This window comes from Triticum urartu, chromosome 4 (assembly GCF_003073215.2).
Source record: "Triticum urartu cultivar G1812 chromosome 4, Tu2.1, whole genome shotgun sequence".
Classification (NCBI taxonomy): domain Eukaryota; kingdom Viridiplantae; phylum Streptophyta; class Magnoliopsida; order Poales; family Poaceae; genus Triticum; species Triticum urartu.
In genome coordinates, this window is record NC_053025.1 from 563785457 (window position 1) to 564073814 (window position 288358).

The 288358-nt window shown below is 45.3% G+C and overlaps 1 protein-coding gene and 1 non-coding gene across 2 annotated transcripts; both read right to left on the bottom strand.

Annotated features, from left to right (window-relative positions):
- Nucleotides 1-139797: 139797 nt before the first annotated feature.
- LOC125555203 lies at nt 139798-139994 on the bottom strand. The gene has a single exon (XR_007304636.1). It is a non-coding gene; the product is annotated as a U2 spliceosomal RNA (small nuclear RNA).
- LOC125552710 (serine/threonine-protein kinase EDR1-like) lies at nt 139798-149504 on the bottom strand. The gene is made up of 13 exons (XM_048716383.1): nt 148798-149504; nt 147452-147874; nt 145640-145743; nt 144224-145479; nt 143932-143972; nt 143696-143764; nt 143483-143583; nt 142728-142806; nt 142551-142649; nt 142384-142452; nt 142223-142272; nt 141457-141633; nt 139798-141344 (listed from the first exon to the last, which is right to left on the bottom strand). The coding sequence occupies exons 1-13, from the start codon at nt 149224-149226 to the stop codon at nt 141206-141208; spliced, it is 3036 nt and encodes a 1011-aa protein (XP_048572340.1). The 5' UTR covers nt 149227-149504; the 3' UTR covers nt 139798-141205.
- Nucleotides 149505-288358: the final 138854 nt, after the last annotated feature.

Below are 288358 nucleotides of genomic sequence, written 5' to 3' on the forward strand. Positions count from 1 at the left end.
TGCACCCAAAGAGCCCACATGTCAGTGGAAGAACAGCGCGGTGTCCTAGGTCAGAGTCGAGGGTGCCACTCGTGGCACGCCCGGCTGAACACGCCTCCGTGCCGCATTCAAACGCCTCCATGAAACCCGCCCGTGTGGAAGCCGAGAAACCCACTCTGGAGACACGTCTGTTCATGACCGGACCGCTCCCCTATCTCCTCCACCATTTTGTCCACTCTTACAATGGCTTACGAAGATTAGTTATTCCGCATCCAAGCCGGCTGGGTAGCCCGCCGGATACGAGCTATGCAGCTCGCTGATCCACCTCCCTCCCCTCGCCCGACGGAGCCAGTTGCCGCCCCAAGCCATGGAATTTTGCCATGTGTTGTTTTCATGGACTAGCAAGATGCTCGTGCATTGCACGGAACATCAAGATGCATTTTTCACAAACTCCCGCATGCATGCAAGGGATAATTAATGTCCTCCTTTGCTAGTACCACGAGGCAAACACCATTAATATTGCATCGATTAGTGTTAGTGGCCTTGTATATCTGCAAATTGTAATTTTGATAGTGGCCCCTTGTATATAAAAATGGAGAGAGAAAGATGAGAGATAAGGTGAGGAGGAGTGGGGCGTGGTGGTGACTGGTGGTCGGACTGGGCGGAGGCATGGGGATGGACGGCGCATTATGTCTAGGTTTGTATCTCTCTCACACACACCCACGTAGGTGGGGGACGTGCACGAAGAGAAGAGGTGCACGCACGGCGCACGTACTCCCGTCTCTTTCCCAACCACACCCGCGCGGGTACACGGTGGAGCTCATTTCTGTACGAAAAAGTAGCCCACGTGGTAATTTGGCACGTGTACTGGTTGTCCACTTGGTGGAGGGAGGATCGTCTACCACGGGTGTACAAACAAATTGCGACTTGACGTGTTATGTTAAATTAAAAAAAGAGGCAAACCATGTGGGGCCTACCTTAGATGCAAGGCTCTATACACTGGAGTACTTTTGATATGTCCCGTCAACTCGCAGAACGAGGAGAAGCTTGCTTAGTATGCCGTCTCCCCCGCCCACGGGAGCGGTGGCTCGCAGGATGAGGTGAAGCTTGCTTACTAGTATGCCTTACGCCCGCTCCCTCGCCCACGCGCGCGGTGGCTTGCAGCACGAGGAGAAAATTTTACTACTCCCTCCGTTTACTCCTCGCCCCTACTACGTACTTTGGTTAGTACTCCCTCCATTTACTTATACAAGGCCACTATAAAAAAATACATTTTGCATCTATACAAGGCCACAAATAGTAATCGAGACAAAAGTTACTACTCCCTCCTTTCCAGTTTATGGCTCAATTTCAAAATCTCTCCAACCAAGGTAGACGGTGAGTGGTCGAATTAATTTCGTATTTTGCACAAGTAATTAGTACGCTCGTTTTTCACAAGAAGTTATGTTTACCGAGGCATTAATTAGAACGAATGCATGAATGACCACTAAATTTCCATGAACTTGTACATGCATTGGTTAGTTTCCTCTTGACACTGCTTGCGTCGGGTGATCTAACGCACCTCGAAATCCAACATGTAATGGTACTACTACTAGTATAGTAGAATTGAGACTTATCAAACAGAAAAACGAATGTTTTTTAGATGAGCCCTATAAACCCTAGTGGGTACGTACTCCGTAAAAATAGATTTTTCCAAAACCAAGTCGCTCCCTTTCATGAATTATGTAGTATACTCCTCCGTCGACGCTCCCTTTCATGAATTCTATACTTCCTATCGCCGACATGTGGGACATATAGCAACCGGATCGACGTGTCAAGCACCAAATAACAGTGCAGAACAGCAGGGGACGCACCCCACTCGTACCGGCCCACTAGTAGTAATGAGCAATGAGACGTCAAATCACAATGCCGCACTTTCCCAGACGGACGAAGCAACCATTATTTCACACTTCGGTTCGCCATCATCTCAAACCACGTACTAGTATTGCTTCTGCCTCAAGAGGGACATGCGCATCGCCTTGGTACATCATGACACGTGGGACCGCATGACAGGCCATGCTCCCCCGCCGATCGCTCGATAAAATCACCTCATTTTTACTATACTTCCTCTATATCGGTTTACTACATGGCATGCACGTCGTTCTAGGTTGAGAATTTAACTGGCTATATATGTGATGAACAGTACTCTAGCCTTTTAAAAAATGTATACTTTTGTACAGCAATACTATCGATGGATTGCACCATGGAGCAAAACTTGAAATTAAAAAAGGTGGTACATATAGAGAGCGCTCGTCGCCAAATTATGCATATAGTACTATTAAAAAGGCTAGTCACAATAATGGTGTCCAGCACAACCCACCCCTCAAATAAAACTAAGAGGGTGCTTGGATACGTTTTAGTCCCATGACTAAAAGTAGTGGGACTAAAACATGCTAGCCTCACCCATGCTTGGACGATCCAAATACTAAAAAGGCTAAAATCAAGTTAATGAGCATTTATTATCCTCCAAACCCTCCAATCCAGAACTCGCCTGTGTTAAAGGAGAGGAGTTAAATGAGTAGAGAGAGGACTAATCCACATTTTAGTAGGGGTACCCCTGACTAAATTTTTTTAGTCTCAAGACTAGTTTTAGCCCCTCTTTAGTCAGAGGTGCTTGGAACTTTAGCCTCTTAAAGAGACTATTTTTAGTCAGACTAAAATAAGTCCCTTGGATCCAAGCACCCTCTAGGCATCCTGGAATTCTTTGACAAAACTAAGCACCCTGAAATTCCTTGACAACAAAACTGCTGGCTATATGATGTTGGCCATATATATTGTACGTATATAATGTGAAGAAACGAGTGGTAGTACTATACCAACTAAAAGATGAAATGTAAGAAATACTAGTATGTACGTACTGAAGAGTTAAAGTAACGAGAATAAACATAACATAATTCTGCTGGGTGCTCAGCACAACACACCCCTCAAATTAAATTAAGCACACCTGAAATTAAACTTTGCAACTATTCCGGTAGACACTGCATTAGAACCACCATGAGCAACGACACTGCCACCTTACTCGGAGTCCTCGTCCACGTCCTCGACTCCGTCCTTGTCCCTCTTCCTCTTGGTCGATACTTCTTTGCTTGAACCGCACACTTGGCTGTTGCTCTTCGTCCAACCCTTGTAGATATTGAAGCAAAGGTAGCCATCCATTGCAGCGTAGTGGATGTGGTCTATATCTAGTACATTCCGCTGCCATGCATGATGATGAAACGTGTATGGAGGTTTCTCCAGTTTACCGTACGAAGGATGAACCATGGCTCCTGCCAGGGTCAGCATCGAAGGCCGATGAGAGGACACCAGCCGATTCTTCTGGAGGTCGAAGGGGTTGCCTACAACGAGACCTATCCGACGCAAGGCATCCCTGTCGTTCTTAAAGTCTACAACAATGAATTTCACTGTTTTGTCCTTGAGGAAGTTCTTAAAATCCTGGCACTCAACGTCGGCATGGCATATGTGGTAGACCAAGAAAATGTTATCTACGCAAACCTGGATCACGGCGGGCTTCTTCCTCTCTTCGTCCTTTAGATCCTTCTCTTGTCCCAGGACTGTGGTGTACTCAACATCTAGCCCAACGACCCACTCATCATCTGAGTTTTCAAACATGCGTCTGAAGCGAGAAAGGCATCCTTTCACCATCGCGGAAGAACGGGTGTAGATGACGTCGAACTCATCGCCGGTGATGGTTCTAACCTTGTACTCATCGCCGATCATGGAGATTTGGGACGCCATGGATTTGGGAGGAGGGTTAGGATTAGTGGAACTTCCGTAATGTGAATGGATGGGACGACTAGGAGCGAACCGCCGTAGTATCGAAGGATGTGCGGGGACAAGTAGGAGCGAACTGCCAGCGTGCGAACGGCACGGTAGTGGCTTTCCATTCTCCAATGATACGAGCTTCCGAGATCCCTTGGATCTGAGATCGAACGGTTGCATGGCGTGATTCTAGACCTGTGGGTGAATATCCTATCCTGGAGGGTTATTCTGCAAATTTTCAGCAACTTAGCATGCGACCGTTTGATCTCAGATCCAAGGGCTGCCAGCAGCTCGTATCATGGTCACGCCTACCACGACCGTCGCGTCGCTCGCGCGGTCGCGCCCTTGGAGATTTAGCATGGTGCGTTAGGCTATCTGATGTTGGCATGTCATACATAGTCATCACTTAGTCACTCATACTACAACAAGGTTGGCTATAAGTGTATTTTTACTCCTCTCTATCTCTTTCTTCGTACTCAAGGAAGAAACGGTGCTAAGCGCGTGTATTTATTGCATTTGCCAAGGAGTGACCTCTTCCAATGAAATGGTGTTGCTAAGTTTGCTTCATTGAATTAGCTATAGACTCAAAATTGTCTTTTCACCTAGGTACACGCGCTTAGCACCGTTTCTTCCTTGGGTCACCAAACTAGTCTCTCTCTTCTTGATTAACTTGACACATTAGACTTTATGCTTATGTGGCAAGCTTAAGCACCTGTAGGAGCAAGTAAAAGTAAGTACAATAGTGCGCTTTACATGGCATTTTTGCATATGTGGAGGAAAGAGAGGCAAGGAAAAAGTGGAGAAGTGGGCTCTCATGCAAGAGCCAGCCTCTACTACATGGTGGAGCATTGGGAGAGGCACCTATATGGAGGTGGTCAGGAATCTGGGAGACTCACGCCGGTCGTAGCGCCGCAGTTAAAATGATAATGGCAAGTCAAATCACAGGGCCCCACCTGTCCAGCAGTTACTCGCTGTCAAATCACACAGCCCTACGTTTGCAGCAGCCTACTCCCTCATCTTCTCCCGTCTCTGTCCCGCCACCTACCGCACAGGAAAAGCCCCGCCCTCGACTTTTAAATACAACTACATCTGCTTAAGAATCCAATGATATACTTTTTGTGACATAGTAACTCATATTTAGTTAGTCAAATGGATGACCTAGAACTATGTGCAGGCCCTATAAACCGAGACGCCTAAAAATAAAAAAACCGAGACGGAGAGGGTAGTTCAGCACGCATCTTTTTAGATCAATATAGTCGGGATTCACCAAGGAGCAAAACCAAGTGGTAGGCTGCTCCTGTCGTGTTGGCGTAGCAACTCAAGCAGGGTCAGTCCGCACACAAAATGGTGACACACTTAACAGGACCCCTTTGGCCGACATGTGGCTCATCCACCGTCTTGCTCCACGTGCGATGCACCAAATTACAGTTCAGAGCAGCGGTTGGAATTGGAGGCAACCCGGTCGTAGCGCCGCAGTAGTAGAAAATGAGCGACGAGGGGTCAAATCACAAAGCCCCACCTTTCCCGCATTAAGCTGGACGGACGAAGCAACCATCATTTCACTCTAGGGCGCAAGAGCATAAAGAAAAGAGAAAACAATGATGCGTGCGGCAGCTACCTAGGGCACCCTAGGGTAGGGGTCTCCACTACAGATCCTTTTTTTTGAAAGCGCCTCCACTACAAATCGGCTTCTCCCTCGTCCTCTTGAAGAAAACCGATGATGAGTGCGGCGGTAGAGTTTGTAGGAGTACTACGGCGTGCGGGGCCACGTCGTAGTAAACGGGTTCGAGCCGACGCCTTAAATATGTGTGGGCCACTTGGTTTTACGGGAACGAGGCAGCATTTTGGGTTCGGGGACCAGTGGAGATATAGTACGTACAAAAAATTGTGGACATAGGTTCGACCGAAAGGCAATGATGCATGGGCCCTGCATTTTGATATACCCGAGGCTGCGTGAAATTTGCTACTCTACTCAAAACTAGTAAGGTGCACATGTATTGAACGCATGAGATTTCGAAACCAAATTATGAATAAATACACACTATAGGATGTAAAGCTTTGAGTCATATATGCATGATGTAGATGTTCGCTTAGTTCTTATAGTTCATCTCATTCAAAATCAATAAGTTTTATAAAAATGTTAAGATTCATGGGGTTGTGCATTGTACTCCCTCTATTCCAAAATAGATGACCCAACTTTGCACTAACTTTGTACAAAGTTAGTGCATAGTTGGGTCATCTATTTTGGAACGGAGGGAGTAAATCATAAAGTAAAAAACAAATAATGGCAATTCATTTAGAAAAAAAATAAAATATGATACAGAAGATTCTATAACAAAGGAGAAGTGCTTGTGTTTTGAGGTTTGTGCATTATGCTTAAGTTCAACCATGGAGTCTTCTAAATTGTACATGTGGCAGATCTGGTGGAATGTTGATGATATCCAACGGCCAGTAGTGCTCGGATTTGCCTATCTCTGCACTGTCGGGTTAGCTTCATCCAACGACCATCTTTCAAAGTTATTGGCACACTATATAGTTCTTGTGCCATAGTTGCATGTTTTGGAAAAAAAGCTACTAGTGGGTTGTACTATCTATTTAGGAATAGAAGATGTATACATGGAAGTTGTAGGGAAAGAGATGACATGGAGCATCTCAATTCCTATGAGTAGGGATTGGAAAAGAGATGTCATTTGGTTCACATCATAGGAAATTTTGTATTGAATATAGAGATGACATGTTTCTCAATTCCTATGAGGAGGGATTAGAAAAGAGATGTAATTTGGTTCATATCATAGGAACTTTTCTATTGAATATACGCTAATGTTTATTTTCCTTTTAAATTAAGGGAGTATAGGAATCCATTCATATGAACCAAGTGGCTCTAAAGCTATAGAAATGATATCATGTTTATTTCCTTTGAAATGTGGAGTATATGAATCTATTCCTATGAACCAATTGGCTCTAAAGGAAAAAAATCCTATAAAAATCATATCATATAGAGTTCCTATGATATTCCTCGACACTAAAGGATGCTTGAAATTGCTGCGGGTGATACGATGGTCTTTCTTTGTAGACTCCTCACCCAACTTTATAGTTACCTCTCTAAGATGAATGAAATGATATATACATGGTATTCTACATGTGCAATTTGGTACACGAAAACTCGGTAAAAGTTTGCGAGGTTCGAATTTTCAATAAAGCTATATGCACTGCATTTCGGGATGGAGGGAGCATACGGCTGTTGCTAACACTCACGTGGAAGATTTGTGTGTAGGAGGAGTGACTGTTCTGTTAAATGACATGGAAAAACTGACACTGTCGGATGCCGATCTAACGGTCCTTATGGCGTTTGTCAGGAAAAGGCTTGTGGCAAACGTTTGTCAGATAATGATTTACGAACACATGCATTGCATTGATACGTGCCCCCCTCTCTCTCACGCACACGCACCCTCAGGAGTCACGACTCTCCCGAGTCCTCTCGCAGACTCGGACGTCGCTCCCACCGTCTATCTGCAGGTAGACGTCACGCACATATGTGCTCTTCACACCCTACCCTCAGAACTTCTAAAAAACAAAAGACGGCGCGCACATTTTTATTTTAGCTCACACGTCACACACTTGTACTATTACTCTTGCGGTGAACGTTCTTTGGGCATAGTATATTGTACTCTCACGAAGAGAAGCGGTGCACGCACGCACTAGTTCTCTCACACCCACTCGCGGGTACACGTAGGAGCGCATTTTTTTGAAGCTGGTACAACAAAATCACTCCACTATATATAAAAGCAGGAGCCTTAGCACTTGCTTTACTAGGGTTCCTCTCATTCACTCTCTCATGCTCTCCAGATCTAAGCAACACATAGGTGGCCACACTCTCTCTCAGCTCACGGCTGGTCACAAATCTGGCCGGTCAACCTCGACTGGGGCAGGGGTGTAGGTGCATCGTTCATGCTGTCATCGGCGGCGAGGGAGGAGACCAACGGCTGCCCGCGCGTCCCGATCGGTGGCCGTGCCGTTCTCTCTGAGAGAGCGCCGGCTCGGGAGGGCCTCCGACCACTTCTTCCTCCCTGCGGTATTGTGGCCAAGATGCGGCCTCCCGACGCCGTCTTTGCGACATGCCGACGGCCCTCAGGTATATATTCCTTCGAAACCTGCCTTGCTCTACTGCCCCAGCTCCCTTCGTGTGGATCCTTTTCTACTTCCGTCCGCTGTTCCAAAGCCACCTAGACTTCTACTAAGGCACGTGCTTTGCACGTATGTTCTGTATGATAGATACTCATATACCTTCTTTTTAGAGAGTAGATATCATAGTGTGTTTGTTTGCATGATCTAAGGACTATTCTGAAATAAGAAGCAAATCACTTGCACAAATCAAATTGAGTTCCAAGTAAGAATTTGATTACAAGATAAAAGTTGTAGTTTTATTATATGCTGTTTCCTGGGTTCCACTGATGTATAGTTCCAGAGTTGTTTGACGGTTTACATGCATGTTTATGGACTATTTTGTGCAACTAAATAAGTCATTTAGGTCTGACAGATACTCATGTCCTGTATTAGCTTGAGGTATAGCTTATGTATGACTGAAATAAAATATTACACTTTTTCTGCGAATAATAAAAATATTACATTTCTCGATGAAGCAGAATAAAACTTTAGCTAGCATCAGCCATGCAATGTTATGTTATGTGAACAGTGTAAACTTTGCAGTATAGCGGCATCTAAAAAATCCATTTTTACAGTAATCTAAAAAATTAGTTAGTAGTAGAGTGTTTATTTGCCAGGTGACAACGGGGAACCAAAATGTGCTAGCTATTTGCCAACTTGTCGTACTTGCATGTGAGGAGGTGGCAACAGTTTCTAGACATTTCTCAACTTCAGTAGGTGCAATCCAGATTCAACGGGGACTTCTTTATTTGTTTACTTGAAGAGCAGAGTCAGCCATGTGCACGAGGAGCGGGAGCGAATCCGGCAGCTCTTAGCCGTCAGATCATGTCATCCTTTGTTTGATGGACGGCAGTGATATGCATGAGAGGGGAAATGAACGGTGGATTTTGAGCCAATGCTTGTTTGGGCGGGAGAACCGAAGATGGAGTGGTAAATCCAATTTCAAAACTGCCTCATTATAGTAGTAGTAGATTAGAAGTAAAGCTATTTCATACAGTCGACTCAAAGCGTTGGTTCAAACAGGGAAGAAAGTGGGAAAGTTGTAGCATGAATCTAGGACTTGGTTCTAAGAGGAAACAGGGGAAAGTAGTAATATCTGTCACTGTTTAAATAACCGTATATCTTATTTGCGCAAACAGGGATGTCTGTCTCCATATCATTTCGGGATGTTTGTCTCTGTATCGTTTCTATCCGCGCAATCAAAAGCACACACCTTAGTTTTAGTACAAGTGCGCAAAATGAGATGGCTATCCCTCGCTGCCGTCGTCTAACCTCCCGTCTTCATGGTATCCCTACATTGGTAGTAACTAAGGTAGAATGACCAACACAATCTAAAAGAAGCTGATTCATATGTTTTACTTCCTGATTGTAGTGCAGGGACGAGCGAAAACAACTGCATCCTAGTCCGGAATGCACTTTCTACCAGTTCATCCATGGACCAAGGACTAGCTGGCACGGCTGCACAACGGTTTTTTGGACAGGTGCGCGGACAAGAGGCATTGTGGTCTGCTTATTTCTGCAAATAGCGGTGCTTAAATTTAGTGGAATGCACAAGCATTTCAGCTGGTCAGTAAACTGCATGGTTCAATTTAGCATTCCAGCTGATACCACAATTATAATTGGTTATTCTGGAATGAGAGAACCTAACCCTAAATGGTGGCAACAAGAAAAAACCAGAGTGAACTCCAGGAAATTTAAGCCTGCCGGGAGGCCCTTTGCTCAGAGAGAAGCCTTGCTTGTTTTTTCCCGATTTGTAAACCTTCTCACAACTTTGTCTTTTGCTGTGAACTAGTATATGTTTGTTATGTTCTATGAATCATTGAGATGTATAAAATTGCTTAACTTATGCTTTTCAAGTTTTTTATGAAGACGAGTTTAATGTGAGTGTTCCACATGAGCGCTGGACTAGCGTGTGAACGTTTGGAATTTATTACATTGTGGCCTCAATTAACTGCATGAACCACTGTAACAAGATATATAGTTGCCTATATGTCAGACAGTAGATTGTTGATTGTTAGCTGGTCGATAGCCTAGTGTTGAAGCGAGCTGAGCCAATGTGCCGTGTTTTGCACAACTGCTTACAAGTGGGGTAGCACCAACAGTGTTTACAAGTACTTATGTATATGTCGGCGCACGGTTCTCGAACGAGTGCTCTATTTCGTCAAAACACACACTGCTCGTATGATAAACCGTGACAACTTATGTCTTACCATGCCATATTCATGAAAAAACTAGTGAGGACGCATCTGTTTCGGCAACAATTACGATGGTTCTCACATGATTCACGGGCACACAAAAGTAGCAGCAGTTCCCATACACGGATTCAAACAGAGTACTAGCCCCAGAGGGGTCAATAACATGCAAGGTTCGGATAATTAGACACAATCCAAACTACTATTAAACACTAGCTGGGGCAAATATTCATGCCTCGATCTAATTTGGGCTGGACACAAGACGGACCTTGCCATGAACATCATCGAGGACGTCCTGCAGCAGCTCAATCCTGTGAACCTTCATGAAGACAACCTTGTGGCCTTGCCACTGATAAACTTGTTTGTGGAGGCATGCCACGTCATCTTCCTGCGTAAGCTTGACAAGAACAGTATTCCTCACAAACGAAGGAGTAGCTTTGAACTTCTTGTGCTTCAGTACACCCTGGACAACACACCTGACAACAGTGAGGCTGGAATACAACTCTTCATTGGTATAACCGCAAATGGCTTCCAGGATCCAACAGCCTAAGAACTCTGTTTTCCCAGTGCGTATATTCAGGTCGTCTGCCTCATAGCGAGTGACATGTACAACCACACAATCCTTGTCTGGATCAGGGCTCTAATTGAAACAGAAACAAATTCTGAATTACATTTCAGTATAAGAAACACAAGTTATTTAAACCACTACTTATACCATGGCATTGAAGCTAATAAAATTGTGCATTATTAATCACCACATACTTCCTTTTCTAAAAAAAATCACCACATACTTAGATGAAAAACCACAATCGAGATCGGCAAAGAAGGAAATCACCTTGAGCAGCTCAGCGGGGGGGGGGGGGGGAAACACATCCTCGAAGGGGGAAAACTGCTCCTGCAGTGCCACGGGGGCTGTAACCTCAAACGGGGCGTTGACCATCTCAGTATCTGGGGTCACCTCCATGGTTTCCTCCATCTTCTTGGAGCTCTCTGTCTTGTGGGGATCAGCCTCCCGCGTCTGCTGCAATATCGGCAGACCTTTGCCTGGTTCTCCTTGGTCCATCATGAAACTGACGAATACTAGGAGTCCACTGAAAGGAAAACACAATCGCAATGACAATGAAACAAAAAAGAGAGTGAGGATCGGTTACTGCTTTGCAAAAGTTCTTTTTGTCCTCTGAACGAAAATATACCAACATCACGGATCCGCTTACCTTCCCTTCGTTCAGAGAGAAGAACAGTGGCAGATGCAAGTGTTGCCTTTCTTGAAGACGGTGAGGGAGAAGGGGATTCAGCGAAGAGTGAAATGATGGTTGCTTCGTCCGTCAAACTTAGACTGCGGGGAGGTGGGGTTTTGTGATACGATGGCTCTTTACTGCCGCGCTACGACTGGGGTGACTCTCCGCCTGCATACTGCCTTCTAATTTGGTGGATGGCATTTGGGCCCGCGCGCTGCATGACCCGCATGTCGGTGAACAAAAGTATAACGACATTCAGTAGAGGGAGACGTTTCAATGACCCAGGAGGAGCCAGAAGCGGTAGAGTGTCTCCACTGTACTAGTAGTAATTGTTTTTCTGGGTAGCTGTAGAGTGTCTCCACTGTACTAGTAGTAATTGTTTCTCGGGTCCCAAGACAAAACAGCCCATCCACACTAGTAAATAGTAAAATCAATTCAAAAACCTGGGTGCTCTTCTTCCTCCTCGCTCCCACCCACCTCACGTCAGCTCGCTCCACTCGTACCCCCAAATTCCTCACCTCACTCCTACAGAAAACCCCAGCTCCCCTTCTTCCTCACTCCTACATAAAACCCCCAGCTCCCCTTCTTCTTCGCTCGCACTACAACTAGGCTCGTCATTCGTTACTCTGCTCAAAACCATGAGCGCGACGCGACGCCCTCGAGGAAAATGGAATCGGCTGACCCCAGCGCCAAGAAGATGAGGCTCCCACCAGCGGCGACGCCTGTTGTAGATCCCGCACCCGGCAACGCGGGGAGAAGCGGCGACCCCGCCCCCACCGGATCCCAGGAACCCGTAGAATCTCGGGTGGACTACATCAGTGATCTCCCGGACGCCATCCTTGGGGAGATCATCTCGCTTCTCCCCACCAAGGATTGCTGCCGCACGCAAGTCCTCTCAATTCGGTGGCGCCCTCTATGGCGCACCGTTCCCCTTAATCTCGACTGTCGTCAGCTATCTCTCTTCAATGATTTTGAAATCCCCAGAGCCATCATCTCCTCCCACCAGGGCTCCGTTCAAAGCCTCTGCATCCCGTCATGCTACCTGAGCAAGCATACCATGCCCTGCATGGTGGACGCCTGGCTGGAATCCCCTGAATTCACAGAACTACATCTACTTGAGTTCTACTATTCCCCTAGAAATCACATACCACATACCGAATGCCATGAACTTGTGCCCTCAGCACCAATGTCCGTCTCGGGGTTTTCGTCCTCTCTCCACACCGCACCTTTGCGCAGTGCTACCTACCAGACAATCTGGTACTAAACCTTCGACTCCCATTTGTCAAGAAACTTTCACTTGTGCGGGTTCGTATATCGGAGGCCTCATTGCACAACATCATCCACTCCAGTTGCCCTACGCTGGAGTGCTTGGTGCTTGTTTTCACAGTTAGAATCGGTTGTCTCCAAATAAAGTCGCCTAACCTTGTAAGAATTGGAATTTCTTTTGACGGAAGGCAGCTCATCATCCAAGATGCCCCTTCACTTCAAAGGTTGATCCTTGATTCTAGTTATTCACCGTTGCAAATAACCGTCCTCCCTGCGCCTAAACTGAAGACCTTGGGTGTAATACATGATCTCTGTGCTCATTTCAATATGGTGTTTGGCTCCACAGTTCTTCAGGTACTTTACATTATCATCTACACTTGTAACCATAAGCTGCATTTTAAATTTCTGCGCATAATTTATATATCATCTTGGGGTACACATTTTGTACTAATATTATGTTCTATGCTCAATGAAGAGTTTCTCCATGGATGGCCTATCAATGGTGCTGGATTCTGTTAAGATCTTATATATCCAAATGAATAGTTTTGATCTGAACAAGATTATTGGCTTGCTGCAATGCTTTCCATGTTTGGAGAAGTTGTATATAAAGGTGATAATTTCACGCACATCGGAAGCCCGCATATAGTGTACTAGAATTAACCGTTCAACTGTTGCTCTTTCGACACTCTTCTTTTAGACCTTAACTGTTTTCAATCTTCATGTCTATTTAGGCAACATGACGGGGTAAGAAAGTTATAACCAATCGGTGGATTCGTAAGCATCGGGATTTTCTCACTTCTCATGAGATTCTATTGAAGACAATAACGCTAGAACGATATGTAGCCAACCGTGCAAACACAAGATTTGTCACATTCTTCCTGCTGAATGCGAGGTTACTATTGTCCATCAGGCTTAAGTTTATCAGCAACATGGTTTTTACGGATGGGTATGTCGAAGAGCAAAAAAAGGAGTTTCAGGTGGGCAAAAGAGCTTCTGAACGTGCCGGGCTTCTATTTACAACATATTGTGGTCATAATCCAGTAAATTTTACGACCCAGGATGTTCATTCTATGGACCTGACCGACATTTGACTGTGACTGCCGAAAATAGTTCTGGAGTTAGATGTTGTTGCCCTTTTCAATCTGGTTTTTTTGTAAACCTGGTGAACAATTAACCCTCGTGCTTTTGTACAGTTTGTAAGCTGGAGTTAGATATTCCTGCCCTTTTTAACTCGGCTGTGACTGTCATATTTTCTTTGAAACAAGGCAAATGGCTTGCCATTCATTTAATTTAGAGTGAAATATTGTAACAAATCCAAACCAAGGGAAATAACATCACTCTCGCCGGCTGCTTGAGCTCACTGTGCATTACAAAAGCCAAGTGATTAGCCCCCACCAGCACCCACAAACTTATTTCAAACTAGCACATCAAATGGGCTATAAATTTTCATAGGAAAGGCTGCATGACCGTGACAGATTTGGATTCTGACATTTGGGACCCGCGAGGAAATAGCCTATCCAAGGTGGTGTCGACTTACCAGCCAGTCAACAAACGATTCTGCCTAGCAGCCGTTGGATTGACATCCAACATCTGTTGTGTATCTTCTATCTCTTGTCTTCTTCTTCCTCCAATCGCCCAAACCAAACCACCCCGTCGGCTCCGCCTGCTCCCGCCTCCCATGGCTGGCTGCACCTCCGCCGCCCTACCGTACGTACCCTCCAACGTTGGCTAGTCCCTCCCTCTATTCCCCCACACGTCCTGTTATTCTCTGGTGACGTCAGCCCCAACACGCACCCGCGCCAGAACCAGTCAACCCTCGTACTCCCCTCCGCCTGCGACTGGACCGACGCATCTTCAACGGCTCCTGTTCGTTCCGTCCGAGGCCTCGCCATCGTCCTCCGCCTTGCGGCCTTGGTTCGCTCGCCGTGCGCGGTGCGCCGCCCTCTTGCGTTGTCAACGTCGTCAACAACCGAGAGGAACAAGGAGATGACTGTACGTGGAGAGGATGACAGTAGGGACCCACCAGCGTCATGGCAGTACGCAAGCAAGTGCCTCTATAGTACAAGCCCAAAAATATGGTTCCTCCTAATTGGTTGGACATCTGGGGCTCATGCCATTGTCAACGTAGTCAATAAACGAGAGAATTACACTACGAGCGGCTGACACCAGGGACCCAGCAAGTCGCGCAGTTTTTTTGAGGAACAAACAGTTGTTATTTATACTACTTTTAGCGACGGACCAGGGTAACAACGGGGCTGTGCGGGGGCTGTGGCCTGTCTAGCCAGGGTTTTATTTATGTTCACCACATCATAAGCCCAGTTGTGTTTTTTTCTTGCTGAAAATGGCTAGCCTAGTTCTATTTTTTTAAAGAAATACCCAAACAAGGCCTACTTGCTTTATCGGCCCTGATGGGCTACAAATCTTTCAAGACTAGGAGAGTTTCATTCGGTTTGCCCAAAAATGGGCTGTACATTTTTAAAACACATCAAACCGGGAATTACTTTCAATTTTTTTTCATTACAAGATCTTAAATTCCATTGATTTTTATGCGTGGACAATTATTTGGATTTTATATTTATATAAATTATTTTTCAAAATAGTTTGAATGTGAATCGATATTTCTAGATTAAAAATAGTTGTCCGCATGTAAATATGCAAAATTTCGTATACTTTTTAACCGTGGCCACAATATGGGGTGTGATGCTAACAAAAAGAAGATGGGCTCCAAAAAAATTCTTACGAATTAGCAAATGGGCTGTACATTATTAGAAATAATGGCAGATGGGTTGTATGCTGTTTTCCACAGATTTGAGGCTGACTTGTGCGCCTACTACAGGTTGACGCGTATGCTTTCATAAAAAAAGGTTGACGCACACGCAACACCCTGTCAACTTAGTCAACACATGAGAGTAGTGACTGTTGGATGTCCATCCAACGGCTGTCGTGCTTCTTCAATCTCTGCTCTTCATGCTCAAGCCGCTCAAACAAGCGCCGGCGGGATTGCCTGCTGCCTCCTCCCACGGCCGGCTATGCTGCCGCGCAGGCCTCACGGCCCCACCGTACTCCCATCGCTGGCCTAGCCATCCCTCTACTCACCCACACCTGCTGTTATTCTCCGGCGACGGCAGACGAACCAGTAAACCCTCGTACTCCTCCGCGTGGGAAACAACTGTTGAGTATTCCCTGGCTCCGTGTCATTCCCTTCCTAGGCCTTGCCATCGTCCACCGCCCTGGTGCTCTCGCCCGGCCTGGTCAACATGGTCAATGAACGACATCCATCGGAACTACACTGTACGTGGAGAGGCTGACAGTTGGGTCCACGGCCGCACGCAAGGAAATGCCTCTTTATTACACGCAAAATACTGATTTCTCCACCTGATAGCTAGGACCCACAGGAAGGGCCTCTGTATTTTGCGAAAAAACGTTCCCCCACTGACAGGTTGGACCCACCAGCTATATCTTCACACGCAATGAAGTGCCTCCTTATTATGCCCAAAAAAATAATACCCCCTGCTAGCTGGGACCCACCATATTGTTGGGCTGACTTGTGGGCCTACTAAGTTGACAGGGACGAAGAGCTTTGTCAAATTAGTCAATTCTCCAGTGACCGTATGATGTCCATCCAACGACCATAGTGCTTCTTCAACCTCTGGTCTTCTTGCTCCAGCCGCCCAAAGCAGCTCCGGTCGTGCCGCCTGCTCCTGCCTCCCGTGGCCGGCTGTGCTACCGCAGAGGCCTCACCACCCCCATACTACTCCCACCACTGGCCAGGCCATCCCTCCACTCACCTACACCCCATGTTATTCTGTGGTGACGGCAGCCTCACACCGCAGCCGAATCAGTGAACACTCGTACTACTCTCCGCATGGGCATCCACTGCCGCGTCTTGCACGGCTCCGTGTCGTCCCCTTCCTAGGCCTCGCCGTCGTCCACCGCCGTGGTGCTCTCGGCGTGGCGTGGTCAATGTGGTCAATGACCGACTTCCATCGGAAGAGTACTGTACATGGAGAGGCTGACAGCTGGGTCCACGGCAGCCGCAAGGAAGCGCCTCCTTATTACGCGGAAAATAATTATTCCTCCACCTGACAGCGGGGACCCACCGGACGGGGCACCAGTATTTTGCGAAAAAATCATTTCCCCCTGACTGCTGGGACCCACCGGACGGGCCACCGTATTTCACGAAAAAAACGTTCCTCCCGCTGTCAGCTCGGACGCACCAGAAGTGCCTCCTTATTACGCATAAAAAAATGAATACTCCCCCGGCTAGCTGGGACCCACCTTGCTGGGAGGATGACTTGTGGGCCTACTAAGTTGACGGGGACGAAGGGCTTTGTCAACTTAGTCAATATGAACGATTGTAGCTCCAGTGACGTACGATGTCCATCCAACGGCCTTAGTGCTTCTTCAACCTCTGGTCTTCTTGCTCCAGCTGCCCAAAGCAGCGCCGGTCGTGTCGCATGCTCCTGCCTCCCGTGGCCGGCTGTGCTGCCGCAGAGGCCTCGCCGCCCCCTACTATTCCCACCGCTGGCCAGGCCTTGCGGCGACGGCAACCTCACACCGCAGCCGAACCAGTGAACCCTCGTAGTCCTCTCTACGCGGACTTCCACTGCCGCGTCGTCCCCTTCCTGGGCCTCGCCGTCGTCCACCGCCGTGGTGCTCTCCGCGCGGCATGGTCAATGTGGTCAAGGAACGACTTCCATCGGAAGAGTAGTATACGTGGAGAGGCTGACAGCTGGGTCCACGGCCACAACCCAGTTTTTTTGTGATTTGCCAAGTAAGTCGCTTTGTCAGGCCTGTTGGGCTGCAATTCTTTCAAGACGGGGAGAGCTTTCATTCGGCTGGCCGAGAAAATGGCCCATCAGTAATGAGAAATGGGTTGTACATTTTTAAAACACATCAAACTGGCAATTAGTTTCAAATATCTTTTTTTTCATTTCAAGATTTTAAATTACATTAATTTTTATGCATGGAGAATTTGTTGGATTTTATATTGATATACATTTATTTTTAAAATCAGTTTGAACGCGAGTCGAAATTTCGGGATTAAAAACAGTTCGGACCGCACCGAAATATGCAAAATGTCGTATAATTTTTTAACAGTTGCCACAATATGGGCTGTAATGCTAACAAAAAGAATACGGGCTCCAAAAAAAACCTTAAGAATTAGCAAATGGGCTGTAAATTATTAGAAATAATGGCAGATGGGCTGTATGCTGTTTTCCACAGATTCGAGGCTTTCCTAAAAAAAGGTTGACGCACAAGCACTGACTGTTGGATGTCTATCCGACGGCCGTCGTGCTTCTTCAATCTCGGCTCTTCCTGCTCCAGCCTCCGGTGGGACAAGCGCCGGCGGGCTGCCTGCTCCCTCCTCCTCGCGGCCGGCTGTGCTGCCGCGCAGGCCTCACCGCCCGACCGTACTCCCATCGCAGGCCTAGCCATCCCTCTACTCACCCACACCTGTTGTTTTCCTCCGACGACGGCAGACGAACCAGTAAACCCTCGTACATTCGTACTCCCCTCCACGTGGGAAACAACTGCCGAGTCTTCCCTGCCTCCGTGTCGTCCCCTTCCTAGGCCTCGCCATCGTCCACCGTCGTGGTGCTCTCGGCGTGGCCTGGTCAACGTGGTCAACGACCGACATGCATCTGAAGTGGACTTTACGTGGAGAGGCCGACAGCTGGGTCCACGGCCGCACGCAAGGAAATGCCTCCTTATTACGCGCAAAATAACGATTCCTCCACCTGACATCAGGGACCCACCGAAAGGGCCTCTGTATTTCGCGAAAAAACGTTACCTCCGCTGACAGCTCGGACCCACCAGCTATATCTTCACACGCAAGGAAGTGCCTCCTTATTATGCACAAAAACTGAATACCCCCCTGTTAGTTGGGACCCACTATAATGACAGGCTGACTTGTGGGCCTACTAAGTTGACGGGGATGGAGGGCTTTGTCAACTTAGTCAATATGCACGATTCTAGCTCCAGTGACCGTACGATGTCCATCCAACGGCCGTAGTCCTTCTTCAACCTCTGGTCTTCTTGGTCCAGCCGCCCAAACCAGCGCCGGTCGTGCCTCGTGCTCCTGCCTCCCGTGGCCGGCTGCGATGCGGTGGAGGCCTCACCGCCCCCTACTACTCCCACTGCAGGCCAGGCCATCCCTCTACTCACCCACACCCCCTATTATTATGCGGCGATGGCAGCCTCACACCGCAGCGAACCAGTGAACCCTCGTACTCCTCTACGCATGGGCATCCACTGCCGCGTCTTCCCCGACTCCGCGTCGTCCCCTTCCTAGGCCTCGCCGTCGTCCACTGCCCTGGTGCTCTCGGCGCGGCGTGGTCAATGTGGTCAAGGAACGGCTTCCATCGGACATGGACTATACGTGGAGAGGCTGACAGTTGGGTCCACGACCGCAGCAAGGAAGTGACTCCTTATTACATGCAAAATAATTATTCCTCCACCTGACAGCGGGACCCTCCGGACGGGCCACCGTATTTCGCCCCCCTGACTGCTGGGACCCACCAGCTACATCTTCGCAGGCAAGGAAGTGCCTGATAGTCGGGACCCACCTGGTCGAAGCGTACGTAGCGTTGTCATTCTGGTCGCGAACGTGTACGTACATACTGGTCGATGTAGAGGCACGCACGTGTCGTAGTAGAGGCGCGCACGTGTCGTAGTAGAGGCGTGCACGTAGCATGTACACGTACGTACAGTGGCCAGGGTGCAAGAAAGAAAATACGACCACGTATGTGTACATACGGGCGGGGTCTGAACGCCTACTCGCGCGTACGTACGGCCAGGGCTCGTGTACATTACTGGGTCGGAACGGAGAAACAGCGTCGTCGTCGTGTTCATGGGGAGGCAATGGAATGCGTCGTGTTCATGGGGAGGCAACGGTATGCGTCGTGTTCATCAGGAGGGCTTGGACGGAACAGGCGATGGAAACGAGGCCTGGCATACCGCAGAACAGAGGAAACGACCTTGTGTTCGACCGACCACGTTCAAAACGGGATCTTGTTCATCGGGAGGGGTCTGGCGTACCACAAAACGGAGGAAATGGACCTCCTACGGTCGAAACGGGGGTCCTGTTGATCGGGAGGGGTGTGGCGTACCGCAAAACGGAGGAAACAGACTTGTGTTGGAGCGCTATGGTCGAAACGGGGGTCCTATTCATCGGGGGGGGGGGGGTGGGGGGGACTGCAAAGCGGGAACTCCATCGGGATACTGTTCATCTCCACCGTTGACCCCTCCAGCCTCCACGAGCTACTGTTCATCCACCGTCGACCTCCTCCAGCCTCCACCTGTGACTATTCATCCACGGGCTCCTGTTCATCCAGCCTCCACCGCGCGCTACTCCACCGGCTACTGTTCAACCACCCCTCCACCATCTACTGTTCATCCAGCCCTCCACACCACAGGGTCCTGTTCAACCACCACTCCATGGGCACCCCTCCACCGTCTATTGTTCATCCAGCCCTCCACACCACGGGGTCCTGTTCAACCACCCCTCCATGGGCACCCCTCCACCGTCTACTGTTCATCCAGCCCTCCACATCACGGGGTCCTGTTCAACCACCCTCCACCGTCTACTGTTCATCCAGCCCTCCACACCACAGGGTCCTGTTCATCCACCCCTCCACCGTCTACTATTCATCTAGCCCTCCACCACACCACGGGGTCCTGTTCATCCAGAGGCAACGCCACCGCTCACTGTTCATCCAAACCCCCCGCAACGCTCACTGTTCATCCCATCAATCGGCTTCAGTTAGCAGCAGTAGCGAAGGAATCGCTCGATCGGGTTCAGTTAACAGCCATCGATCGATCGCTCGGGTTCAGTAATGCGTAGTCTGCAGTGCAATCGCTCGGGTTTAGTTAGAGCCCAACGCCTTGCTCGGGTTCAGTTAGAGCCAACGCCTCGCACACACGCGCGTAAGTGTACGAGAGAAACGCGCATCGCTCGGCCCCCGACCTCCCACCGTAACCGGGAACTCCCCGAAATTTACCTCCCCCTCTCTTCTACCATGGTTTTTTCCGTCATGGATGGCCCAAAGAATGTCATGCAGCTGCTTCTCCGGCCCGCCCAGGATGAAAAGCCCATTTTCTGTCATGATTTTTTGTCATAGAAGTAGGAGCCCACCACATCTATGATGATACCAGGTTTTGTCACAATTATCATCGTAGAAGTGTCATATGTATGACAAATTTTTTTTTCGTTCGGCCCAAAATGTCACGGATGTGTCTTTTTTTTGTAGTGAAATTTCGACTCACATTCAAACTGATTTTAAAAATAAATGTATATAAATATAAAATCCAACAAATTCTCCACGCATAAAAATTAATGTAATTTAAAATTTTGAAATGAGAAAAAGATATTTGAAACTAATTGCCGGTTTGATGTGTTTTAAAAATGTACAACCCATTTCTCATTACTGATGGGCCATTTTCTTGGCCAGCCGAATGAAAGCTCTCCTCGTCTTGAAAGATTTGCAGCCCAACAGGCCTGACAAAGCGACTTACTTGGCAAATCACAAAAAAACTGGGCTGTGGCCGTGGACCCAGTTGTCAGCCTCTCCACGTATAGTACTCTTCCGATGGAAGTCGTTCCTTGACCACGTTGACCACGCCGCACGAAGAGCACCACGGCGGTGGACGACGGCGAGGCCTAGGAAGGGGACGACGCGGAAGTGGAAGCCCGCGCGGAGAGGACTACGAGGGTTCACTGGTTCGACTGTGGTGTGAGGCTGCCGTCGCCGCAGGGCCTGGCTAGCGGTGGGAATAGTAGGGGCGGTGAGGCCTCTGCGGCAGCACAGCCGGCCACGGGAGGCAGGAGCATGCGGCACGACCGGCGCTGCTTTGGGCGGCTGGAGCAAGAAGACCAGAGATTGAAGAAGCACTACGGCCGTTGGATGGACATCGTACGGTCACTGGAGCTAGAATCGTTCATATTGACTAAGTTGACAAAGCCCTTCGTCCCTGTCAACTTAGTAGGCCCACAAGTCAGCCTCCCAGCAAGGTGGGTCCCAGCTAGCCGGGGGAGTATTCATTTTTTTGTGCGTAATAAGGAGGCACTTCCAATGGGTCCGAGCTGACAGTGGGGGGGAACGTTTTTTTCGCGAAATACGGTGGCCCATCCGGTGGGTCCCAGCAGTCAGGGGGAAACGATTTTTTTCACAAAATACTGGTGGCCCGTCCGGTGGGTCCCCGCTGTCAGGTGGAGGAATAATTATTTTCCACGTAATAAGGAGGCACTTCCTTGCGGCTGCCATGGACCCAGCTGTCAGCCTCTCCACGTACAGTACTCTTCCGATGGAAGTCGGTCGTTGACCACGTTGACCACGCCGCGCCGAGAGCACCAGGGCGGTGGACGACGGTGAGGACTAGGAAGGGGACGACTCGGAGCTGGGGAAGATGCAGCAGTGGGGTGTGGGTGAGTAGAGGGATGGCCTGGCCAGCGGTGGGAGTAGTAGGGGGCGGTGAGGCCTCCACGGCATCACAGCCGGCCACGGGAGGCAGGAGCACGCGGCACGACCGGCGCTGGTTTGGGCGGCTGGAGCAAGAAGACCAGAGGTTGAAGAAGCACTACGACCGTTGGATGAACATCGTACGGTAACAGGAGTTAGAATCGTTCATATTGACTAAGTTGACAAAGCCCTCCGTCCCCATCAACTTGGTAGGCCCACAAGTCAGCCTCCCACTATACTGGGTTCCAGCTGGCAGGGGGAATATTCATTTTTTTGTGCGTAATAAGGAGGCACTTCCTTGCGTGCGAAGATAGCTGGTGGGTCCGACATGTCAGCGGGGGGCACTTTATTTCGCGAAATACAAAGGCCCTTCTGATGGGTCCCAGATGTCAGGTGGAGGAATCATTATTTTGCGCATAATAAGGAGGCATTTCCTTGTGTGCGGCCATGGACCCAGCTGTCAGCCTCTCCACGCACAGTCTACTTCCGATGGTGTCGTTCGTTGACCACGTTGACCACGCCGCGCCGAGCGCATCCAAGGTGGTGGACGACGGCGAGGCATCGGACAACAACGAGCCGAAGATGGGAAGACGCAGGAGTAGAGTCACAGACAGAGAGGTGTACGAGGGTTAACTGGTTCTAGTGCGGTGTGGTTCGGCAGTCGGTGGAGAAGAACAGGAGGTGTGGATGGGTGGAGGGATGGCCTGGCCAACGGTGGAGTAGCGCTTCATAGCGAAGCGTGCTAAGCAAAGCTGCTAGTAGGTGGAGGCGGGAGGTGGTCCCGGCGGCGCTGGAGGAAGAAGACGAGAGATTGAAGATGGATGCCGGTCGTTGGATGTAAATCCAACGGCTAACATGTCAGAATCATTTGTTGACTAAATTGACAACGACTTGCATTGGCTTCGACCTACTGGCCCACATTTCAGCCTCCAAAAATGTGGCACGTATTCAACCCATTTTTTCAGAATTTACTGTCTTTTTTTGCACGATAGAATTTACAGTCAATTTGATCTTTTTTGTTGAATTACAGCCATTAGCTGGGTTGGGTGAACAAATAATGTAGCGTCCATGTGGCCCGTTTATTTTATTTCCTAAAAAATTACAGCCCATTTGCACTTTCTCGAAATACACGATTTTGCTGGGCTGATTCTAATTATAATGTTGGGTTGGGCCAGCAATGTTATCGAAAAATAAAAAGGGGCTGAGCATTTTGTTATAAATATATTTAAATGATAAGTGATATTATTACATTCGTCCTTAAATCTTACCAAGCTTTTGTACACAATCACTAGGATTTTCGTGCCAAAACAATCCAGGATTTTATTTGTTAAGAAATTATTTTTATAAGTTAATAAGATGTGGGATATTGTTTTCTTACATATGTAAGTATCTGTTAAATATATGATGACAATAAAAATAATATATAATAGCATATAAAATATTTTTTTAGAAAAACATGGAGCATCTCCCCGGTTCCATTGCTGAGAACGAAACCACAACATATTCTGATACAGCAGCTCAAAGAGTAGTTCGAAAGCAAAGGTAGAAAAGCTACAAACTAGGGGGGGTGGATGAACAAGTTCTCTGAATAACACAAATCACCCGAGTGGTGCCAAAGGCAGAGCGGATAGAGCACTCAAATGACACAATGAGGATCCAGTGAAGCCTTCATGGTCTTCAGTCGAGGGGCCGTGTCAGCTTGCGGCGACTAGTAAGCAAGCGGAGACACCGGGCTAGAAGGCGTAGCATGGTCGATGTCCCTCTTTTTCGGCGCCAGGTGCCCATCATCTTCATCAGAGATCTTGAGACGAGCCCACGGGTCCAGCCCTAGAGCAGGTCAAGCCTTGTTTAGCCACAAGCGATCGCCAACAGTTTCTGGAGGGATCTTGTTAGGGTTTCCACGAAGCTCATCAACTTGTCCTTGTCGATCCAGAGGAGAGAATCGCCCAGTTCCTCACCATGTTCCTGATCAACCTCAAGACCTGCGGAATGGAAATCCTGGAGGTGTTACTGAAAATCATAGCATTTTTATATTTCCAGAGGCACCAAAGGACAGCTGAGCTAACAGTGTTTAAAACTGAGCACTTTTTGGTAGCAATCCTGAATCTGGCGACAGATTCAAAGGATAAGCCAATCTGACTAGAGAAATATTCCTCAATGTGGGCCCAGAGATGTTTAGCAACTATACATTCAAAAAATAGGTGAGAACAAGACTCTTGTTTCAAGCAGTAAACACAATCAAGGGGTTTGATGATGTGTCTCTTCCTAAGGTTATCCCTAGTCATCAATTTGTTTTTGGAGAGAAGCCAGAGAAATACATGAATTTTAGGGGGAACTCTCAATTTCCAGACAGCAGGGATAAACACGGGTTGAACCCCTCTAAAGTTGATAGCATGATAGAGGGAGCTGGAGGAATACTTCCCCTTATTGTCCAGCTGCCAAATCAGGGCATCTGGCTCGGCAGTAAAGGTAATGCTTTTGGCAATTTCCTCCAACTGGAACCATTGTTCCATGAGACTATCACTAAAGTTCCTTCTAAAAGAGAGTTTTAGGCATTGACCGTCCCAAACTCCATTGATACTTTTGTTAAGCTCATTGCAAACAGAGTAAATAGGCCAAAATTGGACTGCTAGGGGGGATGTGCCAAACCAAGCATCTTCCCAGAACCTGGTTCTGCTCCCATCCCCTATGTTCCATCTGTAGCCAAATTTCATAGCATGCATAATAGATTTTAATCCTTTCCAGAATCTAGAGGTCTTAGGGTTGGAGGAAGGGACAAAAATATTAGGTTTATTTCCTAGGTATTTATGGGCAATAAGAAGCTTCCAGGGTTTCAGGTCTTCCTCATAGAATCTTTTAATCCAAGACCCTAGAAGGCAGATGTTAATTTCTTGGAGGTTAGGTATGCCTAGGCCTCCAAAATCTTTTTTCATAGAGACTAGGGCCCAATTAGCAAGGTGTAGCTTCCTATTTTCCTCAAAATCATTCCACAAGCAATTAGACATCTGAGAATTGATGAGGTTCACTGCCCATTTAGGTAACTTGAAGAAGGAGAGTAGATACACTGGAATGCTAGCCAAACAAGCTTGTATGAGGATCAATCTACCTTTGTAAGAGAGAAGTTTGCCCCTCCACCCAGCAATCCTTTTAATGATTTTATCCAGAAGGGGTTGGATATCCTCTCTCCTCAGTTTATCATAGCGGAGAGGGATACCTAGGTACTTAATGGGGAAGTTACCTTTATTACAAACTAGAATAGAGAGGAAGTCAGCTAACTCCTGATCATCCATGTTGATAGGGATGAGTTCACTTTTAGAGTAGTTGATTCTCATGCCTGAGAGTTGTTCAAACCAGGTTAGAATAGTTTTCAGATTGCTAGCATGTGTGGAGTCATTGTCTAAGAAAAGGATGGTATCATCTGCATATTGAAGACAGATGATGCCACCAGGGCAGACCTCAGGACAGAGCCCTGCAATCAGACTATGATCACCAGCTTTGCTCGGCATTTTAGTAAGAACGTCCACTACTAAATTAAACAAAAGCGGGGAGATGGGGTCACCTTGCCTAAGGCCTTTACCAGCAAGAAAAAATCACTTCCACAGTTATTTAACTTGACCCCAACAGACCCCCCATGAGTAAGTTGCTGGATCCAACTCTCCTCTATGAAAGGCTTGGAAAAGAACTAAGAGATCATTTTTCACCAAGTCCCAAAAATGCTGGTAAAACAAGAAGGGAATCCCATCAGGACCAGGAGCCTCATCAGGATAAGAGCTAAAAATGGCTTCCTTCACCTCTGTCTCTGAAAAAGGGGCTTCTAGCAGCTCATTTTCAGCAGGAGAGACTTTTTCAGAAGCAGAGAAAAATTGTTTTGTAGAGGGAACCCAGAAGGGTTTTCTTTCTTAAACAGGTCTTTGTAGAAGTCACTAGCCACTTTCAGCATCTCATCTACCTCAGTAACAGGGCCATTAGGGCCATCAAGAGAGTGAATGAGGGTTTTCCTCCACCTCTGGTTAGCTACTGCATGGAAGTAAGCAGTATTTCTATCATCCTCCTTAATGTTCCTATCTCTAGACCTTTGTTTGGCTTTGATTTCTTCTTGAAGACAAATTTTCTTGAGCTCTCCATGGACAAAGTTTAATCTATTAGTCTCAGCCTCAGAGAGGTCAGTGGTTTCTGCCTTAATATCTAGAGAATCAAACTCAAGGAGGAGAAGCCTTTTGTATCTTCTAAGATTAGCTTCCTCATTGGAGTTCCACCCTTTGGTAGTTCTTCTAAATCTCCTGATTTTGATCTGGCAATTTTCTAGGGGGCAGCTGCTCCCAGTAGGCTCATTCCAGATTTTCCTGACTAGCTCAGTAAAATCTTCTCTAAGCAACCACCACTTCTTAAATTTAAAACTATTGCTCTTTGGAGTTTGGTTAAGACCAGAGTCCCAGAGCAAAGGAGTGTGGTCACTACCACATCTGGGCAGAGCTTTACAACTAGAAAGGGGAAAGAAACTATCTAATTTTGTGTCACAGAAAATTCTGTCAATGATGGACATAATCCTGGAGTAGCACTTCCAACATATCTAGCAAAACTGTGGGTTTTCCTTCTGACAGGGCAATTCTCAACTTTATGGGTAACCATTTTGCAGATAAAACAACTCTTGGGCTTGACACATTTATCCAAATGATGCCCTGGTTCCCCATAGTTGTAGCAGATCACCTCAGAGTATGCCATAAGGCCCGAAGCAGGGGCAGGAGCAGTTTTCTGGATGTCCTATCTCTTCTTTTGCTGATTCTTGCCTTGAGATTTCCCACGATCTGAGAGTAAGAACCACTAGCAGATTGATCTTGGGCAATTACAGGAGCCTGCCCAGATTGTGCCCCCATTTGGGGCGGAGGTGGGCCGTACCACTGCCCAACCAGCGCTCCCCCCATTGTGATAGGGGAAATTCATCAGAGTTCCTAGTTCCTTCTCATCCACCAGCCAGATGTTGTCTCTCAGGAAGCAGAAATAACCACCAGACAGCTCAATTGAAGCAGATTGCAAGCCTAATTTCAATCTTCTGCAGGTTTGGGGGAGAGGTAAGGTAGGGGATCCACCTGCTCCGGCTCCGGTGGCGTGCTGGTGGGCAGGAGTCCAGTCAAGCATTCCCATCTTGCAGCACAGCGTGGATCTCCTGAATTCACTTCTCCTTTCGCCCATCGAACGAACGCAATCGGCGGCTCACTGGGGTGGGGCATCCTGTGCTTCTTCGAGAAATCTCCTTCGAAGTAGATACGCAGGGCTAGATTCAGCAGCTCCCAATCCACATGATCCTTGCACATCCGAGCATACCTGCGTGAGTGAGAGAACGGATTCGGTCCCTCCTCGGCTTCCTCCCTCGCATCTTCCTCCTCTGCTTCCCTCCATTCGCGCGTGCACTGGGTCCAGGAGAGAGTGTCGTCACGGATCCGCATCGCCCGCTCCCTCCATCTCCTCCCTCGAGTCTCCCGCAGCACCGCCGGCGCGACGGAGTCGAGCGGCTGGAGCATCCGCGGGAAGGCTTTGTAGACATGTGGGAGATGCATCTTGTACATCTGCCTGTCTTCCAGCCATTCCCCCGTGGATATGGCCGGCGACTCCATGGGGCGCGCGAGCGGACTTGCTGAGGGGGGCAGGCGCACCCTGAGTCAGGAGGCGGGGGGTGGCGGCGAGATCTATGGCGGCGGCGAGGGTGGAGGTAGTGGCGGGGGTGGCGGCGAGGGTGAAGGTGGTGGCGGGGGCGAAGGGGATCGTGAGAGCGGTCATTTATTTGCTAATTATGTGAACTAAACAGTCAACATATAAAATGATTTAAATATATATAATATAGTTAGAAGGGAAACATAAGTTGGACCTGGCGTTCCTATTCTTATATAGAAAAATAGAACAGACCTCTGCGTTTTCTTCAAAAAAATACATAAATTGGGTTGCCAAAAATAAAACCTCGGATGGGAGGTCCATAGGCCGGTCGATACATGGCTGCCCTAAGAAAATACAAATAGGCCTATGGACCTCCCATCCTAGGAAGTGGGATGCGCATGTTAAAAATGAAAGCCTAGACGGGGCAGCCCAAAACTACGTCCAACACTTGCCAAAACTTCGTCCCTCGTTTTCTCTGTGTTTCGCACACTCGACATTGTGTGGGCATTTTGACTGTGCATCATATGAAGATGTGTTATGCATGAATGTTGATCAGTATGATGTTAACTGGCTGGTAGTTCCATTTTCGACCATGAATAAAACTTCCAACATGATGTTAACCCTGTTTGAAAAGGCCGTGTTAATATAAATGCTCTGCCTCTCAAAGTTGCAGTTTCTTATCTGAAACTGAACTTGCAGTTTCTTATCTGAAACTGAAACTTGCAGTTTCTTCTCTGAGAATCACATTGTCTGCACTTTTATACTCCTATGAAACTACATTTTTAAGTGCTAAAAATAGATATCTAGAATTCATAAAATACTTCATATGCTCAATACTGCAAATCTGAAATTCAAAAGACATTCATATATGAAAGTACTCTCAAAATACACAACACAAAACACAAATTAACAACCTGCAAATACTGACAACCCTAAGCTCCTCTTGACAATTCACAACCTGCCCAACTATTGGGCTGGGGGGCAGCCCCCGCCTATTCCTCGGCGGCAGACAGCCGCCCCATGAGACGATGTGAACGGCGAGGGAGACGATGGCGGGGAAGCGTCATCGGGCCAACTGCTTTTCTCCTCTTGCAGTTGGGTTTGGTCGATGAAGACTCCACTGGCTCGCTCTGGCAGGACACCCTCACAAACGGCACCCTGTAGATGCTCGATCCTTCAATCTCTGGTGGATGCTCCATCTGGGATTGATACTCCCACCACCGCTCCCTCACGATCGGATTCGGTGAATCTGTTTGCTCCATGGCCCAGAGGAGCAGCACTATGTACTCCGGCGCGACTCCCTTCGGGAGTATCGCCGCCTTTTCGCTCTGTTGCAGATATTTGGCCATGGATGTCGCCGTCGCCGCTAGTTGGTCCTTGTTGTCAAACCAAGACTGTATCTCCAACATCCTAGCTAGCTTCACAGGGTCGCCGTCTGCGATCCTCATGTATCGGTTGTACTCCTCCATCGATCTACTTCTCCACAACACCTTCACTCACCGGCAGTGGTTTTGAATGGAAGACGAGAGGAGCAACGCTGGTTTTGGATTAGAACGGGAGAGGAGCGACACTGGTTTTGGACTGGAACAGGAGAGGAGGGGCTGTGGTTTGAAATGGAAGAGGAGAGGAGCGGCGCTGCATTTAGATTGGAATAAGAGAGGAGCGGTGGTGGTTTAAGAGGAGAAGAGCAGAAGAGCGGCGTTGGTCTTGTAAGTATTTTTTTGTTGTTTCGCGTATTTTAGGTCAAAGTTTGACCACGTACTATATTTGACAAGCAAAATGTGAATGCATGTCACCAAAAATTGTATCGTTTGGTTCGTATCTGAATGTACTTTCAAATTATACTCCCTCCATTTTTGTATACAAGGCCACAAACTCATATTACAGGTACCAAGGTAAAAATCAATGCTATGTTTAAGTCAATGTTGCAAGCTAGCTTGTCACCTTGATCGGCGTGTTAATTAATGTGGTTTTTCTCTCCCAAGCACAACAAGCCAACCCTCTTACTCCTCATTGGTTGATTAATGTTGGGAATGCAAGCTAACCTTCTCACCCCCGCATGCACACAAGGGATATTAATGTCCTCGGGTGCTAGTACGAGGCAAACGCCATCAATTTTGCCTCGATTAATGTTAGTGACCTTGTATAGTTGCAAATTGTAATTTTGTTAGTGGCCTTGTATACAACGTATAACATATATTTTATGTGCGAAAATCATGGTCAATTATGACCCAGAATAAAAGGGAGACTAGTTAATGTGGGGTCGCTTTCTTAATTGAAGGGTAAATTGATTTTGATTTTGATCCAGTCAGAGCGCGTCGGCCCTCTCGTCCAATCCTAAATCGCTGCCGCACGCTCCACTCCCTCTTCTCCATTGCAAAACCACCTCCTCTCCTCTCCATCGTCTCCATTCCAAAACCACCGTCTCGCCTCTCCCTCTTCTCTATTGCAAGATCACCGTCTCTCCTCCGTTTTCTAGACGCTTTGCTCCATGGCGCGGGCGCAATCCATGGATACAAAATTAGTATACTGTATACTATTTAAAAGTCGAGGGCGGGGCTTTTCCTGCGCGGTAGGCGGCGGGGCAGTTCCGCCTAGTCGGTTTGACAGAGACGCGAGAAGACGAGGGAGTAGGCTGCTGCAAACGTAGGGATGTGTGATTTGACAGCAAGTTACTGCTGGACAGGTGGGGCCCCATGATTTGACTTGCCATTATCATTTTAACTGCGGCGCTACGACCGGCGTGAGTCTCCCAGATTCCTGACCACCTCCATACAGGTGCCTCTCCCAATGCTCCACCATGTAGTAGAGGCTGGCTCTTGCATGAGAGCCCACTTCTCCACTTTTTCCTTGCCTCTCTTTCCTCCACATATGCAAAAATGCCATGTAAAGCGCACTATTGTACTTACTTTTACTTGCTCCTACAGGTGCTTAAGCTTGCCACATAAGCATAAAGTCTGATGTGGCAAGTTAATCAAGAAGAGAGAGACTAGTTTGGTGACCCAAGGAAGAAACGGTGCTAAGCGCGTGTACCTAGGTGAAAAGACAATTTTGAGTCTATAGCTAATTAACTGAAGCGAACTTAGCAACACCATTTCATTGGAAGAGGTCACTCCTTGGCAAATGCAATAAATACACGCGCTTAGTACCGTTTCTTCCTTGAGTACAAAGAAAGAGATAGAGAGGAGTAAAAAAATACAATTATAGCCAACCTTGTTGTAGTATGAGTGACTAAGTGATGACTATGTATGACATGCCAACATTAGATAGCCTAACGCACCATGTTAAATCTCCAAGGGCGCGACCGTGCGAGCGACGCGACGGTCGTGGTAGGCGCGACCATGATACGGGCTGCTGGCAGCCCTTGGATCTAAGATCAAACGGTCGCATGCTAAGTTGCTGAAAATTTGCAGAATAACCCTCCAGGATAGGATATTCACCCATAGGTCTAGAATCACACCATGCAACCGTTCGATCTCAGATCCAAGGGCTCTCGGAATCCCGTATCATGGGAGACTGGAAAGCCACTACCCTGCCGTTCGCACGCTGGCAGTTCGCTCCTACTCGTCCCCGCACATCCTTCGATACTACGGCGGTTCGCTCCTAGTCGTCCCATCCATTCACATTACGGCAGTTCCACTAATCCTAACCCTCCTCCCAAATCCATGGCGTCCCAAATCTCCACGATCGGCGATGAGTACAAGGTTAGAACCATCACCGGCGATGAGTTCGACGTCATCTACACCCGTTCTTCCGCGATGGTGAAAGGATGCCTTTCTCGCTTCAGACGCATGTTTGAAAACTCAGATGATGAGTGGGTCGCTGGGCTAGATGTTGAGTACACCACAGTCCTGGGAGAAGAGAAGGATCTAAAGGACGAAGAGAGGAAGAAGCTCGCCGTGATCCAGGTTTGCGTAGATAACGTTTGCTTGGTCTACCACATATGCCATGCCGACGTTGAGTGCCAGGATTTTAAGAACATCCTCAAGGACAAAACAGTGAAATTCGTTATTGTAGACTTTAAGAACGATAGGGATGTCTTGCGTTGGATAGGTCTCGTTGTAGGCAACCCCTTCGACCTCCAGAAGAATCGGCTGGTGTCCTCTCGTCAGCCTTCAATGTTGACCCTGGCAGGAGCCATGGTTCATCCTTCGTACCGTAAACTGGAGAAACCTCCATACACGTTTCATCGTCATGCATGGCAGCGGAATGTACTAGATATAGACCACATCCACTACGCTGCAATGGATGGCTACCTTTGCTTCAATATCTACAAGGGTTGGATGAAGAGCAACAGCCAAGTGTGCGGTTCAAGCAAAGAAGTATCGACCAAGAGGAAGAGGGACAAGGACGAAGTCGAGGACGTGGACGAGGACTCCGAGTAAGGTGGCAGTGTCGTTACTCATGGTGGTTCTAATGCAGTGTCTACCGGAATAGTTGCAAAGTTTAATTTCAGGTGTGCTTAATTTAATTTGAGGGGTGTGTTGTGGTGAGCCCCCAGCAGAACTGTCGGGGGACTAATCCACGAACACCTATGGGACCAGCGGACCGAGTCCCTTTCAGTTCGGCGGGGGCGGAGGTCGTGCAAAGAGCGGATCGAGGCGAAGCACACGAGCAGTTACCCAGGTTCGGGCCGCACGGATGCGTAAAACCCTACTCCTGCTTTGTGGTTTGTATTAAGTTCTTGCTCGGGAGCGCGGAGTGCTACAGTACACACCAGCAGCTAACGAGACCGAGCGTGAGTGTTCTGTTTTTCCGAACCCCCCTCTACGTTGCGCATGGGCCTCCTTTTATATGCTCAAGGGGTCACCAACAGGTGGCAACGGAGACAAAGGGTAAAAAAGGTGATGCGGTAGGTACAGCTACCTGCTACAGTGTATCATACCTAACCCTGACGGCAAGGGACAAGGGCCTTAAATGCCCGTCTGCGTCGCCTAAACAGTGTAAAAGGGACCGTCAGGGACGCCACCGCTCGCCACGATGGCAATCTTGTCAGCGCCGCTTGCCACCGCTCACCGCTGGCTGCACAGCCGCCCGCCACGCACGCCTGGAACGGTCCCAGAGCGACACATTGGTGGATGTGCTGGAGCGCGGGCACAGAGTGGTGGCTTGCCGCGGCAAGCGCCTTACCACGGTCGTTGTCTTGTCGTGTCCGGGAGCTTGTCGCTCACCGGGCCTTGTCGGGACGTGTGGCGCGCCGCGGCAAGTTCCTTGAGATGCCTTGGGTGGCCTTCCCGGCAAGCTCCTCTTGCCGGGGTCCTGAGGTGCCTTGGTTGGCCTTCCCGGCAAGCTCCTCTTGCCAGGGTCTTGACTTGGATACTTTCTTCTTGAATGGCTCCAAAGGAACCACTGAGGACCTTGGCGGTCACCCGGCAAGCCTTGCCGCGGGATGCTGCAACTGCCCGTGCACAAGTTCGGGATACTAGGGTACCCCTACTCTAGTACACCGACAGGAGCCCCCGGGCCTGGGCCATACACGGTGCCGAGCGCTGTTGGGCCAGGCCCAAAACAGGGCACGGGCACGCGCGGCCTAGGTTACGCCGTATCTTTCTCCGTATTCACCGCGCCCTTCCCGAACGGCACGCGTTGAATGCGGCGTCGTGGGAGAGATCGTGGGTGGTTACTTTATTCGGAAATGTGGAACGTCCGCCCCCTCCCTCCTTATAAGCAGGGGAAACAGGGGCAGTTCGCACATTTGCCGGTTGCTGCTCCAATCTCAGAAATCTCCGCCGCTCCCTCGTCTTCCCAAAGCCGAAAGAGAGCAGCACCCCGCCCCCCATCGCCACCAGCACCACCAACACCGTCGACCTCCTCCACCACTTCCGCCATGGCTCCAAAAGCCGACAAGGGGAAGGTTGTGAAGTCGATCGAGGCGCAGCGGCTTGCGGCGCTGCGGAAGGAGCGGACAGTCTTCCCCCCAAGCTCGCCGCAAAGGAGCTGAGGGAGAACTACTACCTCTTCTGGTCGACGGAGACGCGGGCGCACCCGCACACGAAGGTACTTCCAGCCACCGCTTGGAAGACAGCTCCAAACGGATACCCTTTCTTTGCCTTGTTCTTCTACTGCGGGCTCTGCCCGCCTTTCTCTGAATTCTTCTATGATATCATGAACACCTACGGGTTCCACCTCCTTGACTTCACTCCCAATGCCGTTCTAACCATGGCAGTTTTCGCGCATCTTTGCGAAAACTTTGTCGGAGTCCATCCCAATGTAGCCCTCTTTCGCCATTTCTTTATACCCCGAGTAGAGAGAGGAGAGCCTTTATCCGGCGGAATCGCCTGGATCTCAAGGGCCAGCAAGAAAGAAACTTATCTGGAGGGAGAGTTCCGCGGCAAGTGGGAGGAATGGAGGGCAGACTGGTGCTGGATTGACGAGGAGAATCCGCAGCCGTTTACCACCCGGCGCCAAACCCCAGTAGCACGCGACAGCGATTGGAGTGACGTGGCCCCAGAAGACGATAGGCTGAAGATTGCTGTCACCCGGATCCTGCGCCTCAGGCTTGCCGGGCTTACTGTAGGCGCTGTTGGCGCATATTTTCTTTGCCGCCGCATCGCCCCCCTGCAGGAACGGGGGAGGCCCGCCTGGGAGTTCAAGAATGCGGCAGATATCATGAGGCTGCGCCCGGGCCTCAACTTCAACTTCACTGTCCTGGAGCTCAACGTGATGCTCCAGGAGCTGTTCAAGTACGACCCCCAACATCCCGAAGTTTTCAGGCTGCCGGGGGGCGTCGTTCCGCTGTGCAACAATTCCTCGCTCAACCGCATCTGGGCAATGATGCCGCAGTGCGACTCGCACGAGATTGTCCCAACTTGGCAAGAGCCTGCGGACGATGTTGTGCACCAATTCTTCGATGGCTTGGTAGAAGTGGCGATCCGCTCCGACGAGAAGGACAGCCTCACCCGCGACACCACCGATGAGGAGATGACACGCATCGCCACCAGGCTGGAAGAGGCGGCGGCAGCTGCAGCCGCGGGCGAATTTGGATTCACCGTGGAGGAGGCAGATGCAGCAGAGGCGGGAAGCCGTGCCGAGCGAGAGGAGCGCGTCGGCGAGAAAGAACTTGCCGGGCATGGCGCTGGGTCGAGCGAGCCCGCCAAGGATACGAGCGGCTCGCTGGAGATCAACTCGTCTTCCACCTCATCTTCGGACAGCTCGCCGCAAGCAGAGCCTCCATCTCCACCAAGAAGGCGTCTCCGCAAGGCCGGGGACGTAGCAGAGTGGCAAGTGAGTCAACAGCCGCCGCGCCGCACGACACGCTCCACCGCGGCAAGCAAAGTTGCCGCAGGAGCATCTCACGCACAACGGCAACTGGAGCGGGGTCCTCCCGGACCACCGCTTCTGCTCCTGCCGCTTCTCATGCCGCGACGACAGCTGGAGCGGGGTCGTCGCAGACCACCGCCACTGTTCCCGCCAAGCGGTCAAGGGAAGCCACTCCTCCACCTCCTCGCGCCGGACGTGAGCCGGATTTCGACTTCTCCACGTTCAGCTCCGACGAGGAAGAAGAAGAAGAGTAAGATCCTCTTGTTGTACTTGTAGTTCTTCAATCCTTGCTGTTTTGTCTTGTATCTCACTTGCTTTACTCTGAACTTATTCCTTTTCAGGACTCTGGCCCAGAGAGCAGCGAAGAGAGCCAAGGCCCCGGTGATTATCATTGAGGATGAACCCACGGCAATAGCGGGGGGGGGGGGGGGGGCACCCGAGACAACCTTGCCGGACCCGGCAATTTTTCTCCAGAGCAGCCCCCAGCGTAAGTATCTGGTTTGCTTTCCGCTGTGAGGCGCGTATGGATACTCTGTCTTTGCTGATATCTGACTACTGGCTTGTGTAGGAGCAGAGCAGCCCCACCAGGAGCCAAGGGAGAGTCCTCCGGCAAGGGAGAGCTTTCCGGTAAGGGAGAAGTCTCCGGCAAGGGAGAGTTCTCCGGTAAGGGACAACACCAGCGGCCCCCCGATGGCGGAGACCATGACTGGAGAACCAGGTACAGGTAATCCTCTTGCTTCGAAACTTCCCTTGGGTTCTTCTTCTTTTGATCTTCTTCTTGTTGAATATTTACTTGACTCTTCTCCCTTTTCTGGCCGTCAGACCCATCTGCTGCAGAGCAGATGGAGACCGAGGTTGCCGCCGACGAAGCAGCCGGTGCTGGCGATCCCGCCGGCGCAGAGGCCGCCAAGGCTGCCGCCGCAGCAACTAGCGAGGGGTCTGGCGATCGCACTGACGGCCCTGAGGCCGCAGGAGCACTGGGCGCTACCTCGACCGCCGACCCGTCCGCCGCTGCCAGGCGTCTACTTGAAGGCCCTGAGGCCCCAGCCAGGCGTCTACTTGAAGGCCGGCGATGGCGTCTTCATCAACCTCCCCTAGGCATCAAGCTCCAGGGCGCCGGTCGAGGGAGAGATCTTCGACGGGGAAGTGCTCGCCTCCGCTGGGCTGACGTTGGTTGATGCGCCAAGCAGCAGCGGCAACAAGCCCAAGGAAGAGCGGCTGTTGCGGAAGTTGTTGTCGCTCTACCGCGCGCGGCAAGCCAAGCTGGAATCCCGCGAGGTGCTTGTCGCGAAGGCGGGAGCAGACATCGAGAAGCGCGTGGAGGAGCTCGGGGGTTTCCACCGAGAAGCCCTCCGGTCCCTGGCGGAGGAGCGGGAGCAGCTCGCCGAAGCGCAGAAGGCCTTCCTCCTCGAGAAGGCTGAAGTCAGAGAGCGACAGCGGCTTGCCGCTGAGAAGCTATCCGCGGAGGAGGGCGAGCTGGCGCAGCGGAAGGTCAATCTTGACGCCCACGAGGAGGAGCTTGCCGGGCGCGAGGAAAAACTCGGCGGAGCCCTCAAGCACGCAGAGGATGCTGCCGCCGCCGCCGAGGCCGCCAATAAGGAGCTGGAGGCGAAAGTGGCGCAGCTGGAGGCCGATCTCGCCGAGAAGGGCAAAGAGCTCAGCGCCGCCAAGGACTCCAACGCGGATCTTGAGTTGAAGTTGACTACTTTGACCAAGACGCTGGACGGCGCCAAGGAACAGGAGGCGGCCTTGAAAGAAGAGATCAAGGCCGACAAGGCACTGCTGGAGAGTGTTGCCACCACCCAGAACGCTTTCAGGGAGACTGTGGAGCACTGGACGGAGAGTCTTGTGAATGCTGCCACAGACATTGACAGGGAGTTGGCGCAGCTGGGGATGGAGGATCTCGGGTATCCCTCCGACGAGAACCTCCAACCCAGTGCCAAGCTCGTCTTGTTCTTCAAAGGCGTGGCGACGGCCCTTCAGCGGCTCCGGGAGAAGATCCCAAAGCAGCTGGCCGACGAGTCGCGCAAGATCTGCGCGGGAGCTCTTCAGAAAGTGTTGGTGAAGGTGGCCTTCCGCAATCCGGGCCTCAACCTCACCAACATCCTCAAGACCCTGCCGCCGGATGCTGATCTGGAGGCGCTCAAGACCCTTGTCGCACCCATTATGGACAAGGTGAGCGGGATCAAGAGGATCGAAGGCGATCGCGTAGACTAGGCCGCCTGTTTCTTCTTTCCTTGTCGCTGTTTATCATGTTATGAAAACAATCCGTTAGAGCCGCGACTAGCTATCTTGTAATATAGCTCTATTCTGGGTAATGATTGCAATGTTATTCCCTTTACTTGATTCCTCCCTTTGTATGTTTTTGCCCTACGCTTTTAGGGAACTTGCCGGTGCAGGCACCTTAGCCGCGAGCGCTGAGTGCGGAACGTCAGCAGCCTGCTGGCGGTGCCGTTACCGACAAGAAACCTTGTCGCAACTACTCGCAGCTCACTTAAGTTGTTGAGTGGACTCGAAACAAAGTAAGGGCGCAACTAGCTACGAGTTGGTTCCTCCGCGCACAGGTTTTCCATACAAAGTGCGGTCGTTCAAGGGAGATAACTTAGAAAATTTAAAAAATCTGATTGCTCAAACTTTGGCAACTTAGCTTTTCTGTTGTTTGCTTCCCGGCAGGGCGAAACTTTCTTGGACGACGCCTGGTCCATACCATTATCTTCTCCTTTCCCCCCGGCAAACTTGTGGGCGAGGGAACCTTCCTTTCCTTGAGAAAAAAGAAAGAAGAGAAAATAAAGATATGGAGCATTACGGCTCGTTATTGCTTACCGGGGAGTAGGTGCTGCACAAAGTGTCAGTTAACACATGCAAAAAATAGAAAGCATGAAATTGACAAGATGTGCGAAGCACATGAGCTTTACTTATGCACGGGGTCTGCGCCCGGCTTTGTACAAAGGATTACATGCAACAGCGGCAAGACTTGTACAAAAGGTGGTTGCCAGAACAGGTTCCGGCAACCGCGCCTTACGGGTAAAACTTATGAAGATGCTCAATATTCCAGGAGTTGCTCACCGGAATGGCATCTTCGGTCTCAAGGCGGACAGCGCCAGGCCTAGTGACTCGTTTCACCCGGTAAGGGCCTTCCCACTTTGGCGTCAACTTGTTGGAATTCTTGGCGGATTGAACACGCCGAAGAACAAGGTCGCCTTCCTCGAAACTTCTGGCATTAACTTTGCGGCTATGGTAGCGGCGCAAAGCTTGCTGGTAGCGAGCAGCTCGCACAGCAGCCTGAAGACGGTCTTCCTCAAGGAGCAGCGTGTCATCTTGTCGCAGCTGCTCTTGCTCAAGCTCATCATAAGCGAGCACTCGAGGTGACCCGTATACGAGTTCCGTGGGGAGAACTGCCTCTGATCCATAGACTAGAGCGAAAGGTGTCTGGCCAGTGGCTCGATTTGGCGTCGTCCTGATCGACCAAAGAGCCACCGGCAGCTCCTCGATCCAGTTTTTTCCGCACTTGTGTAGCCTGTCGAAAGTTCTGGTCTTGAGCCCTCGCAGCACTTTAGCATTTGCCCTCTCCGCTTGACCGTTGCTTCTCGGGTGAGCAACAGAAGTGAAGCAGACCTTGGCGCCAAGATCTTGGACGTACTGCATGAAGGTGCGGCTCGTGAATTGCATACCGTTGTCGGTGATTATCCTGTTAGGGATCCCGAAGCGGCAAACAATCGACCTGAAGAACTTGACTGCTGACTGTGTTGTCACCTTCCTCACTGGTTCCACTTCCGGCCACTTTGTGAACTTGTCGATTGCAACGTACAAGTACTCAAAGCCCCCGATTGCTCAGGGAAAGGGGCCGAGGATGTCGAGCCCCCAGACCGAAAATGGCCAGGATAAAGGGATTGTCTGGAGAGCTTGAGCTGGTTGGTGTATCTGCTTGGAATGGAACTGGCACGCTTCACACTTGGTTACTTGTGCAGTTGCATCCTGGAGGGCTGTCGGCCAAAAGAAACCTTGCCGGAACGCTTTGCCGACAAGTGCTCTTGCGCCAATGTGGTGACCACATATGCCTCCATGTATCTCTGCCAACAGCTTTTGTCCGTCTTCCCGGTGAATACACTTCAATTTCACACCGTTGAGTCTTCTTCTGTACAGTGTCTTGTCGACAAACTGGTACATACTTGACTGCCGGGCTACTCTTTCCGCTTCTTCTTGCTCTTCGGGAAGTTCTCCTGTCTGAAGGAAACGGACAATCTGCTGTGCCCATGCTGGAGCTTGTGGCTCGACAACAAGGACTAAAGGCAAATCTGCTGCTGCGGGAACATCCGCTTCTACGGCGAGAACCTGCGGCTCTGCCGGAGCTTGACGTTCCCTGGCAAGCTTGCCGGAGCAAAACTTGTCGGGAGCTTCTGCTTCAACGGAACAAACCCTAGGGCTTGCCGGAGTAGAATGCTCCTCAGCGCTTTTGGCGTTGATCTTGGGGACCTTCTTGGCGGCGGCTTCGGGAAGCTCTGCCAGAAAATAGTCACCAGAAATCAACTTCCTCTTCTTGCTCTGTCCAGTTGATGGCGTTACGGACGGTTGAGTCAGCTTGAGCACAAAGATCCCTGGTTCCACAGGTAACTTAAGTGCGGCGCACTTTGACAGGCCGTCGGCAATGGCGTTCTGAGCTCTTGGAACATGCTCCATCTGTAGGCCGTCAAAGTGCCCTTCTAGCTTTCTCACTCCGTCGACGTAGGCTTCCATCAACGGACTTTGATAGCTCTTGTTTACTTGGCGTACGACAAGCTGTGAGTCACCCCTGATAATGAGCTTCTTGATCCCAAGGTCTGCCGTGATCCTGAGACCGGCAAGCAAGCCTTCATACTCTGCAGTATTGTTTGTTGCTTGCTCCTTGGGAAAGTGCATCTGGACTACGTACTTGAGGTGCTCTCCGGTGGGCGTGACAAGCAGCACGCCAGCGCCGGCGCCTTGCAGCGAAAAGGCACCATCAAAGTACATCAGCCACTCTTTGCTTGCTTCCTTGACGGGGATGCTCGTTTCTGGAATTTCTTCATCTGGTGTTGGCGTCCATTCTGCTATGAATTCTGCCAATGCTCTGCTTTGGATAGTTGAAGTACTTTCAAACTTGAGGCCAAAGCTTGACAGTTCCAGTGCCCACTCAACAATCCTGCCTGTCGCTTCTGGATTCTGTAGTATCCTCTTCAGCGGAAAGCGAGTGACAACTGTGATCTCATGTGCTTGGAAGTAATGGAGCAGCTTTCTCGAGGCCATGAGAAGGCCGAAAAGCAATTTCTGCACGCCAGAGTACCTTGACCTAGCCCCCTGCAGAAGGGAACTGACAAAGTAAACTGGGCGCTACACCATTCTCTTCTGTATCTCCTCGCGCGCCTGCGCAGACCCATCCTTGTCGGGACCAGAGCTTGTCGGGGAAGCCCCCTGCTTGTCGCTGGATGTGCCTGCCGTGGTTGTTGGCTCGTCATCTGCCTCCCTCTCTGCTACTAACGCAGCACTTACCACTTGATTGGTTGCTGCTATATACAGCAGCAACTTCTCTTGTGGTTTAGGTGCGACAAGTATTGGAGGAGAGGACAGGTATCTCTTCAAGTCTTGCAGCGCAGCCTCCGCTTCCGGAGTCCATTTCATTGGACCTGCCTTTTTCAATAATTTGAAAAATGGCAGGGCGCGCTCAGCAGACCTAGAGATAAACCTGCTGAGAGCAGCCACGCAACCGGCAAGTCTTTGTACATCCTTGACGCGCTTTGGTGCTTCAATCTGCTCAATGGCCTTGATCTTGTCGGGATTGGCTTCAATTCCCTGCTGAGACACGAAGAACCCGAGAAGCTTGCCGGAGGGGACTCCAAACACACACTTCTCTGGGTTGAGCTTGAGGCTGATCTTGCGCAGATTTGCAAAGGTCTCGTCTAAATCTTGGATCAGAGTTGCCTTGTCTTTGCTCTTGACCACTATATCATCCATGTAGGCTTCCACATTCCTGTGTATTTGTGGCTCAAGAGCGACATGGACTACTCTTGCAAATGTTGAGCCAGCATTTTTTAATCCGAAAGGCATCCGTATGAAACAGTACGTGCCACATGGAGTAATAAATGCGGTCTTCTCCTCATCCTCTTCTTCCATGAAGATCTGATGGTATCCTGAGTATGCGTCAAGAAATGAAAGCAAATCACATCCGGCTGTGGAGTCAACAATCTGGTCAATGCGCGGCAAAGGAAATGGGTCTTTGGGACAAGCTTTGTTAACATCGGTAAAATCGATACAAAGTCTCCATTTCCCGTTTGCCTTGTGCACGACTACAGGATTGGCCAACCACGTAGGATGGAGCACTCCTCTGACAAGGCCTGCTGCTTCCAACTTCTTGATCTCTTCTGCAATGAACTCTTGGCGCTCCACTGCTTGCTTCCTGACCTTCTGCTTGACGGGCCGCGCATGAGGACAAACGGCAAGGTGGTGCTCAATTACTTTCCTGGGAACACCGGGGATGTCAGACGGTTGCCACGCAAACACGTCGACATTCGCCCGCAGGAAAGTAATGAGCGCGCTTTCCTATTTGGAGTCGAGAGTGGCACTGATGGTGAAGGTACCACCAGTGCCGTCCTCCTTGGAAGACACCTTCTTGGTCTCTGGCGGAGTTGCCATTGTCTTCTTACACTTGCCGGTGGAGCTCGATGGTGCGTCCTCGACGGCAGTGCAGCACTCCGAAGAGGTGCGCTTGCCGGAGTGGGCATCAAAACTCTTGCCGGACTTGGTCTTCTTCTTCTCCCCGGGAGCTTCAACGGCAAGTGACTTGCGGTCTGTTGCGGCTGCCGCTTCCTGGTAGATCTTGTCGGCGCAGATAAGAGCATCCTTCTTGTCGCCGGGGACAGAGATGACGCTTATCGGGCCTGGCATCTTCAGCATGTTGTATGCGTAGTGAGAGGCTGCCATGAACTTGGCGAGTGCTGGACGGCCAAGTATCCCATTGTAAGGCAATGGAATATCGGCAACGTCAAAAGTGACCCTCTCAATCCTGAAGTTCAGCTCGCTGCCAAATGTTGCTGGCAACGTGACCTTCCCCTTTGGCTTGCTCCTTCCCGGGTTAATTCCTTGGAATGTGCCGGTCTCTTCAAGCTCGCTGTCAGGGATCTGGAGTTTCTGGAGTACAGCGGAGGAGATCAGGTTCAAGCCGGCCCCGCCGTCAACTAACAACTTAGTGACCTTGAGGTTGCGGATAGTTGGTGAAACCAACATCGGCAAGCACCCGACTGTAGTTGTGCGGTCAGGGTGGTCCTCAATATCAAAGATGATAGGCGTGCTGGACCATTTCAGAAGCTTGCGTGACTCGACAGGTGGTTCTCCCGCATTGACTTCCCGCACCCACTGCTTGAGTTGGCGGTGCGAAGTATGCAGAGAAGCACCGCCATCAACGCACAAGACTTCTGTGGCTTTCTGGAACTCCTGTTCGCTGGTCTCAACATCATCCATGTCTTCGTCGTCGTCGTCGTCTTCATCCTTGTCACGGCCGCGGGGAGGTCTGTCTCCTTGCCGCTGCTTGGCCTTGCCGCGGCGTCCTCCCCGGCCGGCGCGCTTCTTGCCAGATTCTCCAGCGCCTCCTTGGGCCCTCTCCTTGTCTCGTCGCTCGTACTCAGCCTTTTGCTGCTGGACAAGCTGCTCGACCTTCTTGCAGCTCTGGAGGTCGTGGCCCTTGGTGCGGTGGATCTTGCAGTACTGCTTGTCGGTGCCGTCCTGCTTGTCGGCGACCGCCACAGCCTGGCAGTTGGTGCATGCGGCGATCTCCTTGCCGGGGCTACCAACTTTGGCTTTCTTGGCGCCACCTTCGTTGCCGGACTGCTCAACGACTAGCACATCTTTACCTTTCTTCTTCCTGTTCCGCCGCCGGTTTTTCTTTCCCGGGGCTGCATCCTCACTGTCAGATCCTCCTGCTCCTATATTCTCTCCGGGGAGTTTCCTCCCTTCTTCAGCACGTGCACACTTATTGGCCAAGGCATACAGCTCACTGACGTCTCTAATCTTGCACATCGCCATCTCCTCCCGCATCCTGCGGTTACGCACGTTCTGATGGAATGCGCTGATGACCGCGGCAGGATGGACATCTGGGATGTTGTGCTGTACATGGCTGAATCTCTGAATGTACTTGCACAGGGGCTCTCCTTCCTTCTGGGCGAGTAGATGAAGGTCACTCTCTTGGCCATGAGGTTTGTGGCCGCCTGTAAAGGCGCCGACAAACTGATGGCACAGGTCTGCCCAGGAGGATATGGAGTCGTCCAGCAAGTGCATGAGCCAGGTCCTGACGTTGGGTTTGAGCACCAGCGGGAAGTAGTTGGCAAGGATCTTGTCGTCCCGTCCCCCGGCAGCATGCACCGCGATGGTGTAGATGCTGAGGAACTCCGACGGATGCGACTTGTCGTCGTACTTCTCTGGTACGTCTGGCTTGAAATTCTTCATGCTGGGCCACTGGACTTGCCGCAGCTCACGAGTGAACGCAGGGCAACCTACCGCGTACGGCAAGTCGTCTGGTTCCCCTAGCGCATGCATGTCAACAGAGGGCCCAGCGCGCTGGTCTGATTGACGTCGCACTTCTCTTCGGCGCTCGATGCGAGTACGAGCGTCTTCTTGCTGTCGTTCGTGAAGAACTTGGCGCTGATTTAGACGAGCTCGTGGATCTGATGACGCGGTGGAGTCGCTGTCGAGGTGGATCCGGCGAGTCGGCGATCTTGGCCTTCGGGGCGGAGAGTGCACAGTAGTTGCACCCCCACCGGTCTTGTCGCCACCGGCTCGTGCCTGGCTGACTTGCCGCGGTTGCGACGTGCTCGGCTGCCGCTGAGTGTCGCCGTTGGCGAAGCCGATGAGATTCTGGATGGTGGCCCTCCAGTCGTCGATCTTGTCTGTTGTTGGAGGGTAGTCTAGGAGCAGTTGAGCTCGCGCCAAAGCTTCTGCTGCAGTGGCGGGTGGTGGTGGCGAACGGTGCGAGGAGCGGGATATGCTCGGACTTCTAACTATGTTAGAAGGAGCAGTATCCCGTCCAGGCGACCGCGCCTCGCTCGTGCCAGCATGTTGGTGTGCATGCTGGTCTGGAGCACTCCGAGATCCACCAGCTCGATCTTGGTCCAGCAAACGCATGGTACTGTGAGCACCGTGACGCTGCTGGTCCCGCGCCTCATGAGGTGGGCGTGGTGCATGTACGGATGCCGAGGTCTTGGAGTGCGCCCGGTCGTTGTGGGAGCCGGCTACGCCGCCGATAGGCAGCGCAGCCTTGTCCTTGGACCTGGAAGCACCGTGAGCTCCCTCGTCGATGCCCGTTCTTCCGCCGGCGTCCGCCCCATCAGCCGTTTGCTCCGGCGGTGGTGGGTTCGGCGCGGACGAAGCAGCCGCCTCCGAAGCCTTCTTCTTCGGTGGCATGTCGATGAAGATGATGAAGATCTAGCTCGCGTGAACACCAGATTTGGTTCACACAACCTCGACGCCCCCTACCTGGCGCGCCAAAGATGTCGGGGGACTAATCCATGAACACCTATGGGACCGGCGGACCGAGTCCCTTTCGGTTCGGCAGGGGCGGAGGTCGTGCAAAGAGCGGATCGAGGCGAAGCACACGAGCAGTTACCCAGGTTCGGGCCGCACGGATGCGTAAAACCCTACTCCTGCTTTGTGGTTTGTATTGAGTTCTTGCTCGGGAGCACGGAGTGCTACAGTACACACCAGCAGCTAACGAGACCGAGCGTGAGTGTTCTGTTTTTCCGAACCCCCCTCTACGTTGCGCATGGGCCTCCTTTTATATGCTCAAGGGGTCACCGACAGGTGGCAACGGAGACAAAGGGTAAAAAAGGTGATGCGGTAGGTACAACTACCTGCTACAGTGTATCATACCTAACCCTGACGGCAGGGGACAAGGGCCTTAAATGCCCGTCTGCGTCGCCTAAACAGTGTAAAAGGGACCGTCAGGGACGCCACCGCTCGCCACGATGGCAATCTTGTCAGCGCCGCTTGCCACCGCTCACCGCTGGCTGCACAGCTGCCCGCCACGCACGCCTGGAAGGGTCCCAGAGTGACACGTTGGTGGATGTGCTGGAGCGCGGGCACAGAGTGGTGGTTTTCCGCGGCAAGCGCCTTACCGCGGTCGTTGTCTTGTCGCGTCCGGGAGCTTGTCGCTCACCGAGCCTTGTCGGGACGTGTGGCGCACTGCGGCAAGTTCCTTAAGATGCCTTGGGTGGCCTTCCCGGCAAGCTCCTCTTGCCGGGGTCCTGAGGTGCCTTGGTTGGCCTTCCCGGCAAGCTCCTCTTGCCGGGGTCTTGACTTGGATACTTTGTTCTTGAATGGCTCCAAAGGAACCACGGAGGACCTTGGCGGTCACCCGGCAAGCCTTGCCGCGGGATGCTGCGACTGCCCGTGCACAAGTTCGGGATACTAGGGTACCCCTACTCTAGTACACCGACAAGAACTATGTTATGTTTCTTCTCGTTACTTTAACTCTTCAGTACGTACATACTAGTATTTCTTACATTTCATCTTTTAGTTGGTATAGTACTACCACTCGTTTCTTCACATTATATACGTAAAATATATATGGCCAACATCATATAGCCAGCAGTTTCGCATTGTCCTCCCGAAGTCGTAGAATTTCGCCGGTTGCCTTCTTCTCTGAGGCAATGCTCTTCTTCAGCAGCATCACCAAGCCGGCGGTCAACTCCCCCTGCAGATTGAGCTCAGCGGGCATGTCGTCGAGGCTCTCCTTCAGCAACTCCATCAAGCCTTGGATGAACTCCTTCTGCTTATTGAGCTGATCGGGCATGCCATTGAGGGATAACGACTCTAGCTCCGCCGGCTCGGCATGTTCGCCTCCGTGGCTAGGGCGCTCTTGTGAGCCATCGCCTGCCCGTGAGAGATCTTTTGAGGTCTCTGCGTGGCGGCGAGCCCTCTTTTTTTCTGCAGCCTTGGTTGCCGCTCCCTTGTTACGAGTAGTTCTCGACCTAGAGCTCTGCTCACCGGCCATGGCAACGACGGACGATGAAGAAGCACTTATGAGGAGGAAAGGTAGAGTGATTTTTGGTTAGGTAGTTCCCCTTTTTATAACCTAAGTACTAGCACTAGTACTAATACCTGCATAGTGGGAACACGTTCAGGTTTGGTACGTACTACTAGTAGGTGTGAGCAGGCTTTCGAATGTGATGGGAACAAGGTAAAGATTAATTGATGGTTTTGGTTTTGAGGCCCGAAACGGCCCCCGATGAGTTTAGCGGAACATAAATTTCAAGTACTACACTGCTCAAATGCGTAAATATTATGTTACTGTCAAAAATTGGTACAAAATACGAAGGAGACCAATGGAAGTACTACTAGCAACCCACGATTTAACTACTCGCATGCGCGCAGTGGAGTAATAATGTCTTTCTTCCGCCCTCACGTCCACTCAATTTGCATGCGTTGTATTAATTGACCATCAATGAAGTGAATGACTTTACACGCGTCAAATTATCACATGGGGTGGATCTTGGTACAAAATTGCGTCCGCCCGTGTACCCGCGTGTGCGTGCGAGGAATGAGTGCGTGCATGGCGTGCATGCACATCTTCGCTTCATGCATGTACCGCCAGTATGGCTCAGGGAGGACGAGTACATTCTTCTGGAACCAGCAGCACGTCACTGTGATCAATCCACGCAAGGAGGTCGCGATAACGTGCCACGTGGCTTCATGAACTGTAAGAGAGACACTGTGTAGCGTGCCATTGGTATTCTAATTTACGTGTTTTGCACATACTCGAAGTACTAGTAAGGTACACGTGCATTGCACGCATCAGATTTTGCAACCAAATTATGAATAAATACCACACTATAGCATGTAAGCTCTGAGTCATATATGCCTGATGTAGCACTTCGTTTAATTCTTATAGTTCATCTCATTCAAAATCAATTAGTTTTTATAAAAAATCTAAGAACGCGGGAATAGGAAAAACATGGGATTATAGTGGAATGTCGTCTTGAATCCTACAGGATTTTACGAGTGTTTGATTGTGCATAGAAAAAACGCAGAATTCTTTCAAAGAGGTTTGAGTGGATGGGATGTTTCCTATGAAATCTAGTGCAAATGAATCATATGGAAAAATTCCTATGGTTTACAATCCTACGAATCAAACAACCAAGATAGGAAAAATTCCTAATGATTAGAATCCTCCAAAATTCCTTTGAGAATCCTTTGAATCAAAGAAGCCCTTAATCTATTTTATGATTCATGGAATTGTGCGTTGTAAAGCATAAAGTAAAAACAAATAATGGCAATTCAACTAGAAAAAAGTTTTGGCAGTTATGATACGGAAGATTCTAGAACAAAAGAGAACCACTGTTGTTTTGAGGTTTGTGCATTATGCTTAAGTTCAACCATGGAGTCTGCTAGATTGTACATGTGGCAAAATCCGGTGGGGGGCTAGAAGATGGTGCGAGGGGCCGAGTGGAGGGAGACTATGAAGGAATGCACAAGTGCGAGATCGATATTTAGAGAGAGGGGGCGAACACGTGCGCTGATGCGCGCAGTGGCGGAGCCATGAAAAATAAATGAGCTAGGGGGCCAAGCATTGCTAATCCTTTACGAGGAGGGTCAATTCATGAACTTAAACCATTTTTAGCAGCAATTGTCTAATGATCACATTCATATTAGCCTTGATATATAGTGATGTTAGGGGGGGGGGAGGGGCAGGGCTCTTACTGCCCCCTGTCTTCGCCATTGTGCACGCGTCTGAGAGATGAAGCAAAAGGCATGGATGATGAGAGGGTGACGTTGGATACATAATTAATGTGGGTGTGTTAGCTATATATGTTAATCCTATATAGAGAGATATAGATTGATCGATGTGGACGTGGGAAAGAGGGTGAGACCTCACTCGATATATCGATTAATCGGTTTGTGTGGAAAACTATGAAAGACCTAGCTATATACACACATACATAGAGGAACATCGATCGTTGCGCATGCACGCGTGAGAGATAAAGAATGCCCGATATGATGGGGAGGGGGATGTGTGTTGGTGTGTGCCTTCATGGGAGACCGACCTGAAGAAAAAGATTGCATGCGTGCGATGGATAATGCCAACTGGTAGTGTGTGTGCATGCATGCACGAGAGAAAGTTAGTGGTACAATTATAAAGAGAAGACTACTATGTGGGTGTAAAAGAATAGCTGAATAGGTGAGGTCACAATCAATGTAAAGTTGAATTCAAATATTTGAATAAGAGATCGTGATGTTTGAAACCCATGCATGCATGAATATAACGGCGATCTGCACGGTGTGGTTTGGAAACGAGCATGTTGTAATGTATACAGATTGAACAAGGTCAGACTGATTTGAATTTGAGATACCGACGGCAGACATCATTTGGCCACGTCGCATCCGTGCATGGACACACTATTCTAATTGGAGATGATGGGCGGCTTCTGCATCACATATCTATATCTATACCCCTATATATATTATATTATATATTTTTTATATTGTATGCGGGTAACTTTAACTTTGAAAGATGGTCATTGGATGAGGCGAATCCGATGGTCCAAAGATGGCAAATTTGAGCACTACTGCCGTTGGATATCATCAAGATTCCACCAGATTTCGCCACATGTATAATCTAGAAGACTCCATGGTTGAACTTAAGCATAATGCACAAACATCAAAACACAAGCACTTCTTATTTGTTCTAGAATCTTCCGTATCAGAATTGCCCAAATGTTTTTCTACATGATTTGCCATTATTTGCTTTTACTTTATGTCTTACGACGCACAATTCCATGAATCTTAAAATAGATTAGCTTTCTTATAAAAACTAGATGATTTTGAATGAAATGAACTATAAGAATTAAACGAACATCTACATCATGCATATATGACACAAAGCTTGCATGCTATAATGTATTTATTCATAATTCGGTTGCCAAATCTCATGCGTGCAATGCACGTGTACCTTACTCTAGTCTAAATGGTGTTTGTGTGTGTTGTGCGGGTTGAGGTGCAAATTGTCTTTTCTTGGGTACACATTAAGCTTGTTCTTCCGAAATTTCAAGCCGCGCCTTGTTATGCCGAAAATTCAAGCTAGCGTCTCTGTCTATCGTGCTGCGAAACTCCCGCCTCTTCAACCCACGCCTTGTTAGCCTGAAATATTTAAGATTATCTTTGTCTCGTTGTGCTCCGACAACTCCCTCCATCTCAACCCGCGCCTTGCTATTCTGAAATTACAACGCGCGCGAAAACTCCCACCTCCTGTGAAATCCCGACACGCGAAATGCCCGTGGTACCCCTGAACCGAAAGAACCGCCTCAAATCGGTGGGGGTACTTTCATAACTTACCCCACATTTCGGACAAGCGCGTCTCTAAGCCATGGTTCCCCACTGCCATCCCATCCGCCCACCCATTCGTACACCAAGGCCGCGAAAACCCGCGATGAAACCCCACACCCTGCTCCGTCCGCCACCCAGCCGGAGCCTCTTCCCTAACGATGTCGTCCACAGCAACACCTCGACGTCCCTCATCCACCGTACCGGATGAGGATCCGTCGTCGATCTCATCGTCCCGCTGCAGCCACCCCGTCCTCCACCTCCAAGGAGCTGCCCCGACGTTCCCCTCGTCTTTCGCGCCACCTCCATTCCCACACCGCCGTCTTCACCTGCACCACCGGAAGAGCATCATCATCACCGTTTCCTCGGATGAAGCTGCAGCCTAATCGGTGCCACCAAAGAGGTTGTACAATAATCGCCGCATTTTCTTCTTGATTCGATCTCACGGTGCTGCCGGCGCTCGATCCCGAGCCGACACGGCGCGGCTCCATCCACGGCGGCATCGCCGGCCACTTCCTCCATGGCGTCGCTCCCTCGACAGTGACGTCCACATCAGTAGGACCTGCTGCTGCTTTAGCTCTCGCTCACGTTGCTGCTCTGCTCTTGCTCTCGGTCCCCTGCCTGGTCTGCTCTTGCTATTGCTCTTGCTCGTGCTGCTGCTCTCGCTCTTGCTCTTGCTTGCGATGCTGCTCCGATTTAGCTACACTTCACTCCGATGCCGCCGGGGTGAAGGAAGAACCAGCCGCAGCAGGGAGGGGGGCTCGTCGGAGAGGTACCCCACTATCTATCTTAGGGTTCAGGATGGGGGCGGTGGTCGCCGGCGGTGGCGGGGTGTTGGCGGGGCGGTGGCGTGGGGATCGCCGGAGAAAAAGCTCAGCATGGGGGGGGGGCTAGAGGGATGGCCGGGGCGGCGGCGGACCGGCAGTGGGGAGTGTTTTCGGGGCGAGCAGGGCGGCGCACCGCCGGCCGCGGGCGGCGAGGGCTGCTGATTGGCCGGCTCAGGGGGGTGGAGGTTGAAGATGAACCACAAGCCCTTGATTTCGTATCCAACGGCTGCAAAATCGACTGACCAGAGATGAAAAAGTCAGTCGACCGATGTGTAGCCTCACCTTGCTAGTGCGTTTAGTTTTGACAGCAAAATTCAGTTTCGACAACAAAATTCAGTTTCGACAGTTAAGTTCAATTTTGACAGTTAAGTTCAGTTTCGACAGTTAAATTCAGTTTCGACAATTAAGTTCAGAGATGAGCGGCTGATGTATTTTACATCTAGCACTTTGTGGTTATGTATTTTACGTCATGTATTGGAGATGCTATTAGAATTCCACTCAGGTTAACGTTGTTCGTTGTCTCTCTTGTCCTGCTTCAGCCTCGGCGTCGTACAACTCACCGGAGCTGCTCCACCGACGAAACCCTCCATCACAGCGGAGCAGTACCTCGGGCTCCATCTCCAGACGCCTAAGATCTTCTTCCCCTCCTCCGACAGCGAAGTTAGCCGGAGCATCCTCACCGGCCAACCCAATCATGCTGAGATCGACATGGCTTCGCCAAAGAGGTTGTACACTTGTTGCATCTCTTTTTTACTCTACATGTTATATATATTGTCCACTGAGCACTCGTAGTAACGGGTGTCGTGGTTCTAACTCTGACAGTGATGTAGGGGGGTATGTATGGAGAGGCTAGATCTCAGCTATTGGGAAGTTGTAAACACACCAAGATGTACGAGTTCAGGCCCTTCGCGGAGGAAGTAACAGCCCTACGTCTCGGTGCCCGGAGGCGGTCGATTGGATTACTGGCGTGTGAATAACAGGGGTGCGAACCCTTCATACTGAGGAGGGGGTGGCTTATATAGAGTTCGCCGGCCCCCTCCTGCCCTCAGTAACGCAGGGTTTAAGGTACATTTAAGGTTGGGCGTTACTGGTAACGCCCCTAATAAAGTGCTACAATGACCGTAAAGACTACTCAATAGCCGACCGTTTGCCTATGGAGTGACTTTAGGTCTTCTGGCAGTCGAGTGGTTGGCTTCGTGGTCGAGTGATAGCTTCTTGGTCGAGTGTCTTGAATCCGTCGAGTGGGATACCTTCAAGTCGATTGAAAGGTGACTTTTTCTAGGGACGTCCTTGGGTAGGGCTCTTTGGATAGGTCCGTGCCCCTACCCGAGGTGCATAGCTTCATCATTAGCCCCCGAATGGATCGAGGTTTCGAGTGGGGAAAGAGTTGGAGAACTTTCCGACTGGCCCTTTGGGCTACGTGAGTGCTTCGTTTTGGGTCAATCGTCACGGATGACGTTGCCAACCTTTTTCAGTCGCCTTGATCCATTCCAGGCCTTTCGTCGAGTGAATTTCTTTGCTTGTGACGCACTAAGCGCCGGCGCGATCGGGGTCTTCTATTTTGACAAGTTGTTCTATGGCCCGCGGATGTCGCAGGATTCGGATTTTGGGAAGCGCGCGGGGCGGGAGCGGCCGCAGTAATCGGAAGCGATAAAGCGGAAGCTCCTCGATCCCCGCGTCGCCTTTTTCGCCACGTACTGCGTGCTCGTCTGTTGCGGGATTTGACTGGATAGCCTGGGCCTACCAGTCAGCCACTCGGAAGCGGTCCCTTATAAATCGCCGGCTCGGGGTTTCCAAGCAGTGCGCTCTCTTCTCCTCCTTTCTTCCGCCTCTCTCGCTTCGCAAGTCTTTCCGCCACCTCCGTTCCCGCCCCAGCGCAGCAGGCCCGTGCGAGACCTCGCCGGCGACGATGACGAAGAGCAAGACCTCCGCTCTGGAGCGCGCGAAGAAGGCGGCGGCGGCGGGGAAAGGGAAGAGGTCAACTCGGGGCGGATCCTCCTCTAGGACCGCTCTGCCCAAAGGTTGGATTCAGGGCGACTGGATGCCGTCGGTGCTCCGTCAAGAGGATCTCGATGACATGGTCGAGGGGGGAGTCATCCCCCACCAAGCCACGCGTCTTCCGGGGGGAGAGATCGAACCTCAACCCCGTGACGGTGAGTGCGTGCTCCTAGCCACCCACATCGACCGAGGGTTTTCTCTGCCGCCTCATCCCTTTTTCCGGAGTTTTCTGAACTTCTTCGGAGCACAACTCCATCACTTCACTCCCAACTCCATCGTATACCTCGCCGCTTACATTTCCATGTGCGAGGCTTTCTTGGGTTGCCGGCCCACTGGGGACTCTTCAAGCACATCTTTACCTGTCGCTCTCAATCGGTCAAGAAGGCCAAGTCGAGTGACGAGAGGACGCAGGTGATCCAGCTGTGCGGGGGCCTGGCAATCCAGGTGAGGGGGAAGAGTTGTTTTCCTTCCATCACTTTCCCGGAGTCAGTCCGCGGTTGGCAGGCAACCTGGTTCTACTGTCAAGACCAGGCGACCCCAGGGCAGTTGACTGGACTTCCTCCATTCTCTCTCGACTGAGCTGTAAAGCCCGCTTCTCTGAAAGTGTCGCTGGAGGAAAGGGCCCAGGTCAAAGTGTTGGCGGGTCGAGTGGTTGAGCTCGTCCGAGAGGGTGTGACTGGCATGGACCTGCTGGAGGTCTTCCTCCGGAGGCGTATCCAACCGCTCCAGGCCCGTGACCACCCGATGTGGCTGTACGCGGGCCTTGACGACACCACTCGGGTCCACCCGGAGGAGGTCACCGACGAGATGCTGGAGGGGTGGCTGTCGAGCATTACGGGGAACAAAGACAACCCCCGAGGAGCCAGGAGGGTGGTTCCACTCGACAATTCGTACGAAGTGGACCAGGTATGTCTTTATGTTCCCGACTGAAATCTTGCTTTCTGCATTGGTCTTCTTTGAGTTGGTCGATTGACTTTCGTCTTGTCCATTGTTTTCCAGGCGACCACCAAGATGTACTCGATGCCCAACGGGGCTCAGGGGCCAACCGAGGAAGGGGAGGCGAGCGGAAGTGAGAGCGGGGACGACCAAGGCGAGTAGGAGTCCGACGGTGAAGGAGAGGGAGACGACAATGTCGACTCCAGCGAAGAGGAGGAGGAGGAGGACGAGGCCGAACCCCCTCGCCCAGAGGGGCGGTCCAAGCACACACACGACCCAGCGCGGGAACGTGGCAAGGCGACTGCTTCTGTTGGGCAGTCGTCGAAACGCCCTCGGACCTCTTCTCCTACGCCGACTGGGAAGGTCCCCAAGCTCCCACGCACGACGCTGCCCAAGCCGCCCAAGGCTCTACCCAAGATGAAGATAGCTGTCCCTACCATTTCTGGGTAATAATAAGACCTGTTTTCCTTCGTCGACCATGGACAGATCCTTGGTCGATTCATTGAGCCAACCGACTGACTTTTGAGTTTTGCAGTGCTGCTACTTCTGAAGTCTCCGCCAAGGGTGACGACCAAGAGATGGAGGATGCTGTTACCTCCAACCCTGGTACGGTTACTGACGTTCTGTATTGAGTCGACTAATCATTTACTGCAACTCTGGTCGACTGAACTTTTCCTTTGTAGCCCCTCCTCATGTTATCGACCTCCCGGATGACGACGACAACGGTCCGTTGAGAGTGAGGAGGCACAAGAGGGAATCGGCTAACAAGACCCCCCAATCCGCTCCGGCGTCCGAGGCCATGGCTCGGGATGGTGGTGACGCCGCTCGGGCTTCTGTGACCTTCGCCGTTCCTCTGGCGAGTGCGCGGCCCTCGTTGTCGACTGCGGATCCGTCTTCACTTTTTGCCGCATACCCCGTCCCTGAGGACCAAGCGGCTGCTGCAAAGGAGGCTATACGCCAGGCGGGGATCATGATGGAGCAAGTGAAGATGGCTCGGGAGGCCAGCCAAGCAGCCTATGACGCGAGTTCGGCTCTTCAGAGCAACGTCCAGGTCAGTCGACTCAACACTTGGTCTGTTATGATATGCTGTTTGAAGAGTCTCTTTTCCGGAGATCTTTTGTATCTGTACACCCACTGGGTGTAGTCCCCGAGACTACGGTGGACTGCTGGCAGTCGACTGTAGTCTTTACATTGTGTTGCTCTAGTTGTATTTCTTCACTAGGTTTGGTCGGTCCAGGTCGAGTGGGACTGTATCCGGTCGACTGCGGGCAGTCGACTTTTTCTCTCTTTCTCTCTTTTTTTTAAACAGTGGGGGCACGCTGAGTGCACCCACTGGGTGTAGTCCCCGAGACTACTGTCGAATGTTTTTGATTCGGCTGTGGTCTTAGAAACGTCACCATTGTCTCTTAGTTACTCGGAAGCAACTTATCTTGGACGTCTGTCGACTGATTTTTCTTTTACAGAAATCTTGCGAACTTGTAGCTCGCTACACTGAGTTGGAGAATCAGCAGATCCAGCTCAACCTTAACTTGAAGCTTGCTCAGGAGAACTTGAAGAAGGCGCAAGAAGAAGCAAAAGGTATGGCTGGTGAGGTTCTCCATTCTTAACGGGTGACTTTTCTTTCTCATCCATTCTTGATGTTGGTTCCACTCGACGCGCCGCAGATAAACTGGAGGAAGCTCTGAAGAAGAAGGACCAAGAACTTGCAGAGGCACAGAAGGAGGCCTCGAGCAAAACGAAGCTCGCGGAAGAGAAACTGGCTTCGGTCGGAGCTCTTGAACAGGAGAACTCCAGACTGAAGACTGCTCTCGAGGCAGCTAATCGGGACGCCAGTCGACTGAAGAAAGAGAAGATGGCACTGCACGACAAGGCGGGTGAGCTGTCGGGGAAGGTAAAAGATCTGGAGGCTTATCTTGGTGGACTCACGAAGAAGCTGTTTGTCATGCTCGAAGGTACTTATTCCAACCCGGCTGTCTTGTAGTTGTCGAGCCTGCGTACGGCCACTGTCTTACCCTTGAATCGTGTTTGCAGAATTCTGCCAGAACTTTGAAGAGGAGACCAGTCGAGTTTAACCAGGATTGGACCCTGTTAACTCTCTCGTGAAGGACGAGGCTGCAATGAACGTGCTCCGTCTGGAGTCTCGTACTGCCAGCGTCGTTGACTATCTGGCTCGGCTGAAAGTTGCGATGTCGCAGATCGACGCATCCCTCTGGCCTGGGACGACGCTTCAAAACGACCTCGAGTCTCTGATGGCTCGACTTAACGAAGTCCCAGGTCGAGTGGCGGAGTGGAAGAAATCTTCAGCTAGATGTGGTGCTGATGTCGCTCTGTCCCTAGTTCGCGTCCATTGCAAGGAGGCGCGAGAAGAAAAGTTGGCGGCCATCCAAGTCGCCAATACCAGGAAGCACAGCTTTCAAGACTTCATGGAGACCTTCATCGCTGCTGCCACCCGCATTGCCGACGGGATCGACTTGGACGAGTTCGTCGCCCCTTCCAGTCCTCCTCCTGAGGAGTGAAAAAACTTTAAATTGCCTCGGAATGCCGAGTGGATTTGTAACCGTTAAACTCTACCTTAAATTTGCCTCGGGATGCCAAGTGGACTTGTAACAGTTATACTTTGCCGAGCCGAGGGCTCGAGTACTTTGAGGTCTGGGACCTTTTAGGCTTTATCTGAAATTGATTTCTCGTTGGACATCTTCATGGTTTGATTCGTCGAGTGGAACTTGATCTTCACTCGGAGTTAGCAGTCGACTCGCGGATTGGGTTGAGTCTTGTACTAAGGTGAGCACTGGGCTGTAGCTAAGCCTCTGGGTGGGAGGTTTGCTCTCCACTCGGTAGGGTTTTTAAACACTTAGGCGAGCGCTGGGCTGCAGCTAAGCCCCCGAGTGGGAGGTTTGCTCTCCACTCGGTAGAATTTTTTTTCAAACTTAGGCGAGTGCCTGACTATAGCTAAGTCTCTAAGTGAGAGAACTTAGGCGAGTGCTGGACTGCAGCTAAGCCCCCGAGTGGGAGGATCGCTCTCCACTCGGTAGGATTTTTTCAAACTTAGGCGAGTGCCGGACTGCAGCTAAGTCTCTAGGTGAGAGAACTTAGGCGAGTGCTGGACTGCAGCTAAGCCCCCGAGTGGGAGGATCGCTCTCCACTCGGTAGGATTTTTTCAAACTTAGGCGAAGCGGATTCGCAGCTAGGTCACCCACTGGGGGATTTCGTAAGCAAACAGGAGTGACAGCAATTATTGAAACACTCTTTCCTTTGATAAAAATAAACTGCAGCAATTTTTCTTATTACATCTCGTCCAAGGGAGAGCTCAAGTGTAAAAGGGGCAGAGTAGTTCCGCATTCCAAGCTCGTGGCTCGTCGACCTGGCGATCAACATTGTAGAGGTGATACACTCCATTGTGGAGGACTCTGGTGATGATGAAGGGGCCTTCCCAAGTAGGAGCAAGCTTGTGTGGTTTCTGTTGATCCACTCGGAGGACCAAATCTCCTTCTTGGAAGGCTCGACTCTTCACATTCCGGGCGTGGAATCGACGCAAGTCTTGCTGATAAATGGTCGATCTAATCATGGCCATCTCCCTCTCTTCTTCTAGGAGGTCGACTGCGTCTTGCCGGGCCTGTTCTGCTTCATCTTCGGTGTAAAGCTCGACTCGGGGCGCGTTGTGAAGAAGATCACTTGGCAGAACCGCTTCGGCTCCATAAACCAGAAAGAATGGAGTTCTTCCAGTCGACCGGTTAGGGGTGGTCCTCAATCCCCACAGAACAGACGGAAGCTCGTCGACCAAAGCACCTGCCGCGTGCTTGAGATCACGCATCAGTCGAGGCTTTAGTCCTTTGAGAATCAGACCATTTGCTCTTTCAGCTTGTCCGTTCGACTGGGGATGGGCGACCGATGCGTAGTCGACTCGAGTGCCTTGAGAGGCGCAAAAAGCTCTGAACTTGTCCGAATCGAAGTTTGACCCATTGTCAGTGATGATGCTATGCGGGACTCCATATCTGAATGTTAGCCCTCTGACGAAACTGATAGCAGTGCAAGCATCAAGATTCTTGATAGGCTTAGCTTCAATCCATTTGGTAAACTTGTCGACTGCCACAAGCACATGAGTGAAACCACTTCTGCCTGTTTTCAGTGGACCAACCATGTCTAGTCCCCAAACAGCAAAGGGCCAGACGAGTGGAATGGTCTTCAGGGCTGATGCAAGCTTGTGTGACATGTTGGAGTAGAACTGGCACCCTCCACACTTGTCGACTATCTCTTTTGCCATCTCATTTGCTCTAGGCCAGTAAAATCCCGCTCGGTATGCTTTAGCCACAATGGTCCGAGAGGACGCATGGTGACCACAGGTCCCCGAGTGGATATCGTCAAGGATTATCCGACCTTCTTCTGGTGTTATGCACTTCTGACCGATTCCAGTCGCGCTTTCTCTATACAACTGCCCCTTTATGACTGTGAAGGCCTTGGATCAGCGGACAATCTGTCGAGCCTCTTCCTCGTCCTCTGGGAGCTCTTTCCTTAGGATATACGCGATGTACGGTATCGTCCAGTCGGGAGTGATTGCCAAGACTTCCATGATTAGATCGACCACAGCAGGAACTTCGACTTCAGTCGGATCTGTTGCACTTTTTGGTTGTGGGGCTTCTTCTGTGAAAGGATCCTCCTGGACTGACGGCGAGCGGATGTGCTCCAAAAACACATTGCTGGGAATGGCTTCTCTCTTGGAGCCTATCTTTGGCAGATCATCAGCTGCTTGATTTTTCAGTCGGTGGATGTGATGAAGCTCTAACCCCTCGAATTTCTTTTCTAGCTTTCTCACTGCGTTGCAATAGCCAATCATGGCCGGACTTCTGACGTCCCACTCCTTCATCACCTGATTAACCACCAAATCTGAGTCGCCATAGACCATGAGGCGACGAACGCCAAGTGAAATGGCCATGCGCAACCCATACAAAAGTGCTTCATACTCTGCTTCATTATTGGAGGAATCGAAGTGAATCTGGAGAACATATCTGAGCTTATCTCCTCAGGGGGAGACTAGAACTACTCCAGCACCGGAACCATTCAGCATCTTAGATCCATCGAAGAACATGGTCCAGTGCTCCGAGTGAACTTGAGTCGGAAGTTGCTGTTCAATCCACTCGGCGATGAAATCTGCGATTGCTTGGGACTTGATAGCCTTCTTTGCTTCAAACTTGATATCTAAGGGAAGGAGTTCAATCGCCCATTTGGCCACTCGACCAGTTGCGTCTCTGTTATGCAGAATCTTTGACAGTGGGGCGTCGCTGACGACTGTAATGGAGTGGTCAGAGAAGTAATGTGCAACCTTCTTCGTGGTCATGTAAATCCCATATACAAGCTTCTGGTAGTGAGGGTATCTTTGTTTTGAAGGGGTCAAAACTTCAGATAGATAATAGACTGGGCGCTGAACTCTGAAGGCCTTTCCTTCTTCTTCCCGCTCGACCGTAAGTACTGTACTAACAACTTGTCCTGTGGCTGCAATGTAAAGCAGCAGAGGCTCTTTGCTGATTGGGGCAGCGAGCACCGGCTGGGTGGTGAGCAGAGCTTTGAGCTCTGCAAATGCTGCGTCAGCTTCTGGAGTCCACTCAAACTTGTCAGACTTCTTCATCAGTCGGTAAAGAGGCAACGCCTTTTCACCGAGACGAGAAATGAATCGACTTAGAGCGGCCAAGCAGCCTGTAAGCTTTTGGACATCGTGCACGCGTACAGGACGCTTCATCCGGATTATGGTGCCAAACTTTTCAGGATTGGCATCGATCCCTCGTTCGGAAACGAGAAAACCGAGTAACTTTCCACCTGGAACTCCGAATGTGCACTTTGATGGGTTGAGCTTGATATCATACCTCCTGAGGTTGGCAAAGGTTTCAGCAAGGTCAGCCCGCAGGTCGAAACCTTTCCGTGACTTGACCACAATATCATCCATGTATGCCTCCACATTCCGACTGATTTGAGTGAGTAGACACTTCTGAATCATTCTCATGAACGTGGCTCCGGCGTTCTTGAGGCCGAACGGCATGGTGACGTAACAGAAGCATCCGAATGGAGTGATGAAAGCTGTTTTGATCTCGTCGGGTCCATACAGACGGATCTGATGGTACCCGGAATAGGCATCTAGAAAAGACAATCTCTCGCATCCCGCAGTCAAGTTGACTATTTGGTCGATGCGAGGGAGGGGAAAATGATCTTTCGGGCAGGCCCGATTGATATGTTTGAAATCAATGCACATGCGAAGTGACTTGTCCTTCTTGGGGACCATGACAACATTGGCGAGCCACTCGGAATGGTAAATCTCTCGGATGAACTCCGCTGCTAAGAGCTGAGCCACCTCCTCGCCAATAGCTTTCCTCTTCTGGAAGGTGGACCGTCGAAGATGTTCTTTCACGGGCTTGAACTTCAAGTTGACTCGTAGACGGTGCTCAGCCAGCCCCCTGGGAACTCCAGGCATGTCAGAAGGCTTCCATGCGAAGACGTCCCAATTCTCACGGAGGAACTAGATGAGCACTTCTTCCTATTTGGAGTCGAGCATCGTCGAGATGTGAGTCGGAGCAGCGTCGGGGTCGGTCGGGTGAATGTGAGCTGTCTTAGTTTCACCGGACGACTGAAAAGCAGATTCTAAAGCAGGCTTCTTGGCTCGTAGCAATTCATTTGGATCAGCAGTCTTCTGGTACTCTTGCAGCTCAACAACTGCCATCTGAGCGTCAGCAATCTTCGATCCTTTCTGAAAACACTCCTCAGCTTTCTTCCTATTGCCGGTAACGGTGATCACGCCTTTGGGGCCAGGCATCTTCAGTTTGAGGTACACGTAACATGGCCGAGCCATGAAGCGTGCATAAGCTGGCCTGCCCAGAATGGCATGATAGGCACTTTGGAAGTCAACTACCTCGAATGTCAACTTTCCCTTGCGGTAATTCTTTGAATCGCCGAAAACCACATCGAGAGCAATCTGTCCGAGTGACACGGCCTTCTTCCCAGGAATGACTCCGTGGAAGCTCATGTTACTGGTACTGAGTCTGGACATTGGAATGCCCATCCCTTTCAATGTTTCAGCATATAGTATGTTCAAGCCGCTGCCACCATCCATCAGGACTTTGGTCAGTCGAGTGCCTTCGACAACTGGGTCGACCACCAAAGCTTGCCTCCCAGGGGTGGCAATGTGCGTAGGGTGATCGGACCGGTCGAAGGTGATGGCAGTCTGCGACCATTTCAGATAACTAGGTGTCGCCGGAGCAACCATGTTCACCTCACGATTAATGACTTTCAGTCGACTTTTGCTTTGGACATCAGCAAAAATCATCAGGGTGGAATTGATTTGGGGGTATCCATCGTCACTGTCTTCCTTGTCCCCGACTCTGTCCGACTCTTTTTCCTTATCCTTGGGCTGTTTGCCCTGAAACTGCTGGATCAGGAGCCGACACTGTCGAGTGGTATGCTTTGGGTAAATAAAATTACCCTCTTCATCTTTCTTGGTGTGGATGTGACATGGTAGATCCAAAACATCGTTTCCATCCTGATCCTTGACTTTCTTGGGCTTCCAGGTGCCCTTGGGTTTTCCCTTGAAGTTTCCTTGGGCTACGGCCAGGGCCTCCCCAGGAGCGGCTGGCTCGGCCTTCTGCTTCTGTTACCGACTGGAGTTTCCTCCGGTTTCTTGGGTGACTGCCTTGTGCTTGCCACTCCGGAGTCGGTCCTCGTCTTCACCATTAGCGTACTTGGTGGCAATCTCCATCATCCGATTCAGAGACATCTCTCCAGTTCGACCGAACTTCAGATTCAACTCTCTGTATTTAACGCCCTCCTTGAAGGCACAAACTGCTTGATGGTCTGGCACATTCTCGACTGAGTGATGCAGTGTGATCCACCTCTGGATGTATTCCCTCAGAGTTTCATTCGGCTTCTGCACGCAAGACCGCAACTCTGTAAGGCCAGCGGGTCGCTTGCATGTTCCTTCAAAGGTTGTGATAAACACTCGGGAGAGGTCCTCCCAGGTGTAAATACTGCTGGGCGCCAACTGATTTAGCCACGCTCTAGCTGAGCCCTCTAACATGAGAGGCAAATGCTTCATGGCCACCTCATCATTGCCACCGCCAATCTGGACAGCCACTCGGTAATCTTCGAGCCAAGTGTCAGGCTTAGATTCGCCGGTGAACTTGCTGATTCCAATCGCCAGCCTGAAATTGGGAGGAATCACTGCGGCTCTGATGGCTCGACTGAAAGACTCTGGCCCTGAAGCACGTGCTCTGCTGCTGGCAGGCGCATCTCTGTTGTGGCCCTCTCGATGAGCTCTGTTCCTGTCAACCAGACCTTGAACGAGGATGGATCTCGCATCAAAGCCCGGGTCTCTGGGGTCGACTGGAATCCTCTGCCCAACACTATGAGGGCGTCTGTCATCTTGCCGTCGAGGCGCATATGACCCACTCCTCGGGGGAGGGGTTGGCACTCGACGTCGATCATCACGGTCGAATCGGTGATCATACTGCTCATTCCTCCTGTACTGATCATGCCGGTCACCACGTCCCTCACGCCTTGGGGGTGATCTCGGACTGTGAGCCGACTCGACTGTATCCGTCACGACGGATCGACTGTGGATCCTGTTCCGCAACTGAGAGACAGCAGAATTCTGGTTTCCCGCCGCCCGGAGCAGCGCTCTGATCTGCAACAAGCCCCTGCCCGCCTCCGACTGGGAGGGCTGAATTGATTCTGCTATATGGGCCGCAGCGGCCAAATTCTGAACTGGGGTTCGGTATACCTGCGGCGGCGGGAAGAGCTGATGCCGACTGGACTCGGGAGCTTGCTGACGTCGACTAGACTCGGGAGCCCGCCGACGCGCTTGCTCGTCGAGTGTCCGCTGGAGATTCTCTAGTCGAGTGCGCTCGGCCAGGTTAGCCAAGCGCGCGTCCTCCAAGGCCCGGGCCTCGGGGGTTTCTCCGACAATAGGAGTGTGGAGCGCGTCCATGTTCCGACGGCGAAGCTCCTCTCGCTGCGATGATGTGAGAGGTTCGGGGAGATACTCATCGTGGGGATGTGACGGGTCGCCCCCACCCGCGCCTTCACCAGCACGAGGGAAACCAGGAGGACTGTGCGTCCCATCAACCGCCAGAACCTCAGCCGCTGGGTCGCTGCTGTCGCACTCGGATGCGGTCTCCGCGGAGCCAGTTGACAGGTCGAACAGGCCGCAAAGGGATTCGTCGGGCTCGATCGCCGCGACTTGCGGGGTGGCCGACTTGCGAGCCACGGCATGGCTCACCCACCTCTGAAGTCTCGACCGACCGGAGCGCTTACGCCGGTGGGAGACCGAGCGAGGGGACGATACGGGGGCCGACCGATACTAGGTCGACGGCTGTCGCAGAAGGACTCCACAAACGCATGCGCGGAAATGCATCGCGCCGCGGATGGGGAGCGCGTCGATGTCGAGTGGTGCCTCCTGGAGCCAGGCGGAGTCGTCGGCGATGAACGTGAGTGCGCCGAGACGGATCTCGCGGCCTTCCACCAAAACTCCGCAGAAACCATGATCAAAGGGATCGAAAAAATCGCAACTTCTCCAATTAGGCGCTAAGATTCCGGCCCCACGGTGGGCGCCAACTGTCGTGGTTCTAACTCTGACAGTGATGTAGGGGGGTATGTACGGAGAGGCTAGATCTCAGCTATTGGGAAGTTGTAAACACACCAAGATGTACGAGTTCAGGCCCTTCGCAGAGGAAGTAACAGCCCTACATCTCGGTGCCCGGAGGCGGTCGATTGGATTACTGGCGTGTGAATAACAGGGGTGCGAACCCTTCATACTGAGGAGGGGGTGGCTTATATAGAGTTCGCCGGCCCCCTCCTTCCCTCAGTAACGCAGGGTTTAAGGTACATTTAAGGTTGGGCGTTACTCGTAACGCCCCTAATAAAGTGCTACAATGACCGTAAAGACTACTCAATAGCCGACCGTTTGCCTACGGAGTGACTTTAGGTCTTCTGGCAGTCGAGTGGTTGGCTTCGTGGTCGAGTGATAGCTTCTTGGTCGAGTGTCTTGAATCCGTCGAGTGGGATACCTTCAAGTCGATTGAAAGGTGACTTTTTCTAGGGACGTCCTTGGGTAGGGCTCTTTGGACAGGTCCGTGCCCCTACCCTAGGTGCGTAGCTTCATCAACGGGAAATACGATTATTTTATCCTACTATATGAGAAGAAGTGAGGTATCAGGAAACTTAGCTATCTGTGATGGACTCTCTTGAACGCCATCATTATTTATCTCTACGCGTTTGAGCTGTGCATTTGTCGATGGGCCTGGGAGTTGAGCTAGTATGACAGTGGCCTGGGTCCAAAGTAATAGAAGTAGCACAAAAACATTTTTTTAGTGTAGGATTTTCCTTGCTCAAGCCTGCCTACTAGAATTGCCAGTGCTTGAAAGGAAAAGTGAATGAAAAACATCAGAATTGGAAAGTTTCCTATGGTACTACTTTTCATGAATTTGGTGCAAAGGAATGGAGCAAAGGAAAACTGTAGGATTTGTTCCTTTAGTGTCTCCTTGAAAGAAAAATCGTAGGAATTCTAATTTCCACTTCTCCTCCTTTTCATATTCCTATTCATCAAGCACAAGACTAAGAGATAGTAGCATAATAGCATTATAACCGTACATTTTCTTGTGGTTTGACTTAATCTCACCATGCTTTTTTTGCATCCTGTGATCTTCCAATTGTTGTGAATCAAACACCCAGATTGGCAGAAATCCTGTGTTTTTAAATTCTCTATTGTGCACATGCATTCCTATCCTATTCTTGTCTATTTCCTATCCATGCATTGTTAGAATCCTCAAATTCAAACAAGCCCTTACTCAATTACTTTTGTTACAGATATGTGTCAAAGAAAACCTTGTGTGGTTTGTCCTGCTCCTGCGGCACTGTGTTCCACCCCAGCTCAGCTGCTCCAACGACGGAAGGGTTCACCAAAGCAGGGATCCGCTCTCCAGACTGTCTTTCGCCGCCTCAGATCTTCTTCCCCACCACTGGGAGCCACGACAACTGCATTACCATCATCAACTGAGCAGATGACCTTGAGGACTACACGGGTCCGTAAGAGAGGTCGCACTCTTCCGTGTCTGCTTACGTTATGCATCGCTTAATATGATGACATGCTACATTATCGTCGTGTTCACCTATTAGACTCCAAGTCAGGTCCAAACTAATGCTGAAACTTGAGTTTTTAAATGGTTGTGAGGTACATATTGGGGCAACAATCAGTACTATCTGTCTACTATCTGGTTAATCTCCGGTGTCTACTATGAGTTTCATGTTGGGTGCAAACAAACATTAAAGGAGCCATTATCTGTATTTTTAACTAAAGCTATTATCTGCCTGCTATCATTGGTTTTGGTTCTATCCACAGTTTGCTACCATCACTCTGGATTTGTGCATGCACTCCTTACATAATCTCACTATGTTTTATTCCTATGCATGCCAGTTATTGTACACAATGGAACTGGTCAGGTAGAGCAAAAGAGACGAGCCTTGCGTGGCAATAAAATTTCATGCAGACATCGTTCCATGGTGGGTGCAAAGGCAGCCCCCCTCCACCCATTTTGGATCGTAATCAAGAGGAAGATAACTGTTATGAGGGGGATTCAAAAGGAGAAGACCACTCCTATTTACCCCATGAGGTCTTCGCTCTAACTTGGCATGCTGATGTTGGTAATGTCATGCATATGGTGCCTTGCATTGCTTACTGTATACATTAAAGATGTCATCTGCTTAGTTTAGACATGCTTTGTGTCAATGCCATCTGTTTAGTTTCTTTATCGTATATGTGAATCATGCAATGCCATCTTGTCTAGCCAGGCATCATATATGTGAATTTTGCAATGCCACCCTGGTTAGCCGGTCATCTTATATGTGAATTATATCATGCCATCATTTTTTTATTACGTGTTAAATTTGTCAACAATTTTAGTACATTCAATTACTCTTCCTGTGCATCAGCCATTTGGCACGGTCATGCAAAAATCTGGAGTGGAAACAAGGTCTTCAGAGCAGACAATGCTATCTAACGAAGCGCATGTCTTGCTGGTTACCGATAGCTCCTCAGAGGAGGATTCAGAGACAGCTGACCAGTCATATTTCCCCCCCGAGGTGCATGCCCTAACTTGGCAGGGTTATGTTGCTCATATCATGCGTATGGTATCTTGCATTGCTATGTCATTTGCTTAGTTTAGACATGCTTTGTGTGAATGCCACCTGTTTAGTGTCTAATTACCATATATGTGAATTATGCAATGCCATCTTGTTGCAAGACATTATATATGTGAATTATGCAATGTTATCTTGTTGCAAGGCATTATGTATGTGAATTATGCAATGCCATGCTGTTTAGGCAAGCGTCATATATGTGAATTATATCATGCCGTCCTTTTTTTGTATTTCGCATTGCTTTTGTCGACAATGTTTGTATATTCAACTGCTCTTCCTGTGCATCAGCCATTTGAATTGGTGATGGAGAAATCTGGAGTGAAAACAAGGTATTCAGAGCAAACAATGCTACTTGCTGAAGTAGATATCTTGCTGGTTACAGATAGCTCTTCGGAGGAGGATTCAGAGGCAGATGACCAGTCCTATTATCCCTCTGAGGTGTATGCTCAAACTTGGCAGGGTTATATTACTCATATAATGCATATGTTGTATTGCAATGCTTAGTTTTTACATCATATACACAATATTGAATGCCATCTCCTTAGTTGACACATCATATATGCGATTGCCCTCTGCTCACTTCCTTAGTATATAAATCATATATTTGAATTATGTCATGCCATGATGTTTACATAGACAGCATGTATCTGAATTATGGCATGCCAACCCATTTTCTAAAGACATAATATAGTTATATCATCTCATCCTGTTTACATAGTCATCATATTTAAATTATGTAATTCTATCCGTGAATTATATCATGCCATCATGTTTCCATCGACGGCATGTTTGTCATTTATGGCATGCCAACCACTTTAATAGACACATCGTATAGTTATATCATGTCATCCTGTTTACATACTCATCATATTTTTAAGTATGTCATTCTATCCTGTTTAGTTAGCCATCATACATGTGAAATTGTGTCATGCTATCCTGTTTAATTAGCCATCATATATGTGAAATTATGTCCTGCTATTCTATTTGCTTAGACAACATAAATGTGAATTATTTCATGCCCTGTTTTCTTCCCTACTATCCATTGCACCTATCTATCTTACAATGTCTGTACATTCAATTACTTTTCTTGTTTATCAGCCATTTCAATTGGAGGGAGTGATGGCAGTATCTGTGGGAGTAAAAACACGGTCTTCAGAAAAGATCGTGCTACCTGTCGATGCAGATAGAACCACGGTTGTACTTGCCCAAGAACCAGCCCCACCACACATAACCCACACTCATGCAGATTGTACCCCTACCCAGTTGGACAGAGAACCAGCTACACCCCTTCTAACCCCAACCCCAGTAGATAGACACCCAGTTCCCATTGACACAGCACCGTCTGCACCACAGAGCACCCAAACACGAGAAGTTAGTAAGGCAACTGCAGTGCCCAAATCACGAGGACCACCAGTCCGAACCCGAAGTCAACGCTTAAAGCAGAAAAAGAATTGTTCTCGCGTCAGGTTCTGTAGCTATGGTTCATACTACTTTGCTCTTGCATCACTGTATTTACTGATACCAACTAATTTCAAATTTGAAGGATGCAATAGAAACTCCAATGGCGCAACAGGTATGTTTTAAACCTGTTTCTTCAACGTGTTTGGCTGTTTGCTGTAGTAACTTGCTCTATGTTGATTTCAGTTTCAATTGAATAAACAGTTATGTTCTCATGCCATGCACATTACAAGTGTTGTTATTTCTATGTAGTTTCCCACACTTATATTCTGTCCATGCTGCTTTGTCTTAAATAGATATGATTCGAACTGTATATATCTTGATTTGGCAACATAAACTAGAATGATATAGACCATAAAGTGACCATACTACATAGATATATGTTTGTTTCATGCTGTTATCCTATCCACCTTACTACTGAACTGGTTTACCAAAATGAGTTTCATATACTACATTGTAAACCTGAGATGTGTTTGTTTGTTTCTCTTTTAGAACGCGGATAAAATATTGGAGAAGAGTACCCTGTTATGCAATGGTAAAGGAAGTAATGCAGATAAGGTTCAAGATAGTGAGACATCCCTGTTGGTCTCCAAGAAAGCTGATAAAAACTATATTGAAGACACTGAGACAACCCCAGAGTCATGTCTTGATGTAGTGTTCGAGTTACTGGCTACCACTACTTGCACCAGCTCTTCGAACTCATTGTCTGAATCAGTTCGGCTTCTTGAGTCTCAACTTCAAGTTGAAAGACATCGATCAGATGTTATGCGACAGGAAGCCGAAGGATTGAGGAAGTCCCTGCAGAATTCAGATGCATACTTTCTGGTGCAATAGCAAGCGCTGGAGGACTTAAGCGCCAAACAAGAGAAACTTAATAAGCTTGCTAAGCATCTTGCCAGCATTATGGGTACCCAGGATATTGTTTCTTGAGCTCTTCTGAAGTGGTTTCAGTTCTGGACTTGTTTTGCTGCGGCGTTTATATGCTGTTGTGTTCCCTATATTTGCACTGGTGGTGAACTTTGATGCCCAGTGGATGTAATATGTGTAACAGCCATGATAGCCTAGTGTAAGTGGCATTCTTATTTATTTCCTTGTTGTCCTGTTTATTTGTTTGCTTGTAGTCAGTGCAGTTCTTTTTCTGCGATTTGCTAGTGGCTGCAATAACCTATTTTTTAAAACTAGGCCACAATAACCATGGGCTAATATTTACTGTAGTGACACTGGGCCTCCTACGGGCCGTAGAAATAGTGGGCCAACTACGGGCCGTATAAATAGTGGGCCTTCTACGGGCCATAGAAACAATGGGCCTTCTACGGGCCGTAGAAACAATGGGCCTTCTACGGGCCGTATCATCAATGGGCCTTCTACGGGCCGTATCATCAATAAGCCTTATACGGGCCGTATGATCGATTGGCCAAACATGGGCCAAACAAACCACATTCTGGCCGTAAACGGGCTAGAGTTGGAATCGTCCGTTCATGGGCCGACCATAACGGGCCATCGTTAATAGGCCGTATTTGATGACGCTATGAAAACGACCCAACGTATTAACGGACCACAAACGGGCCGACTGTAACCACGGGCTGAATTTGGCCCACAAGCAGAAAATGACAGTAACAGGGCCGTAAGTAAACGAATGCTGGAAATGAGCCCAAGAATAAATGGGCTCTGAGAAGGCCGAAAGATAACATGGGCTGGAGACGGCCCAACGGAATAACGGGCCATTAATGGGTATAAAGTGATACACTGTTCATTACGGGCCAGTTTCACGACGGGCCGTTAATGGGTGTAAAGTGATACACTATTCATTACGGGACAGTTTCACCACGGGCCTTTAATAGGCCAAGAGTTACATAGGGCCTCATATGGGCCGAAAGGAGCCATGCGCCATACATGGGCCAGAAGTGAAAACGGGCTGGAATCATATTGGATGGCCCAGATGACGCTACTGGGCCTAATTCGGATAGGGCGTAACGGGACTTGGGTTAGCGGGCTGTAAATGGGCTATATGCGAACAAGCCATTAACAGGCTTTCCATGGGCCGGCCCGCCACCTTTTAACCAAGTCAAACGGGCCGGCCTTTTCACAGGAATGGGCCTCTGTTAGGCCGTGCCACCTATCAACGTATCATAGGCGCCTTCTGTGCAATGAGTGGATGACATCTGTTCCGACGATGAGCCGACACGTGTTTCCTCCAGCCAATGATGATTTTACACGTGGAAAATCCCCATTGGTTGGGGCTGTTAACGGGTTATTGGATCCAAAACCCGACCCAATAGCTTAACGGCGTTCCGTTACGGTGGATGCCACATGTCGGTCACCCTTGACAAAAGCACTTCTGTGACGCGCGATTTATCGTCATGGAAGTGGACACTTCCGTGATGATAATTTTGCTAATGTCATGGAACACTTCTACGACAGCACAGGTATGACTATCTTGATTCTGTCATAAATTTGTCATGGATGTACATGCATGACAAGAAACACGACCTACTGTGACAAACACGTATCATCACGGAAGTGTATGTTTTTGTAGTGTACATACCCTCAGCCCCGAGGGTGAACTACTCCCTCCTCGTCATGGAGAGCACCGGGATGATGAAGATGGCCACCGAAGAGGGATTCCCCCCTCCGGCAGGGTGCCAGAACAGGTCTAGATTGGTTTTTGATGGCTATGGAGGCTTCTGGAGGCGGAACTCCCGATCTATTGTGTTCTCTGATGTTTTTAGGGTATGTGGTCATATATAGGCGAAAGAAGTCGGTCAGGGGAGCCACGAGGGGCCCACAAGGGTGGGGCGCGCCCAGGGGGCAGGCGCGCCTCCCTGACTCGTGGCCACCTCGAAGCTTCCCTGACGTCTACTCCAAGTCTCCTGGATTGCTTCCGTTCCAAAAATAACTCTCCCGAAGGTTTCATTCCGTTTGGAGTCCGTTTGATATTCCTTTTATTCGAAACACTAAAATAGGCAAGAAAACAAAATTTTGGGCTGGGCCTCCTGTTAATAGGTTAGTCCCAAAAATAATATAAAAGTGTATAATAAAGCCCATGAACATAAAAAACGGGTAATATAATAGCATGGAACAATCAAAAATTATAGATACGTTGGAGACGTATCAGTGTCCTCCTTTGAACGATTCGAGTGGCTTGTCTTGGCACATGTTCACACATGTAGTTGAAACAAAATCAACATAGCCTCCACGATATTTACATGGTGAATTATATCCAACTCATGCTTGCACTCAGTGTTGATTAATTTTAATGCATGTTCATGATTGTTATCGCTCTCTAGCTGATCGCTTCCCAGTCTCTTTCTAGCCTTCACTTGTACTAAGCGGGAATACTGCTTGTGCGTCCACTTCCATAAACCCCAAAAGTTATTCCATATGAGTCCACCATACCTTCCTATATGCGGTATCTACCTGCCGTTCCAAGTAAATTTGTATGTGCTAAATTCCAAACCTTCAAATGAAATTCTGTTTTGTATGCTCAAATAGCTCATGTATCAACTAGGGCTATCTATATCTTCCATGCTAGGTGGGTTATTCTCATGAGGAATGGACTCCGCTCCTCATTCACGAGAAAATGGCTGGTAACCGGGATGCCCAGTCCCATGCTTAAATTAAAATAATTGCAAACAAAACTCCCCCAAGATTGTTGTTAGTTGGAGGCACTGTTGTTTCGGACAAGCCATGGATTGATGTTTGTTGGTGGCGGGGGAGTATAAACTTTACCATTCTGTTTGGGAACCGCCTATAATGTGTGTAGCATGGAAGATATTGAGATCTCTCGGTTGTTATGTTGACAATGAAAGTATGCCACTCAAAATATTATTTATCTCTATTTCAAAAATCGAGCTCTGGCACCTCTACAAATCCCTGCTTCCCTCTGCGAAGGTCGTAACTATTTACTTTTATGTCGAGTCATCACCCTCTTATTAAAAAGCACCAGTTGGAGAGCACCGCTGTCATGTGCATGCATTACTATTAGTTTACATTGAGTATGACTGTGACTGGATCTCTTTTACCATGAATTACAATGTTTAGTCAGTCCTTGAATTTCAAAGGTGCTCTGCATATATGTTTTGCGGTCTCAGAAAGGGCTAGCGAGATACCATCTTGTTATATCATATTATGATTGTTTTGAGAAAGTGTTGTCATCCAAGATTTACTATTATTGCTCGCTAGTTGATTACGCCATTGATATGAGTAAACATGAGACCTAAATGTTATTGTGAATATGGTTAGTTCATAATCTTTGCTAAAAACAACAAGATCAAACAGAGTTTGTAAAAGTTTTTCTTTATCAATTTCAGTTTGTCAACTGAATTGCTTGAGGACAAGCAAAGGTTCAAGCTTGGGGGAGTTGATACGTCTCCATCGTGTCTATTTTTCCAAACACTTTTGACCTTGTTTTGGACTCTAACTTGCATGATTTGAATGGAACTAACCCGGACTAACGTTGTTTCCAGCAGAATTGCCATGGTGTTATTTTTGTTCAGAAATAAAAGTTCTCGGAATGACCTGAAACTTCACGGAGAACATTTTTGGAATTTATAAAAAACACTGGCGAAAGAATCAACACCAGGGGGCCTACACCCTGTCCACAAGGGTGGGGGCACGCCCACCCCCCTGGGGCGCGCCCCCTGTCTCGTGGGCCCCCTGAGGCTCCACCGACCTCAACTCTAACTCTATATTCACGTTCGGGGAGAAAAAAATCAGAGAGAAGGCTTCATCGCGTTTTACGATACATAGCCGCCGCCAAGCCCTAATCTCTCTTGGGAGGGCTGATCTGGAGTCCGTTCGGGGCTCCAGAGAGGGGAATCCGTCGCCATCGTCATCATCAACCTTCCTCCATCACCAATTTCATGATGCTCACCGCCGTGCATGAGTAATTCCAACATAGGCTTGCTGGACGGTGATGGGTTGGATGAGATTTATCATGTAATCGAGTTAGTTTTGTTAGGGTTCGATCCCTAGTATCCATTATGTTCTGAGATTGATGTTGCTATGACTTTGCTATGCTTAATGCTTGTCACTAGGGCCCGAGTGCCATGATTTTAGATCTGAACCTATTGTGTTTTCCTGAATATATGTGAGTTCTTGATCCTATCTTGCAAGTCAATAGTCACCTACTATGTGTTATTATCCGGTAACCCCGAAGTGAAAATAATGGGGACCACTCTCGGTGATGACTATAGTTTGAGGAGTTCATGTATTCACTAAGTGTTAATGCTTTGTTCTGGTACTCTATTAAAAGGAGGCCTTAATATCCCTTAGTTTCCAATAGGACCCCGCTGCCACGGGAGGGTAGGACAAAAGATGTCATGCAAGTTCTTTTCCATAAGCATGTATGACTATATTCGGAATATATGCCTACATTACATTGATGAACTGGAGCTAGTTCTATGTCACCCTATGCTATAACTATTGCATGAGGAATTGCATCCGACATAATTATCCATCACTGATCCATTGCCTACGAGCTTTTCACATATTGATATTTTCTTAGTTACTTTTCCGTTGCCACTGTTACAATCACTACAAAACCAATATTATTACTTTTGCCACCGTTATCGTTACTTCCATATTACTTTGCTACTAAATACTTTGCTGCAGATATTAAGACTTTCAGGTGCGGTTGAATTGACAACTCAACTATTAATACTTGAGAATATTCTTTGGCTCCCCTTGTGTCGAATCAAAAAATTTGGGTTGAATACTCTACCCTCGAAAACTGTTGCGACCCCTATACTTGTGGGTTATCAGGGTATCGTATTGATTCACTTCATATATGTTTTGGCACTCAACTCGCGGATTCCCGAGGTGACATTGGGGTAATCTATGCATAGGGGTTGATGCACGTTCTTTTCTTTGTTTCTCTGGTAGAAATCTTGGGGCACTCTTTGAAGTTCTTTGTGTTGGATTGAGTATTATGAATATGAATTTGCTTTGGTGTTATTTTCGTATGAACTCTAGGATAGGTCGAATAAAAATAATAGCTTTGTGTTATTTTAGTACGAATTCTTGAATAGATCGAACGGAAAGAATAGCTTTGAGGTGGTTTCATACCTACAAACAATTTATTCTTATGTTCTCCACTAGATAGGAACTTTGGAGTGATTCTTCATGGCACTTTGAGGGGTGGTTATACGATCCAATTACATTAGCATTGTTGAGAGGTTGCACTAGTGAAAGTACGGACCCTAGGCCTCATTTTCAAGCATTGCAATACCTTTTTTGTGCCCATTTACTATTTGCTACCTTGCCGCTTTTATTTATTCATATAATAAAAAAAATATTTCTACCATCAATATTACACTTTTATCACCATCTCTTCGCCGAACTAGCGCACCTATACAATTTGCCATTGTATTGGGCGTGTTGGGGACACAAGAGATTTCTTGTATTTGGTTGCAGGATTGTTTGAGAGAGACCATCTTCATCCTATGCCTCCCACGGATTGATAAACCTTAGGTCATCCACTTGAGGGAAAATTGCTACTGTCCTACAAAACTCTGCGCTTGGAGGCCCAACACGAGTCTACAAGAATAAAGTTGCGTAGTAGATATCCATGTCTAGATTGGATCTGGTGTTTCTGGAACTTGCGGCGGCTGGAATTGATTTTCGTCGACTCCCCTAGGGTTTGTATAATTTTGGGGTATTTATAGAGCAAAGAGGCGGTTCGGGAGGCCACCGACGTGGGCACAACCCACCTGGGTGCACCCGGGGGCCCACGCGCACCCTGGTGGGTTGTGCCCCCCTCGGGGCACCTCCAGGTGCTTCTCCAGCCCATTGGGTGTCTTCTGGTCCATAAAAAACACCACAAAGAGTTTCACTGCTTTTGGACTCCATTTGGTATTGATTTCATGCGATGTAAAAAACATGGAAAAAACAACAACTGGCATCGGGCACTATGTCAATATGTTAATACCAAAAATGAAATAAAATGATTGTAAAACATCCAAGAATGATAATATAACAGCATGGAACAATAAAGAATTTGTTGGGGAACGAGTAATTTCAAAATTTTCCTATGCACACGCAAGATCATGGTGATGGATAGCAACGAGAGGGGAGAGTGTTGTCCATGTACCCTCGTACACCGAAAGCGGAAGCGTTAGCACAATGCAGTTGATGTAGTCGTACGTCTTCATGATCTGACCGATCAAGTACCGAACGCACGGCACCTCCGAGTTCAGCACACGTTCAGCCCGATGACGTCCCTCAAACTCCGATCCAGCCGAGTGTTGAGGGAGAGTTTCGTCAGCACGATGGCGTGGTTACGATGATGATGCTCTACCGACGCAGGGCTTTGCCTAAGCACCGCTACAGTATTATCGAGGTGGACTATGGTGGAGGGGGCACCGCACACGGCTAAAAGATCAAACGATCAATTGTTGTGTCTCTAGGGTGCCCCCTGCCCCCGTATATAAAGGAGCAAGGGGGAGGTGCGGCCTGCCTAGAGGGGGCGCGCCAGGAGGAGTCCTACTCCTACCGAGAGTAGGACTCCCTCCCTTTTCCTTGTTGGACTAGGAGTGGAGGGGGAAAGAGGAGGGAGAAAGGAAGGAAAGGGGGGCCCTCTCCTTGTCCTATTCGGACTAGGGGGGAGGGGCGTGCGGCCCTGCCCTGGCCGCCTCTCCTCTTCTCCACAAGGCCCACTATGGCCCATTAAGCTCCCGGTGGGTTCCTGTAACCTCCTGGTACTCCGGTAAAATCCCGATTTCACCCGGAACACTTCCGATATCCAAACATAGGCTTCCAATATATCAATCTTCATGTCTCAACCATTTCGAGACTCCTCGTTATGTCCGTGATCACATCCCGGACTCCAAACAAGCTTCGGTACATCAAAACATATAAACTCATAATATAACTGTCATCGAAACGTTAAGCGTGCGGACCCTACGGGTTCGAGAACTATGTAGACATGACCGAGACACGTCTCCGGTCAATAACCAATAGCGGAACCTGGATGCTCATATTGGCTCCCACATATTCTACGAAGATCTTTATCGGTCATACCGCATAACAACATACGTTGTTCCCTTTGTCATCGGTATGTTACTTGCCCGAGATTCGATCGTCGGTATCTCAATACCTAGTTCAATCTCGTTACCAGCAAGTCTCTTTACTCATTCCATAATACATCATCCCGCAACTAACTCATTAGTTGCAATGCTTGCAAGGCTTAAGTGATGTGCATTATGGAGAGGGCCCAGAGATACCTCTCCGACAATCGGAGTGACAAATCCTAATCTCGAAATACGCCAACCCAACAAGTACGTTCGGAGACACCTGTAGAGCACCTTTATAATCACCCAGTTACGTTGTGACGTTTGGTAGCACACAAAGTGTTCCTCTGGTAAACGGGAATTGCATAATCTCATAGTCATAGGAACATGTATAAGTCATGAAGAAAGCAATAGCAACATACTAAACGATCGAGTGCTAAGCTAACGGAGTGGGTCAAGTCAATCACATCATTCTCCTAATGATGTGATCCTGTTAATCAAATGACAACCCATGTCAATGGCTAGGAAACTTAACCATCTTTGATCAACGAGCTAGTCAAGTAGAGGCATACTAGTGACACTCTGTTTGTCTATGTATTCACACATGTATTATGTTTCCGGTTAATACAATTCTACCATGAATAATAAACATTTATCATGATATAAGGAAATAAATAATAACTTTATTATTGCCACTAGGGCATATTTCCTTCAGCCTCCCACTTGCACTAGAGTCAATAATCTAGATTACACAGTAATGATTCTAACACCCATGGAGCCTTGGTGCTGATCATGTTTTGCTCGTGGAAGAGGCTTAGTCAACGGGTCTACAACATTCAGATCCGTATGTATCTTGCAAATTTCTATGTCTCCCACCTGGACTAAATCCTGGATGGAATTGAAGCGTCTCTTGATGTGCTTGGTTCTCTTGTGTAATCTGGATTCCTTCGCCAAGGCAATTGCACCAGTATTGTCACAAAAAAAATTTATTGGACCCGATGCACTAGGTATGACACCTAGATCGGACATGAACTCCTTCATCCAGACTCCTTCATTTGCTGCTTCCGAAGCAGCTATGTACTCCGCTTCACACGTAGATCCCACCATGACGCTTTGTTTAGAACTGCACCAACTGACAGCTCCACTGTTCAATGTAAATATGTATCTGGTTTGCGATTTAGAATCGTCCGGATCAGTGTCAAAGCTTTGCATCGACGTAACCGTTTACGATGAGCTCTTTGTCACCTCCATAAATGAGAAACATATCCTTAGTCCTTTTCAGGTATTTCAGGATGTTCTTGACCGCTGTCCAGTGATCCACTCCTGGATTACTTTGGTACATCCCTGCTAGACCTATAGCAAGGCACACATCAGGTCTGGTACACATCATTGCGTACATGATAGAGCATATGGCTGAAGCATAGGGAACATCTTTCATTTTCTCCCTATCTTCTGCAGTGGTCGGGCATTGAGTCTTACTCAACTTCACACCTTGTAACACAGGCAAGAACCCTTTCTTTGCTTGATCCATTTTGAACTTCTTCAAAAATTTGTCAAGGTATATGCTTTGTGAAAGTCCAATTAAGCGTCTTGATCTATCTCTATAGATCTTGATGCCCAATATATAAGCAGCTTCACCGAGGTCTTTCATTGAAAAACTCTTATTCAAGTATCCCTTTATGCTATCCAGAAATTCTATATCATTTCCAATCAACAATATGACATCCACATATAATATCAGAAATGCTACAGAGCTCCCACTCACTTTGTTGTAAATACAGGCTTCTCCAAAAGTCTGTACAAAACCAAATGCTTTGGTCACACTATCAAAGCGTTTATTCCAACTCCGAGAAGCTTGCACCAGTCCATAAATGGATGGCTGGAGCTTGCATACTTTGTTAGCTCCCTTTGGATCAACAAAACCTTCCGGTTGCATCATATACAACTCTTCTTCTAGAAATCCATTCAGGAATTAAGTTTTGACATCCATTTGCCAAATTTCATAATCATAAAATGCGGCAATTGCTAACATGATTCGGACAGACTTAAGCATCGCTACGGGTCAGAAGGTCTCATCGTAGTCAATCCCTTGAACTTGTCGAAAACCTTTCGCAACAAGTCGAGCTTTATAGACAGTAACATTACCGTCAGCGTCAGTCTTCTTCTTGAAGATCCATTTATTCTCAATTGCTTGCCGATCATCGGGCAAGTCAACCAAAGTCCACACTTTGTTCTCATACATGGATCCCATCTCAGATTTCATGGCCTCAAGCCATTTCGCAGAATCTGCGCTCACCATCGCTTCTTCATAGTTCATAGGTTCGTCATGGTCTAGTAACATAACTTCCAGAACAGGATTACCGTACCACTCTGGTGCGGATCTTACTCTGGTTGACTTACGAGGTTCAGTAACAACTTGATCTGAAGTTTCATGATCATCATCATTAACTTCTTCACTAATTGGTGTAGGTGTCACAGAAACCGGTTTCTGCGATGAACTACTTTCCAATAGGGGAGCAGGTATAGTTACCTCATCAAGTTCTACTTTCCTCCCACTCATTTCTTTCGAGAGAAACTCCTTCTCTAGAAAGATTCCGAATTTAGCAACAAAAGTCTTGCCTTCGGATCTATGATAGAAGGTGTACCCAACAGTCTCCTTTGGGTATCCTATGAAGACACATTTCTCCGATTTGGGTTCGAGCTTATCAGGTTGAAGCTTTTTCACATAAGCTTCGCAGCCCCAAACTTTCAGAAACAACAACTTTGGTTTCTTGTCAAACCACAGTTCATAAGGCGTCGTCTCAACGGATTTTGATGGTGTCCTATTTAACGTGAATGCGGCCGTCTCTAAAGCATAACCCCAAAACGATAGTGGTAAATCAGTAAGAGACATCATAGATCGTACCATGTCTAGTAAAATACGATTACGACGTTCGGACACACCATTACGCTGTGGTGTTCCGGGTGGCGTGAGTTGCGAAACTATTCTGCATTGTTTCAAATGAAGACCAAACTCATAACTCAAATATTCTCCTCCACGATTAGATCGTAGAAACTTTATTTTCTTGTTACGATGATTTTCAACTTCACTCTGAAATTCTTTGAACTTTTCAAATGTTTCAGACTTATGTTTCATTAAGTAGATATACCCATATCTGCTTAAATCATCCGTGAAGGTGATAAAATAACGATATCCGCCACGAGCCTCAAAATTCATTGGACCACATACATCTGTATGTATGATTTCCAACAAATCTGTCACTCTCTCCATAGTTCCGAAGAATGGCGTTTTAGTCATCTTGCCCATGAGGCACGGTTTGCAAGTACCAAGTGATTCATAATCAAGTGATTCCAAAAGTGCATCGGTATGGAGCTTCTTCATGCGCTTTACATCGATATGACATAAACGGCAGTGCCACAAATAAGTTGCACTATCATTATCAACTCTGCATCTTTTGGCCTCAATATTATGAATATGTGTATCACCACTATCGAGATTCAACAAAAATAGACCACTCTTCAAGGGTGCATGACCATAAAAGATATTACTCATATAAATAGAACAACCATTATTCTCTGATTTAAATGAATAACCGTCTCGCATCAAACAAGATCCAGATGTAATGTTCATGCTCAACGCTGTCATCAAATAACAATTATTTAGATCTAATACTAACCCCGAAGGTAGATGTAGAGGTAGCATGCCGACTGCGATCACATCGACTTTGGAACCATTTCCCACGCGCATCGTCACCTCGTCCTTAGCCAATCTTCGCTTAATCCGTAGCCCCTATTTCGAGTTGCAAATATTAGCAACAGAACTAGTATCAAATACCCAGATGCTACTGCGAGCATTAGTAAGGTACACATCAATAACATGTATATCACATATACCTTTGTTCACCTTGCATCCTTCTTATCCGCCAAATACTTGGGGCAGTTCCGCTTCCATTGACCAGTCTGCTTGCAGTAGAAGCACTCAGTCTCAGGCTTAGGTCCAGACTTGGGTTTCTTCTCCTGAGTAGCAACTTGCTTGCTGTTCTTCTTGAAGTTGCCCTTCTTCTTCCCTTTGCCCTTTTTCTTGAAATTGGTGGTCTTATTGACCATCAACACTTGATGCTCCTTTTTGATTTCTACCTCCGCAACCTTTAGCATTGCGAAGAGCTCGGGAATCGTATTATCCATCCCTTGCATGTTATAGTTCATCACGAAGCTCTTGTAGCTTGGTGGCAGTGATTGAAGAATTCTGTCGATGACGCTATCATCCGGAAGATTAACTCCCAGTTGAATCAAGTGATTGCAGTACCCAGACATCTTGAGTATATGCTCACTGACAGAACTATTCTCCTCCATCTTGCAGCTGTAGAACTTATTGGAGACTTCATATCTCTCAATCCGGGCATCTTCTTGAAATATTAACTTCAACTCTTGGAACATCTCATATGCTCCATGACGTTCAAAACGTCGTTGAAGTCCCGGTTCTAAGCCGTAAAGCATGGCACATTGAACTATTGAGTAGTCATCATCTTTGCTCTGCCAGACGTTCTTAACGTCGTCAGTTGCATCAACAGCAGGCCTGGCACCCAGCGGTGCTTCCAGGACGTAATTCTTCTGTGCAGCAATGAGGATAATCCTCAAGTTACGGACCCAGTCTGTGTAATTGCTCCCATCGTCTTTCAACTTTGCTTTCTCAAGGAACGCATTAAAATTCAACGGAACAACAACACGGGCCATCTATCTACAATCAACATAGACAAGCAAGATACTATCTTGTACTAAGTTCATGATAAATTTAAGTTCAATTAATCATATTACTTAAGAACTCCCACTTAGATAGACGTCCCTCTAATCCTCTAAGTCATCACGTGATCCATATCAACTAAACCATGTCCGATCATCACGTGAGATGGTGTAGTTTCAATGGTGAACACCACTATGTTGATCATATCTACTATATGATTCAAGCTCGACCTTTCGATCTCTGTGTTCCGAGGCCATATCTGTTATATGCTAGGCTCGTCAAGTTTAACCTGAGTATTCCACGTGTGCAACTGTTTTGCACCCGTTGTATTTAACGTAGAGCCTATCACACCCGATCATCACGTGGTGTCTCAGCACGAAGAACTTTCGCAACGGTGCATACTCAGGGAGAACACTTATACATTGATAATTTAGTGAGGGATCATCTTATAATGCTACCGTCAATCAAAGCAAGATAAGATGCATAAAAGATAAACATCACATGCAATCAATATAAGTGATATGATATGGCCAACATCATCTTGTGCTTGTGATCTCCATCTCCGAAGCACCATCATCACCGGTGTGACACCTTGATCTCCATTGTGGCATCGTTGTCGTCTCGCCAATCTTATGCTTCTACGACTATCGCTACCGCTTAGTGATAAAGTAAAGCATTACAGGGCGATTGCATTGCATACAATAAAGCGACAACCATATGGCTCCTACCAGTTGCCGATAACTCAGTTACAAAACATGATCATCTCATACAATAAAATTTAGCATCATGTCTTGACCATATCACATCACAACATGCCCTGCAAAAACAAGTTAGACGTCCTCTACTTTGTTGTTGCAAATTTTACGTGGCTGCTACGGGCTTAGCAAGAACCGTTCTTACCTACGCATCAAAACCACAATGATAGTTTGCAAGTTGGTGTTGTTTTAACCTTTGCAAGGACCAGGCGTAGCCACACTCGGTTCAACTAAAGTTGGATAAACTGACACCCGCCAGCCACCTGTGTGCAAAGCACGTTGGTAGAACTAATCTCGCGTAAACGTACGCGTAATGTCGGTTTGGGCCGCTTCATCCAACAATACTGCCGAACCAAAGTATGACATGCTGGTAAGCAGTATGACATATATCGCCCACAACTCACTTGTGTTCTACTCGTGCATATGACATCTATGCATAAAACCTGGCTCGGATGCCACTGTTGGAGAATGTAGTAATTTCAAAATTTTCCTACGCACAGGCAAGATCATGGTGATGCATAGCAACGAGAGGGGAGAGTGTTGTCCATGTACCCTCGTAGACCGAAAGCGGAAGCGTTAGCACAACGCGGTTGATGTAGCCGTACGTCCTCACGATCCGACCGATCAAGTACCGAACGCACGACACCTCCGAGTTCAGCACACGTTCAGCCCGATGACATCCCTCGAACTCCGATCCAGCCGAGTTTTGAGGGAGAGTTTCGTCAGCATGACGGTGTGGTGATGATGATTATATTCTACCGACGCAGGGCTTCGCCTAAGCACCGCTACAGTATTATCGAGGTGGACTATGGTGGAGGGGGGCACCGCACACGGCTAAAAGATCATACGATCAATTGTTGTGTCTCTAGGGTGCCCACCTGCCCCCGTATATAAAGGAGCAAGGGGGAAGGTGCGGTCGGCCTAGAGGGGGCACGCCAGGAGGAGTCCTACTCCTACCGGGAGTAGGAATCCCTCCCTTTTCCTTGTTGGACTAGGAGTGGAGGGGGAAAGAGGAGGGAGAGAGGAAGGAAAGGGGGGGCGCCACCCCCTCTCCTTGTCCTATTCGGACTAGGGGGAGGGGCACGCAGCCCTGCCCTGGCCGCCTCTCCTCTTCTCCACAAGGCCCACTATGGCCCATTAAGCTCTCGGGAGGTTCCGGTAACCTCCCGGTACTCCGGTAAAATCTCGATTTCACCCGAAACACTTCTGATATCCAAACATAGGCTTCCAATATATCAATCTTCATGTCTCGACCATTTCGAGACTCCTCCTTATGTCCGTGATCACATCCGGGACTCCGAACAACCTTCGGTACATCAAAACATATAAACTCATAATATAACTGTCATCAAAACGTTAAGCGTGCGGACCCTATGGGTTCGAGAACTATGTAGACATGACCGAGACACATCTCCGGTCAATAACCAATAGCGGAACCTGGATGATCATATTGGTTCCCACATATTCTACGAAGATCTTTATCGGTCAGACCGCATAACAACATACGTTCTTCCCTTTGTCATCGGTATGTTACTTGCCCGAGATTCGATCGTCGGTATCTCAATACCTAGTTCAATCTCGTTACCGGCAAGTCTCTTTACTCGTTCCATAATACATCATCTCGCAACTAACTCATTAGTTGCAATGCTTGCAAGGCTTAAGTGATGTGCATTACCGAGAGGGCCCAGAGATACCTCTCCGACAATCGGAGTGACAAATCCTAATCTTGAAATACGCCAACCCAACAAGTACCTTCGGAGACACCTGTAGAGCACCTTTATAATCACCCAGTTACGTTCTGACGTTTGGTAGCACACAAAGTGTACCTCCGGAAAACGGGAGTTGCATAATCTCATAGTCATAAGAACATGTATAAGTCATGAAGAAAGCAATAGCAACATTCTAAATGATCAAGTGCTAAGCTAACAGAATGGGTCAAGTCAATCACATCAATCTCCTAATGATGAGATCCTGTTAATCAAATGACAACCCATGTCAATGGCTAGGAAACTTAACCATCTTTGATCAACGAGCTAGTCAAGTAGAGGCATACTAGTGACACTCTGTTTGTCTATGTATTCACACATGTATTATGTTTCTGGTTAATACAATTCTAGCATGAATAATAAACATTTATCATGATATAAGGAAATAAATAATAACTTTATTATTGCCTCTAGGGCATATTTCCTTCAAAATTATAGATACATCGGAGACGTATCAGCATCCCCAAGCTTACTTCATGCTCATCCTCGAGTAGGTAAATAATAAAAACAGAATTTTTGATGTGGAATGCTGCCTAACATGTTCATATCTTATTCTTTTCTTTATAGCATGGACATTTGGACTTTTATATGGTTCAAAGCAAAAGTCTAGTTTTGACATGAGACTTGAATACTCAAGTATATCAACAAGCAACCATGTCTTTCAAAATATCAATGCTAAAATAAGTTATCCCTAGCAAATTATGCTCAATCATTGATCCATTCATGAAACACACTCGCATATTAACTACACCCAATGCTCAAGTACGATCATAGTGCCCCTTAGTTGGTTGTAACCTACCAAATTTTCAATTTGGAATGTTATACATTTGATCATCATTGCATATCATATTTTATTGCATTTTGGTTGATCCTAGAAATTTCACGCAACTCAAGGACCCTCGGAGAGAGTTGGGGATTTCGTTATTTTCATATTTGAGTTTTCTCAAATTTTGAAAATAGGATCATTTGATTTTATTTATTTTATCTTCAATTATTTCTATCACAAAAATATGAGAGAGAGAATAAAATGACTTTCCCAAAATAAAGAAATATTGAGGATTTAATAATAAAATCAAATAAGATTTTATTTTGGGTTTTATTGCTATTTTATTTGAATTTAGGAAAAATGTGCGTTTTTCAAAATTGCATTTAGGCCCCACATAAATGTTCATCCTGTGCGGCTTGATTTAAGAAGCCAGGGAAATTTTATTTCGGGATTTTTGGAGTCCGTTTAGTATTTCTTTTATTTGTTTTTCTACGCGTAATTATCTTAAAAAAAAATCGAACCGACCTAACCGGGTCGTGTCCGACTAGGACACCTGGCCCGGCCGGCCCTTAAAAGTCGCGAGGGCCCGAGCGGAGCCGTAGTGCCCCAGCCCGAAACCCTAGCCGCCTCGATCCGCGCTCCAGCGCGCCAGCCGCTGCCGCCGCCGCCGCCGCACCGGAGCCGCGCCGCCCCGCCGTCGTTCGCCGGAGCCGCCCGAGGTAGCCGCCATTGCCTCGGTTTTCGTGAAGAAAAGCAATTGTTTTTTTTTGAAAACCTAGATCCGTTTTTTTATTTTTTTCCAGTTTAGTTTATTTAGCGAGCGTTCGCTCGTTAGTTCGTTTTAACGGACGCGATCACCGTTTAGATCCAGATAACAAATGTTCGTTCGTTAATCTGTTCGTCGTTTTTATTTTTCTCGGATTTTCCGCGATTATTTCGGATCGCGATTTCTGATCCGATTTTCGTTTTAGTATAACTTTTCACTCGTTTATCAAAATCATGCGATTCAAGCGCCTGGAGTTTCATCTCGAAACCATCTTTCCGTTTAACCAACTCAAACAAGATTTTGTTTATGTAAATTTTGACTTAGATCCAGATTAGTAAAGGAAGTATGTTTCTTTTGTCGTTTGACTTTCGTTGCTTCGTTCGATTTGTTTCTTTTTGCCAACCGGAGTTCTTAAGTTGAACTTTCTGGTTAGATATCTTATTTGAGCTTTACCCGTGCATTAGATGAGTACTTATTGTATGCTTGTTTGTTTGCGATAGAGTACCCGGAGTGCGCCGCTTGCTACTTCGAATCGCTAGGTTTTGCGGATCATCAGCAAGGCAAGTAACACTTTGATCATACCTCCTACTACCCAGTTTTATTGCATTAGATCAATCCTCAAACATTGCATGATTAGGATCTAATTAAATTGTGGGTTTGGGAAGTAGATGAGGTAGTACCTATTACCTGTTTTATTATCAAACCCTGGGAGTTACTTCTACGTTTGCTTATACTTCTATGCTATGCTAGTAGACGTGGATTGGGTGAGTGTTTCCATGACAGATGTGAGATTGTTAATTAAGGTTTATTTAAGGTGGCAACTTAAATACACATCTGGGTGGATTGAGGCACCTGGGTATTCCAGCGATTGCCTGTTTTTCTTTTGGACCGCCACCCAGGCTCAAAGGGATCATGAGATTATTCATACTAGAAACTTCCGTGTGCAGCCACAAGCTACTATGGGCTCTAGCATAGTTGATTAAGTCGTGCGAACTCTTACAGTGGTAGACTAGCAGATGTAGGGGAAAGTAGGTGTAACGGTCTACCCGATTGTAAGGTGCTAGCGCTTCTGAAAGACTATGTCTCAGTCATCCGTTTCTCAAACACCATGTAGTGCGAGAATCCCAACGGAGGAGATCGAGTCTTGTGGGGAAAAGTGCGCAAACCTCTGCAGAGTGTATAAACTAATCATGGTTCGCTGTGTCCCCGGTTATGGACAACTTGAGTATCTAGTACTTGGATTATCATGTGAATCTCATCATGTTACTTTAATTAATATTGTTGGGTTTTAAATGTTGATGTTTAATTGGGATTGAAAGGGTGTCTACACTCTCAATGTTTAACAACTACCATGATAGTTAAATAAAATTTATTCCTCTGCAGTAGGGAAAAATTGGCTTTACGCAAAACTGTAACCATAGAGCTTTCCACCAGCCAAATATGCATGTAGTATAGCTTATTTCTTTGTGCTGACCCGTTTTGGGCTGCAACGTTCATGTTGCAGACTTTTCAGACGGCGAGTAAGGTGCTTTTAGGTCGTGGTTCTATACTCAGTGATGCCGTTGGAGTTGATGGACTCACTTATCTTCCAAGCCTTCCGATGTTATCGTTATTAGATGGCCTTAAGCCATATTTATTGTAATAAGTTCTCTTTTGAGAATCTCGATGTAATAAGTGTGTGATTGCTACTCTGTTATAAATCCTTCAAGTACTGTGCGGTGTCAGCATTACTGATCCAGGGATGACACTGGAGCACAGAGATTGGACCATTTGAGGTCTGGTCGCTACAAGATGGTATCAGAGCACACGCTGACTGTAGGACACGACCACTAAGCTAAAAGCCCCAGATCACTACTCTCTTCTCATTCTGACTCCTCATCTTTTCTACTCTTTTAGGATGGCGGATGCAAGGAACAAGTTCATGCAACCGGATGAAGATACAACCTTTGGACGCCACTTGAAGGAAGTCACTAGATATCTAAATATCGGAGTACCAAGCTTCACCGGAACCTACAACGCCACTTTACCTGAAGAGGAGCGCTGGATGATTCAAGTTCAAGTTCCAGGAAGGACGTTCATGCCAGTCACCAAGCCCATAGAGTTTTCCTTTAATGCACCAACCTGGAGTCTTGGAAAAAGCATGGCAGCTCACATCGCCATGTGACGTATTGGAGAAGTTTACCGCAATGATCTCAAGGATACTATCTACCAGATTTGTGGGCGCAGAGATGAGCAATGGGAGATGATCAGTACCAAAAAGGATAGATCAATCGCGGCTTTCATCCAGGAGTTAAACCAGCACATTCAACGACAGGAGCACCAGATGTGCGCAGATATGATGGATTTGAAGAAGGTGATGACAAGAATCACGGAGCTGGAGGAAGAACTCAAGGCTACACATGAAGATTATATGGAGGAAATCGAAGTATTAGTGGAGAAGAATGATGATCTGATCAAGAAGATCGGAATATTCACGGGAGGCCCTACACCAGTAGAAGAAGACGAAGAACCCAAGGAGATTTGCCCGGAAGACTATATCATCATTGACGACACCGACTCGGACCCAGACGATAGCGATGATGACTATGTTGATGAAGTTGGAGCAGATATCATGGAGTCTGCAACCGAAGAATATTTCTAGTAGACCACCCCATCAGTAGTAGTATTCCACCATGTAAATATAGTAGTCCGAGCACTTTTGCGATAGTTAGACCGATTGTATGCCCTTGTTTGATTGAATGAAGTGATATTGTTTGTTTTTGCCTCATGTGCATATGGGTAGTGTTTTCTCTTTAGACCCCTCTCTATTCTTAAATCTCATCTTTTCTAAACCATCAGATGCCTCCGAGACGTGACCCCGGATTTACCTTCCCACCAGAGCTCACTCAGTTGATCCAGTAGCAGAATACGTTGATGCAGTTGCTAGTCCAGAATCAGAATCAGGGGAACAACAACAATAACCCACCACCACCACCACCTGTTGACCACTTATCCCGTTTTCTTAGGCTGAACCCGCCGGTGTTTTCCAGTAGCACCGAGCCTATAGTAGCAGATGATTGGTTCCGCAAGACAGCAAGGGAGTTGACCACGGCAAGATGCACAGATGCAGAAAAGGTGAAGTTTGCCGCACATCAACTTGACGGACCCGCAGCATCATGGTGGGAGAATTTCACAGCCACTTTCCCTATCGACACTATCACATGGGACCAGTTTCAACAGGCTTTTCGTACTGCCCATGTTTCAGCAGGAGCTATGGCCATGAAGAAGCGTGAGTTTCGCAACTTACGCCAAGGAGGACGGACCGTTGGCCAGTATGTGGAGGACTTTAGTAAGCTAGCATGTTATGCCCCAGATGACGTTGCTACGGATGCAGCTAAGCAGGAGAAGTTTCTGGAAGGACTGAATGATGAGTTCAGCATGCAGTTGATGGTAGCAATCTTCAACAACTACCAGGAGTTGGTAGATCGTGCTCTTATGATTGAAGGGAAGTAGCAGCAAATTGGGAACTGCAAGAGGAAGTATGGACAAGGGAAGTACAATTCTGGAGCTCAATAGAAACCACGTTTTACCCTAAGACCGGGAGGACATTTTCAGCATACCCATGGAGGAGGTAGCTCGCACAATCATAATGGCCCCAAGAATGGTAATGGGAATGGAGGAAGCAACGGCCAGAACCGTACCAACCCATCAACCCCAGCCAAGAGAGACCTGAGCCAAGTCACTTTCTTTAAGTGTCAGAAGACCGGACATTATGCCAATGAATGTCCTGAAGGCCAGAATGGAAATGGCAATGGAAGCTTTGGGAAGAAGCCAAACCCTTTCAATAGGGGACAGGTGAACCACGTTAACGTGGAGGAGGTTGAAGAGCAGCCGGATGCAGTAATCGGTAAGTTTTTGGTTAAGTCTTTTACTGCAATCATTCTTTTTGATACTGGTGCATCGCATTCATACATATCAAGGGGATTTGCAGATAAGTATAACCTTCCCACCAAAGTTCTTAGAACACCTATGTTAGTAAGCTCACCAGGAGCGGAGTACATGGCCAGTAAAGGATGTTTTCAAGTGCCATTGAGTATAGGTAGGCATGTTTTCCCCTCGGATTTAATCACTTTGGAATCACAAGGTTTGGATGTGCTTCTGGGTATGGATTGGCTATCGTTGTATGGAGGAAACATCGATTGGGCCAGTAAGTCGATTTTGCTCACCACCCCAGAAGGAAGAAGGATCAAGTATGTATCCCGGCATGTGCCGAAGAGGATCCAAATAAATTAGTTAACAGGAGTTGTGCAAAAGGAAGTACCAGTGGTAAAGGATTTCCCTGATGTGTTTCCAGAGGAATTTCCAGGCATGCCACCGGATAGAGACATTGAGTTTTTAATTGAGCTTTTGCCAGGCACAGGGCTAATATCTAAGAGACCATACAGGATGCCCGCAAAAGATTTGAAGGAGATTAAGAAGCAGATTAAGGAGTTACTGGATAAAGGATATATTTGCCCAAGTTCTTCGCCTTGGGGATCGCCAGTACTTCTAGTGGATAAAAAGGATGGATCGTTAAGGATGGTTGTTGATTATCGCGGATTGAATGAAGTAACAATCAAGAACAAGTACCCACTGCCGATGATCAATGATCTGTTTGATCGATTACAAGGAGCTAAGGTATTTTCCAAGATCGATCTACGATCAGGATACCATCAGTTGAAGATTCGAGAACAGGATATACCTAAGACAACTTCTACAACCAGGTATGGGTTGTACGAGTACACCTTATGTCATTTGGTCTGACTAACGCACCTGCATATTTTATGAACATGATGAACAAAGTATTTATGGAGTTTTTGGATAAGTTCGTCGTAGTGTTCATTGATGATATTCTGGTTTACTCGAAGAATGAAGAGGAGGATAAAGAGCATTTGTGTTTGGTACTTGAGAAGCTCAGAGAACATTAGCTATATGCCAAGTTTAGCAAATGTGAATTTTGGTTGAAGGAAGTTGGATTCCTCGGACATGTTATATCCGGAGAAGGTATAGCAGTAGATCCCACCAAGGTTGACACTGTGACAAATTGGGAAGCCCCAACAACAGTTGGAGAGATCCAGAGTTTTCTTGGACTCGCGGGATACTACCGGAGATTTATTGAAAATTTCTCAAAGATTGCAAAACCTATGACGGATTTTTTGAAGAAGGATACCAAGTTCAAATGGACTGAGGAATGTGAGGCCAGTTTCCAGGAGTTGAAGAAACGTTTGGTTACATCACCAGTGTTGATTTTGCCGGATCAGAACAAGGATTATGAGGTGTATTGTGACGCTTCACGTCGAGGACTTGGAGCAGTGCTTATGCAGGAGGGAAGAGTTGTTTCATATGCCTCATGACAGCTTAAGCCGCATGGATTGAATTATGCCACGCATGATTTGGAGTTAGCAGCCGTAGTGCATGCATTGAATACTTGGAGATATTTTCTCATTGGAAACCATTGTGAGGTGTACATGGATCACAAGAGTTTGAAGTATATTTTCACGCAGAAGGAGTTGAATCTCAGGCAAAGAAGATGGTTCGAGCTCATTAAAGATTATGATATGAGATTGCATTATCATCCCGGAAAGGCTAACGTAGTAGCAGATGCCTTGAGCCATAAAAGCCATGTCAACACTCTAATTACGGGAGATTTACCGAAGGAGTTAGCCAAGCATCTTCGTGAGCTATGGTTGGAGATAGTTTCGAGAGGCTATGTAGCAGCATTGGAGATTCAGTCTACTTTGATGGACAAGAGCAGAGAAGCTCAGAAGACTGACAAGGAGATTGCTTCTATTAAAGAGAAAATTAGCAAAGGAAAAGCTAAGGGATTTCGTGAGGATGAGCACGACACCTTATGGTTTGAAGACCGTGTTATGTGCCGAATGACCCGGTGATTCGGAAGTTGATTCTGCAAGAGGCCCATGATTCACCATATTCGATTCACCTAGGAAATACCAAGGTGTATTCGGATTTTAAGGATACTTTCTGGTGTACCAGAATGAAGAAGGATATTGCGGAGTATGTAGCAGTTTGTGATGTGTGTCAGAGAGTAAAGGCAGAGCATCAGAAGCCAGCGGGATTGCTACAGCCATTGCCAATACCCGAATGGACTCCTTACTCCGGGCAAACCATACCAACCTACATCCCTCTACATGCTGATCCACCTCTTCAAGAGCTCATGCAACTTACTCAACTATGCTAGAGCCCATAATAGCATGTGGCTGCACACGGAAGTTTCTATCATGAAATATCTCAGTTCCCTTTGAGCATGGGTGGCGGACCTTAGGATTATCGCTCGAGTACTCCGGGATATCCTAGGACAACACTGGATTCTCCAGGTGCCCAACAAACAATCCACCCAGATGTGTATTTAAGTTGCCACCTTAAGTTGAACCATTAATTAGTAATCTCACATCTGTCATGGATTCACTCGCCCAAACCACGTCTGCAAGCATAGCATAGCATTATAAGAAATACGTAGAAGTAACTCCCAAGGGTTTGATAATAACAGGGCAATAGGTTCTACCTCATCAACTACTTCCCAACTCACATGTTAAACACATCCTAATCATGCAATATTTGAGGATTGGAGCTAATGTAGAAAAACTAGGTATGAAGAGAGTATGATCAAAGTGTTACTTGCCTTGTTGATGATCCGCAAAACCTAGAGACTCGTAGTAGCACGCTTCGCACTCCGGGTGTTCTATCGCAAACAAATGATAGCTTACATAAGCAATCAAGCAAAGAAACACGGGTAAAACTCAAATAAGAAGATCTAACCAGAAATTTGAACTTAAGAACTCCGGTTTGCAAAAAGAATCAAATCAAACGGAGCAACGAAACTCAAACTGCGAAAGAAACAAGATCCATTTACTAATCTGGACTAAAGTCAAATTTTACAGTACCAAAATCTTGTTCAAGTTGGTTAAACAGAAAGAGGGTTTCGAGATGAAGATCTAGGCGCATGAATTGCCTGATTCTGATAAACGAGCGAAAAGATAAACTAAAACAAAAATCAGATCAGAAATCGCGATCGAAAATAATCACGGAAAATCCGAGAAAAAGAAAAACTGACGAACAGGCTAACGAACGAACGTTCGCTGTCTGCGGCTAACGAGTGAACATCGTTCGTTAAAATGAACGTACGGACGAACGTCCGCTAAATAAACTAAACCAAAAAAAGATCTATTCTAAAAAAACGAACCTAGGGTTTTCTAAAAAAATGGATCGGTTTTTAAAGAACGAACGACGGCTTATACCTCGGGCGAGGCGGGCTGCGGCGGTGGGGTGCGCGGGGCGGCGCGGGCAGCGGTGGTAGGCGGCAGCGCGGCGATAGCAGCGGTGGCAGGCGGCGGCGCGGGGCTAGGCGGCTTGGTTCGGGGGTGGGGTGGGGTGGGGTGCGGGGGTGGCGTATATATAGGGGGGTAGCTTGGGGAAGGGGGCAAGGTGGCGCGGGAGGAGTCCCGGCCGGACTCGCCGTCGGGCGGCGGCGCTCGCGGTCTCCTCAAGGGAGACGAGGCGGGCGGCTCGGGCGGGCTGGCTGGGCCGGCTGACTGGGCTTCGGCCCAATCAGCGAAGGAGACTTTTTTTAAATAATTTCGCCGAAACTAAAATAAATCCTAGAAAATAAAATAAAAATCTAAAAATTCCAAAACAAATTTTCGCCGTCTAAATAAAATATTTAGAACGAGATGAACATTTTCTTGGCCCTAAAATGCAACTTTGTAAAACGTGCAATTTTTCTAATTCAAATAAAACATCAATAAACTCCGAATAAAATCAAATATTTGATTTTAATATTTTTCCTCCAATATTTCATTTATTTTGGAGAAGTCATATTATCTCCTATCATATTTTAATATGAAATATTTTCGGAGAGAAAAATAATTAAAACCAAAAATCCTCGTTTCAATATTTGATAAAACTCAAATATGAAAACAGTGAAATCCCCAACTCTCGCCGAAGCTCCTTGAGTTGCTTAGGATTTTGAGGATCGCGAAACGAAATGCAGCAAAATATGATATGCATTAATGATCTATGTATAACATTCCAAATTGGAAATTTGGGATGTTACAAACCTACCCCCCTTAAGATGAACCTCACCCTCGAGATTCGGGTTGGCTAGAAAATAGGTGTGGGTGGTATTTGCGAAGATCATCCTCTCATTTTCAGGTGGCTTCATCTTCAGAATGGTGACTCCACTGAACTTTGCAAAACTTGATAACCTTGCTGCGAGTGACTTGGCTGGCAAATTCAAGAATCTTGACTGGCTTCTCCTCATAGGTCAGATCACTGTCCAACTGAATCACCTCCAAGGGCATTGTATCTCTTAGTGGTATATCAGCCATCTCAGCATGACACTTCTTCAGTTGTGAAACATGAAACACATCATCAACTCCTCATAGTCCTTCAGGTAACTCCAACTTGTAGGCAACTTCTCCCATACGCTCCAAAATTCGATACGGTCCTACAAATCTCGGGGCTAACTTTCCCTTAACTCCAAAACATTTCACTCCTCGCAGGGGTGACACTCACATATATGCTCTATCTCCAATTTCATAGGTTATTTCCTTGCGTTTCGAATCCGCATAACTCTTCTGTCTAGACTGAGCTCCTTTAATCTATCTCAGATCAACTTGACCTTTTCTTCAGACTCCTTGATCAAATCTGGTCCAAACAACTGTCGGTCTCCAACTTCATCCCACATCAACGGTGTTCTGCACCTCCGTCCATACAGGGCTTCGAATGGTGCCATCTTCAAACTGGCTTGATAGCTATTGTTGTATGAGAACTCCGTGTAGGGTAAATTGTCATCCCAACTAGATCCATAATCTAGCGCACAGGCTCTCAACATATCCTCCAGAATCTGGTTGACTCTCTCGGTTTGTCCATCCGTCTGCGGGTGGAATGCTGTACTGAACTCCAATCTCGTTCCCAAAGTCTGGTGCAGTTGATGCCAAAACTTTGAGGTAAACTGTGTTCCTCTATCTGATACAATTGTCCTTGGAACTCCATGCAGACATACAATCCTGGTCATATATATCTTGGCCAACTTCGCACTTGTATAGGTGGTTTTCAATGGGATAAAGTGAGCCACTTTGGTCAAGCGATCAACTACTGCCCATATAGAATCATATCCTGATTTGGTCCTGGGTAATCCGGTGATAAAATCCATGCCAAGTTTATCCCACTTCCATTCGGGTATCAGCATAGGCTGTAACAATCCTGCTGGCTTTTGATGCTCAGCCTTCACTTTCTGACATACATCACATACGGCTACATACTCGACAATATCCTTCTTCATACCAGTCCACCAGAAACGTTCCTTCAAATCAAAATACATCTTGGTGTTTCCGGGGTGTATCGATTATGGTGAGTCATGAGCCTCCTGAAGTATTAACTTCCTGATCTCTGTATTATTGGGAACATAAACACGGTCCTCAAACCATAAGGTGTCGTGCTCATCCTCACGAAAACCTTTGGCCTTTCCTTTGCTCATTCTCTCCTTTATCTCAGCAATCTCTTTGTCATCCTTCTAAGCTTCTCGAATCTTTCCCAACAATGTATACTGAACCTCCATTGTTGCAACAAAACCTCTAGGAACAATCTCCAATCGAAGTTCCCTGAGATCCTATGCTAACTCCTTTGGCAATCCCGTGCTCACTAGGGTACTAGCATAACTCTTCCGACTCAAAGCGTCGGCTACGACATTGGCCTTGCCTGGATGATAGTGAAGCTTCACGTCATAATCCTTTATAAGCTCCAACCATCTCCGCTACCTAAGGTTCAGCTCCTTCTGTGTGAAAATGTACTTCAAAATCTTATGATCTATGTACACATCACAACGATTTCCAATAAGGTAATGTCTCCAAGTCTTCAACGCATGCACTACTGCTGCTAACTCCAAATCATGTGTGGCATAATTAAATTCGTGCGGTTTTAGTTGTCGTGAGGCATACGAAACAACTCTTCCGTCTTGCATAAGCACACTTCCAAGTCCTAGGCTAGAGGCATCACAATACACTTGGAAATCCTTGCGTATATCCGGCAGAATCAACACTGGGGTTGTAGTCAAACGTTTCTTTAACTCCTGAAAACTCGCCTCACATTCTTCCGTCCATTTAAATTTTGTATCCTTCTTCAATAACTCCATCATTGGCTTCGCAATCTTGGAAAAATTCTCAATGAATCTCTGATAGTATCCTGCGAGTCCAAGAAAACTGCGGATCTCGCTAACTGAAGTGGGTGCCAACCATTCAGTGACTGACTGAACCTTGGTGGGATCTACTGCTACACCTTCTCCTGATATAACATGTCCAAGGAATCCGACTTCCTTCAACCAAAACTCACATTTGCTGAACTTGGCATACAACTGGTGTTCCCTGAGTTTCTTGAGAACTAAACTCAAATGCTCTTCGTGCTCCTCCTCATTCTCCGAGTATACCATTATATCACCAATGAACACCACAACAAACTTATCCAAATATTCCATGAACACCTTGTTCATCATGCTCATGAAATAGGCAGGGGCATTAGTCAGTCCAAATGACATGACCGTATACTCATACAACTCGTACCTTATGGTAAATGATGTCTTTGGTATATCCTTCTCTCGAATCTTCAGCAGGTGATATCTAGATCGCAGATCAATCTTTGAAAACACCTTAGCTCCTTGCAGCTGGTCAAACAAATCATTGATCATCGGCAGTGGGTATTTGTTCTTGATCGTCACCTCATTTAACACTCGATAATCAACAACCATTCTTAGAGACTTATCCTTTCTCCAATAACTCCTTGATCTGCTTCTTAATCTCCTCCAGATCATTTGCGGGCATCGGTTATGGTCGCTTCGACATAGGCCAGGTGCCTGGCAACAGTTCTATCAAAAACTCGATGTCTCGATCCGGTGGCATGCCTGGTAACTCCTCTGGAAAAACATCCGGGTAATCCTTCACTATAGGCACTTCCTCCTGAACAATTCCCGTGAGGGTATTTACTTGGCTACTCCTAGGCGCATGCCTAGATACATACTTAATGTTTTTTCCCTCAGGGGTGGTGAGACAAATTGACTTACTAACACAGTCAATGCTTCCTCCATACTTTGACATCCAGTCCATGCATAATATCACATCCAATCCTTGTGACTCCAAGATTATTAGGTTGGACGAAAAAACATGGCTACCAATGGTTAAGGGTATTTGGTCGCACCATCGACTAGCCATATACTCTGCTCCAGGTGAACTCACTAACAGAGGGGTCCTAAGGGTTTGGGTTGGTAGTTTAAACTTATCCACGAATCCCCTTGATATGTATGAATGCGATGCACCGGTATCAAAAAGAACAAGGGCGGTAAAAGACTTAACCAAAAACTTACCAATAACCGCGTCTGGCTACTCTTCAACCTCCTCCACATTAACGTGGTTCACTTGTCTTTTGTTGAATGGATTGGGCTTCTTTCCAGCGCTCCCATTACCGTTTCCATTCTTCGCTTCAGGGCACTCCGTGGCATAGTGTACAGTCTTCCCGCACTTGAAACAAGTAACGTGGCTTAGGTCTCTCTTGGCGGGTGTGGCTGGATTGGAACGGTTATGATTGTTGCTTGCTCCATTCCCATTCCCATTCCTTGGCCGGTATGATTATGGGTACTCCCTCCATTGTGGGTGTGGCCTCCATGGTTATGAACAAGTCCTCCCGAGTTCGGGGTTAGGCGAGGCTTCTGCTGAGCTCCTGAATTATACCTTCCTTGTCCATACTTCCTCTTACGGCTCTCAATCTGCTGATGTTTCCCTTCAATCATAAGAGCCTTATCTACCAACTCTTGGTAGTTGTTGAATGTTGCCACCATCAACTGCATGCTCATCTCATCATTCAGCCCTTCCATAAACTTCTCCTGCTTTGTGGCATCTGTGGCCACGTCCTCGGGGGCATGGCGAGATAACTTGCTAAACTCATCCACGTACTGAGCCACAGTACGGTTCCCCTGGCGCAAGTTGCGAAACTCATGCTTCTTCATGCTCATAGCTCTTGTTGAGACATGGGCCGTGCGGAAAGCTTGCTGAAACTGGTCCCATGTAACAGTGGCTATAGGGTAGGTGACAGTGTAATTCTCCCACCATGAGGCTGCTGGTCCATCCAACTGATGTGCGGCAAAACGCACCTTCTCAGCATCGGTACATCCTGCAGTGGTTAACTCCCTTCCAATCCTGCGGAGCCAATCATCTGCCACTATTGGCTCGGTGCTATTGGAAAACACCAGTGGCTGCAACCTCACAAAGCGGGCTAAGTTGTCAACTGGTGGTGGCGGTGGTGGGTTGTTGTTGTTGCCTTGATTCTGAACTAACAACTGCATCAGGGTATTCTGCTGCTGGATCAACTGAGTGAGCTCTGGTGGGAAAGTAAATCTAGGGTCACGTCTTGGAGGCATCTGAGGGTTTAGAGGGAAGAGAATATAATAGAATGAGGTCTAATGAGAAAAACACTACCCATATGCACATGAGACAAACACAAACATTTCACTCAATCAATCAAGCAAGGGCATACAATCGATCTAACTATCGTTACAAAAGTGCTCGGACTATACTATATACATGGTGGAATACTACTACTGATGGGGTGGTCTACTAGAAATATTGATCGGTTGAAGACTCCATGATGTTTGCTCCAGCTTCAGCTTCATAGTCATCATCGCTATCGTCAGGGTCCGAGTCAGTGTCGTCGATGATGATGTAGTCCTCCGAACGAATCTCCTTGGGTTCTTCGTCTTCTCCTACTGGTGCGGGGTCTCCCATGAATACTCCTAGCTTCCTTTCCAGATCATGATTCTTCTCCACTAGTACGACGATTTCCTCCTCATAATCTTCGTGTGTAGCCTTGAGTTCTTCCTCCAGTTCTGTGATCCTTGTCATTGCCTTCTTCAGATCTATCATTCCTGCGCACATCTGGTTCTCCTGGCGACGAATGTGCGGGTTTAGCTCCTGGATGAAAGCGGCGATTGATCTATCCTTCCTGGTGCTGATCATCTCCCATTGCTCATCTCGGCGCCCACAAATCTGGTAGATAGTATCCTTAAGCTCCTTATGGTAAACTTCTCCAATGCATCCCATGGTGATGTGAGCTGCCATACTCTTTCCTAGGCTCCAGGTTGGTGCATCAAAGGAAAACTCTATGGGCTTAGTGACTGGCGTGAATATCCTTCCTAGAACTTGAACTTGAATCATCCATCGTTCCTCTTCTGGTAAAGTGGCATTGTAAGTCCCGGTGAAGCTCGGTATTCCGATGTTCAGGTACCTAGTGACTTCCTTCAAGTGTCGTCCGAAGGGTGCGTCTTCATCCGGTTGTGCAAACTTGTTCCTTGCGGTCGCCATCCTAAAGAATAAAAAATGGCGAGGAGTCGGAAATAAGAAGAGAATAGTGATCTAGGGCTTTAGCTTAGTGGTCGTGTCCTACACTCAGCGTGTGCTCTGATAGCATCTTGTAGTGACCCGACATCAAACGGTCAAGTCTCTGTGCTTCAGTCTCATCCCTGGATCGGTAATGCTGACACACGCAGTACTTCGAAGGATTTATAACAGAGTAGCAATCGCACACTTATTACATCGAATGTCTCAAAAGAGAACTTATTACAATAAATATGGCTTAAGGCCATCTAATATGATAACAGCGGAAGGCTTGGAAGATAAAGTGAGTCCATCAACTCCAACGGCATAGCTGAGCTGCACGGCAACGACCTAACAAACCTTACTCCTCGTCTGAAAAGTCTGCAACATAATACGTTGCAGCCCGAAAACGGGTCGGCACATGGAATATGCTGGCAATATAACACAGTAGAGAAAGAACAGAATAATGCTATCACTACATGCATATTTGGCTGGTGGAAAGCTCTATGGTTATAGTTTTGCGAAAAGCCAATTTTTCCTACAACAAAGGAATAGATTTTTATTTAACTAGCATGGTAGTTGAAACATCATTGAGAAGGTTCCTCCAACTCAACACCAATTAAAAGTAATTATCAACCCAACAATATTAATTTAGAGTGATGAGATACATATGATAATCCAAGTACTAGATACTCAAGATTGTCTATAACCGGGGACACGGCTAACCATGATTAGTTTATACACTCTGGAGAGATTTGTGCACTTTTCCCCACAAGACCCGATCTCCTCCATTGGATTTCTCACACTGCCGGGTGTTTGAGAAACGGATGACCGAGACACAGTCTTTCAGAAACATTAACTCCTTACTCCGGGCAGACCATACCAACCTACATCCCTCTACCTGCTGATCCACCTCTTCAAAGAGCTCATGCAACTTACTCAACTATGCTAGAGCCCATAATAGCATGTGGCCGCACACGGAAGTTTCTAGCATGAAATATCTCAGTTCCCTTTGAGTCTGGGTGGCGGACCTTAGGATTATCGCACGGGTACTCCGGGATATCCTAGGACAACACTGGATTCTCCAGGTTCCCAACAAACAATCCACCCGGATGTGTATTTAAGTTGCCACCTTAAGTTGAACCATTAATTAGTAATCTCACATCTGTCATGGATTCACTCGCCCAAACCACGTCTATGAGCATAGCATAGCATTATAAGCAATACGTAGAAGTAACTCCCAAGGGTTTGATAATAACAGGGCAATAGGTTCTACCTCATCAACTACTTCCCAACCCACATGTTAAACACATCCTAATCAATATTTGAGGATTGGAGCTAATACAGAAAAAATGGGTATGAAGAGAGTATGATCAAAGTGTTACTTGCCTTGCTGATGATCCGCAAAACCTAGAGACTCGTAGTAGCACGCTTCGCACTCCAGGTGTTCTATCGCAAACAAACAATAGCTTACATAAGCAATCAAGCAAAGAAACATGGGTAAAACTCAAATAAGAAGATCTAACCAGAAATTTCAACTTAAGAACTCCGGTTTGCAAAAAGAATCAAATCAAACGGAGCAACGAAACTCAAACTACGAAAGAAACAAGATCCATTTACTAATCTGGACTAAAGTCAAATTTTACAGTACCAAAATCTTGTTCAAGTTGCTAAAACAGAAAGAGGGTTTCAAGAAGAAGATCTAGGCGCTTGAATCGCCTGATTCTGATAAACGAGCGAAAAGATAAACTAAAACAAAAATCAGATCAGAAATCGCGTTCGAAAATAATCACGGAAAATCCGAGAAAAAGAAAAACTGACGAACAAGCTAACGAACGAACGTTCGCTGTCTGCGGCTAACGAGTGAACATCGTTCGTTAAAATGAACGTACGGACGAACGTCCGCTAAATAAACTAAACCGAAAAAAAACCGATCTATTCTAAAAAATGAACCTAGGGTTTTCTAAAAAACGGATCCGTTTTTAAAAAAATGAATGGCGGCTTATTCCTCCGGCGAGGTCCGGCGAGGCGGGATGGCTCCGACGAGGCGGGCTGCGGTGGTGGGGTGCGCGAGGCGGCGCGGCGCTGGGCGGCGGGGCAGCGACGGCAGGTGGCGGCGCAGCAAAGGGCGGCGGCGCGGGGCTAGGCGGCGCGGTTCAGGGGTGGGGTGAGGTGCGGGGGTAGCGTATATATAGGAGGGCGGCTAGCTTGGGGGAGGGGCCAAGGCGACGTGGGAGGAGTCCCGGCCGGACTCGGCGTCGGGCGGCGGCGCTCGCGGTCTCCTGGGGGGAGACGAGGTGGGCGGCTCGGGCGGGCTGGCTGGGCCGGCTGACTGGGCTTCGGTGCAGTCAGCGAAGGAGACTTTTTTAAAAATAATAATTTCACAAAAGCTAAAATAAGTCCTAGAAAATAAAATAAAATTATAAAAATGCCAAAACAAATTTTCACCGTCTAAATAAAATATTTAGAACGAGATGAACATTTTCTTGGCCCTAAAATGCAACTTTGAAAAACGTGCAATTTTTCTAATTCAAATAAAACAGCAATAAACTCCGAATAAAATCAAATATTTGATTTTAATATTTTTCCTCCAATATTTCATTTATTTCGGAGAAGTCATATTATCTCCTCTCATATATTTTAATATGAAATATTTTCAGAGAGAAAAATAATTAAAACTAAAAATCCTCGTTTCAATATTTGATAAAACACAAATATGAAAACAGGGAAATCCCCAACTCTCGCCGAGGGTCCTTGAGTTTCTTAGGATTTGGAGGATCGCGAAATGAAATGCAGCAAAATATGATATGCATGAATGATCTATGTATAACCTATGTATAACATTCCAAATTGGAAATTTGGGATGTTACAGTTCTATCGACCACCGATACAACTCTACGCACGCTTAATGTTCGCTTTACCTAGAACAAGTATGAAACTAGAAGTATTATGTAGGTGTTTTTGGATAGGTTTGCAAGATAATAAAGAGCAAGTAAATAAAAAGTAGGGGTTGTTTAGATAAATACACAACTAAGTTAGTCTTAGTAAAGAGCTTTTTGTTACGAGAAAGTTATTTGTCCCTAGGCAATCGATAACTAGACCGGTAATCAGTATTAAAATTTTATTTGAGGGAGAGGCATAAGCTAACATACTTTCTCTACTTGGATCGTATGCACTTATGATTGGAACTCTAGCAAGCATCCGCAACTACTAAAGATCATTAAGGTAAAACCCAACCATAGCATTAAAGTATCAAGCCCTCTTTATCCCATACGTAAACAACCTACTTACTTGGGTCTGTGCTTCTATCACTCACGCCACCCACCATAAGCAAATCATGAACATATTGCAAACCCTACAGCGGTAATCCCTCACACTTGCGTGACATGGAGAGCACCATAGGACAGCACCAATAATAAAACATGCAACTCAAACCAATCACGAGCATCAAATAACCCATAGGACAAAACGGATCTACTCAAACATCATAGGATAGCCATACGTCATTGGGAAATAATATATAGCGTTGAGCACCATGTTTAAGTAGAGATTACAGCGGGTAAGAGAGATGTTACACCGCTGCATAGAGGGGGGAAGAGTTGGTGATGATGGCGGTGAAGTTGTTGGTGAAGATTGCGGTGATGATGATGGCCCCGGCGGTGTTCCGCCGCCACCAGAAGAGAGGGGGAGAGGGGCCCCCTTCTTCTTCTTCTTCCTTGACCTTCCCCCTAGATGGGAGAGGGATTTCCCCTCTGGTCCATGGCCTCCATGGCATGGGAGGGGTGAGAGCCCCTCCGAGATTGGATCTGTCTCTCTATCTCTCTCTGTTTCTGCGTTCTCAGATTCTGCCCTTTCATCGTTTCTTATATTCCCGAAGATCCGTAACTCTGATTGGGCTGCAATTTTAACACGATCTCTATCCGGATATTATCTTTCTTGCGGCGAAAGAAGGGCACCAACCGCCTTATGGGGTGGCCATGAGGGTCAGGGGCGCGCCCAGGGGGGTGGGGCGCGCCCCCCTTCCTCGTGCCTCCTTGGGGCACCGTCTCGTGTGGATTTTTCTTCCCAAAAATCATATATATTCCAAAAAAACTCCGTCAGTTTTTATCCCGTTTGGACTCCGTTTGATATGGATATTCTGCGAAACAAAAAACATGCAACAAACAGGAACTGGCACTGGGCACTGGATCAATATGTTAGTCCCAAAAATAGTATAAAAAGTTGCCAAAAGTATATGAAAGTTGTAGAATATTGCCATGGAACAATCAAAAATTATAGATACGACGGAGACGTATCAGCATCCCCAAGCTTAATTCATGCTCGTCCTTGAGTAGGTAAATGATAAAAAAGATAATTTTTGATGTGGAATGCTACCTAGCATAATCTTGATCACATATCTAATCATGGCATGAATATTAAGATACGAGTGATTCAAAGCAATAGTCTATCATTTGACATAAAAACAATAATACTTCAAGCCTACTAATAAAGCAATCATGTCTTTTCAAAATAACATGGCCAAAGAAATTTATCCCTACAAAATCATATAGTCTGGCTATGCTCCATCTTCACCACACAAAATATTCACATCATGCACAACCCCGATGACAAGCCAAGCAATTGTTTCATACTTTCTACGTTCTCAAACCTTTTCAACTTTCACGCAATACATGAGCGTGAGCCATGGACATAGCACTATAGGTGGAATAGAATGGTGGTTGTGGAGAAGACAAAAAGGAGAAGATATTCTCACATCAACTAGGCGTATCAACGAGCTATGGAGATGCCCATCAATAGATATCAATGTGAGTGAGTAGGGATTACCATGCAACGGATGCACTAAGAGCTATAAGTGTATGAAAGCTCAAACTGAAAACTAAGTGGGTGTGCATCCAACTTGCTTGCTCATGAAGACCTCGGGCGTTTGAGGAAGCCCATCATCGGAATATACAAGCCAAGTTCTATAATGAAAAATTCCCACTAGTATATGAAAGTGATAACTCAAGAGTCTCTCTATATGAAGAACATGGTGCTACTCTGAAGCACAAGTGTGGTAAAAGGATAGTAACATTGCCCCTTCTCTGTTTTTCTCTCATTTTTTGTTTTTTTGGTGGGCTTCTTTGGCCTCTTTTGTTTTATTTGGTCTTCTTTGGCCTCTTTTATTTATTTTTAAAGTCTGGAGTCTCATCCCGACTTGTGGGGGAATCATAGTCTCCATCATGCTTTCCTCACTGGGGCAGTGCTCAAGTCATGTATATGATGATGATGGAAGTTTCATGGAAATATATCTCGGGGTAGCTATGGAAATGCCATGATAGGTAGGTATGGTGGCTGTTTTGAGGAAGGTATATGGTGGGCTTATGGTACCGGCGAAAGTTGCGCGGTACTAGAAAGGCTAGCGATGGTGGAAGGGTGAGAGTGTGTATAATCCATGGACTCAACATTAGTCATGAAGAACTCACATACTTATTGCAAAAATCTATTAGTCATCGAAACAAAGTACTATGAGCATGCTCCTAGGGGGGTAGATTGGTAGGAAAAGACCATCGCTCTTCCCCGACCGCCACTCATAAGGAAGACAATAAATAAATAAATCATGCTCCGACTTCGTTACATAACGGTTCACCATACGTGCATGCTACGGGAATCACAAACCTCAACACAAGTATTTCTACTAATCCACAACTACCCACTAGCATGACTCTAATATCACCATCTTTATATCGCAAAACTATTGCAAGGAATCAAACATATAATATTCAGTGATCTACAAGTTTTATGTAGGATTTTATGACTAACCATGTGAATGACCAATTCCTGTCATCTCTCTAAATAGATATAAGTGAAGCAAGAGAGTTTAATTCTTTCTACAAAAGATATGCCCGTGCTCTAACAAATATAAGTGAAGCAAAAGAGCATTCTACAAATGGCGGTTTTCTATGTAAAGAGAAACAGGCAATCCAAACCTCAAATGATATAAGTGAAACACATGAAGCATTCTATAAAGCCATACTCAAAGAATATAACTGAAGTGCAATGAGCATTGTATAAATCAACCAAGGACTATCTCATACCAGCATGGTGAATAAAAGGAAAGTGAAAACTAAATGCAAAAGACGCTCCAAGATTGCACATATAGCATGAACGAAACGAATCCGAAAACATACCGATACTTGTTGAAGAAAGAGGGGATGCCTTCCGGGGCATCCCCAAGATTAGACGCTTGAGTCTCTTTGAATATTTAATTGGGGTGCCTCGGGCATCCCCAAGCTTGAGCTCTTGCCTCTCTTCCTTCTTCTCACATCGAGACCTTCTCGATCATCGAACACTTCATCCACACAAAACTCAACAAAAAGCTCGGTAAGATCCGTTAGCATAATAAAGCAAATCACTACTCTAAGTACTGTTTCAAACCAATTCATATTTTGTTTTTGCATTGTAGCTACTGTAATATAACTTTTCCATGGCTTAATTCACTGATATAAATTGATAATTTCATCAAAACAAGCAAACTATGCATCAAAAACAGAATCTGTCTAAAACAGAACAGTCTGTAATAATCTGAACATTCACTATACCTCTAGTACTCCAAACATTCTACCAAAATTATGAAAAATAAAAAATTTGTATATAAAGACAGTGCAAAAATAATCAGAACCATTTGATGTTCCAGTAAAATATGTAAAATCGTGCACTACAGCCAAAGTTTTTGTCCTGCACCGTACAAACCAACAAGCATCTAAAACATCCTAAAGGCAAACCTTGGCACATTATTTTTATTTTTAAACCTTATAAAGCACACAACAAAAATAAATGACTCTCTAAAACTTCCGGGTTGTCTCCCTGGCAGCGCATTCTTTAAAGCCATTAAGCTAGGCATATAGTGCTCAAGTAATGGATCCACCCGGATCCCAAGGTATATCAAAGCCAATTTTAATTAACAATGATTTGTAATTTAGTAGTGAGCACAAAGTAACATATATCATGCAACAACGAAGTCTAACTCTCTTCCTATGCATAGGCATGTCATAAAAGAACAATTCATGCACACATAGTAAAGGCCAATGCATAGTATAAACAGTTTCTTGCAATTTTTTCATGTGGGAAACATAGAGAGGTGGAGATATAGTTCCTCTCTCATAATAATTGCAAGTAGGAGCAGAAATCACATGCATATTATATCTATCAAAATCATCATGTGTAGTAGTAAAAGGCAACCCATCAATATAATCCTTAATAAGCACAAACTTCTCCGATATAGTGTAGTTTGGAGAATTCAAAAAGATAATAGGACTATCATGTGTGTGTGCAATTGCAACAATTTCATGTTTAACATAAGGAACTATAGAAAGTTCATCTCCATAAGCATAATTCATATTGGCATCTTGGCCACAAGAATAGAAAGCATCATCAAAAAGGGATATTTCAAAAGAATCAACGGGGTCATGGCAGTTATCATAGCATTCATCCTTCGGTAAGCATGAAGGGAAATTAAACAACGTATGAGTTGAAGAGTTACTCTCATTAGAATATGGGCATGGGTGATCAATCCACTCTTCCTCATTTTGTTCTTCGCTCTCCTCCTCATCTTTTTCATCCAATGAGCTCACAGTTTCATCAATTTCTTCTTCCATAGATTCCTGCAAAATATTAGTCTCTTTTGGGACAGCGGAGACTTTATCAATAAACGCATCAATATCGGAATTGTATTCATAATTCTCATAACAATATTTAAGGATAGCTAAATTTTCAGGTCTGTAGACATCATCATAAAGATTTTCATATTCTTTGAACATAGATTCAATTTCATAAGCACCCATAAAAGCAACAAATTCTTCTATTTGTTCCACATCATAGTAGTCATATATACCTCTAGCATAAGAAGCCAAAGTTTCATTATCATTAAATTTGCATAAAAAGGGAAGGTGTGGAGCCTTCATCCTAGAGCAACAAGTATAATCATATCTCAAGCATAGTTGCCTAGCATACCATTTCAACATATAAATTTGATCCCATAATAGTTTCAATTTTTGAGTCAAGCGATAATCCCTAAAGCATTCACGTTGATCCGACGTGTCTCCCATTACCAAATTGAATGGGGTTTTCTCTGGATTATCAAAGTAGTACATAATATCTGTCACATAATGAGCATCGAGGGTTTTAGGAGGTTCCTCATCTCCATGAGCAGCAAGTACACCTAGTTTTTTTGGTATTTCGTGTTCCATATCCATAACTAAAGATAAAGAACAACTAAGAACAGCAAATAAAAATTACTTAGTGATAAAGCAAACAAGCACACACGAGAATATTCACCCCACGCTATGGTTCCACAGCAACGGCGCCAAAAAAAGGTCTTGATAACCTACAAGTATAGGGGATCAATTGTAGCCTCTTTCGATAAGTAAGAGTGTCGAACCCAACGAGGAGCTAAATGTAGAACAAATATTCCCTCAAGTTCTATCAACCACCGATACAACTCTACGCACGCTTAACGTTTGCTTTACCTAGAACAAGTATGAACTAGAAGTATTATGTAGGTGTTTTTGGATAGGTTTGCAAGATAATAAAGATCAAGTAAATAAAAAGTAGGAGCTGTTTAGATAAAGATACAACTAAGTTAGTTTTAGTAAAGAGCTTTTTGTTACGAGAAAGTTATTTGTCCCTAGGCGATCGATAACTAGACCGGTAATCATTATTGCAATTTTATTTGAGGGAGAGGCATAAGCTAACATACTTTATCTACTTGGATCATATGCACTTATGATTGGAACTCTAGAAAGCATCCGCAACTACTAAAGATCATTAAGGTAAAACCCAACCATAACATTAAAGTATCAAGTCCTCTTTATCCCATACGCAAACAACCTACTTACTCGGGTTTGTGCTTCTATCACTCACGCCACCCACCATAAGAAAATCATGAACATATTGCAAACCCTACAGCGGGAATCCCTCACGCTTGCGCGACACGGAGAGCACCATAGGACAGCACCAATAATAAAACATGCAAGTCAAACCAATCACGATCATCAAATAACCCATAGGACAAAACGGATCTACTCAAACATCATAGGATAGCCATACATCATTGGGAAATAATATATAGCATTGAGCACCATATTTAAGTAGAGATTAAAGCGGGTAAGAGAGAGGTTACACCGCTGCATAGAGGGGGGAAGATTTGGTGATGATGGCGGTGAAGTTGTTGGTGAAGATTGTGGTGATGATGATGGCCCCGGCGGTGTTCGGGCGCCACCGGAAGAGAGGGGGAGAGGGCCCCCCATCTTCTTCTTCTTCTTCCTTGACCTTCCCCCTAGATGGGAGAAGGGTTTCCCCTCTGGTCCATGGCCTCCATGGCATGGGAGGGGCGAGAGCCCCTCCAAGATTGGATCTGTCTCTCTGTCTCTCTCTGTTTCTGCGTTCTCAGATTCTGCCCTTTCACCGTTTCTTATATTCCAGGAGATCCGTAACTCCGATTGGGCTGAAATTTTAACACGATCTCTATCCGGATATTAGCTTCCTTGCGGCGAAAGAAGGGCATCAACCGCCTTACGGGGTGGCCACGAGGTTCAGGGGCGCGCCCAGGGGGTGGGGCGCGCCCCCTGCCTCGTGCCTCCCTCGGGCACCGTCTCACGTGGATTTTTCTTCCCAAAAATCATATATATTCCAAAAAAAATCTCTGTCAGTTTTTATCCCGTTTGGACTCCGTTTGATATGGATATTCTGCGAAACAAAAAACATGCAACAAACAGGAACTGGCACTGGGCACTGGATCAATATGTTAGTCCCAAAAATAGTATAAAAAGTTGCCAAAAGTATATGAAAGTTGTAGAATATTGGCATGGAACAATCAAAAATTATAGATACGACGGAGACGTATCAATCTCATAGTCGAAGGAACATGTATTTGACATTCAAGAAAGCAGTAACAATAAACTAAAAGATCATATGCTAAGCTAAGAGATGGGTCTTGTCCATCACATCATTCACCTAACGATGTGATCCTGTTATCAAATGACAACACATGTCTATGGTTAGGAAACCTTAACCATCTTTGATCAACGAGCTAGTCTAGTAGAGGCTCACTAGGGACACGGTATTTGTTTATGTATCCACACATGTATTTAGGTTTCCAATCAATAAAATTATAGCATGAATAATAAACCTTTATCATGAACAATTAAATATAAAATAACAACTTTATTATTGCCTCTAGGGTATATTTCCTTCAATATATGTTTTGTTCCACTATGAATATTATCAAATGGATAATAGAATAAAGTTTATGCACAATTATAAAGATTAGCCGGTAAATTGCTCTACTAAAAGGGGGAAAAGTGAAACCCACCCTCCACACTCTTCTTTCCTGTCAGGTGCCAACAAAATGAAGACACCAGACAAACAAAATTGTTACATTTCCCTTTCATCAGTATCCTCATGGCTATACTAAGTTAGGAATAGATATTATGGGCAACTGTGTCTAGTTGGTGGAGGGGAGTTGGTTCCGCTTGCGCTCCTTCTCTGATAGCAGCAACAATATCAACTCAAGATCCAATCAATTGCGAGCAGCTCGCATTGTCTTCAGTCCAACTTCATGACACATAAATCAAGGAGTGCCAATGGAGCCTTGCAGAGAATTCCCCCTCACACCCTTATAACTTGCGACACGATTGACACACACGCCCTTGTAACTTAAGGCGCAATTGTCACATGCCCACATGCCCTTTTTACTTAAGGTTGAAGGTCTTTTCCTTCTTCATCATTCTTATATAGTGTGATTCATGCATTAATAATGTCTGAAACATCAATTGTGGATGATTTGTATGCACAAATATAAACATATATCTCTTCTGATACGGTATGAATATCATAAAATGGATAATAGAATAAAGTTTAGGCACAATTAGGAAGCCAGCTATGAATATCATGCGTCACTGTTATCACCTCTCCCTCCTCAGAGCTGGGCCAACCTTGTTATAGTAGACAATCAAGAATTCGTTATGCTAAGGCCTCACAGGACCAACACACCAGAACAACAACTATCATCAATAAAAAGGAGCATAAATCGAAAGGGTTCAACGTAGACACACTAACACAAACGAACAAAGACCGAATCCAAACAACTTCACCAAAGACAAACGCTGATCAAATCACACGAGATCCCGTGGAGACACACCTCCACACGCCCTTTGACGATGCTAGACACATCGTCAAAATGGGGCTAGGAGGGGAGAACCTTATTCCATCTTCAGGGAGCTGTCATCGCCTCGTCTTCCTGAGCATGAAATAAATCCTAATCAAACTCATTAAAACACCTAAAATAGTGTAGGAGCCTCCCACCAGCAAGGGTATGGGTCCACCACGCCTCCACGGCCCTAAGGCAGCAAGAGAGACGATGCAGACCGACAACGGTGCCGACGGAAAGGTAGAGCACCCTAATCGCATGTGTGCCACGCGAGAAGAAGGGGTGCGAAGCATGCACGCATGTGGCTAAATTAATTTTTAATGTAATTTAAGGCATTAGTTTCTTTATATGGAATTCTTGTTATGAGATTGGAGATGATATCTTTCTATTATCCACCGCAATTTTTAATAGCATCTGTGAAGTATGGGAAACACTTATGATGTGTGAAATAGTGCCTTTTACGCAATTTGTAAATACATCACTTTTATGAATAGTCAACATGTGTCATTTTTTGCATGATATAAAATATTAGTAGAAAGTTCCAAAATTTAGACCTTGAGCTATCCAATTGTTTGTATTTGTCATCAAATCACGAATTGGGGGAGGGTGGAGTGAAACTTAAATTATGGTTTGATGGGTTATATGTGATGTTAGATGTGCACGTAAGGATATGTATATAGTATGTGTAGTGTTGTCGTGAACCGAGGCATTGCCCGGATGGTGAGGACGAGTTGGTACGTCCTCGCCCGCCCAGGATCGAGCCTTGGTGCTCGCAACCCTGGGTTGACACGCACGACTATATAACTTACGGCATGATTGACACGCCCTTATAATTTAAGGCACGATTGCCACACGCCATGCCATTTTTTTTGTCCTTCCGCGTCATTTTTATATAGTGCGATTCATTAATAACTCCCTGACACATCAATTGTGGATGATTTCTATGCACAAATATAAACATATATCTCTTCTGGTCCATTGTGAATATCAGCAAATGGATAATAGAATAAAACTTAGGCACAATTATGAAGATTTGTTGGTAAATGACTCTACTGAATTAAGGAAAAAATGTGACACCCCCTCCATACTCTTCTTCCTTGTCGAGTGTCAAGAAAACAAAGACACCAGACAAACAAAATTGTTATAGTTCCCTTTCAATAGTATCCTCACGACTATTGTACAAAGAGAGGAGTAGATATTCTAGCCAAGCGTGTCTCGTTGGTGTAGAGGAGTAGGTTCTGCTTCCGTTCATTCTCTGATAGCAATAGCGATATCAACTCAGGGTCCAAGAAATTACGAGCAGCTCGCCTTGTCTTCAGTCTAGCTTCATGAACATAGGTCGAGGAGTGTAAATGAAGGCCTGCAAAGAATTTCCCCTCGTTGTAGCATCATAACCATCTTGTTCTAAGTCACCTTCATGCTTAACCGATTCGCACCCAAACAAGATAGAATTTCGTAGGTTCCATAAACTTCACAAAGCAACAAAAGATAACTATTATAGGATCACATATTTGTTGGGATTTCACATGTTGGCCATCACCTACTTCCCATATATAGCCTACATTATAAGCACATGCATCCCAGATAAAACTTTTCCAAATATTTTTGGTTTAACCATTGGTGAAGTCCACTATAATTTTGCATCCAGGTGGTGGAATCACTACAAGAAACAAACTAAGTTTCGTTTCGCAATAATGATATCATTGGGATGAGTCTATGCTAGAAAAAAATCACATTAATTCTCTAATAGTTGGACACTGTGTACAAATGTTCATGTAGGGCATCTTGAATAATCATTTTCACTCCTACTTGATCTAACATCTTTCTTTGCATGGTTACACCTTGATGAACTATGCACCATGCATTTGTATATGACAATTAAGTTGAATTCCAAACATTTTTTCTTAGGAGATGGTTGGCTCATTTAGGCTTGGAACTTTAACCTGGAAACTAGTCTTGGCCAAAGTTACTTTAATAGAATGGAGCAAATATGTGATTTGAATATACTGGAAGAACAATTCACTTATTTTTCAAGTTTAGTGACCCTTTTTTGTTTCTTGGTGTCAGTATGGCCGAATAGGTACTTGGGTTGATGCGCTAGGCACATCTTATTTCAATTGGTATCTATAGTTTCAGCTTATTAGCTAAGAAATTAACTTGGAAAGTATGGTGCCTTTTCATATTATGAATGTAATCTTGGTTGTTTCTCATCGTTTTATTACACCGGCAGGAAGTACTATTAGTATAAGTCAATATGAGACATGCTTGTGAAGTGTTTCTTTAGTGATTTATTGTGAAAGCATTATTTCATCTCTAATGTTGTGTGTTGACAAATGCGCAATTTAAATGCATTTTTTGTAATGAATCCAGGGAAGCAGAGACCATAATCTTGTTGAACACATTTCAACGGAGATGAGATAGTGTTGTAGAATTTATTTATTTATTTGCATTAGAGCAACAGTAAATCTTATTGTTAGGTTTTATATTCCCTTTTTAATGTATTTTTACGCATTATCTACTTTGATTTTGAAGCTACTCTACAAAATTCATAACATGGTTGGGGCATTGTTGTCCAATACATTATGTTTCGTTTTCTCCACCATTATGCTTCTTTTATTTGTGCATGTATTTCTTTTACCAATTGTTTATTCATTTATAGTACATTATTTGTGCATAGTATGCTCCATGAGCAATAATGGACAATGTGCACATCATTGATCTAATCATGGTACTACTATTCATTGTTGTGCAACTTGCATGATGATAACCGAGCCGTATATGGTGGCTATGTTTATTTTCATGCTCTATGATTGTATTTTCTTGGACCTTTGATTGTATGTCATCTTGGTTCACCTATGCGTCCTTGATTCATACTAAGTGTTTCATTGAAGAGCATTGTTCGAGATGTGTGTTGCACACGTGCAAGCTTAGAGCATCTCCAACAGATGATGTAAAATAGAGCTACTACCCAAAAAACTGTTTTTAGGCATTTGGGCCAAAAAACATGCTCCAGCAAATGATGCATCTTCAAATGGTGATGCAATTTTTTTGGGCAGCCCAATATTTGACCCCAGGTGTTGCATATTTGCAACATCCACCAAACTACCACAAAATACAACCGCAAATGCGCGCAACCGAACTGCCATGATGTAAGTTCTCGCCGCCGCACCAGCTCTCCCCGTGACTGCCGGCGGCGGGATCTCGATTGCCACCGTCACCATCAAAAGTATGTTGTGCACCCCGGCTCATCCGCGAATCCACCACCCAATACCGCCGCTCTGGGCGGCCGCAACAGCGTCCCCGCCGAGTCAAGATCCCTTGTTGCGTCGGTTCCAGCCAGTCGTCATTCCTTCACTGCCCGTAATGTCTGCCGCATCGCCTCTACTCGTCGTTGAGGTCGAATAGTGTCCGCCACAACAACCACGTGACCTCCGCCACTGAGGTGAACCGCAACTTCTTCGTAGCTCTTGGCTTTCAGACGCCACGACGACGCCTGCTTTTTCCACACCCCCAAGCTCCCTAACATCAACAAGACCACCCCAAGTCCATTCCTAGCAGGCCCGGTGACCGCCTCGGCCCTGGCGAGCTACATTGTCTGGAATTGAGCTCAATACCCCAACAACCGTAAGATCTGCCTCCCGGCCTCCCTATCACTGCATCCTATGAGAGCACCTAAGCCGAATTTTTAGGGCACTAGTTTTACATCACACGTTATGGCATAATTTTTTTGGTGTCGTGATCCTAGCCTAAAATTTTTTTGGTTGCCCTATTTTGCACCATCTATTTTGGAGATATTCTTACTAGTTTTGTTCAAGTTCATGTGATGTTCTAGTTGATGTAAGGGCCATGCACATTGGTGATAGTAAGTTGTCATGATGCACACTATATGTTTGTGAATTATGAAGTACGTTAAAATTCAAATGTTTCATATGGACCGTCAAATATACGTTTACTATGAGAAAATCTTGATTTTTATGTCAGATTTGTGCACTTTGATATGTCTCGAGTGGCAAGATCTCAGTAATGCCACTAGGTCACTGATCTATTAGTATCATCATGTCTAAGATAAAACATTGAAAACATGATCCTTATAGTGCATGTTTGCATTTGCATTACACAACAAATGTTCAACTGCATGCAACAAACACGGTGAAAACTACTTGAGGCCAGCCACACCCCTATGTGCGGGCGACCTAGGAGGAGGCAGCCCCTCCTCATAGTTTTCCCACCCATCTCACATGCCTATACATAGAGGTGTGGCCCCTCCAAACGCATCTCATCTCATGCGGCCTCCTCGTCGTCCCATGCCCACTTGAGGTCGGCCTCCTCGTCGGCGGCCATGGCCTCGTGCTCCTTCTTCACAGGGAGGAGCACCGGCTCGATCTTCGGCCAGACGAGGCAGGAGGAGGAGACCGGAGGAGAAGGAACACCGCCCTTGTTGATGACGAGGGTGCTGCGCGTGCGCCGCCCGAGCAGCATCTCCACGGGCTTCGGCTTGACGGGGAGGAATGCCGGTGAGCCAAGGAGCGGGAGTCGAATGAGGAAGACGTCGCCGCCTCCATGCGCCTCGGTGTCCAAGCACTGCCGTGGCAGCGGGAGAAGGGGGCGTTGGGTACTCCAACCGCAGCGAGTTGCCGCCCTCGATGTACCTGAGGACGGCCTCCAGCATGCGGCTCAGGATGCCCCAGCATTGCCGCCGCCCCCCGGAGTTGTGGCGGCCGCGAGGCGTGGTGCCGTTGGTGGCTTCGAGTTGCTCGGCGCAGCGGTACTTGATACGTCTCCGTTGTATCTATAATTTTTTATTGTTCCATGCCAATATTTTAAAACTTTCATATGCTTTTGGCAACTTTTTATACTATTTTGGGACTAACATATTGATCCAGTGCCCAGTGCCAGTTCCTGTTTGTTGCATGTTTTTTGTTCCACAAAAAATCCATATCAAACGGAGTCCAAACGGGATAAAAACTGACGGAGATTATTTTTGGAATATATGTGATTTTTGGGAAGAGGAATCAACGCGAGACGATACCCGATGGGGCCACGAGGCAGGGGGCACGCCCCGAGGGGTCTGGCGCGCCCTGGGCCCTCGTGGTCACCTCGTAAGGCGGTTGGTGCCCTTCTTTCGCCGCAAGAAAGCTAATATCCGGATAAAAATCGTGTCCAAATTTCAGCCCAATCGGAGTTACGGATCTCCAGAAATATAAGAAACGGTGAAAGGGCAGAATCCGGAACGCAAAAACAGAGAGAGACAGATCCAATCTCGGAGGGGCTCTCGCCCCTCCACCACCATGGAGGCCATGGACCAGAGGGGAAACCCTTCTCCCATCTAGGGAGAAGGTCAAGGAAGAAGTAGAAGAAGAAGGGAGGCCATCTCCCCCTCTCTCCCGGTGGCGCCGGAACGCTGCCGGGGCCATCATCGTGTCACCGCAATCTACACCAACACCTCTGTCATCTTCACCAACATCTTCATCGCCTTCCCCCATCTATCTACAGTGGTCCACTCTCCCACAGACCGCTGTACCCTCTACTTGAACATGGTGCTTTATGCTTCATATTATTATCCAATGATGTGTTGCCATCCTATGATGTCTGAGTAGATTTTCGTTGTCCTATCGGTAATTGGTGAATTGCTATGATTGGTTTAATTTTCTTGTGGTTATGTTGTTGTTCTTTGGTGCCCATCATATGAGTGCGCGCGTGGATCACACCATAGGGTTAGTTGTATGTTGATAGGACTATGTATTGGAGGGCAAGAGTGACAGAAGCTTCAACCTAGCATAGAAATTGATGCATACGGGATTGAAGGGGGACCAATATATCTTAATGCTATGGTTGGGTGTTACCTTAATGAACGTTAGTAGGTGCGGATGCTTGCTAATAGTTCCAATCATAAGTGCATAGAATTCCAAGTCAGGGATGACATGCTAGCAGTGGCTTCTCCCACATAAAACTTGTTATCGGTCTAGTAAAGTAGTCAATTGCTTAGGGACAATTTCGCAACTCCTACCACCACTTTTCCACACTCTCTATACTAACTTTATTGCTTCTTTACCTAAACAGCCCCTAATTTTTATTTACGCACTCTTTATTATCTTGCAAACCTTTCCAAAAACACCTACAAAGTACTTCTAGTTTCATACTTGTTCTAGGTAAAGCGAACGTCAAGCGTGCGTAGAGTTGTATCAGTGGTCAATAAAACTTGAGGGAATATTTGTTCTACCTTTAGCTTCTCGTTGGGTTCGACACTCTTACTTATCGAAAGAGGCTACAATTGATCCCCTATACTTGTGGGTTATCAAGACCTTTTTCTAGCGCCGTTGCCGGGGAGTTATAGCGTGGGGTGAATATTCTCGTGTGTGCTTGTTTGCTATATCACTAAGTAGTTTTTATTGTGTGCTCTTGTTTTCTATCTTTATTTCTGGGTAGGAAACGCAAAATACCAAAAAAATAGTAGTACCTACTGAACCAATGGTTGAAGAACCACTCAAAATCTATCACACTACTGAAGCTTTTTACTTGGATCATCTTCGATCCCTATGTGCTCGGGCTGAAACCCCAACTAGCTTAGTTGAGGGAAAATCTTTAGATGGGCATGGTTATTATATGCGACACCGCATATCTGAAAAGGGGAAACTTTTACTGGATCAAATTCACCTTTTGCAGTGTTATGCTTGGAATTTATGTGAAATATATGATTGTACTTGTTGTTCTAAAGACCCTAAGAAACACCTTCCTTACCAATGTGGGTTTAGTGATAATTGAATCGTATCTTCCTATACTAAGGGTGTTTATAATTACTATGATGTTCAACAAATTGAAGAATTTGTTGCTTTTAGGGGTACTTGTGAAATTGCTTCTTTTATTGAAGAGTGTGATACTACTCTCTACAAATCTGAAAATTTGGCCATACTTAAATATTGCTATGATAATTATGCTTCTCATCCTTATAATAAACCATATATTGAGGACTCCTCCGCTGTCCAAGAAGAGACTAATATTTTGCAGGAGTCTATGGAAGAAGAAATTAATGACATTGTGAGATCATTGGATGAAAAAGATGAGGAGGAGAGCGAAGAACAAAAATAGGAAGTGCGGATTGATCACCCATTCCCACCATCTAATGAGAGTAACTGTTTATCCCATACACTGTTTAATTTCCCTTCGAATCTACCGAAGGATGAATGCTATGATGATTGTTATGATCCCGTTGATTCTTTTGAAATATCCCTTTTTGATGATGCTTGCTATGCTTGTGGCCAAGATGCCAATATTAATTATGCTTATGGAGATGAACTCGCTATAGTTCCTTATGTTAAACATGAAATTGTTGCTATTGCACCCATGCATGATAGTCCTATTATCTTTTTGAATTCTCCCGACTACACTATATCATAGAAGTTTGCCCTTATGAAGGATTATATTGATGGTTTGTGTTTCACTACTACACATGATGATTTTGATAGATATAATATACATGTGCTTGCTGCTCCTACTTGCAATTATTATGAGAGAGGAACTACATCTCCGCCTCTCCATGTTTCCAATACGATAAAATTGCAAGAAACTGTTTATACTATGCATTGGCCTTTACTATGTGTGCATGAATTGTTCTTTTATGACATGCCATTGCATAGGAAGAGAGTTAGACTTTGTCATTGCTTGATATATGTTGCTTTGTGCTCACTTCTAAATCACAAATCATTGTTAATTAAAATTGGCTTTGATATATCGTGGGATCCGGGTGGATCCATTACTTGAGCACTATATGCCTAGCTTAATGGCTTTAAAGAAAGCGCTATCAGGGAGACAACCCAGAAGTTTTAGAGAGTCATTTATTTATGTTGAGTGCTTTTATAAAGTTTAAAAACACAAAAAATATAGAGGGGAACCCAAAACTTTTCAAAAAGGAAAGTGAAAGTGAGAAAGACAAGCATTGTTGAAGTGGGGGAGCTCCTTGAACTTTGTTCATGCTCATGGAAACTTTGTGAATCTTAATTATAGAAACTTTTCAACAAAAATAATTATCCCCTTGTACAATCCCATTGTATTATAAAAATAATGTGCCAAGGTTTTCCTTTAGGATGTTTAGATTGCTTGTTGGTTTGTGCGGTGCAAGTCGGAAACTTTGGCTGTAGTGCGCGATTTTACATTTTTTACTGGAATGTCAAACGGATCTGAAACTTTTTGCACTGTCTTTCTATAAAAGAAATTATTATTCCTAATTATATCAGAATTTTTGTAGTACCATAAGTAAGGTGAATGTTCAGATTACTACAGACTATCCTGTTTAAGACAGATTCTATTTTTTATGCATAGTTTGCCTGTTTTGATAAAACTATCAATTTTTATCAGTGGATTAAGCCATGGAGAAGTTATATTACAGTAGCTACAATGCAAAAAAAAGATTAATTGGTTTGCAACAGTACTTAGAGTAGTGATTTGCTTTATTATACTAACGGATCTTACCTAGTTTTCTGTTGAGTTTTGTGTGGATGAAGTGTTCGAAGATCGAGGAGGTCACGATGTGAGTAGGAGGAGGAGAGGCAGGAGCTCAAGCTTGGGGATGAACAAGGCATCCCAAGTAAATATTCAAGGAGACTCAAGCGTCTAAGCTTGGGGATGCCCCGGAAGGCATCCCATCTTTCTTCAACAAGTATCGGTATGTTTCCGAATTCGTTTTATTCATGCGATATGTGCAATTCTTGGAGCGTCTTTTGCATTTAGTTTTCAATTTTCTTTGATGCACCATGCTGGTATGAGATAGTCCATGGTTGATTTATAGAATTCTCTTTGCACTTCACTTATATCTTTTGAGTATGGCTTTATAGAATGCTTCATGTGCTTCACTTATACCATTTGAAGTTTGGATTGCCTGTTTCTCTTCACATAGAAAACCGCCATTTGTAGAATGCTCTTTTTCTTCACTTATACTTGTTAGAGCATGGGAATATATTTTGTAGAAAGAACTAAACTCTCTTGCTTCACTTATATCTATTTAGAGAGATGACAGGAATTGGTCATTCACATGGTTAGTCATAAAATCCTACATAAAACTTGTAGATCACTGAATATGATATGTTTGATTCCTTGCAATAATTTTGTGATATAAATATGGTGATATTAGAGTCGTGCTAGTGGGTAGTTGAGGATTGTAGAAATACTTGTGTCGAAGCTTGTGATTCCCGTAGCATGCACGTATGGTGAACCGTTATGTGATGAAGTCGGAGCATGATTTATTTATTGATTGTCTTCCTTATGAGTGGCGGTCGGGGATGAGCGATGGTCTTTTCCTACCAATATATCCCCCTAGGAGCATGCATGTAGTACTTTGTTTCCATAGCTAATAGAATTTTGCAATAAGTGTGTGAGTTCTTTATGACTAATGTTGAGTCCATGGATTATACGCACTCTCATCCTTCCATCATTGCTAGCCTCTTCGGTACCATGCATTGCCCTTTATCACCTTGAGATTTGGTGCAAACTTCGCTGGTGCATCCAAACCCTGTGATACGATACGCCCTATCACACATAAGCCTCCTTATATCTTCCTCAAAATAGCCACCATACCTACCTATTATGGCACTTCCATAGCCATTCCGAGATATATTGCCATGCAACTTCCATCATCATCATATACATGACTTGAGCATTCATTGTCATATTGCTTTGCATGATCGTAATATAGCTAGCATGATATTTTCATGGCTTGTCCGTTTTTTGATATCTTAGCTATGCTAGATCATCGTACATCCTGGTACACTGCTAGAGGCATTCATATAGAGTCATATCTTTGTTCTAGTATCGAGTTGTAATATTGAGTTGTAAGTAAATAAAAGTGTGATGATCATCATTATTAGAACATTGTACCATGTGAGGTTATCAAAATAAAAGAGGTCAAAGAATCCCAAATAAAAAAAGAGACCAAAGAAGCCCACCAAATAAACAAATAAAAACAAATAAAAATGTGAGAAAAGAGAGAAGGGACAATGTTACTATACTTTTACCACACTTGTGCTTCAGAGTAGCACCATGTTCTTCATATAGAGAGTCTCTTGAGTTATCACTTTCATATACTAGTGGGAATTTTCATTATAGAACTTGGCTTGTATATTCCAACGATGGGCTTCATCAAATGCCCTAGGTCTTCATGAGCAAGCAAGTTGGATGCACACCCACCTAGTTTTCAGTTTGCGCTTTCATACACTTATAGCTCTTAGTGCATCTGTTGCATGGCAATCCCTACTCCTCACATTGCCATCAATTGATGGGCATCTCCATAGCCCATTGATTAGCTACGTTGATGTGAGATTTTCTTCCTTTTTGTCTTCTCCACACCACCTCCATCATCATATTCTATTCCACCTATAGTGCTATATCCATGGCTAACGCTCATGTATTGCGTGAAAGTTGAAAAGGTTTGAGAACATCAAAAGTATGAAACAATTGCTTGGCTTGTCATCGGGGTTGTGCATGATTTGAATATTTTGTGTGGTGAAGATGGAGCATAGCCAAACCATATGATTTTGTAGGGATAACTTTCTTTGGCCATGTTATTTTGAAAAGACATGATTGCTTTATTAGTATGCTTGAAGTATTATTTTCTTAATGTCAAATGATAGACTATTGCTTTGAATCACTTGTGTCTTAATATTCATTCCATGATTAGATTACATGATCAAGATTATGCTAGGTAGCATTCCACATGAAAAATTATCTTTTTTATCATTTACCTACTCGAGGACGAGCAGGAATTAAGCTTGGGGATGCTGATATGTCTCCATCGTATCTATAATTTTTGATTGTTCTATGCCAATATTCTACAACTTTCATATACTTTTGGCAACTTTTTATACTATTTTTGGGACTAACATATTGATCCAGTGCCCAGTGCCAGTTCTTGTTTGTTGCATGTTTTTTGTTTCACAGAAAATCCATATCAAACGGAGTCCAAACAGGATAAAAACTGACGGAGATTTTTTCTGGAATATATGTGATTTTTGGGAAGAACAATCAACGCAAGACAATTCCCGAGGGGGGCACGAGGCAGGGGGCGCGCCCCAGGGTTTCAGGCGCGCCCTAGGCCCTCGTGGCCACCCCCTAAGGTGGTTGGTGCCCTTCTTTCGCCGCAAGAAAGCTAATATCCGGATAAAAATTGTGTCCAAATTTCAGCCCAATCGGAGTTACAGATCTCCATGAATGTAAGAAACGGTGAAAGGACAGAATCTGGAATGCAGAAACAGAGAGAGACAGAGAGACAGGTCCAATCTCGGAGGGGCTCTCGCCCCTCCACCGCCATGGAGGCCATGGACCAGAGGGGAAACCCTTCTCCCATCTAGGGAGAAAGTCAAGAAAGAAGAATAAGAAGGGGGCCCTCTCCCTCTCTCTCCCGGTGGCGCCGGAACGCCGTCGGGCCATCATCATGTCACCGCAATCTACACCAACACCTCCGTCATCTTCACCAACATCTTCATCATCTTCCCCCATCTATCTACAGCGGTCCACTCTCCCGCAGCCCATTGTACCCTCTACTTGAACATGGTGCTTTATGCTTCATATTATTATCCAATGATGTGTTGCCATCCTATGATGTCTGAGTAGATTTTCATTATCCTATCGGTAATTGGTGAACTGCTATGATTGGTTTAATTTTCTTGTGGTTATGTTGCTGTCCTTTGGTGCCCATCATATGAGCGCGTGTGTGGATCACACCATAGGGTTAGTTGTATGTTGATAGGACTATGTATTAGAGGGCAAGAGTGACAGAAGCTTCAACCTAGCATAGAAATTGATGCATACGGGATTGAAGGGGGACCAATATATCTTATGGGTTTTACCTTAATGAATGTTAGTAGTTGCAGATGCTTGCTAGTAGTTCCAATCATAAGTGCATAGAATTCCAAGTCAAGGATGACATGCTAGCAGTGGCTTCTCCCACATAAAACTTGCTATCGGTCTAGTAAAGTAGTCAATTGCTTAGGGACAATTTCGCAACTCCTACCACCACTTTCCACACTCGCTATACTAACTTTATTGCTTCTTTACCTAAACAACCCCTACTTTTTATTTACGTGCTCTTTATTATCTTGCAAACCTTTCCAAAAACACCTACAAAGTACTTCTAGTTTCATACTTGTTCTAGGTAAAGCGAACGTCAAGCGTGCGTAGAGTTGTATCGGTGGTCGATAAAAATTGAGGGAATATTTGTTCTACCTTTAGCTCCTCATTGGGTTCGACACTCTTTCTTATCGAAAGAGGCTACAATTGATCCCCTATACTTGTGGGTTATCAGCGCTCGAAGTACGCCGTCCACGGCGTGTTGTTGTCGGGGCGTACCTCAGCCGGTCCCACGCGTTCGCCGGCAGTGAGGAGCGGATGCGTGCGAGTTCGGCATGGCGGTTGGCTCTGGTGGGTGGCGGTGGTACTGGGACACCGTCGGCGCTCAGCTTCCACGAGCCCGGCACCCGCATATCCGGCGATGCCGGGTCGTCTGCCTCGTAGAGGAGGCGGGCCTTGTCCTTATGGAGGTGGCGGCGGCCGAAGCCATTGGAAGCCGCTCTATCGCTGGGGTACCTCTCGGCCATGTCGCCAGCGGGGAGCGGGAGAGAGAGGAGCTTCATCGACGGGGAGGTCGAGAGAGGCATCGGCGGGAGAGGGCGAGAGTTTGTGAGTTCACCGCTGATGGAAGGGGTGGCTTTTATAGGCGGCGAAGGGGCGGGTGGGTGGCAAGGGGACGGCTGTCGTGTGTACATGTGGCGGGGAGCTGGCGAGACGCACGTTGGCTCCTTCACTGCGCCACCCATGAGGCATTAATGGAGGCTGGCCAGCGTGGCAGCCTTGGCATTGATTCCCGTGGGAACCAAGGCGATGAGGACGACGAAGGTGGCGAGTCGCTGACTCGGCGAGACCACTGGATTTCACGCCAAAAGAGTTTCCCCTGGCGCCCCCAACTCGTCGGTTAGGCCTGGGTCCACCGGCGCCAAATTCGGCCCGAACCGGCGATAATTGGGCTTCTCGGAGCGTGACTGGGCCCTTTTATTCTCACCAGCGATAAAAAAGGCCTTGGGGGCCGTTTGGAGCACGAGTGGAGATGCTCTTAGGGCCCATGGCGCCCTAGGAACATTCTAGGGGGGCTCCGAAATTTTTTGAAACCTTCCCGAGCCTTCAGGTGGTCTTTTGGGTTTTCCGTAATTTTTCTGGTTCACCGTAACTTTTCCAATTTTCTCTAAAGCACTTCCATTTTTTCTAAAACACTTTTCGTTCTCTCTCTAAAACATTTTTGATATTCCCAAAACTTTTTCCGTGAATTTCATTCACGCTCCTAATAGTTTTAGTACTCAGAAAATTGGTTAACCTTAAGCATGTGACCCTGTAGATTTGATAGAGTGAATACATGACCTAGAAATATTCCGGTCGATGATCAATAGTGGGATTTGGGCATCCATATTGACCCTACACTTACATGATTTGTTAGTGAGCGAACCTTTAGTATCCATTTGCTTTGCGATATATCAAAAGTTGAGACAAGACTTCTGACATCGCTGTGAAGCAACAACTTCATCGCTATACCAAGTTATCCTCGTTATTGGTCTTGTTCTTTTACTCATTTCTGTATTTTGGCATCTCTGTGATCATATCATGTCGTGTCTAGCCATACAATGATGGATACAACCCGAAGAATATCTCTCCATCGCCGGAGAAGGAAATCCCAATCTCGAGCTACTTTCCAACACACCAGAAAGTTGTCATTATAATCACCCAGTTATATGTACATTTGACGAACCCCAAAGTACACATCTGACATGAAGTTACTTGATACTATCATGATCTAAGGAAGTGAGTATATGATCATTCGGCTGGGTCTGCCATTGTTGCAATAACAACGTGCTCTCATTGTTGTCGGCATCCTTGTTACTTTAACAAGGCCCTATCATTAGGAAAATAGTGTCATCATGCAACACATGAGCTAGTCTTAGAGGCGAGACTAGGAACATATTATTGTGTTTATGTTTCCACACATGCTTATGAGTTTTCCTCGGAATCTCACATTCAAGGATCATAGCAATTATAGCACAAAAAATAAGCATTAATTACAAACCTAGAAATAAATAGTAATATTTATTATTTCACCTACGGCATATTTCCAATAGTCCCCCACTTGCATTAGAGTCAATAATCTAGTTTACATAAGTCCTCTAGCACCAAACACAGTCCGGTGTTGCTCATGATTCGCTCATGGTAAAGGCTTCGTCATTGGGTCTGGCACATTGAGATCCGCGTGAATCTTGCACACTTTCTGTCACAGATCCACATGATTCAACTGGGTCTCCAAGACCAGTATTTCATGTGAGGAAGAAGAAAAGAAATCTTCAGCCAGTTCAAGTTATACCCAAGATTGGCAGAAGCCTCAAACGGCCCAAGTTTGACAATGCCAAATTCTTTGAGGAGAAGAATTTCTTCCTCGGCGAGTCACCTTATGACTCAGCAAAAATCAGGCGTCTATGCTTTTGGACCAAGACACAAATGAACTACTATACCTCATTGCTATTTGAGAAGAACAAGATCTTCCTACATTGTCATATTCCTCATGTGGACATGGAATCCATTCCATGCTTCCGACTAGTTTTGGTTGTTCTTCGTGATGCAGGCTTGCTCAGCTTCTGCACAAATGTCTGTGATTGGAATGAGGAACTCATTCTTCAGTTCTACACCACATTGCACTTCACAGGCAATGCTAACGACATCGCAACATGGACTCTGGACTGGATGAGTGAATACACTCACTACAAGGTACCAGTTGATGAATTACTTCATGCTCTTCCAGTAGGCCCATCCCTTGAAGAAGCAAGAAAGATCTGTGAAGAACCTGAACTTCCACATCATTTGATGCAAGTGTTGATGAAGCCATTGGCTGAAGGAGAAGCTCGGAGAACTACCTTCTTGGTGAAGGATTTGCTATATGTGCCTTGAACTGTCTACAAGATTTTGGCCAAGACCCTCAATCCCATCAAAGGACACAACTCTGAAACTGAAGAAGTTGTGTGAGTCATGAAGAATCTGTTCTTTCATATCATACATGGCACTCCCATCAACACACACAATTTCTTCATGAGGACTTCGGTCACAGTGGCCCAGTCGGCCCTTGATTTGGAGCCGTATGCGCCATGGATCATGAGATTCATCAGATCCCAGTCTTCAATCAACTACAGGGCAGATGATCGGAATCATCTCAGTTTTCTGCCAAAGGTAGAAGTTCTTCATAGCACAATATCCTTAGTTCCTGGCAAGGGCAAGGCAGTCATTCATGAAGGAATTCGCCCCCTTGATGGAAAATTTCACCAGCCTGCTTCCAACTCAACTGGTGATGAAACTGCAAGCCAAGACACTACTGCAAAGGCGTCAAGGCCATCTCCTCAACTAGAAGCCTCACATGCCATGACCCACCAGGAACTCCTCATCAGCTTGCACCAGAAAATTGACATAAACCATGATTGGCTTAAGCGTCAACTACGAAAGAAGAATTAAGATAGATCTAACCATAGCATGAAACATATGGATCCAAATCAGCCCCTTACGGAATAGCGCATAAACTAGGGTTTAAGCTTCTGTCACTCTAGCAACCCATCATCTAATTACTACTCCACAATTCCTTCCCTTGGGCCCAAAGATGGTGAAGTGTCATGTAGTCGACGTTCACATGACACCACTAAAGGAAGCAACAACATACATATCATCAAAATATCGAACGAATACCAAATTCACATGATTACTAATGATGAGACTTCTCCCATGTCCTCAAGAACAAAAGTAACTACTCGCAAATCATATTCATGCTCAAGATCAGAGGGGTATTGAATATCATTAAGGATTTGAACATATGATCTTCCACCAAATAAACCAATTAGTATCAACTAAAAGACGTAATCAACACTACTAGTAGCCCACATGTACCAATATGAGGTTTTCAGACAAATATTGAATACAAGAGATGAACAAGGGTTTGAGATGAGATGGTGCCGATGAACATATTGATGAAGATTGGTCCTCCCATGATGAGAGGGTTGTTGGTGATGACGATGGCTTCGATTTCCCCCTCCCGGAGGGAGGTTTCCCTGGCATAATCTCTTCGCCTGGGAGCAAAAGTGCTCCTGCTTAGGTTCCACCTCGAGACGGCAGTGCTTCATCCTGAAACCTTTCTTCTGATTTTGTAGGTCAAATGGCACCGTATAGGAGAAGATGGGCCCGGGAGGCCTGCCAGGGGCGCCACAAGCTCAGGGGGCTCGCCTGGGGGTAGGGCGAGCCCCCGAGGCTTGTGGATGCCTGGTGGGTCCCCCTCTGGTATTTCTTTCGCCAATAATTTTTAATATATTCCAAAATAATTCTCCATCAATTTTTAGCTCATTTGGAGTTGTTTAGAAAAGGTGCCTCCGATATAGCCCTTTCTGGTCAAGAATTCCAGTTGTCGGCAATCTCCCTCTTCATGTGAAACTTGCAAAATAAGAGAGAAAAGGCATAAGAATTGTATTATAAGGTGAAATAACAGTCCATAATGCAATAAATATCAACATGATGCAAAATGGACGTATCATTGCCCCTGGCTATAAATAGCCCCCCCCCCCCCCACACACACAACCACTTGTTGGTTGGCTACTCTAGAGAGAACTTGACACTTGTCATTTGAGAGCAACCCATCCTCTAACGACTTTGAGAGAATGCTAAGTGAGGGAAAACCCACCAGAGCCAAAGTAATTGAGCATCACTAAAGAAATTGTTTTGTGTGATCCGACGTTTGTTACCTTTGAAGACTGTCATTCTTCCAGACGGTTAGGCGTCATGTTCTGAGCACCCAAGAGTCATTGTGGTGTGCTGGTGAACAAGTCCGTGAAGATTTTGGAAGTCCACCTTGAAGACTTACCACAAGTGATTGGGCGAGGTCTAAGTGAACTTGGCTCGAGAGGAATATAGTGAGGACTGTGTGTCCTCTGAGTTCATCTCAGCCGCCTCAACCAGATGTACAGTTGATACAACAACAAGAACTGGTCTACCAAATCGTTGTGTCTTCACCAAGCCAACCTGGTTTCAAATTCCTCACCCTTTCCTTTACGTTATTTCGCTGCTGAAGAATTTTTGATCTACTCTTTGACGAATTTGAACTAAAGACTTTCATCATGTTGTCTTTCATTTCTTCACTTCATCTTCCTCATGCTTGAATGCTTGTATGATTGCATGTTCTTCACCTATATGCATCTTGTATGCATGCTTCCCGCTACTGTGATGATTTAGTTGCCTTTCGTTTCTATTTCTTCACTCTGATTGTAACATCCCAAATTTGCAATTTGGAATGTTATACACTAGATCATCATGCATATCATATTTTCTTGCATTTTAGTTGATCCTAGAAATTTCACGCAACTCAAGGACCACGGAGAGAGTTGGAGATTTCGTTATTTTCATATTTGAGAGTTTTCTCAAATTTGAAAAGAGGATCATTTGATTTATTTATTTCATTTTCAATTATCTTTCCAATATCAAAAAAATGAGAGAGGGAATAATATGACTTTCCCAAGGTTAGGAAAAATGAAGATCTAATGAATAAATCAAATTTTGGTTTTGCCGGAGTTTTGTTTGCTTTTATTTGGATAGGGAAAAATGCGTGTTTTCGAAAATTGCATTCTAGGCCCGGAGAAAAGTTCATTTTGTTCGACTCATTTTTAGGAGTCGGGGAAAATTTACTTTAGAAATTTTGGAGTTCGTTTAGTTTTTCTTTTCTTTGTTTTTCTGCGCGTGTAACTATTTAAAAAAAAAGAGGAGCAGTCCTGCGCGCCAGGCCAGCCGGGCCAAGGCCCAGCCAGCCGCCACCGCCCCCAGCCCCTCGCGCTAGCCGAGTCCTAGAAGGACTCTAGGCCGCCGCCCCTCCCCCCCCCCTTGCCCCTTCCCCAAGCAAGAGACCCCCCCACCTATATAAATACCCAACCCCCCCCCCTCTCCACCCCAAGCCGCCGCCTATAGTAGCCGCCGCCTATAGCCGCCGCCGCCTTAAGCCGCCGCCGCCGCCTTAAGCAGCCGCCGCCGCCTTAAGCCGCCGCCCGGAGCCCCGCCTCCCGAGGTAGCCCCGCGCCGCGCCTCTTTTTCTTTCCCCGGTTCGGTTTTTTTCTTAAAAGAACCGTTCCGTTTCTTTTCCGTTTTCTTTCCGGTTTTTCTTTTCGGTTTCTTTTCCGAAAACCCTAGATCGGTTTTCATTCTTCTTTCGGACCGTTCGTCTCAACGAACGTGATCACCGATTTTTCCCGGTTAACGACGCCCATTCGTTTAACCGCTCGTCTCTTTCTTTTCGTCGGATTTATTCCGCGATCGTGATCTCAGATCCGATCTTCGTTCTAGTCTTTCTTCTCGCTCGTTTATCGGAATCAGGTGATTCAAGCGCCTGGAGTTTCGTTTTGAAACCGCCGTTCCGGCTAATCAACTTGAACAAGCCTTTGCTACAGTAAAATTTGACCTAGTTTCAACTTGCTAGAACCGAGTTGTTTTCTTCCGCCGTTTGTTTTCCGTTTCTTTGTTCGGTTCGTTCTTTCTTTGCAACCGGAGTTCTTAAGTTGAACTCTCTGGTTCGTTCTCTTGTTCGAGTTTTACCTGTGCATCAGATGAGTACTTATTGTGTGCTTGTTGTTTGTCTGCGATAGATCACCCGGATTGCGTCGCTTGTTACTTCGAAACCCTAGGTCTCGCGGATCATCAGCAAGGCAAGTAACACTTTGATCATACCTTTTCTACAACCCATGTTTTATTGCATTAGATCAATCCTCTCACATTGCATGATTAGGATCTAATTAAATTGTGGGATGGGAAGTAGATGAGGTAGTACCTATTACGTGTATTATTATGAAACCTTTGGGAGTTACTTCTACGTTTGCTTATTATGCCATGCTATGCTAGTAGACGTGGATTGGGTGAGTGATATCCATGACAGATGTGAGATTGATAATTTAATGGTTTACCTAAGGTGGCAACCTAACACACATCTGGGTGGATTGAGGCACCTGATGTCTATCAGGACTTGCCTGTTTTTATTTCGGACCGCCACCCAGGCTCAAAGGGATCATAAGATCATTCATGCTAGTAACTTCCGTGTGCAGCCACAAGCCATTATGGGCTCTGGCATAGTTGAGTAAGTTGTGCGAACTCTTACCGGTAGACTAGCAGATGTAGGGGAAAGTAGGTGTACCGGTCTACCCACATGTAAGGTGCTAGCGCTTCTGAAAGACTGTGTCTCGGTCATCCGTTTCTCAAACACCCTGTAGTGCGAGAAACCAAACGGAGGCGATCGAGTCTTGTGGGGAAAAGTGCGCAAACCTCTGCAGAGTGTACAAACTAATCATGATTAGCCGTGTCCCCGGTTATGGACAACTTGAGTATCTAGTACTTGAATATCATGTGAATCTCATCATGTTACTTCTAATTAATGTTGTTGGGTTTTAATTGTTCACCTAATTGGGATCGGAATGCTGTTCAACCATTCTCGATGTTTAAAACCACCATGTTAGTTTAAATTAAATTTTATTTCCTTTGCAAGTAGGGAAAAACTGGCTTTACGCAAAACTGTAACCATAGAGCTTTCCACCAGCCATATATGCATATAGTATAGCTGTTTCATTCCATTACTCTCTATGTGTTACATTGCCAGCATATTCCATGTGCTGACCCGTTTTCGGGCTGCAACCTTCATGTTGCAGACTTTTCAGACGACGAGTAAGGTGCTTTTAGGTCGTGGTCCTATACTCAGTGATGCCGTTGGAGTTGATGGACCCATTTATCTTCCGAGTCTTCCGCTGTTATCGTTATTAGATGGCCTTAAGCCATTTTTATTGTAATAAGTTCTCTTTTGAGACAACGATGTAATAAGTGTGTGATTGCCACTCTGCTATAAATCCTTCGATGTACTGTGTGGTGTCAGCATTACTGATCCAGGGATGACACCGGAGCACAGTAGACTTGATCCATTCGGGTCGGGTCGCCACAGAGATGGTATCAGAGCACACGCTGACTGTAGGACACGACCACTAAGTTAAAGCCATAGATCACCATTCTCTTCTCATTTTCTAACTCCTCATCTTTTCTACTCTTTTAGGATGACGAACGCGAAGATTAAGTACGCTCAACCGGATGAAGGCACACCATTTGGATTTCACCTGAAGGAAGTCACCAAGTACTTGAACATTGGATTACCAAGCTTCACGGGAACCTTCAACGCCACTCTGCCTGAAGAGGAGCGCTGGAATATTCAAGCTCACGTTCCGGGAAGGACATTCACACCAATCACGAAGCCCATAGATAGTGTTTTCAATGCACGAACCTGGAGTCTGGGAAGGAGCATGGCAGCTCATATCACCATGGGACGCATTGGAGAAGTTTATCTAGAAGACCTCAAGGACACTATCTACCAGATTTGCGGACGCCGAGATGAACAATGGGAGTTAGTCAGCACCAAGAAGGATAGATCCATTGCATCTTTCATCCAGGAGTTAAACAAGCACATTCGACGCCACGAGAACCAGATGTGCAATGATATGATAGAGTTGAAGAATGCAAAGGCAAGGATCATCGAGCTAGAAGGAGAACTGAAGTCTACACGCAAGGACTACATGGACGAGATCATAGCTCTAGCAAGACACAATGGCGATCTTAAGCAGGAGATTGAAGAACTCAAGAGGAAGTTAGCATCCAAGGAGGGAGACGAGTACGTCGCATGTCCGGACAACTACATCATCATCGACGACACCGATTCGGATCCAAGTGAACCCGACTTTGAAGACGAAGCTGGAGCAGATATCATGGAGTCTTCCACCGGTTCAAATTTCTAGATGACCACCAGATAGTAGTAGTATTCCCCCATGTAAACATCATAGTCGAGCACTTTTGCGATAGTTTTAGACCGATTGTAAGCCCTTGTTTGATTGAATGAAGTGATTTTGTGTGCATTTGCTCATGTGCATTGGGGTAGTGTTTTCTCTTTAGACCTCACTCTATTCTTAATTCTCGTCTTTTCTAAACCCTCAGATGCCTCCGAGACGTGACAATGGATTTCCACCGGAGCTCACTCAGTTGATCCAGCAGCAGAATCAATTGATGCAGATGTTAGTCCAGAACCAGCAGAACAACACCAACAACAACCCACCACCACCACCACCACCTGTTGACCACTTAGCCCGTTTTCTTAGGCTGAATCCGCCGGTGTTTTCCAGTAGCACCGAGCCAATAGTAGCAGACGATTGGCTCCGCAAGATAGGAAGGGAGTTGACCACTGCAGGATGCACAGATGGTGAGAAAGTGAAGTTTGCCGCACATCAGCTAGACGGACCCGCGGCAGCATGGTGGGAGAATTTCACAGCCACTTACCCAGTTGACACTGTCACATGGGATCAGTTTCAGCAAGCTTTCCGCACTGCCCATGTTTCAGCAGGAGCTATGGCCATGAAGAAGCGTGAGTTCCGCAACTTACGCCAGGGAGGAAGGACAGTTGGCCAGTACGTTGACGATTTCAGCAAGTTAGCACGTTATGCCCCAGATGACGTTGCTACGGATGCAGCTAAGCAGGAGAAGTTTCTGGAAGGACTGAATGATGAACTAAGCATGCATTTGATGGTAGCGAGTTTCAACAACTGCCAGGAGTTGGTAGATCGTGCCATCATGATTGAAGGAAAGAAACAGCAGATTGAGAACCGTAAGAGGAAGTATGGACAGGGGAAGTATAACTCTGGAGCCCAGCAGAAGCCCCGTTTTATCCCTAAACCGGGATTTCAGTTTCAGCATACCCATGGAGGAGGTAGTTCGCACAACCATAATGGCCACAAGAATGGTAATGGGAATGGAGGAAGCAACGGCCAGAACCGGACCACCCCATCGACCCCAACCAAGAGAGATCTGAGTCAAGTCACTTGTTTCAAGTGTTCCAAGACCGGACATTATGCCAATGAATGTCCCGAAGGCCAGAATGGAAATGGCAATGGAAGCTCTGGGAAGAAGCCGAACCCTTTCAATAGGGGACAGGTGAACCACGTTAATGTGGAGGAGGTTGAAGATCAGCCCGATGCAGTAATCGGTAAGTTTTTGGTTAAGTCATTTATTGCACTCGTTCTTTTTGATACTGGTGCATAGCATTCATACATATCAAGGGGATTTGTGAAGAAGTATAGCCTGCCCACTAGGATTCTTAAAACGCCTATGTTAGTAAGCTCGCCAGGAGCAGAGTACATGGCCAGACAAGGATGTTTCCAAGTGCCATTAAGTATAGGAAGGCATGTTTTCCCAACGGATTTAATTATTCTGGAGTCCCAAGGTCTGGATGTGATTCTTGGTATGGATTGGCTGTCGATGTATGGAGGAAACATCGATTGCGCCAGTAAGACAATTTTGCTTACCACACCAGAAGGAAGAAGGATCAAGTATGTATCCCGGCATGTGCCAAACAGGACACGAGTAAACTGCCTAACAGGAGTTGTGCAAGAAGAAGTACCAGTGGTAAAGGATTTTCCTGATGTATTTCCTGAGGAATTACCAGGCATGCCACCGGATAGAGACATTGAGTTTTTGATTGAGTTATTGCCAGGTACAGGCCCAATATCGAAGCAACCGTACCGGATGCCAGCAAAGGATTTGGTGGAAATTAAGAATCAGATTAAGGAGTTATTGGATAAAGGTTACATTCGCCCAAGTTCTTCGCCTTGGGGATCACCCGTGCTCCTAGTGGAAAAGAAGGATGGATCATTAAGGATGGTTGTTGATTATTGGGGATTGAATGAAGTAACCATCAAGAATAAGTATCCACTGCCAATGATTAATGATCTGTTTGATCGTTTGCAAGGAGCTAAAGTGTTTTCCAAGATCGATCTGCGATCAGGGTACCATCAATTGAAGATTTGAGAGCAGGACATACCTAAGACAGCATTCACCACAAGATATGGACTGTATGAGTATACCGTTATGTCATTTGGATTGACTAACGCACCTGCCTATTTTATGAACCTGATGAACAAAGTGTTTATGGAGTTTTTGGATAAGTTCGTCGTAGTGTCATTAATGACATCCTGGTTTATTCAAAGAATGAAGAGGAGCATAAGGAACATTTGCGTTTGGTTTTGGAGAAACTAAGGGAACATCAGTTATATGCCAAGTTCAGCAAATGTGAGTTTTGGTTGAAGGAAGTTGGATTCCTCGGACACGTTATATCCGGAGAAGGTATAGCAGTTGACCCCACAAAGGTTGAGACTATAACCGAATGGGAAGCACCAACGACAGTTGGAGAGATCCGGAGTTTTCTTGGACTCGCAGGATACTACCGGAGATTCACTGAGAACTTTTCAAAGATTGCAAAGCCTATGACTGAATTGTTGAAGAAGGATACTAAGTTCAATTGGACTGAGGAATGTGAGGCTAGTTTCCAGGAATTAAAGAAACGCTTGGTTACCTCACCAGTATTGATTTTGCCAGATCAGACCAAGGATTATGAGGTGTATTGTGACGCTTCACATCGAGGACATGGAGCAGTGCTTATGCAGGAAGGAAGAGTTGTTTCATATGCTTCACGACAACTGAAGCCTCATGAATTGAATTATGCCACGCATGATTTGGAGTTAGCAGCCGTAGTGCATGCATTGAAGACATGGAGACATTTCCTCATTGGAAATCATTGTGAGGTGTACACGGATCACAAGAGTTTGAAGTGCATTTTCACTCAGAAGGAGTTGAACCTCCGACAAAGGAGATGGATGGAGCTCATTAAGGATTATGACATGAGATTGCATTACCATCCCGGAAAAGCTAATGTAGTAGCTGACGCATTGAGCCATAAGAGCCATGTCAATATGGTAATGACGGGGAAAATACCCAAGGAGTTAGCAGAAAACCTTCGTGAGCTATGTTTGGAAATAGTTCCGAGAGGCTATGTAGCAGCATTAGAGATTCAGTCAACATTGATGGATAAGATCAGAGAAGCTCAGAAATCTGACAAGGAGATTGCTGCTATAAAAGAGAAATTGAGCGAAGGAAAAGCAAAGGGATTTCGTGAGGATGAGCACGATACCCTATGGTTTGAGGACCGTGTTTATGTGCCAAATGACCCGGAGATCAGGAAGTTGATTTTGCACGAGGCACATGATTCACCGTATTCGATTCACCCCGGGAATACCAAGATGTATTTGGATTTGAAGGAAACATTCTGGTGGACCGGAATAAAGAAGGATATTGTAGCATATGTAGCAGTTTGTGACGTACGTCAGAGAGTAAAGGCAGAGCATCAGAAGCCAGCAGGATTGTTACAACCATTGCCGATACCCGAATGGAAGTGGGATAAGATAGGCATGGATTTTATCACAGGACTACCCAGGACGAAAGCAGGCTATGACTCGATATGGGTAGTAGTTGATCGTTTGACGAAGGTAGCACATTTCATTCCAGTTAAGACCACTTACACCAGTGATAAGTTGGCAAAGATATACATGACTAGAATCATTTGTTTGCATGGAGTTCCGCGAAGTATTGTGTCAGATAGAGGAACTCAATTTACCTCAAAGTTTTGGAATCAGTTGCATGAAACTTTGGGAACGAGACTAGAGTTCAGCACAGCTTTTCATCCGCAGACAGATGGACAGACCGAGAGAGTCAATCAGATTTTGGAAGATATGCTGAGAGCTTGTGCACTAGATTATGGATCTAGTTGGGACGATAACTTGCCGTATGCGGAGTTTTCTTATAACAACAGTTACCAAACCAGTTTGAAGATGGCACCTTTCGAAGCTTTATACGGAAGGAGGTGCAGGACACCGTTGTCATGGGACGAAGTTGGAGACCGTCAATTCTTTGGTCCAGATTTGATTAAGGAGTCTGAACGGAAGGTTAAGTTGATTCGCGATAGGCTCAAGGTAGCCCAGTCCAGGCAGAAGAGCTACGCAGATTCTAAACGCAAGGAGACAGTTTACGAAACCGGAGACAGAATTTATCTTCGAGTATCCCCACTTCGAGGAGTTAAGCGCTTTGGAGTTAAGGGAAAGTTAGCACCGCGTTTCGTTGGACCGTATAAGATCTTGCAACGTATGGGAGAAGTCGCTTATAAGTTGGAATTACCGGAGGAACTGTCAGGAGTTCATGATGTATTCCATGTTTCTCAGCTGAAGAAATGTCACGCCGAGATGGCGGAGGTACCGCTAAGAGATACCGTGCCACTCGAAGCGATTCAGTTGAAGGATGACTTAACATATGAGGAGAAGCCAGTCAAGATTCTCGATTATGCCAGTAGAGTCACCCGCAGCAAGGTCATCAAGTTTTGCAAAGTTCAGTGGAACCATCACTCAGAGGATGAAGCCACCTGGGAGAGAGAAGAAGATTTGCTCAAGGACCACCCTCACCTATTTTCTAGCCAACCCGAATCTCGAGGGCGAGATTCATCTTAAGGGGGGTAGGTTTGTTTGTAACATCCCAAATTTGCAATTTGGAATGTTATACACTAGATCATCATGCATATCATATTTTCTTGCATTTTAGTTGATCCTAGAAATTTCACGCAACTCAAGGACCACGGAGAGAGTTGGAGATTTCGTTATTTTCAATTTGAGAGTTTTCTCAAAATTTGAAAAGAGGATCATTTGATTTATTTATTTCATTTTCAATTATCTTTCCAATATCAAAAATGAGAGAGGGAATAATATGACTTTCCCAAGGTTAGGAAAAATGAAGATCTAATTGAATAAATCAATTTTGGTTTTGCCGGAGTTGTTTGCTTTTATTGGATAGGGAAAAATGCGTGTTTTCGAAAATTGCATTCTAGGCCGGAGAAAAGTTCATTTTGTTCGACTCATTTTTAGGAGTCGGGGAAAATTTACTTTAGAAATTTTGGAGTTCGTTTAGTTTTTTCTTTCTTTGTTTTTCTGCGCGTTGTAACTATTTAAAAAAAAAAAAGAGGAGCAGCTCCTGCGCGCCAGGCCAGCCGGGCCAAGGCCCAGCCAGCCGCCACCGCCCCCAGCCCCTCGCGCGAGCCGAGTCCTAGAAGGACTCTAGGCCGCCGCCCCTCCCCCCCCCCTTTGCCCCTTCCCCAAGCAAGAGACCCCCCCAACCTATATAAATACCCAACACCCCCCCCCCTCTCCACCCCAAGCCGCCGCCTATAGTAGCCGCCGCCTATAGCCGCCGCCGCCTTAAGCCGCCGCCGCCGCCTTAAGCAGCCGCCGCCGCCTTAAGCCGCCGCCCGGAGCCCCGCCTCCCGAGGTAGCCCCGCGCCGCGCCTCTTTTTCTTTCCCCGGTTCGGTTTTTTTCTTAAAAGAACCGTTCCGTTTCTTTTCCGTTTTCTTTCCGGTTTTTCTTTTCGGTTTCTTTTCCGAAAACCCTAGATCGGTTTTCATTCTTCTTTCGGACCGTTCGTCTCAACGAACGTGATCACCGATTTTTCCTGGTTAACGACGCCCATTCGTTTAACCGCTCGTCTCTTTCTTTTCGTCGGATTTATTCCGCGATCGTGATCTCAGATCCGATCTTCGTTCTAGTCTTTCTTCTCGCTCGTTTATCGGAATCAGGTGATTCAAGCGCCTGGAGTTTCGTTTCGAAACCGCCGTTCCGGCTAATCAACTTGAACAAGCCTTTGCTACAGTAAAATTTGACCTAGTTTCAACTTGCTAGAACCGAGTTGTTTTCTTCCGCCGTTTGTTTTCCGTTTCTTTGTTCGGTTCGTTCTTTCTTTGCAACCGGAGTTCTTAAGTTGAACTCTCTGGTTCGTTCTCTTGTTCGAGTTTTACCTGTGCATCAGATGAGTACTTATTGTGTGCTTGTTGTTTGTCTGCGATAGATCACCCGGATTGCGTCGCTTGTTACTTCGAAACCCTAGGTCTCGCGGATCATCAGCAAGGCAAGTAACACTTTGATCATACCTTTTCTACAACCCATGTTTTATTGCATTAGATCAATCCTCTCACATTGCATGATTAGGATCTAATTAAATTGTGGGATGGGAAGTAGATGAGGTAGTACCTATTACGTGTATTATTATGAAACCTTTGGGAGTTACTTCTACGTTTGCTTATTATGCCATGCTATGCTAGTAGACGTGGATTGGGTGAGTGATATCCATGACAGATGTGAGATTGATAATTTAATGGTTTACCTAAGGTGGCAACCTAACACACATCTGGGTGGATTGAGGCACCTGATGTCTATCAGGACTTGCCTGTTTTTATTTCGGACCGCCACCCAGGCTCAAAGGGATCATAAGATCATTCATGCTAGTAACTTCCGTGTGCAGCCACAAGCCATTATGGGCTCTGGCATAGTTGAGTAAGTTGTGCGAACTCTTACCGGTAGACTAGCAGATGTAGGGGAAAGTAGGTGTACCGGTCTACCCACATGTAAGGTGCTAGCGCTTCTGAAAGACTGTGTCTCGGTCATCCGTTTCTCAAACACCCTGTAGTGCGAGAAACCAAACGGAGGCGATCGAGTCTTGTGGGGAAAAGTGCGCAAACCTCTGCAGAGTGTACAAACTAATCATGATTAGCCGTGTCCCCGGTTATGGACAACTTGAGTATCTAGTACTTGAATATCATGTGAATCTCATCATGTTACTTCTAATTAATGTTGTTGGGTTTTAATTGTTCACCTAATTGGGATCGGAATGCTGTCAACCATTCTCGATGTTTAATAACCACCATGTTAGTTAAATAAATTTATTCCTTTGCAGTAGGGAAAAACTGGCTTTACGCAAAACTGTAACCATAGAGCTTTCCACCAGCCATATATGCATATAGTATAGCTGTTTCATTCCATTATTCTCTATGTGTTACATTGCCAGCATATTCCATGTGCTGACCCGTTTTCGGGCTGCAACCTTCATGTTGCAGACTTTTCAGACGACGAGTAAGGTGCTTTTAGGTCGTGGTCCTATACTCAGTGATGCTGTTGGAGTTGATGGACCCATTTATCTTCCGAGTCTTCCGCTGTTATCGTTATTAGATGGCCTTAAGCCATTTTTATTGTAATAAGTTCTCTTTTGAGACAACGATGTAATAAGTGTGTGATTGCCACTCTGCTATAAATCCTTCGATGTACTGTGTGGTGTCAGCATTACTGATCCAGGGATGACACCGGAGCACAGTAGACTTGATCCATTCGGGTCGGGTCGCCACACTGATCTTCGTCAAATTCATCAGAGTTTGACGAATTTCGAAAAATCGCCCATTCACCCCTCTCTGAGAGTAAACCTGCGCTTTGAAATTGTCTCTTCATGAATTTTTGCATGCACCTAGATCACTTGAGCATCTTTCATATCAAAACATTATGTTTTTTAAAATTGCTATCTTTTTCAAATTTGTTGTTCATGTGGGAGTATATTCAGGCTTCGAAAGCAATTAGCAGAGTCACCGCATGCCATTTTAGTGGGTATTCCTTACACCTCCCTCGAACTATACCTACATAAATATAGTAAGATGGGATGTTTATCCTAAAGCTTCATAAAATCAAGTTAGCAACACTCTCTTCTCCTTACCACAAGACATGAAGTGTGCCAAACACAAAGATGTGATGGAGATAATGACAGTGGTCTTGTGAGCCATGTCAAACACTTTAGTTGGGTGTCTGTTTATCTGCACATGTATTTATAGTACTAGATTTTTTTCTTAGTGAAGTATGGTGGAGATCGAGTATGCATTTTGGTCAATACTGGAGGTTTCATGCCTACTTTCCTTCTCATACTAATTATTTATGTACTTTTGTTTGTTTCCAACACAAAAGATTTTAGTTCAGTATCCAGCTCCATCATTAATTGTTGAGATTAATTTCTTATGATGAGTATAATGGCAAACAAATGATTTATTAATAATCACATGAAATTTAGCTCATACCATTCATTTGCATCTAAGACCGGCTTTAGATGTTGAGATTGGAAGCAAATTTCTATGGTGCTGATTGGAGGAAACTGTATAGGCCTAAAAAAGTTGTGGGTGGAGTTTTTAGGGATATACAACAGCCAAACTGAGAAAACTCGCGACAACTTTTTTACATGCACAGTTCTGTTGTTTTGGTTTTTTTTCTTCTTTCCTTCAAATGGTTCTTTTTAGAGACATCATATATGCTAAAAATATGTTGGATACATGCACTTCATTTATTTATTTTGAGAAACTCACTAGTACAAACTAGCAGTACAAAACTAATCACAAACATCACACACACAATAGCCTCCACCGCTATGAATATGACAATGCCCACGAGGGATTCCGAAGTAATGGCACCACTTAATGCATGAATCATTGTTACTACATTCTACTTTAATAGCATGGCCCTTGCAGTCCCCTTGAGCTACATCCATATATAAATAAACAGAGTAAGATACGCAAGTTATCTCATGGTATTGTCAAAACAAGAAGCAATGTATGGACGCATCATTATCTTGAAGCTTCATAGAACAAGTTTGCAACGCATTTCATCTCCTTACCAGAAGACACGAGGAGTGCCAACATAAAAATACATGTGATAGCAACAACGATTGTGGTCTTACAAGCCATGGCAAACACTTTGAATGGGTCTTGGTTTATGTGGACATGTATTTATATGACTAAAAAGATTGCGTGATGGATAATTTTTTATTTGCAACATAGTACAATGGAGATTAGATATGCATGTATGTGAAGATAGGGTGTCCCACACTTATATGTTCTTCTCAGACTAATTATTTATCTATTTCTATCTGTTTCCCTCACGATACATTTAAGTTCATTATCTAGCTCTCGCATTTGTTTGTTGAGATTTAAAACACCTTTTGACGATATGTATTTGGGCAAATAAATGCTTGAAAGTAGTAGTGTTCATCTTATATCCAGTACTGGCATTAGTTGTCGAAGATTGCACATTTCTGTGACGTCAATAGTAGAAAACTACTCCCTTCGTTCCTTTTTTTAGATTCCAATAAGAGACAACATACGAAGCAAAATAAATGAATCTACACTTTAAATTACGTCTATATGCATCTGTATGTAGTTCATAGTGAAATCTCTAGAAAGACTTATATTTAGAAATAGAAGGAGTAATTAACGTCTCCTCCCACTGAACGAACATCCTCCAAAAGACTAAAATAAATTCAACAAAAATGTGAGCACTAGTGCAAGTCTAACACTTGAATCCTGATGGGTTGATTCCACCAACAAACCTAACCATCTGAGCAACACTTGGTTTATGTCATGAAATCAATCTTGACATGCACTTCCTCTAAATGTTCTTATATTTCTTTATCGAGGAAGTGTTTTTTTACATGGTAATACGTGTCTCTTTTATATCATAAGGATTAATTTACAAGCCACGTACAAACCGACCTGGCAAAACTGAAAAGACAGCAAAATGCTAGCCTTTGCATAAAGGAACAATAGTCAAGAAGTAAAAGTACAATCTAGACCGAAGAAACCTCTGAACTTGAGACCAACGCCTGTCACCTGCCTCTGGAACCACCATAGCAGCCATCAAAGGAAAAAATGACGGATCACCTTCACACCCGAGCTCGAAGCGGCTCCATCGCTGATATACAGCTTTGCGGACCTCCAAGGTGGCTCACCAAAAGCGAAACCATTACCGTTGAACGAATCAGACCGGGACAACACCCCGGACACCCCAGACACACCCCCACACGACTAAGACGCCGGAGGAGAAAACCACACCTGCCATCCACGAACCACGAACCCAGCACACGTTCCACCATCTTCTAGATGTCGCCGATGCAGACCACAATCTGCATCCACTCCTAGACTACCTCCCAAGCTCCGCGCCGGCGTTGGAGCAAACGCCGTCGCAACGGCAGAGCCCGAGGACACAGGTCCACCATGAGGATGTCGCCGCCGCCACGCCATCCTTACTTGACCAGATTGATTTTCAAATTCATCCCCAACCATAAGACCGATCGCCTCGCTGGAGTAGGATCTGAAGAAATTTTATTCAGCGCCACCATCGCCGCCGCCGAAGCCGACGATGAACAGCCTAAAAATCTAAACTACGAGAGTAAAAAAGATCCACACGCGTGGATCCGGCGAGCCCCTCACCACTGACGACCAAGGCTGCTGCCGGAGGGCGGCGGCGGTGGAGACTCCTCGCGGCAGCAAGGGCGTCTGTTCTTCCTTCGAGGAAGTATTTATAGGCCTAAAAAGGTTGCGCGGTGGAGAGATATTTTTGGAAAATGAGTATGCATTTTAATGGTGCGAGAGTATCATACCTATTCCACTTTTTATTCACAAATTCAGTTATCTATTTCTATTTATATCTCACGATATTTGTAGTCTGTTATCCAAACCCCTGCATTAGTTTCAGAAGATTGAAAACATTAAGGGTACATTAATGGTGTGTACTAGAACAAGCATACGATTTATATGTAGTAATCGAGATGAGCTTTGATAATGTCCATGTATGTCAAGCCCCGACATTGGTTTCTGAAGATTAGAAGCAGAGGAGAGGATATAGGAATGAATCAACGAATCCTGTGCGTCGACAGATTTGGGGCGCACACACAAACAATCGAGTAAGAGGAGTAGATACTAGGTTTCCTAAGACACCAAAAAAATTGGCCCTGTTTATTCTGACAGTGTGTGATTTTAAAAGAGGTGACCTGAATCATATGATTAAAAAATGTCAGGCTTTCAGCCGTCCTCAATTCTGAAGAAAGCCGTCAGGCACAAAAGAACAAATTTTCATTTCGCTTTGGTTGGGGTGCGCCAGGCCCAGCCAGCAGTGCAACGGCTGGGCGACACACAAGGGCCCCAGTAGCAAGCTACTGTGGTGGGCCCTCCCCCATAAAAAATAAATTTAATATCGTTGTGGACACATGGCCCACATATCAGATATTAAACTGATAAGAACAGATACTACACTTGATCTTAGCCAAAAGGCCGAGAAAGGTATGCCTCTCCCTTCTGCCGTGGGTCTGCTTATATAGCGCGTCTTCGACTCCCCTCCGCCTTGGCTGGGCGAGGTGGGACTAAACGAGAGAGCGCAGCGCAGCTCTCTGTTCCGTTCGTTGTTTCGAGAGGCTCTGGTCGGTTTACTTGGGCCGTAGTTGAATAAGGCCCAACATAGATGGATTGCTGATTCCCGTAGCATGGCCCGACAGCGGAACTTGCCTATTTTCATCTTCGGATGGCGGCAACGCAAGACTGAGAAGGTAAACTCCGTTGATCGAGTTTGCGCCAATGGCTTCTCAAAAAAAAAAAATGCGGCAATGGTGTCGTGGGTAGGGGTAGAGGTCAGCGGCCGACGAGTGCCGACCTCTTGTGGTGCGACCGTGCATGTAGCACAACACCGGCGCACGGCTAGCAGGAGTAACAGCGGCGAGCGGGGACGGTCAGCATCTTTCCGGGTTATAGGGTTGCATTTGCACATATGTGAGGATCTCAAATCTGTCAACGCACGGGTTATGGTTATATCCGCCGTCCAAAGATGAAAATAGGCACCAGTTCTTGGAGCACAGCATGTTAAAGCATGATGTAGTAAACCGAACGCTGGTCCCCAGCTGACCGATCGCACAAACCTGCAAGTAATCTGCCAAGAGGGTTTTGCTCAAGGCGGTGACGTCGATCGGCTTCGTCCAACATGCATGGTGGTGTCTCCTGTTATTCAGGACTGCACAAGTTAACGGATGTATAACAGTCAGTGCCGGTGGGCGACAGCCCGAGACAGCAACATGAACAGAACAGGTGTACTATATCTTTTACAAGCACAGTGTGACTAATTTAGCTGATCCACTAGTAAGCACAGCCAGATATACTACTCGCTCCGTTATGAAATATATGACGTTTAAGCAGTTCAAATTGAATTGCTTAAACGTCATATGTTTCGTAACTGAGGGAGTACATACTAATTTAACTGATTCACTAGCTTCCTGGAGGAGGGCTCGCACCCGGTTGTCACACGCAACGGGAAAGACGAAACGCGGGTCTCTTCTCTTCTGCCGACTGTTGCCTCATGGGCCACTCTGTAAGTAAGTAAATACTCTATGGTTGCCGCGGCGGCAGGACATGCCTACCACATCTGGGCTGGGGCGCTCAAACTAATATACAACGCGCTCACATTTGCAGGCCGCAGCAATGAACGAATTCCTCGATAACTCTCCTCTGTCATGGGGTAGAGGAGTTCACCCAGATCTCTTGGGGCACAGGGGTGCTCTGCGTCTCCGCAGGAGAGGGGCTGACAAGCCTTTGGACCGTCTTCAGAGCAGTTGTTAACTGCGCAAATGAAGGGCGCAGATTCGGATCCCTGGAGATCCATAAACCAGATAACAGTAGAATCAGCGACATATTTCTGAGTTGTCAATTAAGACCTAAACAGGAAGATATGAGAAAAGAGTGCTCTGGAAACTCAGACTTACTTCTGCCAGCACTCCCATATGATCCTAGCGACTAGAGGATCGATTTCCTTGGGGATATCAAGCCTTCGGTCCTGGAAGCCAACTGCTCCCACGACTTGCATCGGGTTCATCCCACCCCACGGCATTCTTAGTGTTGCCAGCTCCCACAAGATGACACCAAAGCTGTAGACATCACACCTGCATTCCCAGTAATGGTTGAGTAAGATTAACTAAGATGCGACACCACTTGAGGAAAAAAGAAAAGGAAAAGAAGATGAACGAAACAAGCTGAAGGACTAATGGTCCTTCTAAAGTATAGGAGCAATATTGTATCCCATCACAACTCTAGGAGTCAAAACTGAGAACATGCCTTTGAAGGATAGTCACACACGCACATAGTCGTTATATACCAACATACAGTGTGTGTTTTTATAGCTTACCAGGTTTGCCACCTGGTACCAAAATACAGTGTTAGATCTGTTATCCAGTATTATTTTCATGTCAATGTTGGTGTGGTGTCTACGATACTGCTCTGTAAACACTAAACGGCACCGGAGCCAATTGACAGCTATCGTTATTTTCTGGTTCAAGCTTGGGTAATGTTACTTTGTTTATGCTCTTAACATATAAAGCAAGGGTTACCCCCCTTGCTTGAAAAAAATGAAAACACAACAATTCAAATGGGAAGATCTCTCTTTCACATGGACTATTCTGAATGAATAAGTAAACGAGACTTGCAAGGACATGAAGAAAACAGTTAGAATGAAATGCATCAAGAATCACTCACTTTTCATTTGATTGCTCATTCCGCAAGACCTCAGGTGCCATCCACTCAGGCTGGTGGAATAAAATTTTAGATTAAAAACAAGAACTAGTAAGTATTTAGTGTGACTAAAGAAACTGAAAATCGCCCCGTAATAGTACAGATTAGAGGTGCTAATTACTTACAGTTCCAGCAGTTGATTTGGATGATAAAAATGTGCTGTGCTTCAAGCGTGAAAGTCCAAAATCACAAACCTGCCTCATATCATTGGTGAACCAACAGACCAAACCCAACATTAATATGACTACGAGCCATCAAGTTCTAATTGTTAAAATGCAAAAAGAGAACACACCTTGACATTCCAATTATTGTCGACCAGCAAGTTAGGTGATTTAAGATCCCGGTGAACAATTGTTGGTACACTAGTGTGCAGGCAATTCATGCCCTTGGCCTAATGAGAAAACAGTCATCTACATAAGCAGGGGCAAACAAACAAAATGGCAAAAAATTATGGAAGATTTTTCCATACCACATCAATGGCCATCTTAATCCTCCGCTTCTCGTCAATTTGGCAGCCAGGACGGTGAAGGATCTTATATAAACTTCCCCTAAGCAATAAAATAACAATGAAATCAAGGATGGACCATCAAAGTTGAACCAATAAATCCATTCTAGACTTGCTTAAGACTGGAACACAAGTTACATGACATTATGCTAGAGCCATATGCCACCTCCAGTAAACCAAAATACTTCTGTTCATCAGATTTTATGAATCCAACTAACAGAAGTATTTTCTCAACAAAGTACTCCCTCCGTCCGAAAATACTTGTCATCAAAATGGACAAAAAAAGATGTATCTAGAACTAAAATACGTCTAGATACATCCCCTTTTATCCATTTTGATGACAAGTATTTCCAGGCGGAGGGAGTAGCATGTAGCACCTTCAGTATTAGGTGCCAATTCAAAGCTAGGTGTTCAAAGGAACTTCTCATGTAGGAATTTCTTCAATCATATCTGTACCCAGATACTTCTAAGAGTGGCGTAGCAAGCCTACCCGGGCAAGGTCTACTCACTGGAACACTGGCAACCATTGGCCCCAATAACATCACTACTAATCCCCTAGATAACAACAATATTTAAGAGAGACTAGCCAGAGCAGCCCAGGCAGCTGCCCGGGTCAGGAGCTAGCTCCACCCCTGCTTCTAAGTTGTAACTTGATTCAGGAAAAGCATGAGATTATACCAAGATATGCATAAAATAAGATAGATACAAAACTGGTATACCTTGGAAGATACTCAGATACAATAGATAAGTTTGGAGGGCGTGTAACAGCACCCATAAAGAGAACGATATTTGGATGACGCAGTCGACGCATAATCCGCACCTTGCAAAGAGAATATATGCAATTACAAAAAGAAGTGCATCAAGAATGAACTAAACCAGAATATATAGTATACACTGAGTACTCTTGGAAAAAAACGTATAATTTCACCTACTTCACTTCGAAATTCATCCAAAGCATCGCCATAGAAATCTTGATCCAAGAATTTCTTCACAGCTACTTCCTGCAAATTAACAGAAAGTTCAGTGCGCTGACAGAACCAACTTAAGAAGGAAAAAGTGAAGATGGTCCATGATTTGGTCTCTAATCATGTCGACCATTTCATGCATGAAACATCCTGTAAAAAGGACCAATCTCAGGATATACAAACAAAGGGAAATAACTGCTTACTGTTCCATTCCAATCAGCACGGTATACCTCGCCATATGAACCTATTGGAAGGAGGAAGCAATTCATTCAATTATTTCTCATGGAGAACTACAAAGATGCAAGTTCGCAACAAATTGGCTCTTAATAGCGCAAAGATTAGAAGTACATAACTGAGCCACACTAATAATTTGACAGTGTATGACAGTATAATATAAATATATAAATATTTCTCCCTAAACCTAAGAGTGTCAGTTCAACTTGTTAGTGCAAAGGGCAGTAAGGAACACATCAAAACTTGGTTGCAAAGAAATACCTAAGCCAATCCGTTCACCAATCACAAGATCTTCCCAGAGAATTTCACATTCAGAAACATCATCGAACACGCAATCAAGCCTGTGTGACCTGGCAGAGGATGGTGAAACAGATTCTGAATTTCTTGATGGCATCGACACATCCATGAATCTGTCAAGTGGAGATTTCTTTGGATCAGGAGGCAACTTCTTATGGTCTTGCTTTCCGTCGAAGTTATGTTCACGTTCTTTTGCTTGGTTCTGAACTGAATTAGTCGGAACCCTTCGTTCAGTAGAATCACCCCATTTATGTCTTCCAAATGGTGGTTGATCCTCCAGTCTAGAACCTGTAGGACCTTTGCTCAAATCACCACGCATAGCCATTTCAGCAGCCTTCCCAATCTCAGCTACAGAAGGCATCTTCATGGCAGAGGAACCAGCCATAAAACTGTCATTATTGTGAGCTGACACTGCATGTGATCCATCATTGCGTGCTCCAATATTAAGATTAATATTATTTGCAGCAGATCGTGGCACCTGCGGCGATGATACAACATTATCACCAACATTCCTACGTGCAAATGAGTCCTGAACATAGTTGTACTGCTTGTTGTTGGAAACATCATTGTACGGGGACCAGTTTTTCATAACCAATCTTTGCTGTGGCCTTCCAGTGCTAGGGACTACATTTTCTCTACGCCTTTGTAACTCGTTGTTTCTATTATCTGGCCCGTTGAATGGTACTGAAGCTTTCTTTGGCTCAATACGCCCAAAAGGATTAAGCTCAGCAAATAGGTTATTAGACTCTGTATTTTCCTGGTGACCTGGGCTTAGTTTTATATTCCTGGCCCCAGGATGTTCTCCACCTGGGGGTACAACTTTATGCTGTGATGATGTACCAGCAGAAGTCGACGGCTCATCCGATTGTGCATGAGGAACTAATGTCCAAGAACCATCAAAAATATCTGCAGCGGTAACAGATGGTGTACCACTGGAAGAGGTTTGTGAATGTGTTATGGCCGCCTCTTTCTCGTATCCAGATTGACTGGCCGATATCCAATCACCACTGTTTAACAAAGGTATTTGGCTACCTTTATGTTCAAGTGGCAATGCATTGGCACCCAGAGTAGGATAAATGGTACTTGATGACCCAGCCATTTGATTCAGTCCAGGTTTCTGGCCAAGTTTATGGTTGGAATTTGACGAACTGCCCTTCCAACTTAAGACATCTGCTGGAATAAGAGCACCAGGAGCAGCCATCAGATCTACCAAAAACTCCCTGCAGGTTGCAGCACAAAAACTATTTAGCAAATTTGACAAAACAAATGAATTAAAATATATCGGCAATAGTTGTAACAGATGAACAATGCACTTGGATTGTGTTTCCCTGAGAAATTACTATGACGTGAATAAATCACAATGCCCAATCTTGTCAATACCTTTCTTTGTCCACCTTTATTATGTTAACAGCATCATCCTCATCACCAGTGTAATTACTCCCTTTGACAAGTTTGCATGGAATGCCAACACTATCAGCAAGAATCTGCACAAAGAGCCACATGAGCTATAAGAATGCTATGTATGTTAGGCAAGTGAACAGATCTAGTGCTATCTTCAATATATTTGGGTTTTTCTGCATTTGCTCTTGACTCTTAAGCACTGTCAGTTTATTTTTATACAGAAAGGGGAAATTCATCAATTAGTAATGAATACAGTACCAAGATGTTGCTCCTGCTGTCTGATAGGCTCATGAAGAAACACATGTAAACACATAATAACCCACTCAAATGGCCAACTACATCAATAATTTGGTATGCTTCCACAGACATGGTGACATCAGTCAATCTTGTAACAAGCTACAAAGATACTTCTTTCACAAGATATAACATAGGTAAGCACGTGGCATGTAGTGATTATTAAATAACTAAACATGTCAAACAACGAAGGAAGTATTTTAGGTGAAGATTGATCCTCCCTTCTATACCAGGCAAAAATGCTGACTAATTTTAATTTTTAAAGCAAGACATCCTAAATTAGACAGAGAACAAATTTATACTGATATTATCTACGAGTGCACACATCGTAATAACCAAAAGAGTTCAAGTATGGAAGTTGTCCAAACCAAAGCCCGGTGGAACCATCATACTATCTCTTAGATGTTTCTTTTCATACCCTCTATTCCGCCACAGCCACATGTTAGGCCCAGGCACCTCTATCCATGTGAAGCCGGTGCTGGTGTCAAGCTGTGTAATGCCGGCTGCAGATGCCGCCTGGGGTCTATATAATTTATTGGTTGCCCAGTTCCAGGTTTGACAATGATAAATAGATGGAAATGGAGCAAGGATAGTGTTTAAACTTAACTTCGGTCAACAAACAGTGAAATAAATGTACACATAGGTTCAAGGTTAACTTCGTGGGTGAGTGAGTCCATTGGCATTAGGTTTTACCATTCTGATCAGGGTGGCTATCGGTATGGGCTTAACATATTTATCCAAGCCATGGACCAGGAACTGGTTAAAGATTGATAAAACTGCACTTTTCAAAGGTCCGCCTGGTATAAATAAGACTGGCAGAGGGATGAAAATGGAGCGGAAACTTCCCGTCCATTCCGTAATAAAATGGAAACAGAGCACAGAAATGGAAACGAAAATTTATACAGCAGCAGCTGAAACGCAAACGGAACGGCGTGTTCCGGCATAACTCCCGCATAAACAGAATTTCGGTATCCGCACATGCGAAAAAATGCATTTATCTTTAGTCTATATGGGCCAGCCCATATACATTTTTGGCCCAACCAAATCATATCCACCAAAAACTTCATCCACTACTCCTGTAATCGTCGTCCCTGACTACACGTTTCCACTCCCATCCTCCACGCCTGCTCACCGTCAAACCTTGTTGCCTCTTCTTTGGCGCATAACCTAACAAGTTTGTCGGTTTGGTTGTGTTTTTTTGTATGGTCCAAGAGGTTTTCGAGTTCTTTCAAACTTTCGCTTTTGTATCGTGTCCGCATCGTATTTGCTCTGTATTCGTTTCCGGCAATATCTGCTTCCGTAATCATCTCCAGTATTTCTGTATTTGTTTCCGCTTCTGCTAAGAAATACGAAAACAAATGTGGCGGCACTCAGTTCTGTCACTTCCGCTCCGTTTTCAGCCGAGTGAGAGATGTTCTACAATTCTGAGGGGACAAAAGGGGCACTACACGTGCACTTCCCGACATACACACATAGAGAGGGAGGGAGGGAGCTGACCTTGAAAAGTAGGGCACGGTGACGAGACAACCCTAATTTAATGCAGCCAATTGGCAGCAAGCTAGTATGTAGTGAGGTTCTCAGCTGAGTACTTGTCTCCAACCACCTTGCAAGCATAGCATTTGCATCTTTCACAGGTCCACCTAGATTATCTGTAACAAGATCAGCTATCCTTTGCACTAGGAGTGTAATATTTGCAACAGGGAAGTCCAACAATATGCATTGCGCCACTTGCTCCATCTCCTGCAAGGCAGTATCAACTGCACGGTTGATTACGATGACTTCAAAGCCCAGGTCCCCGATGCCTGTTTGAAGGTCTTCTAGTGATGGCATCTTCCCCTGCCTAGAGGCCTCCATGGAGGGGTCAAATATGTCGTAGAAACCATCGACAACTTTCTCATGATAATCGAGGCAGTTGTAGTCCTGGAAATCAGAATGGATCACAATTGTAAATACACTCACAGAGAATTTGAGATTAATTAATAAATCAAAGAGGAAAAGACGCGGATATTTGCCTAGCCAAGGAGAATAGCTACAACAACAAAGCAGCAGTGAATAGCATCTGGCACACTAAGTATATGAATGACATCAAAACAGCACGTAGAAAAACAGCTAGATGCGATCCAGCAGCGAATATTTTTTACAAATGGACAGCACATTTTGTTGAATGTTGAGCATGTAAGCTGAATTGCGGTCAGGAAAGAACACCAATATCTGTCTTCTCTCTATAAATAGGAAGCAGTAACAAATAGCATATCTATAGCTTTGATGTGGTCGAGCAAGCCTGTTGTTGCTACCACAAGCACCTCTGGCCTGAATCATCCATATTGCCTTCTTATTACTTTCTACTTCTGCAGTAGCTTGTAGCACCTCTCCTCTTATGTGATTTTGACTGTGGACCCAGGTGAAGCTTGCCAGCAAACCAGATCTAGCTACTCTTCTTCTTCCGTTTTGCGAATTATCCAGATCTAGCTACTGCCCACTACTATCCAACAACCCCCATTGACCTAGTTTAAATGTGAATATAGTGACATGAACAGAAAAGCTTTACTTATATTCCAACTAAAAAACTTTACTAATTCAGACAATGATAGATAAACTTAGTAGTATCATGGATTAAAATGGTAAATGGTGGAGGTTAACTAGCAAGCAAATAGCACCACCGGAATCTGGCTCGACATTTGTTTGAACCATGAATCTTGCTCCACATTAAGTGCGTCAATTCTGAAAACTGGCGTAATTAAGCAACCGCAACCTAATGGTGCTACTATCTCATTAGAGAACTGCGCGGTTCAGCATTCCAGCTCAGCTCGAATGGAATTCGCCGGTGCGGAGTGGAGCCTCACCCAGTAGCGGCGGGAGAGCGAGTCGGCGGTGTGGCCGTCGTCCCGTCCGGCGGCGAAGCGGTCGCCCCCGCCGAGGCTCATGAGCTTGGCGTCCCTGATCTGGTCCCTGTCCCGGTCCCCCGCGCAGTCGCTGTTGGACGCCGACAGCGCCATGGCGAGCTGCATCTGGAACTCCTCCTCCGAGTACATGTAGTCGTCCCCGCCCGCTGCGCCTCCCCCTCCCCCACCAACCCCCGCCGTGGGCGTCGTCGCCACCGGGGCGGAAGGGGACGGGGCGGAGGCCGTCGGCGTCGCCGCGGACAGCGCGGGCGCGGGCGCCGTCCCCGACGGGGAGCTCGCCGGCGAGGTCGACGACGACTGCGGCTGCGACGAGGAGGCGTCGTTGGAACGGTGCTGCCACTTGATCTTGCTCTTGAACAGGTTCTTCATCTCCGCGACTCGCAATCCCCTGCTCGGCCAGGGGCTCCGAGTCTCCCCACCCCAGGTTTTTATCTGGCTGGCCGCGGGGCGCGTGGAGCGACGGTGATCGGCGGGGAGGGGTGGCAGAAAGTCTCCGTGTCGTGATCGCGTCGCCACCGCCAGGAGGAGGGGGACGGGGCGGGGGAAGGTGGGGAAAGCTTGCTCGGTAAGCGAGCGAGCGGGCAGATGTTTCCGAGGGGGGAGACTGCGAAAACGCGGTGCTGTGGGGGTAACCTCCGCTGGGGGCTTTGGGCCGGGTTTCCGGGATGTTTACCCGACGAAACCGCCGGGTTTAGCACGACGCGAGTAAAGTTCACGGGGGCGGCGGGCGGCGGCGGGGGGCGGGGGCCACTGGAGACTGCGACGCGAGTGCAGCAGACGGCGGGGAGCCGGCCGCGGGTCGTGGGCTCGGGCCCGTCTCATGGCGCGGTCATGTGTCGTCTGGGGGCACCGAGGCCAACTCCACCGTGCGATCTCAAACGGACGTCCGTTTTGTTCGGATTCTGTCCGTTTGAGTAGCGATTTGGAGTCGTGTTCGGGCGTGTCCTAGTATGCGGTGGCCGTGCGCCCACCACGCGAACGCATCCTTTTGCCCTATCCTGTCCGTCAGAGCCAAAAATGCTCAAATTTTCATCAAAACTAGTTTACAACCTAAATATTTGTCTGAAAATTAAAATAGTTTTACAACCCAATTAAAATTGTCTTTAATAAAATATTTTTACAACCAAATCGAAATTGTCTTGACTAAACATAAAATAGACCAATATATCTATTGGTTGCCAATGTGATCCCACACGTGCTCAACCAAGTCATTTTGAAGATTCAAATGAGAGTGCCAATCACGCATCTCACGATGGAATTGAGCAAACTGTTCAAATGTGGCCGGGTCTTGGTACAGGGGCTCAATATTTTCACCTTGATAGTCAAATCCTTGGTCGAAGATACTCTCATCACGCTCGTCATCGACGATCATGTTGTGCATGATCACACAAGCAGTCATCACCTCTCAAAGCTTCCTTTCATCCCATGACAGTGCAGGGTTTCGAACGATACCCCACCGGGATTGAAGCACACCAAAAGCACGTTCCACATCCTTTCTAACACTCTCTTGCATTTGGGCAAATCTCTTTCTCTTCTTACCTTGGGGTTTCGAGATTGTCTTCACAAAAGTTGACCACTGAGGATATATACCATCTGCTAGATAGTATCCCTTATTGTAATGGTGGTCGTTGATCTCAAAGTTGACAGGTGGGGAGTGGCCTTCTGCAAGCCTCGCGAAGACTGGAGAACGCTGCAGCACGTTGATATCATTGTGAGAACCTGCCATGCCGAAGAAAGAATGCCATATCCAAAGATCATGTGATGCCACCGCTTCTAATATGACAGTGCACGCCTTGGCATGCCCTTTGTACTGGCCCTGCCAAGCAAATGGACAGTTCTTCCACTCCCAGTGCATACAATCTATGCTGCCAAGCATGCCTGGAAAGCCTCTAACTGCGTTGGTCGCCAACAATCTCTCTATATCAGCGACAGTTGGCTGCCTCAAGTACTCTGGGTCAAACACCTCGATCACGGCCTGGCAAAACTTGTACATTGACATCAGAGATGTTGTCTCACTCATACACACATACTCATCCACCAGATCGCCTGCAATTCCATATGCAAGCATGCGGATGGCCGCAGTGCATTTCTGATAAGAGGAGAATCCAAGCTTGCCAAGGGCATCCGTCTTGCACTCGAAGTATGGGTCATGAGCAACCACTCCCTCTCGGATACGATTGAACACATGCCTTGCCATTCGAAAACGGCGACGGAATTTATCCAGCTTGAAGAGCGGGGTGTTGGCAAAGTAATCGTCATAGAGCAGGGCGTGCCCTCTCTCCCTGTTGCGGTTCAGGTTGGGAGCACGACCAGGGAGTGACCCCCTGTACCGAGGAAGCTGCCGTTGAATGTGGTCGTGAACGACCAGTGCAGCCACCACAATATCTTCATCATCCGACGACGAATCGTCCGATGAACAAAGAAAGTGATGGAAGAAAAACTCGTCTCCACTGTCCATACCTTTGCGGGCAAAATGCCGAACACCTTGCAGGCGTGGTGGCGAAGATCACCTCGACGCAGCAGGGGTGGTTGCCGGCCGGCTACTGGCCGCTGTGGAGCTCTCGTCGGGAGCTGCCGAGGACGCTGTGCTGCGTCGCCGACGGTCCTGTCCCCTCTGCGGCCGGCAAAGACGTCGACGGCCAAACCTCCGATCGACGGCCAAAACTACGGCCACATCACAGGCGTGATGGCGCCCATGTCGAGAAGTGGTTTGGTAGGGACGGCCGGAGGCTGCGCGGTGAGGAGGCGGCCGGAGAATAGCGGCGGCGCCGGCGGCGGGGCGGAGCGAGAGAGAGAGGGTGGAAGCGGTTGGGAGCGGAGGGACTGCTAGTGTCTCCGACAGGTGGGCCAGGGGGACAAGGGTGTGCGTCCAAGCCGTCCGCGCGCGTCCGTTTCACTCCAAACCGAGCGCAAGTTTGGGCCGGGGATGGGTCGAAAACGGACGGAATCCGGACATTTGTCCGTTTGAGGCCGTGCGCTGGGCTGCGCTATTCGTCCGTTTTACCCCAAACGGACGGGGACGGACATGATAGGGTCGTGCGGTGGAGTTAGCCTGACGGTGGAAGGGACATGTGGAAGATGATGTGCAGATACAATGTGCCGGCGCCGTGTTCCACCGTGGTGGGGGCTCGACCGGCGGGCCTCCGACGAGATCCAGAGCGCCTGACTCGGATGACGACGTCCAGAGAGGTCGAGGTGGCCGTTCCGACAGCCCGCCGCCGTCTCATCGACGCGCGCACGGGCTTTGAGGCTGGCTCGGAAGTAGTCAAAAGGTCGTCGTCGGCAAGCCCTTGCCGAAGATATCCGTGGTGTGAGAGCCACATCACTGCTACGTTGTCATAGAAGACGGTAGTCGCTCATTGTATGGGATGCCAAAATGTGGTGGGAGTTGTGCAGACAAAGGATTACACCGCAGAGTTGTGACGCTGGCTCGACCGCGAAACAATGTTCCGTTGTTGTCGAGGAAGATGTACAAACCAGACGCAGATTTGCGTGTCTCTGGGCACCCTGCCCGATCGCCATCAGAAAAGGTCACGAGATCATCATCGAAGAAGCGTTAAATTTGCAGGGCAAGGTGCATCGTGCCTCTCAGGTAGCGGATGATTCGTTTGATTGGCTGGTGGTGTTTTTCTCCACAGCCATGCTTGGATAAGCAACATTGTTGTACGACATAGGAAAAAACCGGACGGTGGGCGTTAAGTACTATAGGGCACCATCTATGCTATGGTGATGGGTGGGACTGAAAAAAGGAGCGTTGTTCAAGGCAAAAACTTTGGATTTGGTGTCAATCAGTGTGGCGATAGGATTGACGTTCAGGTGGACGCCACGATCTAGGATTTCTAGCATATTGCTCTTGGTAAAAAAGAAAATAGGCCTTTGCTATTTTGGTGTATGTTGATTCCCAGGAAGTGATGAAGCCTCCCTAAACCGAACATGGAAAAGGATCATTGGAGAGATCCAATGATGTTGAGGAGAAGGAGAATGTGGCTAGCCGTGAGGATGATATAATCTACGTGGATAAGAAGGTAGGCGACAGATGTATCTCAGTATAAAATGAAGAGGGAGGAGTCTGATTTCAACGTGACGGACCTCATGGACACATGGTAGGTGGTGAAATGAGGGAACCATGCTCGGGGGTTTGTTGTAGGCCATAAAGTGATTAGCAGACGGTGCGATGGACGAAATGAGTCAAATAAGCCGAATGGTTGGTTGTTGTACAGGATCTCAGCCAAATGCCCATGCAAGAAGGCGCTTCTCACTGATGGATAGGCCAAGAAGAGACTAAGGAATGTTGAGCATGATGAGGATCATCGCGTATTTGACCACTGGGCTAAATGTCTCCCTGTAGTCGATGCCGAACTGTTGGGTAAAAACTGCATAACACCCACCGAGTTTTGTACCGCGCTAAAGTCTCGGTCCGAAGTTTGTAGTGGTAGATCCATTTGCTTGTCATGACATTCACACTTATAGGATGAGTAATCAAAGACCAAGTGTCATTCCATAACAATGCATTATATTCCTCGAGCAAAGCATTTTAGTAGTTAGGATTCTTAAGAGATGCCTTAATTATAGGAAGAAGGAACGGGACTAAGGGAAGAAACGACGATGTTTAGGTTAGAAAGTTGTTTGTGTTGTAAAAATCCAGTTTTTGCTCATGTGTGCATCCAGTATAAATTGTGGGGGTGAATTTATCTACACGTTGTTGGGATGGGAGTGCTACATGCCGTCGTGGGAGAGGATTGCCGAGGGAACAAAAGTGCCCCCTGTAAGCGTGTCGGGTCGGGCATGTGGTGGCGCGGTGCGACGTGGTGAACGATGAGTGGTGGAAGTTGTCCCCTGCATGACAAGTGAGGTGTGTGTGATTGTGTGGGCCAACCATAGAAAGCGAGTCGAACCTGAGTCGGAGAAATTCTGAGGGGGTTGACTGCATGCAGGTGCCATCTGAGGTAGGCCCGACACATGGGGTGGGAAGGATATGCGGTGGTAGGATGGGAGGATCGCATGTGGCAAAGCTATGTGTGGCGGTGGTGTGTTGCTAAGTTCTGCAAAGAGAAATCATGATTCATCAATTATAGTATGGCGAGAAATTATAACCTTGCGTGTGGGCAAGTTGAGGCACATGCATGTACTTGTGCTATGGTGGGTACCCGATGAAAACACAACATGTGGGACGCTGGAGGAAAGTTTGTGAGGTGTGAAGGCGTAGAGATTAGGAAAACACAAACATCCAAAAGTGTGAAGATGAGATAGGATGGGTTATGACCATAGAGTCGAAGGTGTGGGTTTTTGTTGGTGATGGCGCTAGGAAGGCGGATATTGTGGAGGTGGCAGCAATATGGAGGCCTATAACCATAATTTGGTGGCAGGGCATGGGGCGGGTAGTGCACATAATATCGTTTGTGGAGTTGAGGAGGCGATGGGCCTTGCCGTAGGAGAAGTATGCATGGATCAAGAAACACAATGCCTTTTGGAAAAAGAATGCAAGCACGGGATGGTTGAACCCCTCCTCCTGCCCCCCCCCCAATTTTCACTCTGCATACACTTAAAGAGAAAACATGAAATTGGTCTAGGGCGGGACCAACTTCTAGCAAGACAAAAGCAAACACCAAAAAAGAGAGGGGGCAACTTAAATACATTGTAGTGCACATCACATGTGTAAGTCATGACATGTTAAGGTGTTGATTTGACCCAATGCAGCTAGCAACAATTTAATTGAAATATAATTCAAGCCATTTCCAACTTCAAAGCATTTAAATAAAATGTCATTTGTTTTACCCTAGACAACAAGGTTCAGTTGCTTAATCATGCATGAACATGGCAAACAAATATGGTCCATTTTTCATCATTTCTCATGTAGATAACCTATTTCAATTAGAGATGCGGTTGAAGTTTTCTCACAAAAAGAAGAATTTCTATGAAAATTTGAAGTTTATATTTTTTTTCTAAAATTCCAAAACGAATCTGAAATTAAAAATTCAGATAAACACTTATGTTACTCGGGAAGGGGGGGGACTAGCCTATGTCACTGACTACACTACAAAATTTCGTCTATTTAGTGACAAAAACCCTGGCGACGAAATAGGAAACGTCGCCTGAAATCATTTTCTATGACGGTCCATCATCACAAGGTGTTTTCCTCGCGGGGCTGCACCCTAGCCAACTTCATCGACGTTATGGCCTGCAATTATGCGACACTTTTGGGCGTCACTAAGCATGTCCATTTTCCTCGACGATTTGTAGTGTCACAGAAAATGTTTCATGTCACAAACAATGTTAGGTGGGTTTAGAAGAATGGATACCAAAATTGTCTTGTTGGTGTTCAGATCATAGTACCTTATAAATTCTACCATGGAAGAGTTTACAACATATTAGAATTATTATTTTAGTGTTTAGGGTTGAGATGCTCGTATCAAAATCCATTGAGTATTTCTTCATAGAACATACATGTTCATCATCATCACATCAGTACCAACAGTAACATAAAACATGGCATACAGAGATGGACGATCACTAAGGCAACATGATAGAGAGTCAAAACTACTCCTCATCTGGTTCAGCAGCAATGAAACCGAGGAAGAGAAAGGACCCTGCACGTCCATGGTGTAGGATGAAGATCATCCTGTCTCCAATATCCATGTCGTACACGTCGACTACTTTGTTCCACCCATTAAGGATGATGCTTCCATCCCCTTGTCTTGAAGCCGAGTATGAAGTTAAACTGATGTTCACTCTAGGATGGAGAACAACGGTCAACTCTCCATTTGCACCCATCTCCTTAGGCACAACACGTTGCAGAGGTATGTGGTAGCATAACACAATTTGAAAACTTTAAGCAATCCACATAAGTACCTGCACTATCTGAAGGTAATGAGAGTAGATACAATCCAAACCATTATTCCGTCGTCAATGTTGGTCCTGTTCAAAGTGTGCAGCAGGGGACATATGAATGATATCTTGGTCCAGCATTGTAACTGTCCGCGAGTGTCGGTGTACAAAAGTAGGGGTCCTTTTTGTACCCCTTTACTTGTGCGCGGGCAGTCGCAGCCACACGCCCGCGGCCACGATTGGTGGGACAGAAGAGGAAGCAAAGACACAAGACTACCATAGCCATGCTCAAGGCCAGAGGCATGAGGAGCAGAGGGGCGAGGTGAAACTCCCCCGGCAAGGCCCTTGCCGGGGTGGCCTTCACGACCCGGGCAAGAGCCTTGCCGGGGCGACTTTCCCAACACCAATAAGGCCGCCACCCTTGAGTCTAAGAGTCCCGACGTCATCAACCACATCGGAACCAAGGCTCGGGAGGCGCCTCCATGGTAGCATGCAGACCTTTGTGAAGACAAAGGGCCTGTGAGGCCTATTTAGGAACCAAGAAAACAAGACGACAGCAAGGCTCCTTGCCGAGGATGCCCACAATACCCCGGAAAGGCTCCTGCCGAGGATGCCCACGAGGCCCCGGCAAGGCTCCTGCTAAAGATACCCACGAGGCCCCGGCAAGACTCTTGCCGAGAGCGCCCACAAGGCCCCGACAAGACCCTCGCCGAGAAGATCAGCAAGACCGCGACAAGGCCTTGCCGCCCGTCACCACCCTAGCTCAGCGGCCGACCCACCAACTAAACAGGTACCCATGTGGCAGTACGTGGCTCCTAGGCCAACTAGTCAAGCACCTACATGGTGGCATGCTGATCTTCGTGAAGACCCTGCCAGCACGCCAGCTCAGCAGCCTGCTCGCCTACATGGCGTTGCATGCCTCGTTGGCCCGGACGCGTGTTGGAGCAAAGCGAAGCGGCGACGGACGGGGCGGGCTTCATTACTGTCCCCGATAAAGCAAGAGGACACCTAAGTAGCGCATTTAATGCATTTTGTCCCGTGATGTCAGGCGATAAACTCGACCACTGTACAACTTTCCACCTCCCGTGTGCCACCGTGGCAGGCCCTTTGACTATAAAAGGAGGCCCGCGGCGTACTGTGAGAGGATTCAGACTTTTTGGACCCTGCACGCTTTGTAGCCAGTCCAAGAACACCAGATAAACAGAAACCATCAGGAGTAGGGTATTACGCATGATTTGTGGCCCGAACCTGGATAAATTCCCCCGCGTTGATCTCCTAAACCCGCTCTTTTTACAGCCCTGCGCCCCAGCAACCGTAGAAGGGATTCCCCGTGATCCCATAGGTGTCGTTCCTGAACCCCGACATCTTTGGCGCGCCAGGTAGGGGGCGCAAGCTGTGAAAATCCGGTTTTGGAGTCAACTTATCGACTCCTTCGCCGCGATGGCTCGAGAGGAGAAGGCGATGTCAATCAGCCGCGCTCTGGTGCCGTCTGCAGCCGCAACGACCATCCCCGTGGTCGTAAAAAGCTAAGTCATGCACAACCTTGAGCATTTCTTCTTAATATAAGGTTATTCTCCTCGAAAGATCTTGATCTTTGTACAGAAAACCTGCACGCAATGGGACCCTTCCGCTATTGGCAACACCCTTGTTTTGTTTCGAGTCCGCTCAACAGTTCAAGTGGCCGCACTGAGAACGGTGAGGTGACCTGCCCGCTATTAGCAACGTCCTTGTCCTGTTTCGAGTCCGCTCAACAGTTCAAGTGGCCGCGCTGAGAGCGGCAAGGTGGTTTGTCCGGCAGCAAGCGCGCTCCGGTAGGCTGCTAAGAGCATCTCCACCCGCCCCCCCAGGAAGGCCCCCAAGAGCACTTTTTAAGGCCAGGCGGTAAAAAAATGTTCCACTCACGGCCCAAAGGCTCGTTTTTCGCCGAATTTGACAAAAGTTAGCCCCGACGCTCACACCCCAAACCCAGGCCCTCGGGTGGCAGTTGGGGACGTCGGTGCCACCTTTTTTGCCTCTTGTGGCCCACCTACAGCCACTCTCCCCCCATATTCTCTCCCCTGTCGCTTTCTCCTCGTAGAGCCCCCGTCTTCTCTCTCCCCGTGCCAGCTCCGCCCGCGTCCTGGACGCCCGACCTGCCTCGATGCCTCTACACAGCGTCGCACGGCCTCCCGCGCCGCCCCGCCAGCCCTTTGTGGCCGCGCGCCCTTGTCGGGACACCGCGCCCGACCTCCCGCGCCCGCCAAACGGGGAGCTCGCGGGCTTGGCGAGGCTGCGCTTGAGCGGCTTCTGCTACTACTTCACGCTCGTCTCCAAGTGCGGGCCGTGGTGCGATGAGCAGGCGGCGTTCCGCGGCCACGTGCAGCTGCTGGAGAAGGCCGGCAGGCGTGGCCTCGGAGGAGGGGCGGTGCAGCGCGGCCAGGCGTGGGCGCGAGCAGCAGCAGGCGCGGCCTCGGACAGGGCGGTGCGGCACGGCTGACCACGGACCGGCTCAGCGAGCCCGAGTCGCCAGAGAACATCCTCTACTACCACATGATCCCGGAGTACCAGACGGAGGAGAGCATGTACAATGCCCCGGAGTACCAGACCCGGACATCTACACGGGCAGGACGACAAGAAGCCGGCCACGCCGGTGTTCGCCCCGGACAGGAAGGCGCCCGCCGTCACCAGCTCCAGGAAGAGCAAGCTCCGGCCTCGCGCGGGCGGGTTCAGCGTCGTGTACCTCGCGTCGCTCACCTCCTCCCGCCACGGCGCCGTCAAGTTGCAGTGGAGCAGCGAGCACCTCCACCGCGTCTTCCACCAGGAGCTCGACGTGCTCATGTCCGCGCGGTCTTCTGCCAGGCCTTCGTCGACGCTCGCGCTCCTCCGCTGGCTGGAGGTCGTCGACGCCGCCGCGGTCAAGGTGCTCGACAAAATGCCACTCCGTTTGTGGGAGTCCAACGTTGCTCGTGGGGAGGCAACGAGTGGAAGTGGTTTGGCCCCCAATGCCTAAGTTCTCGCCGGCAGCCCCCCCAGGAGGCAAAAAATGCCTCCTGGGGGGGGGGGGGCAAACGGCTGGAGATGCTCTAAGGATCCGTCCTCAAAGCGCCATACACATGGGCTTATGTGCCGGCGAACCTATCCTACTGGGCATAGGGTGTATACGTACAAAGAAAGATTGATACAGGAAGATAGCATGTTTCATCTTAAAGTACTGCAGAGTTATATTACATCAATAATTGCTGCGGTTCTAACTTAAGATAAAAATTGTCTTGGTCATGAAGTCGCAGCGGCAACGAGAAACGGGGTGGCTAGTCCTGGTGCTGGCCCTCCACTCTCTGGACTTCGTCGACGCAACTGATGATGGGCTTGATATGCTCTTTGAGCGCCGCGAGGTCCGTCCCTTCCGACAAGCTCTCTAGCGCGTCGGCAAAGTCAACGCCGGGGTTCCAAAACGCCACCTTGGTGAGTACCTTGGTCAGGGCCCCCCGGCAGAGCCTCCGGGACTCGTTGGCCAGATAGGGTGCTCGATTGGAGCGGAGTCGCTCCAAGGTTTCAAGGATGCCCTCGAAGAACAGGGTAAGCCTGGCGTTGGGGCTCACGCTCGGCTCCTGGGAGTACCCGACATTCGGTATCCCCATGGCAGCCCGCTTCGTGGTGATCCTACCGGCGACGTCGACGAGGCGGCTGATCCAGAGGTTTACGCCTTCCGCGTAATCCTTGTGCTTGGCGGCGTTATTCCTCCGCAGCTGCTTCTCGTCCTCCAGGGCCTTGTTCAGGGTCTCGTCACGAGCCCCGGCCTCCAAAAGCTTTCCCTCCAAGCCGCCCAACTTCAACTTCAGATCGTTGATGGAGTCGTTGGCCTCGGTGAGCAGCTTCTCCTTGTCGGAGATGGCGACCTGCGCATCCGCAAGAGTGTGGTTGGCCGTGTCCCTCTCCTTCGTCAGCTCCAAGGCCACAAATGTCTACTACACAACCTTCTTCTTGTAGACGTTGTTGGGCCTCCAAGTGTAGAGGTTTGTAGGACAGTAGCAAATTTTCCTCAAGTGGATGACCTAAGGTTTATCAATCCGTAGGAGGCGTAGGATGAAGATGGTCTCTCTCAAGCAACCCTGCAACCAAATAACAACGAGTCTCTTGTGTCCCCAACACACCCAATACAATGGTAAATTGTATAGGTGCACTAGTTCGGCGAAGAGATGGTGAAACAAGTGGTATATGGATGGTAGATAAAGGATTTGTAATCTGAAATAATAAAAACAGCAAGGTAGCAAGTGATAAAAGTGAGCACAAACGGTATTACAATGTGTTGAAACAAGGCCTAGGGTTCATACTTTCACTAGTGCAAGTCCTCTCAACAATAATAACATAATTGGATCACATAACTATCCCTCAACATGCAACAAAGAGTCACTCCAAAGTCACTAATAGCGGAGAACGAATGAAGAGATTATGGTAGGGTACGAAACCACCTCAAAGTTATTCTTTCCAATCAATCCGTTGGGCTATTCCTATAAGTGTCACAAACAGCCCTAGAGTTCGTACTAGAATAACACCTTAAGATACAAATCAACCAAAACCATAATGTCACCTAGATACTCGAATGTCACCTCAAGTATCCGTGGGTATGATTATACGGTATGCATCACACAATCTCAGATTCATCTATTCAACCAACACAAAGGACCTCAAAGAGTGCCCCAAAGTTCTACCGGAGAATCATGACGAAAACGTGTGCCAACCCCTATGCATAGGTTCATGGGCGGAACCCGCAAGTTGATCACCAAAACATACATAAAGTGAATCACGTGATATCCCATTGTCACCACAGATATCCATGGCAAGACATACATCAAGTGTTCTCAAATCTTTAAAGAATCAATCCGATAAGATTACTTCAAAGGGGAAACTCGATTCATTACAAGAGAGAAGAGGGGGAGGATAAACATAAGATCCAACTATAATAGCAAAGCTCGCGATACATCAAGATAGTGCCAAATCAAGAACACGAGAGAGAGAGAGATCAAACACATAGCTACTGGTACATACCCTCAACCCCGAGGGAGAACTACTCCCTCCTCATCATGGAGAGCACCGAGATGATGAAGATGGCCACCGGAGAGGGGTTGCCCCCTCCGGCAGGGTGCCGGAACGGGTCTAGATTGGCTTTTGGTGGCTACGGAGGCTTCTGGCGGCGGAACTCCCGATCTATTCTCTCTTCTGGAAGTTTTAGGGTACGACGATATATATGGGTGAAGGAAGGACGTCGGGGGAGCCACGGGGGCCCCACGAGGCAGGGGGTGCGCCCCCCACCCTCGTGGGCAGCCCATGTCTCCTCTGACATGCACTCCAAGTTCCGTGGGTTGCTTTCCTTCCAAAAATAACTTCTCCAGTTGATTTCGTTCCGTTTCGACTTCGTTTGATATTCCTTTTCTTCGAAACACTGAAATAGGCATAAAACAGCAAATCTAGGCTGGGCCTCCGGTTAATAGGTTAGTCCCAAAAATAATATAAAAGTGGAAAATAAATCCCAATATTGCCCAAAACAGTAGATAATATAGCATGGAGCAATCAAAAATTATAGATATGTTGGAGACGTATCAAGCATCCCCAAGCTTAATTCCTGCTCGTCCTCGAGTAGGTAAATGATAAAAAGATAATTTTTGATGTGGAATGCTAGTTGGCATAATTTCAATGTGATTCTTCTTAATTGTGGCAAGAATATTCAGATCCATAAGATTCAAGACAAAAGTTCATATTGACATAGAAATAATAATACTTCAAGCATACTAACTAAGCAATCATGTCTTCTCAAAATAACATGGCCAAAGAAAGTTATCCCTACAAAATCATATAGTCTGGCTATGCTCTATCTTCACCACACAAAATATTTAAATCATGCACAACCCCAATGACAAGCCAAGCAATTGTTTCATACTTTTGATGTTCTCAACTTTTTCAATCTTCACGCAATACATGAGTGTGAGCCATGGACATAGCACTATAGGTGGAATAGAATGGTGGTTGTGGAGAGGACAAAAAGGGAGAAGATAGTCTCACATCGACTAGGCGTATCAACGGGCTATGGTGATGCCCATCAATAGATATCAATGTGAGTGAGTAGGGATTGTCATGCAACGGATGCACTAGAGCTATAAGTATATGAAAGCTCAATAAAAGAAACTAGTGGGTGTGCATCCAACTCGCTTGCTCACGAAGACCTAGGGCATTTTGAGGAAGCCCATCATTGGAATAACAAGCCAAGTTCTATAATGAAAGATTCCCACTAGTATATGAAAGCGACAACATAGGAGACTCTCTGTCATGAAGATCATGGTGCTACTTTGAAGCACAAGTGTGGTAAAAGGATAGTAGCATTGTCCCCCCCTTTTTTATTTGGCCTTTCTTTTTTTATTTGGCCTTTCTTTTTTTGGGACAATGCTCTATTGAATGATGATCATCACACTTCTATTTATTTACAACTCAATGATACAACTCGATACTAGAACAAAGTATGACTCTATATGAATGCCTCCGGCGGTGTACCGGGATATGCAATGAATCAAGAGTGACAAGTATGAAAGATCATGAACAGTGGCTTTGCCACAAATACTATGTCAACTACATGATCATGCTAAGCAATATGACAATGATGAATGTGTCATGATGAACAGAATGGTGGAAAGTTGCATGGAAATATATCTCGGAATGGCTATGGAAACGCCATAATAGGTAGGTATGGTGGCTGTTTTGAGGAAGGTATATGGTGGGTGTATGGTACCGGCGAAAGTTGCGCGGTACTAGAGAGGCTAGCAATGGTGGAAGGGTGAGAGTGCGTATAATCCATGGACTCAACATTGGTCATAAAGAACTCACATACTTATTGCAAAAATCTATTAGTTATCGAAACAAAGTACTACACGCATGCTCCTAGGGGGATAGATTGGTAGGAAAAGGCCATCGCTCGTCCCCGACCACCACTCATAAGGAAGACAATGAATAAATAAATCATGCTCTGACTTCATCACATAACGGTTCACCATACGTGCATGCTACGGGAATCACAAACTTCAACACAAGTATTTCTCAAATTCATAACCACTCAACTAGCATGACTCTAATATCACCATCCTCATATCTCAAAACAATTATCAAGCATCAAACTTCTCATAGTATTCAACACACTCATAAGAAAGTTTTATTATTCTTGAATACCTAGCATATTAGGATTTTAAGCAAATTAACATGCTATTAAGACTCTCAAAATAATCTAAGTGAAGCATGAGAGTTCATCTGTTTCTTCAAAATAGAACTACCACCATGCTCTAAAAGATATAAGTGAAGCACTAGAGCAAATGACAAACTACTCCGAAAGATATAAGTGAAGATCAATGAGTAGTTGAATAATTATGCAACTATGTGAAGACTCTCTAACATTTAGGAATTTCAGACCTTGGTATTTTATTCAAACAGCAAGCAAAAATAAATAAAATAAAATGATGCTCCAAGCAAAACACATATCATGTGGCGAATAAAAATATAGCTCCAAGTAAAGTTACCGATGAACGAAGACGAAAGAGGGGATGCCTTCCGGGGCATCCCCAAGATTAGGCTCTTGGCTATCCTTGAATATTACCTTGGGGTGCCTCGGGCATCCCCAAGCTTAGGCTCTTGCCACTCCTTATTCCATAGTCCATCGAATCCTTACCCAAAACTTGAAAACTTCACAACACAAAACTTAACAGAAAACTCGTAAGCTCTGTTAGTATAAGAAAATAAATCACCACTTCAAGGTACTGTAATGAACTCATTCTTTATTTATATTGGTGTTAAACCTACTGTATTCCAACTTCTCTATGGTTTATAAACTATTTTACTAGCCATAGATTCATCAAAATAAGTAAACAACACATGAAAAACAGAACAGTCTGTAGTAATCTGGATCAAACGTATACTTATGGAACTCATAAAATTCTCAAATAAATTGCTGAACCTGAGGAATTTATCTATTAATCATCTTCAAAAATAATTAACTAAATAGCACTATCCAAATAAAAATGGCAGCAATTCTCGTGGGCGCTAAAGTTTCTGTTTTTTACAGCATGATCAACAAGACTTTCCCCAAGTCTTCCCAAAGGTTCTACTTGGCACAAACACTAATTAAAAGCATAAAACCACATCTAAACAGAGTCTAGATGAATTATTTATTACTAAACAGGAGCAAAAAGCAAATAATAAAAATAAAGTTGGGTTGCCTCCCAACAAGCGCTATCGTTTGATGCCCCTAGCTAGGCATGATGATTTCAATGATGCTCACATAAAAGATAAGAATTGAAATATAAAGAGAGCATCATGAATAATATGACTAGCACATTTAAGTCTAACCCACTTCCTATGCATAGGGATTTTGTGATCAAACAACTTATGAGAACAAGAATCAACTTGCATAGGAAGGTAAAACAAGCATAACTCTAAAACTTTAAGCACATAGAGAGGAAACTTGATATTATTGCAATTCCTACAAGCATATGTTCCTCCCTCATAATAATTTTCAGTAGAATCATGAATGAATTCAACAATATAACCAACACCTTAAGCATTCTTTTCATGATCTACAAGCATAGAAATTTTATTACTCCCCACATAAGCAAGATTCTTCTCATTCGGGACAGTGGGAGTATCATAAGAGACTTGGATACTATAAATTGTTTCCACATTAAAAGAGTAATGTTCAGAAAAGGGGTAACCATAACCATGACAAGTTTTATAAATATAATCCTCACTACTTTTTATAGCATATGTATCATCACAATAATTATCATAAGTAGGAGGCATGTTATTATCATTATAAATTTGCATATCAAAACTTGAGAGGCTAAAAATATCATCATTATTAAACATAGCATCCCCAAGCTTGGGACAAACATTAATTGCAGCAAATATATTCTCAAATATGTCATCCTCATCAAACATATCTTCCCCAAGCTTGGGCCTTTCCGTATCATAAGCATAATCACTCTCATCATTAATAGTATGGATAGCAACAATGGTATAGCAATTATAATATTCTTCCAAGCAAGTGCCAAAAAGATTTTCAAGATCATAAGGAGTATCATTATCTTCCCAATCATAATCATCACAACAAGCAATAGACATAACGAGATCATCATCAAGTGTATCATCTTCATTTTCATGAGGCACAACAATAATAGGAGCAACTTTATTTGGGAGAGATACCTTTTTACCTCTCTTCCTTTTTCTTTTCTTCTTCTTCACCACATCATGTGTGGGTTCAATCCTCTTTTTGGAGCTCCTTATTAATGAGATTGGTTGAATAGAAGGCTCCTCCTTGTTACCTGATTCATCATAAGAAATAATAGGAGGATATTGGGAAGTCTCTTCCCTTTCATTAGTATTCTCTTCATCTTCTATTTGTTTTATTTTCTTTATGTAATTGGCAATATAAGGATTTTCAATGCAATTCACCGCACAATACATATAAATCTTCTCTAGATCAAAACCAAGAAGTTTATCGAGATTAAATTTTGGAATACCCTCAGTTATACGTTTCATTTCTTCATAACCCAAGAGCAAACTAAGTTCATTATGATGTGCAAGGGAAATCAAGTCATCACAATTTTTGGACACAATACGGTCATGGAACAATTTGCATTTGATATTTAAATGACCATGTTCATTGCAAAGTTCGCAAGTATGGGTAAGATATCTTAAATTTTCAGCACATTCATCTAGCTCTTCTTGCAACAATTTGGTTTCTAAGTACTTATGCCTCTTGCAATATCTATCTTCCCTATTTGGTGTGTACTTGCAAACCCAGTCTACTCCACAAAAATTGACATGTTTATAGGAGGCATTTTCATCATAACTAGTGCAATCATCATTAGCATCATGGATATTCAAATAATTCGTACTAACAACATTGCAATCATGCTCATCATTCAAATATCTAGTGCCAAACATATTAGAGATCTCTTCTTCTAGCACTTGAGCACAATTATCCTTTCCATCATACTCACGAAAGATATTAAAAATGTGAAGTGTATGAGACAAACTCAATTCCATTTTTTATAGTTTTCTTTTATAAACTAAACTAGTGATAAAACAAGAAACTAAAAGACTCGATTGCAAGATCTAAAGATATACCTTCAAGAACTCACCTCCCCGGCAACGGCGCCAGAAAAGAGCTTGATGTCTACTACACAACCATCTTCTTGTAGACGTTGTTGGGCCTCCAAGTGCAGAGGTTTGTAGGACAGTAGCAAATTTCCCTCAAGTGGATGACCTAAGGTTTATCAATCCGTAGGAGGCGTAGGATGAAGATGGTCTCTCTCAAGCAACCCTGCAACCAAATAACAACGAGTCTCTTGTGTCCCCAGCACACCCAATACAATGGTAAATTGTATAGGTGCACTAGTTCGGCGAAGAGATGGTGAAACAAGTGGTATATGGATGGTAGATAAAGGTATTTGTAATCTGAAATAATAAAAACAGCAAGGTAGCAAGTGATAAAAGTGAGCACAAACGGTATTGCAATGCGTTGAAACAAGGCCTAGGGTTCATACTTTCACTAGTGCAAGTCCTCTCAACAATAATAACATAATTGGATCACATAACTATCCCTCAACATGCAACAAAGAGTCACTCCAAAGTCACTAATAGCGGAGAATGAACGAAGAGATTATGGTAGGGTACGAAACCACCTCAAAGTTATTCTTTCCAATCAATCCGTTGGGCTATTCCTATAAGTGTCACAAACAGCCCTAGAGTTCGTACTAGAATAACACCTTAAGATACAAATCAACCAAAACCCTAATGTCACCTAGATACTCCAATGTCACCTCAAGTATCCGTGGGTATGATTATACGATATGCATCACACAATCTCAGATTCATCTATTCAACCAACACAAAGGACCTCAAAGAGTGCCCAAAAGTTCTACCGGAGAATCACGACTAAAACGTGTGCCAACCCCTATGCATAGGTTCATGGGAAGAACCCGCAAGTTGATCACCAAAACATACATCAAGTGAATCACGTGATATCCCATTGTCACCACAGATATCCACGGCAAGACATATATCAAGTGTTCTCAAATCTTTAAAGACTCAATCCGATAAGATTACTTCAAAGGGGAAACTCGATTCATTACAAGAGAGAAGAGGGGGAGGAGAAACATAAGATCCAACTATAATAGCAAAGCTCACGATACATCAAGATCGTGCCAAATCAAGAACACGAGAGAGAGAGAGATCAAACACATAGCTACTGGTACATACCCTCAGTCCCGAGGGAGAACTACTCCCTCCTCGTCATGGAGAGCACCGGGATGATGAAGATGGCCACCGGAGAGGGATTGCCCCCTCCGGCAGGGTGCCGGAACGGGTCTAGATTGGCTTTTGGTGGCTATAGAGGCTTCTGGCGGCGGAACTCCCGATCTATTCTCTCTTCTGGAAGTTTTAGGGTACGACGATATATATGGGAGAAGGAAGTACGTCGGAGGAGCCACGGGGGCCCCACGAGGCAGGGGGGCGCGCCCCCCACCCTCGTGGGAAGCCCGTGTCTCCCCTGACGTGCACTCCAAGTTCCCTGGGTTGCTTTCCTTCCAAAAATAACTTCTCCAGTTGATTTCATTCCGTTTCGACTTCGTTTGATATTCCTTTTCTTCGAAACACTGAAATAGGCATAAAACAGCAAATCTGGGCTGGGCCTTCGGTTAATAGGTTAGTCCCAAAAATAATATAAAAGTGGAAAATAAATCCCAATATTGCCCAAAACAGTAGATAATATAGCATGGAGCAATCAAAAATTATAGATACGTTGGAGACGTATCAGCCACCTTCTTCAGCTCCTCCCGCTCCAGCTCCAGCTCCTTCACCTTGTCGGCATGGACCAGGGCCTGAGCATTGAGTGCCTCTGCTCCAGCTCCAGGGTCCGTTGCACGACGAGCTTCTCGACCTCCTCGTCCTGGCCGCGGAGCGTGGTGGCGAGCGCCTTCTCACGAGCGGCAAGGTCCTCCTCCTGGGAGTTTAGCAGGGTCTGCTGCTGTTGCCGGGAAGCTTCATCTGCGGCGGCCTGATTTTTCGCCACTTCCTGGGCCTTCTCGATATCGGCCTGCTTCAGGATGAGCTCCCGCTTGCACTCCTCCAGCTCACCCTGTGCGGCCCTCAGTTCATCCCTAGCCTCGCCAAGCAGACCTGCGTCTCAACGACGCGCTCCTCAAAAGCCGCCTCCGCCTTGTCCACCACCACCATCCTGGATTTTACCTTGTCTTGGCGGGCCCGGTGGAGCGCTTGGAGCCTCTGGAAGTTGGCGCTCATGGCCCGGAGGAGCTGCTCCTCCTGGGAACTGCCGTTACCCGCGCTCGGTTCATCAATAACCTGAAGCCCGGCGGCGGCGAGCACTTCATCATCACACACCTCCCCCCGGTTGGCGCCCTGGTGCTCGCCGTCCCTAGGAGGTGGACGAACAGGTCATCGCCCACCTTCAAGTACTTGCCTGGGCCAGGGGCAGCAGAGGAGGAAGGTTGGTCGTCAACCAGCCCCTCCCCGGCAGGCCCCTTGCCGGCCTCCTCGGCAGCGGCCTTACTGGCCTCCTCGGCAGGCCCCTTGCCGGCCTCCTCAGCGGCGGTCTTGGCGGCCTCCTCGACGACAATCTTGTTGGCCTCGGCCTTGGCGTCCTTAGCGACCTCCCCGATAACGGTGTCAATATCCTCCCTGTCCGCTGAGGAAGGGTCTGGATACCAAGAAAGGAAATGAGACGGAGCCAAGATCAAGGTTTGAAAAGAAGAAGAAAGAACAGGGACGAGAAGCAAAAAACTTACCTGCACCGGGCCGGGAAGAAGTGGCACCCTTCCCGCCAACATTCGTTGCCGGGGCAGAACCACCGGCACCCAAGCTCGTCTCCTCCTCCTCCATACGCGTGGGCTCGGGGGTGGATGACCTTGCCAGGGACGCCCCTCTGGGTGGCGTAGTCGAGGGGGGCGGCGTGTTGGGAGTGGCCCTCGGCGGCTCCTCCTGCTGTCGTTCTTCTCCTGCAAACCCGACAAGGTCAGCATCAAGAATTCACACCCCAATGCTCATCAGTGAAGGAGTGAGTGATGAACTCACGCCGGGGACTGAAGCGAGGGCTACGTTGGGGGTTGCTGCCCGGGCTCCTCTCCACCAACACCAGCGTACGCGAAGTACCCGTCAGGGGCTTGTCGCCCATCGAGGCCTTGGCCCTCTTCGCCACCCTCTAGGCCAGCGTCTCCGTGTCCCTATGAAGATAACAACAAATTAAAAGAGGACAACATGGGCGTAAAGTCAGGAGATGATGGGGGCGAAATACTTACTCGTCCTCCACTAGCTTCCTCTTCCTCTTCGGGCTAAAAGATCTGAGGTTGAATTCGACCTCCAGGGTGCTGTCTGAGGGAGGGGGAGAAGGAGATGGGGTCCGGCGCCGCTTGGACGAGGAGGAGGCAGTCGCCGTCTTCTTCGCCACCGCGGCCTTCACCATCTTCTTCGCTACCACGACCTTCATCACCCTTGTTTGGCGCATGAGCTGCTCCTGAGCCGGTTGCCGCTGCGCGGCCTTTTCGGGCCGGACCGGCTCACCGGAGCTGGCCCGCCGCAGGACGCGGTTCTTCCCCGTGGACGGAGGGTCGCCCGCTTAGGCTTCCTCTTCGGGCGACTCGTCGCCCGCATCTTCAGTAAGGGGGCCCTGACGCCGGCGCCGCTGGCCTCCCCGACAGACTCCGCCCACTGGGCGAGCTCCTTCTCCTCTGCGGCCGCGTCAGCCTTGTCCTCCACGGCGCCGGTGTTGCCGGCCTCCTTGGCAAGCGCCGCTTCCGCCGCCCTGGCGGCGATGTAGTCAAACTCCTCCTTAGTGGTGTCGCGGATGAGCAGCGGCTCGTCGCGGACATAGCCCTTTGACAAGTTGTCGAAGAACTCCTGCACTTGCTATGCTGACGGCTCGGCCCAGGCCAGGTCGAGGCCATGCACGTTGAAGTCCGGCATCATGGCAATGATGGCGGACGGTGAGAGTTGTTGCTTAGTGGGACCACTACCGCCGGCAACCCAAACAGGGGCCCCTTGATGGCCTTTCCGGCCTTCGTGGCCCTGCCAGTCCTCTCAGCCCTGCCGTCGTCGTCCAAGTTGAGCTGGAAGAGACTCTGACAAAAATGGGCATGCCCCAGCCCTGCCGTCGTCGTCCATGTTGCTCACATAGTCTGAGGGACATTTTCATACCTACTTCCAACTGGTACACTTTGGCAAATTCTTTTCAAGTACATCCTATGAAAAAGGTCCTATCCTCTTTGTTCCTGATCCTGCATAGAAAACGGAAGCCCTCTTTTGTCTCCAATTGGACATGTACATTGGTCCTGACAGATCTGTTTATACTCAGCTTCTTTAAAACTCCGACTCTTGCAAAGCAGGGGATGCACTGAGCAAAATTCAGAGATTGCTCAAAATTATTTAGGCTGTTTATGAAGCAGGTACCATTTATGAAAGTGGTAAATACCATTTCTGACAGTGCTTACTTGAATTTAGGAACATTGGATATCACAAATTAGGTTTTGAATTTGTTAGTTTCATAATGATTTATGAAATATCAGTGTTGTAATATAAATCTAGAATTTTCTATATCATAATAGCCATCAAAGAAATTTTCCGATTACACATAGGTTACTTCTGACATCTAAAGAGGGGAATGTAGCAGCAAGTGGTACCAAGGGGGTACGATTGGCACTTTACCAAATTTAGTTAGGTATACCTATACCTATTTTTAAATACTTTCCATTATTAACATGGTTTCTGTTCAACTCATGACCAGACTTTTCTACTTATGAACCAATCATGAAATCCATCAACATTTATGTTAAAATCCACATGCAGAGAATCTTCACAACTTAACCAAACACTTGAATGACATGTACGTTTGATACACTTCAAATCTGAGAACCATACTGTAATTTCTTTGAATCCTTGCGGAAGTGCGATGCGAAGGTACTTGTCATTCTGAACATAGGGGAGACCACATAGATTCCTGGTGTCCAAACACTTCTGGCACTGCATATCGAAACCCTCGATTATTTCAACACTATCATCTGGAGGGGTTTTGTAGTGGATTAAGGTGATTTGCATCGGATAAGCAGATGTATATGAAGACTTGCCTTCATTTCTAATTGAACTCGACGGCGTAGGTTTTTTTGGTAAGGGAAGTCCTGAACCGCGACAAGCGTCGGCGATAGGCGGCTACCCTAGTCGGCGTGTTAGACAAGGGGGAAAGATGGCAACAGTCCTCATCAGCGTAGATGAAGCTGCGAAGTATGGTCGCGATACGCGCCGGCGACAGGGGGAGACTGGATTTAGGAGTATACGCGGGCGAGTGGGGGTCTTCAGTGAGGGAGATGAACAGAGACGACGAAGCTAATGGGATTATACACGGACGTCTGTCTGGTTTGGACCCACTTGTTAGCCGTAGCACATAAATATTAGGATTAAATTGTAGCATAAACTTTGTAATAAAGTGATAAGGAAAATACACGTAAAATAACAAATTGTAGGATCTAGAAGTAGATGTGTCTAGAGGGGGGTGATTAGACACTTCATGCTAAAGTTGCAATTTTTAAGCCTTTTCGGTTTAAGTGGAGTTTAGGCACAATTTCAGCACACACAATACATATCAAGCAAGCAAGCAAAGAGTATATGAGCAGCGGAATGTAAAGCATGCAACTTGCAAGAATGTAAAGGGAAGGGTTTGGAGATTTCAAACGCAATTGGAGACATGGATGTTTTTCCCGTGGTTCGGATAGGTGGTGCTATCCTACATCCACGTTGATGGAGACTTCAACCCACGAAGGGTAACGGTTGCGCGAGTCCACACAGGGCTCCACCCAAGGGCAACGGTTGCGCGAGTCCACGGAGGGCTCCACCCACGAAGGGTCCACGAAGAAGCAACCACCCACAAAGGGTCCACGAAGAAGCAACCTTGTCTATCCCACCATGGACATCGCCCACGAAGGACTTGCCTCACTAGCGGTAGATCTTCACGAAGTAGGCGATCTCCTTGTCCTTACAAACTCCTTGGTTCAACTCCACAATCTTGTCGGAGGCTCCCAAGTGACACCTAGCCAATCTAGGAGACACCACTCTCCAAGAAGTAACAAATGGTGTGTAGGTAATGAACTCCTTGCTCTTGTGCTTCAAATGATAGTCTCCCCAACACTCAACTCTCTCTCATAGGATTTGGATTTGGTGGAAAGAAGATTTGAGTGGAAAGCAACTTGGGAAGGCTAGAAATCAAGATTCATATGGTAGGAATGGAATGTCTTGATCTCAACACATGAGTAGGTGGTTTTCTCTCAGAACATATGAGTAGGAATGACGTGTGTGTTCTGATGGCTCTTTCCTCGAATGAGAAGGAGGTGGAGGGGTATATATAGCCTCCACTCAAAATCCAACCGTTACACAGATTTCCAATCTCGGTGGGACCGAATAAATAAACTCGGTCTGACCGAAGTAGTAAACCTAGTGACCGTTAGGAATTTCGGTGGGACTGACATGCAACTCGGTAGGACCGATTCGGTTAGGGTTTGGGCATGACGTAATCTCGGTGAGACCGATTACCTAAACTCGGTGAGACCGAGTTTGGTAATTAGCTAACCAGAGAGTTGGTCAGGCAAACTCGGTGGGACCAATTTGCTCTTTCGGTGAGACCGAGTGGAACTCGGTGAGACCGAAAAGTTACAAAGGGGAAACACTAAGTTTACATTGCAATCTCGGTGGGACCGATTCGCTCTTTTGGTGGGACCGAAAAGTTACGAAAGGGATACAGAGAGTTTGCAACCCCATCTCGGTGGGACCGAGATCCTTATCGGTAGGACCGAATTGCTAGGGTTTGGCAGTGGCTAATGACAATTGAAACTCGGTGACGCCGGATAGGAAAAATCGGTAGGACCGAGTTTGGCTTAGAGTTTAGGTCATATGTGGATATGGGAAAGTAGTTGAGGGTTTTGGAGCATATCATTAAGCACATGGAGCAAGAGGCTCATTAAGCAACACCTCATCCCTCCTTGATAGTATTGGCTTTTCCTATGGACTCAATGTGATCTTGGATCACTAAAATATAAAATGAAGAGTCTTGAGCTTTTGAGATTGAGCCAATCCTTTGTCCTTAGCATTTTGAGGGTTCCACTTTCACATCCATGCCATGCCATTGTTGAACTTATCTGAAACATGCTAGATAGAAGTGTTAGTCCAACAAGAGATATGTTGTCATCAATTATCAAAACCACCTAGGGAGCACTTGTGCTTTCAAAATCATCTATGAAAAACCTTTTATTCTTTTTAACTATTGCAATTGAAATAAAATCAAAATGGAGCAGACTTTGTGGGACATTTTCATCAATGTCATGCATGGAAAGTCAATAAAATAAATGAAATACATTCCCAAAATTTTAAAAAACAAGGATTTCAAAATTATTTAAAGGATGTGACGGGCCTTTATAAACATTTAGACAATGTTTATAAAGACTTATCACATCGATTGAGGTACCGAAAGGGAAGATGCACTTTGCTGATATTGGTTGTCAATCATACATATAACACCTATTAGAATGCCAAATACATCCTTCAAAAACTGACCAAACTCATATCACATTTTTGAAAACATGTCTTGAATTAACGCCATAGACCTTCTAGAATCAAGTAAACATGTCTTGTAATACCAAAACAATCATTGTGAAAATTGTGAAAACAATGACTTAGGTTAATTTGACACACATGACTAAAAAGTTGACCAAAAAATCATTCTTAAAATTTCGAGAACAAGTACTTGAGGTTAATTTGACAGACAAGACTTTTAAGTTGACCGAAGTCATATCACAATTTATGGAAACATGTCGTAAAGTAACGCGACAGACCTTCTTCAAGCCAATTAGCATGTGTTCAAAAAACAAAAACAAAATTATCAAAATTTGCAAAACAAGGACCTCGAGGTTAATTTAAGTGATAGAACGGAGCACTATATACATTTAAGCATGTACAAAACCGGTTCTGTACACACTTAAATGTTTACAGTGACTCATCCCATCAATTAATTTAGGGTGTGTTTGGTTTATGCCCCAGCTAGCCGCACCAATTTTTTGGCATGACCAAAGCTAGGGCATGACCAAAATATTGGCAAGTTATCCTGGTTTGGTTTAGATCCATTGTACCTGACAATTTTTTGGCAAAATCAGTGAAGCTGCCATTTGGTTTGCTACCAACTAAGAAGTGGTTTTTATTTAGGACATTCAGGATTATTATTTTTAAGGCAAATTCTAGATTAGTTGTATGAGTTAGGGCTGCTCTGGGGCGTAATAATAAAAAAATTAGGTATTGGGTTTGCAACGGATTATAGTCGATATAAACAACCGATGCTAATTGGTTTGGTAAGTACCTGTATTGATGCATGCACATGTCGGTTAGTTGAGCCAAAAAAGGAGCATGTATCACCTAAAGATTAGGAAATTAGAGAGATATGCAGACCAACAAATATGTTTCCAGAGTAAATCACTAGTTAATCGCTACAATAATTAAGCGGGTCCCATGGAGAGAGCGGGCGAGGGAGTTGCCAATTTTTTGGCGCAAATTTTTCATGCCATCAACTCGCCCTCGCGTTGGCAGGAATCACACTAGTCAATCGTGGGCGTGTGGGGCGAGCCAAAATTTTGGTTGCCATCCAAACGCTCACCAATTTTCGTGGGCTTGCCAATTTTTTAGGTATGGTTGCTATAGGTTGCAATCCAAACACACCCTTAACCTCGAGCCCACTTCCCATCCACTCATCCATCCTCAGACTATTCCAGCTCTAGCACACTTAACTTGGGAGTTCTGTTAGATGAGCTATCGGCAGGGAAGCTGGTCATTGCTGATATAGGACGCCTCTTCGCATCCTTTATGGCGTACCCAGCTAACTTCCCGTCGCCGGCCTAATGCCTTATCCCCCGCGAATGTAGAAGCTTCCTCTCTCGTCTAGCTGCTTCCCGCGTTTTCCCTATTTTTTGCCGCCTGCCCACCTATAGAACCTCCTAGAGCCAGCCAATTCCGGCAAGCAAATCATGTACATATCAACCCCCGGCCATGGTTCGTCTGAAAATCACCACCTGCAACAATATCGACGACAGATGGAATCACCTGATATCTAATCGTCCATTTCCATGCCCCTCTCCGCCTTGTTCCCCATCTGCCCCACTAGATTCTTCTCCAGAGGAGCTCGAAGGTACGCCAAGTGAGGTTGCACAAGAGGAGGCGTTGATGGAAGAGGACCATGTGGCGATGGAGACTGACGACGAGCATCAGGAGATGGAGATGGAGACGAAGGACGATGATGAGCCGGCGGTCAGCGATTTGCTTCCGGCGATTGCGGTAGAGCTGCCTCCGATGGTGGTGAAGGAGTTGCATCTGTCCACCGCCTTGCAGGCGTCGTTTGGTCTTGCGAAATCGCCTTGCAGGACTTCCTCGACCCTGATGAAGCAAGGTGGAAGTTCTTTGCTGACGAACGGCGCACCCTGATTGCTTGTATCTGCGTTGGTATTTCCCCGAAGAGGAGAGGATGATGTTGAATGGAAGTATTTCCCTCAGTTATGAAACCAAGGTTATCAATCCAGTAGGAGAACCAAGCAACACTATGTAAACATCACCTGCACACAAACAACAAAAACTTGCAACCCAACGCGTGAAGGGGTTGTCAATCCCTCAACGGTATTGAGATAGATTAAATTGTATGAAATTTGATAAATAGATCTAGCAAAAACACAAAATAAAATAAATAAAGAAAAAATGCAGCAAGGTATTTTTGTTTAATATGATAGGAAAATAGACCCGGGGGCCATAGATTTCACTAGAGGCTTCTCTCAAGAAAATAGCATACGGTGGGTAAACAAATTACTGTTGGGCAATTGATAGAAAAGTGAATAATCATGGCGATATCCAAGGCAATGATCATGTATATAGGCATCATGTCCAAGATTAGTAGACCGACTCCTGCCTGCATCTACTACTATTATGATACGTCTCCAATGTATCTATAATTTATGAAGTATTTATGCTGTTATATTAACATTTTTGGATGTTTTACAATCATTTTATGGCAACTTTATATCATTTTCTGGGACTAACCTATTAACCCAGTGCCCAGTGCCAATTGCTATTTTTGCTTGTTTTTTACATCGCAGGAAACTAATATCAAACGGAGTCCAAACACCACAAACCTTTTTGTGGATTTTTTATGGACCAGAAGACATCCAATGGGCCAGAGTAGCACCTAGGGGGGGGTGCCCCGAGGGGGCACAACCCACCAGGGCGCGCTTGGGATCTCAGGCGCGCCCCGATGGGTTGTGCCCACCTTGGTGGCCTCCCGCACCGCCTCTTCACCCTCTAAATTGCCAAATATTCCAAAAACCCTCGGGGTAACCCTAGATCAGAAGTTCCGCCGCCGCAAGGCTCCATAGCCATGAGAAACCACTATAGACCCCATTTCGGCACTCCGTCGGAGGGGGGGAATTCATCACCGGTGGCCATCTTCATCACCCCAGCGGCCACCACAATGAGGAGGGAGTAGTCCACCCTCGGGCCTGAGGGTTTGTATCAGTAGCTATATGTTTAATCTCTCTCTCTCTCTCTCTTATTTGTGACAGCCTGGTTTTTGCCCTCTCTTATTTGCTTGATCTTCATTTGAAATCTTTCTAAAACTTGGAGTTTTTGAATCTTTTCATATGGACTTAAACACTTGGGCATCCTTGGCTTTCACCCAAGTGCTTCACTTCCCTCCTAAATCATCATTTCTTTTCTGATCCATGCCAAAATAATCTTTGGAATATTTTTCTTAAATTGAAAAATATTCATTTCCTCTCAAAAACCCTAGCCACATCAGTATGCTCCAAAGCAACCCTAATTTTTATGGCTCAGAAAAATCTGAGATAATTCACAAATATTCTGTGAACCCTAGGGCACCTTCCTGAGCAAAAATATTTCATCACTTTTTGGAATATTTTTGCAACAGAAAATATTTTCTGTTCTGGACAGAAATGGTGGTTTCTTCAGCAACTACCATTACACTTGCTCCATTTGACCTGAACTTTCTTGTGCACCTTTACCTTAGTAACTCATGACTAGCCTCCAAAGCACAATCTCTAACTCCCAGCCATTTGACCACAGTAACTGTTCAAAGTTACTGATCAGAAACTTACCTCGCTTGTAAAAACCTCTCTACTGCACCTGGATCCAAACCAAATCGTGGTAACACTCAAAACTACCACGAACAACATGCCAGACATGAAGTTTATGCTTAGATCGTCCTGATGTCATAGTTCACACGGTGACCACGTTTGTCCAGGGGTGTTGGCATGCGTGTCGACGCGCTCTGAGTGCCGCCAAGCGCTCTATTCGCGCGTGCTCGCTTCCCTCGCCTGCCCGAGCGTGCCAAACCATTCCACCATCTTCGTCTCAATACCATTAACCTCACTCTGGCGCTCCCGACCCCGGAGCTCACCGCAGCGAGTTCGGGCAAGGTCCGGCCAGCCCAACAGTGTGGAGCGCACTGTGCTCGTCGCCTTCCCCTCGATCCTGTGCTCGTCTCTGTCCGCCCACAGTTACCGCGTGACCTGCGTCGCCTTCTCCCCCTCTCACTGACGCCGCTCGTCGCCGGGCGCCGTGGACAGGTGTCCACCAGCGGAGCCCGACCCCCCTCGCCTATAAATGGAGCCACCCCCAGCCTCCTTGAGCACCATCCAACACTCCCACACATCCCACAAACGCATAGGAAGCCGTAGCCCGGCCGGGCAGGCCTTGGGCCGCCGTCCCCGAGCTCGAGCTCGCCGGCAATCCCCTCTGGTTGCCGCGGTAGCTCTAGCCCCTCCCAGGCCAGGGCAACCCCTCCAGGGCTTCCGCCTCTCTCCGGTGAGGCCGTCTCGCCTGCTTGGAGCCCCTGGAGTGGCCTCCGTTCGCCGTCTTCCTCAACTACGGCAACCACCGTGTTCTGCCTCCGCTTGTGAGCTTGATTCCGACGCCGTCCGACCACCCCTAGCCACGCTACGGGTACGGGCAGGTGCACCACCGTCCCCTCTCTAAATCCCTCCCTCTCATTTTGGCCAAGAAGCCCTCATCGCCGGCGAGAGCTCCGGTGAAGCCGCGGCCTCCTCTGTTTCCTTCTCCCCCTTCCCTACCTGACTAGCGGGGCCCGCTAGTCAGCCACTCTGTACGCGCGTGAAGCGGTACGAGTGGTGGTGCCCTGAGGTTTTACGCCTTCGACGTCACCCCCCCTCAGTTGTTTATTTAAATTCAAAATCACTTAAATTCTAGAGAGCTTCAAACAGTTATAACTTTTCAACCATAAGTCCAAATGAATTGATTCTTTTTGCATTGTGTTCTTTGAATTGAAATCTAGAAGCTCACCAAAGATGAGATTTTTCTGAGCTGTTTAGAATTTCTGGTGATTTTCAGAAGTGTTCTTGATATTTGCTTTTTGTGTTTAAAATTATTTTCAGAGGGTGAGGCTTGTCTTGAGGATCACCAGAAGGCTTGTGAACCTCATCTGCACTAAGGCAAGCCACATCAACATTTTCATGGTGTCATTTCAATATTTATGATTTTCTTACTTGAATGAAATGATTTATCCATGCATTTAAAATTATTGTGTTATTTATATTCTGTTAAGTGTTTGCTAGTTAATATGCTTGATTTACAGAATGTGGAAACTAGCTTAGTTGGTGAAGCAAAACTAGGATTTATTCATGGTGATGATAGAAATAATTTTTGCTATGCATGTTAGTAATTATTTAAAGTTATGTTCTTGCATAAATTAAATTTTTAAAAAAAAGTTGCTAGAAATTATTCTGTTAAGTACTTGTTTAGTCATTTTACTTGCCTTACAGAATGTTTGAACCTCACTTAGTTGGTAAAGAAATTAAGATTTGTTTGTGGTGAAATCTTTTGTTTATTCATATGAGAAAAATTTATCAGAGTTACGTTCGCGTGAGAAATTAATAAAACTTGTTGCAAAATATTTTGGGTAATATGTGAGTTATATTGAGCAGCAAAGTAATATGAGTTGCTGATGTTTATGCTTGGTGGTGTATATGGATGACATCGAATTTTTATACTAAGTGATGTCATGTGTAGTTTTGCATTTCATGGCATGCTATGACACCGGTCATTTTCATTTTAAGTTGAACCTGAATATAACTCAACTTGAATATACCGTTGATTGGGTCATGGTGCCGCTGAATCGAGTTTCTTTCCCAGTGCAACCACGATCGGTGCTTACCCTGGCCCGGTAAGCAGTCATAACCTTGTGTGCCCGTTGTCGAGATTATGGTACCGGGTCCCTGAGTGGGATTGTTTTGGCCACAGCGGTGGTCGGTGTGTCTTTGGTAGACACGGGGCCACCCAGGACTAGCCCGTAGGGGATTGGGTCGAAGTGGAGGGAGAGTGCCGTGGCAATGGAAGGGTTTTGGTGAATGCCGTTGGTCCACCCGAATGGGAGTGTGAGGCCATGGGTTCCGTGGTGTGGGTACAGTGTGCTACCTCTGTAGAGTGTATAATCTATCGATAGCTGAGTCCACTATCGCGGACACCTCATAGTAGATCCCACCATGAGTCAACGTTTAATAAAAATTGCACACTAATCTATGAACTTTGCATTGTTGAGGATGGCAGAAAGGTCATCGAGGCATTCGGGACCAGATATTGGTCGTGGTTGTGATCGCCGTAAGGATCACGAGTTATTCTTGTTAAAGACCACGTTGGTGGTTTGTTTGTGATCCGAGGATGATCATGGTTGGTAAGTTGTCCCGAGGGACGTTCGAGCATATCACAGCATGTTTGACATATAGTGTTGCATTATTAATAATTGGTTAAATATCATGATATTGTTTGCCATTATGATTATGCCTGAGCATGTTTGACATATAGTGTTGCATTATTAATAATTGGTTAAATATCATGATATTGTTTGCCATTATGATTATGCCTGTTGTGAGCTTGCAAGTACATTCAATGTACTGACCTAGCGTGTCATGCCAGATTTCAGGAAAGTATCGTTGGAGAGGAGCGCTGTTCGAGTCTAGATCGTGTCCACATCGGTGTCCCTGTGATATGGAGCTTCCGCCACGACGTTATTCCGCTGGCACGTAGTTGTCCTGATCGAGGCCCCTTTATGTTCACTAAATAATGTACATATTGTTCAGCCGCACCGGGTGTGCCGCTTGGCCTCGACAACTGTTGTAATATAAACTCTGTTCTGCTAGCATCAATAAAGCGGTTGTTTTCTGTACCAAGATGTTGTATGTTGCCAGAAGACATGGTCTCTGGGCTCGCAATGCATGGTAAACCAGTCGCTCTGAGCTGGGGTGCCACAACGCTTGGTATCAGAGCCGCGCTAACTGTAGACCACGCTAGACTGCGACGTGTTAACTGGACATTAGATACGAGTCTAAGTTGAGTGCCGGTAGTAATTTGTGCTGATTGTTGCGTTGCATGCATTCGGTTTATATATTTTTATGCTAACCTGCTAATGGTTGTGGGTGTTGATGGCTTCGGTGCCATATCAGTGCCAGTTGCAGCTGATGCCGTACAAGTCACCGCACCTCCTTCGCAATGTGTGGCGTCGGCTGTACCCTCTCGTAGACGACCCAATCTATCGTGTGTACCGAGAGCATCTAGCTGATTTAGTGTATGAGTATCACGCAGTGGTCACTCTGCGCACTAGTTCCGATTCTAGCTCTTACACTCGTACTTCTCGGAGTGGTTACACCTCCACCGCTTCTCAGGCTGTCCAGTTTGCTGCATTCGAGGTCCTTGTCGAGCTCCGCTACAACGAGGTCCGAATGCAGAACCACCCAGGTTTCTATTACTACCCATCTCTGCACGACAACGGTCGTGTCCATTTCCCTCTCATTGATCCGGAGTCTGATAGTGTTGCTAGCCACCTTGCTCGTTATGTCACTGCTAGCTATCTCATGATCCACGAGCTGTCTCGAGAGCTGACTCGTGCCCGTACTGCTTTAGCCGCTACTTTAGTCACCTCTAGATCTGCCACTACCCCATCTTCCTTGGGATTTACCCCTTATGTTCCAGTCAGCTCTAGCTCCCCTATTTTTCCGGTTACTCCTCCGAGTAGCACGGGCGTCTCGGCCGTGAACCCTCTCAGTACTCCTGCCGAGTGGGTCTCACTTCTCGCTACTCCTGTAGCCCCGATGCTTCATCCTACCCCTGCCCCTGAGGGAGAGCCCTCGAGGCAGCGCCGTCGTGTTACCTTTAACCCGGAGGTTTCCGTTAACCACGTCAGGTCGGGATCCGAGACCGCTTCAGGTGAGGACGCCACAGCACCAGCAGAGCAGTAGTATCTTTGAGTATTCGCAGTTGTCTGGATGATGTACGGATGTAGTCGTACGAGTCATGATGTTTCGTTGCATGTATGAGAGTAGCTGAACCAGTCATGTTGTTTATCTTTCATGTATGAGTCTATGTATAATTATGTTGAGACTTTATTCGCCGTATTTTCTTCGCTCTTCTATTTTCTTCCGGGATTTGTCGCTGGCTTTTCCCCAATTTTATTCTTGGGTGTTTCTCATCTCGATTGCGTTGTCTTGGGAAAAATCCACAATAGGATGACGCGTGGAGGCAGCAGTAGCAACGTTCATGAGGGAACTCCTGTTCGTCGTTTCGCACGACAGGCAGGACATTCTCCCGAGCCGTACGTTCCGCCACCACCTCCACCGCCCAATCCTCCCTCCACCGAGCAAATTCTGCATATGTTTGAAGAAAAAAGTAACAATGATCTAATTGAAATATTGAGAAGTGTGCAAGCTATGGTTGGACAGAATGGAAATCAGAATGGTCATCACTCAAAGCTGTCAGATTTTCAGAGGACCAATCCACCCAGCTTCAGTCAGATTGTTGACCCATTGGATGCAGACGATTGGTTGCACACAATGGAGAAAAAGCTTGAGATTGCTCGTACTGAAGGAAATGATAAAGTTCCCTTTTGCAACTCATTATCTTGAGGGCGCAACTGCCATATGGTGGGAAAATACAAAGGCCATGTGGCCGGTTGATGAGGAAATCACCTGGGAAAAGTTTATGGATCAGTTCCGAAAATATCATATCCCTACTGGAGTTATGAAGACTAAGCAACGTGAATTTCTCGCACTCGTCCAAGGAAATCAGTCTGTGGCCGAATATCTGCAAAAATTCAATCATCTGGCCCATTACTCTCTTTATGACGTGGCCACCGAAGAAAGGAAGATTGACATATTTCTTGGAGGTCTAAATCCACAACTCCGGTGTACTCTCAGTATGCTTGATTTCCTATATTTCCAAATTCTGGTGAACAAGGCCTTCATTGCTGAACGGGAGCACAAGCTTATAGCAGATAATAGGCCTGTTAACAACGACAACAAGCGTAAGTTTGAGACAAAGAAGGATGGGCAACCAGTGCAAAAGGCTCGTACTTGGCAACAGACTCAGGTGGAATATAGGCCAAATTGGCAGCAGAATGTTAACAAGGCCACCACTCAAGTCAAGAATATTGTGACCAACCCAACACATGAGGAGCGTCAGCACAATAATTCTTGCTTCAATTGCGGGCAGAACGGACATTATGCCAGATAGTGCCCCAAGAACAACAAGACGAATGCCCTAAGAAGACCACAAGTCAACTTTATGGAGTCATGGCCAACCCAGCAAAACTTCACTGGGCACGTGCATCATATCTCCGCCGATGAAGCCCAAGAGAAGCCAGAAGTCACCATTGGTATGTTTTCTGTTAATGACATACCTGCTGTAACTTTATTTGACTCTGGGGCTTCCCATTCTTTTATTTCTCGGAGTTTTGCTGCCCAAAACAATTTTCCTTGCACGATTTTGGGCAAAAATATGCTGGTACAAACCCTAGGATCTATAATCAAGAGCAATCTGGCCTGCCGTGATCTGGAGATCAATATCAACGGAGGCTAATTTCCAACATCTGTGATAATCATTGACTCTGAAAAGTTGGATATTATATTGGGTATGAATTGGTTGACCCGATATCAAGTTTGCATAAACTGCGCAACCCGAGAAGTCACTTTGACCAGTCTGAATGGGCAGCTTACCAAATTCTACGCTCGCAAGAATATACCCAAACCAGAATTAGTTTGCACCGCTGTGGCTGAATTGGAATTTATTCCTGTGGTCAGTGAGTACCCTGATGTATTTCCAGAAGAACTGCCAGGCATGCTACCATATCGGGAACTGGAGTTTGCAATAGATCTTGTGCCCGGAACCGCACTGCTATACAAGAAGTATTACCAGATGCCCTCATCAGAATTAGTGGAGCTAAAGAAACATCTTGACGAATTACTCCAGAAAGGTTATATTCGTCCCAGCTCTTCACCATGGGGATCACCTACTTTTTTCGTGGACAAAAAGGATGGTAGTCTCCGTATGTGCGTAGATTATCGCCAGCTGAATGAGGTAACTATCAAGAATAAATATCCGCTGCCAAGGATTGATGATCTGTTTGATCAGCTCAGTGGGGCTAAAGTATTCTCTAAAATCGATTTACGGACCGGATATCATCAGCTCAATATTAAAAAGGAAGATATTCCTAAGACCGCATTCACTACTCGGTACGGTCTTTACGAATATACCATGATGTCCTTTGGTCTCACCAATGCCCCTGCTTTCTTCATGCATATGATGAACAAAGTATTCATGGACTTCCTCGACAAATTCATGGTAGTCTTCATCGATGACATCCTCATTTACTCCAAGGGTGAAGAAGAGCACAAGGATCACCTCCGAGCAGTGCTACAACGGCTCCACGACCATCAGCTATACGCCAAGTTCAGTAAATGCGAATTTTGTCTCAAGAAAGTTGGGTTTCTCGGACATGTACTATCCACCGAAGGTATAGCCGTGGACCCGAGCAAAGTAAAGGATGTGCTTGATTGGGTACCGCCCACGACTGTGACGCAGATCCGGAGTTTCCTCAGATTAGCTGGATATTATCGTCGTTTTATTGAAGGGTTTTCCAAAATTGCTAAACCCATGATGGAGCTGCTCAAAAAGGATAAGAAGTTTAAGTGGACGGAGGATTGTGAGAAGAGTTTTAATGAGCTGAAGATATGTCTGACAACCGCCACATGTATTGACTCCTCCAGACATTTATCGCAGCTTTGATGTGTACTGCGATGCCTCCAGGCAAGGTATTGGTTGCGTGCTTATGCAAGACAGCAAGGTAGTAGCATATGCATCGCGACAGCTATGACCCCATGAGGGAAATTATCCTACTCATGATTTGGAATTGGCTGTGGTGCTCCATGCATTAAAAATTTGGATACACTACCTCATTGGAAAAAGGTGCCAAATTTTTACCGACCACAAAAGTCTCAAGTACATCTTCACTCAGCCAGATTTAAATCTCCATCAACGAAGATGGCTAGAGTTGGTCAAGGATTATGACCTTGGAATAAATTACCATCCAGGCAAGGCTAACGTCATTGCCGATGCGCTCAGTCGAAAGCCCGTCAGCTTAAATGCCATATTGAAATCATTGCCTCCCGAACTTCAAGAGGAGATCGCTCAGCTCAACTTGGTCATCTTGGATGCTGGCCTCGCTAATATTTTGGAAGTTACCCCCACACTTGAGGTGGAGATCCACAAGGCCCAGCCAGCTGACGCCAAGCTATAAAGACGTGCCAAGGGCCAGATGGCAAAGCAGGCCCCTGATTTCTCCAAGGACAAATTCGGTACTCTCCGATTCCGTGGACGAATTTGTGTACCCAATCAACCGGACTTGAAGAAGAAAATCCTGTCAGAAGCACACGAATCCTCATATTCCATTCACCCGGGAGGTATGAAAATGTACGAGGACCTTAGACAAATATTCTGGTGGGATGGGATGAAGAAAGACATTGCCTATTTTGTGGCCTGTTGCGACATATGCAACAAGGTGAAGGCAGAGCATCAGAAGCCAGCCGGATTCCTCCAACCGCTGCCAGTTTCACAATGGAAATGGGATGACGTTGGTATGGATTTCATTACAGGATTTCCTAAGACTCAGCGAGGCAAAGATGCAATCTGGGTTATAGTAGACACCCTAACCAAGGTTGCTCACTTCATCCCGATCAGCACCAGATACAGAGCAAATCACTCGCACAGCTGTATGTATCCCGAATAGTTAGTTTGCATGGAGTACCCCAAATTATCACTTCCGACCGAGGTTCCTTGTTTACCTCCGCTTTTTGGTCCCGTTTCCATCAAGCCTTGGGGACAGCGCTGAAATATAGTACTGCCTATCATCCTCAGATAGATGGACAGACAGAGCGGGTAAATCAAATACTCGAAGATATGTTGCGGGCCTGTGTGCTAGCCAAGGGAGCTAAATGGGAAGATTGCTTGCCATATGCCGAGTTTTCTTATAACAACAGTTTCCAGACGAGTCTAAAGATGTCACCATATGAAGCTCTGTATGGCTGTAAGTGCCACACTCCTTTAAATTGGTCTCAAACCGGAGATAGTCGTATCTTCGGAACATAGCTCATGATGGAAGCCGAGAAACAAGTTAAGGAAATCAGAGACAGACTGCAATTGGCCAAATCTCGATAGAAGAGTTATTATGATGCAAAGCACTGGCAGGTCAGTTTTGAACCCGGAGAACACGTATACCTCCGAGTCACTCCTATGAAAGGAGTCAGGAGATTTCAGACTCGTGGAAAGCTGGCCCCCAGATTTATTAGTCCATTCCCAATTATGTCTCGAGTGGGTACTGTTGCATATCAACTGGAACTACCCCTTGAATTGGCAGACGTGCACGACGTGTTTCATGTTTCGCAATTGAGACGATGCATATCCCCACCTGAGAAAAGGACTGTTATGGATGAGATAGAGTTGGCAAAAGATTTAAGTTATGAAGAGAGACCATTTAAAATTTTGGATCAAATGGAAAGGGTCACTCGCAGTAAAGTCAGAAAATTTTACAAGGTTCAGTGGGAGCATCACACAGAATCAGAAGCAACTTGGGCGCGGGAAGAATTCCTAAAGGATCAGTATCCAGAGTGGTTTTCCCAAGCAACCGAATCTCGAGGACGAGATTCATTCTAAGTGGGGGAGGTTTGTGACAGCCTGGTTTTTGCCCTCTCTTATTTGCTTGATCTTCATTTGAAATCTTTCTAAAACTTGGAGTTTTTGAATCTTTTCATATGGACTTAAATACTTGGGCATCCTTGGCTTTCACCCAAGTGCTTCACTTCCCTCCTAAATCATCATTTCTTTTCTGATCCATCCCAAAATAATCTTTGGAATATTTTTCTTAAATTGAAAAATATTCATTTCCTCTCAAAAACCCTAGCCACATCAGTATGATCCAAAGCAACCCTAATTTTTATGGCTCAGAAAAATCTGAGATAATTCACAAATATTCTGTGAACCCTAGGGAACCTTCCTGAGCAAAAATATTTCATCACTTTTGGAATATTTTTGCTATAGAAAATATTTTCTGTTCTGGACAGAAATAGTGGTTTCTACAGCAACTACCATTTTACTTGCTCCATTTGACCTGAACTTTCTTGTGCACCTTTACCTTAGTAACTCATGACTAGCCTCCAAAGCACAGCCTCTAACTCCCAGCCATTTGACCACAGTAACTATTCAAAGTTACTGATCAGAAACTTACCTGGCTTGTAAAAACCTCTCTACTGCACCTGGATCAAAACCAAATCGTGGTAACACTCAAAACTACCACGAACAACATGCCAGACATGAATTTTATGCTTAGATCGGCCTGATGTCATAGTTCACGCGGTGACCACGTTCGTCCAGGGGTGTTGGCATGTGTGTCGACGCGCTCTGAGTGCCGCCGAGCGCTCTGTTCGCGCGTGCTCGCTTCCCTTGCCTGCCCGAGCGTGCCAAACTGCGCCACCATCTTTGTCTCAATGCCATTAACCTCCCTCTGGCGCTCGCCGCAGCAAGCACGGGCAAGGTCCGGCCAACCCAACAGTGCAGAGCGCACTGTGCTCGTCGCCTTCCCCATGATCCTGTGCTCGTCTCCGTCCGCCCACAGTTGCCGCGTGACCTGCGTCGCCTTCTCCCCCTCTCACTGACGCCGCTCGTCGCCGGGCGCCATGGACAGGTGTCCACCGGCAGAGCCCGAACCCCCTCGATGTTCGCCTATAAATGGAGACACCCCCAGCCTCCTCGAGCACCATCCAGCACTCCCACACATCCCACAAACGCGTAGGAAGCCGTAGCCCGGCCGGGCAGGCCTCGGGCCGCCGTCCCCGAGCTCGAGCTCGCCGGTGATCCCCTCTGGTCGCCGTGGTAGCTCTAGCCCCTCCTAGGCTAGGGCAACCCCTCCAGGGCTTCCGCCTCTCTCCGGTGAGGCCGTCTCTCCTGCTTGGAGCCCCTGGAGTGGCCTCCGTTCGCCGCCTTCCTCAACTCCGGCAACCACCATGTTCTGCCTCCGCTTGCGAGCTTGATTCTGACGCCGTCCGACCACCCCTAGCCACACAACGGGTACGGGCATGTGCACCACCATCCCCACTCTAAATCCCTCCCTCTCGTTTTGGCCAAGAAGCCCTCGTCACTGGCGAGAGCTCCGGCGAAGCCGCGGCCTCCTCTGTTTCCTTCTCCCCCTTCCCCCACCTGACTACGGGGCCCGCTAGTCAGCCACTCTGTATGCGCACGAAGCGGTATGAGTGGTGGCGCCCTGAGGTTTTACGCCTTCGACGTCACCCCCCTTAGCTGTTTATTTAAATTCAAAATCACTTAAATTCCAGAGAGCTTCAAACAGTTATAACTTTTCAACCATAAGTCCAAATGAATTGATTCTTTTTGCATTGTGTTCTTTGAAAAGAAATCTAGCAGCTAACCAAAGATGAGATTTTTCTGAGCTGTTTAGAATTTCCGGTGATTTTCAGAAGTGTTCTTGATATTTCCTTTTTGTGTTTAAATTTATTTTAAGAGGGTCAGGCTTGTCTTGAGGATCACCAGAAGGCTTGTGAACCTCATCTGCACTAAGGCAAGCCACAACAACATTTTCATGGTGTCATTTCAATATTTATGATTTTCTTACTTGAATGAAATGATTTATCCATGCATTTAAAATTATTGTGTTATTTATATTCTGTTAAGTGTTTGCTAGTTAATATGCTTGATTTACAGAATGTGGAAACTAGCTTAGTTGGTGAAGCAAAACTAGGATTTATTCATGGTGATGATAGAAATAATTTTTGCTATGCATGTTAGTAATTATTTAAAGTTATGTTCTTGCATACATTAAATTGATAAAAAATTGCTAGAAATTATTCTGTTAAGTACTTGTTTAGTCATTTTACTTGCCTTACAGAATGTTTGAACCTCACTTAGTTGGTAAAGAAATTAAGATTTGTTTGTGGTGAAATCTTTTGTTATTCATATGAGAAATTTATCAGAGTTTATTCATATGAGAAATTATCAGAGTTACGTTCTGCGTGAGAAATTAATAAACTGTTGCAAAAATATTTGGGTAATATGTGATTTATATTGAGTAGCAAAGTAATATGAGTTGTGATGTTTATGCTTGGTGTGTATATGGATGACTCGATCATTTTATATTAAGTGATGCATGTGTACTTTTGCATTTCATGGCATGCTATGAACTCTGGTCATTTTCATTTTAAGTTGAACTGAATATAACTCACTGAATATACCGTTGACTGGTCATGGTGCCGCTGAATCGAGTTTCTTTCCCAGTGCAACCACATTTGCCTTTTTGGAAGGCCTTGATTCGGTCATTGACATTGCCTCTGTGGTGCTCCAACTAGGGAGGTTACGTCATGCTTACCCTGCCCGGTAGCAGGCATAACCTGTGGTGCCCATTGTTGAGATATGGTACCGGGTCCCCGAGTGGGATTTTTTTGGCCATGACGGTGGTCGGTGTGTCTTTGGTAGACACGGGGCCACCTAGGACTAGCCCGTTGGGGATTGGGTCGGAGTGGCTGGGAGAGTGTCATGGCAATGGAAGGGTTTTGTCGGAATGCCATTGGTCCACCCGAATGGGAGTGCGAGGCCATGGGTTCCGTGGTGTGGGTACAGTGTGCTACCTCTGCAGAGTGTATAATCTATCGATAGCCGAGTCCACGGTCACGACACCTCGTAGTAGGTCCCACCATGAGTCAACGTTTAAATTGCACACTAAGCTATGAACTTTGCATTGTTGAGGATGGAGGAAAGGCCATCGAGGCATTCGGGACCAGATATTGGTCGTGGTAGTGATCGCCATAAGGATCACGAGTTATTCTTGTTAAAGACCACGTTGGTGGTTTGTTTGTGATCCGAGGATGATGACGGTTGGTAAGTTCCCGAGGGACGTTCGAGCATGATCACAGCATGTTTGACATATAGTGTTGCATTATTAATAATTGGTTAAATATCATGATATTGTTTGCCATTATGATATATCATGATATTGTTTGCCATTATGATTATGCCTGTTGTGAGCTTGCAAGTACATTCAATGTACTGACCTGGCGTGTCATGCCAGATTTCAGGAAAGTATTGTTGGAGAGGAGCGCTGTTCGAGTCTAGATCGTGTCCACATCGGTGTCCCTGTGATATGGAGCTTCCGCCACGACGTTATTCCGCTGGCACGTAGTTGTCCTGATCGAGGCCCCTTTATGTTCACTAAATAATGTACATATTGTTCAGCCGCACCGGGTGTGCCGCTTGGCCTTGACAACTGTTGTAATATAAACTCTGTTCCGCTAGCATCAATAAAGCAGTTGTTTTCTGTACCAAGATGTTGTGTGTTGCCAGAAGACATGGTCTCTGGGCTGGCAATGCATGGTAAACCGGTCGCTCTGAGCCGGGGTGCCACAGTATTCTTGAGATGTCACGATCTTGATGTATTGCGGGCTTTGTTAATATAGTTGGATCATATGGTGTTTCTCCCTCTCTATCTTGTTGTGATGAATTTAGTTTTCCCTTTGAGATTTCGTTCTTATCGGATCGAATACTTTTATGGATTTGAGAGCACTTGATATATGTCTTGCATATGAATACCCGTGGTGACAATGGGGTATTATTTTGCTTCACTTGATATATGTTTTGGCACTCAAGTCACGGATTCCCAAGGTGACATTGGGGTAATCTAAGCATAGGGGTCCCCCGGTTGGATAAGAGCATCGCCTGGACCCCCTCGATCCCCTCCTAACCCTAGTTCCTTTCCCTTCTCCCTCCCACTCACTCTCTTCGTTCGAAGCCGTCGCCCGAACTCATCCGCTACCGCGCGTTGACGTGCTCCAGAGCCACCCCGGGCCTTGCGGAGATGTCTAGGAGGCGCGCCTTCGTTTTCTACGTCGACTACAATGATCGGATCAAGCAACCCCGCATTGAGATGACCGGATTGAGCCACTCCGTCGTCTTCAATCTCCATCTGCCTTGGTCGCCGCCGTTGATTCTCTCCAATGAGCCCTCCCCGAGCCCGCATGCGCACACCTGCAGGGCCCGGTGAGCACCCGACAGACTCCCCTCTCTCCCCGTGTCCTCGCATGCTCTCTAGCTAGCCGGCCTCGCCATCGTGTTCCAGCCGTCTCCATGACCGCACTACGCGAGTCGCTCGAGCTCTCCAGCTCCAGCGCGTGCGGTGGGCGCGCTCCAGAGCGCCCCTGGCATCGAGCGCCACCCCTAGCTCGCCCCCTAACCTGCTCCCGCCTCATTTTGTTTGAAGGCTAAACCCCTGCCGCCGCCTCGGCTCAACGCCGGCGCTGTTTCCGGCCAAGTCCGTCCACGCCACCACCATTGTTCGGTGCGCTGTCGTGCGCTCGTTCGAGCGAGCTGAGTCACGGGCCTGGCGACCCCCAGTAGATGAATCTCGAGCCGCTCCGCCACGGGTAGGGCCACCAGAGCTCTCTCCGGTGTCGGTCCGACGTGGCGTAGCCACAGGGGCCATCCTGGGCCACTAACCCGTGGGTCCCAGGGCCCGCTGACCACATTGACTTGGTCAACACAGCTGACTGGGCTAAGCTAGTCGCTGACATGTGGGGCCCACACCCTGCTGATTAATTAATTAATTTAAGTAAATTAGATTAACCTAACTACACACTAATGAGTGGCCCTAGTAGATTATTTAACTAATTTAGATTAGTTTAAATGACTGTTTAGTCCGCTGAGTATGACATGTGGTACCCAGCTGTCAGGTTTGACCTAAGTCAGTTGGGTTGACTGATGGCGTCAGGGTGACATCATGCTGACGCAATATTTCTGTTTATGAATTATATTAAGTAACAATTTCAGAATATTATTAAAACTTTGAAAAATCATATAAAATAAACCATAACTTGGATAAAAATAATATACATATGAAAATTGCTCAAAAAATCCAATGAATCTGAATCCATGGTCAGTTCATGTGTCACATGCCCCTAGCATGCTGAACAGGGAACCATCCCCTCTCTTTCGTCATTCCGGAAAATACCAAACACCGGAAAAACCCTCCGGATGTTTTCCCTCTTCTTCCGCAACGTGTAGCACCGCGTTAGAACAACCCTAGCACTGCATATCGTCATGCAATGCTTAGTGATGCATCTGTTGGCTCTGTATTTACTGTTTCTCCCCCTCTTCTCTCCGGTATACCCCAAGAACGATGATGCCCCTGTGATCGACTACGTCACCGATGACCCTTTGCTACTTCTTGAGCCTGCGTTGGTTTTTCCCTTGAAGAGGAAAGGGTGATGCAGTAAAGTATGGATAATATTTCCCTCAGTTTGAGAACCAAGGTATCAATCTAGTAGGAGACCACGAGCAAATCACCGAATACCTGCACAAACAATCAAACAACTTGCACCCAAAGCGATAAAGGGGTTGTCAATCCCTTCACGATTATTTGCAAAAGTGAGATCTGATAGAGATAGATAAACGGTAAAGTAAATATTTTTGGTATTTTTGGTTTATAGATTGGAAAGTAAAATATTGCAAAATAGTGAACTAATATTGTAGATCGGAAACTTATATGATGGAAAATAGAGACTTATATAATGGAAAATAGACCCGGGGGCCATAGGTTTCACTAGATGCTTCTCTCAAGATAGCAAATAATACGGCGGGTGAACAAATTACTACCGATCAATTGATAGAAAAGCGCAAAGTTATGACAATATCTAAGGCGATGATCATGAATATAGGCATCACGTCCGTGTCAATTAGACCGAAATGATTTTGCATCTACTACTATTACTCCACACATCGACCGACTCCTGCCTGCATCTAGAGTATTAAGTTCATGAAGAATAGAGTAACACATTAAGTAAGATGACATGATGTAGAGGAATTAACTCAAGCAATATGATGAAAACCCCATCTTTTTATCCTCGATGGCAACAATACAATACGTGCCTTGCTGCCCCTACTGTCACTGGGAAAGGACACCGCAAGATTGAACCCAAAGCTAAGCACTTCTCCCATTGCAAGAAAAACCAATCTAGTTGGCCAAACCAAACCGATAGTTCGAAGAGAATTACAAAGATATCAAATCATGCATAAAATAATTTAGAGAAGATTCAAATAATATTCATAGATAAGCTGATCATAAATCCACAATTCATCGGATCTCGGAAAACACACCGCAAAAAAAGTATTACATCGAATAGATCTCCAAGAACATCGAGGAGAACATGGTATTGAGAATCAGAGAGAGAGAAGAAGCCAACTAGCTACTAGCTATGGACCCGTAGGTCTGAGGTAAACTACTCATGCTTCATCATAAGGGCAATAGAGTTGATGTAGAAGCCCTCCGTGATCGAATCTCCCTCCGACAGGGTGCCGGAAAAGGTCCCTAGATGGGATCCCACGGGTACATAAGGTTGCGGCGGTGGAAAGTGTTTTCGTGGATGCCACTGGTGGTATGGGGATATATGGGAATATATAGGCGAAATAATTAGGTCTGGAGTTTCTTAAGGGGCCCACAAGGGTGGGGAGCGTGCCCTTCGTCCTTGCGGCCACCTCGTGGCTCCTCAGACTTCATCTCCAAGTCTCCTAGTTGTCTTTTGGTCCAAGAAAAATCATCGTGAAGGTTTTATTCTGTTTGGACTCCGTTTAGTATTCCTTTTCTGCGAAACTCAAAAATAGGGAAAAACAGGAACTGGCACTGGGCTCTAGGTTAATAGGTTAGTCCCAAAAATAATATAAAATAGCATATTAATGCATATAAAACATCCAAAATAGATAATATAATAGCATGGAACAATAAAAAATTATAGGTACATTGGAGACGTATCACCCTTCTTCCTTTTCTGTAGAGCTTCTAGGCAAGCAAACCCCCCTTGACCATTCTGATATCGCCCATTTCTTTCCCTCTCATGCTTGCATTAGAACTGCTACTGCTTTTGTATGATCCTATTCTTATGCATAGCCTGTTTTTGTTGCTTGCTTTCATACCTTACTTGTTTATCCTAAACTGCTTAGTATAGGTTGGTTAGTGATCCATCAGTGACCCCTCACCTTGTCCCAGTTGCCCCACTTTATATTCGATGACTCGATCAACGTGATCGACGTCCAGGCCCCGACACCGCACATCACCCCCTTAGTTGTATGACTCTGCATGGTTACTATCGGGTGCCGAGGATGATACCCTGTATAGCACTTCTGATGTTAACTCTGTAGTGTAGCTATTCGGTCATGGATATCGAGGGTGATTCCTCCTTCACCACTCCCTATAACGACTCTGTCATGCAACCCCTCAAGTGTGGACCATCGAGGGTGATTCTTCCAAGTCCACCTTGATGGTTACATCGAGTGGGAATCCATCAAGGATGATTCCTCGGGTTCCCCCCTTGCTGTTTTGGACACACGGTTACTTTGACTTTACCATAGAACCATGAATGAAGTGGGTCGGCCCGAGGGGTGCCTGCTAGAGAAAAGTGTAGTCGGACTGACGGGGAGTGTACCCGCGAGTTGGTGTGTAGTCGGGTTGATCTGGAGGATACTTGCGAGTTTTCCACGCGGCGCGGCCAGACATTCTTATCCCTTGCCGCAAGTCCGTGAGCGGGGCGATAGGACCACATATCGTGGATCATTGATCATTACCGCGCGCTACCAAGACACTAACGATTTGGATATTTGATCCGAGTAGGCCTCTAGCCTTTTCGCACTGACCACCACGCGGGAATAAGGATGGACACTCTGCGTCGTATATATCACACTACTAGGAAAAGGGCTATAGATAGGATTGACACTAATGGCGCACCAGGGAAGTAGTGCGCCACTACTATATACTAATGGCGCACCAATTGGTGATGCGCCATTAGTGTGGAAGACACTAATGGCGCACCGGAAAATAGGTGCGCCACTAGTGATAAATTTTTATTTTTTTATTTTTACATACATACTAATGGCGCATCCTACCGAAGTGCGCCATTACTAGTTCTAACTAGTAATGGCGCACCAGACATGGAGTGCGCCAGTACTGAATTTTTTTTATTCTTTTTTTTGCAAAACTACTAATGGCGCACCGCCTCACAGTGCGCCATTACTAGTTTAAACTACTAATGGCGCACCCTGTAGAAGTGCGCCATTAGTATATATTTTGATATCATGAATATTTTTAAATTTCATGGGCACTTTTTGATATCATGAATATTTTTAAATTTCATGGGCACTTTTTGAATTCAGGAATATTTTTTCAAATTTGATGATATTTTTTCATATTCAATATGATAAAATATTGAATATTCATGAGGACACTCGATCTCGATCCCCCTCCATCTCGATCTCGATTCCCCCTCCATCTCGATCTCGATCCCACCCGCGCCTCCTCTCCCCTCTTCATTTTTAAAAAATAATAATAAAAAAGTTCACCGCTCCACCGCTGTCGCCGACCCACCGCACCCTCCCCCGCTCCACAGCCGCCGACAACCCACCGCACCCTCCCCCGCTCCACCGCCACCGCTGACACCCCGCACCTTCCCCCGGCCCGCTCCACCGCCGCCGCCGACACCCGCACCCTCCCCCACTTTTTGAAGATATTTTTAAATAACAAATTTGATGATATTTTCAAATAAGAAATTTGATGATATCTTCAAATAACAAATTTGATGATATTTTCAATTAAAAATAAAAAAACAAATTTGATGATATTTTCAAAAAAATATTGATGATATTTGATGATATCTTCTGTTCTAGTCCTCATGAAAATAACAAATTTGATAAAAAACAAATTATTAGATGCAACAAGAAATAATGAAAAAATGTTACTAATGGCGCACCAGAGGAGGGTGCGCCATTGCTATCAGAAAAAAAGTTACTAATGGCGCACCGGAGGAGGGTGTGCCATTGCTATCAGAAAAAACTACTAATGGCGCACCAGAGGGTGGTGCGCCATTGCTATAGTGTCTAGCTGGATACCCCTTTGCCCGATCCCCCCTTCCCTCTCCCTCGCCAGATCCCCCTTCCCTCCCCTGCCGCGCCCGCTCCGACGACCCCCGGCCTGCTCCAATGACCCCCGCGCCCGCTCCACACCCGCTCCGGCTCCCCCGCCTGCCGCCATGACTGCCAGCCCGATGCCGCGGCGCACCCAGCCGTCCGAAGCCTCCGCTGCCCCGCAGCCGGCACAGGAGCCCAGCAGCGCCTCCCTCCGCCGCCCCTACTGCGCCGCCGCTCGTCCTCCTTTGCCCGTAAGCCCCCCTCCTCCTCCGCCCGTCCTCCTCCGAATTAGGTTCCATTACTCTACCATGTGTTCCTACTACTAGCTCTAGCCATGGATTAGGGGCTAGTGTAGATGCAAAATAAGGTCAAATCCCTCTCAAATTTAGGTCAAATTAGGTTCAAATCCCTCTGAAATTAGTATGTAAAGCTCACTGTTCTGAAGTTCTGATCAGTTCAGTACCTTAGTAAGCAATAACACAAGCTTGCTGCTAGTTCAGTACCTTTTGCTGCTAGTTCCTCAAGGAGTTCTGCTCAAAATTAGCTCAACAAGTTGCATCTGGCTTTTAGAAAGTTGTTTTGGCTTAAGAGGATAATTTGTTGTATATACTGTCATAAAGTTCAGCAAGAACAGGGCATCAACAGTGCTACTCTAGTATCTAGTCGGGGAGGGACAAAATGGACAGGGCATCACTGTAGCTATACTACACAACAAACTATTAGTCTTAGGATTAACATTCCTCATATGAGATGAGAGGATTTTTTTAAATGGATTTTCCCTCTAGCTAGTTTTAAATGGCATCACTGTAGCTGCCAATTCAGATAAACCTGAATTGACTTTTCCAGTGCTGTATTTGTCCCCTCGGATTATTGTAAATTATATGTAGTGAAGCATGCAAATTGGATTTGCTATAGTCAACCTATTAATATTTGTCAGTTTTGAAAATTCAGTTTATTCGGTTACTAAAAATTCAGTTAATTCAGTTAGGCACACAAATTTCAGAACTTTTGTGTGCCCTAGTACTTGGTGTTTGTAGAAAATTCAGTTAATCCATCGAGGTGAGCACTGATGCTACAAAAAGAGAAGACATGTATGATTTTGGAGAAAGTGCCAATTTGATTTTCAGTTGCTAGCTAGCTGTGATTTATTGTTTCAATTTGGATTCCAGAAATGTTACTGTGTGTTACTATGACCCAACTTTATCTGTACCATAGCATGCTACTATCGGTTATTTTTGAACATCAAATTCAGTCTGTATCTTGCGTTCTTTTTTGTTCAAAATTTCTCAAACTCTGAATAAATAAAATTATTTGGAAAGAAGCACATGAGTATCAACAATAATTGTTTCTTTCTGCTTGAATGAATGGAGTACAATACAAGTTCAGGAACAAGGGACATTTTTTGCAATTGTGAACTCTCAATGCTCAAGTCTGGAAGTGTTTACAAATTCAAAGAGTTCACATGACTACTGGTCAAATACTCTAGTGTATTTAGTGTAAATCTAGTCTGAAACTAGTAGAGCTCTTGTTGATTTGCAAATTCAGTTTAAATAAAAATTTGGTACATGACTACTGATCATGTATGAAAGATGTTGCTACTGGATGAGCACAAGAACTAATTAGTAGATTTTGATTTTGAATGATTTTGAATTTTTATGACTAGTGATTAGGTTTCAAATGATTTTGAATTTTTATGATTTTTATGCACATAGGTGAAGCCACTGACTACACTTCAGGTTCTACTCCTGGAACACTTCAGGAATTTTACTTCATAACCGGAGTATTTTGATGATATTGGGGGGTTTTGTCTCCGACCATCGTGTCGTGATGATATTGTGGGGTGTTGTGGGGTTGCAGCTGGGTGGGGGTGGGGTAATGAATTTGCAGGTACCCCGAGAGGCCCTTGAGTTTGCCGGAATGTCGATTAACTTCCGTTCCGGCAAATTCGGGTACTCCATATGTCCTATTTTCAGCAAAGGTCATGCTGAAATTTTCCGTGAATTTTAGCATGACTTTGCTAAAAATAGGACATATGGGGTACTTGCGACTAATGCATGGGCCGGGGTATCTTAGTACTTAGTTAAGTAGGATCAACTGCCCCGCCATTCTTGCTGCATTAAACCATAGGTGGCAATAGAGCCAAGTGATTAGGCCCAACTTAGAATTCTCGTTAGCATCGATAAACCCTAGATGATAAACCCAACATAGGTGGCAATAGAGCCAAGTTATTAGTGCCAAGTGATTAGGCCCAACCTAGGGTGCCTCGGCATCGATAAACCCTAAATGATGAAAACTTAACTTCGCTTCTATAGGGTGCCTCGGTGTCGATGAGAACCTAAATGATGTACGCTTAGGCTTTTAGGGTGCCTCGGCGTCGACAAAACCTAAATGATGAAAGCTTAGGCTTTTAGGGTGCCTCGACGTCGACAAACCCTAAATGATAAAACCTTGGCTTTTAGGGTGCCTCGGTGTCGATAAGAACCTAAATGATGAAAGCTTAGGCTTTTAGGGTGCCTCAGTGTCGACAAACCCTAAATGATAAAAGCTTAGCTTTTAGGATGCCTTGGTGTCGACAAACCCTAAATGATGTAGTTTTGAATTATGAACGTAGGATATGTCATCATCATCATCGGACGACGAAAGTCTCCCGGCGGAGTGCGACTGGTGCCACGACGATCGAGGTCTGTGCGACATGCCTCACCTGGACGATGATCGGCGCTTCAGCATTAAGCTCGAGGAGACCTTCGAAGTTGAAACGGTACACAATGACGACAAGTGTGATTTTCATAATTAAGCATGACTTCAACTATTTCAATGTGTAATTTTCATCTTTTACAATTCGAGTATAGCTTATCCCATGCCATGCAAGATGCTATGTCTTGGAGAGGATGGATTTTGAAGACCATGAAATTTCTGAAACAAAGAAAATTCACCTAAGGACTCATCACGATGTGGACTTTGAAGTAAATCTATATAATTCTGAGAGCGTAACCCATTTTGGTTGCAAAAATTGGGAAGCATTTTGCAAGATGTATGGTTTTGATGAGGGTATGCTTATCACCATGGATCTTGGTAATCCTGACATCAACCAAGACAATATGGACATTTGGGTCCTTGTTGATACGCCTCCAGTTCTACCGCTATGTGAGTTTCTCAAACATAGTTATTAGCTAATTTATATTGTTTATTTCAAAATAGTTGACAGCTTATTTTTATTGTTCAAAGAATGTGCGGGAGATGGTAGACAAAACCCACTACACCGATGGCTCCAAATTAACAACTTACAAGGAGAAAAATCATCTGGTCGGATTTTGTACTGACATTGAGAATTACACTATCCACAATCAAACTCCTCAACATTATGGTAAATACGTGCCACTAGTGCATGTGTTCAACTACGGTAACTACCATGGAGATACCCTGGTAAGATTTTTACTATTACGACATCCGTGCATCTTTTGCATACTTCTAAAACTAGTACATCATTGCTAACTATGAAGTTATTACTATGTTTTTCAACAGATAATCCCAGAGAATTGTGTGCCTCATATGATGTATCAGAAAGGTAGTGTTAATGTTTTTAACATACAGCCAGGTCGTCCTACGAATCTCAACTGCCCATACGAGATTTCTAAAAGAAGTGGAGACATGAAAATCAAAGGATGGAAAAAATTTATGGACAGTTGTAAGGAGCTTCTTGGAAGCAAAAGGAAGCGAAGCGCAAGAATTGGAGACAGGATGTTCTCCATTCTCCATAATGGAGAGTCAGGGTCTATATTGTTTTATGCTATTTTAGCTTAAATAGGGTATTTAGGTCCTGCCTAATACTGATGATCATGTGCTAAGAACAATTAAGTAGGGTTGGTTCGATGACTATCAAGATGATGATCGTATGACTTGTTATGAATAACGAGTAGAAGTTGTATGATGATGATTAGTAGGACTTGTTAGGATTAGTATTACTTCCGACAAACTCGATACTCGCGGTCTCGAGACTTGTAATGTTTTATCTTTGTTCGGTCTTTTGAATTCGAAGACTAATATGATGAATTGTATTCGGAGACTAATCTTCTATTGTATTCGATGAATCTGCTGTTGCTATGTGCTACTGTCTATATTCTGTCAAATAATATATTTTGTAACATGTGCAAAAATCAGAAAAGTAAAAAAAAATAAAACCTAATATTCATACTAATGGCGCATCACTACAGAGTGCGCCATTAGTATGCCAAGTATACTAATGGCGCATGTATCCGCAGTGCGCCATTAGTGTGCCAAAGCACATGGTTAAATATGGCCCCTGGGAGGCACACTAATGGCGCATGGTGTTATATACTAATGGCGCACTGGATGGTGCGCCATTAGTATACCAGATACTAATGGCGCACCAGTGGTGCGCCATTAGTAAAAATTACTAGTGGCGTGCTACTAATGGCGCACCAGTGATGCGCCATTAGTAGGCAAAACTGGTGCGCCATTAGTAGGCCTTTTCCTAGTAGTGTCAGCCGAAAGCTCTTCGGACGTCAACAATGGAGCGCGCGTGCCGAGTTGGACTGGGTAAGCACCTGCCTTATTCAAGGAGGTAGCTAGGTCTGCTCACCGGCCGCGACGTGCAGGAGTGAAAAGGGCGATGGGCCCAAGACCCCTGTGAGCTTAGGATGTAGACCGACATGCTGGCCTCTCTGTTGATCCTAGGTAGGGCTGCGACGTGTGATACATCTCCATCGTATCTCTACGTGTGGAACAAACCTAGACTGACGCTGTTTTTAGCAGAATTGCCTTGGTGTTATTTTTGTGCAAAAATAAAAGTTATCGGAATGGACCTGAAAATCCATGGAGAATATTTTTGGAATAAACAAAAAATATTGGCCAAATAATCAACATAGGGGGACCCACCTGTTGTCCACAAGGGTGGAGGGCGCGCCCACCCCCCCGAGCACCCCCTGCCTTGTGGGTCCCCTAGACCTCCACCGACCTCAACTCCAACTCCATATATCCATGCTTGGGGAGAAAAAAATGAAGGAGAAGGATTCATCACGTTTTACGATATGGAGCCGTCGTCACCCCGTATTCTTCATCGGGAGGCCAGATCTGGAGTCCGTTTGGGGCTCCGGAGAGGGGAAATCATCGCCATCATCATCACCAACCTTCCTCCATCACCAATTTCATGATGCTCACCGCCGTGCGTGAGTAATTCCATCATAGGCTTGCTGGATGGTGATGGGTTGGATGAGAGTTATCATGTAATCGAGTTAGTTTTGTTAGGGTTTGATCCCTAGTATCCACTCTGTTTTGAGATTGATGTTGCTATGACTTTGCTATGCTTAATGCTTGTCACTAGGGCCCGAGTGCCATGATTTCAGATCTGAACCTATTATGTTTTCATGAATATATTTGTGTTCTTGATCCGATCTTGCAAGTTATAGTCACCTACTACGTGTTATGATCCGGCAACCCTGGAGTGACAATAGTTAGGACACTTCCCGATGATGACCGTAGTTTGAGGAGTTCATGTATTCACTTTGTGTTAATGCTTTGTTCCGGTTCTCTATTAAAAGGAGGCCTTAATATCCCTTAGTTTCCATTAGGACCCCTCTTCCACGGGAGGGTAGGACAAAAGATGTCATGCAAGTTCTTTTCCATAAGCACACATGACTATATTCGGAATACATGCCTACATTATATTGATGAATTGGAGCTAGTTCTGTGTCACCCTAATTTATAACTGTTGCATGATGAATGCCATCCGACATAATTATCTATCACTGATCCATTGCCTACGAGTTCATTTCATATTGATCTTTGCTAAGTTATTTCTCCGTTGCCACTGTTACGATTGCTACAAAACTGCTATTTTTACTTTTGTCAACGTTATCATTACTTCCATACTACTTTGCTACTAAATACTTTGATGCAGATATTAAGTTTTTTTGGTGTGGTTGAATTGATAACTCAGCTGCTAATACTTGATAATATTCTTTGGCTCCCCTTGTGTTGAATCAATAAATTTGGGTTGAATACACTACCCTCGAAAACTGTTGTGATCCCCTATACTTATGGGTTATCAAGACCTTTTTGTGGCGCCATTGCCGAGGAGCATAGATCTATTCTCTGAGTCACCTGGGATTTATATCTGTTGATCACCATGAGGAATTTGAAAGATACTAGAACCAAGATTTTTCCCTCTACTATGAGGGAGGTAAGGAACTGACATCTAGCTCTGCACTTGATTCACCTTCTGTTTTGAGTAAGCTTGCAACACCTACACCTGATATTGATTCTGATATGTCACATGTTATTGATGATGCTACTTCTACTATGAATGATGCTTATGATGCTACTACTTTGATTGATAATACTATGCCATTAGGTGAATTTCTTGATGAACAACTTGCTAGGGTTAGAGAGAATGAAATTACTGAAACTGATGATATTATTGAAACTGAAGATTATGATCCTCCCCCTAGATATGAATTTCCTAAAGTACCGAGGGTTATATTAAGGATGAAGAAACCGCTAGAGACTTTTTTGCTTGAAATGATAGAGATGGTCTTAACAAATTATTAGCTAAGCTGAAAGAAAAATCTTTGAATGCTAGAATGCAATATGATCCTAAATTTGCTACTTCACCTATCTTTGTTACTGATAAGGATTATGAATTCTCTATCGATCCTGAGTTAATTACTTTGGTTGAATCCGATCCTTTTCATGGTTATGAATCTGAAACTGTTGTGGACATCTTAGTAAACTGAATGATATACCCACCCTATTTGCTCATGAGGAAAAAATTCGCTATTACTATATTCTTAAGTTGTTTCCTTTTTCATTAAAGGGTGATTCTAAGATATGGTTTAATTCTCTTGCTCCTGGTTGTTTGCGTAGTCCCCAGGATATGATATATTACTTCTCTGAAAAATATTTTCCTGCTCATAAGAAACAAGCTGCTTTACAGGAAATATTTAACTTTGTGCAAATTGAAGAAGAGAGTCTCCCACAAGCTTGGGGGAGGCTTCTCCAATTACTTAATGCTTTGCCTCATCATCCTCTCAAGAAAAATGAAATACTTGATATCTTTTATAATGGACTAACTCATGCTTCTAGGGACCACCTAGATAGTTGTGCTGGTTGTGTTTTCAGGGAAAGAACTATTGAGCAAGCTAAAAAACTATTGAATAATATATTGAGCAATGGTAATGATTGGACACTTCCCGAACCACCTCCTAAGCCAACTCCGAAGAAAAGAGGTATTATATTACTCAGTCCTAAAGATATGCAAGAGGCAAATAAATCTATGAAAGAAAAAGGTATTAAAGCTGAAGATGTTAAAAATCTATCGCCTATTGAAGAAATACATGGTCTTGGTAACCCGACACAGGTAGTAAAGGTAAACTCTTTCTATAGATTTGATGAAGGTGATATTCCTTATAATAAGTCTGCTAGTCAATGCTTGGATGAATTTGATAATTTTATTGTTAAACAAGAAAACTCCAATGCTTATGTTAGTAGACAATTGAAACGTAATGCTTATATGCTTGACCACTTGGGTGATTATATGAGTAGAACTGTTAATGATCTTAAGCTTATTAGTAAACATGCTTCTATGGTAAAAACTCAAGTAGAACAAGTACTTAAGGCACAAGATGATTTGCTTAATGAGATGAATAGTAAGAATAATGATCATGCTGTTAGAGTTATGACTAGAGGTGGTAAGATGACCCAGGAAACTCTGTATCCTGAGGGCCATCCTAAGAGAATTGAGCGAGATTCTTAGAGAGTTAATACTGATGCACCTAGTCCTTCTAATAAAAAAAAGGAAGACTGATAGGACTTTGCATGCTTCTAGTGAACATGTTATAGACACCCCTGAGAATCCCAATGATATTTCTATTTCTAATGCTGAGACACAATCTGGTAATGAGCATGAACATAGTGATAATGTTAATGATGATGTTCATGATCATGCTCAACCTAGCAATGATAATTATGTAGAGATTAAACCTGCTGTTGATCTTGATAACTGATACGTCCATTTTGCATCATGTTTACCTACTGTTATTTATAATGTTTTTATGCATACTAATGCTTTTTGGACTAATTCTAATTCTTTTTCTCTCATAATATGCAAGGTTCACACAAAGAGGGAGAATTCCGGCAGCTGGAAATCTGGACATGAAAAAGCTACATCAGGCTACCTATTCTGCACAACTCCAAATGAGATGGAACTTCATGAGGAATTTTTATGGAATAAATAAGAATTATTAGAGCGAATAACTACCAGAGGGGGCCCACTAGGTGGGCACAACCCACCTGGGTGCGCCAGGGAGCCCAGGCGCGCCCTGGTGGGTTGTGCCCTCCTCGGCCCACCTCCAGTGCCCATCTTCTGCTATATAAGTAATTTGGACCTAGAAAAATAAGGAAATGACTTTTGGGACAGAGCACCGTCGTCTTAAGGCGGAGCTTGGACAGGAGCACTTTTACCCTTCGGCAGAGTGATTTCATAGGGGGAACCACCCTCCCGGAGGGGGAAATCATCGTCATCGTCATCGTCATCATCATCACCAACAACCCTCTCATCTTGGGGAGGCCAATCCTCATCAACATCTTCACCAGCACCATCTCCTCTCAAACCCTAGTTCATCTCTTGTGTTCAATCTTTGTACCGGAACCTTAGATTGGTACCTGTGGGTGACTAGTAGTGTTGATTACATCTTGTAATTGATCACTATATGGTTTATTTGGTGGAAGATTATATGTTCAGATCCATTATGATATTTAATTAATACCCCTCTAATCATGAACATGTTTATCACTTGTGAGTAGTTACTTTTGTTCTTCAGGCCACGGGAGAAATCATGTTGCAAGTAATCATGTGAACTTGATATGTGTTCGATATTTTGATAATATGTATGTTGTGATTCCCTTAGTGGTGTCATGTGAACGTCGACTACATGATACTTCACCATATTTGGGCCTAGGGGAATGCATTGTGGAGTAGTTATTAGGTGATGGGTTGCTAGAGTGACAGAAGTTTAAACCCTAGTTTATGCGCTACTTCGTAAGGGACCGATTTGGATCCAAAAGTTTAATGCCATGGTTAGATTCTATCTTAATACTTTTCTCGTAGTTGCATATGCTTGAGAGGGGGTTAATCATAAGTAGGATGTTTTTTCAAGTAAGAACAACACCTAAGCACCGATCCACCCACATATCATATTATCAAAGTAGTGAACACAAATCAAGCCAACATGGTGAAAGTTACTAGATGAAATTCCTGTGTGCCCTCAAGAACACTTTGCTTATTATAAGAAACCGTTTTGTCCTGTCCTTTGCCACAAAAGGATTGGGCTATCTTGCTGCATATTATTTTCCGTTACCGTTACATGCTCGTTACAAATTATCCTGCTACCAAATTATCTGTTACTTACAATTTCAGCACTTGCAGACATTACCTTGCTGAAAACCACTTGTCATTTCCTTCTACTCCTCGTTGGGTTCGATACTCTTACTTATCAAAAGGACTAAGATTGATCTCCTATACTTGTGGGTTATCAAGGCTCTTTTCTGGCGCCGTTGCCGGGGAGTGAAGCGCTCTTGGTAAGTGGAAATTGGTAAGGAAAAATTATTACTACGTGCTGAAGTTTATTGTCACTTGTTACTATGGAGAACAATCCTTCGAGGGGTTTGTTCGGGGTATCTTCACCTTGACCGGAACCACAATTAGTTACCCCTCAACCCGCAGCACCTACTGAAAATACTAAATATGAAATTCCTTCGGGTATGATAGAACAACTACTAGATAATCCTTATGCAGGAGATGGAACCGAACATCCTGATATGCACTTGATATATGTGGATGAAATTTGTGGATTGTTTAAGCTTGCAGGTTTACCCGAAGATGAAGATAAGAAGAAGGTTTTCCCTTTATCTTTGAAGGGAAAGGCGTATAGGCTATGCGATGATATTGGATCTTGGAATTAGAATCAGTTGAAACTGGAATTCCATCAAAAAAATTATCCTATGCATCTAGTTCATCGTGATCGGAATTATATATATAATTTTTAGCCTCCTCAAGGAGAAAGTATCGCTCTAGCTTGGGGGAGGCTTAAGTGAATGTTATATTCATGCCCAATCATGAGATCTTGAGAGAAATTATCATTCGGAACTTCTATGCTCGGCTTTCTCGCAATGATCAATACATGATTGATACTTCTTGTGTCGGTTCTTTTATGAAGAAGAGTATTGAATTCAGGTGGGACCTCTTGGAAAGAATTAAATGCAACTTTGAATATTGGGAACTCGATGAAGGTAAAGAGTCAGGTATTAAGATTAAGTTTGATAGTGTTAAATCTTTTATGAATACCGATGCTTTTCAAAAGTTTAGCACTAAATATGGACTTGATTTTGAGATAGTAGCCACTTTCTGTGAATCTTTTGCTACTCATGTTGATCTCCCTAAAGATAAGTGGTTTAAATATCATCCCCCTATTAAAGAAGAAATTAAATAACTGGTAGTTGCTAAAGAAGAAACTATCATCTACAATGTTGATCCAGTTGTTCCTACTGCTTACGTCGAGAAACCACCTTTTCTTGTTAAGATAAAAGAACATGCTAAGGTTTCAACTGTGGTCCATCGAACTAATATCAAAGCACCTAAACCCCCTGAGCAAATCAAAGTAGAACCCAGTGTTGCTATGGTTAAGGATCTCTTGGTCGATAATATTGATGGGCATGTTATTTACTTCGCTGGTGAAGCTGCTAGAATTGCCAAACCCGATGGGAAAGATAAACATAGACCCGTTTTGGCATGCCCGTTGTCTCAATTAAAATAGGATATCACTGTTATCATGGTTTATGTGACATAGGTGCTAGCGTGAGTGCTATTCCTTTTACCTTGTATCAAGAAATTATGAATGACATAGCACCCACTGAAATAGAATACATAGATGTTACTATTAAACTTGCTAATAGAGACACCATCACACCACTTGGGATTGTTAGAGATGTTGAAGTCTTGTGTGGGAAAATAAAATACCCTACTAATTTTCTTGTTCTTGGTTCCCCATAGGATGACTTTTGTCCCATTATCTTTGGTAGACCTTTCTTGAACACCGTTAATGCTAAAATAGATTGTGAGAAACAAACTGCCGGTGTTAGCTTTGGTGATGAGTCTCATGAATTCAATTTTTCCAACATTGTATAAAACCTCATACAAAAGAATTGCCTAGTAAGATTGAAATTATTTGTCTTGCTTCTATTGTTGCACCTCCTACCGATCCTTTAGAACAGTATCTACTAGACCATGAAAATGATTTGCATATGCACGAAAGAAATGAAATAGATAGAATCTTGTTCGAACAACAACCTCTGCTTAAGCACAATTTGCCTATTGAAACTCTATGAGGTCCTCCTCCACCTAAAGGTGATCCTGTGTTTGAATTAAAGCAGTTACCCGACACTTTGAAATATGCTTATCTCGATGAGAAAAAGATTTATCCTATTATTATTAGTGCTAACCTTTCAGAACATGAAGAAGAAAGAATATTGGAAGTTCTAAGGAAGCACCGAGCTGCTACTAGATATACTCTTGATGATCTTAAGGGCATCAGTCCCACTCTATGTCAGCACAAGATTAATATGGAACCTGATGCTAAACCCGTTGTTGATTACCAACACCGGTTAAATCCGAAGATGAAAGAAGTGGTAAAAACGGAAATATTAAAACTTTTGGAAGCAGGTATAATCTGTCCTATAGCTGATAGTAGATGGGTAAGTCCTGTCCATTGTGTCCCTAAGAAAGGAGGTATAACTGTTGTTCCTAATGATAAGAATGAACTTATTCCACGGAATTGTTACAGGCTATAGAATGGTAATTTATTTTAGAAAATTAAACAAAGCAACTAGAAAAGATCATTACCCTCTGCCTTTTATTGATCAAATTCTAGAAAGATTATCTAAGCACACACATTTTTGCTTCCTTGATGGATATTCTGGTTTTTCACAAATCCCTGTTTCTCAACCTGATCAAGAAAAGACCACTTTTACTTGTCCTTTTGGAACTTATGCTTATAGATGTATTCCTTTTGGTTTATGCAATGCACCTGCTACCTTTCAAATATGTATGACTGCTATATTCTATGACTTTTGTGAAAATATTGTTGAGGTTTTCATGGATGACTTTTCTGTTTATGGGAAGTCTTTTGATGATTGTTTAAGCAATCTTGATCGAGTTTTACAGAGATGTGAGCAAACAAATCTTGTCTTGAATTGAGAGAAGTGCCACTTTAAGGTTAATGAAGGTATTGTTTTGGGCCATAAAATTTCTGAAAGAGGTATTGCGATGGACAAAGCTAAGGTTGATGTAATTGAGAAAATGCCATGCCCTAAAGATATCAAACATATTCGTAGTTTCCTTGGTCATGCTGGTTTCTATAGGAGATTTATCAAAGACTTTTCTAAAATTTCTAGGCCTCTTACAAATCTTTTGCAAAAGGATATTTCTTTTGTTTTTGATGATGATTTATAGAAGCCTTCGAAACACTCAAGAAAGCCTTAATTTCTGCACCTATTGTTCAACCACCTAATTGGAACTTGCCTTTTGAAATTATGTGTGATGCTAGTGATTATGCTGTTGGTGTTGTTCTAGGACAAAGAGTTGATAAGAAACTGAATGTTATTCACTACGCAAGTAAAACTCTAGACAGTACACAAAGAAATTATGCTAGTAGTGAAAAAGAATTTCTAGCAGTGGTGTTTGCTTGTGATAAATTTAGATCCTATAATGTAGATTCAAAAGTAATTGTTCACACTGATCTTGCTGCAATAAAGTATCTTATGGAAAAGAAAGATGCCAAACCTAGGATTATTCGATGGGTTCTCTTGTTACAAGAATTTGATTTGCATATCACTGATAGAAAAGGAGCAGAGAACCCCGTAGCTGATAACCTGTTTAGGTTGGAGAATGTTCTTGATGACCCACTACCTATTGATGATAGTTTTCGTGATGAGAAATTAGTAGCAATAAATGTTTGTAATAGTACACCTTGGTATGCTGACTATGCTAACTATATTGTTGCTAAATACATACCCCCTAGCTTTACTTACCAACAAAAGAAAAAAATTCATCTATGATTTAAGACATTACTTTTGGGATGACCCACCGATGTCGCTTGAAGCTACGTCGGTATTTCCCCAAAGAGGAAGGGATGATGCAGCACAGCGGCTGTAGGTATTTCCCTCAGATATGAAACCAAGGTTATCGAACCAGTAGGAGAACCAAGCAACACAACGTAAACATCCCCTGCACACAGATAACAGATCCTTGCAACCTGACGTGTTAAAGGGGTTGTCAATCCTTTCGTGTAACGGTGCCAGAAATTGGTGTGTGACGGGAGAAAGTTGTAAATAATGATAGATCTAATGCCAAATAAAATAAATTGCAGCAAGGTATTTTTCGGGTTTTTTGGATTAATAGATCTGAAAATAAAAGCAAATAAAAATAGATCACAAAAGCAAATAATATGAGAAAGAGACCCGAGGGCCATAGGTTTCACTAGTGGATTCTCTCAAGAAAAATAGCAAACGATGGGTGAACAAATTACTGTTGGGCAATTGATAGAACTTCAAATACTCATGACGATATCCAGGCAATGATCATTACATAGGCATCACATCCAAGATTAGTAGATCGGCTCCTGCCTGCATCTACTACTATTACTCCACACATCGATCGCTATCCAGCATGCATCTAGTGTATTAAGTTCATGGAGAAACGGAGTAATGCAATAAGAATGATGACATGATGTAGACAAGATCTATCTATGTAGAGATAGACCCCATTGTTTTATCCTTAGTAGCAACGATACATACGTGTCAGCTCCCCTTCTGTCATTGGGGTCAAGCACAGTAAGATCGAACCCACTACAAAGCACCTCTTCCCATTGCAAGATAAATAGATAAAGTTGGCCAAACAAAACCCAAATATCGGAGAAGAAATACGAGTCTATAAGCAATCGTGTATAAAAGAGATCAAAGAAACTCAAATAATTTCATGGATATGAAAAGAGACAGATCTGATCATAAACTCAAAGTTCATCGGATCCCAACAAACACACCGCAAAAGAGTTACATCATATGGATCTCCAATAGACCATTGTATTGGCAATCAAGAGAGAGAGAGATGAAGCCATCTAGCTACTAACTACGGACCCGAAGGTCTACAAAGAACTACTCACGCATCATCGGAGAGGCACCAATGGAGGTGGTGAACTCCATCCGAGATGGTGTCTATATTGGATCTGGTGGTTCTGGACTCTGCGGCGGCTGGATGAATACTTTGTCGACTTCCCTAGGGTTTTGGGAATATTTGGGTATTTACAGAGCAAAGAGGCGGTCCGGGGGGCACTCGACGTGGTCACAACCCACTAGGGCGTGCCTGGGCCTCCTGGCGCACCGTTGTGGGTTGTGCCCCCCTCGAGTCACCCCCCAGGTGCAGCCAGGGCCTATTGTGTTCCTTCTGGCCCATAAAAATTCTCCGTAAAGTTTTGTGGCATTTGGACTCTGTTTGATATTGATTTTCTGCGATGTAAAAAACAACAACTGGCACTTGGCACTATGTCAATAGGTTATTACCAAAAAATGATATAAAATGATATAAAATGACTATAAAATGATTATAAAACATCCAAGATTGATAATATAACAACATGGAACAATCAAAAATTATAGATACGTTGGAGATGGATCAGCACCCCAAGCTTAACTCCTACTCGTCCTTGAGTAGGGAAGTGATAGAAACAAAATTTTTGATGTGGAATGGTGCCTAACATGTCATATCATATTTTTTCTTTATAGCATGTACATTTGGACTTTTATATTGTTCAAGGAAATAGTCTAGTTTTGACATGATAATTTAGATACTCAAGCATAGCAACAAGCAACAATGTCTTTCAAAATATCAACACTAGAATAAGCTATCCCTAGCCCATCATGCTCAACCATTGATCCATTCATGAAACACACTCACATCTTAGCTACACCCAATACTCAAGTACGATCATATTGCCTCCTAATTGGTGCTTTTATAAGAGAAGATGGAGACTCAAATTCAAAATAAAAATTGCATAAAGCAAAAGAAAGGCCCTTCGCAAAGGGAAGTAGGGATTTGTAGAGGTGCCAGAGCTCAAAGAGAAAAACTTAGATATAAAAACATTTTGGGAGGTGTATCCATCCCACCAACGAAAATGACTTAGAGTTCCCAATACTTTCCATGCTTAGATATATCAAAGACGGTTCCCAAACAGAAAATAAAGTTTATTCCTTTTTTTCACCATACTTTCACTTTCCATGGCTAACAGTATCCACGGGTGCTCTCCATACCAACACTTTCCAAGGAATTTATTATTTGACAACATAAAGTAAATTCATTTTTTTCATTTCGGGACTGGGCATCCCTAATACCTTTGCCTTACTCTCGTGCAATGACAAGTGAATAAACACTCATCTTGAGAATAACACATCTAGCATGGAAAATATTGGCCACCCCTCACTGCTCCGCGAGCGAAACAAACACACAAAAGAGAAGTTTAATTTTGAAAATTAGAGATGGCACATGCAAATTTGCTTAGAACGACAAAAGAATACCGCATATAGGTAGATATAGTGGACTCATGTGGCAAAACTGGTTTAAAGGTTTTTGGATGCACAAGTAGAGATCATTGATACGTCTCCGTCGTATCTACTTTTCCAAACACTTTTGCCCTTGTTTTGGACTCTAACTTGCATGATTTGAATGGAACTAACTTGGACTGACGCTGTTTTCAGCAGAATTGCCATGGTGTTATTTTTGTGCAGAAATAAAAGTTCTCGGAATGACCTGAAAATCATCAGAGATCATTTTTGGAATATATAAAAAATACTAGAAGAAAGATCCATGTCAGGGGGCCCACACCCTGTCCACGAGGGTGGGGGGCGCGCCCTACCCCCTAGGCGCGCCCCCTGCCTCGTGGGCCCCCTGATGCTCCACCGACCTCAACCTTGACTCCATATAATCACTTTCGGGGAGAAAAAAAATCAAAGAGAAGGATTCATCGCGTTTTACGATACGGAGCCGCCGCCAAGCCCTAAACTCTCTTGAGAGGGCTGATCTGGAGTTCGTTCGGGGCTCTGGAGAGGGGAATCCATCGCCATCGTCATCATCAACCTTCCTCCATCACCAATTTCATGATGATCACCACTGTGCGTGAGTAATTCCATCATAGGCTTGCTAGACGGTGATGGGTTGGATGAGATTTATCATGTAATCAAGTTAGTTTTGTTAGGGTTTGATCCCTAGTATCCATTATGTTTCGAGATTGATGTTGCTATGACTTTGCTATGCTTAATGTTTGTCAGTAGGGCCCGAGTGCCATGATTTCAGATCTGAACCTATTATGTTTTCATCAATATATGAGAGTTCTTGATCCTATCTTGCAAGTCTATAATCACCTATTATGTGTTATGATCCGTTAACCCCGAAGTGACAATAATCGGGATACTTACCGGTGATGACCATAGTTTGAGGAGTTCTTGTATTAACTATGTGTTAATGCTTTGGTCCGGTACTCTATTAAAAGGATGCCTTAATATCCCTTAGTTTCCAATAGGACCCCGCTGCCACGGGAGGGTAGGACAAAAGATGTCATGCAAGTTCTTTTCCATAAGCACATATGACTGTATTCGGAATACATGCCTACATTACATTGGTGAACTGGAGCTAGTTCCGTGTCACCCTATGTTATGACTGTTACATGATCGAGCATCCGGCATAATTCTCCATCACCGATCCAATGCCTACGAGCTTTTCCTATATTGTTCTTCACTTATTTACTTTTCCGCTGCTACTGTTACAATCACTACAAAACCCAAAAATATTACTTTTGCTACCGTTACTTTTGCTATCATTACCACTACTATCATATTAGTTTGCTACTAAATACCTTGCTACAGATATTAAGTTTCCAGGTGTGGTTGAATTGACAACTTAGCTGCTAATACTTGAGAATATTCTTTGGCTCCCCTTGTGTAGAATCAATAAATTTGGGTTTAATACTCTACCCTCGAAAACTGTTGCGGTCCCCTATACGTGTGGGTTATCAAGAACATTTTCTGGCGCCGTTGCCGGGGAGCATAGCTCTATTCTTTGAGTCACTTGGGATTTATATCTACTTATCATTATGAAGAACTTGGAAGATCCAAGAACCAAGATCTATCCCTCAACTATGAGGGGTGATAACCCACAAGTATAGGGGATCGCAACAGCTTTCGAGGGTAGAGTATTCAACCCAAATTTATTGATTCGACACAAGGGGAGCCAAAGAATATTCTCAAGTATTAGCAGCAGAGTTGTCAATTCAACCACACCTGGAAACTTAGTATCTGCAGCAAAGTGTTTAGTAGCAAAGTAATATGATAGTGGTGGTAGCGGCAACAAAAGTAAAGACAACAAAAGTAATATTTTTGGTATTTTGTAGTGATTGTAACAGTAGCAGCGAGAAAGTAAATAAGCATAAACCAGTATATGGAAAACTCGTAGGCACCGGATCAGTGATGGATAATTATGCTGGATGCGGTTCATCATGTAACAGTCATAACATAAGGTGACACAGAACTAGCTCCAATTCATCAATGTAATGTAGGCATGTATTCCGTATATAGTCATACGTGCTTATGGAAAAGAACTTGCATGGCATCTTTTGTCCTACCCTCCCGTGGCAGCGGGGTCCTATTGGAAACTAAGGGATATTAAGGTCTCCTTTTAATAGAGAACTGGAACAAAACTTTAGCACATAGTGAATACATGAACTCCTCAAACTATGGTCATCACCGGGAGTGGTCCCGATTATTGTCACTCCGGGGTTGCCGGATCATAACACATAGTAGGTGACTATAGACTTGCAAGATAGGATCAAGAACTCACATATATTCATGAAAACATAATAGGTTCAGATCTGAAATCATGGCACTCGGGCCCTAGTGACAAGCATTAAGCATAGCAAAGTCATAGCAACATCAATCTCAGAACATAATGGATACTAGGGATCAAACCTTAACAAAACTAACTCGATTACATGATAAATCTCATCCAACCCATCACCGTCCAGCAAGCCTACAATGCAATTACTCATGCACGGCAGTGAGCATCATGAAATTGGTGATGGAGGATGGTTGATGATGACGACGGCGACGAATCCCCCTCTCCGGAGCCCCGAACGGACTCCAGATCAGCCCTCCCGAGAGGTTTTAGGGCTTGGCGGCGGCTCCGTATCGTAAAACATGATGATTTCTTCTCTCCTATTTTTTTTCTCTTTGAAAGCAAATATATAGAGTTGGAGTTGGCGTCGGAGGGTCTCCAGGGGGCCCACGAGGTAGGGGGGCGCGCCCTAAGGGGGGGGCACGCCCCCCACCCTCGTGAGAAGGGTGTGGGCCCCTGGTCTTCATATTTGGCGAGGGTTTTTTATTATTTTTTCTAAGACCTCCCATGGAGTTTCAGGTCATTCCGAGAATATTTGTTTTCTGCACATAAGACAACATCATGGTAATTCTGCTGAAAACAGCGTCAGTCCGGGTTAGTTCCATTCAAATCATAAAAGTTAGAGTCCAAAACAAGGGCAAAAGTGTTTGGAAAAGTATATACGACGGAGACGTATCAACTCCCCCAAGCTTAAACCCTTGCTTGTCCTCAAGCAATTCAGTTGACAAACTGAAAGAAAGAAAAACTTTTACAAACTCTGTTTGCTCTTGTTGTAACTATGTCAAGCCAGCATTCAAGTTTTCAGCATAGATCATAACTAACCACACTTGCAGTAATTCTCAGGTCTCATAATTACTCATATCAATAGCATAATCACTAGCAAGTCATAATAATAAATCTCGGATGACAACACTTTCTCAAAACAATCATAATATGATATAACAAGATGGTATCTCGCTAGCCCTTTCTGAGACCGCAAAACATAAATGCAGAGCACCTTTAAAGATCAAGGACTGACTAGACATTGTAATTCATGGTAAAAGAGCTCCAATCATAGTCATACCCAACATAGATTAATAGTGATGAATGCAAATGACGGCTGTGCTCTCCATCTAGTGCTTTTTAATAAGAGGGTGATGACTCAGCATAAAAGTAAATGGATAGGCCCTTCACAGAGGGAAGCAGGGATTTGTAGAGGTGCCAGAGCTCAGTTTTGAAATAGAGATAAATTGTATTTTGAGCTGTATACTTTCATTGTCAATGTAACAACTAAGAGATGGCGATATCTTCCATGCTAAACAAATTATAGGCGGTTCCCAAATAGAATGGTAAAGTTTATACTCCCCCTCCACCAACAAGCATCAATCCATGGCTTGCTCGAAACAAAGAGTGCCTCCAACATACATCAGGTCCCAGGGGGAGTTTTGTTTGCAATAAGTTTTGATTTAGTTTGCATAAAGCATGGGACTGGGCATCCCGGTGACCAGCCATTTTCTCGTGAGTGAGGAGCGGAGTCCACTCCTCTTGAGAATAACCCGCCTAACACGGAAGATAAGGCCAGCCTTTGTTGATACATGAGCTATTCGAGCATACAAAACAGAATGTTTGTTTGAAGGTTTAGAGTTTGGCACATACAAATTTACTGGGAACGGCAGGTAGATACCACATATAGGAAGGTATAGTGGACTCATCTGGAATAACTTTGGGGTTTAAGGGATTGGATGCACAAGCAGTATTCCCGCTTAGTACAGGTGAAGGCTAGCAAAAGACTGGGAAGCGACCAACTAGAGAGCGACAACAGCCATTGAGGGAGTCCTGGATTAGGGGGTGTCCGGATGGCCGGACTATACCTTCAGCCGGACTCCTGGACTATGAAGATACAAGATTGAAGACTTCGTCCCGTGTCCGGAAGGGACTTTCCTTGGCGTGGAAGGCAAGCTTGGCAATACGCATATGTGGATCTCCTACCATTGTAACCGACTTTGTGTAACCCTAACCCTCTCCGGTGTCTATATAAATCGGAGGGTTTTAGTCCATAGGACAACATACACAACAACAATCATACCATAGGCTAGCTTCTAGGGTTTAGCCTCTCCGATCTCGTGGTAGATCTACTCTTGTACTACCCATATCATCAATATTAATCAAGCAGGACGTAGGGTTTTACCTCCATCAAGAGGGCCCGAACCTGGGTAAAACTTCGTGTCCCTTGACTCTTGTTACCATCCGGCCTAGACGCACAGTTCGGGACCCCCTACCCGAGATCCGCCGGTTTTGACACCGACATTGGTGCTTTCATTGAGAGTTCCTCTGTGTCGTCGCCGTTAGGCTTGATGGCTCCTACAATCATCAATAGCGATGTAGTCTAGGGTGAGACCTTCCTCCCCGGACAGATCTTCGTCTTCGGTGGCTTGGCACTGCGGGCCAATTCACTTGGCCATCTGGAGCAGATCGAAAGGTATGCCCCTGGCCCTCAGGTCAGATTTGGAAGTTTAAACTACACGGCTGACATCCGTGGGGACTTGATCCTCGACGGATTTGAGCCATTGCCGAGCGCGCCGCACTGTCACGACGAGCATGATCTAGCTCTGCCGCCGAACAGTGCCCTGGGGGCCGCACTCGCATCGGCTTCGACCCTTAATTCGGAGCCAACCGCGCTGATCAAGGATGGGTGGTTGGACGCCACCTCAGGGGCTGCGATCCCAACGGCGATCGAGCCGAACACCAGCCCCGCACTCCGCGAGACTCGTGACTCCAAGGAGCCGGACTCCGAACCCTACGCGCCCCTGCCGATCGAATCCGATTGGGCGCCGATCATGGAGTTTACTGCCGCGGACATCTTTCAGCACTCGCCTTTCGGCTATATTCTGAAGACACTAAAGTCTCTCTCTCTTTATCAGGAGAGCCCTGGCCGGATTACGGTCAGCAAGGTTGCGATACGGACGATGAAGAAATTCAAAGCCCACCCACCACCCACTTTGTAGCCACTATCGACGATTTAACCGACATGCTCGACTTCGACTCTGAAGACATCGACGGTATGGACGCCGATGCAGGAGACGATGAAGAACCAGCGCCTATTGGGCCCTGGAAAGCCACCTCGTCATATGACATATACATGGTGGACACCCCAAAAGAAGGAGATGGCGATGGAACAACGGAGGATGACCCCTCCAAGAAACAGCCTAAGTACCGGTGTCAGCGGCGCCGCTCAAAATCCCGCCAAAACAAATACGGTGATTCCAGAACGGGAGATAATAATACTCCAGAGAGTGCCGAAGAAAACCCCCTCCAGCAAGATTCAGCACAGGAGGATGGAGAAGCCAGCCCTCACGAGAGAGCGGCAGACAGAGAGGTCGATGACGATAATTGTATACCTCCCTCCGAAGACGAGGCAAGCCTCGACGACGATGAATTCGTCGTGCCAGAGGATCCCGTCGAACAAGAGCGTTTTCAACGCAGGCTTATGGCCACGGCAAGAAGCCTCAAGAAAAAACAACAACAGCTTAGAGCTGATCAAGATTTGCTAGTCGACAGATGGACTGAAGTCCTTGCGGCCGAAGAGCATAAACTCGAACGCCCCTCCAAGAGCTACCCAAAGCGCAGGTTGCTACCCCGATTAGAGGAGGAAGCACTTGATACGGCCGACCGGCCACCTCGTGGACGCGACAGAGAGGCCTCTCGGCCCTCTACTCAAGCCGCACCCCGTACCAAGGCACGGGAAAATGCGCCTGACCTGCGAGATATGTTGGAGGACAGGACAAGGCAAACAAGATCGATCTACGGATCGCGTGGGCACCCCACGACTCGAGACGGTAACCGTCACGCCGGACACAAATCCGTTAGGGCCGAACACAGTAGACGAAGCTCATTGGAGCTATGTCGTGATATAGCCCAGTACAGAGGCGCCGCACACCCACTATGCTTCACAGACGAAGTAATGGATCATCAAATCCCCGAGGGTTTCAAACCCGCAAACATCGAATCATATGATGGCACAACAGATCCTGCGGTATGGATCGAGGATTATCTCCTTCATATCCACATGGCCCGTGGCGATGATCTCCACGCCATCAAATACCTCCCACTCAAGCTTAAAGGACCAGCCCGGCATTGGCTTAACAACTTGCCAGCAGGATCAATCAGTTGTTGGGAGGACCTGGAAGCCGCATTCCTCGACAATTTCCAGGGCACTTATGTGCGACCACCAGACACCGATGACCTAAGCCACGTAATTCAGCAACTAGAGGAATCGGCCAGGAAATTCTGGACACGGTTCCTAACAAAGAAAAATCAAATAGTCGACTGTCCGAACGCAGAGGCCCTAGCAGCCTTCAAGCACAATATCCATGACGAGTGGCTTGCCCGACACCTTGGACAGGAAAAGCCGAAATCTATGGCAGCACTCACGACACTCATGACCCGCTTTTGCGCGGGAGAAGACAACTGGCTTACTCGTAGCAACAATATGACCAAGAACCCCGGTAATTCGGATACCAGGGACAAAAGTGGCAGGTCGCGTCGCAACAAGCAGAAGCGCCGCATTAACAGCGACAATGCTGAGGATACGGCAGTTAATGCCGGATTCAGAGGCTATAAATCCGGTTAGCGGAAAAATCCATTCAAAAGAAATCCTAGGGGCCCGTCCAGTTTGGACCGAATACTCGACCGCTTGTGCCAGATACATGGCACCCCCGAAACACCGGCCAATCACACCAACAGGGATTGTTGGGTGTTCAAGCAGGCAGGCAAGTTAACTGCCGAAAATAAAGACAAGGGGCTGCATAGCAATGATAGCGAAGAGCCCCGGCCGCCGAACAACAGTGGACAGAAGGGTTTTCCCCCACAAGTGCGGACGGTGAACATGATATACGCAACCCACATCCCCAAGAGGGAGCGGAAGCGTGCGTTAAGGGATGTATACGTGGTAGAGCCAGTCGCCCCAAAGTTCAACCCATGGTCCTCCTGCCCGATCACCTTTGATCGAAGGGACCATCCCACTAGCACCCGTCATGGCGGATTCGCCGCATTGGTTCTAGACCCAATTATTGACTGATTTCATCTTACTAGAGTCCTTATGGATGGCGGCAGCAGCCTAAACCTGCTTTACCAGGATACAGTGCGGAAAATGGGCATAGATCCCTCGAGGATTAAGCCCACCAAAACGACCTTTAAAGGCGTAATACCAGGTGTAGAGGCCAACTGTACAGGCTCAGTCACACTTGAAGTGGTCTTCGGATCTCCGGATTTCCGAAGTGAGGAGTTAATCTTCGACATAGTCCCATTCCGCAGTGGCTATCACGCACTGCTCGGGCGAACCGCATTCGCCAAGTTCAACGCGGTACCTCACTACGCATACCTTAAGCTCAAGATGCCAGGCCCTCGAGGAGTAATTACGGTCAATGGAAACACCGAACACTCCCTCCGAACGGAGGAGCACACGGTGGCCCTTGCAGTGGAAGTACAAAGCAGCCTCTCTAGGAAGTTCTCCAGTCTGGCCATTAAACGTCCGGACACCGTCAAGCGCGCCCGGAGTAACCTACAACAAGACCTCCTGACACGTTCCGAGCAGGCGTAGCAATGCGGCCCCAACCCCAGCCCTCGCAAAAATGCGACGCTAGTGCTTCGCGTACATAACTATGCTCTAGAAATACCATGGGTACAGGGGGAGGGGCACCATCACGGCACGCCCGAAATACGGCTTAAACCGCACCAGGAGCTGCCAATTTTTTAATTTTCTCTTACTTTGAGGACTCCATTCTTCGGAAGGCCTGTTCGACAGTTCAATTGCCGCACAAACGATGCAAGAACCAGGGAAGCAGACAAGCCATGCCGCATTACGGAACTCCCAGGTGGTCTCTATCACGAGCAGTATACCTGTTTCGCATACCATTCCGCAGCTTGCCCCTGGAACGGACATGTTAAATAGTCCAACATTTTGCTTATCGCATCATTTGTATAATTCTGCTTTGATCACAACCCTTTTTCATAAACAATGCATAGCTTTCGTCTATTTTTTGCATTACTCTTTTTTTTACAAATATATGTTCCTTAACGACATGTTGCACCCGTACACTTTGGTACGGCCAAAATACGCCAGGGGCTTTAGTACCCCTCAATATGGTGTGAGAAGTCCGAACACTTTAACAAGTGCGGCACCCCGAACTTATAGCATTATATGCATCGGCTCCGAATCATGTCTTGGGTCAATAGTTGGGTTTGCACGGCTCCTATGTTTTGGTGCCTTACGTTCCGCTATATCGGCTAAGGTAGCACTAGGAGAACTACTGCGATTGTGCCCCAGTTGAGCTGGGTCGAGCACCTCAGTAGAGAAAGCTAAAACTGACTGTCATGATGAAGCGAGAGCTGGTCGCTGTTCGAGAGGTTTTTTGAGTCCCTAAAGACTTATGCCGCTTCGAGCGAGGAGTCGGCTCTGTCCGGCCAAGGCGTGGATAGCGCCCCGAACTTGGTCTTTCGAATACCAGGGGCTTCGCCGGAATTTAAAATTATAGAATTCTATGGCTAAGTGAGAGTGTTCATGCATTATAGTCTGATTGCCTTGTTCGTTGCGCTGAGCGCCTCCCTCGAAGGACCCAAACATGGGAAAAAGAGCGCTCAGGTTTATCCCCGAACACCCCAGCACTAGCGGCACGGGGGCAGAAGCTGACGACTCGCCATCTCTCAGAATTGATAAACAGCCGCACAGAAGGTAATATTTTAAATTCCAACAGCATTGCTTAGCGCATATGAACAAGTTTTCAGCGCACAGGACAAAACGAGCAAGTTTTACTCAAAAATTACATCCCTAGAACATTCATCCGCCATAAGGCAGGCACCCTTCAGAACATCCTTATAATAATTCTCGGGCTTGCGATGCTCTTTCCCCGGCGGTGGCCCGTCCTTCACAAGCTTCTCAGCATCCAGCTTGCCCCAGTGCACCTTAGCACGGGCAAGGGCCCTACGGGCACCTTCAATGCAGACGGAGCGCTTGATAACTTCGAGCCTTGGACAGGCCCCCACCAGCCGCCGCACCAGCCCGAAATAGCTCCCAGGCAGAGCCTCTCCAGGCCACAGCCGAACTATGAGGCCCTTCATGGCCTGTTCGGCCGCCTTGTGGAGCTCGACCAGTTGCTTCAGCTGGTCGCTCAGGGGCACGGGGTGTCCGGCCTCAGCATACTGAGACCAGAATACCTTCTCTGTCGAGCTGCCCTCCTCGGCTCGATAGAATGCGGCGGCATCGGACACGCTACGGGGAAGATCTGCGAATGCTCCTGGCGAGCTCCAGATTCAGGTAAGTAACAAGTAACTCACGTTTATGTGTTTGCTTTGCATAAAGAATGCCTTACCCTCCGCTATCTTTTTCACCGCATCCAACTCCTGGAGGGTCTTCTGGGATTCGGCCTTGGCAGACTTGGCATTTTCAATAGCCACCGCGAGCTCGGACGCTCGCGTCTTTGAGTCATGCTCCAAACTCTCATGTTTTTTCCTGAGAGCCTGGAGCTCTTGCCGCACCTTGCCAACCTGGGCCTCATATTTCTCCCGCTCGGTGCGCTCCGTGGCTGCTGTCTTCTTAGCCTCGAACAGCACTTGCTTAAGGGTCACCACCTCAGACGTGGCCCCTACAATAGCCACGATAATCCTGTCACTTTCTGCAATTGCACTTATATATATATATATTTAAACAAGGTATTTCTTACCTTCCTTGTCCTCGAGCTGCTTCTTGGCACGCCCGAGCTCTTGCTCGGACTGCTCGAGGTTCTACTTTAGCGTGTGCACTTCCGCAGTCAGTGCGGCGGACGCCAGCAGAGAAGCCTGCATACGCATATTGACTCCTTTTTGTTAGACTCCTGCGAATTTTATTTGATCCTCTATTCGGCTTTTCTTCCCGAACGCCAAACAAAGCATCAGGGGCTACTGTCTATGTGGTAATATTATTTACACATTCTTTACTTACCTCAAAGCCTGTTAAAAGGCTAGCACAAGCTTCAGTCAGTCCGCTCTTGGCGGACTGAACCTTCTGGACCACCGCACTCATAATGGTGCGGTGCTCCTCGTCGATGGAGGCGCCTTTGAGCACCCCAACAGATTGTCCGGCGCCTCCGGTTGGACGGGGGTCACCGGCACGGCGGGCTTGCTCCTCTTGGAAGGAGGTCGCCCGCCGGACTCTGGAACCTTTGAAGGTTCCGGAGCAGCATCCGGCCTAGAGCCGGACTTGGAACCCTGGGGGTTTTTATCCCCTTTACTCCTGGAGTCCGGGAGGTCGCCTTGCGGTGCCTCCAGGACCACCTCCTCCTGGCTTGGAACCTATTGGGACAACACTTCGGCGTCGTCCGTAGGGCGGGGGGAGGTAGCCGTCGGAAGCGAATTCACATCCGACGAGTCCAGTGAACCGCTCGACGACGCGTCGAGCCGGTCTTTGGGTGGGCTGCATAATCATATTCGACATAAGGGAAAGCTGTGCAATAAAGGAATACTATGAATTATTCTGGTATCCGGATACTTACGATTTCACCAGGGGCTTGGCCCTGAGCGGCCACTCCTCTCCGCCGTCCTCGGCGTTGGTGGAGTAGTCCAGAGGAAGGGTTTTCCCCTTCTTGGACCCTTCGTCCTCCCCAGTGCGGGCGGCCTTCCTTTTCCTCTCTCCCCCCGCTGGAGGGGGAGAGGTCTCTTCTTCCTCCTCCTCGTCTTCACGGGAGGAATGCGCCTTGGAGCCGTCAGGTGATGAACCCGACACCTCCTGCCGCCGGGCACTTTTTCGAGTCCCCGTGGCCTTCTTCTCCGGCACCACATAGGGTGCCGGATCCAGCAGCTTCACCAAGCGGGCATCGGCTGGGTCTTCGGGCAAAGGAGCCGGACAGTTGATCTGTCTGGACTTCGCCTGCCAATCCTGTCAAAGGTAAGGGAGCTTAGATCCCGCACAGAGTTAAACTATGAAAAACTAATACCCTATAAGAGGTACAAACAACTTACCGCGCTAGCGTGACGCTGCGCGCTAAATCCGCGATCCTCGGTAGCGGATGCGGGAGCCTCGGCGCCCTTGAAAAGCACCTTCCAGGCATCTTCGTACGTCGTGTTGAAGAGCCTGCTCAAAGTTCGATGCTGCGCCGGGTTGAACTCCCATAGATTAAAGGCCCGTTGTTGACACGGGAGGATCCGGCGGTTGAGCATAACCTGGACTACGTTGACAAGCTTGAGCTGCTTGTCCACCAGGGTTTGGATGCATGTTTGCAGTCCAGTCACCTCTCCTTTGCTGCCCCACAACAGGCCGGTCTCTTTCCAGGACGTGAGCCGCGTTGAGGGTCCGGACCGGAACTCGGGGGCCGCGACCCACTCAGGGTCGCGCGGCTCAGTGATGTAGAACCACCTCGATTGCCACCCCTTCAGGGTCTCCACAAAGGAGCCCTTGAGCCATAAGACGTTGGGCATCTTGCCCACCATGGCGCCTCTGCACTCCGCCTGGTTGTCGCGCACCACCTTTGGCTTGACATTGAAAGTCTTGAGCCATAGGCCGAAATGGGGGCGGATGCGGAGGAAAGCCTCACACACGACGATAAACACCGAGATGTTGAGGATGAAGTTCGGGGCCAGATCATGGAAATCCAGGCCGTAGTAGAACATGAGTCCCCGGGCGAATGGGTGGATAGGAAAGCCCAGTCCACGAAGGAAGTGGGGAAGGAACACTACCCTCTCATGGGGCCTTGGGGTGGGGAGGAGCTGCCCCTCTTCGGGAAGCCGGTACGCGATGTCGTTAGACAAGTATCCAGCCTTCCTCAGTTTTTTGATGTGTCCCTCCGTGACGGAGGAGACCATCCACTTGCCTCCCGCTCCGGACATGGCTGGAGAAGGTTGAGGTGGGGAGTGCGGACTTGGGTGCTGGAGCTCGAGTGCGCGAAAATGGATAGGCGAAGGAGTAAGAAGGTGTAGGTGAAAAGCTGGATCCTTATCCCCTTATATGGGTGGACGCAACTACGTGTCCCCACCAGCCTGGTAAAACTCGCTTATCTCCAAGCGCCGTAATCGATGGAGCGGTTGGGTTACCCACGCCCGTATTGATGAGAATCACGGAATAAGGGGACACGATCTCTGCTTCGATGAGACGTGCCAAGGAAACCGCCTCGCATGACACGCTGAGGTGGGACAATAAAACGATTCGAATAAAGGCTTGGCCGTGGTGTGATGTCACACTATGGAATACGTCAGCAGATTAGATTTGTGTAAATATTATTCTCTCTATGGCAATATGTGGAAACTTATTTTGTAGAGCCGGGCACTATCTTTGTGTTCAAAATCTTCTATGAAGTATTTGGAGGAGGAACCCGCCTTGCAATGCCGAAGACAATCCGCGCGCCGGACTCGTCGTCATTGAAGCCTGGTTCAGGGGCTACTGAGGGAGTCCTGGATTAGGGGGTGTCCGGATGGCCGGACTATACCTTCAGCCGGACTCCTGGACTATGAAGATACAAGATTGAAGACTTCATCCCGTGTCCAGAAGGGACTTTCCTTGGCGTGGAAGGCAAGCTTGGCGATACGGATATGTGGATCTCCTACCATTGTAACCGACTTTGTGTAACCCTAACCCTCTCCGGTGTCTATATAAACCGGAGGGTTTTAGTCCGTAGGACAACATACACAACAACAATCATACCATAGGCTAGCTTCTAGGGTTTAGCCTCTCCGATCTCGTGGTAGATCTACTCTTGTACTACCCATATCATCAATATTAATCAAGCAGGACGTAGGGTTTTACCTCCATCAAGAGGGCCCGAACCTGGGTAAAACTTCGTGTCCCTTGCCTCCTGTTACCATCCGGCCTAGACGCATAGTTCGGGACCCCCTACCCGAGATCCGCCGGTTTTGACACGAACAGCCATGTACATGCACTAAAATTAATAAACATTGGATGCAAGCATGAGTAGGATATAATCCACCATGAACATAAATATCGTGAAGGCTATGTTGATTTGTTTCAACTACATGCGTGAACACGTGCCAAGTCAAGTCACTTAAATCATTCAAAGGAGGATACCACCCCATCATACCACATCATAATCATCTCAATAGCATGTTGGCATACAAGGTAAATCATTATAACTCATAACTAATCAAGCATGGCACAAGCAACTATGATCTCTAATTGTCATTGCAAACATGTTTATTCATAACAAGATGAATCAAGAACGACGAGCTCATCATATTTACAAAAACAAAAGAGGTCGAGTTCATACCAGCTTTTCTCATCTCAGTCAGTCCATCATATATCATCATAATTGTCTTTCACTTGCATGACCAAACGGTGTGAATAATAATAAGAGTGCACGTGCATTGGACTAAGCTGGAATCTGCGAGCATTCAATGAACAGGAGAAGACAAGGCAATATGGGCTCTTTGGTTAATTCAACAATAATGCATATAAGAGCCACTTCAACAATTTAATTATGGTCTTCTCCTACTGACCCCCAAAGAAAAGAAAAGAAATAAAACTATTTACACGGGAAAACTCCCAACAAGCAAAAGAAGAACGGGAAATATTTTTGGGTTTTCTTTTTAATTATTACTACTACAGCAGAAAAAATAAACTACTACTAATTTTTTTGGTTTTTCTTAAGGTTTAACAAACACACAAGAAGAAAGCAGGAAAAAGAAAATAAACTAGCATGGATATTATAGTGAAAAAGTATGAGTACCGACATATAGCAATGAGTGTGCGTGAACATAAATGTAATGTCGGTGAGAAATACGTACTCCCCCAAGCTTAGGCTTTTGGCCTAAGTTGGTCTATGGCCATGGCTGGCCTGGCGGATATCCATAATAATAGTTGTTTGGGTCGTACTGTGATGAAGAGGAATAGTTGGGATCATACAGATGTGTAGCGGTTATCGCCTGCTGAGCTGCAGCGTGGAGTCGGGCTGCCTCCGCCCTCTTCTCGTACTCTTCTGCCTCCTCTCTGGTAATAACATATCTTCCTTTTGTCTGTGAATCAAAGAAGGCAGGATCAGGGAGAGTAATACGGAAAACACGTCGTTTATCAAAAATTAAGCGATACAAGAGAGGTGATTCAGGCCTCTCGACAAACTGGTGCGAAGCCATAGAGTTATAATCTAAATATGCAGGAGGCAACTCCATATCACCCTCACGAATGTCTATTTTAAGAAAATGAGCTAAGAAGGTTGCATAAATTCCTCCAAAGAAATCTCCATTATGTCTATTATGATGCAACCTACGAGCTACAATGGCTCCCATATGATAAGATTGGTCTCCTAACACAGCACTCCTAAGAATGCTAAGATCAGGGACACACATGTGACATGCTTCATCCTTAGCATTTATGCATCTACCGATGAAGAGAGCAAAATAATGTATAGGAGGAAAGTGAATGCTCCCTATGGTAGCCTGCGTTATATCTCTAGATTCCCCCACAGTTATACTAGCCAGAAAGTTTCTAAATTCAGATTTAGGGGGATCCCTAACACTACCCCATGATGGAAGTTTGCAAGCAGAAGTGAAATCCTATAAGTCCATGGTATAAGATTTGTCATAAAGATCAAACATGACTGAAGGAGAATTACGCGAAGATGAATACTCAAACCTCCTCACAAATGAACTTGTGAGATCATGATACTGGGAGCATTTGTTAGCCTCAAAATCCTCAAGACCAGCATTGCACAAATATGCTTTGAATTCTTCTTTAATTCCCCCACGGTCCATAAAATTTTCCGACGACCATTCGCAAGGCCGTACTGGAGCGTCTCTTGGTGGATCCTCGTCACCATCGCGCATAGCAATCCTGGGTCCTTGCTTCTTAGAGGAACCACCTTGGAACATCTTCCTAAACATATTGTTTTTCTCTGAAAAATTCTGAAATTTTTAGTAACTTCAAAATAAAAGTAAACCAACTTCAATAAAACCGATAGCAACTACTCCTACAAGTGCCTAGAGCCTATATCAAGCATTAGAACTACTTAGAACCATATGAATTTGACATGCAAGCTCAAGAACATGGTCACCTATGCAGCACAAATTTGCAATGAATAAAGCACTAGAACAAAAACTAATTGGACCAAGGAGGAGTCACATACCAAGGAACAATCTCCCCAAGCAGTTTTGTGAGATGTGCTTTGAGCAAGGAGATCGAAAATCACAGCAAAAGTGGCTGGAACTCATGCTTGAGTTTTTATCGGGTTTGTGTAAGACAGAGGAAGAAGATGGGTGCTGGGATAAGTGGAGGAGGGCCACCATGGGCCCACGAGGCAGGGGGCGCGCCCTATAGGGGGGCCCACCACCCTCGTGACCAGGTGGCAGCTCCTCTCGCGGTAATTTTTGCACAGTAAATCCTCAAATATTCCTGAAAAAATCATATTAAATTGGCATGGCATTCTGAGGACTTTTATTTTCGGGATATTTTTATATTGCACAGATAAGTCAGGAAACAGACAGAAAATACTATTTTTACTTTATTTAATATAAATAACAGAAAATATAGAGAGGGTACAGAAGTTTGTGCTTCTAGTTTCATCCATCTCATGCTCATCAAAAAGAATCCACTAACAAGGTTGATCAAGTCTTGTTAACAAACTCATTCCGATAATCATGAAACCAGAGAACTTTCGAATAACACTAAGTTACCTCAACGGGGATATGTACATCCCCAATAATAAGAATATCATATTTCTTCTTGATAGTAGGAAGGGGAAATTCAAAACCTCCAAATATAATCGATGGAATTTTTTCCAATAGAGTTGATACTATGAACTTGAGGTTGTTTCCTCGGAAAATGTACCGTATGCTCATTACCATTAACATGAAAAGTGACATTGCCTTTGTTGCAATCAATAATAGCTCCTGCAGTATTAAGAAAAGGTCTTCCAAGAATAATAGACATACTATCATCCTCGGGAATATCAAGAATAACGAAGTCCGTTAAAATAGTAACGTTTGCAACCACAACAGGCACATCGTCACAAATACCGATAGGTATAGCAGTTGATTTATCAGCCATTTGCAAAGATATTTCGGTAGGTGTCAACTTATTCAAGTCAAGTCTACGATATAAAGAGAGAGGCATAACACTAACACCGGCTCCAAGATCACATAAAGCAGTTTTAATATAATTTCTTTTAATGGAGCAAGGTATAGTAGGTACTCTGGGGTCTCCAAGTTTCTTTGGTATTCCACCCTTAAAAGTATAATTAGCAAGCATGGTGGAAATCTCAGCTTCCGGTATCTTTCTTTTATTAGTAATGATATCTTTCATATATTTAGCATAAGGATTTGTTTTGAGCACATCAGTTAATCTCATACGCAAAAAGATAGGCCTAATCATTTCAGCAAAGCGCTCAAAATCCTCATCATCCTTTTTCTTGGATGGTTTCAGAGGAAAAGGCATGGGTTTCTGAACCCAAGGTTCTCTTTCTTTACCATGTTTCCTAGCAACAAAGTCTCTTTTATCATAACATTGATTCTTTGATTGTGGGTTATCAAGATCAATAGCAGGTTCAATTTCTACATCATTGTCATTACTAGGTTGAGCATCATCATGAACATTATCATTAATATTTTTACTAGGTTCATGTTCATTACCAGATTGTGTTTCAGCATCAGACATAGAAATATCATTTGGATTATTAGGTGGTTCAGCAATAGGTTCACTAGAAGTTTGCACAGTTCTATCATTTTTCTTCTTCTTCTTCTTCTTTTTAGAAGAACTAGGGACATCAATATTATTTCTTTGAGAATCTTGCTCGATTCTCTTAGGGTGGCCTTCAGGATACAAAGGTTCCTGAGTCATTCTACCAGTTCTAGTAGCCACTCTAACAGCATAATCATTTTTCTTACTATTCATTTCATCAAGCACTTCTTTTTGAGCTTTAAGTACTTGTTCTACTTGAGTGGTAACCATAGAAGCATGTTTGCTAACAAGTTTAAGTTCACCTTTAATATCAGCCATATAATCACCCAAGTGTCTAATCATATAAGAATTTTCTTTTAATTGTCTACCAAAATAAGCATTGAAGTCGTCTTGCTTAAACATAAAGTTATCAAACTCATCCAAGCACTGACTAGCAATTTTAGTAAGAGGGACTTCAGCTTTATCATATCTATAGAGAGAATTTACCTTTACTACCCGTGTCGGGATATCGAGATCAGGAGGTTCTTCAGTAAATAAATAATTGAGATCATATGTTTCTTCAACAAGCGGTGAATTAAGACCATGTATTTCTTCAATAGGGGGTAAATTCTTAACGTCTTCAGCTTTAATACGTTTCTCTTTCATAGATTTCTTTGCCTCTTGCATATCTTCGGGACTGAGAAATAAAACACCTCTCTTCTTCGGAGTTGGTTTAGGGGTAGGCGCAGTAATTGGAGCAGGAGCTGGCTTAGGAGCTGGCTCAGTTATTTTCATTTGTGAACATATTATTCAATAGAATTTCATCTTCATCCGGTGTTCTTTCCCTGAAAAGAGAACCAGCATAACTATCCAGGTAATCTCTGGAAGCATCGGTTAGTCCATTATAAAAGATATCAAGTATTTCAGGTGTCTTAAGAGGATGATCAGGCAAAGCGTTAAGTAACTTGAGAAGCCTCCCCCAAGCTTGTGGGAGACTCTCTTCTTTAATTTGCACAAAGTTGTATATGTCCCTCAAAGCAGCTTGTTTCTTATGAGCAGGGAAATATTTAGCAGAGAAGTAATAGATCATATCCTGGGGACTATGCACACAACCAGGATCAAGAGAATTAAACCATATCTTAGCATCACCCTTTAATGAGAACGGAAATATTTTGAGTAAACAGAGGTAATGTGATCTCTCATTATTAGTGAACAGGGAAGCTATATCATTTAACTTAGTAAGATGCGCCACAACAGTTTCAGATTCATAGCCATAAAACGGATCAGATTCAACCAAAGTAATTATATCAGGATCAATAGAGAATTCACAATCTTTATCAGGAACACATATAGGGAAGTAGCAAAAGCAGGATCGGGTTTCATTTTATCTGTAAGTGATTCTTTGTTCCATTTAATTAATAACCTCTTAAGCTCATATCTATCTCTGCAAGCTAAAATAGCTAAAGAAGCATCTTGATGAAATAAATAACCCTCAGGAATAACAGGCATATTTTCATCATCACTATCATCATCGTATTCAGATTCAATAATTTCTCTTTCTCTAGCCCTAGCAATTTGTTCATCAAGAAATTCACTAAGGGGCATAGTAGTATCAGGCATAGAAGCAGTTTCATCATAAGTATCATGCATAGCAGAAGTGGCATCATCAATAACATGAGACATATCAGAACGAATAGCAGAAGCAGGTGTAGGTGTCACAAACTTACTCATAACAGAAGGTGAATCAAGTGCAGAGCTAGATGGCAGTTCCTTACCTCCCCTCGTAGTTGAGGGATAGATCTTGGTTTTTGGATCTCTCAAGTTCTTCATAGTGTCCAGCAGATATAAATCCCAAGTGACTCAAAGAATAGAGCTATGCTCCCCGGCAACAGCGCCAGAAAAAGGGTCTTGATAACCCACAAGTATAGGGGATCGCAACAACTTTCGAGGGTAGAGTATTCAACCCAAATTTATTGATTGGACACAAGGGGAGCCAAAGAATATTCTGAAGTATTAGTAGCTGAGTTGTCAATTCAACCACACCTAGAAACTTAGTATCTGCAACAAAGTGTTTAGTAGCAAAGTAATATGATGGTGGTGGTAGCGGCAACAAAAGTAAAGACAACAAAATTAATATTTTTGGTATTTTGTAGTGATTGTAACAGTAGCAGCGGGAAAGTAAATAAGCGTAAACCAGTATATGGAAAACTCGTAGGCACCAGATCAGTGATGGATAATTATGCCGGATGCGGTTCATCATGTAACAGTCATAACATAAGGTGACACAGAACTAGCTCCAATTCATCAATGTAATGTAGGCATGTATTCCGTATATAGTCATACGTGCTTATGGAAAAGAACTTGCATGACATCTTTTGTCCTACCCTCCCGTGGCAGCGGGGTCCTATTGGAAACTAAGGGATATTAAGGTCTCCGTTTAATAGAGAACCGGAACAAAGCTTTAGCACATAGTGCATACATGAACTCCTCAAACTATGGTCATCACCGGGAGTGGTCCTGATTATTGTCACTTCGGGGTTGCCGGATCATAACACATAGTAGGTGACTATAGACTTGCAAGATAGGACCAAGAACTCACATATATTCATGAAAACATAATAGGTTCAGATCTGAAATCATGGCACTCGGGACCTAGTGACAAGCATTAAGCATAGCAAAGTCATAGCAACATCAATCTCAGAACATAATGGATACTAGGGATCAAACCCTAACAAAACTAACTTGATTACATGATAAATCTCATCCAACCCATCACCGTCCAGCAAGCCTACGATGCAATTACTCACGCACGGCGGTGAGCATCATGAAATTGGTGATGGAGGATGGTTGATGATGACGACGGCGACGAATCCCCCTCTCCGGAGCCCCGAACGGACTCCAGATCAGCTCTCCCGAGAGGTTTTAGGGCTTGGCGGCGGCTCCGTATCGTAAAACGCGATGATTTCTTCTCTCCTATTTTTCTCTCTCCAAAAGCAAATATATAGAGTTGGAGTTGGCGTCGGAGGGTCTCCAGGGGGCCCATGGGGTAGGGGGCACGCCCTAGGGGGGGCGCCCCCCACCCTCGTGAGAAGGGTGTGGGCCCCCTGGTCTTCATATTTGGCGAGGATTTTTTATTATTTTTTCTAAGACCTCCCGTGGAGTTTCAGGTCAGTCCGAGAATATTTGTTTTCTGCACATAAAACAACATCATGGTAATTCTACCGAAAACAGCGTCAGTTCGGGTTAGTTCCATCCAAATCATACAAGTTAGAGTCCAAAACAAGGGCAAAAGTGTTTGGAAAAGTAGATACAACGGAGACATATCAAGGGGAGGTAAGGAACTGCCATCTAGCTCTGCACTTGATTCACCTTCTGTTTTGAGTAAGCTTGCGACAGCTACACCTGCTATTCATTCTGATATGTCGCATGTTATTGATGATGTCACTTCTGCTTTGCATGATACTTATGATGAAACTACTTCTATGCTTGATACTACTATGCCACTTGGTGAATTTCTTGATGAACAACTTGCTAGGGCTAGAGAGAATGAAATTATTGAAACTGATAATATTGATGAAAGTGATGATGAAGATTCTCCCCCTAGATATGAATTGCCTATTGTTCCTGAGGGTTATGCTATGGATGAAGATACTTCTAGAGACTTTCTTGCCTGCAATAATAGAAGTGATCTTAAGAAAATATTAGCTAATCTGAAAGAAAAATCTCTGAATGCTAGAATGAAATATAATCCTGCTTATGCTACTTCACCTTTCTTTATTACTGATAAAGATTTTGATTTCTCAGTTGATCCTGATATAATTACTTTGGTTGAATCTGATCCTTTCTATGGCTATGAATCTAAAACTGTTGTGGCACATCTTACTAAATTAAATGATATAGCTACCCTGTTCACTAATGATGAGAAAACTTGCTACTATTATATTCTTAAATTATTTCCGTTATCATTAAAGGGTGATGCTAAGATATGGTTTAATTCTCTTGATCCTGGTTGTGTGCGTAGTCCCCGGGATATGATTAACTACTTCTCTGCTAAATATTTCCCCGATCATAAGAAACAAGATGCTTTAAGGAAATATATAATTTTGTGCAAATTGAAGAAGAGAGTCTCCCACAAGCTTGGGGGAAGCTTCTCCAATTACTTAATGCTTTGCCTGATCATCCTCTCAAGAAAAATGAAATACTTGATATCTTTTATAATGGACTAACTGATGCTTCCAGAGATTACCTGGATAGTTGTGCTGGTTGTGTTTTCAGGGAAAGAACTGTTGATCAAGCTGAAATTCTATTGAATAATATGTTGACTAATGAAAATAATTGGACACTTCCTGAACGAACTCCTAAGCCAACTCCGAAGAAAAGGGGTATTCTATTTCTCAGTCTTGAAGATATGCAAGAGGCAAAGAAATCTATGAAAGAAAAAGGTATAAAAGCTGAAGATGTTAAGAATTTACCTCCTATTGAAGAAATACATGGTCTTAATTCATCACCTATTGAAGAAACACACGGTCTCGATAACCCGACACAGGTAGTAAAGGTAAATTCTCTCTATAGATATGATAAAGCTGAAATCCCTCCTCCTGGTAAGTTTGCTAGCCAATGTTTGGATGAATTTAATAACTTTATGGTTAAGCAAGAAGATTTTAATGCTTATTTTGGTAAACAATTGAAACATAATGCTTATATGATTGAACACTTGAGTGATTATATGGCTAGTGTTAAAGGTGAACTTAAACTCATTAGTAAACATGCTTCTATGGTTACCACTCAAGTAGAACAAGTGCTTAAAGCTCAGAATGATTTGCTTAATGAATTAAATAATAAGAAGAATGAATTTGCTGTTAGAGTTGCAACTAGAGGAGGTAAGGTGACTCAGGAACCTTTGTATCATAAGGGCCACCCTAAGAGAATTGAGCAAGATTCTCAGAGAAATAACGTTGATGCACCTAGTCCTTATAAGAGGAAGGAAAAGAAAAAATGATAGGACTTTGCATGCTTCTAGTGAACCTGTTGTAGACACACCTGAGAATCCCAATAATATTTCTATTTCTGATGCTGAAACACAATCTGGTAATGAACATGAACCTAGTGATAATGTTAATAATGATGTTCATGTTGATGCTCAACCTAGCAATGAAAATGATGTAGAGATTGAACCTGTTGTTGATCTTGGTAACCCACAATCAAAGAATCAACGTTATGATAAGAGAGACTTTGTTGCTAGGAAGCACGGTAAAGAAAGAGAACCATGGGTTCAGAAAGCCATGCCTTTTCCTCTAAACCATCCAAGAAAAAGGATGATGAGGATTTTGAGCGCTTTGCTGAAATGATTAGATCTATCTTTTTGCGTATGCGTTTGACCGATATGCGTAAAATGAATCCTTATGCTAAGTATATGAAAGATATTGTTACTAATAAAAGAAAGATTCCGAAAGCTGAAATTTCCACCATGCTTGCTAATTATACTTTTAAGGTTGGAATGCCAAAGAAACTTGGAGATCAAGGAGTACCAACTATACCATGCTCCATTAAAAAAACTATGTTAAAACTACTTTATGTGATCTTGGAGCCGGTGTTAGTGTTATGCCTCTCTCTTTATATCGTAGACTTGATTTGAATAAGTTGACACCTACTGAAATATCTTTGTAAATGGCTGATAAATCAACTGCTATACCTATCGGTATTTGTGAGGATGTGCCTGTTGTGGTTGCAAACGTTACTATTTTAACGGAATTTGTTATCCTTGATATTCCCAAGGACGATAATATGTCTATTATTCTTGGAAGACCCTTTTTGAATACTTCAAGGGCTGTTATTGATTGCACCAAAGGCAATGTCACTTTTCATGTTAATGGTAATGAGCATACGGTACACTTTCCGAGGAAACAACCTCAACTCCACAGTATCAATTCTATTTGAAAATTTTCAATAATTACTATGGGAGGTTTTGAATTTCCTCTTCCTACCGTCAAAAGGAAATATGATATTCTTATTGTTGGGGACATGCATATCCCCGTTGAGGTAACCTAGTGTTATTCGAAAATTCCCCGGTTTCATGTTATTCGAAATGAGTTTGTTAACAAGACCTGATCAACCTTGTTAGTGGATTCCTTTTGATGAGCATGAGATGGATGAATTTAGAAAACACAACTCTCTGTAGTACCCTCTTTTTACTTTCTGTTATTTATATTAAATAAAGCAAAAATAGTAATTTTCTGTCTGTTTTCTGAATTATCCATGCAATAAAAAATTACCTCGAAAATAAAAGTTCTCCAAATGCCCTGAAAATTAAATATGATTTTTTCTAGAATATTTGAGAATATCTGGCATTGATAACACAGTAGGGGGAGTAAGCACCTGGCCATGAGGGTCCAGGGCACGCCCACCCCGCTGGGCGCGCCTCCTGCCTCGTGGCCCCATGGTGGCTCCCCTCCACTTATTCCAGCTACCACACACTCCTTCTTCCTCCCAAAAAAATATCAACCAGCTCAAACCCGAGTTCTAGCTCATCTTGCTGCCATTTTCGATCTCCTAGCTCAAAGCTCCATTCACAAAACTGCCTTGGGGGATTGCTCTTTGGTATGTGACTCCTCCAATGGTCCAATTAGTTTTTGTTCTAGTGCTTTATTCATTGCAAATTTTTGCTTCTTAGGTGACCCTGTTCTTGAGCTTGCATGTCAAATTTATGTGGTCAAAAGTAGTTTTAATGCATGATATTGCTTCTAGGCACTTGTAGGAGTAGTTGCTATCAATATTGTTGAGTTTGGTTCACTTTTATTTTTGAGTTGCTAAAATTTTTCAGAAAATTTCAGAAAAAGATGAAGAGATTTTTGAGGGGCTCATCGAGTCGAAGCTCGAAGGATAAACAAAGTGAAGAGAATAAGAAGCCCAAGTATAATCTCCCTCGCACCGCGGAGGTTCGGCCGTGTGAATGGCCTTGTGATGATTTCTTGAGAGCAGCCGGGATTTATGAAGATTTCTATGAATTGGCTGAGAATGCAGGCCTCACCGCCTTCCTCCACGACCAACGCGAACAGTATCTCTTACGCACCAATATCTTTGTGCAAAACTTTCATTTCCATGCTAGGAGCTCACAATCTACGGTGGAATTTTATTTATATGATGAGCATAAGGAGATGTCACTTCGTGATTTTTGTCGAGTTTGTTTGATCCCTTTTGAGGGCAGTGTGGAGGAACCACATCGTGACGATGTGGAAGGGTTTATTGATACAATTGCTGTAGGGGAAACGAGGAAAGTTTCCGATGCAAGAATTACTAGCATACATTTTCCTGTTTTACGTTACTTTGCAATATTTGCTAGTAGATGCTTGATTGGTCACGGAAATTGTGGCAACCTCAGTGCCCCTGATATTGTTATTTTGTTCCATGCCTTGTTCCGTGATGACACATTTAGTATGGGCGCTATTGTTGCAAAGCGGTTAAATCTTAACCGTACTAAGGGCCCCATCTTGGGAGGTATCTTCTCCTCGCGCCTTTCTGCACATTTTAACATACCTATTAGGCATTATGAGAAGGAAGAGAAGTTGCTGCCTCCTGTTTTTCTAGACTATAAGAGTATGGTAGCACATAATTTTATCGTTAAGAATAAGGAAAAGATGCTTAAGTACAAGCTGATATTTGATAAATATCACCCTAAGACTATTGCTTTGCCTGCTCCTTCCTTGTTTGACTTATCTGTAGGCTAGTACCTTGTTCCACCGGAGGCCATTCACGCCTACCGAAACCCCACACCAGCTACAGAGCCAGAGCCGGAACCACAATTTGATCCTCACCGGTAGTCTGTTTATCAGTGGAATCTGGAAGAGATCGCCAACCAGTGGCACCAGTGGGATCCTTCTCAGTATGACCCCAACTATTACTTTGGATATCTACCAGGCTAGCCGTGGCCATAGACCAACTTAGGCCAAAATCCTAAGCTTGGGGGAGTACGTACATCTCACCGACATTACATTCCTGTTCACACACTCATGCTAGTTGCCGGTGCTCATACTTTTCCATTGTATCATCCATGCTAGTTTATTTCCCTTTTTATGCTTTCTTCTTGTGTGTTTGATAAACCTTAGAAAAAAAATTAGTTGTAGCTTTTAGTTAGTTTACTTTTCATGCTATAGTAGTACTAATTAAAAATAAAACCCAAAAAGATTTCTTGTTCTTCTTTTGCTTGTTGGGAGCTTCCTGTGTAAATAGTTTTATTTATTTTCTTGTTCTTTGGGGGTCGAGAGGAGAAGACCATAATGAAAATGTTGAGTGGCTCTTATATGCATTATTGTTGATTTAACAAAGATCCCATATTACCTTGTCTTATCTCTTGAATTGAATGCTTGCAGATTCCAGCTTAGTCCAATGCACGTGCACTATTATTATTATCCACACTATTCAGTCGTGCAAGTGAAAGGAAATAATGATGATTATATGATGAACTTATTGAGATGAGAAAAGCTAGTATGAACTTGACCTCTCTTGTTTTTGTAAATATGATCAGTTCATCGTTCCTGATTCAGCCTATTATGGAAGAAACATATTTGCAATGACAATTAGAGATTGTAGTTGCTTATGCCATGCTTAATTAGCTAGGATCTTATAATGGTTTACCTTGCGTGCCAACATGCTATTAAAATGGTTGTGATGTGGTATGATAGGGTGGTATCCTCTTTTGAACGATTCGAGTGGCTTGACTTGGTACATGTTCACGCATGTAGTTGAAACAAAATCAACATAGCCTCTATGATATTTATGTTCATGGTGCATTATATCCTACTCATGCTTGCATTCGGTGTTGATTAATTTTAATGCATGTTCATGACTGTTGTCGCTCTCTAGCTGGTCGCTTCCCAGTCTTTTTCTAGCCTTCATTTGTACTAAGCGGGAATACTGCTCGTGCATCCAACTCCATAAACCCCAAAGTTATTCCATATGAGTCCACCATACCTACCTATATACGGTATCTACCTGCCGTTCCAAGTAAATTTGTATGTGGCAAAATCTAAACCTTCAAATAAACATTCTGTTTTGTATGCTCGAATAGCTCATGTATCAACTAGGGCTGTCTGTATCTTCCATGCTAGGCGGGTTATTCTCAAGAGGAGTGGACTCCGCTCCTCACTCACGAGAAAATGGCTGGTCACCGGGATGCCCAGTCCCATGCTTTATGCAAATCAAATCAAAATAACTGCAAACAAAACTCCCCCGGAACTCTTGTTAGTTGGAGGCACTCGTTCTTTCGAGCAAGCCATGGATTGATGCTTGTTGGTGGAGGGGGAGTATAAACTTTACCATTCTGTTTGGGAACCGCCTACAATGTGTGTAGCATCAAGGATATCAAGATCTCCCGGTTGTTATGTTGACAATGAAAGTATACCGCTCAAAATATTATTCATATCTATTTCAAAACCGAGCTCTGGCACCTCTACAAATCCCTGCTTCCCTCTGTGAAGGGCCTATCCATTTACTTTTATGTTGAGTCATCATCCTCTTATTAAAAAGAACCAGTTGGAGAGCACCGCTGTCATTTGCATCCATTACTGTTAGTTTACATTGAGTATGCCTTGATTGGATCTCTTTTACCATGAATTACAATGTCTAGTCAGTCCTTGATCTTTAAAGGTGCTCTGTATTTATGTTTTGCGGTCTCAGAAAGGGCTAGCGAGATACCATCTTGTTATATCATATTATGATTGTTTTGAGAAAGTGTTGTCATCCGAGATTTATTATTATTGCTCGCTAGTTGATTATGCCATTTATATGAGTAAAGATGAGACCTAAATGTTATTGCGAATGTGGTTAGTTCATAATCCTTGCTGAAAACTTGAATGCTGACTTTACATATTTACAATAACAAGAGCAAACAGAGTTTGTAAAAGTTTTTCTTTATCACTTTCAATTTATCAATTGAATTGCTTGAGGACAAGCAAAGGTTTAAGCTTGGGGGAGTTGATACGTCTCCGTCGTATCTACTTTTCCAAACACTTTTGCCCTTGTTTTGGACTCTAACTTGCATGATTTGAATGGAACTAACCCGGACTGACGCTGTTTTCAGCAGAATTGCCATGGTGTTATTTTTGTGCAGAAATAAAATTTCTCGAATTGACCTGAAAATCATCGGAGATTATTTTTGGAATATATAAAAAATACTGGAAGAAAGATCCACGTCAGGGGGCCCACACCTTGTCCACGAGGGTGGGGGGCGCGCCCTACCCCATGGGCGCGCCCCCTGCCTCGTGGGCCCCCTGACGCTCCAGCGACCTCAACATTGACTCCATATATTCACTTTCAGGGAGAAAAAAATTAGAGAGAAGGATTCATCACGTTTTATGATACGGAGCCGTCGCCAAGCCCTAACTCTCTCAGGAGGGCTGATCTGGAGTCCGTTCGGGGCTGCGGAGAGGGGAATCCGTCGCCATCGTCATCATCAACCTTCCTCCACCACCAATTTCATGATGCTCACCGCCGTGTGTGAGTAATTCCATCATAGGATTGCTGGATGGTGATGGGCTGGATGAGATTTATCATGTAATCGAGTTAGTTTTGTTAGGGTTTGATCCCTAGTATCCATTATGTTCTGGGATTGATGTTGCTATGACTTTGCTATGCTTAATGCTTGTCACTAGGGCCCGAGTGCCATGATTTCAGATCTAAACCTATTATATTTTCATCAATATATAAGAGTTCTTGATCCTATCTTGCAAGTCTATAGTCACCTATTATGTGTTATGGTCCGTTAACCCCGAAGTGACAATAATCGGGATTCTTACCGGTGATGACCGTAGTTTGAGGAGTTCATGTATTCACTATGTGTTAATGCTTTGGTCCGTTACTCTATTAAAAGGAGGCCTTAATATCCCTTAGTTTCCAATAGGACCCCACTGCCACGGGAGGGTAGGACAAAAGATGTCATGCAAGTTCTTTTCCATAAGAACGTATGACTATATTCGGAATACATGCCTACATTACATTGATGAGCTGGAGCAAGTTTTGTGTCACCCTATGTTATGACTGTTACATGATCGATCGCATCCGGCATAATTGTCCATCACCGATCCAATGCCTACGCGCTTTTCCTATATTGTTCTTTGCTTATTTACTTTTCCGCTGCTACTATTACAATCACTACAAAACCCAAAAATATTACTTTTGCTACTGTTACTTTTGCTATCATTACCACTAATATCATATTCTTTGCTACTAAATACCTTGCTGCATATATTAAGTTTCCAGGTGTGGTTGAATTAACAACTTAGCTGCTAATACTTGAGAATATTCTTTGGCTCCCCTTGTGTCGAATCAATAAATTTGGGTTGAATACTCTACCCTCGAAAACTGTTGCGATCCCCTATACTTGTGGGTTATCCATCATACTTAGTGCAAAATGAAGGCTAGCAAAATATTGAGAAGCGACCAACCAAGAAACATATAATATCATAAGCGAGCATTAAGCATAACTAACACTGAATAATGCACCATAAGTAGGATATAATTTCATTGCATAACTATTGACTTTCGTGCTTGCATAGGCAATCACAAACCTTAACACCAATATTCTTACTAAAGCATAATTACTCATCAAGATGACTCACATATCACATCATCATATCTCAAAACTATTACTAAGAATCCAGTTTATTTTGTCCAATGATCTTCATGAAAGTTTTTATTATATCCTTCTTGGATATCTATCACTTTGGGACTAATTTTCATGTGTTTCTTTTCATAAGCTCAAACAAATATAACTGAAGATCATGAGCATAATATTTCTTTCTCTCAAATTAATTTAAGTGAAGAAAGAGAGAATTTCTTGAAAATTTTACTAACTCTCAAATAAATCTAAGTGAAGCAAGAGAGCATTTCTTCAAAAATACTAAGCACACCGTGCTCAAAAAGATATTAGTGAAGCACTAGAGCAAGTCGATAGCTCTAAAAAATTTAAGTGAAGCATAGAGAGCAATTCTAACAAGTCATGACATAGTTTTGGCTCTCTCAAATAGGTGTGTTCAGCAAGGGATCAAGACTTAATACACAAAATAAAACAAGCAAAGACTCATATCATACAAGACGGTCCAAGCAAAACACATAGTATGTGACGAATAAAAATATAGCTTTGAGTAAAATACCGATGGTCGTTAGAAGAAAGAGGGGACGCCACTCAGGGGAATCCCCAAGCTTAGTTGGTTGCTCATTTTTGGATAATAGCTTGGTATGCCGGGGCATCCCCAAGCTTGGGCTCTTCTACTCCTTATTCCTCCATCCATCGTAAGATAACCCAAAACTTGAAAACTTCAATCACACAAAACTCAACAAAACCTTCGTGAGATCCGTTAGTATAAGAATAATAAATCACTACTATAAGTGCTGTATCAAACCAATTTATATTTTGTTCTTGCATTATATCTATTGTGTTCCAACTTTTCTATGGCAAAAACTCATCAAAGAAAACCATAGAGCCATCGAAATAAGCACACAACACAAAGAAAACAGAATATGTCAAAATAGAATAGTCTGTAGCAATCTGACCATTTTGCATACTTATGTAACTCCAAAAATTCTGAAAAATTAGGACGACCTGAGCAAATTGTATATTGATCTACTGCAAGTAGAATGGGTATTTTATCTCTCTCTGATACAAAATGATAGTTATTTTTGCGAGCGCAAAAGTTTCTGTTTTTCAACAAGATCAAACAACTATCACCCAAGAAGTCCCTAAAGGCTTTATTTGGAACAAACACTAATTAAAACATAAAAACACAATCACAACAGTAGGATAATTGTGCTAACACTCAAAAACAGGAAGCAAAAAGCAAAAATAAATTTTACTCATTGGGTTGCCTCCCAACAAGCGCTATAGTTTTACGCCCTTAGCTAGGCATAAAACAAGGATCTAAGTTTTGTCATCTTTGTTCTTTTGAAAGCAAAGGGAAAAATTCCTATCAATGGCATTTAAATTTCTATTTTGTGAAAGCACATGGCCATTGATAGCAGAAGAAAGATTAAGCACATTACGAAAATTCGTACCTAAACTAGCCTTCATCTCTTTAATTGTTTCATTTTGATAAAAGCACATAAGGGTAGTTGATTCAACATTTTCTCCCTTGGGGTGCCCAAATCTGGCTTTCATCTTTTCATAAGTATCAACGACATCCCCTTCAAGAAAACCGTTTTCAAAAATAGAATCCAAAACTTGATTGAAGGAAGAAGGTAGATTAACATAAAAACTTTTCAAGTATATCTCTATCTGATATTGGGGCACATAGCTAGCTCAAATTCTCAACAGCCTATCCCAAGCATCTTTCAAAGATTCATCAAGCAAATAACGAAAAATTCCGGGATCATATATATCAAAATTATTAGAGTTCTTCTTAGCAATCCCGGTAAGTCTTTCCATAGCATCATTATCTATGAGCTTAGAGAGGACATATGGGTTATCCAAAGCATTGAAACTCGAGAGAAAACCCTTAGCTTCTCTACGGTCGGCCATGGCGACAGAGAAGAGAGTTTAAGAGAACGAAAAAAATAGCGAATGAAAAAGAAGGGCGAATAAAACGACAAATTTCTGTGAAGTGGGGGAGAGGAAAACGAGAGGCAAATGGCAAATAATGCAAATTGCAAAGAGATGAGATTTTTGATTAGGAACCTGGTAAATGTCTAAGATCCTCCCCAGCAATGGCACCAGAAATTCCTTTTGATGTCACTTGAAGCTACGTTGGTATTTCCCCAAAGAGGACGGGATGATGCAGCACAATGGCGGTAGGTATTTCCCTCAGATATGAAACCAGGGTTATCAAACCAGTAGGAGAACCAAGAAACACAATGTAAACATCCCCTACACACAGATAACAAATCCTTGCAACCCGACGTGTTAAAGGGGTTGTCAATCCCTTTCGGGTAACGGTGCCAGAAATTGGTGTGTGACGGGACAAAGTTGTAAATAATGATAGATCAAACGCTAAGTAAAATAATTTGCAGCAAGGTATTTTTTGGGTTTTGGATTAATAGATCTGAAAATAAAAACAAATAAAAATAGATCGCAAAAGCAAATAATATGAGAAAGAGACCCGGGGGCCGTAGGTTTCACTAGTGGCTTCTCGAGAAAAATAGAAAACGGTGGGTGAACAAATTACTGTTGGGAAATTGATAAAACTTCAAATACTCATGACGATATCCAGGCAATGATCATTACATAGGCATCATGTCCAAGATTAGTAGACCTACTCCTCCTGCATCTACTACTATTACTCCACACATCGACCGCTATCCAGCATGCATCTAGTGTATTAAGTTCATGGAGAAACAGATTAATGCAATAAGAATGATGACATGATGTAGACAAGATCTATCTATGTAGAGATAGACCCCATTGTTTTATCCTTAGTAGCAACGATATATACGCGTCGATTCCCCTTCTGTCACTGGGATCAAGCACCGTAAGATCAAACCCACTACAAAGCACCTCTTCCCATTGCAAGATCAATAGATCAAGTTGGCCAAACAAAACCCAAATACCAGAGAAGAAATACGAGGCTATCAACAATCATGCATAAAAGGGATCAAAGAAACTCAAATACTTTCAATGGATATAAAAAGAGACAGATCTGATCATAAACTCAAAGTTCATCGGATCCCAACAAACACACCGCAAAGGAGTTACATCATATGGATCTCCAAGAGACCATTGTATTGAGAATCAAGAGAGAGATATGAAGACATCTAGCTACTAAATATGGACCCGAAGGTCTACAAAGAACTACTCACGCATCATCGGAGAGGCACCAATGGAGGTGGTGAATCCCATCTGAGATGGTGTCTAGATTGGATCTGGTGGTTCTGGACTCTGCGGCGGCTGGATGAATATTTCGCCGACTCCCCTAGGGTTTTGGGAATATTTGTGTATTCATAGAGCAAAGAGGCGGTCCGGGGGTCACCCGAGGTGGGCACAACCCACCAGGGCGCGCATGGGCCTCCTGGCACGCCCTGGTGAGTTGTGACCCCCTCGGGGCACCCCTAGGCGCAGCCAGGGCCCGTTGTGTTCCTTCCGGCCCATAAAAATTCTCCATAAAGTTTCGTGGCATTTGGACTCCGTTTGATATTGATTTTCTGTGATGTAAAAAACATTGAAAAACAGCAACTGGCACTTGGCACTATGTGAATAGGTTAGTACCAAAAAATGATATAAAATGAGTCTAGTGGTCAAGTATGATGTAAAATGCTTGCCAAGTATGATGTTAACCATAGAATTGCATCACCCTATCATCCTGAGTCTAGTGGTCAAGTTGAACTTAGCAATAGAGAAATAAAATTAATTTTACAAATGACTGTCAATAGGTCCCGGAAGAATTTGTCTAAGAAATTAGATGATGCACTTTGGGCTTATAGAACAGCATACAAAAATCATATGGGTATGTCTCCTTATAAGATGGTTTATGGAAAAGCTTGTCATTTGCCTCTTGAGTTAGAACATAAAGCTTATTAGGCAATTAAAGAACTCAACTATGATTTCAAACTTGCTAGTGAGAAGAGGTTATTTGATATCAGCTCATTAGATGAATGGAGAACCCAAGCTTATGAAAATGCCAAGTTATTTAAAGAAAACGTTAAAAGATGGCATGATAAAAGAATCCAAAAGCGTGAGTTCAAGGTTGGAGAATATGTTCTTTTGTACAACTCTCGTTTTAGATGCTTTGCAGGAAAACTCCTCTCCAAATGGGAAGGACCCTATGTTATCGAGGAGGTTGATCGATCTGGAGCTATCAAAATAAATAATGCCGAAGGAACTAACCCGAAGGTTGTTAATGGGCAACAAATAAAACATTATATCTCTGGCACGCCCATTAATGTTGAAAGCAACATTATCCAAACTATGACACCGAAGAACACATAAAAGAAACCTTCCGGAACACTCCAGAATCGTGAAAAAACGAGGTATGTGATACGGCAAGTAAACAAACTCCAAAAAATCGGCAAAAGTATTTTCTGTCCATTTTGGACTATAACGAAAATTAGGAAAATAAGGAACAACCAGGAAGGCACCCTGATACATCTCCATCGTATCTACTATTCCAAACTCTTTTGCCCATGTTTTGGACTCTAACTTGCATGATTTGAATGGAACTAACCCAGACTGACGCTGTTTTCAGCAGAATTGCCATGGTGTTATTTTTGTGCAGAAATAAAAGTTCTCGAAATGACCTAAAAAATCATGGAGATCTATTTTGGAATTAATAAAAAATATTGGCGAAAGAATCAACTGAAAGGGGGGCGCACCCTTCGTCCTTGTTGGCCCCCTGGACCTCCACCGACCTCAACTCCAACTCCATATATTCACGTTTAGGGAGAAAAAAATTAGAGAGAAGGATTCATCGCATTTTACGATACGAATCTGTCGCCAAGCCCCGTTCTTCCTCGGGAGGGCAGATCTGGAGTCCGTTTCGGGCTTCGGAGAGGGGAAATCATCGCCATCGTCATCATCAACCATCCTCCATCACCAATTTCATGATGCCCACCGCCATGTGTGAGTAATTCCATCATAGGCTTGCTGGACCGTGATGGGTTGGATGAGATTTACCATGTAATCGAGTTAGTTTTGTTAGGGTTTGACCCCTAGTATCCACTATGTTCTAAGATTGATGTTGCTATGACTTTGCTATGCCTAATGCTTGTCACTAGGGACCGAGTGCCATGATTTCAGATCTGAACCTATTATGTTTTCATGAATATATTTGTGTTCTTGATCCGATATTGTAAGTTATAGTCACCTACTACGTGTTATGATCTGGCAACCCCGGAGTGACAATTGTCGGGACACTTCCCGCACTACAAGAAACAAGTTAATACATGACGGATCTTGTCCGTCACAGATCGGTAAAAAACTGTCATGCGTGTCCATCCTTGACGGATTTGAAATCCGTCATGTATATCGCATCATAATTTTACTTCATGCCTTCCATGACGGTTCTTGGCTGTCATGGATCTGCCTCAGGCCCGCCCAGCCCAAAATAATCCCAAGCCTTCATGACAGAACAAACCGTCACCGATGTGCATGTGCTGGAAGCAACATGGACCTAACATGGTTTCTACGTGGATCTGACGTGGCAGCCAACGTGGCCCACATAGTATCCCACCCAATTAGGAGTTTGGCACAATAATTTTGATCCAGTCCAACCCATTAGTTGTTTATTTTTTGTTCATGCGCATTAGCCTACCTATTTTTAGTCCAACCAAGTAGCCCCTTTAGTGCAGTCACAGCACAATTTACAACCAGCCGAATTATATACATTCAGATAATAGCATTTGTTCACATGATAATCCAGACTTCCAACAATCTAGTCTGATTTACAAAAATCAATGCTTAAAATGAAAACATCATGTGCAGATATAGAAAGCACTATACGCATTGTTTAATTTCGAGTAACATGGCTTCCATGAGAAAATGTCCTACTCGCTGCTTTTAATCTCCAACACTGCAACACCGCTTCCAGGTGGCTAGTCGGACCCAAGTATCCTGCTAAAAAACTTCAGTCTCCAGTAACACGAACTGACAGTCAAACCTGCGTAGAATCCATAGCACATACAAAATTACAATAAGTAATAACAGCTAGCTCCCAAATGAGTATAGAGAGTAATAATATTATTTGTTTTTTAAAGCAATCATCTGATGGACACGCTAATACCATATTAAGGTCCCATGAAAATATAGGCAACGCATATACTGAAAGCAGATTAGCAATGAGCTAAAAAATGTTCTATAAATGTGAGATTTTGTTATCCAAGCATGGTAAGGTCAACGCCACTTCGAAACTAAGGACATACAGGTCAATTCATATTCATCAAGTACAACAAAAAATCAAGTTTATATGCAAATGACAGGGCTTGTGTATGAAAAATTAAAAATGGATGATTCCATAAAATGCAATGTAGTTCATAGTTAACAAAACCTGAAAATAGTAATGCTGGAGGTATACTTTCTTAATCAATTAAAGCTCATTTCCGCCAATAAACTTGTTTTTTCGTGTAAAATAAAGACACTCGAACGCAAGGCATTTTTAGGCAGTTTATGATCCACTTAATGATCTCATTATGCTAACAGAAGAATTATTTACATGACCCAATATTCACAAGCATCAAAGAACCTCACTTAATCACTTTGGAACAAAGGTGACCCTGATGTTTAAGATTTACTCTAATGCTTTCAGACCATAACTTTCACATCTAGATTAACCATGCCCGGGAATTGTGAAGAACAATATCAAATGTTGAAAGTAAAAAAGCATGCATTCTCCCATTTACTGATTAGCCTTCATGGCATAGAAGCTACATAATTATCTTTGTCCACACTTCAATATGAGATGGGATAAAGGCACATAATTAGCTTTCATGAAATTTGTATCTCATGCAAGTATATAGCATGCTCAGGAAAATGTATGTTGTTCTTGAGCTTATGTGTTAAAACAGCATGGCAGATATTTCAAACTAAAATATTAGCTATAATGTGTTGCATTGCAGTTTTATATTGCTGCTAACGAACAAGTTAGGCGATGACAGACGAGTTCGGAATATTGATGGTAGTAAGTACATTTCACGGATCTGACACTAAACTTGTATGTAATTAGTGCAGCTGACTTTGTTTATTCAGAAAATAGAGGACAATACTTCTTAGACATTTAGATTATGTTATGTCTATTCTTCCATAAGTAATAACAAAAGTAAAGGAAAGCAAGTGCAACTATATTTCTATATTGAACCAATATTGTTTCCCTAGATTGATCAAAGATTTTAAAAAGGGAAGCAAGTGTTCATGGTATAGTACAAAAATATGCTATCAGATTATGTTTGGTATCTAGAAAAGGTAGGTTAAAACAACCAACAACAGCAGTGAAAGCTCAAATATTTTTGAAGATCAGTATAATAACTCAGCAAACCAACTCGCATCAATGACCCCTGAGGGGACAGTTCCTTCAAAAAAGCATGCATCAATGAGGTATAATGCACATCATAGTATCGTTAGGCTTACTAGTTACTACTCGGTTGACTTAATAAAAGTAGGACTAATACAAACTGTGCATTTATATCCAGTTTTATGTTGAATAATTGGATCAGAGCGCTTATCTACAGAATTAAGCAAAAAAATTACAGACTTCAAATCTGCAGTATGAATGCATGTAGAATGACATATATGCACGGAACAAACATAAACAATTTTGTTGACTCATCTAACAAATCATATGCGAATAAATGACTAGGTACATAGATTGAGCACAAGGTATTATCCTGCACAACATAACTGCATTAGTAGAAGCAGAGAACCAGAAGTTTCTTCAGTAAAACAAAAACTATGTATGCTCACGTAGTTAATTTTTCTAGATCCTAGTGGTAGATACAACAATTACACGCTCCCTTGTAAATGCCTAACATTTTAATATTTGAAGGAAGTACGGTTTGAGTCTAGTGAGGCCACAGACAGCCACAGACAGCCACATCAATATTTCACGGGACTAATAATGTTTGCCAATCGTTGTGCCAAAGTCCAGATATTTGCATTTTCATTCAGTTAACGACTAAAGCATGCAACCTAGAATGTAATGGATGGATCAAGGAGAAAGGATAAGACCTGACCTAGGTTGGCCCGGTCTTGATTGCCGTGGCACCCACCTCACAGAGACATGAGTGACCAGCGATGCAGCATACTGGCGTAGTTGTTCCGTAGCAGCAGCTTGACGCACTCCACCTGTGTAGACCCTTCTTCGTGGGAGTGCGGCGCCAGGCCTTCGTGGGAGTGCCACTGGAGATGTGCGCTGGAGATTTGCCGACGGAGATGCGCCAACAACTGATGCGATGCTACAGCCAAAACCCTAGCCACGAGCTAATGGTCGCGGGCGAGCGTCGGAGGCAGGGAGCGACGGATCCAGCTGTACTGGAGGATGGAGGGGTCGGGGACAAGCTCGTGAGTGTGCTATGCGGTGGCGGACATCGCCGGAAACGGCGAGTATTGGTGGCGGCGCGAGGTACTGCATGAGAGGGAGAGATGGGTGCGAGAGGATGGATGACTAGGGGATGCAGCAGATCTGGCAGACGCCGGAGCTGCGAGGTGAGAGAAGTGGGGAGGGCGGACGGCGAGCTGTGGGAGGAGGGAGGTGAGGAGGCGGTGGGTGGCGGCGGCGTAGGAGAGGATGGTGAATCAGGAGGGGGTAGGGAGTGTGGAGAAGGGCTTTAGGGTTAGATTTTATACCCAGAACACGTTAGGCGGGCTTTAGCGGGCTTGCGGGGCTGTACCATGTCATCCATGACAGTTTTCGAAAATGTCACCAAAAATCCGTCATGGATTAACAGGTTTTTTGTAGTGCCGGTGATGACTGTAGTTTGAGGAGTTCATGTATTCACTAAGTGCTAATGCTTTGGTCTGGTACTCTATTAAAAGGAGGCCTTAATATCCCTTAGTTTCCAATAGGACCCCGCTGCCACGGGAGGGTAGGACAAAAGATGTCATGCAAGTTCTTTTCCATAAGCATGTATGACTATATTCGGAATACATGCCTATTATATTGATGAATTGGAGCTAGTTCTGTGTCACCCTATGTTATAACCGTTGCATGATGAATGCCATCCGACATAATTATCCATCATTGATCCATTGTGTACGAGCTTTTCACATATTGATCTTTGCTCCGTTACTTTTCCATTGCCACTGTTACGATTGCTACGAAACTACTACTGTTACTTTTGCCACCGTTGTTGTTACTTCCATACTACTTTGCTACTAAATATTTTGCTGCAAATATTAAGTCTTTTAGGTGTGCTTGAATTGACAACTCATCTGCTAATACTTGAGAATATTCTTTGGCTCCCCTTGTGTCGAATCAATAAATTTTGGTTGAATACTCTACCCTTGAAAACTGTTGCGATCCCCTATACTTGTGGGTTATCAAGACCTTTTTCTGGCACCGTTGCCGGGGAGCATAGCTCTACTCTATGAGTCACTTGGGATTTATATCTGTTGATCACTATGAGGAATCTAAAAGACAACAATACCAAGATCTATCCCTCAACTATGAGGGGAGGTAAGGATCTGTCATCTAACTCTACACTTGATTCTCCTTCTGTTTTGAGTAAACTTGCGACACTTACACCTGCTATTGATTCCGATATGTCGCATGTTATTGATGATGCCACTTCTGCTATGCATGATGCTTATGATGAAACTACTTCTCTGCTTGATAATACTGTGCCACTTGGTGAATTTCTTGATGAACAACTTGCTAGGGTTAGAGAGAATGAAATTACTGAAACTGATGATATTATTGAAACTAAAGATTATGATTCTCCCCCTAGATATGAATTGCCTGTTGTACCTGAGGGTTATGTTATGGATGAAGAAACTGCTAGAGACATCTTTGCTTGCAATGATATAGAGGATCTTAAGAAACTGTTAGCTAAGCTGAAAGAAAAATCCTTGAATGCTAGAATGAAATACATCCCAATTTTGCTACTTCACCTATCTTTGTTACTGATAAGGATCATGAATTCTCTCTCGATCCTGAGTTAATTACTTTGGTTGAATCTGAACTTTTCTATGGTTATGAATCTGAAACTGTTGTGGCACATCTTACTAAATTGAATGATATAGCCACCCTATTTGCCCATGAGGAAAAATATCGCTATTACTATATTCTTAAATTGTTTCCTTTCTCATTAAAGGGTGATGCTAAAGTATGGTTTAATTGTCTTGCTCCTGGTTGTGTGCGTAGTCCCCAGGATATGATTTACTACTTTTCTGCAAAATATTTTCCCGCTCATAAGAAACAAGCTGCCCTAAGGGAAATACTTAACATTGTGCAAATGGAAGAAGAGAGGCTCCCACAAGGTTAGGGGAGGCTTCACCAATTACTTAATGCTTTGCCTGATCATCCTCTCAAGAAAAATGAAATACTTGATATCTTTTATAATGGACTAACCGATGCTTCCAGAGACCACCTGGATAGTTGTGCTGGTTGTGTTTTCATGGAACAAACTGTTGAGCAAGCTGAATTGCTATTGAATAATATATTGAGTAATGATAATGATTGGACACTTCCTGAACCAACTATAAGCCAACTCCGAAGAAGAGGGGTATTCTATTTCTCAATCATGAAGATATGCAAGAGGCAAATAAATCTATGTAAGAAAAAGGTATTAAAGTTGAAGATGTTAAAAATTTACCGCCTATTGAAGAAATACATGGTCTTGATAACCCGACACAGGTAGTAGAGGTAAACTCTCTCCATTGATTTGATGAAGGTGATATTCCTCATAATAAGTCTGCTAGTCAATGCTTGGATGAGATTGATAATTATATTGTTAAACAAGAAAACTTCAATGCTTATGTTAGTAGACAATTGAAACGTAATGCTTACATATGCTTGACCACTTGGGAGATTATATGAATAGAACTGCTAATGATCTTAAGCTTATTAGTAAAAATGCTTCCATGGTTACAACTCAAGTAGAACAAGTACTTAAGGCACAAGATGATTTGCTTAATGAGTTGAATAGTAAGAACAATGATAATGTTGTTAGGGTTATGGCTAGATGTGGTAAGATGTCCCGGGAACCTTTGTATCCTGAGGGTCATCCTAAGAGAATTGAGCAAGATTCTCAGAGAATTAATACAGATGCACCTAGTGCTAGTAATAAAAAGAAGAAGAAAACTAATAGGACTTTGCCTGCTTCTAGTGAACCTGTTTTAGACACACCTGAGAATCCCAATGATATTCTATTTCTGATGCTGAGACACAATCTGGTAATGAACATGAACCTGGTGCTAATTTTAATGATGATGTTCATGTTGCTCCTCAACCTAGTAATGATAATGATGTAGAGATTGAACCTGCTCTTGATCTTGATAACCCACAATCAAAGAATCAACATTATGATAAGAGATACTTTGTTTCTAGAAAACATGGTAAAGAAAGAGAACCATGGGTTCAGAAACCCATGCTCTTTCCTCCTAAGCCATCCAAGAAAAAGAATGATGAGGATTTTGAGCGCTTTGCTGAAATGATTAGACCTATCTTTTTGCGTATGCGTTTGACTGATATGCTTAAAATGCCTCCTTATGCTAAGTATATGAAAGATATTGTTACCAATAAAAGAAGGATACTAGAAGCTAAGATTTCCACCATGCTTGATAATTATACTTTTAAGGGTGGAATACCAAAGAAACTTGGAGATCTGAGGGTATCAACTATAACATGCTCTATTAAAAGAAACTATGTTAAAACTGCTTTATGTGATCTGGGAGCCGGTGTTAGTGTTATGTGTTTCTCTTTATATCGTAGACTTGAATTGAATAAGTTGACACCTACTGAAATCTCTTTGAAAATGGCTGATAAATCAACTGCTATACCCATCGGTATTTGTGATGATGTGCCTATTGTGGTTGCAAACGTTACTATCTTAACAGACTTTGTTATTATTGATATTCTCGAGGATGATAGTATGTCAATCATCCTTGCTAGACCCTTTTTGAATACTGCAGGGGCTGTTATTGATTGCAACAAAGGCAATGTCACTTTTCATGTTAATTTTAATGAGCATACAATACACTTTTTGAAGAAACAACCTCAAGTTCATAGTATCAATTCTATTAGAAAAATTTCAACTATTACTATTGGAGGTTTTGAATTCCCTCTTCCTACTGTCAAAAAGAAATATGATATTCTTATTGTTGGGGACATGCATATCCCCGTTGGGGTAACCTAGTGTTATTCGAAAATTCTCCGGTTTCATGTTATTCGGAAGAAGTTTGTTAATAAGACTTGATCAACCTTATTAATGGATTCCTTTTAATGAGCATGAGATGGATGAATTTAGAAGGCACAACTCTCTGTACCCATCTTTTACTTTATGTTATTTAGAATAAATAAAGCAAACATAGTATTTTCTGTCTGTTTTCTGAATTATCCATGCAATAAAACATGTCCAAATGACCTGAAAATTTGATATGATTTTCATAGAATATTTTAGAATTCCTGGCACTAAGAACACACTAGGGGGCCTCACCAGCTGGCCACAAGGGTGGAGGGCGCGCCCCTGTGCTTGTGGGCCCCATGTGGCCCCTCTCCACTTATTCCAGCACCCATCCTCTCCTTCTTCCTCCAGAAAAAATCACTCGATAGCTCAAACTCGTGTTCTTGCTCATCTTGCTGCCATTTTCGATCTCCTTGCTCAAAGCTCCATTCACAAAACTGCTTTGGGGGATTGTTCTTCGGTATGTGACTCCTCCAATGGTCCAATTAGTTTTCGTTCAAGTGCTTTATTTATTACAAATTTTGGCTGCCTTGGTGACCCTGTTCTTGAGCTTGCATGTCTAATTTATATGGTCCAAAGTAGTTTTGATGCATGATATAGCCTCTTGGCACTTGTAGGAGTAGTTGCTATCAATATTGTTGAGTTTTTGGTTCACTTTTATTTTGAGTATCTAAAAATTACAGAACTTTTCAGAGGAAGAAAATGATGAGGAGATTGTTGAGAGGCTCCTCGAGCAGGGGTTCGAAGGAAAAGGAAAACGAGGAGAAGGAGAAGCCCAAGTATAATCTTCCTCGCGCCATAGAGATTCGGTCGTGTGAATGGCCATGTGATGCATTCTTGCAGGCGGCCGGAATTTATGATGATTTCTATTATTTGGCTGAGAATGTAGGCATCACCGACTTCCTCCTCGACGAGTGTGATCAGTATCTCCTACTCACAAATACTTCCATGCAAAATTTTCATTTTCATGCTAGGAGATCACCACCCATGGTAGACTTTTACTTATATGATGAGTACAAGGAAATGACGCTTTATGACTTTTGTGAAGTTTGTAAATTACCTTATGAGGGTAGCGTCGAGGAACCACGTCCTAGTGATGTGGAAGATTTTATTAATGAAGTCACCGTAGGGGAAAGGGGAAGGGTGTTAGAAGCGAGAGTGGCTAGTTTACGTTTTCCTGTTTTGTGCTACTACTCATTATTTGCTAGGAGATGCTTAATTGGTCATGGGGAGAGTGGAGGCCTTAGTGCTCCCGACCTTGCCATTTTGCGCCATGCTTTTTACTTCGTGATAGAACTTTCAGTTTAGGCGCTATGGTTGCTAAACGGTTAAGTTTAAACCGTACAAAGGGTCCTATTTTCGGAGGTATCCTCTCTTCACGCCTTGCTAGACGCTTTGATATACCCATTAGGCATTACAAAAAAGAGGAGAAACTGCTTCCCACTATATATTTAGATTATGACAGCATGGTAGCACATAAGTTTATTCGCCATGATGAGGAAAAGAGACTCATTTATAACTCGATATTTAGCGAAGATTCTTGTCAGATTATTACCTTGCCTGCGCCTACTTTGTTCAATATTCATTCAGGCAGGTACTTTGCTTTGCCCGCGGACATTTATGCATACTGGGAGGGGACACGATCCCCAGCTCCTGAGCGAGATCCATCACATGATCCATATCAAGAGTCTATTTATTAGTGGGATCCACAGGAGCTCGCTAATCAGTGGAACCCCCAGGATCCTCCTTAGTACACCGGAGAGGGCTACATTGATCCATGGGCGTAGACCAAATTAGGCCAAAAGCCTAAGCTTGGGGGAGTACGTATTTCTCACCGACATTACATTCATGTTCACACACTCATTTTAGTTGTCGGTATTCATACTTTTTCATTGTATTATCCATGCTAGTTTATTTCTTTTTCCTGCTTTCTTCTTGTGTGTTTGATAAACCTTAAGAAAAACCCAACAATAAGTTGTAGTTAGTTTACTTTCTATGCATTCTTAGTAGTACTAAAAGAAAACCCAAAAAGATTTCTCGTTCTTCTTTTTCTTGTTGGGAGCTTTCCCGTGTAAATAGTTTTTCTCGTTATTGTTTTACCTTGTTCAGAAAAACAAAAACTCCAAAAATATTTCAGTGTGTTTCTTTGAAATTCCTTTCTTTTCTTTGGGGGTCGAGAGGAGAATACCATGATGAAAAATGTTGAGTAGATCTCATATGCATTATTGTTGATATAGAAAAGAGCCCATATTACCTTGTCTTCTCCTTTGAATAAATGTTTGCAGATTCCAGCTTAGTCCGATGCACATGCACTATTATTATTATCCACACCATTCAATCATGCAAGTGAAAGGCAATAATGACGATATTTGATGAAATGGCTGAGAGGAGGAAAAGCTGGTATGAACTCGACCTATCTTGTTTTTTGTAAATATGATTAGTTCATCATTCCTGATTCGGCCTATTATGAATGAAACATCTTTGCAATGACAATTAGAGATGATAGTTACTCATGCCATGCTTAATTAGCTAGGAGTGTATAATGGTTTACCTTGCATGCCAACATGGAAATTAAAATGGTTGTGATGTAGTATGATAGGACGGTATTATCCTTTGAATGATTCGAGTGGCTTGACTTGGCACATGTTCACGCATGTAGTTGAAACAAAATTAACATAGCCTCCACGATATTTATGTTCATGGTGATTTCTATGCTACTCATGCTTTCATTCAATGTTGGTTAATATCAATGCATGTTTATGACTGTTGTCGCTCTCTAGTTGGTCGCTTCCCAGTCTTTTTCTAGCCTTCACTTGTACTAAGCGGGAATACTACTTGTGCATCCACTTCCATAAACCCCAAAGTTGTTCCATATGAGTCCACCATACCTACCTATATACGGCATCTACCTACCGTTCCAAGTAAATTTGTATGTGCCAAACTCTAAACCTTCAAATAAACATTCTATTTTGTATGCTCGAATAGCTCATGTATCAAGTAGGGTTGTCTGTATCCTCCATGCTAGGCGAGTTATTCTGAAGAGGAGTGGACTCCGCTCCTCACTCACGAGAAAATGGCTGGTAACCGGGATGCCCATTCCCATGCTCAAATCAAATCAAAATAATTGCAAACAGAACTCCCCCAAGACTGTTATTAGTTGGACGGTACCCGTTGTTTCGGACCAGCCATGGAGTGTGCTTGTTGGTGGTGGGGGAGTATAAACTTTACCATTCTGTTTGGGAACCTCCTATAATGTATGTACACTACAAAAAAATACACTTCCGTGATGATACGTGTTTGTCACAGTAGGTCATGTTTTCTGTCATGCATGTACATCCATGACGATTTTATGACAGAATCAAGATAGTCATACTTGTGTTGTCGTAGAAGTGTTCCATGACATTACCAAAATTATCATCACGGAAGTGTCCACTTCCATGATGATAAATGACGCGTCTTGGAAGTGTTTTCGTCAAGGGTAACCGACATGTGGCATCCACCATAACAAGTCGTTGTTAAGCTAGCGGGTCCAGTTTTGGACCTGACAACCCGTTAACAGCCCGGACCAATGGGGATTGTCCACGTGTAAAATTCTCATTGGCTGGAGGAAACACATGTTGGCTCACCGTTGGGACAGATGTCATCCACTCCTTGGACAGGAGGCTCCTATGATACATCGACACGTGGCACGACCCAACAGAGGCCCATTCCGGTGAAAAGGCCGGCCCATTTGACTTGGTCAAAAGGTAATGGGTCGGCCCATAGAAATCATGTTAATGACCTATTCGTATATAGCCCATTTACGGCCCGCTAACTCCCCACCCGTTACGGCCTATCAAAATTAAGCCCAGTAGCTTCATCTGGGCCGTCCTATATGATTCCAGCCCGTTGTAACTTCCGGCCCATGTATGGCCCATGATGTCTTTGGCCCATATGAGGCCCTTTGTAACTCTGGGCCCATTAAAAGCCCGAGATGAAATTGGCCCATAATGAACAGTCTATCGCTTTATACCCATTAACGGCCCATTATTCTGTCGGCCGTTTCCAGCCCGTGTTAACTTTCGACCTTCTAAGGGCCCATTTATTCTTGGGCTCATTTCTAGAATTCGGTTAGTTACGGTCCGTTACTGGCCTGTTCCGTTTTTGGGCCAAATTCAGCCCATGGTTACATTCGGCCTGTTTGTGGCCCGTTAACCCGTTGGGCTGTTTTCATAGCATTATCAAATACGGCCTATTAATGGCCCATTATGGTCCATGAATAGTACGACCCATGTTTGGCGAAATGATTATATGCCCCATAGAAGGCCCATGGATCCTACAATCCGTAGAAGACCAATGGATCCTACGACCCGTAGAAGGCCCATGGATCATACGACCCGTAAAAAGTCCATGGATCCTATGGCCCGTAAAAGGCCCATCGATCCTACGGCCCATAGAAGGCCCATAGATCCTACAGCCCGCAGGAGGCCCATGGTTACAACAGTCCGTGTGTTGCCATGGTTATTGTGGCCTGGTTACCAAAAATAGGTTATTGTGGCCACTAGAAAAATGCAAAAAAGAACTGTAGTGACTACAAGCAAACAACTAAACAAGACAATAAGGAAATAAACAAGCAATCAACTAACGCTAGCCTATTACAACTATTACACATATCACATCCACTGGGCATCAAAGTTCGCCACCAGTGCAAATATAGGGAACAAAGCAACATATTACATACACTGGCCGTCAAAATTGGCCACCAATGCAAATAAACGCGGTAGCAAAACAAGTCCATAACTGAAACAACTTCAGAAAAGCTCAAGAAACGTTATCCTGGGTATCCACCATGCTAGCAATAAGCTTAGCAAGCTTATTAACTTTTTCCTATTTGGCGCTAAAATCCTCCAACGCTTGCTGTTGCACCAGAAAGTATGCATCTGAATGCTCTAGGGACTTCCGCAGTCCTTCTGCTTCTTGTCGCGGCATAATTGATCGATGTCTTTCAGTTTGTAGTTGAGACTCAAGAAACTGAACTGATTCAAACAATGATTTTGAATAGCTTGTGCAAGAGGTAGTGGCCAGTACCTCGAACAGTAAACCAAGACTGGACTTTGGGGTTGTCTCACTATCTTCAAGATAGTTTTCCTTAGCTGTTTTATCAGCTTTGTTGGAGACCAACAAGGATGTCTCACTATCTTGAACCTTATCTATATTACTTCCTTTACCATTGCTTAATAAGGCACTCTTCCCCAATATTCTGTCAGCATTCTAAAAGAAGAAACAAGCAGACACATAACATGTTTAGCATGTTGATAACCCACAAGTATAGGGGATCGCAACCGTTTTCGAGGGTAGAGTATTCAACCCAAATTTATTGATTCGACACAAGGGGGGCCAAAGAACATTCTCAAGTATTAGCAGTTGAGTTGTCAATTCAACCACACCTGGAGAACTTAGTATCTGCAGCAAGGTATTTAGTAGCAAAGTAATATGATAGTAATGGTAATGGTGGCAAAAGTAATATTTTTGGGTTTTATAGTGATTGTAACAGTAGTGGCAGAAAAGTAACAGAGCAAAGATCAATATGTGAAAAGCTCGTAGGCATTGGATCAGTGATGGAGAATTATGCCGGATGCGATTATTCATGCAACAGTTATAACATAGGGTGACACAGAACTAGCTCCAATTCATCAATGTAATGTAGGCATGCATTCCAAATATAGTCATACGTGCTTATGGAAAAGAACTTGCATGGCATCTTTTGTCCTACCCTCCCGTGGCAGCGGGGTCCTATTGGAAACTAAGGGATATTAAGGCCTCCTTTTAATAGAGTACCGGACCAAAGCATTAACACATAGTGAATACATGAACTCCTCAAACTATGGTCATCACCAGGAGTGGTCCCGATTATTGTCACTTCGAGGTTGCCGGACATAACACATAGTAGGTGACTATAGACTTGCAAGATAGGATCAAGAACTCACATATATTCATGCACACATAATAGGTTCAGATCTGAAATCATGGCACTCGGGCCCTAGTGACAAGCATTAAGCATAGCAAAGTCATAGCAACATCAATCTCAGAACATAGTGGATACTAGGGATCAAACCCTAACAAAACTAACTCAATTACATGATAAATCTCATCCAACCCATCACCGTCCTACAAGCCTACGATGGAATTACTCACACACGGCGGTGAGCATCATGGAATTGGTGATGGAGGAAGGTTGATGATGCCGATGGCGACGGATTCCCCTCTCCGGAGCCCCGAACGGACTCCAGATCAGCCCTCCCGAGAGAGATTAGGGCTTGGCGGCGGCTCCGCATCGTAAAACGCCATGAAACCTTCTCTCTGATTTTTTTTCTCCCCGAACATGAATATATGGAGTTGGAGTTGAGGTCGGTGGAGCGTCAGGGGGCCCACGAGGCAGGCGGCGCGCCCAGGGGGGTAGGCGCGCCCCCACCCTCGTGGACAGGGTGTGGGCCCCCTGATGTGGATTCTTCTTCCAGTATTTTTTATATATTCCAAAAATAATCTCCGTTGATTTTCAAGTCATTCCGAGAACTTTTATTTCTGCACAAAAATAACACCATGGCAATTCTGCTGAAAACAACGTCAGTCTGGGTTAGTTCCATTCAAATCATGCAAGTTAGAGTCCAAAACAAGGGAAAAAGTGTTTGGAAAAGTAGATATGATGGAGACGTATCAACTCCCCCAAGCTTAAACCTTTTCTTGTCCTCAAGCAATTCAATTGATAAACTGAAAGTGATAAAGAAAAACTTTTACAAACTCTGTTTGCTCTTGTTGTTGTAAATATGTAAAGCCAGCATTCAGGTTTTCAGCAAAGATTATGAACTAACCACAGTCGCAATAACATTTAGGTCTCATGTTTACTCATATCAATGGCATAATCAACTAACGAGCAATAATAATAAATCTCGGATGACAACACTTTCTCAAAACAATCATAATATGATATAACAAGATGGTATCTCGCTAGCCCTTTCTGAGACTGCAAAACATAGATGCAGAGCACCTTTAAAGATCAAGGACTGACTAGACATTGTAATTCATGGTAAAAGAGATCCAGTCAAGTCATACTCAATGTAAACTAATAGTAATGGATGCAAATGACAGCGGTGCTCTCCAACTGGTGCTTTTTAATAAGAGGATGATGACTCAACATAAAAGTAAATAGATAGGCCCTTCGCAAAGGGAAGGAGGGATTTGTAGAGGTGCCAGAGCTCGGTTTTGAAATAGACCTGAATAATATTTTGAGCGGTATACATTCATTGTCAACATAACAACCGAGAGATCTCGACATCTTCCATGCTACACACATTATAGGCGGTCCCCAAATAGAATGGTAAAGTTTATACTCCCCCTCCACCAACAAGCATCAATCCATGGCTTGCTCAAAACAACGAGTGCCTCCAACTAACAAGAGTCCCGGGGGAGTTTTGTTTGCAGTTATTTTGATTTGATTTGCTTAAAGCATGGGACTGGGCATCCCGATGACCAGCCATTTTCTCGTGAGTGAGGAGCGGAGTCCACTCCTCTTGAGAATAACTCGCCTAGCATGGAGGATACAGACAACCCTACTTGATACATGAGCTATTCGAGCATACAAAATAGAATGTTTATTTGAAGGTTTAGAGTTTGGCACATACAAATTTACTTGGAACAGCAGGTAGATGCCGTATATAGGTAGGTATGGTGGACTCATATGGAACAACTTTGGGGTTTATGGAGTTCGATGCACAAGCAGTATTCCTGCTTAGTACAAGTGAAGGCTAGAAAAAGACTAGGAAGCGACCAGCTAGAGAGCGACAACAGTCATGAACATGCATTAAAGTTAATCAACACCGAATACAAGCATGAGTAGGATATAATGCACCATGAACATAAATATCGTAGAGGCTATGTTGATTTTGTTTCAACTACATGCGTGAACATGTACCAAGTCAAGCCACTCGAATCATTCAAAAGACGATACCACCCTATCATACCACATCACAACCATTTTAATAGCTTGTTGGCACGCAAGGTAAACCATTATAAGCTCCTAGCTAATTAAGCATGGCATAAGCAACTATAATCTCTAATTGTCATTGCAAATATGTTTCTTTCATAATAGGCTGAATCAGGAATGATGAACTAATCATATTTACAAAAACAAGAGAGGTCGAGTTCATACCAGCCTTTCTCATCTCAATAAGTTCATCATATAATCATCATTATTGCCTTTCACTTGCACGACCGAATAGTGTGGATAATAATAATAGTGTACGTGCATTGGACTAAGCTGGAATCTGCAAGCATTCAATTCAAGAGAGAAGACAAGGTAATATGGGCTCTTTGTTAGATCAACAATAATGCATATGAGAGCCACTCAACATTTTCATTATGGTCTTTGTCAGTGTCAAAATCGGCGGATCTCGGGTAGGGGGTCCCCAATTGTGCATCTAAGGTTGATGGTAATAGGAGACAAGGGACATGATGTTTACCCAGGTTCGGGCCCTCTCTATGGAGGTAATATCCTACTACCTACTTGATTGATTTTGATGAATATGAGTATTACAAGAGTTGATCTACCATGAGATCGTAATGGCTAAACCCTAGAAGTCTAGTCGGTATGACTAAGGTATTTTGTATCTCCTTTCCGGACTCCACCCTCCGGTTTATATAGACACCGGGGGGGGGGGATCTAGGGTTACATAGAGTCGGTTACATAAGATGGAATCTTCATAGTTGTTCGCCAAGCTTGCCTTCCACGCCAAGGAGAGTCTTATCCGGACACGGGTGTAGTCTTCGGTCTTCGTATCTTCACAGCCCATCAGTCCAGCCCATAGATAACAGGCCGGACGCTCGAGGACCCCTTAGTCCAGGACTCCCTCAGTAGCCCCTGAACCAGTCTTCAATAGCAAGGTGTTCGGCACACAGATTATCTTCGGTATTGCAAGGCGGGTTCCTCCTTTAATGATTTCCAAGTAGTGTATTCGGCCGTAGATTCGATGTCTCCGCTCAGCTTCTGCGCGCGTAATGTCCTCGTTTTCCATGTATCGAGCGAATGCGGACAATCAGGGTATTTTTTGCAAATAACACCCCAATCCCGCAAGGAAGAGCATCTATTTAAAGAGATTGGATCTCAGATCCTTTCGGCACCAAGCAGAGAAAATCCTCAGAGACCGCCAGGCAAGACCATTCCAACATGGCAAACAATCCCAGCTCCTCTTCCCGTTCCAACCTAGAGAGAGGCGAGTGGGAGAGGTGTTCTGTGTCCCATAGCCGGTTGGCAAAGCTGCAAGCGCAGGTATTTCTCCCTCCAGCAGATCTGGTCCCTGTTCAAGCAGGGTTGGCCTCCTTCAACGGCAAAACCTAGGCAGAGGATTTTCCCAATCCGTCTGCGGGAGAATGGGTGTGCTTCGTCCCCTATCTGCTGAGGGGAGTGGGGTTTCCAATTCACCCATTCCTCCAAGGGCTGCTGGAGTACTATGGCCTCCAGCTGCACAATTTTACCCCCGGCTCCATCCTCCACATTGCGGGTTATGTCGCCCTATGCGAACTATTCCTGGGTTGCGAGGCCCATTTTGATTTATGGAGAAGACTGTTCTTCCTCATCCCTCGCAGTCAAGGTGGATCAATTTTTGAAGCGGGAGGAGCCGAAGTGTGGCGCATTGCCGGGACCGGATACCTGCCCGGCATGCCAAAGAAAGCTCCCGAAGAGTGACCATCCGAATGGTTCTACATTGACGATGTCGCTCTACCCGACCCCGTCCGCATAGGCCTCCCCGAGTTTTCAAACGCTTCACTGAAGAAGCGCCATAGCTGGCATCCTCGGAGCCTCGAGGAAGAGGATAACACGGAGATTAGCTTGCTACTGGGCAAGATTAAAACTCTTGCCCAGTCCGGATTGTCAATAGTCGAGGTGATGGCGATTTCTATAACGCGGGGGTCCAGCCACTCCAATACCGAGGACTAGCCATGTGGCATTATAACAGAGAAGACGACGCCTCACGTTACGGCCGAAAGGGCCTGAAGACCCCCGCTGCTCTAGCCAAGATTCTGGCCGAGCTATATAAAGGGGAGAAGGAGGAGTTCAACCGTCTCCAACATCGAGACGGACTTTCCATGTACAATCCTCCCAGCTAGGTAAGGTTCGGCCCTGCTTATTTTATCATGTCCCTGGATCATTCGTTGACAGGCAGCATCTTATCTGCTCCTAACAGGAATGGTGAAAGGCTGTCGAGGGGATCTATGACCCTGCCCCTCAGCCAGAGAATCGCAAACTGGATCTTGAACCTGGATATGAAGAAGATCCACACATATTTGTGGAGCTTAAGGAGGAGACATTCTATCAGATGATCTACAACGGTACATACGTACCCATTATCGCCGATTACCCCGGCCTCCTTCCAGCTTCACATGTAAGTAATCCAAAGACACCTTATCCAAAAGAGACCTCTCCTTCCTTCTCACCCACCACACCATCCTATGCTCAAAAGGGGAAGGGTTCGGCGCGCCGTACCGCCCCAGGGGTATCTCCGAAGAGAGTTTCCTCCACACCAGGCGAGCCTCCCAAGAGGAAAGCAAATGAAGACATGGCCGGTCCTTCATCGAAGAGGTATGAATTTTCCAATGTGCACCTGGGCAGTCACGTCCAATAGTAACCTTCCCATTTTCCATGTGTCAGGAAAAAGGTGTGCCGGACTATATCCGGAGGTTCGAGCGGCCGTACTTCCCGCAGCCAGGATTCAAATCCTGCTGTGAAGACATGGGCTGATGTGTGGTCGACGCCAGACTATCCTCCAGCCGAGGACTCGGATGATGTATCCGTCACCAACTCGGAAGTGGAGAGTGCCATGAATCATCAACGCCGCAGGGCCATTTTACAAGACCCTAGTTTTTTCGAAGAGTCGTTTAACGCCTTTAGCTCGGCCGATGCATACATCCGAGCTGCTCGAGACGGGCTTAACAGGACCATAAGGCAGCATTTGAAAGATGTGCAGGTAAATTTGTTTTGTCTGACTATGATAACCATATGCCAGTAGCCCCCGAGACTTAAAGGAGTTGAAACAACTAATTTAAGGATCAATGTACAACCAGGTGCTTACGGAGAAGAACACCCTGTTAGCTCAGGAACTAGAAAAGTGTCAGCGCCGGCTGCTTGCTGCCAATGCTGAACTGGAGAAATACGCATCTCCCGGTAATATTTCCCTCTATCGAGAATTCATAATGATACACTGGTAGTGCGAATCTGGGTGCTTATCTTTGTGTTGGGTTGTTAGACCAATTACAAGAGCAGCTGGACGCCGCTCGAAGCGAAGAACACGGAGCCAAAAAGCTACTAGCAGCGGGCGAGCGTGTATTGACAAAAGTCGTTGAAGAGAAAAAGAAACTCCAGGATTCGAACACCAAACTAGGCGAAGAACTGAAAGATGTGCGTGCGGACTCTGTGAAGGAGAACATGAAGCTGCGAGGCGACATATTCAGTACGTGGCCGCTTTTATCTTATAACAGTTTGGAGGTAACAGTAGCTGATATAGCTGTAATTGCAGGTATATTGACGAACTGCCTCGAAGAGGAGGTGTGCGGATCATCAAGTGATCTTCTACAAGGGCTGTCGTAGTTGCATGAGCAAGCTCGGCAGGCGATGCAGAGTGTAGCCAAGGCCTTATGGCCATCCGACTCCCCTCCAAGAAGTATGGAGAAGCTGGTAGAGCTGTTCAAGGGAGCACGGTGGCGTATCCGACTGTGGAAGATATCGACCTGCCGAGAGGGTGCGCGAGAGGCCTTGGCCATGGTGAAGATGCGATATACCAAGATGGATCCTAATCACATGGCCCATGTTGGACCGCTAGGGCCAAATGGGGAAGAAATTCCCGTTAGTTTAGTATATGACCAAGTAGAGGTGGCCGCCAAATATTCCCAATAGGATTGTAAATTAGACCGCCTTTTAGACGGTATAGAGGAGGAAGTGTTTGAGTTGTGAGTGACTATGTACTTTCCTTCTAGCTGGATAATAAAGACAATTGTCATCGCCGACCTTTTCGCTTCAACCTCTGGACCCGAAGGTGCGGAGTGTTTCCGAATACCCTAGCGGCAGAATATATCGGGGTATGCATGGAAACCAGGCGTAGGGGTCATAATTGCTCGAACAGACAATGTGTATCCGGCTAGTTATGTTATATTACATTATGTAAGAAACATCTTCCAGAGAGAATAGTTCCGTTAAGGGTTCCTTTCCCTGGGTGTGCATGCATTTAATGTGCATGTCCGAACTGTGATTGAAAAACTCTTAGAGTAAGTAACATCTGGGGTTCACAATGGAGTGAATGCAGAAACACCTTTAATTCGCCGACCGAATATTCCCTTAAGAACGCTAGCTTTCGGCTTCACCCAGTCTGAGGTACACATACGGATGACCCGGCAGTAACAATCGCAGAGGTGCCCCCTTTATGCCCTAGCCGAACTAATGGGAACGTAGGGCATAAGCACAGGAGCCAGGCAACCCAGCTTGGCCAAAACTTAAGTGATATCGATGCATATAATGGCGAAGAAAAGGTACATATGGAAGAAACGCATATGTGCTGAGCTTGGTCCTCGAAGAATAGTCGCAAGCTTCTGTACGAGAAGCCCCCAGGTATAATGAACATACGTATTTAGAGATGTACGCATCAGGTAGGGATGGTCTAGCCGTACTAAAGCCATAAGGCTAAAGAGAAAATGGAAAAAGGTAAAAGATGAAAAGAGAGGGAAGAAAAATAACCATAATAATAGGAGGTAGGAAACAAACATAGAGTTCGACGCTAGGCATAAAATCGTCGTAGTCTGGCCGCGTACCAGGGGTTCGGCTCCAGGTGATTGTCTGACGCATCACGTAGGCGGTACGCTCCTCCGGTGAGAACTTCGTCAATGATGAAGGGACCCTCCCACTTGGGCTTGAGTTTGTCCTTTTTCTTCTCCGGCAAGCGTAGAATGAGTTCGCCAACGTTATAAGTCTTGGCCCGCACTTCTCTGCTTTGGTACCTGCGAGCCTGCTGTTGATAATATGCAGAACAGGCTTTTGCGATGTCGCGCTCCTCCTCCAAGGTATCTAAGCTGTCCTGCCGATCTAGCTCGGCTTCTCTCTCTTTGTACATATGCACTCGAGGTGAGTCATGAATAATATCGCAGGGTAACACTGCTTCCGCACCATACACCATGAAGAAGGGTGTATATCCGGTAGTGCGGTTGGGCATGGTCCACAGCCCCCAGAGTACAGAGTCAAGTTCCTCCACCCAATGCTTGTCCGATTCCTTCAAAGACCGCACTAGTCTGGGTTTGATGCCGCTCATAATGAGACCATTAGCCCGTTCGACTTGACCGTTTGTCTACAGGTGATAGACAGAGGCGTAATCGAGCTTAATGCCTAGATTAGCGCACCAGGTTTTCACCTCATCGGCTGTAAAGTTGGAGCCATTATCGGTGATTATACTATGCGGGACACCGTAACAGTGTACCACGCCGGATATGAAATCTATTACTGGCCCCGCTTCGGCCGTTTTGACTGGTTTGGCCTCTATCCACTTAGTGAATTTATCCACCATGACCAGCAAATAGTTTCTTTTATGACTTCCTCCTTTAAGGGGTCCGACCATATCGAGCCCCCAGACCGCAAAAGGCCAAGTGATGGGGATTGTTTGTAAGGCAGTGGGGGGCATATCGCTTTGGTTGGCAAAGAGTTGGCATCCGACGCAATGTTGGACAAGGTCCTGTGCATCTGCTCAGGCTGTCGGCCAATAAAACCCTATACGGAAGGCCTTGCTAACAAGGGCCCGAGCTGCGGTGTGGTGATCGTCGAGTCCGGCATGGATTTCAGCCAAGAGCTGCCGCCCCTCTTCCATGGATATACATCGTTGAAGGACTCCGGTAGCGCTTTTCTTATAGAGCTCTCCATCATGAACGTTTTAGGCCTTTGAACGCCGGACAATGCAGCGGGCCTCATTCTGGTCCTCAGGAAGTTCCTTCCTGTTAAGTTAGGCCAGGAAGGGTTCGGTCCATGGGGCAATGACTGCCATGATGAGATGCGGCGATGGTGTTATTTCGGTGGCTGAGCCCCCAACGACGTTGGTGTTTCCGGGATCTGGGGCAATGTTTGGATCCGGACTAGTATTGCCGTTTTCCCCCTGCCACACCACGGATGGCTTAAAAAGCCTTTCCAGGAAGATATTAGGTGGGACGGGGTCGCACTTAGCGCCGATCCGAGCAAGAACATCCGCCGCTTGATTACTTTCTCGAGCCACATGATGGAACTCGAGCCCCTCGAGCCGGGCCGGCATTTTTATGACTGCGTTACGATACGCTGCCATCTTCGGATCTTTGGCATCGAAGTCTCCATTTATTTGAGATATTGCCAAGTTTGAGTCCCCGCGCACCTCTAGGCGTTGTATGCCCATGGAGACAGCCATCCGAAGACCATGTAATAAGGCCTCGTATTCGGCTGCGTTATTGGAGTGTGTGTATAGTATTTGGAGGACGTAATGAACGACGCCTCTAGTAGGGGACGTTAAAACGATGCCCTCTCCTAACCCTGCCAGCATTTTGGAGCCGTCGAAATACATGACCCAATTGGAGTATGTGCCATACTCTTTAGGGAGTTCGGCCTTTGCATTCAGCGACGAAGTCGGCTAGTACCTGGGATTTGATAGCTCGACGTGGTTTATATGTAATGTCAGATGGGAGGAGCTTGATGGCCCATTTGGCAATCCGGCCTGTAGCATCGCGGTTGTTTATAATGTCATTGAGTGATACTTTGGAGGCCACCGTGATCGAACACTCCTGAAAGTAGTGATAGAGCTTTCGGGATGCCACGAAGACCGTGTATGCTATCTTTTTATAATGAGGGTACCGGGATTTTCATGGTGTAAGGACAGTAGATACATAGTATACTGGCTTCTGAAGCGGGAATTTATGCTTGTCATGTTCTCGTTCAACGATGAGTACGGCGCTCACCACCTGATGTGTTGCCGATATGTATAATAACATCGATTCACTGGCGTTTGGTGCAGTCAGGATTGGATTGCTCGCAAGAAGGGCTTTTATTTCCTCCAGTCCGGCTGTTGTCGCGTCCGTCCACTCGAAGTGGTCGGTTCGCCGTAGAAGGCGATAGAGTGGCAGTGCCATTTCTCCCAATCTGGAGATAAAGCGGCATAGAGCTGCTACGCAACCCGCGAGCTTTTAAACTTGTTTAAGGTCTGTTGGCTTAGCCAATTATGACAAAGCTCGGATTTTGGCTGGGTTTGCTTCAATTCCTCTATTGGAAACGATGAAGCCCAGCAGTTTTCCAGAAGGGACGCCGAAAACGCATTTTTCCGGATTGAGCTTAATGTCATACACGCGGAGGTTGTCGAATGTGAGATGTAAATCGTCTATTAGTGTTTCGACGTGCCTAGTTTTGATGACGACGTCATCCACATAAGCTTCAACTGTTTTTCCGATCTGTTTCTCTAGGCATGTTTGAATCATGCGTTGGTATGTGGCGCCAGCATTCTTGAGCCCGAAGGGCATGGAGTTGAAGCAGAATGGCCCATATGGGGTGATGAATGCTGTTGCCGCTTGGTTGGATTCCTTCATTTTGATTTGATGGTATCCAGAATATGCGTCAAGAAAACATAGTGAGTCGTGTCCTGCGGTGGCGTCAATGATTTGATAGATGTGGGGGAGGGGGAAGGGATCCTTGGGGCATGCCTTGTTGAGGTCTTTGAAATCGACGCACCAGCGCTAGGATTTGTCCTTCTTTGGTACCATCACAAAATTTGCTAGCCAGTCCGGATGTTTTATTTCTCTAATGAATCTGGCCTCGATTAACTTGGCTAGCTCTTCCCCCATAGCTTGGCGTTTGGGTTCGGAAAAGCGCCGTAGTGTTTGCTTGACCGGCTTGTGTCCCTTCAATATATTGAGGCTGTGTTCGGCCAACTCACGTGGGATTCCTGGCATATCGGAAGGGTGCCAGGTGAATATATCCCAATTCTCGTGCAGGAACTCTCGTAGAGCGGCGTCAACCGTTGGGTCTAGTTGTGCTCTGATGGATGCTGTCTTCTTGGGGTCCGTTGGATGGACTTGGAATTTGACTATTTCTTCTGCCGGTTTGAATGAGGTGGATTTGGGTCGTTTGTCTAGGACCACATCATCTTTGTCCACCGTGGAGCGCAGTGTGGTTAAATCTTCGGCCGCGAGGGCTTCAAATAATGCCTCAAGGGCCAGGGACGCGGTTTTATTCTCAGCGCGGAGTGCTATGTCCGGATCACTAACTAGAGTGATTATACCGTTGGGCCCGAGCATCTTAAGCTTCATGTACCCGTAATGGGGTATTGCTTGAAAGCGCGTAAATGCATCTCGCCCTAAGAGGGCGTGATATCCACAATTGAAGGGGGCAACCTGGAAGGTTATCTCTTCGGGCCGATAGTTATCAGGTGTGCCGAATACCATGTCGAGCGTGATTTTTCCCGCACACCGTGCCTCCCGGCTAGGAATGATTCCTCGGAAGGTCGTGCTGCTTTGCTCGATGCGGCTCCTGTCTATTTCCATTTTTCGTACTGTATCCTCATAGATGAGGTTCAGTCCGCTACCACCATCCATGAGAACCTTGGTGAGCCGAAAGCCATCCACAATTGGGCTGAGGACCAAGGCGGCTAGTGTTCGGATTGTCCTGTGTTTTGGTTCGTCGCCAGCGTTAAAGGTTATCGCTGTGTCGTTCCAAGGGTTTATTGTTGCGATCTGGCAGACTTTGGCGAGTTCGCGGTGTGCTCTTTTGCGCCCATTGTTTGAAGTGAATGTCTCAAAGACTGTCAGGACTCTGAGTTTGTCATCTTCTGGAGGGTTTTGCTCTGGGGTGTCTTTGGTGAGGATGTCCTCGCTGTTTTTGGCTACCTGTCGGAGTATCCAACATGCTCTAAGGTTGTGGGTTGGTATGGTATCCGGTGTGGTGTGTATTTTGCATGGGCCATCAAGCCATCCCTCCAGAACGGTTCTGCGCCGCGTAATGTGTTTGCATTTTTTGGCTATTGGTCTGGGCGCATTACAGGGGTGCGCCCTTTTTTCCTGGACCAGTGGTTGAGTTGGGACCGATAGCCCCCAGACTGTCTGATCTCTCCAGGCGTTCTCCATTGCGCTGTACTTCTGTACAATAGTTGCCAAGTCAGTGAAGTGTAGTATGCGGCGGCGATTAATGGCGTTGAGGAGTCCTTCGTTCGTGCAATTGTTGCGGAATGCTGATATTGCGTCCTCGCCGCGGCAATCTTTGACCTTGTCCTTGACAAGGAGGAATCTGGCCCAAAAGTGGTGGACCGTTTCCTGGGGCTGTTGTTGGATGCTCATGAGAGCGCTTATGTCTGGGTGGGTGGGTGGAGTTGGATTTGAACCCTGACACGATCGATGATCCGGAGTCTGAGGTTTTTTTGGACTTAACGGTCCAGCTCCAGAGTATCTTCTGATTTTTGAAGCCTGTCGTCCGACTCTATGTTTGGAGAACGAGGCGTGTCTTTCTGCCGGTAGGTGTCTAGCTTCTCGAGGTCGGAGATCCGAACGTAATTCGTCCTCAGTATAGAGGAAGGATTATCTTGCTCCTCGACTACCGCTATCTGGTGGGTGATCGATGGAGAATTAATCTCTCTCTGGTCGGGTTTAAGCCCAATCCGATCGTAGTCTATAATGACTCCCAAGGCGGCGATGCGATCTAAGAGTTCGTTCAAAGACGATAACTCCATCGGATTCATCCATTTGGCGTATCCAGAATCAACGCAGATACATTTTTCGATGACTCGGGAGGTCATCCTCATCGGCTCATAGGCCGAGCAGGCGATCATGGTAAAATCGCCCAGCCGGAGGGTTTGGCCCGAGGTCGGAGCTCCTCCTGAGGTGATATTTTCCTTGACGATAAGTCGAGCCATCAACCTATGCGACGACGGCACAGTGGAACTCTCAATGAAAGCACCAATGTCGGTGTCAAAACCGGCGGATCTCGGGTAGGGGGTCCCGAACTGTGCATCTAAGGTTGATGGTAACACGAGACAGGGGACACGATGTTTACCCAGGTTCGGGCCCTCTCTATGGAGGTAATACCCTACTTCCCGCTTGATTGATTTTGATGAATATGAGTATTACAAGACTTGATCTACCACGACATCATAATGGCTAAACCCTAGAAGTCTAGCTTGTATGACTAAGGTATTTTGTATCTCCTTTCCGGACTACACCCTCTGATTTATATAGACACCAGGGGGATCTAGGGTTACATAGAGTCGGTTACATAAGATGGAATCTTCATAGTTGTTTGCCAAGCTTGCCTTCCATGCCAAGGAGAGTATTATCCAGACACGGGTGTAGACTTCGGTCTTCGTATCTTCACAGCCCATCAGTCCGGCCCATAGATAACAGGCAGGACGCCCGAGGACCCCTTAGTCCAGGACTCCCTCCGTCTTCTCCTCTCGACCCCCAAAGAAAAGAAACAAAACTATTTACACGGTAAAGCTCCCCACAAGCAAAAGAAGAACGAGAAATCTTTTTGGGTTTTCTTTTTAATTACTACTACTACAGGCATGGAAAGTAAACTAACTAAAAGCTACAACTATTTTTTTGGTTTTTTCTTAAGGTTTATTAAGGCACACAAGAAGAAAGCTAAAAAGGAAATAAACTATCATGGATGATACAGTGAAAAAGTATGAGCACCGACAACTAGCATGAGTGTGTGAGCATGAATGTAATGTCGGTGAGAAATACATACTCCCACAAGCTTAGGCTTTTGGCCTAAGTTGGTCTATGCCCATGGATCAAAGTAGCCCTCTCCGGTGTAAGGGGGAGTGTCCTCTGGGTGCCATTGGTTGGCAATCTCCTCCGGATTCCACTGATAAACTGACTGTCGATAAGGGTCCTGGGGTGGTTCCGCCTCAGGCTCCAGAGCTGGTGTCACACTCCGGTATGCATAAACGACCTCCGGTAAAACAAGGTACTTGCCTGAAAATATGTTAAACAAAGAGGGAGCAGGCAAGGTAATAGTCTCAAAGTTATTTTTACCAAAAATCAGTCTATAGTTAAGCAACTTCTTCTTATTCTTAACAGTAAAATCATGTGCTACCATGCTCTTATAATCTAGAAAAATATTAGGCAGCAACTTTTCCTCTTTCTCCTAATGTCTGATGGGTATGTTAAAGTGTGCAGCTAGGCGCGAGGCAAAGATGCCTCCAAGGACGGGGCCCTTAGTATGGTTCGGGTTTAATCGCTTAGCAACAATAGCGCCTAAACTGAAGGTAGTATCTTGAAACAAGGCATGGCGCAAAATAAAAATATCAGGAGCACTAAGGTTCCCACAGTTCCCGCGACCAATTAAGCATCTACTAGCAAATATTGAAAAGTAACGTAGAACAGGAAAATGTATGCTAGTGATTCTTGCATCGGAAACTTTCCTCGTTTCCCCTACAACAATCATATCAATAAATCCCTCCACATCATCACGATGTGGTTCCTCTATGCTGCCCTCAAAAGGTATCAAACAAACCCGACAAAAATCACGAAGTGACATCTCCTTATGCTCATCATATAAATAAAATTCCACCAAAGGTGGTGAGCTCCTAGCATGGAAATGAAAGTTTTGCACAAAGATATTGGTGAGTAAGAGATACTGTTCGCGTTGGTCGTGGAGGAAGGCGGTGAGGCCTGCATTCTCAGCCAAATAATAAAAATCTTCATGAATCCCGGCTTCTCTCAAGAAATCATCACAAGGCCATTCACATGGCCGAACCTCCGCAGTACGAGGGAGATTATACTTGGGCTTCTTGTTCTCTTCACTTTGCTTATCCTTCGAGCTTCGGCTCGATGAGCCCCTCAAAAATCTCTTCATCTTTTTCTGAAAATTTCTGAAATTTTTAGTAACTAAAAATAAAAGTGAACCAAACTCAATAAAATTGATAGCAACTACTCCTACAAGTGCCTAGAGGCTATATCATGCATCAAACCTACTTGGGACCATATAAATTTGACATGCAAGCTCAAGAACAGGGCCACCTAGGCAGCAAAAATTTGCAATGAATAAAGCACTAGAACAAAAACTAATTGGACCATTGGAGGAGTCACATACCAAAGAACAATCCCCCAAAGCAGTTTTGTGAATGGAGCTTTGAGCTAGGAGATCGAAAATGGCAGCAAGATGAGCTAGAACTTGGGTTTGAGCTGGCTAGTGATTTTTTTGGGAGGAAGAAGGAGTGTGTGGTGGCTGGAATAAGTGGAGGGGGGCCACCAGAGACCCACGAGGCAAGGGGCGCGCCCTGGACCCTCGTGGCCAGGTGCTGGCTCCCCCTGATGTGTTCTCAGTGCCAAATATTCTCAAATATTCCAAAAAAAATCATATTAAATTTTCAGGGCATTTGGAGAACTTTTATTTTCGAGGTATTTTTTTATTGCATGGATAATTCAGAAAACAGATAGAAAATACTATTTTTGCTTTATTTAATGTAAATAACAGAAAGTAAAAAGAGGGTACAGAGAGTTGTGTTTTCTAACTTCATCCATCTCATGCTCATCAAAAGGAATCCACTAACAAGATTGATCAGGTCTTGTTAACAAACTCATTTCCAATAACATGAAACCGAAGAATTCTCGAATAACACTAGGTTACCTCAACGGGAATATGCACATCCCCAACAATAAGAATATCATATTTCTTCTTGACAGTAGGAAGAGGAAATTCAAAACCTCCAATAGTAATTGTTGAAATTTTTCCAATAGAATTGATACTGTGGACTTGAGGTTGTTTCCTCAGAAAGTGTATCGTATGCTCATTACCATTAACATGAAAGGTGACATTGCCTTTATTGCAATCAATAACAGCCCCTGCAGTATTCAAAAAGGGTCTTCCAAGAATAATAGACATACTATCGTCCTCGGGAATATCAAGAATAACAAACTCCGTTAAAATAGTAACGTTTGCAACCACAACAGGTACATCCTCACAAATACCGACAGGTATAGCAGTTGATTTGTCAGCCATTTGCAAAGATATTTCAGTAGGTGTCAACTTATCCAAATCAAGTCTACGATATAAAGAGAGAGGCATAACACTAACAATGGCTCCAAGATCACATAAAGCAGTTTTAACATAGTTTCTTTTAATGGAGCATGGTATAGTTGGTACTCCTGGATCTCCGAGTTTCTTTGGTATTCCACCCTTAAAAGTATAATTAGCAAGCATGGCGGAAATTTCAGCTTCCGGGATCTTTCTTTTATTAGTAACAATTTCCTTCATATATTTAGCATAAGGATTCATTTTAAGCATATCAGTCAAACGCATACGCAAAAAGATAGGTCTAATCATTTCAGCAAAGCGCTCAAAATCCTCATCATCCTTTCTCTTGGATGGTTTAGGAGGAAAAGACATGGGTTTCTGAACCCATGGTTCTCTTTCTTTACCGTGCTTCCTAGAAACAAAGTCTCTCTTATCATAACGTTGATTCTTTGATTGTGGGTTATCAAGATCAATAGCAGGTTCAATTTCTACATCATTATTATTGCTAGGTTGAGCATCAACATGAACATCATCATTAACGTTATCACTAGGTTCATGTTCATTACCAGATTATGTTTCAGTATCAAAGATAGAAATATCATTAGGATTCTCAGGTGTGTCTACAACATGTTCACTAGAAGCATGCAAAGTCCTATCATTTTTCTTTTCCTCTTAGAAGGACTAGGTGCATCAACATTATTTCTCTGAGAATCTTGCTCAATTCTCTTAGGATGGCCCTCGGGATACAAAGGTTACTGAGTCATTTTACCACCTCTAGTCATAACTCTAATAACATTATCATTATTCTTACTATTCAATTCATTGAGCAAATCATTCTGAGCTTTAAGCACTTGTTCTACTTGAGTGGTAACCATAGAAGCATGTTTACTAATGAGTTTAAGTTCACCTTTAACACTAGCCATATAATCACTCAAGTGTTCAATCATATAAGCATTATGTTTCAATTGTTTACCAAAATAAGCATTAAAATCTTCTTGCTTAACCATAAAGTTATTAAATTCATCCAAACATTGGCTAGCAAACTTACCAGGAGGAGGGATTTCAGCTTTATCATATCTATAGAGAGAATTTACCTTTACTACATGTGTCGGGTTATCAAGACCGTGTGTTTCCTCCATAGGTGATGAATTAAGACCATGTATTTCTTCAACAGGAGGTAAATTCTTAACATCTTCAGCTTTAATACCTTTTTCTTTCATAGATTTCTTTGCCTCTTGCATATCTTCGGGACTAAGAAATATAATACCCCTTTTCTTCGGAGTTGGCTTAGGAGTTGGTTCAGGAAGTGTCCAATTATTTTCATTGGTCAACATATTATTCAATAGAATTTCAACTTGATCAACTGTTCTTTCCCTGAAAACACAACCAACACAACTATCCAGGTGGTCTCTGGAAGTATCGATTAGTCCATTATAAAAGATATCAAGTATTTCATTTTTCTTGAGAGGATGATCAGGCAAATCATTATGTAATTGGAGAAGCCTCCCCCAAGCTTGTGGGAGACTCTCTTCTTCAATTTGCACAAAATTATATATTTCCCTTAAAGCAGCTTGTTTCTTATGATCGGGGAAATATTTAGTAGAGAAGTAGTAAATCATATCCTGGGGACTACGCACACAACCAGGATCAAGAGAATTAAACCATATCTTAGCATCACCCTTTAATGAAAACGGAAATAATTTAAGGATATAATAGTAGCGAGTTTTCTCATCATTAGTGAACAGGGTAGCTATATCATTTAATTTAGTAAGATGTGCCACAACAGTTTCAGATTCATAGCCATAGAAAGGATCAGATTCAACCAAAGTAATTATATCAGGATCGACAGAGAAATCATAATCCTTATCAGTAATAAAGATAGGTGAAGTAGAAAAAGCAGGGTCATATTTCATTCTAGCATTCAAAGACTTTTCTTTAAGCTTAGCTAATAATTTCTTAAGATCAGATCTATCATTGCAGGCAAGAAAGTCTCTAGCAGTTTCTTCATCCATAACATAACCCTCAGGGATAACAAGCAATTCATATCTAGGGGAGAATCTTCATCATCACTTTCATCAATATTATCAGTTTCAATAATTTCATTCTCTCTAGCCCTAGCAAGTTTTTCATCAAGAAATTCACCTAGTGGCACAGTAGTATCAAGCATAGAAGTAGTTTCATCATAAGTATCATGCAAAGCAGAAGCGGCATCATCAATAACATGCGACATATCAGAATTAATAGCAGAAGCAGGTTTAGGTGTCGCAAGTTTACTCAAAACAGAAGGTGAATCAAGTGCAGAGCTAGATGGCAGTGCCTTACCTCGCCTCGTAGTTGAGGGAAAAATCTTGGTTCTTTGATCTTTCAAGTTCTTCATAATGATAAGCAGATATAAATCCCAAGTGACTCAAAGAATAGAGCTATGCTCCCTGGCAACGGCGCCAGAAAATGGTCTTGATAACCCACAAGTATAGGGGATCGCAACAGTTTTCGAGGGTAGAGTATTCAACCCAAATTTATTGATTCGACACAAGGGGAGCCAAAGAATATTCTAAAGTATTAGCAGTTGAGTTGTCAATTCAACCACACCTGGATAACTTAGTATCTGCAACAAGGTATTTACTAGCAAAGTAATATGATAGTAATGGTAACGGTGGCAAAAGTAATATTTTGGGGTTTTATAGTGATTGTAATAGTAGCAGCGGAAAAGTAAATAAGCGAAGAACAATATGTGAAATGCTTGTAGGCATTGGATCGGTGATGGAGTATTATGTCGGATGCCATTATTCATGCAACAGTTATAACATAGGGTGACACAGAACTAGCTCCAATTCATCAATGTAATGTAGGCATGTATTCCGAATATAGTCATACGTGCTTATGGAAAAGAACTTGCATGACATCTTTTGTCCTACCCTCCCGTGGCAGCGGGGTCCTATTGGAAACTAAGGGATATTAAGGCCTCCTTTTAATAGAGTACCGGACCAAAGCATTAACACATAGTGAATACATGAACTCCTCAAACTATGGTCATCACCGGGAGTGGTCCCGATTATTTTCACTTCGGGGTTGCTGGACATAACACATAGTAGGTGACTATAGACTTACAAGATAGGATCAAGAACTCACATATATTCATGAAAACATAATAGGTTCAGATCTGAAATCATGGCACTCGGGCCCTAGTGACAAGCATTAAGCATAGCAAAGTCATAGCAACATCAATCTCAGAACATAGTGGATACTGGGGATCAAACCCTAAGAAAACTAACTTGATTACATGATAAATCTCATCCAACCCATCACCGTCCAGCAAGCCTACGATGGAATTACTCACACATGGCGGTGAGTGATACGTCTCCGTCGTATCTACTTTTCCAAACACTTTTGCCCTTGTTTTGGACTCTAACTTGCATGATTTGAATGGAACTGACCCGGACTGACGTTGTTTTCAGCAGAATTGCCATGGTGTTATTTATGTGCAGAAACAGAAGTTCTCGGAATGACCTGAAACTTCACGGAATGTCTATTTGGAAATAATAAAAAATCCTTGCAAAAGATGAAGACCAGGGGCCCACACCCTAGCCAAGAGGGTGGGGGCGCGCCTCCCCCCAGCCCCCTACCTCTGGGGCCCCTGGAGCTCCTCCGACCTCAACTCCAACTCTATATATTTGCTTTCGGGGAGAAAAAAATCAGAGAGAAGGATTCAGCGCATTTTACGATACAGAGCCGCCGCCAAGCCCTAAAACCTCTCGGGAGGGCTGATCTGGAGTCCGTTCGGGGCTTCGGAGAGGGGAATCCGTCGCCATCTTCATCATCAACCATCCTCCATCACCAATGTCATGATGCTCACCGCCGTGCGTGAGTAATTCCATCATAGGCTTGCTGGACGGTGATGGGTTGGATGAGATTTATCATGTAATCGAGTTAGTTTTGTTAGGGTTTGATCCCTAGTATCCACTATGTTCTGAGATTGATGTTGTTATGACTTTGCTATGCTTAATGCTTGTCACTAGGGCCCGAGTGCCATGATTTCAGATCTGAACCTATTATGTTTTCATCTATATATGAGTGTTCTTGATCCTATCTTGCAAGTCTATAGTCACCTATTATGTGTTATTATCCGTTAACCCCGAAGTGACAATAATCGGGATACTTACCGGTGATGACCGTAGTTTGAGGAGTTCATGTATTCACTATGTGTTAATGCTTTGGTCCTGTACTCTATTAAAAGGAGGCCTTAATATCCCTTAGTTTCCGTTAGTACCCCGCTGCCATGGGAGGGTAGGACAAAAGATGTCATGCAAGTTCTTTTCCATAAGCACGTATGACTATATTCGGAATACATGCCTACATTACATTGATGAATTGGAGCTAGTTCTGTGTCACCCTATGTTATGACTGTTAAATGATAAACCGCATCCAGCATAATTCTCTATCACCAATCCATTGCCTACGAGTTTTCCATATATTGTTCTTCGCTTATTTACTTTTCCGTTGCTATTGCTATCATCACTAGAAAATACCAAAAAACATTACTTTGTTATCATTATTACCTTTTGCTACCGCTACCACTACTATCATATTACTTTGCTACTAAATACTTTGCTGCAGATATTAAGTTTCCAGGTGTGGTTGAATTGACAACTCAGCTGCTAATACTTGAGAATATTCTTTGGCACCCCTTGTGTCGAATCAATAAATTTGGGTTGAATACTCTACCCTCGAAAACTGTTGTGATCCCCTATACTTGTGGGTTATCAGTGACCATCATGGAATTGGTGATGGAGGAAGGTTGATGATGACGATGATGATGGATTCCCCTCTCCGGAGCCCCGAACGGACTCCAGATAAGCCCTCCCGAGAAAGATTAGGGTTTGGCGGCGGCTCCGTATCGTAAAACGCGATGAAACCTTGTCTATGATTTTTTTCTCCCCGAACATGAATATATGGAGTTGGAGTTGAGGTCGGTGAAGCGTCAGGGGGCCCATGAGGCAGGGGGGCACGCCCCCACCCTTGTGGACAGGGTGCGGCCCCCCTGACGTGGATTCATCTTCCAGTATTTTTTATATATTCCAAAAATAATCTCCTTTGATTTTTAGGTCATTCCGAGAAATTTTATTTCTGCACAAAAATAACACCATGGCAATTCTGCTGAAAACAACGTCAGTCCGGGTTAGTTCCATTCAAATCATGCAAGGTAGAGTCCAAAACAAGGGCAAAAGTGTTTGGAAAAGTAGATACGACGGAGACGTATCATATGTACTAGTATATGAAACTCATTTCGGTGAACCAGTTTATTAGTAAGGTGGACAAGATTAAACTACTAATCTTCTATTGCCAAGTAGTACATTATAAAAGCATCAAACAAACATATATCTGTGTCCTATGGTCACTGCATTGTCTTGCCAAATCAGTATAGAGATACAGTTCAAATCATATCAGTTCAAGAGAAAGCAACACTGAAAGAATACAAAGCGTGGGAAACTACACGGCACAACAAGATTTCAGATGGGTACCACGGGTCTACATGTACAACAACACTATTGGCCCTGTTGTGATGCTAGTAATGTGCATGATATGAGAAGTCAACTGTATACATAATTGAAATTGCAATCAACAGAGCTATTTATAAGAGCAAACCTATTAAAGAAACATGCGTAAACATACCTGTTGTGCCATTGAAGTTTCAATTGGATCGTTCAATTTAAAAATAAGTTTATATGAGTATATACAGTGCTACAAGAGCAAAGCAGTATGCACGATATCAATGGAATCTTAAATGAGAACAGTTGTTCTTCAGGTTTAAGCACTTGTTCTACATGAACAGAGTATAGTAAGACGCAAGCATATAATACTTTCAAAAATGAGCTCATAGACCTTACCACATTCTTGTTTCGGGACCAGTATAGAACAAGGCATTCCCAGTCATCGTCTAGTAAATGTGTCTCAGGAGAATGTAAGGGAATTTGATGAGTTTCTTTGCCAGTGAAGTACGTTTTCTTCAGGTAATTCCGATACTACCACCAAGCATTCTTGAAGATAGGAGAGGTATTAGCACATGTTAATTTCCTCATCCCGAGTTTCCAAATCGGTCCTTCTCTACAGAGAAAAATGGGACAATTTGCTGTATTATAACCATCTTGGAGGTAGAATGTATGGGATAAAACAAAGTAATTTCCATGAACAACATTGCTTACACATAACTCCTGGACAAACACCTGCAACTGGCATTTTCCTTCATCTTCAGTATAATATTTCCATGATGGGAAGATACACACATAGGATTTAACAACATCAAATGTGATAGATGCTAAACTATGAATGGATGGTTGTGCTTCCTCCACAGGAATAGGTGTACTAACTGGTGGAGTTGGGCTTCGCCGTGGTAGTACTGGTGCTTTGGGCACTAGAGCTGCCTTACTAACTGCTCTTGTTTGGGAGCTCTATGGTGGAGATGGTGCTATGTCAACAGGAACTGGGTTACTATCTGCTGGGGTTGGGGTTAGATTGGGTGAAGCTAGTTCTCTGTCCATCGCAGTAGGGGTACAATCTGCGAGATTCTGGGTTATGTGTGGTAGGGCTGGTTCTCGTGCATGTACAATCAGGGTGCTATCTCCACCAAGATGTAGCACTGTTTTATTTGAAGATCGTGTTTTTACTCCGCTAGATACTGCCATCACCCGCTCCAATTCAAATGGCTGATAAACAGGAAACATAGTTGAATGTACATACATTGTATGAGAGACAGATGCAATAGATAATGTGGAAAAAAGAGGGCATGAAATAGTCGACATGTATATTGTTTAACTAAAACGGATAGCATGCCATAATTTCACATATATGATGTCTATCTAAACTGGATAGCATATCATAACATAATTCAAAGATATGATGACTAACTAAACATGATCGCATGACATAATTCACATACATGTTATCTAAGTAATCAGGATCGCATGATTTAATTCACATATGTGATTTATATGCTAAGCAGAGGGCATTCACATATATGATGTCTGAACTAAGAACATGGTGTTGAATATTGTGTATATGATGTCTAAACTATGCAATGCAAGAACCATATGCATGATATGAGAAGTATAACCGTGCCAAGTTAGAGCATACACCTCGGTGGGGGAATAGGACTGGTCATATGTCTCTGAATCCATCTCCGAGGAGCTATAGGGACCCAGCAAGAGATCTGCTTCGACATGTAGCACTGTCTGCTCTGAAGGCCTTGTTTTCACTCCAGATTTTCTCCATCACCCACTCAAATGGCTGATTCACAGGAAGAGTAGTTTAATGTACAAACATTGTCAACAAATGGAAATGTAATGAAGAAAAGGATGGGCAAGATATCATTCAAATGTATGATGTCTGGTTAAACAGGATGGCATTGCACATTTCACATATATTATGGCTGGCTAAAAGACATGAGACTGCATAATTCCTATATATGATATTGAAACTAAACATCTGGCATTACAGAACATGTCTAAACTAAGCAGATGACATATATGACGTCGAAAGTATGCACCGCAAGGCAACATATGCATGATATGAATAACATCATCCTGCCAAGTTAGAGCAAACACCTTGGGGGTAAATAGGAGCGTTCAGTTGTGTCTGAATCCGCCTTAGAACAGATATCTTCCTCTGGATTACAATTTGGAGAGGGGGGGGGAGGGTTTGCCATTGAACCCACCATGGAGCGATGTCTGCATGACATTGTATTGCCGCGCAAAACTCTTCTCTTTTTCTCTGCATGTTTAGCATGACTGTGTACAATATCTGACATGCATACAAAAAAATATAATGAGATTATGTAAGGAGAGCATGCAGAAATCTAGAGTGATGGTAACAACCACTAGATGGATCCAAAAATAATGATAATAGGCTGATGATTGCTCTAATTTAATAAAAAAATAGATGATGATTGCTTTACTATTTGTTTCCCACCCAAGATGAACAACATAGGCATACCCTAGGTGAACCAGATATTAGACAGAGATACTATTCATTGCTGCCTCGATATGTGCCCCACAACTAATTTAGAACTCAAGTTTGAACATTAATTTGTACCCGACTTGAAGTCAAAGAGGTGAACAGGACGATAAAGTAGCAGGTAAAATTAAGCAATGCATAACATAAGTAGAAACAAAAGAGTGCGGCCTCTCTTGTGGACCCATGTACTCCACAGGTTCATCTAATGAGTCGATGACGGTGATGCCGTTGCGGTGGGTGCCGGCGGCAGGGAAGGAGATTTGAGGCGGCGAAAGATGGTCAGGAGTCGTGATGTATGGTTTGGTGGATGCTTCTGTCGATGGAGCAGCTCAGGTGAGGTGGACGACATCGCGGCAGGAGCAGGAGAAACCACACAAAGTTTTCTTCGACACCTACCTATAACTGAAGTAATTCTGTAAGGGCTCATTTGGCTTGCATGATTCTAAAAACGCAGGGATAGGAAAAATACCAGAATAGGATAGGAATGCACATGGGAAACAGAGCATTTGTGAACATAGGATTTTTGTCAACTTGGGTGTTTGGTTCACAGGAATTGGAAGAGCAGAAGAATGCAAAGAAATATGCGACAAGTGTACAACCTCTTTGCTGTAGCTATATCGACCTTAGCATCATTGGGTTGGTCGAGGAAGTTGAGGCAGAGGTGGCTGTCGGAGGTGTGGAGGAAGATCTGAGGAATCTGTAGACGGCGTCCAGGGCACTGCTCTATTGTGATGGATAGTTCTGTCGTTGGAGCAGCTCCGGAGAGCCGTAAGACGTCGAGGCTAAAGCAGCACAAGATAGACATCGCTAATCTTAAGTGGGATTCTAATAGCATCTCTAATAGATGATGTAAAATACATTACCAAAAATTGATAGATGTAAAATTTACATCACCAAAAACCACCGGACTACAACAGATGAGGTAAAAACTGTTGACTCTGAACTTAACTGTCGAAACGGAAATTTAATGTGGAATCTGAATGTTACTATCGAAACTGAACGCAATGGTAGCAGAGAGGCACTTCACATGTAGTTTAGGGAGGGCCCGCGGTTCATCTTCAACCTGCACCCCCTGAGCCGCCAGCCACCACCGTCCGAACCGCCAGCCCTCGCCGCCTGCGGCCGGTGCCGCTCCCACGCCGCCTCGCCGCCCCGAAACCACTCCCCACCACCGGTCCGTCGCCGCCCCGTCCAGCCCTCTAGGCCCCCTACGCCGAGCTTTTTCTCCAGCGATCCCCACGCCACCGCCCCACCACCGCGCCCCCACCAAAGGCGACCACGACCCCCACCCTGAACCCTACAATAAATAGTGGGGTACCTCTCCGGCAAGCCCCCCTCCCCGCTGCGGGTGGTTCTTCCTTAACTCCGGCGAGCCCCCCCCCCCCGAAAATCAGTTGACCCAAAAGTCGATTCAGTCGACTGAAGTGTAGCTAAATTAGAGTAGAGCAGCAGCACGAGCGAGGGGGAGAGCAGCAGCAGCAGCACGAGCGAGTGGGTAAGAGCCGGAGTAGCAGCAGCTGTGTGAGTGAGCGAGAGCCAGAGCAGCAGCAGCGCGAGCGAGCGAGAGCCGGAGCAGCAGTAGAAGATCTGGCTGGTATGGACGCCGCCACCGAAGGGGCCTCACACTGGGGGAGATCCGCCATGGAGATGTTGCCCGCAATGCCGGCTTTGAGGTAGTCGTGCCACGGGGGTGCGGGATGGAGCACTGTCGGTGCTGGGAGGTCGAGTTAAGGAGAAGGTGCGATGGGATGAGTGTACAACCTCTTTGGCGACGCCGAGTAGGCCTCTACTTCATCTGAGGAGTCGGTGAGGATGCTGCGGTTTCGGTAGAGCAGGTTAAGGTGGTGCTATGGGGATGGAGCAGCCGTGATAGATGAGGCGATCGTCGGAGCAGTTCCTTGGAGGTGGAGGACGGGGTGGCTGAACTAGTGGGACGATGAGATGGACGACGGATCCTCATCCGGGGAGGTGGATGAGGGACATTGAGCTGTTGCGGTGGACGACTTCGTCGGGGAAGAGGCTCCAGCTGGGCAGTGGTGAGGTGGCAGACGGAGGAGGGTTGGGTTTCGCGGCTGGAGCAGAGAGGTTATGGCGGCCTGGGATTTCGAATGGCGAAAAGGAGGCGATGGGAGGGGGGAACCATGACTTAGGAACGCGCTTGTCCAAAATGTAGGGTGTGTTACAAAAGTACCCCCACCTATTTGAACTAGCGGCCCTTTCAGCTCAGGGTTAGAAGGGGGATTTCACATGTCGGGATTTGGAAGTTGGAGGGAGTTTTTGCGCGCGTTGTAATTTTGGGATAGCAAGGCGCGGGTTATGAAGGTGCGAGTTTTGGGAGCATGATATCTGAATTTTCAGGATATAACAAGGCGCAGATTGAATTTTAGGACAAGCCTAACGTGTAATATTGTACTTGTACGTACCAAATAAATTCGCACTTCCTTCAACGAATAAAATCAAAAAAATAAAACTATTCACACCACACAAAGAGAGAGTCTTGTCCCGTTTTACTATACAAATGCTATTCAAAGCTATGAATCCATGTTATGTCCAATTAAAAAAATTTGCTGGCTGTATAATGCATGTAACCTACTCATACCAACATTTTAGTGCATTCCAAATGTCTATACTACTGTTGCAATTCAAACTATATTTGAATTCGTTTCTCTATTTGAATAAGAATCTACAATCATGATTGTTGCCAACTTCAACCATCATTCGTGTATTACCTCAACAACACACCACATGATTACTATAGAGATAGATATGAACTATGTGCACTATATGAACTCAAATTCAATTTTTTGAATACACTTGATGTTGATTCCAAATAATAGTACATTTGATGTACTAACTAGATATTCATAAGCTAAACTATGTTCCATACGTACACCGTGTTTATCACACAAAGTATAGTGCCCTGCCCCCTACATTATGGCAGGTATTTAGCCCCGAGCTGCAAAAGCCACACATTATCCCAAATTATAATCAATGTTCTATATATTATATGTAGTACTAGCAAGATGCCCATGTGTTCCACGGAACATCAAGATGATTGAGGGGAGGCCTTATTTGCAAATGTGGAGAGGGGTGTGGGTATCTTTTTTCAAAATTGCCATAGTTTCCTTCCTATCTGTCAGATATAAATCAGACGACCTATATTGCAGGATGACAGGCACACCATCATCAACAACTCTATTTTTATGAGAGTAGAGATAAAATCTATTATATGTAGTATAACATGTTCATAACCGCACCATGTGTATCACCGTTATATATATTCACGCATGCGACAGTTTAAAACACTATGATAAATTCTTCAAATATCCAAATTCACTTTTTGTAATGAATTATGATCTCTATTCGTCTTTTACACCCACACAATCCTCTTATCTTTGTAGCTAGCGCTAACTTTCTCTCGTGCATGCACACGCCCGCATCCCTCTCACCCTCCCTTGGCATTCTCTAGGTCCATCGCGCAAATTCGTATTTTCACTTTAGGTCGTTCACCCATGGTGTCTGTAGGCCCCCCAGCTCCTTCTTTTCGGCACACATCGATCGATATGCCTCTCTAGCCAGGTGTGCCTACCACAAACACAAGCTTTCCCTCTTCTCTTCTCACCGTCCATGCCTCACTCCCACCCCTCTTTTCATCGATCTCGTACTCACACACTCCTTCCCCCTCGATATAGTATGCCTCTCGCACCACCTCCTAGCTGCATCCCTCTCTCTCTATCCTTCTCCCCATCCTTATTTGCTTCTAACACATACATGCATGTATACCGATTGATCTCCCTACATATACCTAGGTCGACTTTAACTATCTTCCCCCACCCATCGATCGACGTACCTCACAAGTTATGTCTCTCCTTTCTTTGACAAAGGACGATTGATCTTCCTATGTAGTTACGTCTGTTTACCACAGCCATATCGTCCCCCCTCATCATTCATGCATGCCTCTTGACCCGTCTCTCACACGCACGTGCACAGACAAGCAGCCATCCCCTCTCTTATTGATATTGCAAGCGTGCCCTTCGTTTGTCTAGCGAGCCTCTCCCACCATTTGTTGGAAGAAACTCCATCACCAACCCCTCCGACACTCTAGCTCTGTCTCTCTCCCAACCTTATTCCTCTCCTACACATATGCATGGATGTTGATCGATCTCCCTCAATACATAAGGTAGGTCTCTCTCCTCCTCCACACATATACCAGCCATTGTACCTCTATAGTTAATTAGGTCTCCCCCACCCCCACCACACACCGATAGTCGAGCACTGTAGGTAGGTATCCATGCCCCAGACACAAACTGCACCTGTCCCCTCTCATGTTCCAGTAGGCCAGCCACCCTATATCTTTGACATGGGCACACACAAATTCGATGGCACTATCGCGCACCCACACACACACACACACATCATCCCTCTCTTTGATTCTATGGATACCTCAAGCCGATGATACCTCCACTCTCTTCTTGTGGATCACCACCTCTATATATATATGATATATCCATGACTCTATATCAAACACATTGCATATGTTACATTTTTTGATTGAAATATCATCCACACATATTGCTTGTCTATTTCTCAACCCCCCCCCAAAACACTCACGAACCCACACACACTATATCTCTCTATGTTTGTATCTCTCTCACACATCCCCACGTAGCTGGTGTATGTACACGAAGAGAATAGGTGCACGTACTCACGCTGCATGCCCAGCCACACCCGTGCGGGTACATGGTGGAGCTCATTTCTGTACGAAATGGCAGCTCACGTGCTAAGCGCGTGTAGCAGTTGTTTACCTACGGAGGTCGTGTACCACGCGTGCACTAAACAAAGTTCGACTTGATGCCTTGGTGCCCTATTTTTAAATAAAGTTATATCGCTCAATGGCACGTACACAGAATATAAAACGGTTTTATTGAGAAAAAGGTAGTCCGTTCCACTATATACAACGGAGCCTGCCTGCCGAGGTTTGTCTCTCTTCAGAGTATCTCACACAAGGCGGTGGTGGACTCTCCCTCTCTCTCGCACCGTTGGTCACTGATCCGGCTGCATCCCATCCGCCGGCGGAAAGGGAGGATGTGCATCATTTCTCCGCTCAACGGCGCCGAGGCAGCACATCCCGATCTACGGTACCCGTCGTTCTCTCTGACCAAGCTCCGGCGCGGTAGGGCCTACGCCACCCGCTCGTTGCCGCAGTATGGGTAGATCCCACCCATCGCCGCTCTCCTAGTTACACCCCGATGACCCCCAGGTATCCCCTCCGGCCTTTCTCCACTGCCCATTTTCACGTCGCTGCATGTGGAAAATCTTGCATGTAGATGTTCCATAGTTCTTTGCCCAAAACGAAGCTCGTCTGGTGTACTTTCCATATTGCAATCTCGTCCTTACATCGTTTTAGACAAACACAACCGTGTTGTTATCTTCCCTTAGGACAAGGAATATGCTTCTTTTTGTCGTCATATGTGTCATCAACTGTTATTGTCCAGTAATTGTTTCCTTTCTACCTCTTTTTTGCAAACAGGGCTATCCATTTCACCTCGTTGCTATTGCGACCTTTTGGTGAACTACACAAATCACTTTTTTTCTTAAAAGTGTTTTGTGTAGTTGTACTAAAATGTCACACGGGCAACGTCTCTACATTTCAGTGCGACTGCACAAAGGGAGATTTGTCGTGGTTCTGACTCTGATAGTTATGTAGGGGGGTGAGTATGGAGAGGCTAGATCCTAGCTATTGGGAAGTTGTTACACGCGAGGTTTACGAGTTCAGGCCCTTCTTGGAGGAAGTAATAGCCCTACGTCTCGGAGCCCGGAGGCGGTCGACTGGATTATGCGTGTATGGATTACAGGGGTGCGAACCCTTCATACTGAGGAGGGGGGTGGCTTATATAGAGTTCGCCGGCCCCCTCCTGCCCTCAGTAATGCGGGGTTTAAGGTACATTTAAGATTGAGCGTTACTGGTAACGCCTCTAATAAAGTGCTATGATGACCATGAGGACTACTTAACAGCTGACCGTTTGCCTACGGAGTGACTGTAGGTCTCCTGGCAGTCGAGTGATTAGCTTCATGGTCGAGTGGTAGCTTCTTGGTCGAGTGTCTTGAACCTGTCGAGTGGGGTACCTTCAAGTCGATTGATAGGTGATTTCTTCTAGGGATGTCCTTGGGTAGGACTCTTTGGACGGGTCCGTGCCCCTACCCTAGGTACATAGCTTCATCATTAGCCCCCGAATGGATCGAGGTTAGAGTGGGGAAAGAGTAGGGGATCCTTTCCGACCGGTTCTTTGGGGCTGTATGAGTGCCTCGTTTAGGGTCAGTTGTCACGGATGACGTCATCAACCTCTTTCAGTCGCCTTGATCCATTCCAGGCCTTTCGTCGAGCGAATATCTTTGCTTGCAACATGCCGAGTGTTGGTGCGAGCGGGATACTCTGTTTTTGGCAAGTGGTTCTGCGTCCCGCGAATCTCATGGGATTTGGATTTTGGGAAGCGCGCGGGACGGGAGCAACCGCAGTAATCGGAAGTGATAAAGCGAAAACTCCTCGATCCTCGCGTCGCCTTTTTCGCCACGTACTGCGCGCGCGTCTGCTGCGGGATTTGACTGGACTGCCTGGGCCTACCAGTCAGCCACTCGGGAGCGGCCCCTTATAAGTTGCCGGCTCGGGGTTTCCAAGCCGTGCGCTTCTCTTCTTCTTCCTTTTTCTTCTCTCCCTTCGCCAGCCCTCTCGTGACCTTCGGCCGTACCCTAGCGCCGTTAGCCCATGTGAGACCTCGCCGGCGACGATGGTGAAGGGCAAGACCACCGCTTTGGAGCGCGCGAAGAAGGTGGCGGCGGCGGGGAAAGGAAAGAGGTCTGCACGAGGCGGATCTTCCTCCCGGACCGCCCTGCCCAAGGGTTGGATTCAGGGCGACTGGATGCCATCGGTGCTCCGGCAGGAGGATCTCGACGACATGGTCGAGGGAGGAGCCATTCCCCACGAGGCTGCGCGTCTCCCGGAGGGGAGATCGAACCTCAACCCCGCGACGGTGAGTGCGTGCTCCTCGCCACCCACATCGACCGAGGGTTTTCTCTGCCTCCCCATCCATTCTTCCGGAGCTTCTTGAATTTCTTCAGAGCGCAGCTCCATCACTTTACCCCCAACTCCATAGTCTATCTTGCCGCGTTCATTTCCATGTGCGAGGCCTTCCTGGGTTGTCGTCCGCATTGGGGGCTTTTCAAGAATATCTTTACTTGCCGCTCTCAGTCGGTTAAAAAGTCCAAGTCGAGTGATGAGAAGACGCAAGTGATCCAGCTGTGCGGGGGCCTGGCGATCCAGACGAGGGGGAAGAGCTGTTTCCCCTCTATCACCTTCCCGGAGTCGGTCCGCGGCTGGCAGTCGACCTGGTTCTACTACCAGGACCAGGCGACCCCCGGACAGTCGACTGGTCTTCCTCCTTTTTCCCTCGACCGAGCCGAGAAGCCTGTCTCTCTGAAAGTCACGCCGGAGGAAAGGGCCCAAGTCAAGGTATTGGCGGGTCGAGTGGTTGAGCTTGTCCGTGAGGGGGTGACTGGGATGGACCTGTTAGAGGTCTTTCTCCAGAGGCGCATCCAACCGCTCCAGGCGCGAGACCACCCGATGTGGCTGTATTCTGGCCTTGACGACACCACTCGGATCCACCCGGAGGAGGTCACCGATGAGATGCTGGAGGGGTGGCTGTCAAGCATCACGGGGAACAAAGACAACCCCCGAGGAGCCAGAAGGGTAATTCCACTCGACAACTCATATGAAGTGGATCAGGTATGTCTTTGTGTCGGATATCTGGCCTTCTGTATTGGTCTTCTTTGG

What these genes read in the sequence shown, in the direction of transcription:
- LOC125552710 (XM_048716383.1), bottom strand. Translation starts at nt 149,226, where the DNA reads ATGAAGAACCTGTTCAAGAGCAAGATCAAGTGGCAGCACCGTTCCAAC. An exon ending in TTAAGATGGCCATTGATGTG is followed by an intron (nt 142,650 to 142,727) that starts GTATGGAAAAAT and finishes TTTTCTCATTAG; the next exon opens with GCCAAGGGCATGAATTGCCT. An exon ending in ACAATAATTGGAATGTCAAG is followed by an intron (nt 142,453 to 142,550) that starts GTGTGTTCTCTT and finishes GATATGAGGCAG; the next exon opens with GTTTGTGATTTTGGACTTTC.